This window comes from Microtus pennsylvanicus, chromosome 8 (genome assembly GCF_037038515.1).
Source record: "Microtus pennsylvanicus isolate mMicPen1 chromosome 8, mMicPen1.hap1, whole genome shotgun sequence".
Taxonomy (NCBI): Eukaryota; Metazoa; Chordata; class Mammalia; order Rodentia; family Cricetidae; genus Microtus; species Microtus pennsylvanicus.
In genome coordinates, this window is record NC_134586.1 from 78,970,703 (window position 1) to 79,247,379 (window position 276,677).

A 276,677-nucleotide genomic window follows, 5' to 3' on the forward strand; every position below is an offset into this window, starting at 1 on the left:
TAATGAGTCAAGATTCAAGAATAACACATCTACCTCTTGAAGTGAGGAATATCTAAGAATTTGCAGCTGTATTTTATAATTGTCTTTTAAAAATAACATTGACCATGTAAAATGTAGACCTTAGACTATCGACCTCATTATCATCAAATTGAGGTAGTAGCACTATTACAAGTAAAATTACTAACAATGCTCTGTACAGCATGGATCCGTGTACATGATTGTGGTTTCTCTGGAATTTAGTGTGGGAGTGTAGGTACCACTTTTCCTAGAGAAGTCATACTAACTTGAGTGGTTGAATTTCAGGACCTTCAATCCAGATGTAGCACATACCTATAGCTTCATTTAAGCATTCAAGTGGACCTTCTGAGCAATAAGAGGCAATTTGTTCTATTGCAGATGGTATAATAATCACTTTATACCATAGATACAGAGTAATCAGATATCAGCAGGTATCTGGCATATTTTCAGATGGATCTACTCTCATTATCTGCTGCCTCCAGCTGTGTATGCTTGACTGGTCCCTCCCAGTAAGTAGGGTGCATACAGAAGGTTTCAACCGATGTCCTGTTGGAAGTTACTGCTCCTCTATTTTATGGCTTGTTGTTTGTAAGTTCAAAAGCAGAGAGACAATTGGTAGAGAAGTAAATCAGGGTGGGATTTCATAACATAAAGAAGAAACCAGAGAGGAATTCCTTAATAGTAGCTCCAAACAAGGTAGTTATGATATCAGGATGGATGACATTGAAAGAGGAAACTACCAGAGAAAAGCAGAAATGCTTCATACTTGGGAGCTTCCATCCTTAAAATAGTTCCTGATGAGGTGATGGACAATACTAGGGTTTATGGGCCGAGAGACCATCAAGGACCCTAACACATTCTGCAGATTTTTCCTCCCACTTTGTGTCTGTGGCTTCCCTTAAAAAATTTCCTTCTTCTGAGGCTGCAGTGGGTTTGTGCTAGATGAGGTTGTGGAGCAATAGCCACACAGAGAAGAAGAGGGGAAGAGATAATATTACAGTTTGTGTAAATAAAGGCGTCCATATGCTTAGTAATACCACTCTGTTACAATAACAAAAAGGTTAGCTTTTTTTTTTAATGGGCTTGACTACATGGAAACTTCAGAGGGTTGTGTACCCCCCTTGCCTTGAAGCATGAACATGAGTCTCAGTCATATGTCCAATCATATGTCCCTTTGTCATATGCTTTCCCATTAACTGTGTCCTCTCAGCATCTGGTTGTTTTGAGAAACTTCTCTTCATTTTACCCATCTCTAGGACCAGAGTCTGAATCACAACTCTAAACTGCTTCCTTAAAAAATCTTATATCTCATTTCCCATTAACTGATCACAGCTTATCCAATGGTTATTTGCTCAGCTCCTTATCCTATGGCTACTTTCCCCATCATTTTCCCACTGTGAATTGGCCGTCTTATGTTTTCATTTATATTGTTGTTCAGAGTAGAGTCAATGGTCACCTGCTCTAAGTAATCCATCCACTGTAAGGAGCCACAGCTCTTGACCTCATCTCTTGTCCAGTTGTCTGGCTCTGGAGACAGTCAAGCCACTTTCTTCTCTGTCAGTATTGAATGTGTAACTTGAGAGAGACCACAGTAAATCAAATCCATTTGTTCCAAATCCAGGGTCACGAACTTCAAGTTCATGTTTACCACCAGTGGCAGGCCATCTTTGTCTTCTCCTCTTTGGAGATGAGGGTTATCAAGAGTGTAATATTTCTTCTCTGCTCATTTGCATAAAAACTGCCTGTTCATCTTTTACTTACATCCAATCTCAGAACACAACCCGAGAAAACAAAATTAACCAGATCAGACCTTCATTTATGTGTCACCCAAACTACAGCTTCCTGTATTTTTCTTTCTGTGGGAGAAAGGTCTTTTCTTCTCATGTAACACTTTCTGTAAGATACACTCTAGAGATCATTTCCTATATTCCTAAATAAGCTAATATTACATCACCTTGCATCTATTATCTTTCCTTCCCCCTTTTCAGTAATATTCATTTTTTTTTCTTGATAGTCATTGCTTTAATTATAACTTCTAAAGGGTTTGTTTTATTTATTTATTTTTGCATTATTTATTGATTTTTATTGATTTTTATTGAGCTCTACATTTTTCTTTGCTCCTCTTCCTGCCTCTCCCCTCCCTTTCAATCCTTTTCCTAGGTCCCCATGCTCCCAATTTCCTCAGGAGATCTTGTCTTTTTCAACTTCCCATGTAGATTAGATATATGTATGTCTCTCTTAGGGTCCTCATTGTTGTCTAGGTTCTCTGGGATTGTGATTTGTGGGCTGGTTTTCTTTGCTTTATGTTTAAAAACCACTTATGAGTGAGTAGATGTGATAATTGTCTTTCTGGGTTTGGGTTACCTCACTCAAAATGATGTTTTCTAGCTCCATCCATTTTCCTGCATAATTCAAGATGTCGTTATTCTTTTCTGCTGTGTAGTACTCCATTGTGTAGATATACCACATTTTCCTTATCCATTCTTCTGTCAAAGGGCACTTAGGATGTTTCCAGTTTCTGGCTATGAGAAATACTTCTGAAATATAACCCCAGTAGCATTGACTCTGAGAAAAACAATAAATGGGACCTCCGGAAACTGAAAAGCTTCTATAAAGAAAGAACACAGTCAACAAAACAAAATATCTGTTTTCTTGCAGTATAATATTGAAATAAAACATGGGGTTGGAGATTGGACTTTGGAGTCTGACTGCCTGGCTGTATATCCTATATATATTCACTATTTGCTATTTTCAGATTGTTTGCGTTTCTTTATTTATATGAGGAATAAAATAATATGTCTTATGGAGCTGTTATAAAGATATATTATTCTTGAACATTCTATGGGTAGCTGTGCTGCAATACTCAGTCATGGCAATTTATGCTGCTCATGCTGACACACAGCTTATTACATTTAGCCATCACTAACAACACTATTCCATCAACTTTCAATTCTTCAACTCTTATGTCAGCTGGAGCTGCAAAGCCTGGGGATTGGAGAATAATGTTATAAATCAGAACAATGCATATGAACCTGGAAATATTGACACACAGACACAGGATACATTACTTACAAGAGCAATTAACTTCCTATAATTCTGTTTGTGAAAGATGGAAAAACTTGTCAGTAATTAATTGTTTTGTGCGTTCAAGGTGACAGAATACCAATGATTCAACCACCTCTCTTTTTTTTCTAGAGGTATAAACCTAGAAGTCATTGATCAGAAAATGAAACATATTAAAACTTTTAAATGTAACCCGATGAGCTAGGATAACCACATTCCAAATGACGAGTAACATTTGCTTCAAATTATTAAACCTTTATTCATCTAATATTTGGACCATTTAAAGGTAATTTTATCAAATAAAATACCTTGGCTTCATTTTCTGTAAATAAAAACAATTCTATCATGTGGCCATTTTTTATTTCAGAAATCAGTACGTTCTGTGTAATTTGTGTCTGTTCTTTCCAGAGTCAGTCTTTTTCACTTTCAGTTACTTAGTCTAAGTGTGACATTTTCCAGAGAAAGATGTAGCCATTGCTGAGAATGTCACCTTCTTAAAATGTATTATTCAGTGCATGACATGCTCCAACCTTCTTCAGCTAAATGAGTTGTTTAAGCTGCTGCCAGAGCTGAGCTTTGGGATACTGAGCTGCAATGTCCACCAAACGATGCGTTAAAACTTAAGATAAATGTGCATAAGATCATTTCTGAAGCAATAAGTGAGTATACTTAGTAGATTTTAAATAAAATAATAAATGTAAATATTTTGACAGGTTAAAAACTACCCCTCTCAAAAATCATCATTATAAACTTCCAGACATATATACTTGCTCACTATATTATATATGTATACAAAATGCCTGCATATAACATATATCCATATAACTGCTTGTATTTTAAAGGTCAGAATTGAGAAGCTCATAAAAGCAATAAGAGATCCACCTTAACATTAGATCTGCTTAGCATAATAAATAGTGGGTTCTCCCCTATGGCCTGTCTAATCACACTTTTATGGCTAAACAACAGAGCAAGATATGAGTTTCATCTTATGAAATGTGACTTAAATATAAAGCATAAGGTAGTTGATTACTCCAGTGATGCTATTACTGTTGCAGCAACAGTAATACCCTGTCAGGGCGAGTCTTTATTGTAGTTCTAGGATTCACAGCTGGATAAAACTGATGATTACTGTTTCCTCCAGTGGCATGCATAGCACCCTCCAGCACTATAAGAGCTAGTCAGTTGGAATGAATCTTCTAGGTCAGTCTCAGCTTTCTATCTTCGTATTTGATGACCTAAGTTGAATACTGAAGGGTAGCCAACAGTTTTGGCAATAGCCTGTAGTATTTGGGGTTCGATGGGATCTCACTGAATAGCAATTCTAAAAGAAACAATGTTTTTCTGTCACTGGACCTTTTATTTGTTATTCTGGGAAGTTTAATAGGGACATTGTGAAACAGTCATAGGGAAGCTCCTTTTAACTCCTTATATACATTTCCATATCATTTTAAAAAGATATTTAGCGTTGATTATCGTTTCTTATGTTCCTTCCTTTATTCTGCCTTCTAAAACCTAATCCCAATTTAACTTTTCCTGTTCATTTATTACTTTTTAGGCCTTTATAACAATTTCTAGTGACTTATCGTACCACAGATTGATGCATTTCTCAGCGCTCATCAGAGAAGCTTCTATTTGCTGTATACCACTATAGTAGTTTGAACGTATTTGGCCCCATAAGCCCAAAGGGAGTGGCACTTTAGGAGCTATAGCTTTGTTGGAGTAGGTATGACCTTCTTGGAGGAAGCGTGTCACTGTGGGAATGGGCTTTGAGGTCTTCTCTGCTCAGGCTACTCCAACTGTTTCAGTTTAATTCCTGTTACCTGAGGGTTAAAATGTAGGACGCCTCGCTGCTCCAGTACCATGTCTGTTGCACACCACCATGTTGAACCATGATAATGTACTAAACTTTCGAAACGTAAGCCACTCCAATTAAATGTTTATCCTTCAAGGGTTGATGTAGTTTTGGCGTCTCTTCTCAGCAGTAGAAACTTTTAACTAAGACAATAATGAGCAATACAGAAACCTACAACTGGCCAAGGTGTAAAAGAAGAGACCAGAGAATTCTCAGGCCAAAAATGGGACATTTCTTTCACATCCCTCCTCCCATGGCTCAAAGATAACTGCAGAGGAGGAGACAGAAAGAATGTAAGTGGAAGACATGGTGGATGAGGATAAGATAATGGAGTTTCCAGGAACAGAAGGGAAACTAAACACAGAAGTCACAGTAGTTATGATAGTATGTATAAGACCTAAACAAGATCAAGTCAGACCAAATCCAAACATGAAGATCAAAGGAGCGCATGAAGTATCACACCTAAGGGAGCACTGTTATCATTGACGCATGGAGAGAAAGTTAGTTTTCTCAGAGTGTGGACTCTGGTAAGTCAACTGTGCTCCAATAGAGGGACACACATCCTAGGACTTGGGGGCATCATAAATGGTCTTGATAAGTAGGAAAAAAAGAAAACAAATTTTGGTGGACGGTGGAGCGGTTATCGAACAAGAAGCACTTTGGAGGGTTTGAATATTATCAGAAAATATTGTATGTAATTCTCAAAAAACTAATAAAAAGTGAAAAATATTTTCTAGGTTCTCTAATAATGAGGGCCCTAAGAGAGACATACATGAATCTAATCTATATGGGAAGTAGAAAAAGACAAGATCCCCTGAGTAAATTGGGAGCATGGGAACCATGGGAAAGGGTAGAAGGGGAGGGGAGAGAAGGGAGGAGAGCAGAGAAAAATGTATAGCTCAATAAAATCAATAAAAAAGTGAAAAAAATAAAGAAGGTTTAAAAAAGGAAGAGCATTATCAAGAATATCTTTGAGTCAACAGAAAGGAAGTGATAACTCTGAGTAATATTTATACATTTAGTATGATCCAAATAATAAATATGTTTTACAATGTTTTCAAAATATAATTATGCCTTAGACTCACAGCCTTTAGTAAAGCTTTAGGTCATCTATCAGAGCATGTTGATTTTAAGCTTTCATTTGATTCTAAAAATATGAGAAATTTAATTTTCCAAATTATATCAAGTTATAAGCAGTGAATACAAGACTATAACTACCTTAAGTAATCACTCAGTTCATAGATCTTTGAAAAAATTGATTGTTTAAAGTATAGTATAATCTTCAAAATTTTATGGTGTTTGTTAAGCAAAGAAAAATAAACTTTGAAAGTTCTAAGTGTTTGATAATTTCAAAAAGTGTATTCAATATTCCTAAAACATTCACTTGTATAGTCCCTCAGGGATTTGAGAAATTGGTTCTACTAAACTGACCTATGAGCATGCCAGTGCAACATTTTATTGGCTAGTGATTCATGTGGAAGGGCCCAGCCCACTGTGTACAGTATCATCATTGGATATGTGGTCCTGTGTTATATAAAGAAATAAAGTGAGCAAGCCATAGGGAGAGAGCAATAAACAGCTTTCCTCCATGACCTCTGATTCATTTCTTACTTCCATGTTCCTGTGTTGAGTTCTCATTCTGGTTTTCTTCATGAGAGACTGCAAACTGTCAACCAAATAAAGCATTTCAACCCCAAGTTTCCTTTGGTAAAGGTTGTATCATGGCAACAAAAGGACAAACTAGAACAAATAGTTTCATAATTTAAAGAGATTACTTCTTCATTCCCCAAAGTAAAGAGTGAATTAGGAACAGCATTTACTTCTAAGAAATTTATCGTCAATAATAGAAATATTATTAATTCATTAAAGCAACTAATTAGCAAAAAATGCTTTGTTAAACTGGATTTAGAGCACATACCTTCAAGTAGATGATAATGATGATGGCACCCATGATTTATAATAATGCTTAGATTATCAGAAGTAGGAAAAAATCTAATAAATAGAGAAAGGAAGAAGAGTGACTCTATTATCTTTATAAGTGTAAGCCTATTTATTGAGTGCTTCCCTGAAGTCCATCAAGCTAAGACTTTTAGTTTTACAAATATTGATATGAAAATATAGTTAAATAGGACTGAACATCTACCAAACATATTTAAAAGAATTGATACATTTTAAAGGTAAAAATAACTACGTGGAGAATGTTTTGCTATGTTACAAACACATTTTACAGGATTATAAAATAGTCACCTCATGTGTATTGGGTTACTTCTGTATACTTTTACTTGAAAAATTTTGTTAAATTGGTATAAGAATCATAACATACCCTAAATCTAATTTTTGCATGTTTTTGCTAACATAATGCCTTTTATATGCAGTTACAGATAGTATATGTCTCTTTCAAAATTCAAATGTTGGAAATTATCCTAAAGTAACATATTTGAGAGTGAGGTTTATGGGAGGTGATGAGACTTTGAGGGCACAGCCTCCCTACCTGATACAAGTGTTTCTGTAAGGAGACCTTAGGACAGGTCTTGTCACTGGGCAGTGGAGCTGTTGCTGGGATGTGCAAGGTGCTGGCTTCAATTCCCATGTCAGAATGTTTTTAAAAATATTTCCTTCCTCTACTCTTTCTGCTCCTGGTCCTTTTATCTGGAATTGTCTTTTGCCTACAACGCAGGCAGCCGTCTGGTTACTTTGTATACCAAAAAACAGTGTTGGAGATGATACCTGTTATTTTGCAGCAGTTCTACCAGACTGGTGTTAATCACATCTCTCTCCAGTTGAGGACCAGCCTTCATTTAGCTGGTATCACGAGCTAAATGGCCTAAGCCCAGAGTAAATGGTGACTTTTATTTGTATTGTACTGTATTAAACACTGAAATAAAGTATCTCTATCTAGCCCAAGATGGCCTAGAAGTTGAGATGATTGTGCCCCAGCCATGGGAATCACAGGAAACCATTGTGACTAGAAAGATAATAGTTTATTTATCCAACCAGCCACCTAGACACTATGACATGTATTTAAAGAATCACCCATCTCTAAGTCCCTAACTATTGTTGCAATCTTACAAGGCCCTCTGTAGAAATGTCTTTTGTGAGTTTTCTGCTGCTTTCCACCAAGTGATAGATTCCAGAACTAATGCTTCCTAGCAAATTTCCCACAGTAACCTTGATATCTCATACTAGTTCATTTATAAATTTTCTTCTTATATGGAAGGATGATAATGACCATGTATCTATCTATCATGGAATGGTCAGAAAATGTACGGCTTCTACTTGTGTACAGTGTCTTGACGACCTCTGTAAAAACCACATTTCTGAACAAGGCCATGTTCTGAGATACTGAGTGCTGGAATTTCAACACAGTTCACTCCATAATACTCACCCTGTGTTACCGATCTCCATATTAATACGTTTGTTATCTCTCATGGTTCCTGAAGTCAGGAACTTCAAAGTGATCTGGGCATACAGAGATCTCTGTACCCTGAAATCGAGATCTCTGGAGTTAGCAATTTCATGTCAGTCAGTGATTCAGGCATTTAAGGACTTGAATGGGTTTAGAGACCCTCTCTGAGAAGACTCAGTTACACGAATGCTGGCAGGAAGTCTCAGGTTCCCCCTCTGACCACAAGTTTGCTTCTGTATCCTAAGGACATGGTGAACCTCTCCTGTCTTTAGGCTGACTTGGATGCTATATGTTCTCAGCAAAGGCATACTGGTCCATATATTTTTATTCACGTGCTTTTATTGGGGAAGCAGGGCCAAAAACTTCCCATTCACCATCTTATCACTAGTGTCATTTTTATAATCTGTCTAATTATAAAATTCTTTAAAGTAGCAACTCTGCTGAACAAATTTTTGAGTAGGTTTGGCCTTAGGGATGTTCCTAAAAGACTCTAGAAAGAGCTCTTTTCTGTGTATCAGAACACTTCATTCAAATGAAACAGTTAAAGCTGTTTATGAAATATGAGCTCATTTAGTACTGGGCAATCCTTTCAATGTAGCTTAGCTTAGTGTCCACACTGAAACATTCCACCTGATGAGTCTCAAAAACAAGGGTAGAAAACTGTAGGTAATATTTATGTTTTTACTTTATAAAGTAAAATGTATTAATAATATGGTGTGGGAGAATTGTCTGTAATCTGTCAATCATGTTATAAATAAACACTGATTGGCCAGGCAGGAAATATAGATGGGGAAACCAGACAGGAAGTAGAAATGATGTAATGACAGCAGAAGAATTCTGGGAAGGAGGAAGTTGATTCCTTGCACTCCTACCTAGATCACTGAAGCAGCAGGATGTGATCTGCCCCACTGGAAAAAGGTACTGAGCCACATGGCTACCATAGATCAGAAAAATGGGTTAATTAAGATGTGAGAGTTAGCCAGTGAGAGGCTAGAGCTAATGGGCCAATCAGCTTTATAACTTATAGAAATCTATGTGTGATTTTATTTGGGACTAAACAGTTGTGGGGTACTCGGTGGGACAAAACCTCCAACAAACAAATAAGCCAGCCCCCTCATGTTATAATAATATTAACAAATTAATCTGGGTCTATGTTTGAAAGAATAGCATCTGAAAGTGTACAACTTCCACTTAACAGCATGTAGTTTAACATTCCTGTTAAAAGTCACCCTTAGGACCGAAGCTATTTCTTCATGACCTTGGATCTTAGAGAGGTTAACACTTTAGCTGAAAGAAAGTATTACTGATTAGTTCACCACTGAAAATAGGAGTTATTTTCTTTGAGATCTTCTCTTGGGAAATTAGAAACAAACCAACAAAATACAAACACAAATGTCTAACTTTCCTATTTATCTTTTTAAATTGCCATAGACAAGACTTGGTCCACCGTTGAGCTGACATTTTAAAACTTGGGATATTATAGATATTATAAAAAGCTATAATACAAATGCAAATGTATAGTGTAAAGTGATAGATGATTATGGCTTGCAGTTCATTGGTAAAATACAAATATAGACTATGATATACTCATAGCTATATTTCAAGAGTAATTGAAGAAAAGTAAAGAAAATAATAAAAATAAAAACAGAAAAAAGAAGAGAAATTAAAAAAAAACAAGAAGAGATAATGGGGAAAATGAGTGAAATGAAACCAATAAAGAAACTGAAAGTATGAAGAAGACAGGACAAAAGAAGTCAAGATAGTGTGAAGATTCAGCCACAAGAGAAACAACAAAACCTACAGAGGACTGCAGAGCACCAAACACAGTGTGTCACAAAGAGCACAACACAGGCATGACAGGAATAAATAGTAGACTATTCGCCACTACTCTGGGTGTGACTTCATTTACTAGGTCACTCGTGTTTGAACATAAACAGGAACAAGCACGAAAATCGACGTGGAACTGATTTGTATTGTTAAATAGCTAGCAAAATAATGGGATGTGGTGGTGCACACCTTTAATCCCAGCAATTAGGAGGCAGAGGAAGGTGGATCCGTGAGTTCAAGGCCAGCCTGGTCTACAGAGTAGGTTCCAGGATAGCCAGGGATACACAGAGAAAATCTCTCTCAAAAAACTGAAAAAGTAAAAAAGGAAACGGAGAACCTTTTCCCTGTTCAGATATTTCTATACCAATTCTAGATAAAATGTGGATCAATAATTTGGACAACAAACAGGATAAACAGATACAGAAATAATTATTGATACATTGGAAAATAGATGGGTTTATCATTTATTTCTTCAAACATTTTGCATTCGTAAGCAGGCAAAGTGAATCAAATGCCATGACTCTCAGGAAAATAATAGACTGTCATCATGCCCCACATGGTATGTAAGGTCATGTGTTTAATGTAAATCAGAACTCTGTTCCAAACAAACCCGCACTAACACATTTGCATCATGCATCATGCGTGTCTTTAATGCAGCTTTGGAAAATGTGTCCAATAAGCTGCATCTACACATATTTTTCCCACATGCAGATTTGAAATAAAATGCAAGAAATAGTAATTATATAAGCAAAACCAATTTTCTCACAAAAAGAGTTCACAAACTCTGTGTACCCAGCAGAGAGCCAGAACTGGCTGCGTTGGCAAGAGAAAGAAGGGTCTGTGCTGATGAAATAAACCACATTACTTAGCGCTGTTTAGTTTATGCTGTAAATGTGGGCAGATAATGTGGGTTAGAAACATTATGGCCTCCACAGGCATATGGTAATTATATCCACATTAAAGCCCTCCTGTTAATCGCACACATACACGTTTGCAGCTGATGGGGTACATCTCTCACACAGGGCTCATCAGCATTTCTTTCTCTGTGTGTCTCCTACCTAGGGAGCTGGTGTAGATTCTCTCAAATGATGCCTTCCTCCTGCAGCTCACCATATAGAAGATTATAATGTAAACACAAAGCTAGAAGAAAAGTGAAGCATTTCAGAGAGAAGCTGCTCTGGGAAGCTATTGTTCTCCCTGACACTAGTCTGAAGTGGGCTATCTGAGTACTGGTTTGTCATGACCAGTCCGTGACACAAAGAGCCACAGTCGCAAAGAGGTATCAGCCAAAATTCAAACACACAGCAGAGAGTGGACCACAACCACTCTATAAGCCATCTTGAGTTTCTTCTGTATGTTACACTCTGAGCTGTTTTAAATATACTTTTTAAAAATTTCCCCATAATTTGTATATTATATATATATATATGTAATTATTTATATTTGCAGACAAAATATAAAGGAGGAAAGCATCAAAGGAATAACTTGGTTTGAAGAATCAAGATTCAAATACTGGACAGTTGAGAAGTTATGTTTTCTCCACTACATTCTCAGCCATATCCAAAGGCATACAATTAAAAAATAATAATTATGCCCCATAGCACCCAACACATACCCTACTATAGAAAGCAAAGTAAAATTCCACTTCAAAACCACAAAGCTCCCATGTAGATGAAACTAAATCCGCCTCATGCATCCCATGTAGATGAAACTAATCTTCTCCTCGCCATGTCTGAAGTCCTGGGTAAGCTCATAGCACGCATGCTCTGTAACTCTGTTTGCATTTGGCGTCCTTGTTTGCCCATGCCCTGAGTGAGTACATGGCAGCCTGATGGGATGGCTGGCAATGCTCCTGCAATGCTGCCCTAGAGGACGATATCTTAATATGCTGTTTATAATACAAATAATTCTGAGCTTCACATGCTCTCACCAGTGTTTTCGGCTTTTCCTGCCTCAAGAATTATCTGAAGTCACATTTGGTGTGCTTAGTTTGATGTTTGCCTTGATCCCTGTGGGGCTTAAAGAGATTAAGACCTTGTGATAGCCAGATTGTTGGCATTTAATGCTCCATTACTCAGCTTTCGGCAGGGCTCAGAGTCAGTTGGCAGCACAGTTCCCGGGAAGCAAGCTCAGTCCTGATGCTCTCCAGCAGGGTGTGTGTCAGGGTGACCTCAATATAGGAAACATGTGCTTTCCAGGAAAGGTGATGTGGAAATGTCCATACGTTAGACATGCCTTAGTGTTTTCTTTTGCCTTTGGAGAATTAAAGGCCAGATGATTGTGCTGAGCACTGCTGTGCACCCTGCTCAGTCCATGTGCTGGGAATACATTTTCTGGCATGGCTGGGAAACAAATCTCTTCCATTTCTGCATGCCACAGGACTAGAAGCAGTGACTCCCTTTGTTCTGGAGTAATACTTTAGGGATGTTTGTTTAGTAGATTTGGACCACTGTGATGTCGGATTCTAGAGTACAGGGTAGGTTTAATTATTACCCACAATGACAGAAAGTGTCTAGCTTTGAGTTAAGATAGGCGCATTATAAAATTTGGGTTTCTTGAATCCCTGCATTCTTCTTTAAGGTATATCTGCTGGAATAAAAGCACTTCTCATAGGATCTAGTACTCAGGAGTAAGTGAAAAATTGCAGGAGCTGCTATAAGTACCAAAATGTCTTTAGTGGCTAATCAAGGAATTCTGGGTCTTCTGGTAGAATTCTATTTCACAGGCTAACTGGAAAATAGGGCAAAACCTTACACTTCCATGTACTTAACATAGCTTTTAGTGCTTATTGTTTTACAAAGGGCCTGTACATGTTTATGTATACGGTTTCATTTATCTGTGAGTTTATCTATATAGAGAGAATATATTTATAATATTTGCAAACATGTTTTCAGAATAATCTTTATAGTTTGTTTCAACAGGATGATCATTCTGACTTTGAAAAGAGGGCCTCATTTTGAAGGAGCTTGTTATGAAGATATAATTCAGAACTACTTTAGTTTTCGGTATAATTTTACTTCTCTTCAGAGGTACACTTATTGCCAATCACCATAGCAATAATTTTTTGAATGTGTAATCCTCAATTCATTTATAAAATATGCACATATGCCACTATGCAATATGCTTAATATTGTAAAACATATAGAACAATGAACCTAAAAAGAATTTAAGGGAGCTGGAGAGATGGCTCAGTGGTTAAGAGCATTGCCTGCTCTTCCAAAGGTCCTGAGTTCAATTCCCAGCAACCACATGGTGGCTCACAACCATCTGTAATGAGGTCTGGTGCCCTCTTCTGGCCTGCAGACACACAGAGACAGAATATTGTATACATAATAAATAAATAAACATTTTTTTAAAAAAAGAATTTAAAGTTGAATACTAAAATCTTAATTTGATAAAAATAGTGAATTCAAATTGACCTGATAACTTCAGATTTCAGTGTTGTATCTCATCACCATTCCTATCTTTTGATAGCATTGACAAACAACAATCATAGAAATAACAGGAATAATTACCATTTTCTATGTTGGTTGCTTTTGTTTGCCTTACTAATTTACTGTTAGCCTGTTATTTCCTTAGAGAGATTTTTAATGCATTAATCTATTTGAGGACGTATAGTGATCAGAATTGGACAACAATCCATCTTTCAGATAGGTATGATGTTTAGAAGCAAATGAAGATGCCACAGTCAGTCCTGGCAGTTCATAAAAGGTCATGTGATAAACCCAGTGTGACGTCTAACAAATGGACTCATGACTTTTTTAAGGAAACTAATGTCAGTTGTTGTCCAGAAGCTTATGAGAATTCTTTACAGCTCAGAATAATGCTTTGACAGTAATTGTACTGCCTCTGTCTTGCCATCCCAGTCAATTTTTGTTTTGAAGTTTGTGCTTGTTCTAAAGATCGGTATTGTACAAAAGAATTATGTTTTTAAATTATTAATTTAATTAATAATTATTTAATTCTTATCATATATGGGATTTGGAAGTATCTGAGCTATGTACAAGTCCTTATCACTTACAAGAAGCAAACTGACAGAAATTTGCATTAGCTGTTGAGTGACTAGAAAGCCACGTGGAAGCTCCCTCTAAAATTATGGAAGTCACATGTCTTATAGCTGTGAGCCAGTGAAGGGCATTCATACACCATTGCATTTTGCTGAAACAGACTACTTATTTATAAATAAAGCTTACAAATAAAGTGTACTAGGATGCCACTAGTTAGTTCCCAATGCTCAGTCCCGAAATAATCACACAAAAAACGTATTATTTGTAATACTCTTTGGCCAATAACTTAAGTGTATTTCTGGCTAACTCTTGTATACTGAACTAGCCCATCTCCATTAATCTCAGTATCCCACCACGAGGCTGTAACTTGCCAAGTAAAGTTGTGGCATCTGTTTCCATCTGGGCAACATGTCTTCTTCTGACTCTGCCTTCTTTCTCCCAGCATTCAGTTTAGTTTTCCCTGTCTACCTTTGTTGTACTGGCTAAAACAGATTATTTTTAAACCAATGATATTCACAGCATACAGAGGGGAATCCCATGTCAAAAAATTGTCTAGGAATCTGAGCTATGGCAGCCATTTATGTTTTATAAACCATCTTTAAAAAATTAGATAGATTTATTTAAAAATAAAATGAATGTGTCATTATTGCAGTCACGTCTCAATGTCTGTTGCTAGCAATGAGTGTATTCTAAGCAATAGGGCCCTGATCCCTGGGCCTCCAGATATGTGATCTGATGTTGTTGCCAGGTTGTAGTTATGCTATATTTATTATATATGTTTACTTACATTTACATATTTGTGGTATTTGAAAAGTTGGTGGTGGTCCCCATGATACACAACAAATGTATTCCCAGAATAAAGTTTATTTATCAGGATAGGATTCCTGTGTACCTCATCTGACAATATCTGGTGTTTGCACTGAAATGGCAAGAACAGGGAAACCCTGGACTTCATTATTTCTTCTTTGTTCTATTTGCAAACTGAACATTCTTGCCTGAGTTCTTTCTCTTTGCCCATATATCTTTTTCCACTCTGCTGAAAAAAATCTGGTTTCAGTCTTCTCTGTGGAAGGCTCTTGAGCTAAGTCTGCAAGAGCATTGGGTAGATATTTTCTTTTTCTTTTCTTTTCTTTTTTTTTTTTTTGATTTTCGAGACAGGATTTCTCCATAGCTTTTGATCCTGTCCTGGAATGAGCTCTTGTAGACCAGGCTGGCCTTGAACTCACAGAGATCCACCTGCCTCTGCCTCTGCTGGGATTAAAGACATGCGCCACCACTGCCCGGCTGACATTTTCATTCTTATTACAAGAAAAGTTACATAAGTCACTTTGTGATGTTTTTCAACATATATGCTGGGTAACCCCAAAGCCAAAGACATAAATTATATATTCAGTTGCATCTGTTTCCTGCAAATGACATAATTTTATTCTTATCTTCTTTAAGGCTCAATAAAGCTCCATTGAGTATACATACATTTCCTTTATCTACTCATCTTATTGGCAATCTAGCCTGATCCCTTTGCTTGGATGTTATGAACAAACATGAACATGCAAGTATTTCAGTATTATGTTGACTTCATCACTCATATGTAGAAAGAAGTTTCTGCCTCCCACCAGCTGCTCTCAAACTGTACATGCACAAACCCACAAGCTTCCAGCAGATCCTCTTCTCTCCTTGTCCTACATGACCATAGCAGTGCAGGAATTTGAGATGCTCACCACTGTATCCAGCATTTTAATGGAGTCACCAGGCTCATATGGTAAGCTCTACTCACTGGACCATCTCAAATTGAATCTAATGAGCATTGTGTGCTGATCTATGTTCTGCTACTAAGTGTTAGCAAATCTAAGATTCCTTCTTTTTTTTTGTAAAGTCATTGAGATCTCTTCAGTATTGGATTGTGTCATCTGAACTTCATGATAACATGACTCATTTCTTTCCTATTACTTCTTTTTCACTTTTCGTTTTGTCTATTGCCCTAAACACTAACATTATGATGAATAAGAATGGAGGAGATGGAAAACCTTGTTTAATTTCCTATTGCAATGAGAATGCATTGAGTGCAATGTTGGCTATACAGCTTCCACCTCCCCACACATACACACATACTTGCATACATACACTTAAGAAACTGCGTTTCTTCTTTTAGTTGGAAAAATTAACTCATACAGAAAAAAATTTCAGTCATCTTGGAAACAAAGACTACCTTTACACCCCATGCCATTCATAAGAACAGGTGGCTCCCCTGGGAGGCACTGTGACTTAGATCCAGACCCTGCAGATCAGATGAGAAGGGCTACGCCTCTTTCAAGGGCTTATTGCCTTAGGATATGAAGCCTGATTCCTATTTACTTAGCCCAGTTCTGGAAAGATGTACTAGTTGTGAAGGGCTTAAAGGAGAATGGCTATACTGTATCAGAGAAAAATGGAAATTTTAAAAATTAAGTTTTCATATGACTTTATTTTGAAATGTTTTCTTTCAACCACCTGCTAAGGAAATGACAAATATTAGTATTAGGGAATCCAATTATACCAAAAATGCTACATCTAGTCTGGGGTAGATGTTCTTATTCCTGGTAACATCCATTAACGTGCACTAACTGCATAGCAACTATAAAGTAACTAGCAAGAAATCATAGACCACCTACTCTACCACAGCTGCATGAAGAAACGTTTCATCAAAAATAAAGATGGCAATCAAAGTTGTGATAAAGTCTGGTGACTCAGAATTCTTTGCAGCAGACAGATGATAGGTTGGCCATGTCAGAAAGTACTTATAATCTAATAATACAGCTACCATTTCTTTTTCTAGAAATGATAAATTCTTCACCTAGTGCTCGATGTTTCAGGTCTGTTAGAGTCAGGATCCTGGCAGGTCAGACAGATTGGACATCTTTAGTAATCATGGTTGCCTTCTACTCACTGGTAGCAAGATGACTTATGATTTTTAGTCTTGTACATATACATAAACAGAAGGTTAGCAACTACACAGTTTGATTACGAAATAGCGCTTGAAAATTAACTGCACCAGGGCTGTGCTTGCACTAAGGCTTCACAAGATGAAGCACCCAGGCTTTTTCTTCCCGCGATTCGATTGCAGAGCAGCCCTTGTGGCTATTTCAAATACCATCCTCACTCCATCTTTGGTCTTTGCAGAACACTCCACGTACCCAAAAGCGCCAATGCTGTTCGCCAAATCTCTGCCTTGTTCAAGTTTTACCGGCTCCTGCTTCCTCTTGGCTAACTCTAGTCTTATGTGCTTGTCATCCCTAAGATCTTTCTTGCTCCCAACTAGGATGATTGGCACGTTGGGACAGAAATGCTTGATTTCTGGAGTCCATTTCTGTGGGATGTTCCCAAAGCTATCAGGGTTGCCAATGGAGAAACACAACAGGAGGACATCAGTGTCCGGATAGGAGAGGGGTCTGAGGCGATCATAATCTTCTTGTCCAGCTGTGTCCCACAGGGCCAACTCCACCTGTTTCCCATCCACTTCGATATCAGCCACATAGTTCTCAAACACTGTGGGAACGTAAACCTCAGGAAATTGATCCTTGCTGAAGACGATGAGCAAGCACGTCTTTCCACAAGCTCCATCTCCCACGATCACCAGTTTCTTCCTGATGGACGCCATTGCTTAGGTTGCTTCTGCTGCTGTACCACGCACCCGGGACTTCTCAGAACACTGGCTGGCAGACCACACTCAGGCAGGCTGATTATTGTGGAGGAGGATGCCCATCCAGAGTCACCACCTCTGAGGCACAGCTCAGCAGGAGGTGGCAGACTCTGGAGTTTACCAACTGAAGAAGGTGTTAGAAGGCGGGTGGTAGAGGGGAGGAGGCCGCGCATGCGTATGAGCGCCCAGATTGGCTCGTGCCTGCCAGCCCCACACACCCTCGTATTTTCACAGTTCAACGAGATAGGCCCAGACAGATCTGCTGCTCAGAAAGCAAGGTACTGTAGCCATCATCACACCCAAGTGGGACATGATGGGAATTCTCAAGATATAGTCTCGTTGTTATTGGTTTCTTCGAGATATTCTCGGTGTAAAGAATACTGAATTTTCCCAAAGGCTTTCCTTTGAGTTGATTGTATGATGTCTGTCCTTAAATTTACTTAAATTTAATCTATTTAAATGTGTCACCAGACTTATTGATTTCCATATATTTAGCCATCCTTGTATCCTTGGAATGAAACCTTCTTGGCTCACAGTTTGTGAGAATTCTTTTTAGTGTGCCCTTGAATTCCATTTGCAAGCATTTTATTGAGGGTTTTGTATCTGTGTCCATCAAAGAAATTCATGGATGGGTTTCTTTGCTATGTCCTTAACCTGGTTTTGGTATGAGTGTATTATTGATTTCATAGATTGAGTTTAATAGCGTTCTTTTCCTTTCTATTTTATGAAACAATTGGGAGGCCTGGAATTGACACTGTTAATGGTTTGGAAGAATCCAGCAGGGAATCCCTCCTGTCCTGGGCTTTTCTTTGTTGGAAGGATCGTCATTACTGCTGTAATTATGTTCCTTGTGCTTCTCTTTAACTTGTGCATGCCTTAATTTTGGTAGGTTATTTGTGCATAGAAAATTATCTGTTCATTTGAAATTTTCCATTAAAAATCTAAGTTTCCTTTTTTTTTCTTAATGCAATCTGTTTTAATGTAGTTTTCTTTTTTTTATTGATAAAAGGAGAATAAAGAAAAGAAAGAAAAAAAAACAAATTTCCACCTCCTCCCAGCCTCCCATTTCCCTCCCCCTCCTCCCATTCTTCTCCCCCTCCTCCCACCCCTCTCCCCTTCCCCCCACTTTTCTCCCCCTCCCTCTCCAGTCCAAAGAGCAGTCAGGGTTCCCTGTCCTGTGGTAAGTCCTAGGTCCTCCCCCCTCCGTCCATATCTAGGAAGGTGAACATCCAAACTGGCTAGGCTCCCACCAAGCCAGCACATTGCGTTGGATCAAAACCGCGTGCCATTGTCCTTGGCGTCTCATCAGCCCTCAATGTTCGTCATGTTCAGAGAGTCCAGTTTTATCCCATGCTTTTTTTGGTAACAGTCCAGCTGGCCTTGGTGAGCTCCCAGTAGATCAGCTCCACTGTCTCAGTGGGTGGGTGCACCCCTCGTGGTCCCGACTTCTTTGCTCATGTTCTCCCTCCTTCTGCTCCTCCTTGGGACCTTGGGAGCTCTATCCAAGGTTCCAGTGTGGGTCTCTGTCTCTATCTCCATCCATCGCCAGATGAAGGTTCTAGGATGATATGCATGATATTCGTCAGTATTGCTCTAGGATAGGGTCATTTCAGGTTCCCTATCCTCAGCTGCCCAAGGAACTAACTGGGGGCCTCAGCTTGGGCACCTGGGATCCCCTCTAGGGTCAAGTCTCCTGCCCATCCTAAAGTGGGTCCTTTAACTAAGAAATGGGGTTCCGTGCTCCCCTATCCAACCTTCCTTTATCCCGATCCTCCTGTTTCCCCAAGTCCCCCCTCCTTTCCTTCTACCTTTTCTCTCCCCATCTCCCCTTACCCCCATCCCACCCCACCCCCAACATCCCACTTTTCTCCCCGGCAATTTTGTCTACTTCCCTTATCCAAGAGGATAACTATATGTTTTTCCTTGGGTTCACCTTCTTACTTAGCTTCTTTAGATTCGCCTATTGTAGACTCCGTGGCCCCTATTTATGGCTAGAAACCAATTATGAGTGAGTACATCCCATGTTCACCTTTTTGGGTCTGGGATACCTCACTCAGGATAGTGTTTTCTATTTCCATCCATTTGCATGCAAAATTCGAGAAGTCATTGTTTTTTACCGCAGCGTAGTACTCTAATGTGTATATATTCCATACTTTCTTCATCCATTCTTCCATTGAAGGGCATCTAGGTTGTTTCCAGGTTCTGGCTATTACAAATAATACTGCTATGAACATAGTTGAACAAATGCTTTTGACATATGATAGAGAAAAAATCTAAGTTTTCTGAATGATCCCCAGTGACTCTCCGAATTTAATTGGAATCCACTGTTATATACCCATTTATATTTCTAGTTTTATTAATTCCATTTTCTCTTTATTTTGGTTAATTTTCTTAATATTTTGTCAACCTTGTTTATCTTTTCAAAGAACCAATTCCTAGTTTCACTGATTCTTCATGTAGTTTTTTAGTCACTATTTCATGAAGTCAATTTTATGCCTTGGCAGTTATTTAATTCTTTCTATTCTTTGACTTTGGGTTTGACTTGTTTTCCTGTAACCTTGAGCCACATCATTAAGTTATTTGAGATTTTTCTGATATTTTAGTTTAAGCACTCAGCTATATTTCTTTCTTAGAGCTGTGTTGCTGTATCCTAAAAATTCTTATAAGTTTTGATTTCATTCTATTAACTTTTTAATTATTTCTTTAAAACTGAAGTGCTAATAGCTAAGTAATAAAACATAGAAAGGGAATTAAAAGGTGGAGAAAAGAAACAGAGGAAAAGCTCATGTGATAAAATGTAAGAAACAATAATGAGGCCTTACAGTGGTGGCACATGCCTTTAATCCCAGCACTCGGGAGGCAGAGGTTGGGGGATTTCTGTATGTAAGTTCGAGGCCACCCTGGTCTACAAGAGCTAGCTCCAGGACAGCTAGGGCTGTTACACAGAGAAACCCTGCCTCAAAAAACCAAAGAAGAAAGGAAGAAAGAAAGAAAGAAAGAAAGAAAGAAAGAATAATGGGGAGAACACAATAAACCAAACACAAAGAATTAGGAATGATATAGCAATGCTTTTTTTTTTCTTTTAAGCTTTTGCTTATTTGTTTTCAGTTCACTTGGTGATGGTACAGCCATTTCTTTTCAAAACCCAAATAAGTGAGTCCAGACCAGACAGAAGTACATGCAAGCTGAGCTTTTCTTTCTGGGGACCCAGGTAGGATGCAAGACATACAAAAAACATAGGTAGAATGTTTTTGTATGTATAAGGCCTGGAAATTAAAGCCGTGTCATACCCCATCTCACACTGCCAGCATGTCCTGTTACAGGTTAGATATTCTACCTGTGTAGGTGTGATGTGAGAGATCTTTCCTGGATTATCAGAGAATACCGAACACACAGACTAAAGCAACCTCCCCTTACTGCACAGGGCTCAGGACAATCTTGTGATCCTGATATCTCTGTAATCAATGTTCTCTGTCCCAGAGCACCAACTAGTCTCTTTTCTTTCCTCTGATTAGCATTTCATCTGCAGATATTCCAGTCTAAGGATGCCTGGCTTTGCTCTTCAGTATGATTACACTACACACAAAAGCAGATCCATATCCATGGATCTGAGGGTCAGCTACACTGGGTCCACACTCTTCCTTTTCTAATCATTTGTTTGGCCAATGTAGAGGGGAAAGCTGAGGCTTGAAATCTCCAGTGTTCTTGAATCTACATTCTCATTGTTCCCTCTTAGCTTCTACTCAGCCATTCCTGCCTCTTGTCTCTGACTCAGTTTTCTTCCTTGTAAGGATTAACAATGCTTTCCTTATTCTTCCTCCACATTACAGGAGGAAATTCACATCTCGTAATGTAAACATAGTAAAGATCCTGTAACTCTAGAGATTATAGGTCCAAGTATAGAAGATACTGTCTACATTTTGAAATATGAACATGTCTATCAAATTTCTTTCTAATATTTATGCTTAAATTAATTGCTTAATAATGACAGTTGTGCCACTACTGCACTAGCAGGCTCAACTTGGGTAGCATGTTGATAGTTTAACATGCAGTTTTCACTGGAATACTAGTTAAAGAATCTATTTGACTTTCAAATGAACATTATCAGTTATATTGAATCAGCTGAGTTATACAGAATGCTTGTATTAAGTCTGCAATGACAGGCCTTTTTCTGATTTAAACCCAGTGATGAGAAATTTCATGTTATGTGTACATTAGCACATTTCTATTTTAGGACAGACTCTTAACACAAGTCCAGTAACCTATATGAATGGTACTGTGTAAGTCTGACAGAAAGACAGGAACAAGAAATTGAAGAGGATACCAGAAAATGGAAGGATCTCTTTTGCTCTTGGACTGGGAGGATCAACATAGTAAAAATGGCAATTCTACCAAAAGCAATCTATAGATTCAATGCAATCCCCATCAAAATCCCATCAAAATTCTTCACAGATTTGGAGAAGACAATAATCAGCTTTATATGGAAAAACAAAAAACCCAGGATAGCCAAAACAATCTTATACAATAAAGGATCATCTGGAGGCATTACCATCCCTGACTTCAAGCTCTATTACAGAGCTACAGTATTGAAAACAGCTTGATATTGGCATAAAAACAGAGAAGTCTACCAATGGAAGAGAATAGAAGACCCTGACTTTAACCCACGAACCTATGAACACCTGATTTTCGATAAAGGAGCTAAAAGTATACAATGGAAAAAAGAGAGCATCTTCAACAAATTGTGCTGGCAAAACTGGATGTCAATCTGTGGAAGAATGAAAATAGATCCATATCTACCACCATGCACAAAACTCAAGTCCAAGTGGATTAAAGACCTCAATATCAGTCCGAACACACTGAACCTCATAGAAGAGAAAGTGGGAAGTACTCTACAACACATGGGCACAGGACACCACTTCCTATGTATAACCCCAGCAGCACAGACATTAAGGGCCTCATTGAATAAATGGGACCTCCTGAGACTGAGAAGCTTCTGTAAAGCAAAGAACACTGTCACTAAGACCCAAAGGCAACCCACTGACTGGGAGAAAATCTTCACCAACCCCAAAACTGACAAAGGTCTGATCTCCAAAATATATAAAGAACTCAAGAAACTAGACCGTAAAAGGCTAATAAACCCAATTATAAAATGGGGCACTGAACTGAACAGAGAATTCTCAACAGAAGAAGTTCAAATGGCCAAAAGACACTTAAGGTCATGCTCAACTTCCTTAGCGATCAGGGAAATGCAAATCAAGACAACTTTAAGATACCATCTTATACCTGTCAGAATGGCTAAAATAAAAAACACCAATGATAGCCTTTGCTGGAGAGATTGTGGAGAAAGCGATACACTCATCCATTGCTGGTGGGAATGCAAACTTGTGCAACCACTATGGAAAGCAGTGTGGTGGTTTCTCAGGAAATTCGGGATCAACCTACCCCTGGACCCAGCAATACCACTCTTGGGAATATACCCAAGAGAGGCCCTATCATATAACAAAAGTATATGCTCAACTATGTTCATAGCAGCATTGTTTGTAATAGCCAGAACCTGGAAACAACCTAGATGCCCTTCAATGGAAGAATGGATGAAGAAAGTATGGAATATATACATATTAGAGTACTACTCAGCAGTAAAAAACAAGGACTTCTTGAATTTTGCATACAAATGGATGGAAATAGAAAACACTATCCTGAGTGAGGTAAGCCAGACCCAAAAAGAGGAACTTGGGATATACTCACTCATATTTGGTTTCTAGCCATAAATAAAGGACATTGAGCCTATAATTCATGATCCTAGAGAAGCTAAATAAGAAGGTGAACCCAAAGAAAAACATATAGGCATCCTCCTGAATATTAACCTTCATCAGGTGGTGAAAGGAGACAGAGACAGAGACCCACATTGGAGCACGGGACAGAAATCTCAAGGTCCAAATGAGGAGCAGAAGGAGAGAGAGCACGAGCAAGGAACTCAGGACCGTAAGGGGTGTACCCACACACTGAGACAATGGGGATGTTTTATTGGGAACTCACCAAGGCCAGCTGGCCTGGGTCTGAAAAAGCCTGGGATAAAACCAGACTCACTGAACATAGCGGACAAAGAGGACTACTGAGAACTCAAGAACAATGGCAATGGGTTTTTGATCTTACTGCACATACTGGTTTTGGGGGAACCTAGGCAGTTTGGATGCTCACCTTACTAGACCTGGATGGAGGTGGGTGGTCCTTGGACTTCCCACAGGGCAGGGACCCTGATTGCTCTTTGGGCTGACGAGGGAGGGGCACTTGACTGGGGAAGGGGGAGGGAAATGGGAGGCGGTGGCGGGGAAGAGACAGAAATCTTTAATAAATAAATAAGTATGTAAATAAATAAATAAATGAAAAAAAGAAAGACAGGAACAATTCATCAGACACTCTAAAATACCATTCCCAGTTTGTCAGACATTATGAATGGAATAATTTTTAATAATTATTGTTTCTCAAAAACATACATTTCACACTGGGAAGTGGTGGCATACACCTTTAATTCCAGCACATGGGAGGCAGAGGCATGTTGAGGGGGCTACGGGCTGTGTTCCTGCTGCCCTGCTCCTGGCCACCTGGCCAGCTTTTACCCCGAAATAACAACATACAAACTCTATTCAGTTAAACACTGCCTGGCCCATTCCTATTAATGTGTGCAGCACCCCAATGTGCGCTTACCGTGAAGATTCTAGCCTATGTCCATGCTGGGTTGGAGCTTCATCGTCTCTGCCCAGGAGAGGGGAGCATGGCATCTGAGCTCTCTTCCTCTTACTCCTAGCATTCTGTTCTGTTTACTCCACCCACCTATGTTCTAACCTATCAGGGCCAAGCAGTTTTTTTATTAATTAACCCATGACCTTCCTCCATCAGAGGCAGGTGGATTTCTATGAGTTCAAGGCCAGCCTGGTCTACAAAGCAATTTCCAAGACAGTTGGGACTGTTCTACAGAGAAATCCTGTCTTGAAAATCAAAACAAAATAAACAAATAAAAATCACTTTTCCACATTAAAAAAATATACTCAAGTAAAAGTAAAATACAGAGAATTACTTTTGAGGGAAAAATATCTTAGTATCTCTAGAGGATAAATCTGCCTGTAGCATAATGCAATAATCCAAATCTCTTTTATGAGCTGGGGAAAATGGTTAGTGCAAGAACTTTCCAGATGTAATGGATTTTTATAAAAACAGTGATTGTTCTTACAAATTCATGCAATAACCAACAAGAGTGTTAGCAGTCCCACATTCTTTCCCTATTATAAACATATGAATTACTGGCATTATTTAGAAATGTTAGTTTCCCACTCCTGTGTGCTTACCAATGTGGCATAGACATAAGGGATACAAATTTGGGATTACTAAGATGGCTCAGTGGGTAAATGTGCTTGCCACCAGGCTGACTCCCACATGTGTGTCTTGCTGCCCATTTATTCATGTTAGGCGTAATCTAAAACTACTCTACGTTTTTTTTTAATTTTTTTATTTTTTAGATTATGATATAATTAATTTATTTCTCTCTTTCATTTCTTCCCTGAAAATCCTCTTATATATGACTTTTTTCATTAATTTTTATTACATAGCCACACATACATATACACTTTATGTATTCTTAAATATATAGTTCTCAATCTGTATGATGTTACTTGTACGCATATTTTCAGGGCTGATCATTTAGTATTGGATTAATCAATTTGTGTGCTCTTCCTCAAGGAAAACTATTTCTCTTGCTCTCATCATTCCTTGACTGCCTATAGTTCTTTATGTAGGATTGAGGCCTCCTGAACATTAATGTAACTTCTTGGCTTGCATGTTGTTACCCTTATTCAACATGTTTACAGAGTCATGTTGGTGATGGGTGTAGCTTCTGACATTACTAGGTGATACTATCTCATAGTAAACTCTCTATTCTTCTAGCTCTTCCAATCTTAATGCCTGGTCTTCCACAATGCTGCCTGGGCCTTAGGTTAAAAAGTTATGTTGTAGATGTATCTGCTGGGAATGGGCTTCAGAACTCTGCATTTTGTTTGGCTGTGGTTTTCTGTAATGATCTACACCTATAACAAAGAGAAAATTATTTGATGAGGGGCAAGGACTACACATATCTATAAGGACAGATATTTAGGCTATACTCAGGGATTATGCTGGTTTAGTAAAGTGGTGTGGTTGTGATTCTTCTTCCAAGATTCATCACTTCATTTGCCCTAGGTAGATGGCTAAGTTTTCCGTTCCACTCATAACGTTTTTCTTTTGTACAATAGGTCTTAAGTCCAACTATAGAGCTGCTTATTCCCACCAAGTATGTGTGCCACTACTTCACCCTTGTGTGTATTTTGCCATGCTAGTCATTACTGTGATTAATAGGCATCACAGCTAGGTAAGGCTGTAGTTACTTCCTTTCTTTGGAAGCTTGCATGGTGTCTTCTGATACCATGGAAATTAGTTCTTGGGGAATAGTCTTTCAGGCCAGTTCTGGATCAGGACCTTCTGGGTCCTGCTTCTGAAGTACACTGTGTCTTCAGCAATAGGAACTTCTTTTCCACCTCTGAGGGGCCATGGCAATGTTTTTTAATTTGGAGGAAATACCTTGGACAACCCCAACCAACAACTGGAAAGAGGGCTTCTTATCCCTGGTATTGGAGTTTTTGTTAGCTGGTCTTTGGCTCTTGGAGGGAGCAACAGAAACAATTAGAAATTTTCATTCAAACTATATATGTACATTTACACACATATATGTATGTATGTACATATATATGTATTACAGTTTTATTAGGTGATTGAATGATTCCTTATGGCATTTTTAGACGTCCTGTTATTTTACTCTCTTTCTTTCTCCTGTATTTACCCCAACACAACCACCAATGAAAGCCCACCTGTTTTTCCCATTTCCCTTACAGATCATGTATACCATTATCTTTCTCTGCATTGCACCTGCCACTCTGCAAGCCATCGTCCATTTTTACATTCCTGGTTTCTGCAGTTAGCCTCAGATATATACTCATACATGAGCATTTGAAGCTAGGAGCCTCATGTGAAAGAAGACATCCAACGTTTGTCTCTTAGGGTCTGGGTTATTCACTCAATCTAATCTTTCCTGGTTTTGGTCAAAGTTCATAATTTTATTTTCCTTTTAACAACTGAACAGTATTCTATAGTGCATATGTGCACATTTTCTCAAAGGCCTTTTCTACATTTATTAAGGTAGTCATTTTTTTAACATTAAATCAACTTATGTGATTTATATTGAACCATCCCTGAATTTCAGGGATAAACTCAACTTGGTCATGTGGTGGATAACATGTGTGTGTGTGTGTGTGTGTGTGTGTGTGTGTGTGTGTGTGTGTGTGTGTATATATATATATATATATATATATATATATATATATGACTGTATTCTGTTAGAAAGTATTTTATTGAGCATTTTTAACCTGTGATCATCAGGGCTAGTGAATCCAACTGATCCTGGATATTTTAGCTGCAAGAATTTTTTTTATCATTTCAGTTTCCTCATTTACTATGTGTTTGTTTAGGTTTCTTCTCCTTCATTTAATTTGGCTGATTTGTCTGGAAATCATCCATTTCTTTTAGACTTTTCAACTTACTGAAGTACAGGTTTTTGAGATATTTATTTGAAATTTCTTTGGTGTCTATTATAATGTCTCATAGTTTTTTTTTTCTGATTCTGTTTATTTGGGTCTTCTCTTTATTTCTTTTGGTTAGTGAGTCCACAGATCTATCACTATTGTTTGTTTTCTTAAAAATCAGCTTTTGTAATGATTGTTTGTATTGTTTTCTTTGCTTCCATTTCATTAATAGCTGTTTATATTTTATTATATTTTTTGCTATCACCTGGGTTTAGAATTGTAATTTATTTGTATTGTTTCTCACTGTTTTTTTTTTTTGGAGTTTTATAATTGACTTAGTCATTCTGTGAAGACATACCATGATCTTATTTGGTGTTGGCTTACAGTTCAGAGGTTTAGCTAATTATCATGGCAGGAAGCATGGAGGTACTAAGGCAGACATGGTGCTGGAGAGGTAGTTGAGATTGTTATATCTAGATAGGCAGGCAACAGGAAGACAGAGAGATATCTCAAAGCCCACCTCACTGACAAACTTCCAACAAGGCCTCACACCTACTCCAACACCTCCTATAGTGCCATTCTCTAGTGTCTAAGCATTCAAATCTGTAAGCCTATGGGGCCATTCCTATTCAAACCATTACAATCATTAAGTCATTTATATGTTCTCTTTATGATTAATAAGAATGATTATTTTTATTATTTAACAAATTTTGAATTAAAATATATTTTTATCATATTCTTCTCCTTACTCAAAACTTCTGCCCCTCCCTACCCTTCCAATAAAGCAAGGCGCATATAAACTCAGAGAGACTAAAGCAGCAAGCACAGGGCTTAAATCTGTCTGCACCAGGTCCTCTCTCTATATATTATAGCTTCCAGCTTAGTATTTTTACAGAACTCATGAGTGTGTAAATTAGTGGGTCTGTGACTCTTGTGTCTGCTCTTGGGACCCTTTCTCTCTGGTGAGTTGACATGTCCAATTTTGAAATGATAGTTTTTGCTTAATCTTACTATATTTTAATTTGTCATGTTGGTTGTTAACTCCTAGCAGCCTGTTCTTTTCTAATGAGAGATAGGAAGGAAGTGGGAGGAGTAGAGGGAATGGAAATTATAATGGGATCTACTATTTGAAAAAATAATCTATTTTCAATAAAAAGAAAATTGAAAACATTGCTTATTTTACTGTTTAAAACCATTTTAAATTTTAAATATATTTTGATTCTATTCTTCCCTTCACCCAAGTACTTGCTGATCCTTTCCCCTTCTATTTCCATCCAACTTTATTTCTCAAGAAACAAAACCCAATAAAATAACAACCCCTCAAAACAGAGAAAACGAAAGAAAATGACATTCATAAAGAAAGACAAGAAAAACAAACAAACCCCACCAAATTCTAACCAAATAAAAGAAGACAAAACAAAACAAAGCAAACTGTGGAGTCCATTATATGTTGGCTAACTACTGAACATCAGGCCTGCCTGAGGTGCTTGGTATACCTAGTGTCATTCTATTGCAGAAAATTGATATTTCTTCTCCCATAAGGTATAAGTTGTTAGCCTTTACCATAGTGGCTAGGTTTTCATAAAACATAGTAAGAAAAAGCAAAAGCTATCACATCATATTTCAACAAGACAATCCAGAAAAAGGAAAAAAAAAACCCTAAGAGAAGGCACAAGAATCACAGACCCACTCACTTGTACAATCAGGAATCCCATAAAAACACTGAACTGTAAGCCATAATACATAAATACAAAGACCCTGGCCTAGACCATGCAGGCTCCGTGCTTGCTGCTTTAGTCTCTATGAGCTCGTATGTACCTTGCTCAGTTAATTCAGAGGACCATATTCTCTTTTTGTCCTCCATCCCCACTCTGACACTTAGAATCTTTTGCCTCCTCTCCTGTGTGGTTTTCTTAGCTCGGAGGGAAGGAATTTGATGGCGACCTCTAATTTAGACTCTCTTTCTCTCTCTAGAAGGCACTAATTTCGTCTAGTCCTCCCCACTTCTGGCTCTTTAAAAGTTATCTTATATAAGTTTTAAGCATAGTATTTTCAAAGGCTTTAAATGTCCATAGTGAATCTTTGTGTTTCCTGTGATTCTAAACTAGGATGCTCAAGCCCTTAGATAACTGTTCTCCTCAACTCTTCACCACTGAATGACTTCCATTTAATTGATGTTTCTCTCTTCTAAACGGGTTCTGGACACACTGGTCTAGGAACTGGGCTTCTTACATTTTGGATCTCTCAATTGTTTTGACATTGTTATTATATTATGTCATCACCACTTGTTCCTTGTATCTGGCTGTCAAATATTTTGTAGATATGAATTTAAACCATAACAATGAGAAAACTTACATTTTAATATTCCAGATTTCTAATTCCATGGGATGATTGAGGATATTTCAAAACTGTTTGTAAAATCACACCAGAAAGACAAAGGCTCTGAAGACCGCTGTGCCTGTACTAAGAACTTGCACAGGCCAGAGTCACCTCGTCATAACTCAGGTGAAATGGGGAAATGTCCATCAACTTCTATTTCTAGCAAGGTATGCTTATTATTGCTAATTCCTAAGGATGGAAAGTAAAACTCCGAATGATCAGGATCATAAAAATTCAATATATCAGTTATTTTTGTGCTGACCATATAAAGAATTTCCAAAGCATGAACAAGCATCTGAATGATACATTCAAACAGTATGTTTTGAGATTCTCTAAAGTAAGCAATATCTAAATAGACCTTAATTCTCAAACATATCTATATCTATCTATTTATATTATGATAATTGTTAAATAGAACTGTTAAATAGGATAAACTGTCTTGATTCAAATACTTAAATGTCTTGATTTCTGTCTGAATTGGTAAGAACCAACTGCAATATCTGATATTTACATGTGATTACCTTCCCACACACAAATAAGAACACAAATGCCTAATGGGGGAATATGTTAATAAATTCCATAAAAGAAGTCAAGAGCCATAACAATGTATTTAGTTTTTAATCAGCCAGAACACAAACATAACTTAAAGCATTTTGTAAGCTACAAAGAATTATTTTTTACTTGCATTTCTTTTTGGTAAATGTAAGATTTTTGTTTACATGTCCATCTATAAATTCCAAAGATAAGCAAATGAACACTGGGAGATCAATGCACTGCTTTTGGTTATTTCTGTTAAGCTGATCAGGTGATAAGAATCTGGGATTCATATTAGAAGCCCCTTCTACATGGTTTGGTTCCTCAACAGCTACCATCAGCTGTCTGCTACACCATGAACATTGTCCATATGCACTTTGAGGTAGTCATTTCTTGTAAACTTCTTATGACAAAAATGGCACTCTGCCATTGGACGGTTTGGATTGTGAGTCATCTTGTGTCGGATGAGCATTTTCTTCAGGCTAAAAGCCAAGTCACAAACCTAGAAAAGAACCAGATACCCCATATTTATGATGAGAAATCAGTCTGTCATATATACAATATGAAAATTCATTTTATTAAGTATGTGCTAGTGGGCCTAAGAACAAACTACGCTCTCAGAATAAATGGAATTTCACACCCAGACAAAGACGTTAATTTCAGTTTTCAAGCATCACTTGCATTTAATTGCATGGCTTGCACCACCCCCAAGCATCGTCTCCTCTCCCAGCTCTGGACCATGTCAGAGAAACTACTTCCTAGGGACATACCTTTCTTAGCATAACAGAGTATATTTACAATCCATAACAACTCCTCACGTGCTGTGATTTACAGCCTGGATGACATCTCTCCACAGGGCATAAATACACAAGATTTTTTTTCTGTGATGTTTTTAATTTAGTCCCACTTGAGATGTGACTGGCTACCAAGGCTGTAAGAGTTATAACCACTTGTGATGTGATTGGGTAACAATGCTTTAAGCATTATATCCACTTGTGGTGTGACTGGTTAACAATGCTGTAAGTATTACAACTCAAATTTATTACCCAGTATTCCATTTCTTTCTTTCTTGTTTCATGTATATTGCATAATTGTATATTATGTAAGGCACATAAGCAGTTATTTCATATAAACTCCACTACACGGCAGCCCAGCTTAACATCCACACCAAACAACCTGGTAATGAAAAGTACCACAGCAGCAACATGTAAGCAAGGCAGAATAACTTAAGTCACAGATAGAAGTCAAATTCCAAGTTTGATCTTACTCAGTTTCACACACACATACAGCCTCTCTCTCTCTCTCTCTCTCTCTCTCTCTCTCTCTCTCTCTCTCTCTCTCTCTCTCTGTCTCTCTCTCTGCCTCTCTCTCTCTCTGCCTCTCTCCTTAAAAGTGCATTATGCCACTGGAGTTAGATTGTAGACACTCACTAAAAGCTAGGCTAAGTTCTTTTGTCTTCACTAGCAAGTGGGATCATTGGAATATTGGAAAAAAGAGACTAAGTGGAGAGCTACCACAGGGGGAGTGGCAGTGAGGCTTGCCCGCCAGGTGGGATTCTCTGCGAAGTGTCCTCAAAGCAGCCATTCCCAATATTTACTCCAGCTTAATGACTGATTTTTGGGACTTTTCTGGGCAAATCTCCTTACTATTATAGGGAACTTAAAGGTACAGGTCATTAATTTATAAATATTAGTTGAATTTACAAAAATGAAATAATGGTAGATGATAGAAGGAAGGTAGAGGGGATAAAGACATCTATCTAAATCTATACATAAATACATATGGGCAGCTTTTATGAGAATATAAAAACCTCAAGAACTATGAATACTTTCAAAGAAATAAAAGCATGTTTTTATGGAAAGTACCTTGATGTGAAATAAGTACCAAATTGTTTTGAAAGTGTAGCTTCAAATTGATGATCATTTAAAAAGAGAAACTTTGACTTCATCTTCATGTCCTATTTCTCTGGCCCCTTCTCTGAAGCCATGCAAAAGTAAAGAGCTCACACCACCTGTAGTGTCTTCTCACAGAAATTGCATTGAGTCAGTTCCTTCCCATGGTGGAGACATTCACATGCCACCCAGGGCTCCACTCTTCCTCTCTTACCAGGCTCCCTCTCCCTAGGACTCCTTCCCCTGTAGCCTCCAACCACTCTCTGAAATGCTCTTATCGTAGTAGCTGACACCTTATCTTTTAAGCTAAATAGATAAACACACACAGAGAAAATGTGGGGATACATAAGTAAATAGTTCTTTCTTAACTATTTTTTTTTTCACAGCTGTTTGGCATTGTACCTTCCCTTCTCAGTCTTTATCATAAATGGCAATTAGGTATTCATCAATGTTTATTTATTTAATGTTATGCCCTCTATAATGACAGAGCAGATGCCATCTTGTTCACCTGCCCATTTTGTGCCGAGCACGGCGTTCACTATTGGCCAGAATGTCCTGTGAGTGATTTTTGCACATTGCCTTATTCAGTACCCATAGCCGCACTGCTGAGTAGATAGTATGTAACCTTATTTTCACAGAGGGAAATTGAGAGTAACCAGATTCCCAACAATAGAAAGTGATTTCTAGAACTGGAGCCAGGTAGTCTGCACTCAGTCCATACTTCCCCAGGGCAAATCACAGGATCAACTGAAGATTCTCACTTTAACTTGAGATATATGAACTGTTTCTCCCATTTGTCAGGCTCACACCATTTTAAGGAACAAAAGTGACTTAGAAAATATAAATAAGGTTTCCAGATATTTGGGCTCACTCTTGGGAAAGGAGAAATACAAACTTCAAGTGCTCTGGATACAAGTCCACTTCCTTAGTCTCTGTGGGAAAATGACAGCAATGATAATTGGAGAGAATGTAAAAGATGCTGAAACTTTTGTTAGTGGCTGAGAACTAAAGAAGTCCAGAGGATCCCCTCAGGAGAGGAGACAGGGACAACCCAGGAGAGACTGTTCATTGAGAGCCTGGGTAGAGCTTTAGATGGCAGTGGAGAGCCGCTGATGTCACTCTTGTGAAAAGGATTACCTGGATGTGAGAAGATTGGCATTCATTATCCTAAGTATAGGGATTAAAGGACTATGGTGCTGCTCAGAATCAACCACCCAATGCCAGGTCATCTATAGTCACACAGCATAGAGTTTTCCTTTTCTTCACTTCCACCAGGGCTTCTCAACCCTGTCCCGACTAAGTACCAATTCAAATACCAAAAATGGGGAAACTTTATTTTTCACTATTACTCTAAGAAAGAGGCAGACTAATTTTGTTTTAGAATATAGTGAAATAAGTTATTGAGAAGGAAGTTCTTCCAGAGCTGGGAATGGAAATTGTATATAAGCTTCAGTTAAAATACTTATAACACAATGAACGTATATACCAGTTGATGTAATAATAACATGACAAAGGATTTACTATCTTTCTCTGGTAGTCAGTAACCTAGGATAAATACTTGTAGGAACATTAGTTCTGTGCTAATAGAGGCACAGATGTGAGCACACTCAATGTTTGTAAGGGACTGGGGCAAGTTTTAAGCAGTAGGGCCATAAAGTCTAGGTGTGGATAAAAGCACCTGGCGGGGATGGAGAAGGATTATCTCTCGGGACAGCACAGGTACTGCCAGGGGACAAGAAGACAAGCAGGAAACTGAGGGTATGCAAACACTGTTGACTTGAAGAAAGAGCAGTTCAGAAGTCATTAGAGAGAAGGCTAAAAAGGAAGCTTGAGTTGAAGGTTGGGAACAAAGCCCAGAGACCTGAATAATCCTAAGTGGGAACTCATGGAACTGGTAGGAATTCACTGAAGCTTTCTAACAGATACTAAGACAGATGCTATTTGGTCAGCAAGCAGAAGATCAAAAGCTACTGTCGGAGAGGCCTAGTCCATGTTTCTTTCTAAGCCAGACATGATTGGGATGTGGATTAGGACAGTACTTCATTCATTCAAGTTTTCATTCTTAAAAATACTTATAACATGTTTTTTTTTTTTTTATATCTGAGGATTAGTTCTAGGCTTACAAACAAAGAAACCAGTAATAAAGAAAAACTCCCCCTTTCACAGAAGCTGTCATGCATAAGAAAGAAACTAAATAAGGGCCAGCAAGATGGTCCAGTACATAGGCCAGCAAACCTAACAATCAGAGTTTGATCCCTAGGATGCAGGTGGTAGAAGAGGAGAGCTCAGTCCCACAAGTTTCCCTCCTGCCTTCACATGTGCACACCCTCAGTAATAAATGAACACATAAACAAGTGAATAAATAAATAACGTAATAAATAATTCAAGAAGTACATATTAATTTAGGTAAGTACAAGGAACATGAAGGCTATGTACAGAGATACAAGAGAAAGTAATCTGAGCAGGACCTGAAGGGAGCATTGGGACAGGCCAGAAGGATATATCAATGGCCAGGCATGATGGAGTCCAAGATCCCAGCACTTGGTGGCAGAGGCACGATGGTTGCTTCAAGTTTGAGGCCATCCTGACCTACACGTGTAGCCAATACTGGAACAAAATGGGCTACAGAGTGTAATCTTGTCATAAAATAGCAGTAAGTTTAAAAATAAGTAACCAGCAAACAAATAAGAAAAAAGAACAAAACAAAAAGATACCTGAAGAGAAAGGAGTTCAAGCAGATAAAACAGCAGCTATGAAGGCACACTGGTGACCATAGTGAGAGATGGTGTTGAGTACATCAGAAGGTAGGGGAGGAGGGCACAGGTGCAGACCCTGGGGAGCAGGGCACAGGTGCAGACCCTGGGGAGGAGAGCAGGAGCAGACCCTGGGGAGGAGAGCAGGTGCAGACCCTGGGGAGGAGAGCAGGAGCAGATCCTGGGGAGGAGAACAGGAGCAGACCCTGGGGAGGAGAGCAGGTGCAGACCCTGGGGAGGAGAGCAGGAGCAGACCCTGGGGAGGAGAGCAGGAGCAGATCCTGGGGAGGAGAGCAGGAGCAGATCCTGGGGAGGAGAGCAGGAGCAGATCCTGGGGAGGAGAGCAGGAGCAGATCCTGGGGAGGAGAGCAGGAGCAGATCCTGAGGAGGAGAGCAGGAGCAGATCCTGGGGAGGAGAGCAGGAGCAGATCCTGGGGAGGAGAGCAGGAGCAGACCCTGGGGAGGAGAGCAGGAGCAGATCCTGGGGAGGAGAGCAGGAGCAGATCCTGAGGAGGAGAGCAGGAGCAGATCCTGGGGAGGAGAGCAGGAGCAGACCCTGGGGAGGAAAGCAGGAGCAGACCCTGGGGAGGAGAGCAGGAGCAGATCCTGGGGGAGGAGAGCAGGAGCAGATCCTGAGGAGGAGAGGACAAGTACAGATCCTGGGGAGGAGAGCAGGAGCAGATCCTGAGGAGGAGAGCAGGAGCAGATCCTGGGGAGGAGAGGACAAGTACAGATCCTGGGGAGGAGAGCAGGAGCAGATCCTGAGGAGGAGAGCAGGAGCAGATCCTGGGGAGGAGAGCAGGAGCAGACCCTGGGGAGGAGAGCAGGAGCAGATCCTGGGGAGGAGAGCAGGAGCAGATCCTGAGGAGGAGAGCAGGAGCAGATCCTGGGGAGGAGAGCAGGAGCAGACCCTGGGGAGGAAAGCAGGAGCAGACCCTGGGGAGGAGAGCAGGAGCAGATCCTGGGGGAGGAGAGCAGGAGCAGATCCTGAGGAGGAGAGGACAAGTACAGATCCTGGGGAGGAGAGCAGGAGCAGATCCTGAGGAGGAGAGCAGGAGCAGATCCTGGGGAGGAGAGGACAAGTACAGATCCTGGGGAGGAGAGCAGGAGCAGATCCTGAGGAGGAGAGCAGGAGCAGATCCTGGGGAGGAGAGCAGGAGCAGACCCTGGGGAGGAGAGCAGGAGCGGATCCTGGGGAGGAGAGCAGGAGCAGACCCTGGGGAGGAGAGCAGGAGCAGATCCTGGGGAGGAGAGCAGGAGCAGATCCTGAGGAGAGCAGGAGCAGATCCTGAGGAGGAGAGGACAAGTACAGATCCTGGGGAGGAGGTCACAGGTACAGATCCTGGGGAGGAGAGCACAGGTACAGATCCTGGGGAGGAGAGCAGGAGCAGACCCTGGGGAGGAGAGCAGGAGCAGATCCTGGGGAGGAGAGGACAAGTACAGATCCTGAGGAGGAGAGCAGGAGCAGATCCTGGGGAGGAGAGCAGGAGCAGATCCTGAGGAGGAGAGGACAAGTACAGACCCCGGGGAGGAGAGCAGGAGCAGATCCTGGGGAGGAGAGCAGGAGCAGACCCTGGGGAGGAGAGCAGGAGCAGATCCTGGGGAGGAGAGCAGGAGCAGATCCTGAGGAGAGCAGGAGCAGATCCTGAGGAGGAGAGGACAAGTACAGACCCCGGGGAGGAGGGCACAGGTACAGATCCTGGGGAGGAGAGCACAGGTACAGACCCTGGGGAGGAGAGCACAGGTACAGATCCTGGGGAGGAGGTCACAGGTACAGATCCTGGGGAGGAGAGCACAGGTACAGATTCTGGGGAGGAGAGCACAGGTACAGATCCTGGGGAGGAGGTCACAGGTACAGATCCTGGGGAGGAGAGCACAGGTACAGATCCTGGAGAGGAGAGCACAGGTACAGATCCTGGGGAGGAGAGCACAGGTACAGATTCTGGGGAGGAGGGCACAGGTACAGATCCTGGGGAGGAGAGCACAGGTACAGATTCTGGGGAGGACAGCACAGGTGCAGATCCTGGGGATTTCTTTTTGAATGAGATGCATGATCCCTGGAGGATTACAGACAGACAGACAGTCAGACAGATTCAACCTCTGGATAGATTATTCTGGGTGGCAATTTTAAGCAGAGTGTTACCAGCAAAGAAAAATCAGTAAAGAAGTTACTTCTGCATTCCCAAAGACTAACACAGTAGTTGGGCAGGTGTGGTGAATCTGTAAAAGCCAAACAAATTTGCTCATATGGTGGGTATGAGAGACATAAAAGTGGCAAAAGAGTCTAGAGGTAGCCATGGGTTTGAAACACATCCAGAAGAGTAGTGACAGAAAGGGGTTACTAAGAGATCAAGCAAGACAAAGGCACGTCAGTCCAGTGGGTAAATGTATTTTATTTTGCTGTTTGTCAGGTTACCAAACCCACTGAAGAAGAAAATAAAAATAACAACTGAACATTAACATCAATACCAACAACTCAAGATATTGAATCAAATATAAATAATATTAATAAAGAAAGTCTAGGATTAATGGACCCCACAGATGAAGTCTACCAAATATTCAGAGTTACAGAAATATCTCTTTCCTGCAGTGAGAAGGGCACTTTTAAAACTTATTTTCTGTACTTAGCATAGCTTTGTCACCCAAGCCAAATGATGATATTAAAAAGAAAGAAAAGTCGAGATCAATATTTATGGATCTAGGTGCAAAAGTTCACACACACACACAGACACAAAATGAAAGAATATAAGTATCTATTAAGTGGGTTGTTAGCCATGGCCAAGTAAGATATATTTCAAGATTGCAATGGTGGTTTAAATAAGTAAACAGAAGAACCTGTCACATTAGTAGAACAAAGAAAAAGACAAACATGGGCATTGAAAGGACATTTGCTAAAATTCAGGATTGTTTGTTGGTTTGAAAACAAACATCTATTTAAAAATTTGTCAGTATAACCAAGGGTGTTTATTGAAACTTATATTTAAGGTCAACAGGGCAGAAGACACCCAGCACTCAGTGTAAGGGGTCAGAAGACACCCTAGAGGATGCTGCCCACCACCAGGCCAGTAAGCCAGCCCCAGGACATGAGCATGGGATAGTGGTCATGCTCCTCGCCTGGGCAGTGTGGGAGAGCTGACCCTAAAGGCATGAGAGTCGGTGAGCTGGACCCATCCCTAGTTGGCTACAGCATTCCAGAGAGTGGGACCCATGCCTTCCTTGGGCAGCATAGTGGAGCTTACCCTGGTGGTGTGGATGCTGGAGAACAGGCCCACAGGGCATGAGAACAGATGATCTGGCCCTGCCCTTGGCTGGGCCAGTTCTGGAGAGCTGACCCTGGTGGCATGGGTGAGGGAGAGCTGGCCTCAAAGGCATGAGCACCAGAGAGTCAGCCAGTGGTACCTTTCTAGCCACCATAGCAGGAAAGTGGCTCTGCCCCCACCTGCGCAAAGAGGAGGAGAGCTGACCTTGGTGGTGGAGGTGCAGGAGAGCAGGGCCGGCTTAATGACTCAGCTACCACCCAGGCCCAGATGCAGGACTCTGAGTTGATCCACCTCAGTATCTACCCCATCCATGAATTGCTGCAGTGCCTCCAATCCTGCAGAACCAAAGCTTCGGGACCTTCATGACACTGAGCTACAACAGGATATCTGAGAGGAACTCCAAGGAGAATCCAGTATTGATAGTGTAGCAGAAGCCAGAGACCTCTAAACAGACCAGGGACTTATGGTAATTAACATTTGCAAGTAAAGATGTTTGGGCAAGAGGACAGAATGTGACATACTGTGATACACTGTAACTTTTTTTTGGTGTTCTTTTGTTTTCTTTAGATAGGGTAGTTCTAAAGACAGAGGGTAGATATAGAGGGACGGGGAGATGAGTGGGATTAGGATGCATGATGTAAACTTCACAAGGAACTAATAAAAAATACCTCACATTTAACACTGTATATGAAGCTGAAAGATGGTGAAACAATGGGTCCCTACCAGACTCCATATAAAAAAAATCAACTCAAAATAGGTCCAAGACTTAAATATAAGAGCTGAAGGACAAAATGTTTAGGGAAAAACAAAAGGACCTTGGTCTGGGCAACAAATTTTATAAATAACATGAAATATGACAAAATTCTGAAAAATATTAAATGAACTTAACATCAATATCTCTATGCATAGAGTATTATCAGAAAAGCAGAAAGAATACTTCCAGAGTGAAGTATTTATTTGAAATAAAATATTTGCATGTCATGCAAAGTTTTTATCCAGGACTTTACATAGAATTTTTACAACTCAACAAGAAAAAGCCTAAGCAGCTAATTTTAAAATGAGCATTTGAGCAAATACTTCTTCCCAAGACAGAAAAATATCCAACAAGCACATAGACACTTAACTTCATTAGAATTTAGGGTAAAGTCCAAACCTAGTGAGATACTTCACACTTAGCAGGATGGTTAAAACAGAAAAAAAAAAGCAAAAATGGGAAAATGTACTCAAAGATGGGGGAAAAAAAAACATGAATTCGTATACAACCCTGACAGGAATATAACATGGTTCAGCTCCTATGAATAACAGGATGTATAAACCACACTCAAGGACGGCCTCATGCCCAGCAGTAGAGGGGCAACTCAAAAGGAGTTTGGCTATCCTGGGTTTTTTGTTTTTCCATATAAAGTTGATTATTGTCCTCTCCAGATCTGTGAAGAATTTTGATGGGATCTTGATGGGGATTGCATTGAATCTATGAATTGCCTTTGGTAGAATTGCCATTTTTACTATGTTGATCCTCCCAATCCAAGAGCAAGGGATGTCCATCCATTTTTTGGTATCCTCTTCAATTTCTTTCTTCAATGCCTTAAAGTTCTTGTCAAATAGATCTTTCACTTCCTTGGTTAGATTTACCCCAAGATATTTTATGCTGTTTGTGGCTATCGTGAATGGAGAAGCTTCTCTGATTTCCCTCTCTGCTTCCATATCCTTTGAGTATAGGAGGGCGACTGATTTTTTGGAGTTGATCTTGTATCCTGCCACATTACTAAAGCTGTTTATCAGCTGTAAAAGTTCTTTGGTGGAATTTTGGGGGTCGCTTATGTACACTATCATATCATCTGCGAATAACGAAAGTTTAACTTCTTCATTTCCAATTCGAATCCCCTTGATCCCATTATGCTGTCTTATTGCTATTGCTAGAACTTCCAGCACTATATTGAAGAGGTATGGCGAAAGTGGGCAGCCTTGTCGTGTTCCTGAGTTAAGCGGGATGGCTTTGAGTTTCTCTCCGTTTAATTTGATGTTAGCTGTCGGCTTGCTGTATATAGCTTTTATTATATTTAGGTATGACCCTTGTATCCCTAATCTCTCCAAGACTTTTAACATAAATGGATGTTGAATTTTGTCAAATGCTTTTTCAGCATCTAATGAAATGATCATATGGTTTTTTTCTTTCAGTTTATTTATATGATGGATTACATTGATAGATTTTCGTATGTTGAACCAGCCCTGCATCTCAGGAATGAAGCCTACTTGATCATAATGGATAATTTTTCGGATGTGTTCTTGGATTCGGTTTGCCAGTATTTTGTTGAGGATTTTTGCGTCGATATTCATGAGTGAGATCGGCCTGTAATTCTCTTTCCTGGTTGAGTCTTTGTGTGGTTTTGGTATCAGAGTAACTGTAGCTTCATAAAAGGAATTTGGTAATGACCCTTCTGTTTCTATATTGTGGAATACATTGAGGAGTATAGGTATTAGGTCTTCTTGGAAGTTCTGGTAGAATTCCGCATTGAAACCATCTGGCCCTGGGCTTTTTTTGGTAGGGAGGTTTTTGATAACAGCTTCTAGTTCTTCGCGACTGACAGGTCTGTTTAGCTTGTTCACCTGGTCTTGATTTAATTTTGGTAAATCGTATTTATCTAAGAAAGTGTCCATTTCTTTTACATTTTCCAGTTTAGTGGCATACAAGCTTTTGTAGTAAGATCTAATGACTCTCTGAATTTCCTCTGTGTTTGTGGTTATGTCCCCCTTTTCATTTCTGATCTTATTAATTTGCAAATTTTCTCTCTGCCGTTTGATTAGTTTGGATAGGGGTTTGTCAATCTTGTTGATTTTTTCCAGGAACCAGCTTCTTGATTCATTGATTCTTTGGATTGTTTTTTGTGTTTCTATTTTGTTGATTTCAGCCCTCAGTTTGATTATTTCCAGTCTTCTACTCCTCCTAGGTGAGTCTGCTTCTTTTTTTTTCTAGAGCTTTCAGGAGGGCTGTTAAGTCTCCAATATGTGCTTTTTCTGTTTTCTCTGACTTCAAACTCTATTACCGAGCTACAGTAATGAAAACAGGGTGGTACTGGCATAAAAACAGAGAAGTCGACCAATGGAATCGTATAGAAGACCCGGACTTTATCCCACAAACCTATGAACACCTCATTTTCGATAAAGGAGCTAAAAGTTTACATTGGAAGAAAGAAAGCATCTTCAACAAATGGTGCTGGCACAACTGGATGTCAACCTGTAGAAGAATGAAAATAGACCCATATCTATCACCGTGCACAAAACTCAAGTCCAAATGGATTAAAGACCTCAATATCAGCCCGAAAACACTGAATCTGATAGAAGAGAAAGTGGGCAATACCCTACAACAGATGGGCACAGGCGATCGCTTCTTAGGTATAACCCCAGAAGCACAGACATTAAGGGCAACATTGAATAAATGGGACCTATTAAACTGAGAAGCTTCTGTAAAGCAAAGGACACTGTCACTAAGACACAAAGGCAACCTACTGACTGGGAGAAGATCTTCACCAACCCCGCAACAGACAAAGGTCTGATCTCCAAAATATATAGAGAACTCAAGAAACTAGACTTTAAAATGCTAATTAACCCAATTAAAAAATGGGGCGCTGAACTGAACAGAGAATTCTCAACAGAAGAAGTTCAAATGGCCAAAAGACACTTAAGGTCATGCTCAACCTCCTTAGCAATCAGGGAAATGCAAATCAAAACAACTTTGAGATATCATCTTACACCTGTAAGATTGGCTAAAGTCAAAAACACCAAGGATAGCCTTTGCTGGAGAGGCTGTGGAGGAAGGGGTACCCTCATCCATTGCTGGTGGGAATGCAATCTTGTGCAACCACTGTGGAAGTCAGTGTTTCGGTTTCTCCGGAAATTCGGGATCAACCTACCCCTGGACCCAGCAATACCACTCTTGGGAATTTACCCAAGAGATGCTCTATCACATGTCAAAAGCATTTGTTCAACTATGTTCATAGCAGTATTATTTATAATAGCCAGAACCTGGAAACAACCTAGATGCCCTTCAATGGAAGAATGGATGAAGAAAGTATGGAATATATACACACTAGAGTACTACGCTGCGGTAAAAAACAATGACTTCTCAAATTTTGCATGCAAATGGATGGAAATAGAAAACACTATCCTGAGTGAGGTATCCCAGGCCCAAAAAGACGAACATGGGATGTACTCACTCATAATTGGTTTCTAGCCATAAATAGGGTTCACAGAGTCTACAATAGGCGAATCTAAAGAAGCTAAGTAAGAAGGTGAACCCAAGGAAAAACATATAGTTATCCTCTTGGATAAGGGAAGTAGACAAAATTGCCGGGGGGAAAAGTGGGATCTTGGGGGTGGGGTGGGATGGGGGTTAGGGGAGATGGGGAGAGAAAAGGTAGAAGGGAAGGAGGGTGGACTTGGGGAAACAGGAGGATCAGGATAAAGGAAGGTTGGATAGGGGAGCACGGAACCACAATTCTTAGTTAAGGGACCCACTTTAGGGTGGGCAGGAGACTTGACCCTAGAGGGGCTCCCAGGTGCCCAAGCTGAGGTCCCCAGTTAGTTCCCTGGGCAGCTGAGGATAGGGAACCTGAAATGACCCTACCCTAGAGCAATACTGACGAATATATTGCATATCATCCTAGAACTTGCATCTGGCGATGGATGGAGATAGAGACAGAGACCCACACTGGAGCACTGGACTGAGCTCCCAAGGTCCCAATGAGGAGCAGAAGGAGGGAGAACATGAGCAAAGATGTTGGGACCACGAGGAGTGCACCCACCCACTGAGACAGTGGAGATGATCTACTGGGAGCTCACCAAGGCCAGCTGGACTGTTACCAGAAAAAGCATGGGATAAAACTGGACTCTCGGAACATGGCGAACAATGAGGGCTGATGAGACGCCAAGGACAATGGCACGCGGTTTTGATCCTACGCAATGTGCTGGCTTGGTGGGAGCCTAGCCAGTCTGGATGTTCACCTTCCTAGATATGGATGGAGGGGGGAGGACCTAGGACGTACCACAGGGCAGGGAACCCTGACAGCTCTTTGGACTGGAAAGGGAGGGGGAGAAGAGTGGGGGGAAGGGGAGAGGGGTGGGAGGAGGGGGAGAAGAGTGGGAGGAGGGGGAGAAGAGTGGGAGGAGGGGGAGGGAAATGGGAGGCTGGTGGGAGGAGGTGAAAATTTGTTTTTTTCTTTCTTTTCTTTATCCTCCTTTTATCAATAAAAAAAAATCAAAAAAAAAAGGAGTTTGGTGACATTTGTGGCATGTTTTTATCTACTAATACTTTTTGAGGCATTTTTATTTTACTTGTCTTTTGCTTGTATATTATGTTTTTCAATTTGTGGATTGTATGTGTGTTTTATATTTTTGTTTTTTATTGGCTTATTTGTTTGCAAGAGGGAGAAGTAGAGATGAGGAAGAGGGGGAGAGAAGGCATGAAATTGGATGGATGGGAAGGTAGGAAAGATCTTAGTAGAGATGAGGGAGGGAACATCTTGATCAGAATATGCTATATGAAAAAGTATTTTCAATTAAAATAGAATAAAAACTCAATTATTACACAGCCCAGAAATTCCACACACGCACCCCAAAATGAAAATAGGTACTCAAACAAATTCATTTATGCCTGCCTGCCACAGCCAATATGTAAAAACAGTAAAGGCAGAAACACCAGGTGACTACCAATGGACAGATGGGTAAGCACACGTGATAGGTCAAGAGAACAGGGTATCATCAGCCATGGAAAAAGATGCTCTGCAAATGCATGCCACACTGTCCTAGGAAAGGGAAATTTAAAAAAATATAAAAAAGGCAGACTAATGATCGTTGGGGACTAGAGGAGCTGGGGAAAACATTAATGGGGTTGATTTTCTATTTTGGTGCAAAGAAAAATGCTTTGCTGCTGGATAAATATGATTACACAACAAGGATAATGTACTAAATGCCACCAAATTACATATTTTAAAATGGCTAATTTATCTTAAACAAGCACTTCACAGTCACGAAGATGACTCAGCAGTACTTGTTGCAAAGCTTTAGGATCTAAGCTTCACCCCCAGGACTCTGTTAGTCAGGATTCTCTATAGAAACAGTATGTGTGCCAGGTGGTGGTGACACACACACCTTTAATCCCAGCACTCAGGAGGCAGAGGCAGGCAGATCTCTGTGAGTTCAAGGCCATCCTGGTCTACAAGAGCTAGTTCCAGGACGGGCTCCAAAGCTATGTGAAATTCTGTCTTGAAAAGATTGAAAAAAAAAAAGAAAAGAAACAGTACATGGTGTGTGTGTGTGTGTGTGTGTGTGTGTGTGTGTGTGTGTTATACATACCTACATATGTGTGTGTGTGAGTCTTTGTATGTCTATGTGGTCTGTCTCCTGTGGAAATGCCAAATCTCAGCAGTCCCAATTTGGGGCTAGAGTCCCTCGAAGTCCTAGAGAGCTGCTACTTTTCAGTCTACGCTGGAATTCTGAAGAAGTAGGTTCTGGTACAGTGGCAGGACAGGTGGACAAGAAGAATGGAGTAAGCAGGCAAAAAGCTAATGCTTCCTTCTTCCATGTTCTTTTATGTGCATTGTCACCTGAAGGGGTGGCGTAGATTTAGGGTGAGTCCTCCCACCTCAAATAATCTAAGGAATAAAAATTCCTCACAGGTATCCTCAGGGGCTTTGATTTTAGTTAATTCCAGATGCAATCAGGATGACAAGCAAGATTAGCCAGCACAGGACCTGATGTGGGATTCTCGTTTGTATACTGTAAATATGTTTTATTACCATTGGTTAATAAAAAGGCTACTTTGGGCCTACATCAGCACAGAATAGAGCAAGGCGGGAATTTCAAGACCATATAGAGAAAAGAAGGCAGAGTCAGAGAGATGCCCATGTGTCTGTTAAAGGAGACAGATGCCATGTTGCTGCCCAAGAAGCAAGAGGTAATAAACCACAAGCTTTGTGGTAAAATATAAAATAATGGAAATGGGTTAATTTAAGATATAAGAGCTAGCTAGCAGTACGCCTGACTGATTGGCCAAGCAGTGTTGTAATTAACATCATTTCTATGTGATTATTTCAGGTCTGGGCAGCCAGGAATGAACAACACTCTATCAACACAGGACCTACATGGCAGAAGGAGGGAATGGAGTCCCACAGGTTGCTCTCTGACCTCTACACCCACACCATGGGGCACATGTGCCTACACAGGCTTGCAGACACATAAAGTCTGTTAAGAAATCTTATAACTTTTTAAAAAGATTTCAAAATATCATGTCAAAGGTGCCCAGGGGAACACACTGGACATCTGAAGTGATGAGAAAGGGTGAAGGCTCCAGCTGCTGATAGGAATGGAAATTTAGAGGAAGTGTCCATATGGCACTAGCAGAGTATTTCAGGCCTGAAACGGTTATCTGCGTAGTTGTACAACCAAGGCACTTACATAGGCTTTGTCTCTATAAAAGAATTAACTAACTGAAGTTACTGAGCTAGCTCCAGTTCAGGACCATGCTCTATCTGCGTGCATTTCTCTTGCTACAGGTGGGTTTTCCTGAAGTGTGCTGGAGAGGAAGGTATTTTATGAGTAAGCGCGTGTTGCTGCTTTAGCCTCCAGCAAGCTCTCACAGGATGGGGAAAGGTCTTGCTTTTGTCAGTTCCTGTTCACAGGTACTCCTTGCTCCATATGGTCCCCGCTGCGACATGGCAGTGGGATGACACTCTTGGGTAAATTCAGCATTTACAGTGAATTTACAGAGCTGCTTCACACATTACTACTTCAGTGTTTCTTCTCATGCCAGCTTCCACTGATGCTCTTTTTTTATATTTATTTGTCAAGAACAAGCCTTCTCTAACACTTGGGTTGATCAAATGACGTAAACATTGGTAGAAAATAATCATTTCCCCCATCAATGTTCTTATTAAATTTACTAAGAACAGTAGCACTCTGTCCTTTCAAAATTAATGTGAAACAGTTATGTCAAATTATTTCAGTTCAATTCAATGATTCAAAATAGAAAATGTCTTAAGTAGCATTATTTAACAGAAATAAATTTATAGACATATTCTAAAAATTCAGCTTGTATTTAACATCTGAATAGCTAAATATATTTTTTACATTCTGATTTTGAAGAACAATTTCAGACACATACAATATATTTTCATCATACTCCCTATTGGTTCAACTGTCGCTAACTCATCAAAGATTGGGGCAGACGCTTGAGTTGCCTCCAACTATCCCATATTTACACTCTGGAAGAACAACAGCTCCTTGGAATGAAACATTGGAAGATATCCTGATGAAAACCCCAGTTTATTTGCTGCTAGTAAACCATAATGAATAAAATATGATTGTACTGAATGTGCGTGCAGACCAGAGTTAAAAGCAGCAGAAGGCACCGATCAACTCACAAAACAAACACATGTGCAGGTACAGACAGTCCTCCTGGTACTGCAGAATACCAGGGGAGAGAAAAGAATTGCAACTCACATCACACTGAAAAGGCTTTTCTCCTGTGTGTGTCCTCTTATGCTCATCCAGGCCCCGCTTCTGGCTGAAGGCCTTGCTGCACTCTGAGCACTGGTATGGCTTCTCCTGCAGGTACAGAAAAAGAGAGCACCAAGAATGTTAGTGGATGAGTGGATCGGCTGCTAAACCTCCACAGAATAAAATATGATTATTATTATTATTATTATAAATTATTCCATCTGAAGATGAAGACGCCGTGCTCGAGATGTGCAGGGAAGAGCTGAGCTGCTTCAGACCTCATGAGAAACACTAATCATTCCTGGACATTGTAATTTAGTTGAAAGTGAGCAACAAAGGCAGGACAGTGTCTGTTCCACTAATACCTTGGGCACTGTGATTCAATTTTTAATTATTTTAGCTTAGAGGCACCATAACATTTTCCTATGGCATTTTGGGTATTGTCACCTAAGAAAGCCGAGGATCCCTCAGCTAAATGATGCAACTACTATAATCTCTGGATTGAATATGTCAGAATCAAAATTTCTATGCAAGTTGAAAGATTAATTTAAAAAGCTAGAAAGTACCTTTGATTGGTGTATTTTAATCTTGATTACAAAACATTTTTCTTCCTGGTATAGAGTTCTTTTTATTAAAACTAAGAATATTTCTAAGTGAGTCTTTTCTTGTTTTTCTGCTATAGACTCTTCTGTATGCTTCTCAAAAGGGAGAAAAGTGCCCACGTTTCCTATTCACCTAAGGGACTCCAATCTATAGAACAGCAGGAAGAGCAGGAAGAGAACATACGGGAGATTTCCTGATCCAGCAAGTCTCCTAAATGACAGGCAGAAACAAGTCCTTATAGAGAAACAGGTAAATCATGCATTCTTTCTGAAAAAAGAACCTGCATCCATTTCTTACTAACTTCTCATTACTCCTAACCTGCTTCATTGCAAACACATCAATCTTCACTAGTAAAGCAAAGGTAGACAAGAGCCCAGACTGGATGCTACAGGCACAGTGTGTGATGCCAGGAGATATGTGTTCCTGTTCCCACCCCTTCCTCTGAGAACTGAGTAGTCTTCATTGTTCCAGGAACATTCCCTTGTATACGTAGCCCTCCTCTTCCTGTGAAACAAGAATTCATGAATACAACCAAGAGCACAAGGGAATTATAATTTTACTCTCTAATCTCTTCCCCTTAGGTTCACTGAGGACCACAGTGGTTAAGACACAGAGACTGTCAACAAGGAACCATGTGATAGTGAAAGCTTAGGAAGGCATAAGATGCTTTGACTTCTGTCAAGTTAATAGACTTGAGGCTGAATGATCTCCTGCCTTCCCAAGGATATAAATGAAACAACTTATAGACCCATGTGGCTAGAATATAAAAGCATGTTCTCATACCACTTGCTATGATTTGGGTTAGTCCTCTTAAGAGTCCCATTGGCGGCACCACTTTTGAGCAGAGGTAGCAGGTGGAAGGGAATTAGATGACTGGGGGTATTCCCTGAATGAATGTAAAGCTCTGCTTTCTTCTTCCTTTCTTTCTGTTTCCTAGCCTCCATAAGGTGAGCAGCTGCCTTCATTATGTGCTCCATGTGACAGGCTCAAAAGCAGCAAGGTCAAGTGACTGAAGCTCTAACACTGACAGCCAAAATTAACCTTCTCTCCTTATAAGCTGATTATCTCAGACATTTGTTGGAACAACAGAAATACTGTCATGTTTGTGACCATCCTGCCACTCTGAGATAAGAAACTCATCCACCGCGTTGTCTCACAATCTCACTGCACATCTTCCGTTGTCTGATGCAGGGATCTTAAATATGAACACACGATCGGGTACAACAGCATATCTTGGGAACTGGTTTCAATGTCCTCATGGAGAAATATATAAAATAAATCACACATTCTGACTCATATGCTAGATTGAACTAGATATCATGATTAGGTTCTTGATTTATACTATTTCTGAATGATTAACCACTCTATTTGAGAAATGTCCTGACCTTTGTCACTGTGACCTGGGAACCAATGCTAACTGGAGGCAATCTATTTATCAGCTAAACTAATCCATGAATGGCAGAATTAATCAACCATCTAATTAGTCTACTCTAATCAAACAACATCTGGCATAGCTCATCCAGAAGGCGGCTGTATGGAGCTCTGTGTCTGACACCTTGCCTATCGACAACACAACACCAGTTGTGAGTCATTGACACCCTTCTATACAAAGAAACAGCAACTTAACTCATAAAGATTTTCTAACAGCTCTCAATATCATTTAGGAAAGCTGTGGACAAACAGTGTTTTTTGATAGAATTTGTTGGGAACTCCTCCTTTGAAAAAAAAAGTATTGAGGTCCCCACCTCACACACATACACACACACACACACACACACACAAAGGCATGTTAAGACATAAAAGTTATCTTCCATTTCAAATTAATTTCATTTTCCAGATTATAGTATTTTATATTAATGGCTTTCCATGTTTAAAGGTTAGGAAAATGATGAATTTTCCTAGACGATCCTGTCTTATTACTTTTCTTGTCTGTGATTATGTATGAACATGTATGTATCTTTTCACGGGTGTGGGTGCATATGTGTATATGTGAAGGTCAGAGATTGATGCCTATGTCTTCTTTCTTTCTTTTCCACTTTATTTACTCAGGAAGGGTCTCCTGTTGATCTGGAGCTTACAGATTTATGCAAGTCATCTTGCGGTTTCCTCCTCCCTAGTGCTAAGATCATTAACCAGCTACTGAAACTGCCTGAATCTTTATGTGGCTGCAGGGAACCAGAACTCTGGCACTTACATTTGCAAATCAAGTGCTTTATAGATGGAGTCATCTCCTAGGCCCAAGTTCTTATTTCTAAACTTAAAAACTCATCTTAAAAATTTCCTGGGTTACACTGGTGCACAGCTGTAATTCCAGCACTTGGGAGATGGAGGCAGAGGATCAGGTTCAAGGTCATTCTCAGCTACAAGGAAAGTTGGAGACCAGTCTGGACTGCATAAGGCTGTTTACAATATAAAATAAAACAAATAAACAAATAAAATCCAAATAATCAAACAAATGAGAAGTTTTTCTTTAAGTGGCACAAATATTGCCATGCAATTATCTAGGCCAGTGAGATAGCTCAGTGAGTAAAGACACTTTCCATTAAGTCTGACAACCTGAATTTCATCCCCAGAACACATTCCCACTACTGTGCTGAAACACAAATGCTCAAGCATGCCCACATATGCACAAATATAGATTTAAAATTCCCAGAGCATGGACTTGATACAGATTTCTTAAACATGAAATGTTTATATACCCAGAAGACTTCCAGTCCCTCCTTTTTTTCCAGCAGCCCTGGTGTTGGTTAACCTTGTAGACAAACCATCGTGTACAAGAAAGTGAGACTTTGTTAACTTAAGTGCTGAATTACATTTTTAAAAGGAAATGGAGCAAATTTTACCTTTTAATCTCATGTGAAAAACACTGTATTAATGTGCAGTATGAAATATGAGGCCTATAGTGGGCAGACAACATATAACCAGATTAACTCTTTCTATCCTGGACCATAACAAGACCCATCTACCAATCCTTCTGAAGATAACACACAGAGAAGCCTGAACCACCACATTAGTTTAGGTCAAACTTCCTTAATCTTGAAACAATTGAAATTTAGGGCCAGGTAATTCCTGGGAGAAGAGATGTATTCAGTATCGACTAGATGACAGCTGGATATGGTTCCTCACCAAATCTCCAAACATTGGTTCAAGTCCCTGGAGGAGGGCAAAGCACAAAGGTTCTACAGTATGCTTTTGGGGCTTTATATACTGAAAGACAACAGTTGTTGCAGTCTGTTGAAGAGTGGTCATTTAGAAAAGATAATAAAAATTCAATACCTGGAGAAGTTATGCATCTGAACATCATCACAATGCCAAAATGTTGTGATGTGACACTCCTCAGATTGTCTTCGCCTGTCACAATGAGCCACCACTGCTTTTGAGGCACACTTGGAACTGCGTGGACTTACCATAAAACTGTCTTTGCGGATAGGATGCCTATAATTCAGTTTTATCATTATCTAGGGAAACAAATGATGCCTATGCTAGAATATACTCAAAGGCTTAAATTTCATATGGTTAGGAGATTAAATAAGGCAGAACTGCTTGTCTGATGTGGCTGACAATACATGGGAAGGGGGAATTCATTACTTGATTCTCTCTGTTTCTATAAGTCTAAAATTTCTGTATAAAAGTTAAAAGACTTAAAATACTGTTTTTATGTTACTCTAAAACTTGAAACATCACAACCTTCCTTCTTCCAAGGTCATGCCTTTCTCTATTGAGGGGAACTAATTATATTTACTATTTACTATATATCAAGATAATGGACCTTGTAAACATCAAGTCAAACTCGCTATTTAGAGGTAATTCCATGATCTGGTGTTGGGCTCGACAGCCATGCAATCTCAGCCTGGTAGGCAGTTGTTTTCCAAAACCTGGCCCTGAATGTTGAAATATGGAGCCTACAATGTGCAGGCCACATGAAACCGGGTTGACTCTTTCCAGCCTTGATCGCAGCCTTGATCTGCAGCGATGTTTGGGGTATCTGGTGCAAGGCAAGTATGTGTGTTTCCCATGGCACTTCATACCACAGCTCCTCCATGACCTGCAGTAATCCCAACCATTGACCACAGGTCAGCCTTGACCAGTGCCCTCAATATGGCAGACTCAAACTCTGGTTTCTTTAGTGAGACTGTGTGGACAAAAGATTACTACTGGGTTCCATAAAATATCAAATTTGTACAGAATCGGAGCTGCAATTTATAGGAGGGTTTGTGAGTGTGGTCCCTCTAGTTTCTATTACAGCTAACAGGGCAGATCTATAGCCTGCAGAGCAGCTGGTCATATATCTAACAGCTCCTCTTAATGGCCCATTTGTGAGAGCATACACACCACCGGCTGCACACAATCAGGGTGTGCTGAGCCTCCCTCTACAAGCAGCCCTGCCGAGCAAGCTCTCACAGATGTTTACAGCTTCTCTGGGTTTTTACTCACGTCTTATTTTTTATAGTCAGTGTGGTCGTTCAACATATGACAAAACACACCCTTGGACTAGTAAACAAAGCACCTAAATATTACAACTCACAGGGAAGCCTTTGAGAGCAAGGAGAATATTTAAAGCAGGTTTCTACACAGCATATCCATAATTGCTTCTGCATTGTAGCTAATGGGAAACACATTACATATAAGCCAGCAGAATGAATTGCAAAATCCACATATAGGAAACTAAAAATAAGCACAGTGAATACAATCTAACTTTCATATAAAAATGTTGTAAGGAGACACCTGATCCATTTCTGATTAATTTCTTCTTGTGGTTCATGCAATAATTTGTAAAATAAGTGGGTAGCCAGAAAGTCCGATTACATGCACAGAGGGGGTACAGAAGCTTATCAGGTATAAAACAAGCAAGAAGCATGCAAACTACTTGAATGTGCTTTGCTGGAGCTACATGCATGACTTCAGTTTGTTGCTGGAGCAGCAAGACAACCTGCAGCAGAGAAAACACATACCTCACTCCTTCCTGATCGTGTACCACGGTATTTCACCATGCCTAATAATTCAAGTTGCCTTGGAATCTTTTAAATAAATAATTGCTGTGGAATAATCCTTTTGTACACTGTAAAGATTTGTCACTTGAATTGGTTTGATAAAACACTGATTGACAAGTAGCCTGGCAGGAAGCATAGGTAGGGCAACCAAACTAAGGATGATGGGGAAAAGTGTGGAGTCAGAGTGACCAGCTAGATGCAGCCGGAGCAGGAGATGAACATGTCATGCTAACAAAGGTACTGCCATGTTGCAGAGTGTAAATAAAAAATATGGGTTAAGTTACAATGTAAGAGCTGTTTAGTAATAAGACTGACCTATTGACCAAGCATTTATAAGCCTCTGAGTCAGTTATTTGGGACCAGATGGTTGGGACAGGAAACATCCTTGTATATTTGGTACTTCAGTGTGTGTTGGAATTTCCACATAAGACCTGATAAAGCTTTAAAAAAGATTTTAAAAACACATAAACAGAGTCAAACTAAACTTCTTGGTAACCACTGCTGATAAATATTTGATTATAAAAGCTGTTAGATTAAACCAACCTATATATTTTAAAAATATCTTGACTCCAAAGTTTAAGTAAAAAGATATTTTACTTTGGAAAAGAGAGTCTGCTTTTTCTCTAGTGGCAAGCAAAGGCATAGCTTCTTTAAGAGACAGCTTCCTTAACTCAGTATTAGTGGCAAAATATGGGAGGCTATTTTAAGGAGCCCTGCTACCTAACACTTGAATGGGGTTCATGAGCAGTGGGTGGCATACTACTTGGTAGCAGTGTGGATCCAGAAACTTCCTAGAGTTGGAGCAGTGAACACAGCTCCCAAGCTAGCAGTAAACATACCTCCACCATAAGACTTCCTCTCAAGGAACCAAGGAATGCGATGGACCCAGATGACAAAGTTTCTGGTTTGGTCTTAGTCAGCTCAGCATTTTAAAGACTCATGGGGTCAGAAAAAGATAGAGATATGCAGTAAACAGATTCGGGGGGGGGGGGAATCCTGTAAACAGTTTACAGTGCTTTAAAAATATATCTATATCTATTTATCTATATCTAGGCTTGGGAGAAAAAAGAAATAGGTAGAAAAAGTCCTTAAAAAGGAATAGAGTAATAAAAATTACAATATACAACATAAATATGGAAAATACACAGAATCTGAATTGTGTATATTACTGTGTTGTCTTTAACTTTTTTAACTAATACGGGAAAATGATAACTACTGAGAAATATTTCATTATAAAAGCTGCTAGATTAAACCAACTTATATATTTTTAAAATATTTTGACTTCAAATTTTCAATAAAAAGATGTTACTTTGGAAAAAAGGGTCTGCTTTTATTTCTCCAGAAAATTAAGAACTCTGAATTCATTCTGGGTTAAGAAAAGTCAGGTTTGATTGAGGAAATGCCCCTGAAAAATCTCTAATGAAAATGGATGGCCCAGATGATCCAATGTTTCAGAATGCTTCTGCTGCAGTTTCCTCTGAGTTTTGCATCCAGAACTCCTTCAAGGATGCTGGATGAGATGATTCAGCCTTCCAGAATACTCTAAGACTTGACCATAATCCTAAATTATCTCAGAGTCCCCCAAAGATTACCAACACCCCCAATCAACAGGAAGTAGTCTAGAAAACTATGCCCACACTCCCAAAAATGGGTTATGGATATTTATTTTCATTTAAGGGGGTTGGTTACAAGTTGTTATTGGTACTGGTCAGGGGAAAAGTGGGGTATAGAAATAGGATAAAAGGATAGATTATTGTATCCACTTTAATCCCAAAACCAACTATTAATTCTACATTTTAGATTGGTATGGATTTTGGTCTATTGATACAAATTTTAAATTAATTTAGTTATATTGTATAAATTTTCTACTCTTCTCTAGGGTATTATGTCGATGTATCTCATTTAAAAATATAATACATGATTAAAGAATACAGGTTAAGAGTCATCTATAATACTCAAACTTATAGTCATGTTAGGTCATACACAGATATATTTAGATAGATGGTCTTCAAGCACTTCAAAGACCTACAGAATATGGCATTTAATATGCTTAATAACCTAAGGATTTTCATGACAGTGAGACATGGTCTGACAGCACCAATCTGCTTCAGAGAAGATGATGGGCATTGAAGAACTCAGTATAGAGTTTTTTTACTGGCAAAAACTAACCATGGGGACAAAGAAACTTCCCTTGCCTCAATTATTGTCCAAACTGGACCAACAGGATATAAAAAGTAAAAAGGTGACTGCTGAAATTTGCCAGGACAAGGTAGGAACTCCCTTAGATTTTTCTGCTTTACAGGAAAGTCTGTCAGATATTCTAGACCAGCAGACCAGAGTTGGATACTCCAAAATTACAGAGGAATGTCGGGTGACTGTCCAGGCAGCTGAAGTTCCTATCTTTAGGTAACATTTTACCCTTTTGGGGTCTTTGATGGATTTGAAGACTGGATAGTTATAGTTATGATTCTTTAGTTATGATAAAAGATAAATGAGGTGGAAAACTGATGTGGGATTCCCCTCTGTATGCTGTGAATACCATTGGTTAATAAAGAAACTGTCTTGAGCCTGTGATAAGGTAGAATAGAGCTAGGCAGGGAAAAATAAACTGAATGCTGGGAGAAAGGAGGTGAGTCAGGGATAAGCCTTGGAGCTGCTGCCAGACACAGACATGCTGAAACCTTGCAGGTGGTAAAATATAAAATAATGAAGATGGGTTAATTCTAGATGTAAGAACTAGCTAGCAATACACTTAAGTAATCGGACAAGCAGTAATTTAATTAATGTAGTTTCTGTGTGGTTATTTCAGGAGTCTGGGAAGCCAGGAAATGAACAAGTGGCTTCCATACAACACAAAACTTTAGATTCACAAAGATAACAGAATATTTTCTCTAATTTTTCCAAATACACAAAGACTGGATATTTTAACTGTAATTCTTACTTGCTGAGTGTTTTGTTGTATATAATTTTACTATGTTAAATTAAAAACCTTTCTTTTTAATTAGACAGAAAGGAAGAAATGTTGTAGAATAATCCTCTTGTACACTCTGACGATTTGTCACTCAAATTTGTTTAATAAAATGCTGATTGGTCAGTAGCCAGGCAGAAAGTACAGGTGTGGTGAATAAACTAAGGATGAGAGGAAAGAGAAGGATGGACTGATGATTTGCTAGCCAGATGCAAAGGGATCAGGAGATGAATGTGCCATGCTAATGAAAGTACCACCATGTTGCAGAGCGTAAATAAGAAATGTGGGTTAATTTAAAATGTAAGGGCTAGTTCGTAATTAGCCTGAGATATTGACTGGGCATTTATAAGTAATATTATGCCTCTGAGTCTGTTATCTGGGAGTGGGAGGTCAGGACAAGAAACGTCAGTTTACAACTACTACCCTCTGGAGTCCACTCTCAGAAAGCATCATTCACTGAACTGGACATGGCTAGGCACTGATGCTTTAGAAGTTACCAAGGTGCTGTCAAGTGCAGTCATGAGGGAGAAGCTGCGATCTGATCTGTGCTCCTGTAAGGGCATCCTAGAAGGCTAACTGAGCAGCAACAGTGGAAGACAGGCCTGTTGGTCCCCTCCTGTTCTTATACTCCTCTCACACTGCACTGTAACTTTCCCTTTGGGCTGCCTGTTTCACACTAGCTGGCAAAGGGATAGAAATACTTTAAAAGCTCCACTCCACTCAATTGTTAAGCAATACTTGGAATATGGTTATGCTCTCTTTACAGATGAAGAAACGTTAGTTTAAAGCTATGCCGAAGGTCACAGAGTCAGGCAGAGAGGACAGAATTCACAACAAGTTCCACTCTAAGACCCAAGACCGTTGTACTACATGGCTGCTTGCAGCTCATAAAACTCTTTCCTTTCTCTCTGGCCCTGCAAGCAGAGCTCCATTCTGTTGATTATCACCTTTATCTGGTTAGCTACTCTGAAGGAGGAAGATGGTCCCCAGCTCAAGTGAGGCATCTGGTCAGCCTAAGCTTCAGCCCATGCTTGTTTAAAAATTGGAATCAACAGAAGAGCTTCAAAAATGCTGATGCCTGTAGCCTACTCCCAAGGAAAGAAGATTTCCTACTGGGGTTGTGTGCCCAGGGCTTTGTTATTTTTAAAGGACTTCTGACGCTTTTAATTAGGCATGTTGGGGAATAGCTGAGAAAGGTCAAGATGGCTTTTTTACTGCTGTTGCAGGTATGAATTTAGATGGGAGTATGAGAAGTAACTCAGGTTCCCGTATGAGGAGACTCTGCCTGTTCTATTAAGAATCACATGCAGAACACGGGCAGAGCTAATATGGTGGAAGACATCAGAAGAACTGTGTCACCTGGTGGCCTTGTTGAGCAAATCATCAGCTCTGAGAAGTCTCATATTTAGGAACCTTACAGTTTGGGATGAACTTATTCAACATACCTCACATGAGATTTTCATTCACCACATTATTTTCATATGACTCATAAGCAAAATACTGCAGAGGGTGCTGAGTGAGGAACAGGGTGAAGACCAAGACAAAATGTCCTCACCCGCCAAAAAAGCACAACAGATTCACCAAGGAAAAAATATCAAGGCAGGTGGACTAGATAGAGCTGAAGTCTACCTGCCTATCAATTGATAGATTCTATGGCACACAATTTGAAATATGGAGGCTGGGGAAAGAACACAGTGGTAGAGTGTTTGTCTAGCAGTGTGAGGCCCTAGGCTCAATTCCTAGGCTTTAGAAAATGATAGAATATCCAAATATAAACAAAAACCAAATACTCACAAGAATCTGAGGAGCATTACGTAAGTGCACAAATGACAGAAAGTGAGAATTCATCACAGGTATAAACTCACATTTAAGAGTCATTTCTAACTGGTCCCAGAGGACTGAATAATTCATCTTGCCTGCTTCCAAAAATAACAGCTCTGACATATGTGATGGTGGCAAGTAGAATTCACTTCTCAATAAACCCATACCATTTATTCAGAGCTCTGCAGGAGAAAGGAATTATGTAGATTCATCCTTAGAAGAGGCATCTCTAATTCTAAAGAAATAACATACTTCTCCAATTACTCCATTTTGAAAATAATCACACAGCACAAAGGTGCTATTGCACATGTGGCTAATCCATCCATGAGCAACAGGGTATTGATAACAGCCAAGTTCATGTCAACAGTAAAACGAAGCCATCAAGAGGTGGGCAAAAGTCAGAGGAAGTAGTATCAATGTAAATTATACACAGAGTCAACACCCTGCACAAACGGCAGGGAGCTAGTAATAATAGAAATGCATCCTTTCAAGCCTCAGAAAGTGCTGGAAAAACCTAGGCTGTCTGTTTGCACAGGTGGGTATTCCAGGACTAACCTAGTAGAGATCTTACCAGATCAAAACTGACTCAAAAGTCATAAAATGCTTTCTTAAAAAGTCTTAAAAATAAAAATATAGCATAAGATTACTGCAATAAGTGAGAATGGCTTTATATATCATCTGAGAATAATAAACATTTTTAAAGAAAAAGGGCAACAGAAGGTCAACTTAAGTTCAGAAAATTAGTGACATCACATTTTATTCTATTCACCCAACACCTCTTTTCTTTTTTTTTCCTTCTGTCTCTTTCTGTCTCTGTCTTTGTCTCTCTCTCTTTCTCTGTAAATTGGAGCTCAGTTATTTCACAAGGGTAGATTTGTAAAAACTTTCAGCACTCTTAGAGATACTATGCAAAATTCATCCAGCTGGTGTGTGCTTCATTCCTCATCAACAGGTCCTAAATTTGCTTGTGGAAAAGTAAGGTCTGGCACTTTTGTCCAACTTGCTTTTGGTTGTCTGTCTCCTTATGAAAGGCACTTATTAATGTTTTTCGAGAATGGATATCACCAACTTGGCATATTTGCCCAGGACTAGCCTGGATTTGACCCTGTAAGTCCTATATTCTAAGAAACTTTATTTTTCAGCAAAACAGAAAGGTCATGATTATAAAGCAAGACACTGCCCAAACACCTCTATATTCCCCTAAGTGTGGAATGATGGGCTGAAACTATGTCCCACTTGGATACTATCTAGGGACTGTACACATCACCCTTATATTTTCACTCAGTTGTCATTTGGCAGGATAACATACTAAACAGAAAGGACTCTGCTAATGTAACACCTCCCATACCTCAATCTTTCATCCCATGTGCAAACAGTTAAAGTCTCTAATTCTAATGACAACAGGAACTTAGTTATCTACAACAGCAGCACTCAGACTTTATTTTTAGTTAGTCCTTTCCCCAAGGCATGGGCATGACACCTCACATTCCAGCTGACATGGATCCAGGTGGGGCACAGGAAAGAAAGAAGCAGGTAAAGTGAAGTGACAGTTGCTGACCTGGGCATGCGAAATGCATTTTCTCGTGGTTTTTTGTTTAAGGAAGAACATTTTACAGAGAGGGGTATTTTTGAACTCTCCAAGCTATTAGAAGTTGTCTAACTCAGAATGTGTTAGGTACAAGACTGGGTTAAGCCAATGTAGTTATTTTTAGCAAGCTAAAAGGCATAGAAAACTCCACAGAATGACATCTCAGATTTGAACCATTCTTTTACACACGGATTAATGTTGATCTTAGCTCTCAGTGTCTTGTCATTTGGTTTAGAGATACAGCCTCCGCATGGGGGAATACTAACATAGAAGAGCTACCAGCCCCCATCTCCTGGTCACTGGCCCCTCTCCTTTCATAATTGTGGTTGTGATACTTTTCTACTAGCAACTAAGTATCCTTATATTAAGTCAACATAAACAGCACACTTAGCAAAGGATCCAGTTAAAAGAATCCTCATTTTTCACAAAGAAGCAAACCACAGTGAGGTGGCTCAAGAACTCAGAGATTATTCAATGAGCATATTTCTCTTCTCTTAAAGTATCGATACCACTAACCTCTAAAAGACCTCTCTTCAGAGAACCAGATAATATAACTGAATACTTACAGGTACAAAATGGGAGCTGTGGAGGGAACCAGCAGGCCCCAAGCTCAGTATCACATGAAAAGGAACATTTAGCATTGGGGAGTCTCAGCACAATACAGATTTTGAGGGCTCAGTCATATCTAGCCAATGGGGAAACAGAAGTAGAATTTAATACTTAAAATCCAAAATTCAGTCAATATGTCACATATTACTTGGTGATAAACTGTCCTACTGTTTAAAGTGTTAAAGACTATTTCTAGGTGGAATATCATTTTCTTGGCACCGACATGATCTCTGTTTATTCAACTAAAGACACGTTTAGACCCTTCAATCTGTTGCCTCTACAAAGCATCAGAGCATTGAACCTGACTCACACTGTCATGGTGAGCCAAGTGTAGTCATTCACTGACGGCAAGCAGCAGCAGGAACTGGGCATGGCAGAAATGCGAGAGTATGTACGGTCATAAATATGTGAATACAAACACATATGAGGTGTAGCAACAACAAAGTTTTAGCTCCAATGCAACTAATCCAAAATGCAAAGAAAGTGGTCTTGGATTCACTGCTGCAGGAATCTGGGCCATGTTCAGCATCACAGACTAGAGGAAGGAGTATGGTCAGGGACTTGGTAAGTTTTCAGGTAACACTAGTGATTAAGGAGGTTCTCAAATGTCTGTCTTTTATAGCCAAAGCAAAAAGAAGAATCACTGAGGAGTATCTGACTATGGCAGGTTTTGTGTCTTGGTGACAACTAATCCTTGAATGAATGGTTTATGTCACTAGCAATTTGCCCTGAACTGACCCAAGGGATGAATGAGTTTAGATCTGATTAACAGTCTCCAGAGTGCTTCCCCAACTCCACCCCAGATTTATGGTTTCCAGAACACCAAATCTCAAATAAGAAATTTATTCATCTGTTACAATCCACCATCAAGGACACAAGCAATCATTGCCATCATAGCCACTGTAAATCATAATTCCATAAATAAAATCTTAGGCAAACAATGCATCCATGTGATGTGACCTTAAAATATAAATAAATAAATACATAACATTTGGTGATGAAAATGTGTTTGGAAATCTGCCCTCAATTCTGGTTCCTATTATCTCCATTTATAACCTTGAACATACAATGATATAAGAAACTAAATTACACATACATGCACTCTCTACTGATTCCACATATATTTAACAATATTTACTCTTCATTATGTAAACAAAGGCTTATTGGTTTCTTTAAGTCAATGTTCTCTCTCTTTCTGTGTATGTATGTATATACATACATGTATGTATGTATTTTGGAGACAGTATCCTACACTGTAGTACAAGCTAACATGGAATTCCCTATGTAATGAAGCTGATCGTCAACTACTGGAACCCCCCCCCCCCGACTTAACATTGTGTGCTAGAATTACAGATATGAGTATGATGTGTAAATTCTCATCCATTTGCCTATCAGTCAACATTTAACCTAATGCTATGCCTTGGATGTATCTACGAGGCTTTTAATATCTATATTTCAGTGTTCCCAAAAGAGTAACTGAAGTCATATGAACTCATAGCATCTGAACTTCCTATTTCCCATTAGGGAGACATGCTACATAGAAAATATTCACAGAGCATGATTTGACTGGAAATTCTCAAGTGTATGATTATAAGACGCAACTTATAATTGAGAACAGAGCTGCCTAGATAGTTTTCTGGGCATCATGTTTAAATACTCCACAGAAGCAGCACAACTGAAGCCTCCCCAAAAATGTTTCTGTCTAGGACCACAGCAGTAAGTGATTTCCATGATAAAGAAGATGATTGGCACAGAGCATACAGATTTGATTTAAGTATGAAGTAAAGAAACAGAGCCAGTGTCCTAGCCTCACTCAGGACCAGTCAAATGCTGAATGAGTAGCTGCTTCTCTTAGAGTCTAAATTAAGAGTGATGCCTTCTTTGTTGAACAAACTGAAGCCCAAATGGATGATCTAAATTAGCAGTTCTCAACATGTGGGTCATGACGCCTTTGGGACTGCATATTAGATATCTTGCTTATCAGGTATTTACATTCTAATTCATAACAGTTGCAAAATTACAGTTAGGAAGTAGCAATAAAATAATATTGGTTCTCACCACAGCATAAGGAACTATATTAAAGGGACAGAACATTAGGAAGACTGAGAACCACTGCCCTAAATTCTTAAAATCTCAGTTTTCTTCATGGAACTGGGATACTATCAACACTAAAATTAAGGCATTTTCCAAATTCTACAATCTTGACATTACAATGTATGGCAAATGAGTCCAAGAGATCTTTCAAAGCTTGGCTTACAGGACCACTTTCTAACCTTGATATCAATTTAACCTATGACATACTGTTGTTATAGACTTGAAGAAGAAACTAGCATTAATTCTAAAATACTGGTTTATATACTATGGGAAGCAGTATATTATAACAGTGTAATGACTATACATGAACATTAACTTCACAGACAAAGATATCCAAATTCCATTCTTGATGCTGATCACATCTAGGCAACTCCAGATAAAAAATTATACACTTCACTGAGTTTGACAGCCTTAGTTATTAGCATGTGACAGTGTACCTATGCCTTCTCACCTTAATGTGTAACAAAAGAAGGGTATCTATGTCTTATATTAACCAGATTTTGTCTATTTGTAACCACAATATGCATATTAATAAGTACTGCAATCTTGGCATTACAATGTATGGCAAATGAGTCCAAGAGATCTTTCAAAGCTTGGCTAACAGGACCACTTTCTAACCTTGATACCAACTTGACCTATGACATACAGCCTGAAAAAAGCCATACAGATTATGAAAATATAATTAGATGATTTTACCAAAAGAAAAGGAAATCATGAATGAGCTTCAGTGTATCACTGCTTTTGGAATCTGTTAATGGGAATTTATATAAATAGATGCCTTTATTTTAAAATTCTTTTGATACTTTAGTAATTAGAGCTCTCTCAATAGAGTGAAAAATAAGTAAAATTATGTTTAGAAAGAAAATAGTATAGAAAATTGCATTTTTTTTCTAAGAATGATGACTTTTTCTTTTAAAACTGTCTCTATACTGACTTTCTTAAAACAAATGAAAACTCAAACAGCATGGACTACACTTCCATTTAATATTGAAATATATTATTTAAGTCTAAAGATAATGTGGTATTGGGAAGATAGCAATTAGCATAAATGCTAAATATTTATAGAGTTTTATTTTAGCTAAATCGTCAAACTGTTCTGCATAGATTCTTTGTTCATATACTGGCTTCACAAGAATTACTAGGCATCTTTGAAACAGCTGGATTAATTACTGCATAGGGGCAATATAGGGACAGGAAGCTGTTCTATGTCACATGGTACACAGGCCCTTAAAAGAACAGGATTGGATCTGATGCAGGGGCTCCTGGAATGCCCCTTGTAGGAGCCACAAGAACTGAAGAAACACCTGAACTAATGGATCTTGGATACCTAAGCACAGACTTTGATGTATTATGGTCTACTCTGTATATGCTCAGTGCACTGAGCAGTCAACTAGGCCTGGAAATGAACGGCAGGAACTTAGCTCCAGAATTCTGTAAATTGGGGAGACAGTGAACTACCAAAATCAGTTCAGTTAAATGTGCAATACACAGTGACTGCTCATAGCCAAGCACTGAAAGACTGAGAAATAAAGGGGGATGTGATTTAACTGAGCACAGGACTTCATTTGTTCGCTTTTAAAGTGTTTCCAGATGGCAAAGCCAGCAATAAAACACAGAAGGACATTTCAGTTAACAAGACGCCCCAAATAGATCTAGAGAGCTGGAGAAGGTTGTGAATTTGGCTGATCTATAGTATTTATGGTCTTCTCTTTAATAATAGAAGCCTAGACTTTCTGTCACTGTGACAAACCCTGAATGACAGGAAGGGTCACAATAGCTAGGAAAGAAATTGACTAATTTTAGTGTTTCAGATGAGAACTTCAAACTGATCTTGTATTGTCTCAAGGTGAGGGAAGGAATCTGAGTGGATTAAGAGATGCCGCGCTGCCAAGAATGAGAGCTACCCTTACCAGTGGGCATAGCATACATATTTAGGGTATAGTTCGAAATTACGCTGGTTTAGGACAGTAGCAGTATTCGCTCTTCTCTAAGATCGATCATGACCTAGCTAGCAATGGGAAACCAGGCTTTTAAGAGGACCTTAAATCCAATTAGACAACTGCTTGCTACTGCCAAGATATAAGTACCACTACTGTTCCTTCAAAGATGTCTTTCCATTTTGATCATTGTTCTGGTTCATAGGTGTCACAGCTGTTTAAACTACTGAACGCTTTCTTCCCATGCTAGCTTGCACAGCACCTTCTGGCATGATGAGAGTGTGCCCTTAGGGAAGAGGCTTTTAGATCAGATTTACCTCAAATCCTCCTAGTTCTGTGTTCAAGGAGTGTGGTATCTTCAGCAACAGGAACCTTCAAATTCTGGAAGGCAACCAAGCAAGATAACAATAGCCTATATTTTTTTAGGAGTCTCTTGGACTCCTCAACAACTCAAATGGAGGTTTTTGCTCTTAGGGGAGGCGCTATCATCCCAACTGGCATAACTCTTAAAAATATATAGTATATACAATAATATGATTCCCTATGATCATTTCAATAAACCTTAGTGTTATTTATCCTTCTCATTCCTCATTTAAAAAGCATCATTTTGTCAAAGACAGAAACCATTACAGAAAGTCACAACTAGTCAAAATTCAGAGAACAACTGACCATAGAGTGTCCATTGCCAAATACCCAAAAGGATAGATATACAATATAGCCCTTATAACCAAGGCTCAGAGAATAGCACATAAAAGGAGCCCCAAAGCTTGTGAGAGTCAGAGGACCAGGAAGTCTGCCACAAGATTGTGTCTTCTATATATGACAAGGAAGTGATACCCATAAAATCTCAAAAATATGGCTGTTTAAACAAGACCTGATCAATGACAACACTAGCAGACATTCCAGTACAGATGAGGGCGACCTCATGGGACCCACCCTTAGATGAAGAGCTGCAGGAAATCAGTGACTACTGATAGAAGGAGAATTAGCTTTTTTAAATGATCCCCTAAGTGGTTATTCAACAGTAAGTAGTCAGGCCTAAAAATATATGTACAAGTAGTACTAAATGGACTTTGTAGGGTGCATTTATGTATTTTTGCGTGTATTTGTGTGTGTGTGTGTACACGTGCCCACACATGCGTAACAAAAATAATTTTTTAAAAAGAGGCCATAAATTTAGGAGAGGACGTTGGGGCCATGGGAGATGCTAGAGGGTATAACTTGGTGCAATTATGTTTTAAATTTCAAGAGAAGGAACAATGCCACAGCGATGAAAGTACGGAAGTTGTCTGAAAGACTGGCAGCTCAACATGAAAAAGTCAGTGCTAACTGACTTATTTTCTGCTCTTAAGATTGCATATATTTCATATGGCTAATACGACTTTTGAGAAGATTTCCTGATTAGATTACGGACATGTAAGCACTACCAGGTGTATTCATGATGCATATAATTGTTAATATCTATGCATTCATTATAAAATACATTGTTTATATCTGACATTGAATAATCATGTGGGTTGATTTATGATTTATTTGAAATTTTATCTTTTCTATATTAAAAAAGAGTTTTAGTCTCTAATCTTTAAAAAAAGAAAGATAAGTTGCCATAGTAACAATAAATACTAATTCCTAGCTATTACATTGATTCTGTGTATCCAATACCTTATATTATGGAACCAAATTTTATTAAACAGTAGCCTCCGTGGTAAGCAAAGGCAAAATAATATGTGGGTAACTTAAAATGAGACATATAAAAATAGCATTAAAGTCTGAAACACAAAACAACTAGATAATGGTATGATATACCTGCTTTCTGACTTACACCTTTATTCAACCTTTATTTCAAATATGATAATACCACCGGCAAACTCATAGAAAGCAAATTTTGTAACCTAATTAGCTATATCAAGTCACCAACACATTCTCCTTTTAAATTCCCACTAAAAGCAGGACAGGATCAGCTGACACATTACGTGCTTCCAAAGACTTCAGGCTGAAATAATTAGGATCAAGCCACCACTTATTTTTAAAAATCGTAAGAATGCTGTGCCCTAATTGATTCTTAAATTCCTTCAAAGACAGTGTTTCGGAGACTGGATTTCTGGCTCCCAGTGCTTTGGGATATGGCTGCCTAGTGAAAGGAAATCAAATCCCTGGGATGCTGTCCTTTATTAAGACACCAGCCCCTACCTGCTTTCTCTTCCCCCACCACATGCTCCCCACCATGGTGTCCTGCTTCTCCATAAACCTACAGCAAGAGGGCCAAACCACCATATGCTGAAGTTCCTGATACTAGGAGCCAAGAAAAGTCTTCCTTTTCTTCAGCGGCTTGTCTTGGGCATTTTGTCACAACAATAAAGACAAATTGAGTAACATATGCCCTATATTTTGTTCTTGGAGTACGTGAAATAACCGCAGCCATGGAAACTGAATTACAACATTATGAGTTTCAACCTGTGAGACTACTTTTGTAATATAAAAATGCAATATAAATTTTTAAAAGCAGTTCAAGAAAGAGAGAGTTGTTTGGGGTGAACATCTGTTTTTATTTCATAGACTTTTATTTCTAATAAGCAAGGGAATCCTCAGGCTTATTGCTTATCTTATTGCTTCATTCCTTCACTGGGAAACCAATAAAAGCTTCCATTGACTTATAGTGCTATAGAGTCAATCTTGCCTTGCTGTCTTAATACAGAAAGTTTCTACAAGCATACAGAACTTACCTCACCCATACCTTCTGCTCTACTTCGACCTGGCCTGTTATGCCCTCTCCTAGTATGGGCTCTTTTTTAGCAAAGAAAACACAGCTCAACATCACCACACAAAGCTCCCAGTTCATGTAGTATTGCACACAATATCCCTACATGTAGCTCTCAGTTATGTTGCATGGCCCACACAAATTAACATCCCTGCACGTAGGTATGCAGCATGACCCACACAACTTAACATCCCTGCATGTAGCTCTCAGTTATGCAGCATGGTCTACCCACCTCTGTTTCTTTCTCTTGAAAGCTCACAGTCATGGCTTGTAATTCAATTCACACTTCCTCACTGAATCCTGTGTGGTTTCCATATGGATAAATTAGATGCTTTGTCTTCCACACGGGGAAATTCCCACTAAACACACTGCTTTTTCTCTGTAGAGCATATAACTGAGCAAAACATGTTCTTGACTTTCATCTGGGCACATCTACATCTTGATTCCTAGAAGCTGAGATTAGACCTTAAAATTTGGTCCTTTCAGCATTGATAGAAATCTTTTCAGAGAGTCTCTCTTCTTTTCACAGAAAAAAAATCTAATAAGAATAAAGCATAAAACCATTTAACATGTGTGTATGAAAGAATGAAAGTAAACTAAGCTGTAAAGAAGAAATGACAAATAATGAAATAAAAGTAGAGAGTCTGGGCCAATATAGGGTAATCAAAAATATCAGTGATACAGTGAGAGATAACTGCTCAGGAAGTGATTCCTGCTAAGAGCTTTAAGAAGAGCTAAGCTCTCCTGGGAATGATCAGGTAAGGAAAGGAGAGCCCAGACAATTCATTTTATTTTATTTTTACTCGTATTTAGTGCTACAGACCTAGCAAATATTGGGAAAAGAACATAGTATCAACTGGCTAAAGTCAACTGGACCTCTGCCTTGGGAAAGGCATGCAGAAACATGAGGCGGTGGCCAGTCTGGTTACTCAGACATAGCCACTGAATTATAACCCATGGGCAGTAAGAAGCTGCTTTTGCTTGTTTAGGTTTTGATTTAGTAACTGAGATTCATGATCTAAGTTGATCTTTACAAATATTGCTATGTCTGAGATAGGTAGACCGGAATTTCTTCAATCACATTTTAAGGACACTAGCCCCACTGAGTTTTAGTATTCTAAATCTACCAGTCTTTTACTCTGTTGCTTGTTGTTCATGCCCGCACTCCCTCTTGTGCTCTTCCAGGCAAAGGCTATGTTAGTTAAATTACGATAAGGTATATGGTGCTCTTCTTAGAACTTTTAATATGGTTACCTATATTCTGAAGCTCCAGGAGAAAGAGAAAGTGGCGGGCCCTCTGGTCCTTTGCTGTATTGCCACACTGTTTCTGCTGGTCCCTAAAGACCTCTTTGAGTTTCAGCTCAGGGAAGCTAAGCTGCTTTGTTCTTTTTCTGTCATCCATGCAGCTATCTCTATTAAATTTTCTCTTTTTATGACTTGTCCTTGACAGCACCTTACTCTAATATTGTTGACACGAAGACCCCTCTCAGTATATTCTGTACCTTGGGTCCACGCCTCATGATCCCTGTCCTGATCTGACTGTTGTAATTTCCCCTAAATTTTCCTTCTCTATATAGCTAATAATATAGATGCTATATTCTTCCAAATCTTAAAGAGATTCAAGTGGAAACATAGCACATTAGTCAAAGAACTGTCTTTATTCAGGAGTTCCCTCTGGGCAACAACTAACTGTTTCAAATCACTGTTAAGCAAAGTAAAATAAAAACTGGGAGTGATCCCTGAAGATGAAGGATTTTGCTTTGAGTTTTTAAGAAACTCTATGAGATAATCAAAAAGATCATGAACCCCCATAGGCATTTCCAAAGTGCAGCAGATGGACTTTATTCCTATCACAGTGCTACTGAACTTCACTAAACAGTCTATAAATAATCCCTTCACAAAAAAATCCTGTGCACTTTCCCTATTTCTGTGTTCAAATGATAACACACTTTAAGTTCCAACAATCCTTTAGTTAAAACACTGTGCCTATTTCAGCTGTGGCAACAGTCCCCAAGAGTCCTGACAGATGTGGGGTTGCAGAGCTAGCAGTGGCTTTGACTTTGTGTTACTGTACCAGTGGGCATGGGCAGTTCTTAGGTTGTAGGCATGGTATTTACCACTGGTTGTGAAGCACCGAAAGCAGTGGAAAGGCCACACAGAGTCTAGGAAAAGCTTTACTTTTCTCTAAAGGTAGTTTGCTGGCATGCTTTTCTGAGTCATCCCCTAGCTTCACCCAAGCCACAGAGCAGGACAGGAAAAAAATAAGTTGAGGAGAGTCAGACATCTATATTTTTGTTGTCTACAATAAATTTACTTTCAAGGAAGGCACCACATTAGAGCGAATGTTCAGAAAACAATATTCCAAGCCCTTGGGACCAGTGAACATTATCCTAGTGTCTGACAAAGAGACTTCAAACTAAAATATTTTAAGGATCGTATATTTTAAAAAAATCAAAGAGAGCCTGTTGGTAGTGCTCCATGCCTTTAATCTCAGCATTTGGGAATCAGAGGCAGGTGGATCTCTGTGAGATCAAAGCTAGTCTGGTCCACAAAGTGAGTTCCAGGACAGTCAGAGCTTTTACACAGAGAAAGGCTGTATTGAAAAACAAACAAACACACACACACAAAAATAAAAAAAACAAAATCAAAGAATCAAAGAGAGCAAAGACAAATAACTTAATGGTGCACCTCAAGAATTTGTACAAATGAAAACAAACCATATCCAAATGTGGTGAGCAGTAAGAAATAATAAAATCCAGGGCATAGATTTATGAAATAGAAAAAAATACAAAAAAAATCAATGAATGTAAGATCTCATTCTTTGAAAAGATAAAGAAAATTGACAAACCCTTGGCCTAATTAACCAAATGAAAGAAAGGGACCCAAATTAACAGAATCATAGAAGAACAGGGAAATATTATATATAGGAAAAATCTACAACATTATAAAGGAATAGTTTAGAAACCTATTTTCTATTGAGTTAAAAAATCTATCAAGGAAACTATAAGGGATGACTTAGGCACACTGCATATATGTTACAGTTCTCAAATCTGGAACAGAGGCTACATCTGACTCTTTTACTGGCTTTTGGGACTCTACTTCTCATACTGGGTCATCTTACCCAATCTTAATACATGGGGAGGAGATTAGTCTTACTACAACTTGCCAAGTCATGCTTTATCCAGGAAAGACCTGCCCTTTCCTGGATGGAGACATAAGAGGAGGGGATTGGAAGATGGGAAGGAGAAATGGGGAAAAGAGGCTGGGGTGGGGAGGCTGTAGCCTGGATAAATAAATAGATGGATAAAAAATAAAACAAAAAGAAAGAAAACATAAAATAAAATGAACAAATTTCTAGACCATGGGAACCAAAGTTAAATCATGAAGAGAACATCATCTTAAACAGACCCATGATAAATAATGGTATCAAAACAGTGATAAAAAATCTTATTAAAAAATACCCAGGCATAGATGGAATCACAGAACTTTAGCATATTTTTTTTCAGGATTCTGTTTTATTTTTTTTGAGAGTTGTTTCCTGCCTTTTTTTAAAATTTTTTTCCCGTTTATTTATTTATCAAAGATTTCTGTCTCTTCCCCACCACCGCCTCCGATTTCCCTCCCCCTCCCCCAATTAAGTCCCCCTCCCTCATCAGCCCAAAGAGCAATCAGGGTTCCCTGCCCTGTGGGAACTCCAAGGACTACCCACCTCCATCCAGGTCTAGTAAGGTGAGCATCCAAACTGCCTAGGCTTCCCCAAAACCAGTACGTGCAGTAGGATCAAAACCCATTGCCATTGTTCTTGAGTTCTCAGTAGTCCTCACTGTCCGCTATGTTCAGCGAGTCTGGTTTTATCCCAGGCTTTTTCAGACCCAGGCCAGCTGGCCTTGGTGAGTTCCCAATAGAACATCCCCATTGTCTCACTGTGTGGGTGCACCCCTCGCGGACCTGAGTTCCTTGCTCGTGCTCTCTCTCCTTCTGCTCCTAATTTGGACCTTGAGATTTCTGTCCGGTGCTCCGATGTGGGTCTCTGTCTCTGTCTCCTTTCATCGCCTGATGAAGGTTAACATTCAGGAGGATGCCTATATGTTTTTCTTTGGGTTCTCCTTACTTAGCTTCTCTAGGATCACTAATTATAGGCTCAATGTCCTTTGTTTATAGCTAGAAACCAAATATGAGTGAGTACATCCCATGTTCCTCTTTTTGGGTCTGGCTTACCTCACTCAGGATAGTGTTTTCTATTTCCATCCATTTGCATGCAAAATTCAAGAAGTCCTTGTTTTTTACTGCTGAGTAGTACTCTAATATGTATATATTCCATACTTTCTTCATCCATTCTTTCATTGAAGGACATCTAGGTTGTTTCCAGGTTCTGGCTATTACAAACAATGCTTCTATGAACATAGTAGAGCCTATACTTTTGTTGTATGATAGGGCCTCTCTTGGGTATATTCCCAAGAGTGGTATTGCTGGGTCCAGGGGTAGGTTGATTCCGAATTTCCTGAGAAATCGCCACACTGCTTTCCAAAGTGGTTGCACAAGTTTGCATTCCCACCAGCAATGGATGAGTGTACCCCTTTCTACACAACCTCTCCAGCAATGGCTATGGCAATTCTACCAAAAGCAATAATAGATTCAATGCAATCCCCATCAAAATCTCATCAAAATTCTCCACAGATCTGGAGAAGACAATAATCAACTTTATATGGAAAAACAAAAAACCCAGGATAGCCAAAACAATCTTATACAATAAAGGATCATCTGGAGGCATTACCAAACCTGACTTCAAACTCTATTACAGAGCTACAGTATTGAAAACAGCTTGGTATTGGCATAAAAACAGAGAAGTCGACCAATGGAATCAAATAGAAGACCCTGACATCAACCCACAAACCTATGAACACCTGATTTTCGATAAAGGAGCTAAAGGTATACAATGGAAAAAAGAGAGCATCTTCCACAAATTGTGCTGGCAAAACTGGATGTCAATCTGTGGAAGAATGAAAATAGATCCATATCTATCACCATGCACAAAACTCAAGTCCAAGTAGATTAAAGACCTCACTATTAGTCAGAATCCACTGAACCACATAGAAGAGAAAGTGGGAAGTACTCTACAACACATGGGCACAGGAGACCACTTCCTACGTATAACCCCAGCAGCACAGACATTAAGGGCCTCATTGAATAAATGGGACCTCCTGAGACTGAGAAGCTTCTGTAATGCAAAGGACACTGTCACTAAGACAAAAAGGCAACCCACTGACTGGGAGAAGATCTTCACCAACCCCGCAACTGACAAAGGTCTGATCCCCAAAATATATAAAGAACTCAAGAAACTAGACCGTAAAAGGCTAATCAACCCAATTATAAAATGGAGCACTGAGCTGAACAGAGAATTCTCAACAGAAGAAGTTCAAATGGCCAAAAGACACTTAAGGTCATGTTCAACTTCCTTAGTGATCAGGGAAATGCAAATCAAGACAACTTTAAGATACCATCTTACACCTGTGAGAATGGCTAAAACTTTAGCATATTTTTAAAGAAGAACTGTATCAATGATTCTAAAGTTATTTTTTAAAGAAAAAGAAATGGAATTGAGCATTTCCAAAGTTCATCTATGAAGCCAGAATTATTCTAATACTCTAATACCAAAGCCTAGTAATTATACAGCAATAACAAAATTACAGGTCAATATTCTCAATTAACATACACAAAAATATACTTGCAAATGGATTACAGTCATATATATATGATTTCATATATAGCTCAACATATATAAGACAATAAATGCAATAAATCATATAAGCAGACTTATGGACAAAAATCACATGATTATCTCAACACATGCAGACAAGGCCTTTGACATAATCGATCATGTTTTCATGATAAAAGTCCCAGATAGAGTGGGACTGTGTAGAAATATATCTCAACATAACAAGCCCACATTATCCTAAATAGAACAAAACTCAAAGCAATCCCATTAAGAACAGGAATGAGGTAAGGCTGTCCACTCTCCCTGCTCCTTTTCACTATAGTACTTGCAGCATGAACAGGAACAGCAAGACAAATGAAGGTAATTAAAGAGATACAAATAAGTCAAATGGTCACCATTTGAAGATATGTAAGGTATCTTACATAAGAGGCCCTCAAAATTTCAACAGAAAACCGTTAAAAATGATCAACAATTTCAGCAAAGTGGAAAGATACAAAATCAACGTCTTCATTCCTTTCTCATGCCAACAACAAACATGCCAAGAAAGAAATCATGGAAAAACTCCCATTCAAAATAACTTGAAGCGCGGCCGGGCGATGGTGGCGCACGCCTTTAATCCCAGCACTCGGGAGGCAGAGGCAGGCGGATCTCTGTGAGTTCGAGACCAGCCTGGTCTACAGAGCTAGTTCCAGGACAGGCTCCACAGCCACAGAGAAACCCTGTCTCGAAAAACAAAAACAAAAAAAAAACAAAAACAAAAAAAAAAATAACTTGAAGCATCTTGGAATGAACCTAATCAAGGAGGCAAAATAATCTCTATTTTAAACCTAGGACTAGAGAGCTGGACCTCTAGTCAAGAGCACTAGCTGCTCTGTCCCTAGCACACACATCCATCCACAACTCCAGGTAAAGGTATATAATGCTCTCTTCTAGCCTCACTGGGCACCAGCTATCAATGTGAATCTTAGGTTTCAGTGTACAACCTGAAGCCAGGAAAGTGTTCACTGGAAGTGGCAAGGAGAAAATCCAGAGCTTCTTTTTGAAACAATGTTTCACAACTGTTCAAAGTGACTTTGGGGTGCCCATCCCCAACTGATTCATCTACAACACAACCTCTACATCTAAGACTCAACAAAATGGCAAAAGACAGGGCAGAAAAACTGTAGGAGCCAGAGGACCAGAACGCAGGCTGTGACATATTATCTTCTAGGCACAATAGGAGAGCTGCACCCATGAAATCTCCACAATTTGCTTGCATCAATGGCAGAATCAACTTTCATGCCAACATCATTTTGAGAAATTCCACTAGGCCTTAGATGACAGGATTAGATCAATGGTTGCTGAGAGTCAGAGATCAGTTTTATCCAGGGACAAGCTCATTGAGAAGTTATTCAGTCCCAATTGATCAGTCCTAATTACATGCACATAGGAGCTACACTAAATGGAGTTCCTGTGTTTTTACACACGTACACACACATGCATGCACACATGCACAGCCTGTGTGTGTAACAATGATTTAAAAAGCAATGTGTATGGGGAACCTTGGAGAAGACCTGAGTAGGGAAAGGGATGGGTGGAAATATGTGAATTTTATATAATTTGTGGATAATGTATACCATGAAATATGTAATTTTGGATGAAATTATTAAAAGGAATGTTGCCAGGCAAAGCACATGCTTTTAATCCCAGCACTTAGGAGGAAGGTAGATCTCTGCAAGTTAGTCTACATAGCAAGTCCTAGGATAGCCAGTGCTTGGCAAAAAAGATCCTGCCCCAAAAGAACAAAATAAACAAACACATAAACAAGCAAATAAGCAATCTTTAAAAAAATTTAAAGAAACAAGCAGCAGAACTAATATCCTGCAGACATTTTCTATTATGAACACTCAGCGCTGTGGACTATTCAGTACTCACTTTAGCTATCACAGTAAAGCCTCCAAGTTAATATACATTTTATTATGTAACATTTCTTCATTAGTATTTGGTTTACCTGTTTTACGGCCTAAGATACATCATGCTGAGTGGGCTGATCTGGCTACAAAGTGGTTCTTCTGGAGTTTCACTTTTGATGCTGCAGTTGCCCAGCTGCAGCTGCAATCATATGAAGCTGTAACTAGGCAAGATATCCATCACGCTTTCCCCGGATGGCTGTGGCTTATACTTCCCATAGTCTGACAAGAATGCAGGAGCTGGCTCCATGAGACCCAGACAAAACTGAAGCTTTTCTGCCCATGGGATGATTTACCTAATAAATTTCTCACAAATATTCCCCTTTCGCTTAAACATCGACCTATGACATCCTAAGTCTGTGGACATCTGGGATGCCTAGACTAGAGCCTTTCCCTTAGGGACAGCATATAGCAAGCAAAGACTAGTCTAAACTAGATAACATGAAATTGTCTTTTCTCTGACTTTAAAAGAACTAACTTGCTCACAAACACAATTTCCACAGAAAATGTGCAGGGAGGATGTGCCACATGAGCTGACTACCATCAAAACGGTTTTTCAGAAAAGAGAAAAAACAAAAGCAGGGGAATGAAGTTATCAGTTCTAGAAAAGGGATTTATTTTTCAAATGGTCTGGTTTGGCTCCCTTTGTATGAGAAAAGTAGCTTAGGTAATAGGATAAAAATGCTCAGTTTCATGCACATATTGGTCGTGAGTCCAAGAAAACACAACTGTCTTGTAAAATCATTTAATTTTAAAGATAACAGTAAGGAATATAAAATTCTCCATGAAAAATAGGGGTCCTAAAATGTGAGAGCTAGACTCAGTCAAATGAAATGTTTCAAATAGTACCAAGAAAACACACCTACTTTCTCTATAGCATAGAAGATAATGAAGCCTAAAAGTTAGAAAAATTAAATTCTTTATTAAATTTGCATCTTCTACATTCTATACATATAAAAATAAGCATAGCTCAGCAAAAGTCTTAGTTTCTTAATCCACACAATAGCGAGTCTCACTGGCATCCTTCCTTACCTTTCCTTTTCTTTTTCTTTGAATTTCCTCGCTAAGCTACCTTGTGTCTGTGTAGAACATCATAACCTATAACCTTTCTAAACATCTCTTCAAGGCTCTCCAGGTTCTTTTGTGACTCTTCCTCTTCACCGTCATGTACATACAATGCATGAAAAACAATGTTGACGCTTGTCTCAAAGGGGCCCCACATCTGTTCCCTACTTTCAAATCCCACAGCCACCAGGTAGAGGTTTCTTTCTACCTCTCTACTCTCTACTCATGGCCTTCCGGCTGCAGTCTTCAGTCCATATCAAAGCATGACCTTCCTGATAGGTAAACCTGACCATGTTAATCCATCACTCAAAAGGAAACTATAAGCACACCCTGTCTTGGTTCAAGTCACACTTCAGCATTCATCTCTGGTCACATTGAACAGGCCACTCTAGCCAAACCTGTAGGGAACTCACAAAGACATGTCTGCCCAGCCCATTCTCCATTTTTTTTCAACCAATCCCTCCATGTGAGCATCCCTAGAAATCAACTCATTCTTTCTCTATTTTACTCAAGAAACCTACACTGGTTTGTCTTTTAAGCTTTTGATGCTTACCACATCATATGCTTATAAGGATTCAAAGCTTATACTTGTCCTTAAAAGATGCCTTTCTGTTTTCAAAGCTACTCACAGTCTTCCAGGGCCAGGGACTCTTGCCTTTTCCTATCCTCAGCTTCTGCCATTCATTGCTGCTGCTCTACCAACTTTGTACATCCGGGACAAACTCTGCTTTTTCCTTCAGCATCATGTTAATACTGATACTGCACCCACATGATTCATTTTCTTTATGCCTTGGTAAATGTCAGCTATATTTTTAAATATAAACAATTAAATTTAAATATATGTATAAATATTTATACATACATATATAAATATATACATATATAATTTAAAGCTGTATATAAATAACAAACGTGTGCTTTGTAGAAAGTCTGAGCCACCCATTCATATTTGGTTCAGATACCTATTTCCACGCACGAATATCATTCTCCACTATTTCACATATATCAACAGCCACTATGGTCACAGCATAGCATAACTCCCTAAATTTCCCTACTTATTGTTGATAGGTCAGCCAACATAAAGAGACCCAGGGGTGCAGTATGGTGAAGTTAAAATACATACATATAACATGTAAAGAACTTAATGAAAAGGAGATTTTATTTTTATTGTTGTATTGGAGTAAAAAGCTACCAACATGGTGATGGTGGGAGTCTGGAAATTGAGCTTTCTGAATGATAAATATAAACATAGAATTGGAACTAAAACATTATATACCACCAGTGTAACAGTATCTTCTCTGAGTGGAGCCTATACGGTGCTAATAACTATCAGAAAATACGCTTGCAGAGCCTGCCCCTCTGGAGTTTTTACAAAATGCCTGGTACTTGACAATGATGTGACTGTACTTGGTGATATTATTAGTATGCTTTACAAAACTTGGATTCTTGTGCAAAGAATAATTGTAGTTATTCAATGCTTAGGAAACAGGATTTCAAAAGGAGAGTTGTCTGAGACATCACGTGCACAAAATGAGAAATCAAAGTAACTGAAGGGAAAAGCTGATCTGAGGTTCTCTCTAAACTTCCAGGTGTTTCTTTCTGGAGAGTGGCTGGGATCTACTTCCTGTGCAGGTAGTACTTGAGAACTCTCAGCATTGTGCTGTCTGCCAGCAAACACGGTACATTCATCAGGATGCTTATTTTAAACTTCAAACAAATTAGACTAAAATTTAGAGTCTTTATTGTTTTGCTTGGAAATACATAGAAGAGTTTATCCAAGTCAATAAAATGAGAACACATTTAGTTGAATAAAGCAAGAAAAAATGTAGTAGGTGCTTAGACAGGAGCTGTAAAGGCTCATGAATTAAAGGCATGGTCCCCAGTTGGCAGTGGTTAAGGATGACTGTGTTACAAGAGTATTAACTTCATCAGTGGGGGAATCCATGTGTGATTTCATAGTTGAACAAGCCATGGTAGGTGACCTAGGACACACTTGTGGAGATGAGTCCCTGGCTCCTCCTCTGCTCGCTCTGGCTGCCATGACATGAAGAGCCTTTCATTTGGCTGTGCTCTTTCACCATGATGTTGGTGCTTTGCCTCAAGCTTAAAGCAGCAGACTACACAGACCATAGACTAAACCCATGAGAGCAGTTGCGACACTATGTCTTACCTTTCGTATACTACATATCTCATGTCCTTTGTCACAGTGATGGACAGACAGGAAGGGGTGCAGTAGGTATGGGAGAAGCTTCTACATGCAGCCTCACACTGCTGCATGTCCATGCCTTGCTTTCTCACTATTTCAGAAAGTATCACGGCTCTCTCAGCTTGAAGGGGACTTAAACAATTCACAATAAATCTTAAGGAAATAATCGTGGAGATGTGTGACATGGCAAGGTTGGTTCAGTCTGTATTTATTTGTACTTAACCACTAGTATTATTCTTAGTAATAATTTATATTAAGGTAAAATACCAAGTTCACTGAATTGGAAATCACTGTTTTCTCTAGAGCAACCAAAACAGCATTTTTTCCTTCTGCAGCAATGTACAGAGCTTGTTTAATGGTATGATTTCTTGTCTCCAGTAATCAGTGAAACAATGTAATTTATACTGTGGTCAGCATTGCTACTTTCTGATGCAGAGAACTGGGATGCTTTTTGCCTAGATACTGGCATCTTTACTATCGTTTTCATTTTATGGTTACTCACATATGAAATAACATTTTAATTGTGTGTTTGTGTGTGTATGTATGTGTTCACACTAGTTCTGTAGCAGACCTGTGGTGCTTGGAGAACAGCTTGCTGGAGTCAATTCACATTTATCTTTTTTTGGGGGTGAGGTGGGGTGAAGAAAGGCTTTATTTCATCTTACACTTTACAGGCCATCAAGGGAAACAGAGCAAGAGCTCAAGGCAGGGATCTGTAAGCAAGAACTGAATCCATGTTCTGGAGCTGGATCCACCTGGCTTCTTCAGGTGCCTTTCTCATACAGCCCAGGTCCTCCTGCCTTGGGATAGCAATGTCTAGAGTAGGACCAGTCCTCCTACATTAATTAATGACCAGGAGAGCAACCCACAGACATGGCGACTGGTCAATCTAATGGAGGCAATTTCTCAACTAAAATTCTCTCTTACCAAATATGTCTAGGTTCACATCAAGTTGATAAAAATAAATCAGCAATGCATTCTCTGAACGTTAATTCACACTGTAAGCAATATCCTTCAAAAAATGGTTACTAACCTTTTGTTATTACAAAAGTCACTTTCAACACATTGGTCCTAGGAATCCAACTCAAGTCATCACTGTCTTCACTGTGCACTGTACCTGCTGTGCGCTATACCTGCTGAGCCTTCTCATCATTCCTAAAATAATTTCTTTAACTGGTTCAAAATGAACTTAAGCTTCTTTATTAATGCTCATTGTGAAAATAAGTATCTTGATCATTATGTATTTAAATTATACTATAGTAAATTTCAATACCTGTTTAATATTTTATAGCTTGTACTGTAATTTATACTTAGTTATATTCTCTCTCTCTTCTACACCCCCTCTTTCCCTCTCTCCCTCCCTCTCTCTCTCTCTTAGACAAGATCTCTACCACAAGCTAGCCTCTAGCTTCCAATGTAGTTAAGAATGACCTTGAAATTCTTATTTTTCTGCCACCACACCCAGAGTACTAGGATTACAGGCACTTGCACCTGAGCTGGACCATGAGCAGCGTAACACATGTGAACATAGGAAAGGTGGTACATACCATTTTAAAGCACATGAGACAAAAGCTTGCAAAAAGGTATACAGAACAGAACACCAATCCAGTGAGAGATGCTAACAGGTCAGAAAGAAAATAACACATTGCTTTGGGGTGCTCCCTGTTATCCATTCAGCCACAGTTCCATGCTATGTAAACCTCCCTACAATCTAATGTATTTGCAAGGTCTTTCCTGTGACTTTTCTTGTTTGTAAATATTACCCAGTGGTCAAATGCTGACACACTTGCCACTATCAAGCATATTCTTTACAAGTGATTATTATGTAAGACAAAACTACATTTTCAAGGATTAAAATATTAACATTTACTTGACATTTATATTAGTTTGTCGTTAATAAACCCTGTGAATTGATTCAAAGTCTAAAGTAAGGGCTCTTTGGGGGTTTGGGTTGTTTTTCATTGATTTTTCTTCAAAAAAGTTTGTCTTCAAATGTCAAACCTAGTCTTTGTCATAACTTTAACTATAGCGCTTTAATTTTCTCAGGTAATGTTAAATATGTTTCTTTTAGAAAAGGCATGGATCTTATGATCAACAAAATCAAGACAGAATATAATCTTACCCTCGTGTGAGTACGAATGTGCATCTTCAGTCCGTCATTTTTACTGAATCCTTTTTCACAGTACGGGCATTGATAGGGACGCTCACCTACAAATAAAGAAAGCCTCCACATCAGTCAGCGATAAGTAAAGCAGCAGAGCACCCTCAGGGCCACCGCTCCTCACAGGGTCACTACAGGCACAGCTTGGCCGACAGAAGCACCATAGTACAGGAAGCACACACCAGGCATTTCCTCCAGCCCAACTCGGCTAACACTCAGAAACAAACGAGTAGCCCACGGGTTTGCTGCACGACCTTCTAATATATGAATCCAATTAAATGCACTGATTCCAAAATCTTGTAAAAACTATTCTATATCAGTCTGTTCTGTGACCATGTTCCTCACTATGGACGTCTTAAACAGTTTTTAAAGTAACTTTGCTTATAAACGTTTTGTATAAATAAATATGGCTCACATCTATGTATTTCAGAATAATCCCATAAAGCTGGTGCATGTTAAACAGAATCATTTGTATTTAAACTACACAACAATTAATCCACACTTTTTTATATAACTAAGTAGCTCTAAATTAAGACTGTAATTTAGAAAATTAGAAAGATGTTTTTTTAAGGCAAATAAGACCACACAACCCCCACCCAAATAAAGCTAAACTTCTATTTTAAAATGACAGAATGCAATAAAATCCAACATATAAAAATAATTCAAGGCTGTTCTCATCAAAGTACAATTATTTACATAATAAGTTGGGTCCAAATCATCAATTTTCTTTATCCTTTCATTGAACAATAGACAAATAGGACAAGATGCTAGAAATTTCCTATATTCCAAGATCAGTAAAATGAAATGAAAAAGAAAATGTCCTCAGCAGGTAAAAAATCTATCTTTCTTTGCCTCGGGGCCAGTAATGTCCTTTGCTCTTTTGTAGTCAACCTGAGAATCCAGCCCATGAATTATTCCAATTACCCCAACAGAGCAGCAATGAGCTATTCCTTGTTCAACCTCACCACTTTTCCAGAAGAGGCCTTACTTCACCTCCCCCTTGCCTCTCACCTTCCCCACATCTTCACAGCCTCAGGAGATGAGATTCAAGACTGACCTAACTCACCCCCAGTCTGCCCCTATGTAGCAAGCATGTGGGGGCACCTCCAGCAGAGTGGTATTTTCCAGCTTTTCCCATTTTAAGGGGATCATCTTGGCCATTGTTCTACATCACAGCCTTCGATGTTATGTTAAAAAAAAAAAAAGTATGGACCAACTGTAACTTTAATTCCGGTGGTTCAAATGGCACAAATGGTTGCAATCTCCACAAGGGAAAGAATAGAATCAGCAGCATCAGCCAAAGTATGAACAGGGGTCTTTAATAAACTACCCAGATCTACTAGCTACCAAAAGAGAATTAAACTTCTAGCACCTGGCAGTACACCTGGAATACTTGAAATAATAACTATGACTCTAGGACATGTGGCTTTTCATGACAAAATAAAGGTTATAATTTCTAATGTTAACAACAAGATGATAATCATATGCTTATCTTATTTCCCATCTCTACTGAGCCTCAATCTCTATACACCCATCTGTTGAACATTTGTATACCTAATAAACAACTGAAATTCTGCATGTACACTCTAAATTTACAATCTTATCTTCTGTTCCCATGTTCTCCAAATACACTGTCCTGATCAGCTGTGTAGATTTATTCAGATATCAAACAACAAAATCCCCATACATCTGTAATGTACAACAAATCCTAAATAAGATGATATTCACTCTTGCTATAAAATCAAACAAAGTATGTGTAGCTATGTGAAGTCATAGTTGTGTTCATTTAATTTATTTTAATAACTATTTATTATTATTTATTATATGTCTTATAATACCATGAATGACTTAAGCACACAATAAAATTTACTGAAAAAGAGAAACTTGAGAACTGTCCAGATACCTCCTTTTAACTCAACTCTATCTAGATCCAGTCTCCGGTCATAAAGATACCCTGGGATGTTCCTCAGGATGACTGGAACATGAAGACGGTAACAGTAGTGCACCTACTATGGTCTGCAGGAGGACCAAGGGTACAGCACGAGCTGCCACTTATCAAGTTATTAAACATATAACATAACCCTCGACAGAAGTATAAGGACTGCAAAAAAACAGACACACTCATGCTAATGGTCATATTCCTGCAGTATAACAATTCAAATTACATCATCCTCTTAATCATAAAAACTTACAAGTAATTTTAACAGTTTTGGTGGTTTTAGTTTTTTTGTTGTTGTTGTTGAGACAATATCACTCTATAAACTATAGAGGGTCTGGAACTTACAATATAGACCACACTTGCCACACAGGCAATCCTTCTGTTTCTGCCTTGTGCTAAGATTATAGACATTGCATACCCATCTAATATTTAGAACATTCAAAGTACATTTATTTCATTTATTTTACTTAACTGATATACAAAGTAATGATGAGCTCTTTTTTCCCCCTCTTTAACTATTATTAATAATTGAATTCATCAGCCAATCAAATCTAGATGACAGATAAAGAGTGATAAAAACAAAAAGTTTGAGGGCAGGACAGATGGCTTAGAGGTTAGAGCATTTGTAACTCTTTTAGAAAACTTGGTACGATTCACAGCACACGCATGGTGGTTCACAATCATCTGAAACTCCACTTACAAGGTGTCTGAGCTTCACTTATGAACTCCACAGCTACCAATTATGCACATGATACATGTACATGCATGAAGGCAACACACTCATACATATAATTTTTTTAAACAATTAAAACTTTTAAAATGACACACAGACAGATACTTAATTTTTCTTGCCAACCACTGTGTACCAATTTCTCCTGAGTTCGAACATTCTCTCCTAGAGGGAGGAGGAAGGCTTCTAAGATTCAGAAAGTAAAGAAACCTTACAAGGCCCAGGAAGTCCCTATGAATTACATGGCTCTCAAAGCTCCTTCCCAAGGTTATATAAGAAGTAACAATTTCCGGTAGAGACGGTCCTATCAGTCAAGCTGTCTGCATATGATGAAGTGAGCTCTCTGAGATATAACTTTCATAAATTGTGACCCATGCTCTAGGATGGGGCTGTAGATGAAGTTGTCTTTGAATCACTCTGGCAACCTCCTACCCACACTTCTACAAGTAAGTCCAATACACTAAGATTTGTTAATCATTCATTCGCTCATTAGGTGGAACTGTTTCTTTGGGTTGATGCCAGTGCTCTATTTGGGGTAGAGAGACATTTATTCACATCTTTCCAGAAGAATGAACACAACTGGTGCTGAACTTTGTTCATAACAGTTAGAAACTGGAAACCTATAGGACCCTTATCCAAAGAATGGGTAAAGAAAATGTGGTACATTTACACAATGAAGTATTACTCAGCTGTTAAAAACGATGACATTATGAAATTTGCAGGCAAATGGATGGAACTAGAAAAACTCATCTTTAGTGAGGTAACCAAGACCCAGAAAGACAAACATGATAATAACTCACTTGTAAGCAGATTTTTAGCAGTAAATTGAAAGATAATCATGCTACAGTCCACAGACCCAGAAAGGCTAAGAACAAGGAAGGGTTTTAAGAGGGGATGAAAGGATCTCTATTGAAAGGGAAAATGGAGTAGATTTCTCAGGTGGGCTCTTAGGGCAGGCAGGGTTGGGAATAGGAGGGATCAGATGTGGGGAAGAAAATACTGAGAGAAATGACTGAATTGAGGGGCATTTAGGTGATGAAGAGGAAACCTAGTACAATGAAAACTGCATGGATTCTAGGAGCAATCCTAGCAAAGACTCCCAGCAATGGGGGACACAGAGCCTGAACTAGCCATCTTCTGCAACCAGGCAAGGCCTCAAGTGGAAAGATCAGGACACCAATCCAGCCTCAAAACTTTGATCTACAGTTTGTCCTGCCTATAAAGCATTCTAGAACCAGAGCCTAGCAGAATTGTCACAAAAGAGATCAGAGACACTTCATCCAGCAACTGTTGGGAATAGATGCAAAGTCCCACAATCAAGCATCAGGCAGAGCTCAGATGATCATGTGGAGGAAGGGAAGGAAGGCTCTCGGGAGTGTTAGGGTCTGTGGATCACCCCACAAAACAAATACTACCACTCACATATGCAATCAGCAAGAGCATTGTTTACTCTGGAATGATGGGCTCAGCCTGACACACAACAAAATGTGGGTGACCCCGATAGAGCTCTCAGGCTCCTTTTACAGGCAGACACGGGAGTGTGAGGGGTGGGATTAGGTTATCCTAAACACAACTAGCTGAGGCTGTAGTGCCAACTCATACAGGAAATGAAACTGAAACTAAACTGAAACTGAGGCCTAGTAGAGGCTGGGGCCAAGAGAAGCCTCCCTGTGGTGCTACTGTAGCCTCTCAGGAGGAACCAGCAGGTTCAAGGACACCATGAGAACACGCCCATGGAATAACTGGCTGGGACTCATTGGGCCTCACTGAGATAAAGGTGTCTGAAATAGGTCCTTTGCATATATGTTATGACTGAGCAGCTTGGGGTCCTTGTGGGATTCATAACAGAGAGAGCAAGGGCTATGTTTCTTTTCCCCACTTGGGACCCTCTTCCTCCTTCTGGGTTGCTTTGTCCAGCCTTGATGTGATGATATGTGCCAGGTATTATAGTTCGGTTGATCTCCCTGGAAGGATGGCTCTTTTCTGAGAGGAGACAGAGGAAAGGTGAATCTGGGGGAGAGGGGAGGTGGAGAGGAACCAAAAAGCCCAGTTCCACATTCTTGGCTGCTGTGTCAGCTCCTTCCCTGAAGTTGCCAGTAGCCCAAGTCCCAGTCCACAGTGTTCGTTTTTTGACTATACTTGGGCACAAACCCAACTTCATAATCTTCCTGCTTTAGTTAGGGCACATGACTTCTCCAGCCTTCCTCTCTTCTGTGACTAGAGAACTCACCCAGAAGATGCTTTCCTCAAATAAACTTATTCTTTTACTTTTTCAATTTGGCTTGACCTGGCTTACTGTGTTGGTTGCAAAACCTGTTATTGGGCCCTAGAAAACCTATTAATGGGCACTTGAAAGACCCTACAGACCCCCTCCTCAAAACCCGCAGCTAGCATGCTCCCGGGGGAACATCCTGTTTGCTTTAAAAAAAATTCTCCGGATCAGCAGCCAGCCTGCTCTCATAAGAACATCCCATGTGCTTGAGAGAGCAGGGTGTCTATGAGATAGGAAGACTGCAAGATAGGACATTAACAAAGCAGGTTGACTGCAAAACAGGATATCTATAAAGATAGGAACAGGATGACTGTTGCCAGGCATTCATGCTGAGAGAGGAAACCATTCATGCCCCCCGCCTCATTCCGATAACCACGCTTTTGCTTCGGTAAACTTGCTTCTTGCTGACACCCATGCTGAGAGAGGAAACCATTCATGCCCCCGCCTCATTCCGGTCGACCAATAACCACGCTTTTGCTTCTGTAAACTTGCTTTTTGCTCTTCCCTATAAAAAGACCTCCCCCCAGTCTGCAGGCGCGCAAGTCCTCCGAAAGACTTTGCTGCCCGCAGGTACCTGTGTTTACTCAACAAACCTCTTGCTAATTGCATCCTGTGGTCTGGACTCGGAGTGTCCTGGTTCTGGGGACTTCATTGGAGGAAAAGGTCCTCTCTGAGGGTCTTTCACACTAAGATCTGCAACGAAATCTGAATCCTCTGAAAGTAGACGGCCCTTGCAGGGGAGTCCTTGGGCAGCTCTCTTCTTCTACACAGTATGGTTACCATACCTTTTTGATAGATGGAGTCTACCTTATGAGTATGAGTACAACCCCCAAAGGGCAGGTGGACAAGAAAAGATATTTTAATTCCCAACAGTAGGACATTTGGGGCAGGATTTTAAATGGGCTGTGGTGACTTCAGAATCGGTAATTAAGAGATTATTGTGTATGGAGAATCACAACAAGAAAAGGGCATACAGATTCCATTCCCTACATCAGCTTCTGAGAACAGTAACAATGCAAAGGGGGGTGGAATGTGACAGACATGTTGGCTCTTCTTTACCTACAGTGGGCAGGATGTAAGGGATGTGCTCAAAACCATTGCTTGAATCTTCACACAAGACAGTGAAGAGCAAAGGATGGTGGTAAAAGTGCTGGAAGACACTCCATAGATCCATAACCCAGGATGGATAAGAAGGGAAATACATGTTTCAACATGAAGACAGGGACTTTAAAAATGGCTCAACACAGGAAACTATGATAACTGAGAAACAGCAACTGACCTGCTTGAATTGAGGAAGACTTTAATTAAATGAGAAATAAAGGCCATTTACAGGCACATTTGTAGTGCTGTGGGGCAGAGGTGGCTACAATAAGTCCAAGGGTGCCCTGGAAATGGAGTCGTAGGTAACTCAACTACCCATTTCTCCTTGAAACAAAGGTTGCATAACCTGGGGCAATATGAAGGGAAACAGAATTTGAACCATTAAGTGCACTTCTTTATCACCTGCTCAAGGCTGCATGCATACCAGGGGCTAGGAAACAACAGAAGGCTGGGCATTACTGAGGTAAAGGAGAATGAGAAAAAGTGACTGATAAGCAGCTTACAAGGCCAGATAGAGCTGTTTACAGTAAGGTTAAAGAGGCTGAGGGCTAAAGAGATGGCTTAGAAATTAAGAACATTTGCTCTCCTTGCAGAAGACCCAGGTGCAGTTCTCTATACCTACATGGTAACTTATAGTTGTCTTTATTTCCATTTCTAGGAGATCCTACATTTTCTAACCACTATGGGCATCAAGAAAACACCCAGTGTATATGAAAGTAGACTGTTCATATACTTAAAATAAAAATCATAATTTTTAAGAAGTTGATTCAACAGGGATCTCAGGACAGCTAAATGGATTTAGTGGATTTGCTGATACCAATGATGACACATGGTTTTATGATGCATAAGAGGCTCTGAAGGCCTAGGTGATTTAGACCAGCATGAATATAAAATGTTAATCCAATGAACAGATCTGTCATGTCATAGGAACTCCTTCAGCCAGTAGCCTTTAAGTTACCCACTTACTTGGGCATGGCCTCTTATACTATAAATGCTGATGTAAAGTGTGTGCTCACTCTCTCTTCTGGCTGCTGGATTTGGTTGCTGTTCTGCATTCGAGCAGAGGACTTTGATCTGTGAGTCTACCCATAAATAAACAACCTTTTATTACACTCAATTCTGAGCTAGTGTAGTATGGCGTGAGGGGCCCCTTGTTCTGTCCCAGCCACCCTACTAGTTTACACCCAAAATAATCACACAGAAATTGTATTAATTAAATCACTGCCTGGCCCATTAGTTCTGGCCTCTTATTGGCTAACTCTCACATCTTGATTCAACCCATTTCTAATAAACTGTAAGTCACCACGAGGTCTGGCTTACTGGAAAAGATTCAGCATGTTCTGACCTGGCAGCTCCATGGCGGCTCTCCGTCTGCCCTTCTTCCCAGGATTCAATTCTGTCTACTCTGCCTACCTAAGTGCTGCCCTATCAAAAGGCCAAAGCAATTTCTTTATTCAACCAATGAAAGCAACACATAGACAGAAGATCCTATAAGCTAGCATGGGATTTGTGTGTGTGTGTGTGTGTGTTCATCTTCACAGATCACTACAGGCCACTTAAAGACTGATGTGGTAATATCCATATCAATTCAGTGTTCCTGGGTGGTGGGAAATAGCAAAAATCCAAATGCTATGCTAGTCAACTTTTGGAAAGCTTTGTAGCTGAGTTCACAGAATACAGAAAAGACAAAATGGTACAGGCAAAAAAAAAAAAAGTTAAACTTGTCCTAGGGTTGGGCAATTATGCTCTCCTCCTCCCCAGTGTACATCATGAGTTTCTTCTTTATTCTAATAAAGTATATTAAGGATGGAGATTTTCCCCAAGCTGTGGACCCTTTGAAGAGCCAGCTGTGGTCAATGGAAGGACAGAGGTCATGGATAGTAGTACAGAACTTGTCAGAACCAGGGATCGGGCTCAAGTAGCCAGATGTTATGCTACAGTATGTCCCTTCTCCGCCTTGGGCCAGAGTAGGACAAGCCCCCTAAGTGAACCCTGACAGGATGACCGGGGAAGAACAGAGGCACAGCGGCCCCACTGCAACAGCAGTAGCAGTAGCTCAGATGAGGACATTTGGTAACTCTTGAAAAATGACTGTGGATTACAGAGGGTGGATGGAGTAATGCCTGTTATCCATGCCACTGTATACAAAACTGTTCTTTTGAGAAAATAATTGATACAAGTAATGAGACCTTTCTGTGATTATCATCCTTGCCAGTGTTCTTCTTTCCCTTTTTTTTTTCTTCCCGCCCTTAATATACACTAACAGGCTTTGATAAACTTTCTGAAAACGAGAGTATATGGTTGCCAAATCAGTCAGGTCGTCCCCATTCATCTTTTACGTTCATGACTCTCTGAGGTCATTCCTACCTATCATAGCCTCCAAGATCAACAGCACCTGCTGTCCACACAGCACGAAGTGGAAGACAGCTTCAATCAACATGTTAATAATGATTAGTCTTTGCCTTATTTGTATATTAAAGACAAATGACTACTCTTATGTTTTATTCAAATTATATATCAAACTTTATTACGGAGAATATGACTGAAAGACACGTTTTGTGTGTATACCAAAATATTATGCTTTGAACAAGCACTAGCCTTCATTTTTGGTTAACTATTAACAATATGAATCTTTCTTCCGTATTTGAACATGCTTAAGTTACACTCAATGAAATATAACATGGGTCAAGTTTAAAGCATTGCTATTACCTATTATCTCAGAAATATTTAGATATTCATTTTGGTTAGAATAACCACAATATCCACATGAAAAGAATTTAATCTTAAAGTTAGCAAAAACAAAACAAAACAACAAAAAACCCACCTCATCAAGTGCAGTTAGAAACAATAGCTGGAATTTAGAGCTCTATTCTCAGCTACTGTTCTGTGAGCTGGGAGATGGCTTAGTGAGTGAAATGCTTGTTGTGCAAGCATGAAGACATGAGCCGGGAATCCACTAAAGCAAAATCCCACATGAAGACATGAGCTGAGAACCCCACAGCAGCTTGGGAGGCAGAGATAGGACACCCAGATCAGTGAACTCCAGGTTCAGTGAGACTCCCTCAAAAAATAGGATGGAGAGTGATAGAGGAAGACACGCAACATAAATCACTGGTTTCCACAAGCAAGCGCAGGCGCGCACACACATACACACACAGAATGCTGAATATATATACCAATATTCACTTACAATAATACTATGGTCTAATTACTCAAATATCTAGTTTATGGATAAGAGAAATAGGGCAGAGAAAGGATCAGTGATTTTCCAAGACAATACAGCTGTCAAATGGTGGAATCCTAACCGCAACCCATTCTTTATGCCTTTGCATAGATGACACAGCTAGTATTCTGTGCTAAGTGGTCCAAACTCTAAAACAACAGCAAAAGCTGTTCTGACAACAGATAACAGACCCTTCTGGTTGGCATATTTAAGCATTCTTTTGTTGATCAAAATTTATCTGAAAAAAATAAGGGACAGATTAGGAAGGGATATTTACGACAAGCCCAAAGTTAAAGGGAATATGGATATATACTAAACTGAGTCTTGAAAGACACACCCCCTGAAAGATTCAGCTATGACTGGACTTTATAAGCATAATAGCATAAATCATATTCAAGTCAACACATGTAACAAAGCATTTTCCATTTAACTAATACAAATGAATGTGTTCTCTGCATCTTTAAACTATGTTCTCACACTGAATGAAATGAAAAGCTACTGTGTTTTCCTTGGACACATCAAGGAATAAAATGAAACCAGAAACATGATGGTAATTCCAAAAGGTTAATTTTAAATGTGTCACAAAGTGGTTACACCATGAAACTAATTTATTAATTTTCAATAGATTTATATCTTTTTAACAAACAACATGTTCAAGTTTATGCCTTGGACTTTAGAAAACAAACTGCAAACAGATAAAAATATGCCAAGACAAATATAATAAAAAATGCTTAGGAAAAAAATCTGCAGGCAAGGAAGCAGGCAGGTGATGATCTTCAGCTACAGACAATGGAGAAAGGGAAGTCAGTGAATGAATGGAATCTCTCCATTCTAAACACACCTTTTGGAGAACTCTTTGCCTTTCAATTAGAAGTATTTGAGCTCCTAGCTTTGAAGTAAGGGTCTCCAAATTCTCACTGCTGGCACAACTGAGAGAAAAAATCAGCCTATGAGCATATAAATGTGTCTGGCGGAGCTTGGAAAGAGACTTTCAAGGGCATCTGGTGGAATGAAAGGAAGCCATATGGAGCCCCTTGACCTGATACAGGCAGACCCTATCAAGTCACCTTGAACCTACCACAGCATAAACGCCTGTTGATGACAAATGCCCGCTGCTAAAAACAGTAAGATTATTAACTTTTTTTTGCAGTGGTACTGTTCTATGTAAAATAATATTAATAAAATATCTTAGAACTCAATCATACCCAAGTATCAAAGCATTAATGACCTAATAGAACATTAGAATTATAAAAAAAAACTGTGAAAGGAAGGAAAGTAGCATGCATCTTAATGATAAAAGGTTCCTATAGCGAGGAAATCACTGAATACCCACCATTTACTGTGCCACTTTCTCAAAAGATCCAACACTTTCCCAAAGATTTATGCTTAAATAACATAGAATTGGTTAGGTAAAATATTTCAAGTTATTTCAATCTTTATATTCTTAAACTGCACCATGTATTTAACTCAAGAATTCAATCTATCCTTTCTATTAGGAGACTGAGAATAAAATTTTGTTCATGCTACTATATGTATTAAGTGATAATCTCAATTAACCATAAAGGTAATGTAAACAATGATTATGACAATAAATTTTATTATTATATTTTACCACAATTTTTGTAAGCACAATTACTGTACTTTTTAGTGATTTTAATAAACAAAGGAAAACTTAATGTACAATGGATATACACAAGTTTTAAGACACTTTTGGATAAGTTAAGATTAGATGCTTTCCAGAAGCACATTTTAATGATTTTTAATTCTTTATTTTGTATATTTCATATAGTAAAAATGAAAAACCATGCCAAACTTTATAACCCTCATAGATATTTAAGAAGATAAAAAGTGAACCCAAAAAGAAAACCCAACCTAAAACAGTAAAATCAAAGTCACGTATTTTCACTAAGTCCAGCGTAAATAAGGTTGAATAATTAAGTGAAGTAGTACGCAAAGGTTCATGAGTTGTACAGTTTTACTTTTTACTTAAATTTATAAAATAAAAAAATTGAAGATGACAATACTTTCTATGTGAAAAAGCAAACTTTTCAAGGGTATAACATTTTTGGAGGAAAAAAAAATCCTGCTTAGATGGCTCCACCTGGACGAGTTTGGAATCAGTGTGCTACATACATCACATCTGTCTTCCACAAGTATCAAAGTATGGGATCATTTTACTTTTGAAGACTAAGGAAATGGTTATAAAATAGCATACTGAATCATTTTCAATGAGTGTTAAAGCAAAAAAAAAAGAATCTAGTTTTGGAATCTACGACCCAATCACTTTTCCAACACTGCATTCCCTTCCATTTACAGAGCAGCTAATAAATTAGAGGAACAGCACTGAGAGGAGACACGCGGCACTGGAAAGTGGGGGCCTGAGGAGTTCATTCCTAACACCTTCCTGTGAACTCAAAACCTTTCTTCTATCCTTTAGCCTAAGAGCCATGACTCCCCACTGACTTCACTGAGCCCCACCTAGTTAATCTTAGAGTGTCCCCATTAATCAAATCTTGCTAGAATGGCACTGGACCTAACAACTCAAAGGAGACACCTGAAGGAAAGACAGCAAAGTCCTGGGTCTGACATTTACTCCTCGATGGTTACAAAGACACTGTACTCCAGTGAGTAACAAAATGTTAAAGCCAAATCAGACCTTTACTGCTTAAATACCCTTGCCACCTGAAGCAAGTCAGATAGAACTTTGTCAAAAATAAATAAATAAAACAAAACCAAAAACACCTCCCTGCATTTTCTTCCTTAAAAGATGTGTTTTGTTTTAGAGAACATTCTCAAAGCTGGATCCTTCTGTTAATGAGCAAGTGAGATTCAGTGGAAGAAGAAAGAGCCCTGTGTACTCACTAATGAAAATTCTGGGGCAGTAATAGCAGAGGTGAATCAAAACCCCAATATACCGACTTACGAAAACAATACAGGTAAAAACGAGGTAGGAAATACAGTAAAGAAGAGGAGGAGGGAAAGAACTAATGAGTAAGTTTAACCCTGACTAGGGAAGAAGGAAACATGACCTAACCCCACACAGAGTGTCTGTTTAAGCACAATGTAACTGGCCCCTTCACTGGACTGGGCTGAAGGGAGGAGATGCTTTAAGGCAGTCCCAGAATGGGTGCTGCAGAAGCCCAGGGTCTGCTGAAGAGAGCAGAGAGCTGCACAACAAGTTTCAAAGTTCCACCTGTGACAATCAGAGGCAGTGAACAGTAGTGTCTCCAGACACTGACTTGGCTTGGTTTTTAGAAGTCAGTTATTGGTAAGCAAATCCTTCATCTTTTCACCTAGTCATTTTTCATCTTGAAAAATTTAAAGCAGTTTTCTTTAAAATGGCACTTATGAGCACCACAGCAGTAGTGGAGGGGGAAGCAGCGAAGCTCTGGTGCCTACACACAGATAGTGCCAGCAAGGAAGAATCCAAAACATTTAATTTTTGAACAGTAAGAAACTCAGAATTGATTTCTCCTATAAATCTAGATAAGCTATAAAACCTCCCTGAACCCTGAAGCAGAGTCCAGGAACTGCAGAAAAAGCACATGGGAACTGTTCCTGGGAGTAATTATAAGAGCGGCAGAGAAACATGAAAGGAATTACATGTACAGCTACAACATACCCCAAGGAAAGACAGAACTGGGAGTAGTTCAGTGATGCACACACTTACAACACAGATGAAACTCTCGTACAGTCACCATCACCCAAACCAAAAGCGATGTTTGCAGCTATGGTGATGACATTATCTAGTGGTGCAAAATAGATAGAGCTTTGTGGCAGTGTTGATCAAACATGGTGGGCCTCCAACACTGCAAGTTTTCAGGAAGCCAGTATGAAGAAAGAAAAGGGAGGGAGGAAGGGAGGGAGGGAGGGAGGGAGGGAGGAAGGGAGGGAGGGAGGGAGGGAGGGAGGGAGGGAGGGAGGGAGGGAGGGAGGGAGGGAGGGAGGAAGGGTGAAAATGAGACTTACATGAATGGCAGAATATTGCAGATGATCCCCACAACTCTCTGTAACTATTACTAACTTACTTGGTGGTGATTCACAAACCACATTCTAGGCAAATTTGTGACTCCTTTATTCCCCCCCCCCCGCCCCCAGGCCTGTTATTCCAGCCTATAGCAAATCTTGACTTAATAAATGCTACTATGTGGGCCTAAAATTAGGGGTCAGGGGTTGGGGAGAAGTCTCAGTGGCTAAGAACACTTATTAAACCATTCTGAGACCCAGCACTTCCCAACAATCAAATGGGACATCATGTGAATCTTCTAACTCCAGCTCTCAGGATGCTGAAGCCCTCTCCTGACCCCTGTCAATCCACAGACATGAATACTTGCCCACAGATGTGCATACACTCACAGATACATGGAGACACATGCATATGCAACAAATATAAATAAATGTTTAAAAATTAGGGGCTTAAAAAGTTTTTAAAAGAAAATTTAAAGATATAATAATTGAAAGTCAAAATGAAGTCATCTTCTGATGGCGACCAAGCAGTAAAGAATCACGTAGGAAAACAAAGTTGAATAAATTCCTTCTCAGCAGATAAGGTCATTTGATGCCTATAAATATGTGAAGGACAATTTAAGTCCCATGTGTTCAGTATTGATTGTCCATTATTATCTTATATCATACATGTTATATATATATATATATATATTTATATGTGTGTGTATTAGTTTTATGTTTCAGCAAACATATAAACACAATGAAATAATCCTTTTATAAAAGTATTAAGGAAGGAAAAACAATGGCTGAACTCCGAATCTAATCCAACTATAATACAACAACCCTTTAATTCTAAGCTGTTGGGCCACTAGCAGTGGGACCAGGATTTATCCCTAGCGCTTGAACTGACTTTTTAGAGCCTATTTTCTTTGGAGAGATACCTTATTCAGCCTAGATATAGGGGAAACGCCTTGGTCCTGCCTCAAAGTGATGTATTTACCAGACTTTGTTAACTCCCCATGGGAAGCCTTACCCTTTCTGAGGAATGGATGGAGGCTGGGGTGGGTGGAGGGTGGGGAAATGGGAGGAGGGAAGAGAAATAACTGAGAATGGTATGTAAAATGAGAAAAAAAGGTTTCATTTTTTTTAAATGAAAAAACAAAAAAAACCCGAAAAGCAGAAAACAAAAAATAACTTTCCAAAGACAGTGATTTATTACCCCATTCAAATAACAGTGTGCACAGAAGCCAGGGCAGAATGTCCAACACAGCCGCTATCTATTAACAGGGAAAGTTAACTCTAGGCACATAATTAACCTCCTGGCCTAAAGCTTTAAAAAAAAAAAACACGAAAAAAGAAACTCCCAGAATTTCTTTTATAATTTATGAACCAATGGAATTCATGTCACAGTCTGTGGATTCCCTTGCTGAGTGAGCCTCAGCTTTCACTGACCCAGAGAAGCCACAGACTCACGGAATGTGCTCCACCATTCCCGCTGACCCGCAAGTGCCATCTCTCTGGTCCCTTCAGAGGAAACTGGATGATAAATTACAGGGCTGCCCACCAGACACAGACTTAAATGTTCACCTTCACTAACAGTGACTCTTCAGTCACCCCAGGTCAGCACCCATTTGACAGCAAACCATCGTCTGTGGCCTAGACATTATCTCTATCTGCAGAGACAGTGTATGGAGAGACAAGCAAGACGACTTGTTAGAGGGCTCAAGAGTGCACCATTAAAGTGAGTCTGAGCGCTGCAGGAATACAAACCAAAGCACACCACCATCACAGACTGACCACGCTGAACTACACTGTAACCTTCACATCTCTTCTTTGACAAGCACCACACTACCGGGACTATTGCCCAGTTTTTCAGTGGAGATAAATTAGAGGTGAAGCTGCTTTGTAAAGAGCCCACAGACAGACAATAAAATGAATTTGAAGACTCTGACCTGCCTGGATGACCCCACACCGATTATGAACCAGATATTAAATAATAAGGTATCCGATATGATTTTGAGGTGGGAAAGGTTTTCGTACATGGAGTGTGTGGCCACAGGTAACAGACTGCAGACCTGCACATTTCCAGCTAAGATCACTATTCTCAAACAGTTAATATATAAAGAGGAAAATATCGCCAAACAGCATGTATGCAAGCTTAAGAAGAACAGTAAAATTCGAGTGCAGGCAAAAGAATAAGAAATAAAAAGGCCAGCAATGTGATATGCTAGAAAGAGTTCCAAACTTTGCTTAGTTCCTAGTGAACCATGTGAAGGCCTGTAACCCATATGAATCACTGCATTTGGCTAAGCCCACCCTCCAGTAAGAGACTTCTGGCATTCAAAATTTCACTTTTGAAACCTGCAAAAGCAGATGCTAGGACTTGTCATGTTTCGATTCTAATCACCAAATTATAAAGAATGAATGACTTTAAAGGTAGATACAAGTTTTAATAAAACTAGTGCTTTTTTTCAAATTCATATAAAAAACAAACCAACCGAACAAAAACAGCAAGGCTGTTAGACTTTACCCTGGTTCCGTAGAATTATGGTAGTGGGAATGTGGAAAAGACAGAGGAAAAAGTTAACTTCATTTAGTATTTATGCCACCCAAACTGACCCTTACTTATTTGGAAAGTCCATTCTTTTTTTATGACCCAAAGAAACACTTGTTTTTATCAATAGGGTCTTGAGCCTCTCTTCATTTCTTCCTTACATATGACAGTTGTTTTCCTTCAGCTCCTCCTGGGTAGTCTGGTGACAGAATCATTTTGTGGAATATTGAAGGCAGATTCTCCTGTATTGATTTTCTTAGGACAGGGTTTGTTTGTATGTGCCTTATAATTAGTGGATCCTCTGAAGGTCAGTGATAATTAGTTATTGTCTGGAGCTCTGGGAGTCATCTTATCACTGACCTACAGAGAAGTTAACTTCTTTAATATATGGAAAAAGGATTAAAATGGCTATTTACTCCATAAAAATCTCACTGTACTGCAGTATGTTCAAAAGTCCAACTAGCAATTATTTCCTAGAAAATTCTCAGTAAACTGCTGTAAAAAAGATAACCAAAATAAAATGATAATATAAAAAATAAAATAGTATTCACTAAGTTTTGCCACTGAATATTAATGAGTAAAACTTATTTGATTTTGAAAAAGAAATCCTAATTTTGGTGCCGGTATGACAACAGAATTTTCAAGATAATACTTATGAGAAATCTTAGGTTCAAAATGAGCCCCCAAAATGGCAGTGATATAATGGCACAAATGACAATGTGGACTGTTCTGACTAGGTAAACAGAAAGATGGCTCTTGAATAAACAAAACCCTATGATAATCATTCCTCGGGAACTTGTAAAGCAGGACTCTATCTGTCAGGAAGAGCCAAGCCTTTCCTTATCTTCCCTACAGCAGAACACTCCAGCAATACGGCATCTAGCTCCCTAGCAACACACGTCAAAGTCCCCATGCGAGCTCTGAAGTTATTTTGGCTTGCACACTTCCTTTCACTATTATCTCTGTCTCTTGCAGGACAGCCATGACAGTTTTGAATTTTCCCAAAGAAACCTTTCTTCCTGCTTCACAGTGCCCTTCTCACAATAATCGACTATCTCATGCAAACCACACCAAGTGTCTTACACACGAGACTTCATTTATTCTTCACTAAGAACCTCTGAGGTAAACTAAGGGTTAAAGAGGATAACTACTTTGCAAAAAATATACTTTTGAGCAGAATTTGAATTCAATTTAGGTTTTCTTTCAGTTAGGCTGATGCCAACAGTAGAATAGAAGAAGCCAGCACATAGTGGGAAACACACTACCGCCTGCTTCTACTCAGCAGCGCAGCTGCCACAGCAGAGAGGTTTTCTTAAACCAAAGAGAATTCAGAAGACCAAAGCCCCTATTACATGATTTTAAACATCAGTCAAGAATTACTATGATAGCCCGTTGGCAAAGTTCTAGCTTTTGTCACCACTGGAACATTTTAGAGTAAGGCTCTAAAATACAGTAACACCTATGCCCAAGTTGGAAACATAATATTTTTCTATAAACACAACATGGGCAGCCTAACAACAAACAGATACAGCAGAAATCAGATCTGGTAAACCTCCTACTAACCAGTTGGTTGCAACAAAGGAACTAGAAGGGACATTTGCACGTTTCAGCAACAGCAACATGTGGAGAATGTATTGCCAGGAAAGGTTAAGCAATGGATAGAGGCAATATCAATCTGGTTAGTGAAAAGTTCTGTTATACAGAATGGCCTGTTGGCTGGGTTCTCATTTGCAGACCTCTTCTGGTTTCTCTGCATATACCCCCCCCCACATACACACATACACACACACACACACACACACACACACACACACACACATTTACTTTGCCTTACATGCTTATGAATTGGGATGCCCAACTAAAGTTTCAGTTCTCAAAACGCCAATATATAGCCTGTCATTCCCAGGGATTCTGAAACCATTCCATACAAGGTCAAAACACTTTCCATATAATGCTTTTTTACAACCTTCCTTTTAACTATATTGACATGTACATGCATGGTGCAGTTACAGCGGGCAAACTGCAGGTTTAGTGGAATAGGTTGGAACAATGACCTCAAACGCTATACCACTCACTACGTTCATCACAGTCTCATACACTAGAAATACACGATGTTCCCATTGGAGATTATCAACACAAAGTGATTGATTTTATTAAACCTAACTGTCAATCGCATATTTTTAGCACAGGAATTGAATGGAAAACTCTTGCAATGCATATGACACTGGAAGCTGTGCTTGCTGCTTTTGTCACGAAACATTCTTCTTCTATAATGCAAAAGAACGAGTGGCAAAGCCTCGGTATTAGAAAATGGCTATTTGGAGAATATTTTTAATACACAGTAAAGAAAGGATGTAGCCATGACAGTGCAGCAGTAATCCTTACAAAATATCAAAAGTGAACCAGACAAGCAGAGAGCTCCGAACGGGCAGGCAGATGAGCTCAGCAATGGCATTAACAAATGTGGAGATCTTTAGGACTCAGTGAGAGGATGTTTCCCAAATGACCTGTGCATCCTGCTACAGAACCCTTCATGGGTGAAAGGTTCACTCCAAACACAACACAGATGGATGGATTTTAAAGTGACAGAACTGAAAGGGGTCACTAAAATAACTTTAGGTTGCACATGACAGCAATTTTTATCTAAAGGTCTGTTTCTTGATTTTTAGTATAGTAGCAAATAATACCCCAAATCATTTGATCAAGAGTATTAAAATATTCAGCAGGATTTTTGACCATTCTGAAACACCAATTACCTATCGCAGGATGAATGACGAAACAGATATGAAAATTTAGCTTTCTCCTCAAAATCCAAAGTCAAGTCAATGTCTTCATTCTCCCTAATGGCTTCTGGTTGGAAAACACAGTTACTTCCTATAAAAAACATGTTAACCTGGATTGAACTTCCTATGTCACTTTCAACAAAAGAAATATTTTTACATTTTCATTTTTTTAAATATTTATTTATTATGTATACAATATTCTGTCTGTGTATATGCCTGAAGGCCAGAAGAGGGCACCAGACTTCATTACAGATGGTTGTGAGTCACCATGTGGTTGCTGGGAATTGAACTCAGGATCTTTGGAAGAGCAGGCAATGCTCTTAACCGCTGAGCTATCTCTCCAGCCCAATAAGATACACTGCTTAAACTTGTGATGTGACCATAGCTGTGGATAGAAACGAGTGCTCCCTAGGGTCCCTGAGAGTCAGGAGTAAGGTGCTGCGGCAGCAGTGTGTGCACTGCTCAGCCAAGCACTGTGCGCACAGAACTGTGCCCTGCCTGCTGGTCTCAAGCACATCTCACTCGGAGGTGTTGACATATCACTGACTATTCCATAAACAACATGGGATTCTTTTTTTTTAATTTGCAAGTGTAATCTCTTTTTTTTTAATTTATTTATTTATTAAAGCTTTCTGTCTCTTCCCCGCCACTGCCTCTCTTTTTCTCTGCCGTTATTTTATTTTTCTTTGTGAAATCATATGACTTCATAAATCCCCCCTTTTAATGCTGTTTTGCAATTTCTAACTGCCCTATAGCATTGAGAGCATGGGATTCTTTACTACTGGCATGCTATAGGGCAGTTAGAAATTGCAAAACAGCATTAAAAGGGGGGATTTATGAAGTCATATGATTTCACAAAGAAAAATAAAATAACGGCAGAAAAAAAGATAATTTGGCAAAACCCCAAAGAGTAAGAGGTCTGCTGCTCTTTTGTGTCCTCAGTGGGCCTGGTGTCGGCTCTCGGGGGTAAGCTGACACTCAGCTTTTTAGGATGGGATAAAATCCTGTTTATTCACACTTGGCAGAGAAACCCATGTCCAGATTGCTGCAGAAGCCCAGCTACCCAGTCTCCAGCCAGACAGCCTCAGTTCTGCAACACTGCTCCAGCTACTCTGCAGGATGATATCACTGAACAGACTTGTAACTCCGATACATAAAGCAGGGTTGGGGATGGGACTACGAAACAGGTCTGTGTTTAAATAGAAAAAAATGTGGTGATAAGAAATGCCCACAAAAACATGTAGTTACATGGCGATTTGTGCGCGCGCGCGCACACACACACACACACACACACAGAGTCTACTAGTTTTCCTTCCCCTACATGTGCATAAAAATCTGTTTACACAAGTATACACATGGGATTACCATGCTTCAATTTGGCAAAGAGTCAGATATACAATAAATTGCATTTAATGCATCATGATTCAGATTTTATGTTGCTCTTTAGAATAAACATAACATGAAATATTATTAGAAAACCGGACAAGCATGACATATTTAATATTTTTATCACATAAAATTCTTGGATTTCAAAAAGATAATATTTAAAACATTAGGAGCAATGTGTAGCACAAGTAATGTATGCTTCTCTACTGGGCATTCTTTCTATAAGCAAAGTTAAGGCTAAAGCACATTAAAATGTACAAGGATGGAATCATTAGGAATCTTTAGGCTACATTTGACTGAGGCTATCTTTTCCATGCTGAAACCTCTGCCTTAAAGTCTCTGCTTTTAAACACATGATACCATCTTGATGCAGTCACACAAACATGCCTCAGGGGTTATTTACTAGAAGCTTATTCTCTGATATGCAGACATCACTCTCTGGCTGTATAGATAGCCTGCTGTCCTTCCATCTACAAACAACACACAGATACATCTATGCAGATGTGCAAAATAGAATAATTTTCTCAGTGTGTCACAGCAACACTACTGAGAATGATTGGCACAGAAAAGACAGATGATTTCTCTACTGCCTTTATCAGATCCAATTCCATATGGTCCCTCTTATACAGTAGGAAGGGATGGCCAAGAACATCCACACTACTCCACTGGAAAGCGGTACCCTAGTCGTCATGCCTTGCTGTCAGAGGGCCATCAGCACAGTGCAGGCAGCTGCAGTCACTGTGTGTTAGGACACCTGCTTCCTGAGCAGCACTCTGCTGCTCATTTCCTTTGCCTTCTCTCATCTTTTAACCACCTTGAACTCTGTCCTAAAAGCCTTGACTTCCCTAGATAACTTCTCAGACATTCCACTATAAAGAACCTGGTGTCCAGTCTTTGCACACCGTGCTGGGTTAGTCACTGGTTATGTGGATCATTTACAAGCATATGAGTGAATATTCTAAAGTCCTATGTTAAAGGCATGTCTTTCAGCTTTGTCCACAAAATATTCAAATTATGCTCTAATATCCCTTCCTTCATGTATCTCTAATATCACAGTGTCAATTCTTTGATCTACTTAAACTAGCAATTATTCATTTCTAAAAATGAATAATTTTTATTATTCTACTCCAGACACTGTGCTGGGTGTAGGAAATACTATTTTTTTTAAGTCACATATTATGGCCCTTGAACAGAAAGCTTCAACTACATAATTCAAAATAAATGCATTCTGCTTAGTGGGAAGACAATTCAATTCACATGAAGCAGAAAGAGTGTAAAAATCGTTTACTCTACCCAGTTGGTAAATTGTAAGCTCTTTTCAGGAATAGTTAGCTATTTACCATCATCCAGTGGTCACCTATTTCACTGGAGAAACTGCAGAGGAAAAGTAAGAGAAAAATATCCGGGGCCCTTAAGGATCAGCTGATACCACAGTTCCCTCATACCAGATAAAATAAAACTCTACAGAATTCAATCAGAAAGGCAGGCACTTTTCATATTCAAAAAGGCAACATTTGGTGTGTGATGGATAAAGAGGAGGCCTTCTGTCTGCTGTGGACAGTAAGGCTGCTAACACCTACCGTGCTCAACAGGACCCTGACTGCCACACTCACATATCAACTAAAAATTAAAGTGTTTACTCTTGAGTGATCTATTTATTTGGGGGGCAAATTCTACTACTAAAACTCTTCTCAAGAGCAGAACTGGTTTGGATGATTCTCTAAAGAAGGCGAACTGGGTTTGTGACAACAGTGCTCTCTGTCCTGACACTCACTTCCAGTGTTTCCAGCCCCAGGTCACTCTCCATACCTGTGTGGCTCCGGATGTGAACTCTCAGGGTCCCACTGCTGGCGAATTTCTGGCCACAATATGGGCAGACTTTCTCCTTTTCTCCTGTGTGTGTCTAAACAGGAATAAAAATGGTTGATGATAAATACAAAGATTTTGGTAAAGATGATTAAGTACTTCTGACAAAAGAAAATCTATATTTTCCAGGATTATGTTTCATTAAAATGATTTAATGTCACAATGCAACTTTAAGCAATTTATCATGGATAATCCCATGGGTTCAAAAATCCCTCAGAAGCATGCATTAGTGTTAATTTAAAAATAATTCTGCAGTTTACTGCTTAAGCCTTTATGGAATCCCTGTCTAACTAAACGTGATTAAGTTATGTAAAGCCAGTGCATGGAGGAAAACCAGATAATCAAAACAGGGCTGGAGTTGCCCTTGACTGTTGCCAAGAAACATTTCCTTTGAATCCTTTTCCACATTCTTTGGGCATATTTCATTCTGAAAGGCAGAATTAATCTCAAGAAAGTCATTTGTTACCTAGACTATGTTTGTCTGGACAGATTTTACTACAAAACAGAGAGCATGTATACATCTAGTTTGGCCTAGAAAATCAGCAGGTGTCAATTGAGCCGTCAATTGGAAACAGAAATTCTATCCTCCACATACGTATCATCTAGGCAGAAAATAATCATACTAGAAAAAGAAAAGGAGCGTGATGGGGGAGAGTCTTCTGTTTTGTGTTAATTTCATTGGTTAAATAAAGAGACTGCCTTGGCCCTTTAATAGGACAGAAAATTAGGTAGGGGGAGTAGACAGAACAGAATGCTGGGAGACAGAAGCTGAGTCAGACAGTCGCCATGAATTTCCCACCTGACACAGCCATAGGTTAAGATCTTTCCTGGTAAGCCACCTCGTGGGCTACACAGATTATTAGAAATGGGTTAGATCAATATGTAAGAGCTAGCCAATTCGAGGCTGGAACTAATGGGCCAGGCAATGTTTAAAAGAATACAGTCCGTGTAATTATTTTGGGGCATGCAGGCGGCTGGGTTCCAGGAACGTAGCCCGCTGCTCCTATTACAACAGGAGCGCCTGTAAAACACAGTTTAAAGACTCCAGGGATTAGGGCTGGGACTATAACTCAATGCTAGGATACTTGTTTACCATGCAAGAGGTTCTGGGTTCAATCACTGTTAAATAAATAAATAAACAAACAACAAAGAAAATTGTCAAACAAAACTGCTGACAGCTCCAGAAGGAGGGGTTGGGAGAGTATGTTAAGGCTTCATGTATTCAACAGGAAACTAGTTTTGTCTACCAACATAAAAAAGAAAGAGATCCTATCATTCCAGTGGATGAGGAGTCAGAGCAATAGCAGGGTTTTTCAAATTTAAACAGAAAAAAAAAACTGATGTCTGAGGAATGAGGAGGGAGCAATTTCTTCAAGTATCTACCATCATGGTCTTCAAAGTATTGTTTTCAGAATATTTTCTGAAAGTACCCTGAAAATTAGTAAAAGCAAATAGTGTCTGTTCCAATAAAAAAAAATGGAGTACAGACCTAAACAGAGAACTCTGCACAGAGGAATCTAAAATGGCTGAAAGACACTTAAGGAAATGTTCAACATCCTTAGTCATCAGAGAAATGCAAATCAAAACGACTTTGAGATTCCACCTTACACCTGTAAGAATAGCCAAGATCAAAAACACTGATGACAACTTATGCTGGAGAGGTTGTGGAGAAAAGGGAACACCTCTGCATTGCTGGTGGGAATGCAAGCTGGCACTACAACCCCTATGGAGGTCAGTGTGACGACTTCTCAGAAAATTAGGAAACAACCTTCCTCAAGACCCACTGACCTCCAGAAAAAAATGTCGAGCTCAATAAATATCAATAAAAAAGACTGAAGAAAAAAAAGATAGTTGTTTTAAGAGTAGCTGAGGGGATTAGTGATGACCTCAATGGGGGCGTCTAATGGCATTTCTGCAGACTATCACATTATAAAGCCTCTGATCCAATCTAGAAATGGATTCAAACCTGATGGCTTTATTAGTATGTGGGGAAAGATAGGAGGTGGGGTCAGGCTGAAATGTGTCATTAGGAGGTGTGCCCTTAGAATAGATCTTACCCTGGCTATTCCTGTACTTTCCCTTTATGCTTCCTGTCCACACAGAGGTGAACAGATTTTATCTGCCACTTGTTCGCACCACCAACTTTGGAATTTTAATTGAGTCTGTCCTAAAATAACTTTGTCATTTTAAAGAGATTTAAAATTCATTTATTATAATGTTGTATATTTATTTATGAAATACAAAAGTAAACTCAATTTGCTTGGTATATTGATCTAATTAGCATAATACAAAAAGATAATCCTGAAATCACAAACGAAACTATTTCATATGAACTGAATCAGTATGTGTCAAACCCCCATTTCATACTAGGAAATCCCTAGTTTCCTCCACTTCTAGTAAACACTTGAATTAGTTCTATAAAAACAACCCAGCCAAGTCGTGGTGGCACATGCCTTAACCTCAGGAGGCAAAGGCAGGTGGATCTCTATGAGTTTGAAGCTTGCCTGGTTTAGAGATTGAATTTCAGGACAGCTAGAGTAACACAGAAAAAAAACTGACTGGGAAAAAAAGCAAAACAAACAAACAAACAAACAAAAAACCTAACAAACAACAATAATCTACCACAGGTGTCGTTCATATTTTCAGAAGAAACAAACTACATTAAGTGAAAACGATTAAAAGCAGACAGAGTCTTACTGAATACTTTCCAAGCATACCTATCAGTAAGGCTAAAGATTACATAAAATAAACATATAACTTTGAGGTTCCATTTTATGAGAAAATGCCTATTCTAAAAAACAAAGAAATCAGGTATTACTTGGATAGCGAATATAATCATATATTTGTCCTTGTCTATAAGTATGACCTAAATTAATATAAAACTGTCATAATTCTTAACCTTACAATGCATTCTGTCTTGATGACGTTCCCACTTACTTTCTTATGGCTCCTGAGCACTGATGGCGTAACGAAGGCCTTATTGCAGAGCTCACATCGGTACTTCTTGTGTCTTTCGTGGACCACTTGGACATGAACATTTAACGTGTCCTTCCTTTTAAATGTGGCATCACAGTGATGGCACTTGAAAGTCCTTTCACCTTAGAAGACAAGTCAACAGTCACTCCACTAACATATGATTTCAGATTTTTTTTTGTGTTAAAATAACAGAATTCCCTAATTCTGATGTGCTACTTCTATCAGATTCTGTGTTTTAATGCTATCAGAACTTTCCCCTAAGCTTAACACCTACAAGCTAGCCAGGGACCTGCCTTTTGGTTTTTAGTGTACAGGGGAAGGGCAATAACTTCCAAAGTAAGTAGAAATTGTTTATATTTTAGTCTATGGTAAAGACATGTGTGTGTAATAACAGCCTTCACATCTCTGAAGTGCAACTAGCTGTACTGTTAACACCGTGTGAAACAAGACCTAGAACTTTGTTCTCTCTGCGTCTTGTTTTCCTGCTGTTTTAACTTCACTGTTGCATGTCTGGAGGTTGACTTTTCTAGCCTGACACCACAGTACAGCTTCTGAAAGCCTCTTCTAGTGTTACACATTATCATTCCCACTACAGAGCACACAGCACAGTCTCACAGCCACTTCAGTCCTCCCTCTAAAGCTGCTGAGAACCAAGAGGGTGACATTAAAAGTATCAGATTTCTGATGTTACAAATTCATTGCTGTTATGTGAAATAAAATTTAATTTTTCCCATGAAAAATTTCCCTAGCATCAAGTCAAATTCAGCCACAGGTCTTCAATGAAGTTCACTTGTCTAAATGCTTATTCCAAAATCCATCCAGCTCTTCAGCCCTCTAACATAATAATTCCTTCTGTTGTGCAACAAATTTCATTCTTTAATGACAAAGTTGTTCTGTATGAGGAAATGGAAAGTTAGGCTAAGCACTCCCCAGAACTGTATGGTGACTAACCTGGACTGGAATTGCAGTCTGCGCTTTTCCTACAGGAAGTAGCTTTCTTCCTCAAGCCCATCACCAACATGTATAAAACCTTAAGACCTTTATTATTTTTCATATTAGACCCTAACTTGAGCTGAGAAACTTTCTTCTGTCACCATTCTGTATACCAATTGTCACAATGCCTTATATTTGGAATTTAATATTTAAGCAGCAGTAGAACTTTACATGTACATTTTTTTAAAAAAAGATGTATGTCTACGTAGAACATAATAAAAATTTACCTCCTCCAAAACGTAGAGAAATCAGAAATTTTACATGAAGTAGGAAAGGTCCCTGCCTATTGGATAGCTGGATGCAATGTCTACAATCACCTACTTGAATGACTGTGCTCTTGTCAGACTCAATTTAGAATATTCTCAATTTCTCTTTAAAAAAGGTGCTGGATTAGATGTGCACTCTGATTCATTTCAACTTTAAGCCTGCGAGCTAATAAAACCCTGACCTGCAACATAATTTCCTGTTACAAAGGCAGCCAAGTTTCCTTAATCATCAAAGTTAAAAGGGAATGAAAGTCTGTGTTTCAAAACAATGTTCACAGCGTACTGAGTGTGGGGGTATCTTTTTCCATACAAACCATAAATACTGGGAAGAGACGATGTAAAATAAAGTATCTCATAAAATGATTAATGGAACTGTAGGAACACAAGGCAATCTGTCTTCTGTATGCTTTAAACAGATTATCTAACAATTCACAGTGCACTTCTGTGATGTCTACATTCTGAAAGGGTCTAAGAACACAGTAGGAAGTAATTCCATCTGTCCTCAGCTGCCCGAACTGGGACTTACTGTTGTGGATCAACAGGTGTCTTTGCAGAGAAAATGGGGTCCGGAACAAAGCTTTGCATTCGTCACATTGAAATGGTCGCTCCTCAGAGTGAGTCTGCAGAAGGAAGACAGAGTCAGCAGAAGAATGAGCTCATCATTACAAAATGCAGACAGCATCTTGCTTCTTCTTTATAGCTCTACTACGGAGGAGCGAAAGCACAACCATATGCATTCACAGGACGAACACTGGTTCTGTCAAACTCTCAAATTCTTTAGAAATTCGATAAAGAGCAAAGGAAATTGTTACTCCTATCTCGAATTGCTAATGTAAACACTAATGTATATTTTGTAAGATCTGCTTTGTAGACCAACATGCTGTATAGTTTGCCTAGTGTATAGTTAGCCCTATACAGTGTTTGCCAGGCTTGCCCACTTTCCATATACGCAAGAGGAAGAGTTCACAGGCACATGGTCTCTACCCTTTCCCTAAAATCTCACTGAGGTATTTAAAGAGATTTAATCCTCAGGTCTGTTTGCTGTTTAAATTACAAGAGCATGGGCTCATATGGTTAACCTGAGGTAGCATTCATTAAATACTTAATTTGTATCTAATGTCATGCTAAATACTACACAGGGATTAATGAATTCCAAGAGCCATGTTCTTGATTAAAAATGAAAAAAATAAATGAAGATTTGCAAAAAATGCACATGTTATAAAAGTCTATGGAACACAACAAACCAACAGGCATTGAAATGATCACACAGAAGTTTAAACCAATTTGGCACAAACCATGAATAAAATCTTACTCTAAACTGTGGATAACAAAGTTTATTTATTTGCAAATATTTTCAAATTTTATTTTGTGTATATGAACATTTTGCCTGTATGTGTACCACCTGTACACCTCGTGTGTACAGAGGCCACAGCAGGATATTGAATCTCCTGGAAGTGGAGTTCCAGATGTTCATGTGGGTACTGAAAACTGAATCCAAGTCTTCTCTGCAGGAACAGCAAGTCATCTCTAACTGCAGAGTCATCATCTCTCCAGACACATATGGCAAAATTGAATAAGGTTCACAAATACATTTTTAAAATTCTCAAAAGTCCAACGATATCCTTTCATTACAATAAAATAAGTTATAAATCTGATAGGTTCTATGGTATTGGTACACAAAGCACGGGACAACTGAAGGAAGCCACTTTATTCACATCTCATTGACAGAGACGTTCACAATTTGATGGCCGCATGTCAGTATTCAAGTCTGAGAAATATCATAGAGAATAACACTGAAACATATATCAAGATTGTTTCCACTGTCAGGAACACAAAGGGTGGAGGAAAAAGTCAGGATAAATTTAAGATACTTAAATGTGTTACTTGGAAACAGAAATTCTAGATGAAAAAAAAAAACAGAGGAGAACATTTCTTCCATTATATAATATAAATGGCACTATGAACACAACATTCCAAACTGGCAAGAGAAGCGTAGAATATTTACTAAAGGGTTCTGATGCAACTAAAGGTGGGCCCTTCACTTCCTACTGGAAGACAGAGCCTATATAGATTTAGTATTTTTATTTGCATTACTTTTCCGAGACACTCTTGCTATGCAGCTCAGGCTGGCTATGAGCTTGCGTCAATCCTCTTGCCTAATAAATGCTGATATTACAGATACATGCCACCACATCTGGCTTTACCTATTTTTTAATGTGAATAATAAAGCCTCAAATCTCATAGAAGAAAATGTTCTAAATTTTAAATAATAATTGAGTGGGAAAAGATTTTCTAAGTATGATGGAAAACTAGATATTTAGATTTAAATATAAATTCAATATTGTAAAGTAAAAGTGTTTTTCAATTACCAAAGACAGAAGTTGTAACACCAAATAACATTACTAATTTAAAGTTTGATGGCACAGTAATAAGAAAATGGAAAACTCCAAAAGAAAACCGGTAGATGACACCCGCACTTCCATTTGGAGGGTGTCTTGTATCAGGTCTATAGTATGCACTTTGCTTTTAGGGGTTCATCCTATTTCAGACTGAGGATACAGGGAGAACAAAATCCACAAAAGTTGCTGCATAGCAAGGCTTTTATCCTGTATGTGTGATAAATACACAACCTATGTCAGGAAGTGAGTGACACGTGCTATAGAGGAAAATAAAGAGAAACACATATAGTGTTTCAGAGAACAGATTTCAAATAAGTAGCCAAGAGAATCCTAGCTGAGGTGATGTCAGAGAAAAGTCTGTTCTGAGAGAACAAAGCACAGGTACCTGAGTGACAATAACAGGGACGGGGGAAGAGGCCAGATTGCTTTTCTATTCCTAAGGATATATAAAGAAATGTCTATATTCTCATATGGAGGGTAATCACAGAACACAGAAAGGTTTTGGTAACTCAGTGTGATTATTGGGGTTGCCTACAGAAAGAAGCACAGGCAACTCAGATATACACTATCCAGAGTCCTCTGGATGGCTTTAGGAGGCTACAGACCAACTGCAGGTCCTACCTAGTAAGCTACCTCTTACTCAGCAGTGACTGGAGTTCCACAGAAGGCCATGCTCACTGAGCCCACTGAAGGCTTCTACTGAGAGAAAGTGGATAGACACATCTCATCGGGATCATGTACTGGTGAACACAGCTTTCTGCTTCAGGTTGGCAACAATCACAACTACCCAGTACAAACGTCTATGTTTCTGCCCATGTGGCTGGAGTGATAGGAATGAGGAAGAGACGTGGGAAGATGCAGAAACAGGCAAGGGTGAAGAAAAAAAGAAGAGACCAATCATGAAGGCCAGGTCACACTAAAGTGTTGCCAATCATTCTCAGAGACGGAAGGTCTCTAAAGGTTTTGGGCAGGTGACTAGCATGTCTAAGACTGTGTTGCTTTGAGAATCTGTAGTAATAAATCAGACGAGTTGATAAGTCTGCAGAAGTAGCCTTGGATAAGAGAAGTAAGACAACTGGTGTCTTACAAGAAGAAACAGGCCACGGGCATGAACTTGGATATGAGAGAGGAAGGATGCAAGTATAGCCTGCAGACCCGTAAAATAAGCGAAGAGAGGACAACTGTTTAGATGGCACTCATCTAAAGGGTTCAAGTGACTTTTAAAGAAAGTCATTGGCAGCAAAATATTTCAAACCTGGATTAAACTGTATAGAATTAACATAGAAGGTATCCTGCTACATACGGCATTAATATATAATTAATGATAAATTCAAAGCATGACAAATTAAAAACGGTATCTGTTGTCCATGACAGTGTCACACATGAAAAAAATAGATACTACTTAGTGTTTGCCAGAGAATGAACAGTAAGGCAAGCTCACAAACTGTGACCTGGAAGTTAAACTCTCTGGATTCCATTGTGGCTTACTGTTCTCAGTCGGCAAATGTACATCCCCGCGACTGACCAACTGCCTTTACAAAATACATCTGAAAGTTTTAAGAAGAGAAAAAGCAAAACAAGAAACTCTTGAATGGTTATAAAAAATATAAATGGGTTAATTAATTATAGCAGATATTATATTTGCCCTTACATTTATTTTTTAGTTTAGTTTATTTAATAAGAAAAATCACGCTTAACTTTTAGAGTGTTGCATCATTATAAAATACCATTTGGCTATACACATTCACTCACACACAATGGAGTCTGGAAAGATGCTCTAAAGTATCTGCCGAGGAGAGTTTTCACAGGAAAGTAGGAGAATTTGATGGCATGCTTGCATTCTTGTTTCTTTCTTTAGTTTTTAAACTGTACATAAGTAGAAACTGCTATTTACTACACTGCAAAAGCTACTTTGTTTTAGAGCTTTCAAATTTGAGAGGATAATTTCTCTAGCCCTCCAAAAGTACTATATTCTACCATCAAACATTTTTTCAACATCTGGGACAATAACAATAATAGATATTTGTGGTAATCACATACAACATAACCAGATAGATATATTCTTTTATGGAAAAAGATCCCAACATGACCTCTGTGTTAGAATGTTATAAATTATAAACATTAGCAGTGAATTAATATGTTTAACTGACCGGAAGACCCCAAGACATGTAAGAACTAAGAGTGTCCAGTGCTCACATGTAGATACAGAATTTGTGTTCATGAGGTGTTTTACAAGTATCAGATGAATTTCAACTTCTTGAAAGGTATTTTATCATTAGATTTCTCACTAATTTAATAATTGATCCTTGAGCTCATAATATTTCTTCCAACTGCCAAGGCACTGATGTCACCAACATCTGCTAATGTAATAGATAAAGTTGCCATGAATAAATAGCATGAATTATCTTTTTAGATACTTAAGTTTTTATGGAACAAATCCAACTCTGATTAAAGATATAGAGAAGACATAAGTAAAGTGTTGCACTGTCCGTAACATCCATTAAGATTCTCAAAAATACCTCAGAAAGGTAGCATAACATATAGTAAGATACCAAATAATTCTAGCCACATAGATCAAATGTTAATTTCACAGTACCAGAATAAAATTTTCATCAGGGCCATTCACAGCTAAAATTCACTCTCAATAGGTCTATACTGTTCTATAATAAGAGTATGTATTACTGACGGTATTTTACCTCTGGAACACATACCATACGATAATACCAATGAAATCTTCATCATACCCTTTTTCCCAAGCCTCTGGGACCATTGTGGAGGTGGCAGAAAGACTCTAAGAGCAGAAGCAGTGTGACTACAAGGAAACTGTTTTCCAGGCACAGCAGGGCACATGTGAACTCACAGCAATTATGACAGTTTGAACAAGACCTACACATGTTCATGCCAGACTACATTACAACACAGAGACCACAGGTGGGCATGAAGTCCCACCCCTAGCTAAGGAGTTATTGGCAGTTGATAGTTGGTGAGAGAGGGAGGATCTGTTTACTCTAAAGGTGTGACCCCTGGTAAGCCAATTGCACATCAGTAGAAGGTCATACATCAAAGAGAACGTGGGCAGCACAAAGTTAGTTGATGGTTTAGAAATAAAAGAGGACGTAAAGTTGGGCGTAGGGAAGAATGAGGGTTCATTATGGAGGATCTGAGTGATGGGGATGAAAATGATCAAACTATATTCTAGAAAATTCACAAAGAACAACTAAAAATGAGAAAAAAACTAATTAAATATAGAATGGATGTAGAAAAATAAAGAAGGGGAGAGAGGAAAGGAGTCTATTTGACAGAGTCAAACCTCTCATAAGGGCACACTCACCCAGTGCGCTACATAGAAAACCTGAAGCTGCATCACTGTTTAATCTAGATGTCTTCAAGGTTTGTAGGTTAAATTTATACAGTCATTTGTACAACTAACTTCTTTAAAAGGCTTTCTCCTCCTCAGAAAAATACACTAAAGCTAGAACTCTGTTGACAAGCTCAGTTTCAGTTCAGTAGAGTAGCAGTTAGCTCACTCCACACAGAAAAGGGAAGGAAATACTGAAGACAAGTCCTTCATGAAAGCATTGAATAGCTAAGCTTTTCATCTCTGGTTTTCTATATTCAAACTCTTCACAAACTGGGACCAAAAGTATGTTAAAGCTTTGATGTAAAGGATAAGATTGTGTTTAATTCTGTCGACAAAATCTTCTTAGATTATCAGGATTACAGACCTTCACATATAGTAATATAGTGGTTGACATGTAGTATTTAATACTGTTTTAGAAAAAAGAACTATGTACAATAATTTTTTGACAATAATGCAAAAGGATATCACCCAGGAAAATACTGGGATAGTGGTGTGTGTGTGTGTGTGTGTGTGTGTGTGTGTGTGTGTGTGTGTGTGTGTATTTGCTGATTTTTGGAGGGGAAATGAGAGTAAATACAATCCATGCTATATAATTGACCACCATGCATTCATAAATGATCTAAGGTTTAATTATCAAGAGATGTCTATTAAGAAAAGAAAAAGTAGCAAGAAAAGTTTTAAATTTGATTACAAAGAAATAATGTGCTTATATTTTCTTCTATAATTTCTCTCTTCTGTTTGCAAAAAGGTTAGGGCAGGTACCTAATGAAAAAGCAAAGATAAGGAGTTTCTTGACAAAGGTCCAAGGATAAAAGGGCATCACTGACTTCCCAGTGTGCTATGATCCAAATATTCAACATAGTAAGGAAAAGTTCAGAAAGATTAGGTCATTATGTAAAATAAAATAAGCCATGGAAAGAAAATTATGGTGTAGAATCTGAAAACGTCAAATTCATAAAGCAGAGAGTTTATGGTAGTTGACAAAAGCATGGCTGAAAGAAAGGGTAACAAAGGGGAGGAAAATGGGATGGTCCTGGTATAAAGATACACAGTTCGAATTACAATGAATAAATTTGGAAATGTATAATGAGATGACTGTTATACAGTACTATATACTTATAATTGCTAAAAGTATAGATTGTTAACTTTTAATTTTCTTTGATAAAAATTACATATGTGTATATCACACAACATGACTTTATGACATATGTATACAGTGGTTAATTAACACACTATCATCTCACAGATAATAATGCTCTGGTTTACTTTCTGTAGTGAGGATATGTAAAATCACAAGAATAGATCTTACATGTTTTTATTATATCAAATAGAAACAGGAAACCATATCAGATGATGGACATCTTATATCAGGTGACAGAAATGTTGACTATTTTGACTGTGGTAATCATTTCACAGTGCTTGCATAATTAAAAGATCATAATGTACACTGCCAATCTGTACAAATTGTGTCCAATGTGCTTCCATCATGAAAATAATTAATTGAAAAGCAAGCTTCACATTGCTATTTCTTCACCCATTTAAGAAGAGTAGCATCAACGTTAACAGACAGGGGTTTTCAGTGACCACTGAGCCCCAGCTGATAATGAGTCCCTGCTGGACACTATTATCTCAATTCCTGCCTGGCACTCATAACTGTAAGCATCTTCAAACTGCAGTCACTACCAGGAAAAAGGAATTGCTTGAGAAGACCTGAAGAACAGCTATCTGGCTGAAAAGACAAGACAGGGCAGCTAGGATGTATTTAATGAGTGCCTGTCTTTCAGTTCCCACATTAATACTTTCGTGACAAAGCTTTAAGAATTTTTTTTCTTGTGGTTAAGTTTAGCCCTTGTGCTCTGATTTTGTAAATGAATTTATGATCTGTTAAAGATAAATTTATATTTTTCTTTCAGGTCTAACAAAATTATACCACAACAATGTTTGAACTACAATGTCTTTCAAATGATAGGACCATGACCCAAGACACATATTTTTAAATAGCAAAATTAATTAGGAACCATCAAGTAGGATCAGCAGGTAAAGGCAGGAATTGCCCAAGGTTAGAAGGAAGAGACAGTACAGCAAGCTGTCCCTTGACATGGCACACACACTCTAACGCAGGTAAGAAAATAAATAAATGTAATAAACAGTAAGAAAAAAATGAATAGATTATGTGCGCAAGTCTTTATTTTATTAAATCACTCTCAAACTTAAGCTTCAGGTTCTACTTTGAAATGATTCATGCCCCTGTGAATAGGACCAAAGGCTAAGAGAATGCCATTGCTCAGAGTCTGACTACAAATGAATGGAACCTGACTATAGGAGCCCAACAGAATGTTTCCAGAAGTTGTGACTAGATTCCTACATACATTTCTGGGGCTCCATCCCTGACAAATCACACAAAGGAGCTTTAATGAGTAGGCACATATCTGATGCCAGGAAGCTCCCAACGACTTTCTTGGGGCTTTAAAAACTCCCATGGACTCACTTCCATCGTCAAGCAGATAAAATAAGACAATTTGTTCCATTTAGACATCCATATCACAAGAGGAGGGGATCACCATATATTTTCTTCAAAGTTTTGCTTTGCAATAAATCTGACAAGTAACAGATGGAGAAAGATGATTAACTCAGAGTTATTGTTTCTTATAGTTCTGAAATGTCTGACCAACTATGATTCCAATAACTCAAATCTAACTGGACCCAGACAGTTGACTCTTATTTTAGCCAGACATTTTAGCACTAATCTGGATCAGATAAATTGAGTATAGCGAGGATGAGGAAATGAAAAATGATCAAACAAACAAAAAAACTAATGGCTGAACCTTCAGGACTGATGGTGAAACTGTTAGCAATGCCTCATAAAGCACCACAATCCATCCAAAATGAGAGAAATAAATGGATATGATGAAATGCATAGATGACAAATGCAAAAAATCCAAAGGAATATTTTATTTACTGAAAAGAATAATTGGGCATGCTTCATGATGGAGATCAGACTAACTCTTCATGATTTTCTTGTTCTGATTGTCTACCATTATTATGTAGTTTCATAAATGACCATTACTAAATAATTATAGAGCAAGGTTGACTTAGTTTTTCATATGACTCTTAAATATTCTAGGCATTTTCACATAACCACACCACGACACACTAGGATCCCAACACAGAAACACATGTGTCGGGGGCAGAAGATTGAGAATGTTTTCCACTTTGGAAATCACAACCATCATGGTTTCTGTCCTCCCTAAGACATCATTATTACTTTCATATGATTTATGGCTGAAAAGTATGAGGGATAGTGCAAAGATCCTCTGCCAAATTCCCATATGGCATATAACATAAGCCAAACTGTGAAAAACTCATAAATGTGGGCAGATCAGTTTCATCAAAGAAAGGATTAAGAGGGTTCCAGAGAGCGAATAGGAAACTAGCCAGATACTTTATACAGTCATGTAATTCCAAATGCGCAACAATGACTACAGCCCTGCCCTGGATGGAGGCCTTGAGTTAAGTGTGAGGGTACAAAGCAAGAAATTGGGCAGAGACAATGTGAAGCACTATTAACTGGCCATGTTCAGCTTTTGATATATCTGCCACTTCTTATTCTTCTTGGACAGAAACTAAAATCAGCATCATTTTTAATGCTTTCACAAGAGATAGCTATTTCTTGAAACTCACTGTAAATAATGAAGTCACTTCAATGCCCACTAAATATTATTTTAAAAATTCCCTTTAAAAATATAGTGAAGTGTTTCCCTAAAATCAATAAACAAGCATTTCTGATATCACGTATGTTTTCACATAAATTTCTATGTGACACATTTTCTAAATCTGAACATGAATCATGTACAAAATAAACATAATAAAATTAAAGCTAACGTGCTTTAAAAGAAGAACTAAAGGAAAAGTGTAGTGTGGAAATGTGAACAAAACCCAGAGAAGAACTAAGAGCATATAACCTGAAGATAAAGAAGCTAAAGAGCATGTAGAAGACAAGCAAATATCTAATGTCATGGTGTCGGAGCAGCGAAAAGCCCTTGCTGCCTAAACCTGACAGCCTGAACTGGAACCCAGGAGCCTGCAGTAGAAGGAGAGAACCAAGTACCTCTGACCTTTACACATGCACTATGGTTCACACTCGCACATATAGGTATTATGTACACACATACACACAAACCACAAATAAATATCCACCCACACATCACACCCCCCCACATACACCCCAACACTCACACCACACCTGCACCACCCACACATACACAGAAGCAGTTTCTGAATTTTGTATTATTATTTTATGTAAATGAGTAGCTTGGCTGTGTGTGTATCTATGTGCCATATATGCCTGGTGCCTAAGGACAACAGTAAAGGGCATCCAATACCCTGAAATTGAAGTTATAAATGGTTGTGTATTGCCATGCAGGTTCTGGGAACTGAAATCAAGACCTCTGAAAAAGCAGGTGGTGCTCTTAACTGCTGAGCCATTGCTCCTGCACTGATAAAAGCATTTGAACATGCGAAAGCATGTATGAAATTGTTTTAGTTGTGCTTAATGCAAAGTACTGAAGATACGCTTAAGAAGTAGACTGGGTTGATGGTCCAGAGAACTGTCTGACAGAAGCTATATATGCACTATAACGTGGGTGGCATTTGGAATTCACACCACCGGAGAGGAGAAGAGTGATATAGCAGTTATGCTTTTGGATGTTTTACCTGGTAGGACAGCGTGAGGAGTGCTAAGCATCAAAAGCCTGATTAGATGAGTATAAAAGCGGTCAAGAACAAAGAGAAATATCAGGACACTGAAACCTTCCAAGAAGGCATGTGGGTGAGGGGCCTGGAGCTCAGTGGTAGAGCACTTGCCACTCATGGGCAAGGAGCATGGGTGCAAACATAATGAAACAACAGACAGGAAAAACAGTTGTGATGTTTTCTACATTTATAAAAGACCCAAGACTGGAGAAGGAGTGTTGGATAATTACATTTCGTTTTTTTTTTTTTCTTCTTAGAATTTTGTATTGATATAAAGTCTCATTCCTTTTGTTGTTTTTATTAAGCTATACATTTTTCTTCTCTCTCCTTCCTTTTTCCCCTTTCTCCTTCTACCCCCTCCCAAGAGGAGATCTTGTCTTTTTCTCCTTCCTATGTAGAACCATGTATGTCTCTCTTAGGGTGCTCATTGTTGTCAAGGTTCTCTGGGGTTGTGGTTGTAGGCTGATTTTTCTTTGCTTTGTCTAAAAATCACTTATGAGTGAGTATACATATTTGTCTTTCTTTGTGTGAGTTACCTCACTCAATATGGTCTTTTCTAGATCCATTCAATTGCCTTCAAATTTCAAGATGTCATTATTTTTTTTTTTTACTGCGTATACTCCATTGTATAAATGCGTCACATTTTCTTTATTCACTTTTTGGTTGAGGAGCATCTAGGTTGTTTCCTGGTTAAGGCTATTACAAACAATGCTGCTATGAACATAGCCTCATTCTGTAGGCTGCAATTTTGTCTTCTTGACAGTGTCCTTTGCTTTCCAAATGCTTCTTAGTTTCAGGAGGTCCCATTTATTAATTGTTTCTCTCAGTGTCTGCACTACTGGGGCATGTTTAGGAAGTGGTCTCCTGTGCCAATGTGCTTAAGTGTACTTTCCACTTTCTCTTCTATAAGGTTCAGTGTGGTTGATCCATATGGACTTGAGTTTTGTGCATGGTGATAGATATGGATCTATTTTTAGTCTTCTACATGTTGATATCTAGTTATGCCAGCACCATTTCTTGAGTTTGCTTTCCTTTTTCTATTTTATATGTTTAACTTCTTTGTCAAAAATCAGGTATTCATGGGTGTGTGGATTGATATCTGGGTCTTCAATTCATTTCCATTGGTCCTCCTGTCAGTGTTTTTTTTTTTTTTCTTTGCCATTATCAGGCTATTTTCTTAATGTGGCTCTATAGTAGAGTTTGAAATCAGGAATGGTGATATCTCCAGAAGTTCCTTTATTGTACAGGATTGTTTTGGCTACCCTGGGTTTTTGTTTTCCCATATGAAGTTGCGTTTGTTCTTTTGAGGTCTCTGAAATTTTTGCTGGGATTTTGGTGGGCAATGTGTTGAACTTGTAGAATGCTTTTGGTAGAACTGACATTTTTACTATGCAAATTCTACCTACCCATGAACATGGGAAATCTTTCCATTTTTGGAGTCTTCTTTTGATGGAGGTGGGTCTTGTATCTTATCTGTTGCTTTCATTGGTTAACTAATAAAGAAAACTGCCTGGCCTGATGGAGGTGGGTCTTGTATCTTATCTGTTGCTTTCATTGGTTAACTAATAAAGAAAACTGCTTGGCCTGATAGGACAGAAAATTAGGTAGGTGGAGTAGACAGAACAGAATGCTGGGAGAAAGAAGCCAAGTCAGGCAGTCACCATGATTCTCCCACTCCAGACAGACGCGGGTTAAGATCTTTCCTGGTAAGCCAGCTCGTGGTGCTACACAGAATATTAGAAATGGGTTAGATCAATATGTAAGAGCTAGCCAATAAGAGGTTAAAACTAATGGGCCAAGCACTGTTTAAAAGAATACAGTTTCCATGTAATTATTTAGGGTATAAAGCTAGCCGTGCGGGCGGCCGGGTGCCGGGGACGCAGCCCACCACGCATCACAACATTCTTTAACTTCTTTCTTCAAAAATTTAAAGTTCTTGTCACACAGGTAATTGTTTGGTTAGAGTTACTCTGAGATATTTTATATTATTTATGGCTACTGTGAAGGGTAATGTTTCTCTGATTTCTTTCTCAGCCCATTTATCACCTGTAAAAAGGAGGGTTACTGATTTTTTTGAGTTAATCTTGCATCCTGCTACATCACTGAAGGTGTTTATGAGTTGTAACAGTTCCTTGGTAGAACTTTTGAGGTCATGTATGTAAACTATCATATCACCAGCAAATAGTGAGAGTTTGACTTCTTCTTTTCTAATTTGTATCCCCTCGATCTCCATTTGTTGTCTTGTGCTCCAGCTAGGACCTCAAGTTCATTGCCTTTCTATCCTGTACAGAAAGAAGAAAGTACAAAAGGGAAATTACCTGGGTCAAAGAATAAAAAGTCATTCTTGGTTGGGATAAGGGGGACTGATAAATGCATTGCCGAAATGTTTCAAGGAAGTAAATTTCCTGGATTTTGTCAGCTTAGCATTGGCAACACCAAGTCCCGGATGCAGTGGGCATCTGCCAGAGAGAGAGCACAAAGAAGCCATCCAAAGCCAACAATGTCCTCAAGTGGGGGTGGTGACAAAGACGGGTGAGAACCTAGCTGGCTCTCATGTTGAAGTCATGGCACCTCTGGAAGTGCTTACTGTAAGGGAGTGGATCCTTTACGTGGTGCAGGCTTGTGGACGATGTCACATCACTTAGAAGAATGCCCTCTATGGAGGCACTGGAGTTCATCCCCCCACTTTCACTCATTACCCCTTGGCTTCTTGGCCACAGTGAGGGAAACGTCACCTTCATTCTTGTAGTGTCCTCACCCCTGTGAGGCTCTGCTTTACCTTGAGTATAAAAGCAACAGATCCAGGCAATCATGGATGCAAGCCATTAAACCAAGCCCAATAAACCACTTTTCTGAATAAGTAAATTGTCTCAGGTGCTGACGGCTGTAGGAAGCTAACACAGAATCTAAAACACATTCAGAGAAATGAACAGACCCAGCAAAGAGCTCTACAAAAAACCCAGGAAAGGGGGAATATGAAACACAGAAAGAAGAAGGAGCATAGAAACAGCAACAGCTACAACCTTGGGATCACTGGAGCTGATTAGCAGTTGAGAGTTGTTTAAAGGACTCAGTCACAGAAGGACACTTTTCTGAGAACAATTTTCAGAGGATGGAGACAAGAAGAAAAGCCAAAGAGGCCAGTGGTCTTGACAAGGTCTGTCTTGACAAGGCAGAAGCAGGGTCACCTTATTCTCTTCAAGCCACCCTATTCACTTCATGTCGCATGGCCCAGCCAAATTCTGGTTAAGAGACCAACTGAAATCCTACCAGCTAATCAGTAGCTAACAAGTTAATAAGCATCTTTACCTTCTTGTGGTTCTTGTAAACATTTCTGTGAGCAAATCCCTTTCCACAAAGCTTGCACTGATAGGGTTTATCTTCACTGTGGATTACTTTGTGGGCGCCCACTTGATCAAGCCTCTTGAATGATTTGTTACATATCTCACAGTTATAAGGTCGCTTTTCTGTGAAAAATGAGTGGAGACAATCTCACACTGATATGAAAGTCAAAGGCCAAGGGGAAGGAAGCATGCTTTCCTGCAACTATTTCTTATGCATAAACAAACTAAGGCCTAGTCAGACATGTACAAAAAGCAGCCTTTCATGTAGTTCATCTATGTTAGACATGCAAATTCTAGTAGACATGCATATTCACAAATGAAAATGAAAATGCTTACTCTTCTATAGATATATACTAAAAGTTAAACCTTTGAAATAAAAAAAGTTTGAATTCAAAACACAAATTCTATTTGTGCATGAAAAAGATGAAAGTGTGTGTTTCAATCAGGTCCTCGAGGCTGAGAGATCTGTCAGTGATAGAAATAATCACAGAGCACCAGGCAGGCCCTTTGTGGCAGAACTCCCATGTTCAGCAGAAGCCAAGCATTAAGCAGGTTAAAACACACACATTCGCGGATTGGGCATCATTGTTAACAACCAAGCAAACGATCCTGCGCAAATCACACAAAGCACACCAGAAAGCCAACACTTTCAATCACTGATCTTAACTCACGAACACTTTTTCTTCCTCCAAACCATGAGGATGTTCAAAAGGTATATTTCAATATTCTCAAACTATAACCTTCCTAAATTCTTTAAAAGGATGGCTTAAGGCAAAAATTCTTTTCAGTACATTTTAGTGTCTTCATAAGTGAAAAAAAGCCAAATATTAAATGGTTTAATGAATATCCATCTTTTGAAATGTTTCTCATAAACCTACATATTTCTCTATTTTATGAGTACCATATCGAGAATTCCAAAGTATCTAGAAACATAATAAAAACAATAATTGTTGAATCTCCACTAAATGCCAGACACAATGCTAGTATATTATGTAAATGACCTTCTTTCATCCTCACAGTTCTTTTTTCAGGTGCCAGGGTGCCATGCCACAGATAAAAAATAAAGAAACTGGAGTCCCAAATTAAACAGTGATTTCTGTAGACCTTGCACATCCTGCAGTCAAACAACCTTTTGTTTTCTAACTAGACAATTAAGAACTTAGAGATACTATGACTATGCTAGAACTTATAGCCAGGATTCTAATTACTCCTTTTCTGATTCTTCAATAAGATGAAGTAATTCTTTTGCAATGATTTCAATATTTGTAAGAAGTACATTGTCAGGCAGTGGTGGTACATACCTTTAATACCAGCACTCAGGAGGCAGTCAGGCAGATCTCTGAGTTCTGAGTTTGAGGCCACTCTGGTCTACAGAGCAAATTCCATGAAAGCCAGTGCCACACAGAGAAACCCTGTCTTGCAAAAAACAATCAAACAACCAAAGACCAAAAATCAGCAACAACATATATATGAAAAAAAGAATTACATAGTTCACCTGAGTGGGTGATCATGTGACGTTTCAGCTGATTAGCAGAAATGAACTTTTTCATACATTCTTGACAATCAAATATCTCATGGATCTGAAAAAGATTAGATCGACAGTTAAACCAAATCTTAATAACTAATGAATTCTACAGAGCTGAAGCAAACATGTAAACATGTGAATAGCTGCTAGTACTGGGCCCACACTGCCCTAAGTTGGCTTCATGTACAGTGGAAATGCCATGCCAAACTGTGTAGCTGATGCATCACTAAGAAAAAATGGTCCCAGTAAAGCATGCCATATAGCTGTCCTATTCATATGTAGTAAACATACCGACTGTAAAAAAATGTTCACAACTAGCAAATATTAACTTGTGTTATACATAAAATTCAGAGGGGAAGGTATATGTTACCTGCCGATACAATATTCCTCTTTCAGCTGTCGTTAGCAGTTTAAATGTAAAAGTACAAAAGAAACTGTCAATCACAGTGAAAGGTTAGTAGGAAGTTGATCTAAAGTCACTAAGCTCACAATGAAGTCCCACATGACCGGAGGACCATAATAAAAATGATGGGCCACATAAAATAGCCCATAAATATGATGATTGAGTCCAAAGACCTAACATTAAACCTAAGCAATATGGCCAATAGTAGAATATTAATAATGGTGTGCTCAAAAATTCTTAGTTAAAGGAATAGATTACAGGAGCTCTGACATGGGGTAGGGGACTGAATAAAAACGTGAGATGTCAATGTGAAATTGTTTCATTATTCTGACAATTCTACCACATATGTGTATCTCATGACATGTTATATAGTCTAAATATAGATGAAGAAAATAGATTTTGAAAAATTGTATTCAGAACACAAACTAATACTTTAGCACACAAACTAATGCAAATGTTACAACCAGGTACTATAGTGCTGATATAGTAGCTAGAGATGAAGTCTTTCTATCTCAAACCATAAAATATTTGATATGGAAAACAGAAGCCCACTTTACCATCATGAGGAAGGTGTTCAGCTCTAAGCAGCAGACTACATGAAGCCTCCTTGGAAACGCTGGCCACCCACCCAATGATCAAGGGCTTCAAATTATTGGGCTAGGATTCAAGGCTGGTTCTGCCAAAAGTACAACGATTAACCCTTGGCAAACAAATCCTTCCACAGACAGCTAAGACTGTGTCTGTCACTGCAGAATAATTAGATGTCACCGACAAAAAGATCAGCATGAGTGATAAAGCACACAAGTGGAGGACGAGGCCGTCTTGGGATCTAAGTGGCCGTGGCAGGAATAGTGAAAGGAAAAAGGGCTGGAGGGAGAAAGGTCAGCAGATCCAAGACCTGGCGGCTGGTCTTATTCTATGCCATGGCAGATCTGAGCTTGAAATCCTCCCCTAACTACTCTACTCTTTAGTGAGACTGAACTCACTGCGAGAACTGGGAAAAGCCAGAAAAGCAGGCAGCCATGACAGACATAGATCCTCTGGGGTCTGACTTCTACACATGCGGAGATTCATCCACACCCAATTCTGAGCAGGGACAGATTGCAGGGTGAAGCCTGTGCAGCTCTTGGTAAGAGAACTGGAAACAGAGTGCAACATGGCACAGAGGAAGGTCAGGCACTCTCCCTATCAAACACCTGTGGGGGATTGGGCTAAACACGCAAGGGGAAGAAATAAGGACAGGATACGTAATGATTATTTAAAGCTTGAAGGTGCAAATTTACATTCTTAAACACTGCATATAAAAACACATAAAATATAATTTTATAATGATGGCAAGATATTAAAATGACAAACCTTCTCTGTCATATAGAAGTGAAGACTTTATTTGTATTACTCAAACTGTATTACTATATAAAATGTTTTTTAAAATCTATGGCTAAAATAACCATTAAATAAAATACTGCAAAATTTATTCAATTTTTAACTCTTGTAGTTTTTGGAACATTTTTCATGGTTAAACTTATGAAAGAGATAAATTTCAGCATTTACTAGACATAAGAGCTTTTTTGAATTAACTATATTATTTATAGTGGAAAATTAAGTGGATATTTTCAAAACTTCTAACAAAATTTAACAAATGACAGACAATACTATTTAATTATACCTAATATTAAGAAAACCTTTTTTTGTTAAATTTCCAGTTTTCCATGCTGAATTTTAGGATGATAATTTCCTACTCGAATTCCCAAATAACTAACTTGAAATAAAAGTTATAATGTACTTTATTACAATACAAGATAGTATACTGTAATATAAAATACTATGCTGTAATTTAATATTGTCATAAAGCACCATCTACTGTTATGGGAAAACACTGCAACTATACTCTACTAGACATTAGAGCTGGCCAACTAAAATGACTGACATTTTTGGACTTACTAAAGTCCCCCTTGTATAGAGAAGGGCTTTGAGGGGCTACTCTACAATAGAGACAGGGAAGTCTACTTGAACTAATGATTTATTAAAATTCTTCAAATGTTCATAACTTAAAGGCACAGCTGTGCTTTCTGTATTCTACCAACAGGCATACCTTTTTCTACTAAGTGATTCTTTTATGGAGTAAGTCTCTACATTATTAACAAATGGAAAAGAACACATTATTTAGAAAGGGGCTCCATGACTAAGTTTGCTAAAGCACTCTGTTAAAATATCTTAAACATCATCATCTAAGATTAAATAGACCCAGAAAATAAATCATTCACTTTGAAACAGGGGTGTTTAGAAAAATATACTCTAACATATTTAATATTTTTTGCCTCAGACTAAGTCTCTATTCACCAAGTCCTAAGATGAATAAGAGAGAAAAAGGGACCTAGAGGACCTTGAGAGACTCAGTGAGTAAAGCATCCTCTATGTAAGCATCAAGTACTAAGTTCAAATTCCGAGAACCCATATAAAAGCATGTCTGCCACCCCAGGTTTCCTGTCATGTCACAAAAGGCAGAGAAAGGAGGTCCCCCAGGAGCTTAGGAGCCAGACAATCTGGTATATGCAGCAGAGAAAAAGTCTGTCTCCGACAAGGCAGAGAGTGCAGACCAATGACAGAGACCATCTGCCCTAGTCTCCATATGTTTGCATGGCATGTGCTTGTCTGCACTCAAAAGTATACACACATACACTTGGGGCGGAGCTAGAAGAAAACTATCTAGACTTGCATTCTGGAAAGTCAGCACACAGACTAAAATCTGAATGCTACTGGATAGAATAGCCTGGCCCCTGCACAAAAACGACACCCAAATTCAAGAGGCATATTACATCTTCAAACAGCCCCATAAAATCACCAGCTGGATACTGCAAAAATACAAGAATGAACAGAAAATTCTAGTCAATTCAATATCCATTTTCAGAAATGAGAAATCCAGCCTAATGTAACATGTATAATTACTGACAGAAAAAATAAACTTGGTCTTTATTTGTAATCCATTATTTCTCCTGAAGATGATAAAAAAAAATCCCTCTAAATCCAGGAGTCAACTTCACTCATGACAACATGACAGTAACTATCTCATATGTCATAATGTAAATCCAGGGACATTTCGGGGACTAGTAGTTGAAAATTACTATGTAATAAATCTATATACAAATACACAAAAGGCATTTTACAAATCACAACAAAAGTGAAGTTTTTACACTTATCAGCAATATCTCCTTTTCTCTGGCTATCAAGTAACTGAAAATTTTCCAGGTTCTTAGATATACTAAATATTTAACATGTTAAATCAGGAGATATTGTGGATTCTATTTGTGACATAAATAGCTTATAAATTAATTTTGTACCAAACTAAACTATAATATGTATTGATTTTAATAAAAAATGCAAACTCTTAGCACAAAAAAGTATGTTTTAAATCACTGATTCGTGTTTCTTGAGTAAACAACAACTGAAAAATCTTGAAGATGCAGTGAGTGCTCTGTGGGAATCAGCTAGACATGACTCCTGGCATCGAAGAATCTGCCAGCTAACTCTGAATGACACAGCTATTCTCAGTTCACTCCCCTGCCCACTGTCCCTGGCTCAGTTCTGTCTTAGTATAACATCAACCAAGTGCATATGGCAACCCACAGGCTCTTACCCACCTTCCTGTGCTCCTGCAGGCTTGAGACTGAAGTGCACCTTCTATTGCACACTGAGCATATGAGCTTTCTCTTAGGATCACCTAAGACAGGGACAAAACACCATCACAGGTTAGCTGAGGTAGACCCAGTAGTTACAGGACCTCACCATCATGATTTAGAATTTTCTGCTGATATACTCAAGTCTTTCTTTCTAAACTTGGAAGTCCCCAGATCATCAGCTTCTATATATACCAAATAAAGCATTCACTATTCCATCTGTTAAGATAGTCTTTAGAAAACAAAAGTCCACAGAAGTCAGAACAAAATAAAAATAAATCAAATGTGCTTTAAAAAGGAAAAGTGAACGTATTAATTCCAACACTGATTTTCCATCTCCTTTACCTTTCGTCAAATGGATTCCCTTCACTGCTATCCACAGACTATTCTTTCAGCAATATATTCCTGTAGAATGTGTGCTCATGCCTTACTAAAGAAGTATTAATAGGTCGTATAATGCAGAATCAACCACAACAATGTATTATATTGGCAATCAACACTGTTAGAAAATCAAACCATGACTAAATTTTATATCCTTTTACAATGATTAAAAGGGTCATTTCATATTTCAAACTTCCTAGTGACTAAAGAAGATAATTTCAAAATGCATCGTCAAAACTGTATTAGTTGCACCATCACAAATAACTTCAAAATGATATTTTACAATTTTAAATGATTGACTTAAAAACTTCCAAAGTAAATATCTATCATACCGCAGTACCCTGTGTCCATCACATCACCTAAACAAAGTGAAAGAAACCATATCCATTCTCACTCCAACCTCAGGGACATGCACATGAGTCACCGAAACTAAAATCGCTGTGCCGTTTGGTTATATTGTATGACTATGTTTATGAAATGAAAGTAAATGTTTATTAAAAGACAGGTAGGAATTTTCATCCTGCTTTTCAAGACACCAGGATACTCATAGTAACAGCAGGTAACTTTATCTGTTCAAAGAACTCTATACACTACACAGCCAAGGAAATTTGTTTGGAGATTACAACACAGATTCAAAATACAAACTTTGCCCACAGCAAGATGAATATTAGCCTGCATGTACTTGTTTATCATCCTTTCCCAACTCCCATTGCTTACATGGTCCACCTTCCTGGCATAGCTCATTAAGCCCTAGGACACCTCTTGTTGAGACCAGGCCCTGCTCTTCCCATAAGGCTGGTAAAAGGAGTGGAAAAGAGAGGAGAGGTTGACATCTCAACCACTTCATTTCGCTTTATCCTCCCACTCCCGCCTCTGCTTCAGTACCAGTCTCCCATCCCTACTCTCTCTTCTCTCTCTTTCTCACATCATTTTTATCTTACAACTGGAATATTGGATTCATACAAAGAAATACAGGAACAGTTTGTGAGAATACTGAAAAATGTCATTTCTCATAAATACCCCTTTGCGTTAACAACTACAGAGTCAATAGACTTTTAGCCTCCTATATTCAGGTATACATGGTTTGTAACTTTCAGGCGGGCTGGGGATATGGTGAAAAAATTCAGTGGTGTTTATAGGGAGGGACACTCTTGGGTTAAATAATCAGCACCAGAAAAACAAAACAAACAACAGCAACAAGTCACAGTGACAATCACAAAAGCAAGTGACAGTCAAAGGAAGCCATACAATCACGCTTACCTCCAAACCTACCCACCATATGCTACTATTTCTACAAAAAGAAAGTTTGAACCATGTTTCAATATTCAGCTTCTTTTCCTTTACCTTCTACAGTGCGTGCACAGAGGTATGCTTCACCACCAGTAATTATAGAAGTCACAAGGTTTCCCAGTTCCTCAAGTACCCCTGCTTCTCTATAGAATCCTCAGCCATACCTGAGTGTTGCTATCCTTGCTATAATAGGAAGTACTCTCCCATTATCCCTACTTTACAGAAAAGGGGAGAAGCATAAGAGAGCCTGAGGATGAGAAAATGAAATCATGTGCCCAACCAAATGAGAGGTGTACATGAAGACCTTAGCTGAAATACAGCAGCTTTCATATCGCATCATGACCTGCAACACGGCATAATGATGATGAAACAAAATCTTCATGCACAAATTGTTTCCTGAAAATTACCACAAATGCCCCAAAGCTGCAATAGTAAGCAACCCAAGGCCAATTACGAGAAGACTCAAAAATTACACTATAAGCACAGCAGGAAGACCATATGCCCAGTTATGACGATGGAAAAGTCTTCAGAGTTGTAGCATCCATCTGGCTTTTTACTTAGTTCAGCAAAGTTGACTTTATACTGACATAAAAGTTTGGTTAAAATACATTGCAGACAAAGATGGAGAAAATTAAGAACAGCATTTTAGCCAAAACAGCACTACGAAAAAAATGAAGGCAAATCTATCAAAAAGTTATGCCTGCTTCTGCCATCATATGAAAAGCACCCGTATATTTAAATTCAATGGGGGAAGTCATTTTCCATATACCAGCCATATGTTCTTCAAAAAGCAAGCGACAAAACAACGCTGAGAAGTCTTGATGATTGGCATGCCCTGAAGGTTAGATTACAAAGTTTCACCTTCTGCTACCAGAACACTGTTCATGGCTCACACTACACAGGCCCGGTATAAAGTGAGGCCCTCAGGCACACTCATGCTAACCTCTTGTCACCTTATTATTAAAGCCAGTTATTTTCAGGCAACAGAGGTCCTGATCCCGGGTATTAGTCACTCTTTTCACCTAATTTTAAGGATAAACAAGAAGGGGAAAAGAGTTTCCTCCCGATTCAAAGGTGCAATTCTGCTCACTTCCCAGAAGTGACGGATAAAAGCTAATATGTAAGAAACATACATGCACAGAATGACTTGATGATGTCCTTGGGTCTCAAACTCCTTTACCAATCAGACAGCAAAGAAGGGAAAAGGGCCCACAGTCAAACAGATATCACAACCCAAATTATATTCACCATGGTTGAGAAAATACCAAGGACAAAACCCTGGGTGACAAGCAAATGTTATCTTTGTTTTACTCTTTGGCTAGCAATTACAAGAAGTTAAGCAAGTGTTTGCTGAAAATTCAAGTATTTTCACCTCCGTTCTAAAATATAGCTAGGAATTTTCTCTGGCATAGAAGAAATGCAAGCACTAAAGGTAATGAATGTTCCTTTAAACGTATTAAAGAAGAAGTACATCGCTTCAAAGTTTCAAAGTGTAACTGCAAATGATCAATTTCACAATGTAGAAAAATGAAATTTAAAGGCTAAACTAATGAAGAGATCAAACAATACACCTGAGTGACAAGAGTAGCTAAGCGGGAGCTGGATTTACAGTGATGATTAATCAGACAACTTGGAAAACAGGGCTCAATGTTCAGTGAAACACGCAAAAAAGTCAGATGTGCACAATGGGAAGCCTCCTCACAAAGGAGAATTAAGAAGAGATCCTACAGCCTAGGGAGAGGGATTCCAGTTAGTACGGACTGTCCGATGCTCCTCACCAGTGTGGACATTTTCCTGGTGCCTTTTCAGGGCCTCTTTGCTTTTCAGCCTCTTCCCACAGCTGTCGGCTTTGCACACAAACCTGGCATCCCCTCGACAAGCCTTCTGGTGCTGCTCAAAACTATAAGACAAGTAGCAAGGTGAGCAGAAGTGATAACGATATACCTACAGACTTTAAACATCACAGCAGGCTTTTGTAAGCCATGCCTCCTAGGACATGCTTCCTGCGGGAGTCTCAGGATCATTTTATGCATTAATTATGTAGGTAAGAAAGAAGTACTTAAATTTTTCAGTTTTCTTCGTATAATGCTGACTAACTCCAAGTATGAAATTATGCATTCAAAGATGATCTGCACATTCATAAAAGCCACTTTATAACTGGACATTAATTCCCAGTGATGAACTGAAAGAATTGCAAATGGAACACTGAACACTCTGGAGAACCGTTCAGGCTGTTTCTGACTGTGCAGTGGCAAACACTGAGAAGGGAGGGAAAGGAAGCCAAAGCACCGAGTTATGCTCCCATCCTCTTCTGCCACATTTCCCTTAGTCTTCTACATATCTAATGGCACTTTACTTAGCTCTAAGATATAGTTCAAAATACACTGCAATGCCTTAAAATATACATAAAAGTTGAATAGAATACAGGCTAAAGTTAACTTATTAAAAAGGATAGAACTCTTGCATGGCATTTTTAGAAGAAGTTAATAAAATCTCTAAATGTTTAATCCATCCTAAAGATTTCTTTTTTCTATAGATTTGTTACATATAAATAAAATTATTTTCCAACTTCATGAGCAAAAGTTGATATATATATATATATATATATATATATATATATATATATATATATATATATATATAATACATAGAAATGTCACATCTATATATAGATGATAGACAAATAGATAAATGGAAATAAAATGGCATAAGTTGGAATTTAACAAAATGAAAAGTGAACATTAAGTCTGAAAGATGTTTTAGTCATGTAAGGTGACAGTCTGCTAAGTGTAGACGTTTATAGCCTCTGTACATTCTCTTGGTTTTGATAACTCTGATCTTAAAGTAGAGGCTAATGTTGTAAATAAAAGTGACTAAGATAAGGTAAAAGGTAACCTCATGTAATTTACCCAACTGTCCCACTATGCCCTATTCATCTTCAAACTATTCTTCCAAGTGGCTATGAAATAGATGACGTTTCCCATCCATTCATTGTCCCTACACTGAAGTAGTCATTACTTAAACATTTTTAAAACAAATAAGAGAGCAAGTAAGTGACACTTGATAAATAACCTCAATTCTCTGGCTAACTTGTGCATATGTGAATTTCAGAATAGTAAACCATTAAGTGTAATATTTAATGGCAAGTATCAATCAGAGAAGAGCTAGCATAAATGATATTTAACCATAAATCTCAGATCAGAGTAATTAAAACAGTAAAACTCAGAAAAGATGAACTCATGCCAAAGTAGGCTGCCCTCCTCTTTCCCAAACACACATGAGTACATGCTTACACACATGCATGCTCACAAACACATATGGGTACGTGCTCACACACATGCATGCTAACAAACATGCATGGGTACCTGCTCACACACTTGACATGCAGAGACACACATATTCAGAGCAGTGTCAAGCAAAGCGAACAGTCTGAGTGGCTGTTCGCAAACTGAAACACCCTGAGCAAACGCACTGTCTCTGCAAGGCCTGTCTCACGGGGAACTTCTTTCCGCAGCTCTGGCATTTGAACTCTTTCTCCCCTGTGGGCTTCTGGTGGAAGGTCTGCTGGTGCTCAGTAAGGATCTCCTCACTGGAGAAACTCGATTCACACTGTGGACAGGCATAGTCCTCTTCACAGTCCAGGTGACCTGCGCAACATCACAACACTGGAGTTCACACGCCAGAAACGAGCTTTGGCTCTCATTTCAACATCAAACTAGTTCTATCAACTAAAGTCAATTTTTAATTTCTCTAACAAATGTAAGTAAGCATTGCCCATGTTGAACAGAAAAAAAAATGCTATCAGAAAAAAAAACTATTTTAAAAATCATTTTTACTATGTTTTACAGAACCAAAAAAAAAATCAAATTCAATCTCCACTTTCCCTTTCAATGTTAATATTTCAAATCAAAATGATAATAAATGCTGATCGCAATGAAAAACTTTTCCTGGAAAATAGGTCCTCTCCAGTTCATTCCGCACATGACAAGGAGAAGCATCCAACAGACATAAACTATCTTGAACTGCCAATGGGGAATCTCACACATACTGGAAATAAAGCAATTCATGGAAACAGTGTGAACTAGGGCTGGTGCTGTGGGTGAGGCACCCCCACTCCACATGACTGGAAGAGCTCTGCCCAAGGTATTCAGGATGCCATTTACGTTGTATATTTTGAGTGATCGTCCAATAAAATGATAATTTAAATGTAGTAAATATGAAAAAATTAAAATAATCAATAATGCCACCGTGAAGACACAGTTGTGGCATGCCAAAGAGACATGTGTGCAGTCTGTGAAGAGCAACGTCTGTGATCATACCTTCTGTGCACTTCCCGTGCTGCTCTTTCTCCCACCTCTAATTACAAGTCATTTGCATACTTAAGGTGCCACATTCATGCAATCAAGCTCTACAATGGCAAATATGTGGGTGACATCTTTGTCTCTTTTGCTGGGCTTTTGTTTTTTTGTTTTTTTTTTGTTTTTCTGTTTTGTTTATGTTTTTGTATGTTTCACTTTTTCAAACAAGACTGAAATCAGATACCAAATGTGTTGGTACTGAACCTTGAATGTTCCAGATCAGAACTCTCAACAAGAACTTTTGGACTGTTTAAAGGCATGCACTACAGACCGAATGGACAAAGACACAGAGTGCTTCAACAGCACTACTGCCATTTCCCTCAAATTTTCTCCAGGGATAAAGGATTATGCCCAGCAATAGTCTTTCACAGTAGTCGACAACCCACAGGCATCTGTCCCCTAGACTGCGGGTTTCACCTGTGGTCACTGGAAATCACTGCTCCCCAATCAAGGACAAATTAGCAATCCTGCACACTCCTGTGACCAGAATTCAAAGAGGTTGCCAGAAGGTCCAGATTCCGAGAGGATCTCACAAGACAGAACCCAGGGACCATTTCTCCAGGATACAGGGGGCCAGCCTGAACATCTGACCTCCTCAGGCATGCATGAGATTAAACACTCAGGGTCTGAGCGACCTCCTTACTGGCCCAGGATTTTAAACTGATGATTGGCAGGGCCGGTGCAGGAGTAGACAGCCCTTCACTTTGCTACCACAGTGACAAGAACCAGAGTTGCCTCACCTACCTTGGTCATACTCTGGGACAATGGTTACTTAACCCCAAACATTGTTTTTCTGCTATTCAGAAGAGAAAAACAGTTTTGACAAAAACTATTTAACAACACCAATCCAAGCATAATTCAAGTAATTCAAACTATCTTCCTCTTCAATGTTTCTTTATTCAGACCACCAAATGAAGATGCATTTAATACCTTTGCTTCCAGATGTTGACTGTCCCTTAGAGTGGTCAACTTTGCCTTCTTTGGTCAAGGTCAGAATTTGTTGCTCCTCCTCCTCTGCCTCCACATCACTGTCCAGGTAACCAATCAGAAGCTCAGTATCAGTTTCTATATCATCAACTGCTAAGTAGAAAATATTTTCTCCTTCCTGAAAGACAATTTAAAAATGTTAAGGCACTATTAGCTTCTAATGGAAATCTAGAAGTTGTTTTAAGATGTATTAACTGAGTATGGGGTATTGATGATGCCCAGTATCAGCACCTTGGAACTGGAAACTGGATAATCGGGTTCAAGGTTAGGCTCAGAAACAAAGTAAGTCCAAGGTCAGCTTAGGCTCCAAGTGACCTTGTCTCGAAACACAAACAAGCAAACAAATAAATACTATAATGGAATAATTGAGGACCATGGGCCCATGAAAAGTTACTACTACTTCTTCATCTCTAGTTGATCTGGAGGTTAAAAAATATTAAAGTCACATGGCAATCAAAATACAAATTACTAAGATGAGTGACTGCATATCAATTGTATTTACAAATATAAAGCACACATTAGTGATTTCATTCTGATTAAGATTATATATAAAATCAGAAGAGAAAAAATTAAATTCTGACACAAAATAGAGAGGATATAAAATTTTTTTCAGAAAGAATTTCTAAAGCAGAAAGGAAATTCCAAAGACACTAGACATTTATGGTACCAACTGAGTGATCCTGTCTACCTCACTTCTTTGGCCTCCCTAATCCTATGGAAATGAATGAAAGCAGAGGAGAAGAACAGAGGCAACCAGCAACATACCTTTTGTTTTTTTAAAGGAAATTCTAGCAGGCAGAAATCACTAACAGCTGAAATGATAACTCCTCTAAAGGACCTCCCAACCAGTAGCAGACACACAGAGAGGAACACAGCAGAACCTAAGAAATTCCCAGACAATTTTTTCCTTGTAATGAAATTGATATAGAATGCCTCCGTTGGCCTTAGGCTAATCTCCCTGGAAGCCAGTCCTGGGCTTCAAGGCCTCCTCTCCCAGGAGCAAGCACCCAGAGTAGATTTTCTCACATAGCTGAGAAACCTCCCCCAGACAGTTTCTAATTTGTCTGGTGAAGATAAACAGAAGAAACACAAAATGAATTTATTGAGAAGCCACCCCCAGACAGTTCCTATTTTGTCTGGTGAAGATTGTTGTGATATGAGCGGCCAGCTATATTCCTGGCACCCGGCTGCCCACATAGCTAGCTTTATACCCGAAATAATTACATGGAAACTGTATTCTTTTAAACAATGCTTGGCCCATTAGTTTTAACCTCTTATTGGCTAGCTCTTACATATTGATCTAACCCATTTCTAATATTCTGTGTAGCACCACGAGCTGGCTTACCGGGAAAGATCTTAACCTGTGTTTGTCTGGAGTGGGAGAATCATGGCGACTCCCTGACTCGGCTTCTTTCTCCCAGCATTCCGTTCTGTCTACTCCGCCTGTCTAAATTCTACCCTATCAGAGAGCCAAGCAGTTTCATTATTAATTAACCAATGAAAGCAACAAATAGATACAAGACCCACCTCCATCAGAAGATAAACAGAGAAACACAAAATGAATTTATTGAAACCTCCTCATGGGCAAAATGAGGAAAGAGCAAGGAAAATAAGTTTGACTGAGGAATAAAATTCAATAGAGTACAAATTATAGAATGAAGCCTTCATTAGTTTGACAACATGTTATGTTCTTAAGTTTAAGTGCCCAGAGAGAAAGAAGTATGTGTGGGTATATGTGTGTGTGTGAGGTGTGGGGTTGCAATGGCTGTTTAGACCAATAGTTCTCAACCTTCCTAATGCTTTGACCCTTTAATTCAGCTCCTCATGTTGTGGTGCCCCCGACCATAAAATTATTTTCATTGCTATTTTTTAACTATAATTTTGTTACAGTTATAAGTTGTAATATAAATAAATATATATGTTTTCCAATGACTATAAGGGACCCCTATAAAAGGCTTGTTAGACCCCACACACACAAAGAGGTCACAACCCACAGTTTGAGAACTGCTGGTTTAGATGCAAAGGTACAGCATACACAAGCAGAAAACTCAGAAACTATTAAAAAAAAACCCTACATGTATTTTTAGGACTAGGAAGGAGCCCCTAACTACCTCCCCCATTCCCCTGCCCTGCTGTAACTAAAGCAACTTAAGGATAGAAGGGTTTGTTCTGACAGTTTGAGAGTTTGATCCATCATAGTCAGGGACATCATTGCTCTTGTCACATTGCAGCTGCAGCCAGGAAGCAGACAGAGATACAATACTGTGCTCAGCTCCGTGTCCTGTTTTTATTAAGTCTGGGGACCCAGACTATTAGGTTTGTGCCTGCCCACATTCAAGGTGGATCCTCCCATGGGACTCAGGTAAATCTTTCTCATGGTATCATCACAGACATGTGCAAAGGGGGTGTTTCCATGGTGCTGAATATCCTATCATGTTGACAATGAAGATAAAAAGCACAGAATTTGAGAAAGGTCTCACTATACAGTTCTCCTGACCCTGTTTCCCAAGTGCTAAGATTTTAAGAGTACACCATTGAGTCCCAATTTTTGTTTTTAAGTATATTTGTAATTTAAAAATCCAGATATATTTTTAAAGAGTTCCCTGGAGAAAAACAGAAATGCTTATCATTATTCACCAAAATAAGAGAGACAAAACTCAAAGATTCAATTTGTGTTAGTCACATTTGATAAGACCATATTTCAGATCATCCATACCTCCAGATCATAGGTATTTCTAATTAGGAAAACTGAAGCAATCTTTATAAACTACTCTTCTTGATGTGACACGATTAAAGAAACAAAAAGACACAGTCACAATTGATAAAAGAGACTAAATCAGAACCAGACCTTCCCAGTCTCAGTTTCTCCAAGCACATGAAGACTTGTATTATGCAGACTCAGACAGGACCATAAATCTTTGTGCTTATCTGATCTATATGCATGAAAACTAATTGAAACTGCTTTCTAGTACATCAGTCATTTTGTGATAGTTGGTATAACAATAAATAATCTTTAATTTTAAAACATGATAACATTATATTAAGCTATGATTTTAAGGGATGCACATTTATTGAGAGGCTCTGTAATGAAATTGAGGTTTAATATTCACTAGATTTTTAATAAAAAGCTGTGGCAGCCTTTCACAACCTGATGTGCTCTGCTATATTATAATCTAAAAAAAATGAAGTTAAAGGCATAATACACAGCTGCTTAAGGAATGGGAAAACTCTTCTCCATATAATTCACACCATTACCAAGGCCTCAAGTCTTCTCCTATGTGTTTACGACCATGTTGTTAAGACCACACTCCTAATTTCCTTGGGATCTTGAATGTCCACCACATAAAGGGTTGGTCTCTAACATGTGATGCTATCAGGTGGGTGGAGCCTTTACAAGGCACAGTCCAGTCACAGGAAGTTGATTGGGGGTATTGCCCTCAAAGGGACCGCCTGGATTCTGGACCCTCCCAGTCCCTTCTTCTGCCTCCACCACATGTTCCTCACTACATACTGCCTGACTACAGGTCACAAATGCCAAGCAACCAGAAAATTAACTTCTGGAGCAAAACGAACCTAATAGCTACACTGTACTAATTTTTAATGTCATCCCAATTCCTGAAATTTTTATCATGGTATTATTCCCTTTCAGAGCTCTGTCAGAACCTGCCATATCACTATTTCCGGAGCCTTGTGGAGCTGTTTTCCTAACCTGGAGGCTCACTCGGTGCCTTATCATCTCTTGCACTGCAGTGGGAAGGATGGGAGGGGCACAGATCTAGGGGATAGAGAGAATACTCAGCAGCTAACAACTGCCTGGAACACCAAATCCAGAGGACACAATAGCTTTGCCCCCACAGGCACTTGCACACACATATGCACATGCTCACACTCAGCCAGACATACTCACATGAAGAATAAAAATCTATTTTAGAAAATGAGTATGGCTGTAATGCCGTGAGACTCAACACCAACTCCCTATTATTAGCAGGCCTGTCCTGTCATTCTGACCCTCACCTTTCTCTTTATTACACTTATTATTTCTGCTCAGGGCTTAGTCTCATCTACATAGTCCCTCCATGCAGGAATCTTGCCTGCTACTTATGTTTTGGGAGTTCACTGTCTTGGAACTCTAGCTGAGTGCTAAGACACTGTTTATGGCTTGCCTAAAGTTTCAGGTGATAGGGCCAGAAATTTATAAAGTTCTTCAAGACCATACTCTGCTCAAAAATATTCCTAAACCATTAGCTTTTGCAATATAGCAAGCAATTTTAATTGTTATCTCTTCCATTATTGCTCATAGCTTTGAATTTATTGTGTTAGTGTCTCTTCTCATTTTGCTTGATTTTACTTGTACCTGACGTTTGGAAAATTGCTTCTCCTATAAGCTATCTATAATATCAAAATGTTGCAATATCCTAAATGCCCAACCAGTTAAAAAAAAAGTTAAATTTCTAACAACTGGTTTTTAAAGATTTATCAACCTTTATTAGTATGGAAAGACAGAAATGAAGATAGATATTATATAACTATAGATATCTAAACCAGCATGTTTGTGCTGGCTAATTTTATCTGAGAGGAGAGAATCTTAATTGAGAAAATGCCTCCATAAGATCAGACTGCAGGCAAACTATAGAATATTTTCTTAACTAGCAGTTAATATGGGAAGGCTCAGATCATGGTGGGTGGAGCCACTCTAGAGCAGATGGTCTTGGGTTCTATAAGAGAGCAGGCTGAGAAAGCCACAAGGAGCAAGTCAGTAAGCACCAATCCTCCATGGCTGCAGGCAAGACTGTGGGGTATGTTTCTTGATTAATGATTGATATGGAGGGCCCTGCCCACACTGGGCAGTCTCACACCTTTGGCAGGTTGTGCTGGGTTGTAAAAGAAAGAAGGCTGAACAAGCTATCAGTAGCAAGCTAATATGCAGCATCTCCATGACCTCAGTTCCTCCCTTCAGGTTTTGCCTTAAGCTCCTGCCCCACACTCCATGATGTAACCTGTAAACCAAAAAATGCCCTTCCTTCCTAGAAGTTGTGTTTGCTCTGTGTTTATCATCATAAGATGATGCAAACTAGGATAGTTCACTTCTTTGGGCCAGGAGATTGCTAGGTGAAGGGTAGACCCAACTAGTATCCATGATAGGAAAACCTAGTTAAGAATGTGACCCTGAAGAGTATCCTGAGTATATAGTTAGGCCTACCTACCATTCTATCTTGCCTAGAACTCTCCCACCGTTAACACTGAAAACTATATGCTGTGAGAATTTTTCAGTTGAAGGCAAACCTTGTGACTGATCGCATCAGAACTAGGTTAGCAAGGAGTCAGAAGAAACCAAGCCATAGCAGCACGTTAGTATGCTAACTGGTGAGCAGAAATTATCAAATGCTAGGTGGTTCAGAGGTCTGGTTTGGAGAGAATGGAACCTACAGAATGGGAGAAGTTCTTCACCAAGCCCACATCAGACAAAGGTCTGATCTCCAAAATATATAAAGAACTCAAAAAACTTGACATTAAAACTCTAATTCACCCAATTAAAAAATGGGGTACTGAACTGAACAGAGAATTCTCAAAAGAAGAAGTTCAAATGGCCAAAGACACTTAAGGTCATGCTCACCTCCATAGCAATCAGGGAAATGCAAATCAAAACAACTTTGAGATACCATGTTACACCTGTAAGAATAGCTAAAATCAAAAACACCAATGATAGCCTATGCTGGAGAGGATGTGGAGTAAAGGGAATACTCATCCATTGTTGGTGGGAATGCAAACTTGTGCAACCACTTTGGAAATCAGTGTTGTGGTTTCTCAGGAAACTGGGAGTCAACCTACCTCAGGACCCAGCAATTCCACTCTTGGGAATATACCCCAGAGATGCCCAATCATATACAAAAGCATTTGTTCAACTATGTTCTTAGCAGCACTATTTGTAATAGCCAGAACCTGGAAACAACCTAGGTGCCCCTCAATAGAAGAATGGATAAAGAAGGTGTGGCACATATACACTTTAGAGTTCTACTCAGCGGTAAAAAAACAATGACATCTTGAATTTGGCATGCAAATGGATGGAAATAGAAAACACCATCCTGAGTGAGGTAACCCAGACCCAAAAAGATGAATATGGTATGTAGTCACTCATAAGAAGATTCTAGACATAAATAAAGGACATTGAGCCTATAATTCATGATCCTATAGAAGTTAAATAAGAAGGTGAACCCAAAGAAAAACAAATATTAATCCTCCTGGATATTGGAAGTGGACAAGATTGCCGGACAGGGGTTGGGAGCACAGGGGTGGGGGTGGGGTAGGGATAAGCGGAGACAGGGAGAGAGAAGGGAGCACTGGATTGAGCTCCCAAGGTCCAAATGAGGAGCAGAGGGAGGGAGAACATGACCAAGGAAGTCAGGACCACGAGGGGTGCGTCCACCCACGGAGACGGTGGGACTGATCTAATGGGAGATCACCAAGGCCAGTTGGACTGGAACTGACGGAGCATGTGATCAAACTGGACTCTCTGAATGTGGCTGATGGTGGAGGCTGACTGAGAAGCCAAGGACAATGGCACTGAGGTTTGATTCTATTGCATGTACTGGCTTTGTGGGAGCCTAGTCTGTTTGGATGCTCACCTTCCTAGACCTGGATTGAGGGGGGAGGACCTTGGACTTCCCACAGGGCAGGGAACCCTGACTGCTCTTAGGACTGGAGAGGGAGGGGGAGGGAAATGGGAGGAGAGGAGGAGGTGGAAATTTTTAATAAAAAAAAAAGAATACTTACATAGAAGTCTAGGGGTAGTTCTTCTAGCTTTACTCCTCTGCTCCTAGACTGTCAATTTAGCCTATCTAATCTACTAAGTTCAAATAAATCCTTTTAATTTGGGATTTTCCATATAAACTTGCTTCCTTTCAGGTAAGAACTTTCTGACAATTTATTTCTATAAATTTTACACTTAACCCACATGATTCAAAAATTTCTAATGTGCTATATGTATTTCCTGAAAAAATGATTTCCACTGAGCCGTCATCAAGTATTAGCAATTCTCATAGAATTTGTTCAATATTTTATAAAAAGTAAGCAGTAAAATGCTTAGGATGACAGAGGGAAGTTGTATTTTCTTTTATTTGAAGAATGGCTTCCTACAACAATCCACTGATGAGTCCATTAGTGAGGACTGTATAGAATCGCAGAGGCTGTGAGAAGCAGTCAAACTCTCAATAAATCTTGACAGACTGTATATGGAAAATGAGCATGAAAGTGTTGAGGATGAGTCAAAAGGACAAAGTTTATTCCAAAGTCTGTAGATGCTGTCCTCAGTAAGGATTCTTAAGGTTTTGCAATCAACAAAAATATTTCACCATGTTTGGAATATATATAAAAGAACAACAAAAAAAAAAAAACCCAGCTAGTTTTGTTGTTGTTTTGAGTCAACATGTTCTCTACACATACAAATTTGCATTTGAACTTTCACACATAAACCCAAGAAGAAGGTCAATTCATCATTTTAAAGCCAATTACTATTGTTTAATAAATGTGCTGAATCATTTAGTATCTCCAGCCAGAGTGGAGGGGTAACTCTTATAGAAGATTACTTATCTACAGGGCTTACATTTTTCTGTAGATTACATGACCTTGACCTCATGATCAAGAGATGTTTATCTTCTAGCAATTAGCCTTAAGGTACTCTATAGAGTAGGCTCTCATGTGTGCTTCATGGGAATAATGCTTACATACGAGTCCAGAGGCAGCTCTTCTGCCTTTACCTTCTTGCTCCTAGACTGTCAATTGAGCAAGGCTCCTTATTACCCAGGGCCTCTATTTCAGCTTCAAACCACTGATGTTGGTCTTACCTCCTCCTCTGTTAGGCAGCAGCTGTCGGTCACAAGTGACAGAATGTCAAGTCAATGGAGCAGAAGGAAAAGTGCTCATAAAACTTTGGCTCTCGGACCTTGTCCAACTTAGGGAAGATTGATATAAACTAAGAACACAATCAAATCAGGATGAAATGAGAAGCTAGAATATGCAGCCTTTTAAAATTGAGAGTCCTCTTCTCCAAAATTACTGAGTAACTTAAGCCATCATTTGATGCATTCTTTCATAATGACTACCATACTATGGCAGTGATTATAACCAAATTAACTCAAAATACCTCCTGTTGAGTTCTTTCTGCATCTATCAACTAATGGACAGACTCATTCCTGGAAGTTTAGGAGAGAAATCTAATTTTCAGGGCTGCAAATAGGGTTCAGCGGATAAGCAGTTAATGCTTTTTCAGAGGGCCCGAATTCAACTGCCAGCACCCATATCAGGCAGCTCATAACTGCCAGGAATTCCAGCCCCAGGGAATCTAATTGTCTCTCTTCTAGCCTCCTCAGGTATCAACATATATATAGCATGCATATGCACACATGCATGCAACCACCAAAATAAATAAATAAGTAAATAAATACATTTTTAAAAAGAATCATTCTTTGAAATCGTCTACCTCCTTTCAACAGCAAAAATACTCAGCCTTCCCTGACAATTTTCCTACCATCCCTACTCAAGCACCAGGTCTCAACTGGAGTGGACTTAATGAACTCATGCATCTAAGGTTCATTTGCGCTGTTTGGAAATAGCAAAAGTAACTCTACCTTCTCTCACAGGAAAATATTAATCCCCACTGTGTACAAATAAACATAACTCCAGATGAGGGGTGGGTGCTTTGGTACTTCAGCTGCATCTGTCTGTGATATAACTCGGTTCTTGTTTACTTACTGGCAGGCTGCTGTCCACGTGTCGATGGTATAAGGGAAACCATGATGGTACACTTGGCAAAGGCACAATTATTCAATTGCAAAGGCAGTAAGCCGTGAAAATCTACACCATCCAGCTGAAGTGATCAAGCCATAATCCAAGCATGAGAAAATCAGCTTACGAATGCATGCTTTACCCTAGAGTGGGGAGGTTGTTGAAGTGCTACTCAATAGTTATGTGCATGAAAAGACAAAAGATGAAAGTAAAGAAAACTAATACGATAACAAGAATTTGATACCTGCTATCATCTCACTTCGTCCCTCCTTACTAACCCTCTGAATAAGTCTCAAGCCACATATAAACACCATGTCTAAAGATGAGAAACATTAGGAAAAAATCCTACAGTAAAATTAATAACATATATCTACAACATTAATCTAACCACAAAATATGTTAAAGATGAGATATAACTATTATCAACAAAGTATTTTAACCTAACTACTGTAAGCTGCCATGTGACTCTGACGGACCTTGAACTCTCTGCCCTCTAAGCATGTCTGAGCACATGACACCCACTGACACATGGGATTCCAGTGGTAACACCATGAGACACATGCAGAAGAAAGCTTCGAAAGTCCTTACTCAGCCTCAGTAATGTTCTTTCTGCCAGGAAAACACACAGCTGCAGTGAAATCCTTCCCTGTGGATACCATGTGGGTAAAGCATTCAACACGGCAGCTATACTCATGCAAACAGGAATAAGACTTTATAACTATAAACTACTAGAGCTTTTTCCAGACATGATAGTAATACCGTAATCCTAGTGCTCATAGGGTAGCAGGAAACATCAGAAATTCAAGAACAGCCTCAGCTACAAAGCAACACCTTATCTATAACAAATAAGAACAAAACAAGCAGCTGCCATGATGTGCACCTCCTATACTAGGACTTGGTGTGTATAGAGAGTTGATGCATCAAAGAAGCAGCTTGAGTTAGAGGCCAGCCTGGGTTACCAGCAAGACCTTGTCCCAAAAATAAAAAACAAACAAAGCAAGAATCGACGTGAGGCGAGAAAAGGACAAGTTGTGTTTATAGTAATGAAAAAGGCAGAACAATCAACTTCACATTCAGGTAACACTATGTAGGCACAAGTGCAGAGAATCTGTATCTTTTAGAATCATGGCTGGTGAGCCACTGCACAGCAGGGAACAGTTCACACTATGCAAGACAACCGATGCAGTCTTACAAACCAAGCCTGTGAACAAAGTGGCACCAGTTGTAGATCCTAAGCAAATACAGACATCCTTCCCTGATACTCACTGAGACTGTTGTGAATTAAAAGCAAAAGAAACGATGGAAATAGAAAACACTATTCTGAGTGAGGTAACCCAGACCCAAAAAGATGAATATGGGATGTACTCACTCATAATTGGTTTCTAGCCATAAATAAGGGTCACGGAGTCTACAATTGGTGATCCTAAAGAAGCTAAGTAAGAAGGTGAACCAAAGGAAAAACATATAGTTATCCTCTTGGCTATGGGAAGTAGACAAAATTGCCGGGGAGAAAATTGGGATCTTGGGGGCAGGGTGGGATGGGGGTAAGGGGAGACGGGGAGAGAAAAGGGAGAAGGGGAGGATGGGGGGAACTAGGGGAAAAAGGAGGATTGGGATAAAGGAAGGTTGGATAGGGGAGCACGGAACCACAATTCTTAGTTAAGGGACCCACTTTAGAGTGGGCAGGAGACTTGACCCTAGAGGGGCTCCCAGGTGCCCAAGCTGAGGTCCCCAGTTAGTTCCTTGGGCAGCTGAGGATAGGGAACCTGAAATGACCCTATTCTAGAGCAATACTGACGAATATCTTGCATATCATCATAGAACCTTCATCTGGTGATGGATGGAGATAGAGACAGAGACCCACACTGGAGCACTGGACTGAGCTCCCAAGGTCCCAATGAGGAGCAGAAGGAGGGAGAACATGAGCAAAGAAGTCGGGACCACGAGGGGTAGAGTGCACCCACCCACTGAGACAGTGGAGCTGATCTACTGGGAGCTCACCAAGGCCAGCTGGACTGTGACTGAAAAAGCATGGGTTAAAACTGGACTCTCTGAACATGGCGAACAATGAGGGTTGATGAGAAGCCAAAGACAATGGCACGGGGTTTTGATCCTACTTAATGTGCTGGCTTTGTGGGAGCCTAGCCGGTTTGGATGTTCTCCTTTCTAGATATGGACAGAGGGGGGAGGACCTAGGACTTACCACAGGGCAGGGAACCCTGACTATTCTTTGGACTGGAGAGGGAGGGGGAGAGGAGTGGGGGGAGGGGGAGAAGGATGGGAGGAGGGGGAGGGAAATGGGAGGCTGGGAGGAGGTGGAAACTTGTTTTTTTTTTCTTCCTTTTCTCAATAAAAAAAAGAAAAGAAACAAACCGCGGCTCTGCTTGAAGAAAAATAAAATAAATAAAAACTATACTTCATATTTAATGGAAAAATTTTCAATGCAAATTAAATTATTAAATTTTAATAATTTGTCTAAGACCAAGAAACTTTAGAACAAAAGAGTGCTACAGGAATTGGAAGCTTGAGGAGCGGTTTTGTAGATACACAAGCGAGGAAGACTGCACTGCCCTGCACATTCACTTCTTCTGGCCCCACAGGATGCCTCCTGGATGTGACTGGAGCTGTCCTCAGAGCTGGCTAAATGACACTGGGATGTTCATCTCAGGCGGAAGGTGGTTCTCTGCTTGTTACATTATATTAGGATACAGTAGAGAAATCTGTGAGAAACTATACTGAGGATGAAAAAGGTTTTTGTTATGAATCAAAAATTTGATGAAGAAAATGTTTAAATGTAAAGTGCATGAATTCCCAATAATGTTATCTTTGCATAACTGATCAAATAATAGTTTATATCACATTAAGAAAGAAGTGTTTCAGCTACATAACCACACCAGAGCCCTGAACTGCAGGTCCCACGCTGCTCAATCCTCTCTCTTACTACATCTGAATTTATTTATCTGAATCCTTGATTTGTGCTAAACTCCATCAGAGAAAGGATTGTACTTTAATTATATATTATCATTTCCATTATATTTACTATTCCACATCTTATTAGAGTTATCTAAACAAATGTGTCTCCTTCCTCCCACCTCCTCTTTTCCTAAATTAGTTATCTTTCTTATTGCTGTGATCAAATTTCTGATCACAAGGATTTCAAAAGGGTCTATTCTAGCTTCTAATTCCAGGTGGCACCACCAGTCCCTCAAAGTAGGAAAGTCTGGAGGCAGGACAGTGAGGCATTGGTTTACTGCTTCTGCCATCAAGAGAGAAATATAATATAGGCAGTAGAAATGGATTCAAGAAGTAGACCAAGGCCCCAGCCAAGGCCGGATTCCAGCTTGGATCCAGTGTTGAAACAGTTTGCCTAAGTGGTATATTTCACATAGCATACAGTTGTGCTTGAGACTATATAGTCCAAGGTCAAGCACTCTACCATATGCATCCTTGTTTTAAACTAATAAGACAGCAAAAAGCAATAACATTGCTTAGGAAAACACAAGGAGCTACAAAAATGGGTTGTGACTCAATTTTCCATTCTTAACAAATTCTAAGTAATTCAATGGTCACCAAGAGTTCTGAATGGCTTAGCTTTAAAATGGATTAGTAAAGAGTGGCTAAGAGGATGGGGTATGTAAGAAAAAAAGAACAGAGTGTCTGAAGACAGAAATGGGTAATGGCACTGGAGGTTACTGCAGAATTTAGTCAAAGGATGTAGAGAAACATCCAGTGGTTTCACGGCACAGTGCACTGGGACCTGAGGAAAATCTACTAACTACATAAGGTGGAAGAAGTCAGGGGAGCATGGGAGAACAACACAATAGAGGTAAAGAAGTGGATGTAGCAGGAGGAAGGGGAGACAAACATCCCTGGAGACAAGGGCATCAATAGGTTTCACTTACACCAGGAGGCAGAAAATCGTGCTTCAAAAAGCAGATGGGACCATTCTCTAAGCCTGGAGAAAGGAGAGAGCAGGTGTGATTGTAATGTAGTGTGGTGTGTAACATCACAAGTCAAGATAAAGGAGTATTATTTGTATCCCCTTTCTTAACAATCACAAAATAGGAGCATGCATTTTTTTTTATTATTTTTATTGTTTTTACTGAGCTATATATTTTTCTCTGCTCCCCTTCCATCCTCTCCCCTCCCGGACATGCATTTTTAAAGCTTAGTTTAAACTGTAGTCTAGTTTCAAACATTAAAACAGACAACTTATAGTCTCCACAGTGATGTCATCTTAACCGACGTGCTCCCTAATGGGTGCCATCAGTCTCACGCAGCTTCTCAGCTACGGTTTCCTGTAAGTCTCGCAGATGGGAAAATGGCCAGCGCTCAGGACTGTAGAGCTGCACATGTCACAGCACTCATGGAGCAGCTCAGAGACACAGCACGTGCCTTGCAGGTGCCCCGGGGCCTTTTGAAAATAAAACACTAAAAGCCTATGTAAAATACGGCTCTAAAATAAGTCTTCCAGATAAAACTTGACTATATGTTTACTCCATCTCTCTATCGGAAGAATTGAAATAATAAAAGTGGATGTCACAGTACACATAACAAAGTCTTCTTCCCACACTCCCACACCCTGGCAACCTGAGCTCGAGTAGTACCAGCATTTGGAAAAAGCTATTAGGATTAAAGCACATGATACATGCAAAATGGAAAGCACTGTGCCTGTCACATACACATTAACCAGTTCCTAGCGTCAGTGCCATCTTTATCATTAAACCTAATGTGACGGGGTATGTACCACAAGAATATGACTTGGTGGAAATCGAATGCTTTAAGATTACCTCATTTAATAAGTTCAAATATTATAAACTGGGATAATCTAGCTACTAAGTTCAATTCTTCCAGCATCCCTAGGAATTGCCATACCTGACAGGATCTCACCTAGGTAGTTTAAAATGCCCTCACCTGTTTTAGATTACCGGGGATGACCTTGAATTCTGGCCCTACTTCCTCCATTTCCTAAATCCTAGGATTGTAAGCCTGTTCCACTACATCTAATTTAAACAGTGCTGGGGGAAGAAGCCAGGGCCTTAAGGGTTTCAGGCACTCACTTTGCCAAATGAGCAACAACTCCAGCCCCATCGTGTCCAAGATTTCAATCCAACACTAGATTTAAAGGAATTGGCTATGAAAACTATCTCCTGGCTTTAAATAAAGAACATTACTATTTCTGAGATTTTAAAAAATAGCAAAAGTATAATAAAGTGTGGAATTTCTGGAACTGGCAGATACTGCACATAGAGATATCGGCAGACTAAGGGGCCGACAGGGTTCTAACAATGTTCTGCCATTTGAACATCATATAGTGTGGCTTTAGGTTTGTTCGCCAATCTAGTACAGGATTTTTGTTCATTTTTTTTCAACAATAACATAGAAAGATGTATTTGATCTTGGGATGCACTGAAGCAAAAAACTGATAAATGTGTTAAGGTTTTATAATAATTTGATGTATCATAATTTATGGAAAATCACTTCTATGTGCTTCTCTGCTTTGGTTACACTTACCAATGGACTTTCTGAGAGTAAAATCATCATGAGGCTACTATATGAGTTTTAATAATGAGCTAAACCCTATATTAAGGAGCAAAGTGTTTCAAAGAATGATTCTATGTCAACATTATATGCATGGCATTAGTAGTTTTATGAGATGAAACACAATATAAGCAAAGATATCACTATAAATGAATATATACTTAATAACATACAATTTTAAAATATAAAGGAAAAGGTAAGATCTATGAAATTGTATTTTATTCCAAAATATAGAAATGGGGACTGAATGGAGTTGGGGGAAGTCCTCACAGCCCAGCTGGGGAAGAACTGGAATAACCGCCAGTAAAAATGACTATCCCCTTTCTGTTCTTGCCTTTGAATGGAAAGATGATACCATAGAAAGTGTGTAAAGACCCACCTCAAGGACCGCAACTGACATCAGGGAAGGAAGCCAGAATACATTACATTGTTCATGCCAGGATATTAAATATGACCATCTAAAGCCAGCTGGAGAAGCCATAGGCATGTCAGTCAGACAAATGTCCAATTAATTAAACATAAGACAGTGTGCAGGGCTATAGCACAAATCAATCAAACGACAGACATAGCCACTGTCAAGCTGTCTATGAACATCAACTACAAAGCTCCTGGTGAAAAGGAAGTTCATGCTCAAATCTTATACACATGCTCTTTGCCTGGACTCCGCACCTTCCCAATGTCACAAACCTCTACAGCCAACCCCACAACTACATAGGACCCTCTTTGTCCATTGCTCTTTTGCTAAGCTGTCTTTTTAAATCATGTCAGAGTTCAACTGATGACAAAGATAATCAAGATGACCAGTATATATACCGAGTATAAACTGAGTATATATCAAAATCTATACTCTTAAGAAATGACTCCCATAACATACTGGTGACACACCATAGTAACATGCTCTTACCGCTGGGAGAAACACAAATAATGAACTGGCCTTTGGTGGGCATAGAGTTAACAATTGCTATGATTTCTAGGATTGGAGGTACAAAAACCAAAACTTACTTCCATTTAAAAATAAAGTGCTTTCACCAATAATGCTTTGTTCATCACTTTGAATGGCTATTTGCAGTCTATAAAACACTGCGCTTAGCACTATTCCTATTGACATATCTGTCTTAGCCATACACACTCCTTAAAAAGGTGCTTCAAAAAAAAAAGGAGCTTCAAGTTGCCTAAGGACAAATTTTGTTCCGCTTGCGACTAAGGATGTGATGGGCAATACTCTGCACAGAAAGCCTTTACTGAGTGTGCTGGCAGATGGGGGCACAACTTTTGCGTCATCACTAACTTCTGTTAATACTGGTTTTTTTTTTCTGTGAGGATGAAAAATGTAAAGTCTACAAATGACTTATAAAGGACAAGTTTTCCAATTTTTCTTTTGCAATCTTTGAGTTAAAGTTTATGCCAAATCCCAGTAATATCTAGGTTTATAGTGACATTTTCTCAGGAAGAATCTTGATTTTTGTGACAAATCTCTATAGGGTACAAATGTAAAGTACTATTTTTCAGAGAAGTGGTTTACATGTGGTTAATTACTAAATCCCAGCATCCTCCCCTGATGAGCACCCCTACCCTGACCTATCTGCAGACTCTTCATCATTTAGAATGTCTTCATATCCAGCCTTCTTCATGATATCAATGAGGACCCAAAGACTCCCTTCATGTGACAAGATCCCCATAAACACCAAGTCACTTTTTCATTCATGCCAACCACATACATACAGCAAAGGCCTAGAGAAGACAAGTCTGGAGATGGGCACAGAGGAGCATGAAGTACAGTTCCTTGGAAAATACAAAGAATTCGGTTTCTTTTCCAAATAGCGTAACTCACTATTTTAGCTGAGTAATTTTAACTAAATGGTTCTCTATTTAAAAATCAGAACAAAGGTTTTTATAAGCCTATAAAACACTGACTTACCAAACTTTATCAAATACTATACGCACGTATTCATTTAGAGGCACAAAAGTAACTCTGAGAAGCGTCACTGCTCTTCAGATGTTTAAGAGGGCTTCTGCATCACTTATAGACACATCTTTCATATTCAGAACCTTCTAGTCAAAGTTGGAAACGTTTCGAAAGTCTAAATACACAATTCAACTGATTATTCTGCAAAGGGTCCACGTGGGAAGAAATATTTGCTCCCTGGACCCTTCTTCGGCAATTTAGATATTTAATCATCATTTCCAAAGCAAATTTCCAAAAATCAAATAAATCGCAAACCTACAAATATAATTGAGCTTCCATGAAGGAGTTCCAATCATTTGCCAAAACAGACCTGAAATTCTTAATCCCTTGTCCAAAAAAAAATTGGACCAAGTATTGACGTTTTCCACCAAGCAAGCCAGCCACATAGTCACAAATGTTTCTCATTTACTCCACCCCTAGGGCATACAGCTCAAATAAAAAATTTCCTAAATACTCAAAATTTCAGATGCAATTTGGAATGCAAGTGATTCATAATTCAGGAAACATTACGCTCGTGTCTTACCCACTCAGAGTTTCTGGAATGCAACTCTCAGGAGAGCATTCTTGCCAATTAGAAGTCTGGCTTTGTTTTCAGTCATGAGACCTAACTATTATGCTCTTTGACCCTTACTCAAATGTGATTTTGAAGCCTCGACAGTCTGAACCTACAGCTACTGTTCAAGTGAGAAAGTTGCTACCTCAAGGGAGCTAATAAGGTTCCTATGTATACCATGACAAAACCAAGTAATGGTACATCCATTCCCATTAAGAAAGGGCAAAGCAACACTAAAAGAAAACAAGCTAGTGTCTTTGCTTCCACAACAATATCCTTGCAGTGGCCTCTGAACAGATTTAGACCCTGATTAAATCAACAATGATGTTTCGCAGAGGCTCTTGTCATATTCTAATCCTGCCCTTACCTTGACGCCCTTCTTAAGTCATCACTTATGTGCGGAGGGACCACAACGGCAACCATTTTCTTTCACAGACTCCTAAACTGTCTCAAGGAAAGGGATATAGCTGCCATGGCGGGGGGAAGGAAAGTGGTCACTGAATGTCTGGGACACTCTCATTTGGGACCCTATTAGAGTCAATTCTATGTGTCCATACAGGGAAATACAGCTTTCCTAACCCTCATATTAAAGGAGAAATTGTTTAGCTGAGGATAGGAAATTGAACACCAGATGACTATATTTTTTCATGAAATTAAACTTAGTGCTGTGGATTTTCCCCTCACCACAGCTGGTTTAGGATAATGCATAATCAGTGCACTAATCAATACATTTCTATAAGCAAATGTCACACACAGAGGAGTATAGTCAGTTTGCCCAGTTATCTTCCTTCCCTTCTTGTTTCTGTCAGCCATGGCTTCTTGACTTCTGCAGTTCAGTCAGGAAAGAAAGCTTTACATGGGATGAGTCAGTTTATCATCACCCCATGGTGTGCCTTAATTCTCTTGTTTTCTCTGACTGGTCTTTTATTTATAGGCTCACTCTATACTTGCTTCTTTTCCTTTTGCCTGTATTGCCATTGGACAATTGCTAACTTCACCTCATAGTCTGTACAGGCACCAAATGTTTTGTGCGGCAGTATACTGCTATACAATGAAACAGAATTCAGCAAGATGTGGTCCTACTTGTGGAATTGTTTTTATGGGTCGGCCTAACTGGGCATGTAGTGGCTGACAGCTGATTAAACTGTAGGCTGTGTGTTTTTATGAAAACAGTTTCAGATGAGAGTAAAATCTGAATCAGTAAGGAATACTGACTATCACAATATGAGTGGGCTTCATCCAATCAGTTGAAGAGCTGAAGAGAACACATGCTGCCACACTGCTTGGTTACCATAACAGAAACACCATATCTTCAGCTTGTTCCAAGCAGCCTTCGTGGCTCTACAGGAGCTTTAGGTTCTTGGATTCAAATTGAGACATTTACTCTGCAGATTTTGGATTTGCCAGTGTCTACTATTTTATGAGCCAAATGTTTCTAAGCACAAAGAGATACTTAAATGTATTCCACCGAATCTATTTATCTATTTATCTGAAAAGTCTCAAAAACACACGACCCCCAAGGGCCTCCGTTGGACTGTGGGGAAGCACACATGAACAAAGGCCTCTCCAGGAGGCCTTTCTCAAAGAATAATCAATGGCAGAGTACAAAGAGCCAGAACAGCTAGCAAACCAAAGTGCTATCAAGAAAAAAATCACTTAAGAAAATAAAAGTATTTGAAGGCAAGCTCTGCCAAGCACAGTATCAAACCATGTAAATCATTCCCCCCAAGAATTCCCATAAAGCCAGTGACCTGGTTTTAGCTGACAGTTCAGTTGCTTTTTCCTGCATATGAAGACTATGATAATTTTCTCTGTTTTTAAGACTTAGGTACTGTTATTTGAAGCTGATCACGGGGAAATAAGCTGATGACACAGAATAGATCCATAAATTAATTCATTACTCTTATGGTGCACTGTACATACAAAGCCAACAAGCTCACTTGAATGGCAGCCAGGTTCTTCCGCTCCTGAGATGGTGCCTCATGAACAAAGCGAAGCCAGTTGGAGTGTCTAGGGTTAGTAGCATCCAAAATATACAGAACTTCTCCCTTGCTCCCACGAACCTAAAACAAAACAAACAAAAAATTCATATTAATCATGCTAAATTTACCAAGGGTGGAATACTACATATTTTTCTGAAGTATACATCTTTTTATTGATAAGCATTGAATAAGTTTAAACTAACAGCACTCATGATTTAAACATATGTATAAAAAGAGCCTACTATTTAATTTGGCAGATGTCTGCATGACTCACAACTATTCTCAAATCTCAGAGACATAACATCTTTTCTGTGTCCATTTTGCAGGTGTATTTAAATATACATGTGACAATCACAGTTGTTCAGAAGGCAATCATAACACAATCCGTCTTGTGTCTCCATGGAAGAGAGCAAGCAGCACTACCTCCCAAGTGAGATGAGCGGAGTCGGGGCAATCTCTTTCAATTCTCTTTCCATATGTTTAGAGAATTATCTGAAGAAGGGGAACTGACTAATCCAACTAGGAGGTGTGACAGCTCACGGGACACGGGCCTTTCTAGGGGATAAAGAAAACAGACTCTATTTTGTCATTAGAAAATGTACTCATGAATTTCTTTGAACAGTATTTTTTATTTGTTGCATTTTACATAGTCTCTAGCTATAAATCTTGCAGGTAAAATATAATATTTTAATAGGGAAAGAAGTAACGGAAGGAAGGAAGGAAGGAAGGAAGGAAGGAAGGAAGGAAGGAAGGAAAGAAGGGAGAGGGAGAAGAAATGAATCAGTCCATTGAATGCTCTTGAACTCAAGACGCTTGGAATCTACTGTCTTCATCCTCCATTATTGGTTACGCTGGCCCTCTTTAACAACATACAGGCAGCAACCTCCACTTGTGTATATGTGTAGCTGAAATCCAGCAGAGAAGAGATGGAAAGATTTCAGAGAATGCAAATCCAATTCTCAGCGCCCACATAGTGGCTAACAACCCCCTGTAACTCTCCTTGTACAGGTGTGACACCCTCTTCTAGCCTCTTTGGGCACTGGACACAAGTAATACATAGACATAATGTAAGCAAAACAACCATACCCCTAAAATAAAGTAAAGTAAATATTTTAATCCAGCAGAGAATATACAAAAATGAATGGCATGCAAAATCTAGAAATGCACTGGAAGTACAAATGAGGTAAGAGAAATATCCAAGGACACCAAATGCATGGGGCATGCATTTTTCATGGCACATCTGCACATTTACTCATTCAACAAACTACTGCTGAGTCCTGTATTGCCCAGGACTAAGAATGTTTCTACAAACAAAACAAACTAAATCTCTGAGCTCACAGGACTTCAGAGTAAACAAACATAGAATGAAACTTCATGTTACTACGAAGACCATGAAGAAAAATCAAGCAGACTCTAGAAAAGTAAGTCATAGAGGAAAGGCTTGTAGTAATATGGGCGGCGGGGCTGTGTCCCCAGCACCCCGGCCGCCTGCACAGCTAGCTTATGCCCCGAAATAACAACACACAAACTGTATTCATTTAATCACTGCTTGGCCCATTTCTATCTAGCCTCTTCTAGGCTAATTCTCACATATTAATTTAGCCCATTTCTAATCATCTGTGTAGTGCCCCTAGGTGCGCTTACCGGGAAGATTCTAGCCTATGTCCATCCTGGGTCGGAGCTTCATCGCGTGCCTCTGCCTGGGAGCTGGGAGCATGGCGTCTCTTCTGAGGCGTCTGCTCCCGCGAGGAGAGCTGTGGAGTCTGAGCTCCTCTTCCTCTCAGCGTTCTGTTCTGTTTACTCCTCCCACCTATCTTCTAACCAATGAGGGCCAAGCAGTTTCTTTTTATTTAACCAATGACCTTCCTCCATCAAAGGCTAGGTAAGCATCTTTGATGAGGTAGCTCTAATGCAAGTGCTCTAAAGGGGAGAAGGAGCTGGAGAGTGATTTTCAAACAGAGCACCAAGCAAAAGCAGCAGAAAGCTCTGAGTTTTGAAAATGAGCTTGATGTACACAAGGAAGAGTAGAAAGGCTGAAGAAGATGTGATAAGCACACCTGAGAAAGTGATCGGCATTGGGATCAACTGGCAGATGACAAGTCACTCACAAACAAACAGACAGAGAAGCCACCCACACAGTCCCCACAGTGTACGTGCAATAATTTCTACCCAAAAATCTGTTTAAAACTCATCTGTTGGATGATGGCAAAAAAAGAAAACAAAAAAAAAACGGGTGAAACTTCAAGATTCTCACATATATTGTACAGAAGGAAAAAAATCAGCTAGCCTATTCCTATTGTCTGATATCTGCCATTGCTTAAAGAGCTGTTTCTTTCCAAAGCCAAACAATTTTCAATAATCCTTACAGTATCTCTAAAGAGATTTGCAATGATTGCTGGAAAGCAGAAATTTAATTTTCAGTATTTTAACTGCTAAAAGCCTTGTGTGTCTCTTGAATACTTAGGTCAGTATTGTGAGAATTAGTTATAATTCTAACCAAAAAAAAAAAAAAAAAAACCAAACTGGTACTGAAATTTGTTCTGCCTCCCTGCTTCAAGCCTCACTGACCCAAGGAGAATATAAATCAATCAATCAATCAATCAATAAATAAATAAATAAATAACCAGCAGCAATAATGTTCTGCTGGATTTAAAACACACTGTATACCTACCACTCAAAGAGAAGGTTCATTTAACACAGTAACAATTGTAGATGTGTGACATAAAATCCTTCCCTTCAAGTACCATCATAACTACAGTTTTTAAATGTTTTAATTTCTAATACCCAAATAACTCACAAGTAGTCATCCTGCTACATAGCTGAAAAATATTATTTTCTTAAAGAAACTATAATTTAAAATCCTAACTATTGCTAAAATTCAAATTTCAATGAGTAAAAGAATATTAGAACATGTGCTTGTCAATGCCATCTCAGCTTGAAGGGGGGCCTAGTCAGGGACTTGTAATGGGCCCCTCAGTAATACATCCATTACTCTGTATTTTATAACATGATCAGATGTGCTTGACATTTGAACTCAGTGCAAAGAAGACAGACATTAACAAAACTTTCTCAGGTTTACTATAATAAGTACATTTAAGGAGTAGGACTGTTCATTTTATTTCAGTTTTGTCTCAGGACCCTAGGCTCCAACTATTTTCAGTCAATATAATGATTAGTATTAACTGTCAACTTGATAGAATCTATAATTATCTGAAAGACTGCTGCTGGGCATGACTATCAAAAATTATATCGATTACATTAACTGCAATGAGGGACTGCACTGTGGGTGGTACATTCCCTGGGCTGGGATCCTGGACTGTAGAAGTGGAGAAAGAAACCTGAACAACATGCATCCATCACTCTCCGTTCCTGACTGTGGATGCCATGTGACCAGCAACTTCTTGCCAGCCATAATGGACTATACTATAACTGGGAGCCAAGCAAAGCCCCTACCTCATTAAGTTGCTTTTGTTAGGGTATTTTATCACAAAAGTAGAAAAAGAAATTAACCCACTTAGTATTAGCAACCTGCTTCCATTTTTGGTTCACCAGATAAACACATTTTTCAGCTGATTGATCCTCATACAATATTCCATCTTAAGAAAAATACACAACTTCTTACTGAAATTCTTCTGAAATGTATTATTTTTAATAAAACAATTTATACTTACTGTTATTTATAATCTCATAACAAAAATAATGGTGAGAAATTACTGTACACTGCCCAAATCTTTATATGTGAAAACCTACCTCTGTTTGGTGGTAGAGTCGATGCCCATCTTATTGCAATCACCTGCACTCACAGACTGCTAAGCATCCCTTCTTGGCCCATTACTGAGCTGTGTGTTGCCCTGCAGTCTGCAGCTCCTGTGAAACCACTGCATTACCTGCTCATAAGACTGCATCTTCCTGCCCCTGTCACCCTGTTGCATTACCTGCTCATAAGACTGCATCTTCCTGCCCCTGTCACACTGTTGCATTACCTGCTCATAAGACTGCATCTTCCTGCCCCTGTCACAGTTCACTTGATGACACACCCTCTGAAGGAGACACCCTTGCTCTTTCAGCACAAGCCAGTCAAGACACCCTAGGCAGATAGCTACTATTAAAGCATCCATTAACTGCCTTAATTTGATAATGAGCCCTGAGGTTATATATTCAACATTTTCGACATCTAACAAAGAAAACTAAAAACACTTCTTATTCCACATCCCTACAGCTTGTATGCTTTGCAGCCAAAGCACAAAACTAGTCTCCCAACGCCTTTTATTTAAAATTTCAAGGAAGTGAAACAATTTATTACTGCCCCACTTAAGACAGTCTTCTACAAAGCAGGCCCATAATGACATCAGCATTTCATATTAAAATCATCTCAGTTCACGATTTATCCAGCTTTCCTACACTAGCAACACAAAGCTGTTGCCTAAAGTCAAAGGGAAAGACACCCTATGAAAAGTAGAAGACAAAATCGGGCTGTTTCACATCTCTCTGTGCCTGGCTCCTCCATCATTGAAGACTGCACCCAAATGGCAATGCGACTGTTTCCAGCTCCTGCTCAATAATGATTTTGCTTTTCTAGTGTTCAGGAGGAAGAAAAAATATGTCCATATTTGCTACCATAGGTATGCACCTTCTTTCAGATCTAAGACCAGCAAAGGAAAGCCACAACTCACTTCATCTTCCAAATCAGCTTATTTCAGAGGAAGACAAACACACAAAAATTCAGCTCAATTAGTGAGAATCTTCACAGGTGAGTAGAAAAGTAAGAATATGGCCAGGTGGTGGTGGCACACGCCTTTAATCCCAGCGCTTGGGAGGTAGAGGCAGGTGGATTACTGTGAGTTCAAGGCCAGCCTGCTCTACAAGAGCTAGTTCCAAGACAGGCTCCAATGCTACAGAGAAACTCTTTCTCAAAGGAAAGAAAAAAACATCTAAAACAATTGATTCATCATTATGTCCTTCAGTCATCTCGCGACTTCGCAGAGAAGACGTGAGTAATTAGCAAGGCTTTTCAGAACAGTGGTTCAGAATGCTGAGACTGGCAGCACGCATGCCTTTAATGTATAAAATGTCATCTTTTGATTTAAATTTCAAGCACTTCTCTGCAATTTTTTTAACTAAAGGAAACCATATGCCCTGCCTTCAGAGCTTAATTAGTCCAATGTCAAGATACTTTACAAGTACTGAAAAGCAAGAGATTCTGGAGTGAAATCTGACATCTCAGTTATCAAATTTAAACCAAAAGACCAAAACACCCGGAGACCATGAGTACTGTCACAGGCAAGCTGAGGATTTATAGTTTCCAAGCACAGAGCGTGTTTCCCTTCATGGTTTTTCCAAAGATTCAAAGGTTTGGGTGCTTCTAAACACCAAAAGAGTGTCAGTGCAGAAAGTGAGGTGTTCAGGAAATAGGGGTATGGGTTTACACTGTAGCTCAGCACCCTGTTAAGTGATCTTGACTGAACAGACAGGTCCAGCTGGGCGTGGTGGCACCCCATGAGTAGCAGCACAGATGCAGAGGCAAGGTACAGGTTTGGACAGTGGGAACAGAAGGGAGACAGTTAAAGCTAAGATATACTAATTCTTACTGTGTGTCAGTTCTGGAAAATGCATTATGATCTTAGAAATGAATGTACCTATGCCCCAATTACCAATTATTATAATCATCTAATAATCATAATTATATGCTAAAATACTAGAAAAGTTGCATCCCTTATTAGTACTGAGTGTTCACTGAACCTAACATTGGTAACTTTAAGATGTGCCAGGAAAAGCTTTTGAAGAAATTTTTAAATATGGTTCTTTTACTTAATTAGCATTTTGAGTATTATTAAGGAAATATGAAACCTTGTTTGAGCCTGTAAAATATTGTTCTGGGAAATATAAAGTTGAATACATATGCACTGTAATCACTAGAAACATGTAATACATCTGGCTATAAAAATGCAAACAGTTCATGTGCTTGAGCGAAGAGAAACATAAACCGCAGAGCAGAGAGGACATTGTGAAAAGCCCCCAAATGTGTCTTCGCACCCAGTAAAACCTACACTTGGTTTCTTGACACAGAAACATGGCACAGGTGTGGCTTCCATTTTCACTGCTGGTGACACCAGAGAAGCATGGCAGAAGAAAGCTGGCTTTGTGCTTCTCTAGACTCCATCTGCACCTTTCTCTTACGGTCCGCCAATACATTGTTCTGACAACACTGTAAACAATCTTACGTAAAGAACAGTGAGGCTTGGGTCCCAGGAATCATGCTAGGAAATCCTCTCACCTTTTCTTGACCAAGACCAACCAACAGGACTTCCAAGGACAGACTACTCCAGTCTGACCCACCTCACCTCCACCAGGACTTCCACCTTCAACATTTTTTTGTCAAAAAAAAAAAAGTTCTTGGTTTGGAGGCATGTTTTAATAAATCGCCTTTTCATAACTCTTCTTTCCACACTGACTTAAACATATTCTCAAATATACTCTTAACAATACTTTCATAACTGCCCAGTCTCTCACACCACTATCTGTTTAAAGACTACCCTCTGCTTTCTTCACAGGTTGATTTGCATTCTCACCTCAGATCTCTCTCCTTTCCTTTCACCTCATTTCCAACATAAACTCACACAAACACACACACACACACACACACACACACACACACACACACACACACACACACACACCTGGGCCCAGCCATGTAAGAGCACAAGGGTCCACCTGTGGTAGAATGCATGAACCAGACAGACGCTCAAGAACAGGATTCCACAGTGATGAAAACTCCTTTTGTCTAACATTTGTTGTTTTTACTGAACATGTGCTTTGGATTCAACAGTCAAGTTCATTACATGAGAACTGAGCCATGCCAGGAAAGAATTCTGCTTTGAAGAACAAATAACAGCAATAACAATTAATAGTTATGGAGTGTTTATTACGTGCCAAGCACATAGTAACACAGTATAAAATAGAACCTTTTTAGTTCCCAAAACTGCTCTATAAGGGCGGGTGTTTTGAAAACTGGGGGACAAACTGAATGAATATCTTTGGGGGGGAACAAAAACCAAAACAAAAACCCTTCAAAGCTATTCCTGAAGCCGGGGCTTGAAGCATGCCCATCCAATTATGAGCCACTATCTTTGTCACACTACCTTAGTATGTGTGCCACCCTGATACCTGCTGCCAACTAGTGAAGAGAGCTCTACAAATAACTTTTTATAATGCCCACTCCTGCATAACTGCCAGCATCTGAGACTGAAATGTAAGTAGAAAAGGGATTCTTTCTAAGGTCATGTTATTTATAGAAAGGAATATAGAATAATTAAGGGTATATTTTTTATTTGTTTGTTAAACTGTAGAATGCTCACTTTCTCATAAGGAGTGAAGTCAGAGTGCAAACATAAGAAGGATTCAACATAAGGGAGTTTCTCCAAAGCTGAGACACAGAATCCCAGAAGTAGTTTGAAAAGTGTCACTAAGGGAACTAAGCATTGAAAGATGACTCTGGCCAGTGGCTAGCAATAAAGTGAGGACCTCAGCCTTAGAGTCTAGGTCAATGGTTCTCAACCATCCTAAAGTTGTAACCCTTTAATACAGTTGTTCATGTTCTAGTGACCCCAACCATATAATTATTTTCATTGCTATTTCATAACTGCAATTTCAACGCTAATTCATAACTGTTAAATCATAATGTGAATATCTGTGTTTTCAGAAGGTCTTACGTGACCCCTGTGAAAGGGTCATTCAACTCCCTCAAGGTCACAACCCACAGGTTGAGAACCACTGGCCTAAGGGAATAAAGTGCAGCCAGACTGAACAAGCTTGGAAGCAGTCACCAGCTCCAGAAAAAACCCAGGCCTGGGGATAGAGAGATGACTTGCTAGAGAAGGTGCTTTGCTTAAAGGCAGCACAGGCTCATTCCCAGCACCCACAGAACTAGCTCACAACCATCTGTAACTCCACCAGATCCAATAGCCTCATCCAGCTCTTGCAGGCAACATTCACTCACATGGGACACACATTTACATGTAAGTATTCACACATATACACAAATACATATGCTTTAAAAAAAATGAACTCAGGCCTGCCAACTCCTAGATCTAGCCTGGCTTAGTGAGAACTGAAAGCAGAGTTACACCTGGGCTTTTCCTCTTCAGAACCCTAAGATAATAAAAAGGTAGTTTCTCAAGCTACTGCATTCATGGTAATTTTTAAGGCAATAATAGAAAATGAATATCCCACTCCTGGAACCAAGTTTTCTGGTTGCTATCCTGATAATATAACAATCTTAATATCATAAACATTAGCATAAAATAGTACTCTTACCTGGTAGACATTAGATCACAAGTCTAGAATGGTTTATCAAGATGTTGTTAGGGAGAGTCTGAAAAGTTCTACGTCCACATTCACCCCAGCTAGCGGCCCACCTTCAGCCTACTGAAGCTGTGGGGCCGAGGTCCTGATTATCTTGCTTCTTTCATTTGATGAGATACTAACTGATGGCTTGTAATCTCCCAATATTGCTGCTTATATAAAAATAGTGTAATTGCCTTTAAAAATCAATATAAGCATGTTTAATGTAAGGAAATTAATGATAGTAAGGGGAAGGGAAGAAGAGAGAATTATTATGTACTCACTGTATATGTTAATGCTAACTCTTAGATTACAATCAATTCTTCCTAATTTGAAAATAATTAAGTCACATTCTCCACTTCCCATTTATCGGCTGTCTCCAGACACTAAGTGCTGAAATGGGCAGTATTCCCTACTTACAGCAAAGCTGCCGACATACTTCCATGGTTGTATCTAGTCGCATCAAAAATGCAACAGTAAAGACGCTACTAAGTGAAATATTTTCTACAGCCTCATCACCTTGATACGCAACTAACACTTACAAATTACAGATGTAGAACACAATAAAGAGAAGTCAGGGAACTTGATGTTCAAGAGTATTATGTGACTTCACTTTGGAGCTTTAAAGTAAACTTTTAAAGCTAAGGTTTTCCAGAAGGGCATGCTTCTCATGTTACAACTACCCACTCTTTAAAATAACTCCCCTAAAATTTCTAAGTGACAAAACACTTTCTTTGTCCAGACCTATCTCACTTTACTGAGGGAAAAAGCTGTCCTTGGTGTACATATACAAAAAGCCTTATATCAAACAGGAATGGCCAGCAAACTCTTCTCACTACTTCAGCCTTCACATACGCTAACTGAATGACGGGGTTGTGGAGATGCACTCTTCAAGAGAAAACAGCTTCAAACCACAGCCTGTTTTCATGAGAACCAAAAATACCTTGCTTTCACCAATGGACCTTCTTGACACTGGCATCTGCTATGTGATCTACATACAGTCACTCTACTCAATTTTCCTGGGGTAATAGCTAAAGATTTTGGGCTTTTACATCTACTTAAACTGAAGATGTTCCTCCAGAACACTAGATTTCCTTAAAGCAGGTGTTTTTAAAGCTGACTCCTAAAGTGACTTTTATAAAGGTAATATAGGACATAACAGTGCTTCATATTACTTGCTCTTTGGATTTAATTAATTCCAGAAGAGGGCCTATGGACTTAGAAGCTAATCAGTAGAGTTCTTCCACTTCAGCAAGAGAAGATAAACATCTGAGGGTGACAGCGGGTGCTCCGCACTGGCAGTGAGAGACAGTGCAACGCCACTGAGTTAAAGAAGAGCATGTTCTATGCTGATATTCAAGATAGTCATCAGTGTGACTATGGGACAAGGCCAGTTCAGGCACCCTCTTCTCTGATGCCCAAGGACCTAGCTGGGGACATCCCTGTGGACACCTGAGAGCCCCTCTAGAGCAAAGCCTCTTGCCAACCTTAAAATGGCTCTCTTAATTAAGATATCTTCTTCCCTGCTCCCATATCCACACTTCCTACATCTCAACCATCCCACTCCCCCAAGCTTTCCCCAGTCCTCCCCTTCTCCCTTCTCTCTCCTCCTCTCCCCTTCCCATAGGGCAGGGAACCCTGTCCTCTCTTAGGACTGCAGGGGGAGTGGAAAGGGTGAGTGGGGGAGCAGCAAGAGGGAAATGGGAGGAGGGGAGAAAGTGAAAATTTTGAATGGTATTATTTATAAAAATTAAAAAAAAAGAAAAGAAAACATGTTAGTCTGCCTGAGAACAGAGATGCAGAATGGGCTGAGCTTGCAAGACAGCATGGATGCAGATTCCATAAGGCTGATCAGCAGCACCGTTTCCAAGGTTCTCTTCATGAGAACTATTTACTCCCACACCTCTGGGGCCCAAGTGTGGAGCCAATACATAAAAACATACCAAGCAGTGCTAAGATCTGCAGTCTCTCCTACACTTAGAAAAACATTCCTTTTCAGATCAAGGGCAATAACCAAATTAGCATACATTCTAGAGACAATCTGGGAGACCCAGTCAAGTCACCAAAGCCCTCCCCTGAATTTTGAATCATCTAAGAGTAAGAAAATACAAGTCTAGCCAACTACAGACAAAAGAACATATGTGAATTTCAATCTTCCTCTGGGGTCTGACAGAAGGGAAGATATCGTTAAAACTATGGCTCATTAAATCAAAAGTTAAAAAACAGCAAAAACGTACATCAAAATATTAATAATCTAAGCTTTTCTAAAAATTCTTCAGAGAACAAAATTAATTTAGAGCAGTCATTTATCATACAGTGAATAAATTATAGGCCAAGCCATTAAATAAAATTTATTCAAGTTCATGAACATTAATCTTCTTTACATGCAAAGCAAACAAAGGTTCTCAGGTAGTTTCAAGCAAACATAAGGCCCTCCCTGGAAAACTTCTATGCACTAGAGGCTTATATGTGTGCTGGTGCTTTAGAGTTGCTGTAAATAATATTACTAACTTTGTGGAAAATTCTTAACCCCTGAGCCTCTTGACTCACTTTTTAGTATAACATGTAGATCAGAGATACAGTTTGTAACAACACAGGCCAAAAGGAAGCAAGCTCATGACTCCCATGAACGAAATCAGCAGTGCCCTCAAGGAGACTTTTAGCATGCAACACTTGTTTAATACAATACCCAGGAAAATGATAAAACACCTTGATGAACACAAAAATACAGAGTAAACAGAACACAAATAGCATCTGTGTTACTCTAATACTAAGCAGCCAACAATGGCCAACACCGAGAGACTAAAACAAGTGTCGAGTAACCAGAAAGAGAACCACCGAGACACAGAGAAGTGCAGAAACCAAAACTCCTCATCTAAACGCAGGGATGCATCAACCTCATCTAAGCACAGGGCACATAATGCTAAAAACAGCCTTCCAAGTTTTGAGTGTAAGAAATAGAAAAAGAAAGTGCAGAGTTTAAAAAGAACAGTAATAGAAAGACAAAAGATATAAGAAGCAGGGGTGAGAAGAGGAAGGAAGAGGAAGACAAGTTTCTGAAATAGGTAAAGGGAAGCAGTGGGGAAAGAGGAAGTGTGAGGAGGGGCAAACCAGGGAAAAGTGAGAAGGGAACAGGCACCTTGTCTCTCATTTTTATTTCCCATGCACGGTCTAACCACATCCAAGACTCTAATGGAAAGAAATGCATACAGCGGGCTCTTCTACAAGCCCCCAAATTACTACACTTCTCCAAGACTTATAATAAGCAATAGGATACATAAATTTGTTTCATTCAATAAATAGCGATTGCTTGCACAAAGAAATCAAAGATCAACAATATGGAGTCAGTGCTGTGAAAGAGCTCAGAATTCTTGAGAAAAGGCAGGAGCAGACACCACAGATGTTGAAAACAATACCAGTGATATTCCCACCAATGAGGAAAGAGTGGGCAATGACAAGGCCACAGGCCAAGTAAAGGCAAAACCAACAGCATATAGGTGGGATAGATTCAATGAAGCATCAGCATATCAGAAGGAAGTGCTGACGGACAGACCATAGGGGCAGAAAATGCCAAGTAACATGATAGACAGAGGAACAAGGATGAAGAACAGAGGGACAGGAAGTGCCGAGGAACAAAGAGAACAAAAGGGCAGGGCTTCCACATGGCCCTTGTGCAATATGGAAAAAGAGTACCACCCACCTTTTCATTAAGAGAAACAACAACGAGATTCTTCCTAAGGGGGAGATTTATTCCACTTAACATCTGGGTTCTTGTGCTCCACAGCAAAGTCGGCTACTACACTGCACTAGGCTGTTTGTGTATAGAAATCATTTGTCTACTTTCTCAGACTGGTATGAACGGATAGTGGGGAGGTAGTCTGCACATGGGTTGTCTTGCCAGGTTCTGCCTGCTAGAGGAGCATCCTTTGGGGCTGGAGCCTGTAAGCATCAGGCCTTTGTACAAACATTTCCTCGACAGACTGCAAAGCTGCAGGTTCAATGGGGAATGCTTCTCTCATAGAGAAAAATAGATTTCCTTATGTTGATCTGAAACACACTTCTCTCATTGCACTCACAGCGTTTTGTTTCGTTTCAAGTCTGGCTAAGAGCTAAGTCTCAGCATTTCCCACACAACATCACAGACAACCACAGGATTATAACTACTGTTGCTTTTGTTCTTCAAGTCTCCTCACTGAGTGACAGGCCAAAGCTTCAGATCCTCTCCTTCTGTGGCTGATGAGGTTGCAATGCCAGCTCTCCCCCAATGGGTGATACACAGTGTGCTGAAGCCTAATTCTCTCCCATTCACAGACATTCTCCTTCTTCTTCTGTTACAGTCTGGGGTTTTGTTCTGGCTGCCAAATAATACTGGTAATGAAAATGGCCACATAAATCAAGTATACTCTGAAATCATTTGCATATAATCAGTATCAAATCTAAATTGCCCTTCCTCTTAACTCAACCTTACCCATGCTGCATTTCAGCATTTGTCTTTGGTCTATTATGCTAGTTATTAAAAACTTGTGAAGTTAGCAAATATCTCATAATCTTTCCAGCCTGTGAGATGGCTCAGCATAAAGACACCTGCTGCCAAGCCTGATGACTTGAATTCAACTCCTGGGACTCAAAATTCTAGTCTCACAAGTTCTCCTCTGACCTCCATTCAAGTACTGTGGCACATCAGTGCTGCATCCACATGCATGTAGTCACACAATTTTTAAAATGCAATAAAATTCATATTATTCATCCCTCACAGCTATTAAGATGCTACAACTAAAAACAAATAATAAGTAGCAACATCAATGAGAAAATGCAGAAAGTGGAACTTTTAAATATGTTGAGGGGGTGGAAAACAATACAGAGATCCCATAGAAAATCAAAAATGGAAATTTTTCTGTATATAAACCCAAGAAGACTTGAAATCAGAGAGATATCTGCAGGCACATCAGAATAGCCAAGAAGTAGAAGCAACCCCAATACCTACTAGTAGATAAATGGCTTTTGAAAATGTGATATGCATTAACAAGACATACAAAAGCACACACGCACAGCCACTGCCTGGGGAACAAAGCGGCTGAGGGTTGGGTAAGAACAGCTGAACAGCTGGCTTCTCTTAGTTTACTCTTTTCCTTCTGTTGCTTTACCTTGTCCAGCTTCAATGTGATGGTTTTGTTCACCTTGCTCTAGTTTATTTTGTTCTGTTTGATAGTTATCTCTTAGAAGCCTGTTCTTGTCTAATGAGACAGAAGGGGAATGGATTCAGTTAGGCAGGAAGGTGAGGAAGAAATGGGAAGAACAGAGGGAGGGGAAACTGTATCCAGGATATATTGTGTTTGAGAAAAGAATCTATTTTTAGTAAAATGGGAAAAAATAAAACAAAATAAAAATAACAACTACTTAAAAGCATGTGCCATACTAGGACGGCAAACAATTAAATTCAAGCTGTTTTTTTGTAAAACACTACTTTATAAAGCAATAAAAGCTATCAAAATTTCAATGTTAATAAAATTCATTCTGCTATATTGCTTTTTTAAAAAAAAAGTCTATTGGTCCCAATATAACTGAAATATTTCATTTGTTTTTGGCACATTGATTTCAGGAAAAACTAGCCAAATGCAGAAAACTACACCCAGGCTACAATGCCATGTACAAACATATAAAACATCCACTTCTAGAAAATTTAGTGTGTTCCTCACACACACTTGTGTTGTTGAGATAACACCAGCCAAACCAGATGTTAGAACTTTTCACACAATTTCAGAAAATTATCCTCCCACCATTTAAAAACTAAACAAACAAATAACAGGCTCACTTCTACAAGTCAACTTCAAGTCCTCTATAAATAAACTGCTAGACCAAGCATAGTAGCACACGTACTCAAGGAGTACCCAGTACTCAAGGAGCAGAGGCAAGTGAATCTCTAAATCTACAGAAAGAATTCCAGGCTAGCCATATGCAAGGATGATATACTATGTGAAAAATAAACAAATAAATATAATTGTTAAGTTACTTTACATTACGTTTATAGACAGGACCAGCAATGATACTCCCTATAGAATACTGTAGCTATAACACTAAGTACACAGAACGAAGAAAGGGGATTGACAGCTGCAAGAGAAAATCCGCAAATGATATATAAAGGAAAGTCCTTCTGAATAACAGATGGCTTCCCAATGGAAACTTTACAAGCAGAATAGCTGTGAGCAATACACTCCAAATCCTGGAAGACCATAGATGCCAATGCAAACTACCTTGCAAAGCAACTCTACATGCCAGAGCTGAAGGAGAAAGAAAGCTTTCCAGATACAAATAGGCTAACAGATTCATGTCCACTGGAAACAATGCTTTGGACTGAACAGAGGTATAAGCAGAGCCAAGAAAATACAGAAAGGAAACAAGCAAAGATATAATAACTGAAATACAGAATAAAACTAAAAACACAAATAATAGATATGCACACAATGACAGTAATCTGTTCACACCTTTCACTAATAATTCAAATATTAATGGCCTAGATTCCCTAATCAACAGACAAAGTTCAGCTGAATAGAGTAAGAGAAACAATTTTTTTTCTATAAAGACACATTTTATATCCAAGGACAGGTACCATGCTGTAATGAGAAAGTTTCCAAGCAAACGGGAATAGGAAACAAGTAGGCATCTCTATCTAAATATCTGATTAAACAAACTGCATCCCAAAGTTATTCTGAAGAGATACATAATGATACATCAGTCTGATCAAAGGAACAATTAGCCAAGAAGACATTACAGTCCTAAGCATACATACAACAAACTCTGATGCACTCAATTGCGTGAAAAGCATAATACCAACATAAAGACACATATTAACTCCCTTCCAGTGTTAATGGATGATTTTAATACCCACTGTCTCTATGGACAGACAAACATCAGAATTAGTTGACTTCATTCACTGAACAACACTGAAAATCTCTCTTGTCTTGGAGGAGTCTGAACTTTTGCCACACTTTGCAGTAAGTTAAAAATATGCCCTGAGATCATTTAAAACTACATACTTAATCTCCTGACCTACTGTACTAAGTCTAAGCTTACCCCACCTTTAGGAAAACAATGTGCCAAATCTTCAACTTCCCACGTAATCAGCTTTTGCAACCTATGCCAAATGCACATCCTAAGTTACAAATTTTTTCTTGTCCCTCAACTAGAATAATGAATGTGTGTATGTGTTATGGTAATCATTTGCTCAAAACAGCCAACAATGAATACTCCAAAAGCACCTTTAAACAATAAATATTTGATAAATATTTAAAAGCAACATGTGGTTATGATTTGGTGACAGCTGTGTACAGTTCTGAATGCTATTCTGGATCAGCTGGGGTCAGGAAAATGACTTCTTCTCTAGTAAAATCTCTGTTAAAGGTGTCCTTAAAAAATAAATAAAAGTATTCTTCATTCCTGTTCCATACCATGTTTTCTGGGATGTTCAATAAATACAGAGCAGAGCCCTCTGTTAGAGTAAGAAAACACACACGGGCAGCAGGGAGAGACAGACATCATACACACACAACAGACAAGCCACAGATGACAAACTACAGGCACATGTCAGACACCGGAAAAGAAGTGGAGAATTCAAAGTTGGGCTCATTCTCAGATTCAACTACTCCAAAAAGTATATTTTTTTTTCATTCTTTAATGTGAAAACAATGTAGATCCTATCAGATAGCTACATAATATTGTACCCAAACACCAAAGAGTATGCATTCTACTCAGCAGCCCATTTACTTAAAATAGACCATGTTTGGGGATACAACATGATTATAAAAACAAGACAAACAAACAAACAAAAAAAGCATTGAAAAAATCCCATGTATTCTCTCTGACTGCAATGCAATAAAACTCAAAATCGAGAACCAAAGAATTTCTAAACACACACACTCATAGAGATTAAATATCCCACTATTGAATGATGAATGAGCTAAATAAAAAATTTTCTTAAAATCCTGGAAAGAAAATTAAAATACAATACAGCATATCCTCTGGGACACATTAAATCCATACTAAGAGGGAAATTTATAATACTAATGCCTACATTAAAAAATTAGAAAAGCCACAAATAAATAGCTTAATAATGCACCTCACGATTTTGAGAAAAATAAGAACAAACCAAACCCAACTTCAGTAGATGGGAAAATAAAAAAAAATCTAGGGCAGAATTGATGATGCATGCACATAAAAAGCAAACAAACAAAAAACACCAAGAAATATAATACAAAGAATCCCTGAATCTAAGACCTGCTTCCTTGAAAAATAAACAATTGGCAATACTTTGCTGAATAAACTGAATGAAAACAAGATATAAATCAATAAAATTAGAGAAAAGTATGGAAAAATTACAACAGACACCAAAGAAATTCAAGAAAATCAGAAGGGAAAACTTTAAAAACTTTTCTTTGATTAAGCTAGAAAACCTAGAAGTAAAAATGAATTTCTAGACCTAGCTGCACTACGAAAATTAAACCAAGAAGAGATCAACAATTTAAAGATCCATAAAAATCAGAATATTAAAACAATAATAAAAAGTCTACTAAATAAACAAAGCCCAGATCTATACATGAATACACAATAGAATTCTTTCAGACTCTGAAAGAACTATAAGCAATATTTCTGTAATTATTTAAAAATGGTAATGAAGCATTTCTAAACTCCTATAAAGCCAATATTACTCCAATAACAAAGCATACTCAAGACATAACAACAACAAAAAAGAGATTATACCAATATCCCTAATGAACATACATGCAAATACTTTCAAGAAATACTTGCAAACAAATACAAGTACATATCAAAAAGACACCTGCCAGCCGGGCGGTGGTGGCGCATGCCTTTAATCCCAGCACTCGGGAGGCAGAGGCAGGCAGATCTCTGTGAGTTCGAGGCCAGCCTGGTCTACAAGAGCTAGTTCCGGGACTGGCACCAAAGCTACAGAGAAACCCTGTCTCGAAAAACCAAAAAAAAAAAAGACACCTGCCACGATGACAGGATGGTTTAACATGGATATGTCAATAAATGTAGTAAAACATATAAACAGATGTAAAGACAAAAATCATATGATAATCTTAGTAGATGCAGAAAAGGCATTTGACAAAATCCAATATGGATGCATAATGAAAGGCCTAAAGAAAAAATGGCCAGAGGGACTATAACTCAAAATAATAGAGGCTACTTATGATAGGCCTACAGCCAACATAATAAGTGGAGAAAAGCTTGGAAAGAGACAGGGCTTCTACTATCTCCACGCCTCTTCAAACAGTGTTTGAAAGCCTAGCTACGGCAATAAGAAAAGAAAATTAAAGGACTACAAGTAGGAAAAGAAGGCAAGCTCTATTTGCAGATGATATAATATTATATGTAAGAAATCCCAAAGATTCCACAAGAAAACATCTAGAAATGATTAACACTTTTTGCAAAATGGCAAGATACAAAATCACTTTACAAAAACCAGTAGCTATTTTCTAAACAAAAGCAAGCATGCTGAGAAACAAATCATATAAACACTCCCATTCACACTAGTCTCAAAACACAAATAAACAAGCAAACCAAATCACTTAGCAATAAATCGAATCAAGGAGATAAAAGTCTTTTACAGTGAAATTTTTAATTCTCTGAGAAGAAAAGAAAACAAGGAAACCATTAGACATAGAAAGACCCCCCTGAGTTCAAGAATTAGTAGAATAGATTGTTTACAAAAAAAGACTATCATAACTAAAAGCAAACTACAGATATTACAGATTAAATGTAGCCCCAAATAAAATCTTCACGACATTCTTTTCAGAAAGAGAGACAGAAGGAGGAAGAGGAGGAGGAGGAGGAGGAAGAGGAGGAGGAGAGAGAAAGTTCAAGGCTGAACCGCATATGAAATCACAAAAGATGCCAGATAGACACAAAAATCCTGAATAAAAAGAATAATGCTGGAGAAATCACCATGCCATATTGCACAGCTAAAGTAACAAAAACAGCACGGTACTAGCTTAAATATAAACATAAACACGTAGATCAATGGAACAGTGTGGAATTCCAGAATCAAACAAATCGATGGAGTGTGCCTGCACCCCAAAATCTCTTAAAGGTTTATGCTAGGAGCCAGGATTCATTCCACACTCTGGTTGAAAACAGATCCTTTTCATAGGGACAAGAGGTCATTTTAAAAGTCAGCAAGTCTTTTCATCCATGCAGGAAAGCTGGTGTCAACACAAGCTATTTTGCTGGTAGCCTGTTAGTTAATAAACAAGGGACATACCACCTCTGCCACTGTCTCTGCTCCCTCCCTGCACTTTCCCCAGTGCAGGATTCTTTGGTATGTGAACTGAAATGTCTGCCTGCCCTCAATCTGACCTGTGTGCACAAATTAGTTGTATTTTGTTTGTTCCTTTTACTTCAAGCAATATATAAATTAGCCTGTTGCCCCCAATAAACAAGCTAGCCTGAAGCATACTGTCAAGGGGTTTTTTTGCTAGTACTTACTCACATCTGTTTGACACCCTAGCCTCTGGTCTCCCCTGGGTCCTAAGACCACCAGGGAGCCTTGGACAGGTAACTAAAGAACAGAATAGAAGATCCAGTTGACACATGTAATTAAAACCACCTGATATTTTACAAAGATACTGAAAGCACGTAGTGGAGGAAAGACAGCATCACTAACTAAAGATGCTGGGAAAACTGGATGTACAGATATAGAATGAAATTAGACCTGTATCTACTACCCTGCACAGTCACCTTCAAATGGTTCAAAGACCTCGGTGGGAAACCTCAAATGCTGAAACAGCTAGATTAAAAGGCAATCAGAGAGGGTTTTCATAATAATAAAAATAATGATGGTGATGACGTTATGAGTACTGGCAAAAGAGCAAAAGTGATTCAATGGGAAGAGGACAGCTTCCCTATGGACTGGAGCCAGAAGAACTCAACCCTGGTATTTTTAGAACATGCCTACACACAGATTTACCTATACCTCTCACAAAACTATCTTTGCAATATGAATGACTCTATAGGTCCTTAACTTTTACAATCTAAATTATAAAACTCTGTGCTGTTTAGTTTTATGTCAGCTCGATACAACTAAAGAACCTTGATAGAGAAAATGCTCCCATAAGATCAGGCCTTAGGTAATCCTGTAGAGCATTTTCTTAATTAGTGATTCAGTGTAGGAGGGCCCATCCCATTGTGGGTGGTGTCCCCTCTGAGTTTGTGGACCTGAGTTCTATAAGAAAGCAGGTTGAGTAAGCCAGGGGAACCAAGTCAGTAAGCAGCATCCCTCCAAGGCCTCTACATCAACTCTAGCCTCTAGGATCCTGCCCTGTTTGAGTTCCTGTCCCGATTTCCTTCAGTGATGGACTAAGATGTAGGCGTGTAAGCCAAGCTGCAAACATGTAAGTAAACCCTTTCCTCTCAAACTGCTTTGGGTCATCATGTTTTTACACAACATAAGCCTAAGACGAACTCTGAGAAATTAAAAGAGAAAATCCCAAGTATCCTTGTGTTTGATATGGATTGTAAAGATACAAAACGAAAAGCAATAATCCATATAAAAAACATTTGATAACTAAGATTTCATTAAAATTAAAACAAACGTTCCAAGAGAAACATTACAAAGAAAATGAAAAGACCATCCACAGATGGATAGAAAATGACTACGGGTATCCAAAGCCTACAGAAAACAATCCAATAGCTTAAATTGGTGAAAGAGAGTAAGACAGCACAACCAGCAACATGAACAACATGCAGATGGTAAGCAACGATATGAAGAATGTTCAGCATCACACAACATTCGGAGACTGGAAATTAAAACAGGGAGAGATGCCATACCTCCAACCAACAGATGCTGAGAGGGAAATGGAGCGACAGAAATGTTCACTCTCTGCTGGATGGACCCAAATGGCACAGGGTCTGCAAGGTATTTTAGCAGTTTCTAAACAAACTGTGCAAGCTCTCATTGCAGTCATGCTTCTTGGCAATTATCCAAATTAGTTGAACATGAATGTCTACACAAAATCCTGCCTATAAGTGTCAATAGCAATTGTGTTCATAATATCCAATCAAGACAATCAATAAGTGAATAAACATACTGTGGAATATAAAAATTAATATTCAGTAATAAAATTAAATGAGATTAAAAGCTTCAAAATTGAAGAAGTTTAAATATACAGATTTTAAGGGAAGTTTATCATATGAAATGGCTATATATTATATGATTCCAAATTTATGGCATTCTAGATTTTTAAAATGGAATGGCTGGGCGGTGGTGGCGCACGCCTTTAATCCCAGCACTCGCGAGGCAGAGGCAGTGGACCTCTGTGAGTTTGAGGCCAGCCTGGTCTACAAGAGCTGGTTCCAGGATAGGCTCCAAAACTATAGAGAAACCCTGTCTCAAACAAACAAACCAACCAACCAAACAAACAACGGAATGGTAGCTGTCAGCAACTAAAACAGAACATAGGAGCAGTAACAGACAACACAGAGAAGATTTGGGGAGTTGGGGATCTAGTCTACATACTTAAAGAATGAAAGTACAGAATAAACTTCAGTGTAAACCACAGACTATAATATCATGGATCCACATCATCTCATCAATTGAAACAAAAGTTCAAAACTAAGGAAAGATGTTTATAATAGAAGAATTGGGGAGAAGGAAAGAGAACATGAGAATCTTAATTACTGTTCAATTTCTATGTATATCTAAAATGCTCTGAACAATAATGTAACAATTAAAACACACAAACCAAAGATTTTCTTTTCCTTCCTTTTTTTATAAAGACAGGATCACAAAATAGCTGGGGATGGTCTCAAACTCACTACTTAACTAATGACGACCTTAACCTTCCTATCCCCTGTCTCCATCTCTCAAGTGTTGGGACTAGGATTCCAGCTGTGCTCCATTCTGTCCTGTTTTATGCTGTGCAGGGGACCAAACCTGATGGTCTGTGCATGCCAAATAAGCACTATACTCAGGAAAGTACCTCTCCAGTCTGAAAGCTAAGATAAGCTGCTATAATATATAACAATTTAAAAGGTAAAATATATAGAAATAAACTAATTAATGTCCGCTTTCTCCACCAATGAGCGACACTTCTCTCCACTTCTGCCATGAGCCAGTTCTCAAGAACTAGACAAGCTATCTCTACATCCTGTTCACGCTGTCCAACAGACACGAAGATGAGCCACATGAGCCACTTCAATATACCCACACCAAAGTATCTACAAAATTATTTCAACATATAGTTTATATAAAATTAATGAGATTCTACCTTTTACACAGTTTTTAAATATACATATATTTTATATGTACAGCTAATACCAATAAATACACTAGTTTTTGTAAGAAATGCTGTATGTTTAGATTTTACAAACTTCATAATTAAAAACTTTGTGACTAAGCATGTAATATAGTGGTAGAAAGAATGCTCACCAACCATGCCCAATATGCTAAGCTTGAACATAACACTTACATACATACCTACAAAAATACATACACACAAGAGAAAAACAAGTTGTTCAAAAGCCACTTATCATTTTCCAATAATTAAATCAGCTACCATGAAATGATTGACTATTAATTGCTTATAAAAATAGATAAACCTAGATTACTTTAGAAAAATTGACTTAACCTGAAAAAAAAAAGGTGTTTCAATTTAAAAAGTACATCTATCCAAATAAAGTATATTTACTGGCATTAATATCAAGAAAGTAGTAATGAAATTAAATTCAAAGAAATAATGTATGAATATAAAATTAATTCTAAATTTATTAACAAAGCATTTGTCATAGCATAGTTTCCATAGCAAGTTATGTAACCTGAAATCTTATAATTAAAATCACACTTGTTTTGCAAATTGTGTTAAAGTATTATTGATTTCTACGATCTAAAGTTCCAAATTACAAGGATGCTTTTCTCCTTTCCTTGGAGCCCCAAATTTAGCTCATTTACATGAAATAGTATATTAATGAAAATTTTAAATTACGTTGAAGCAGTGTGTGTGTGTGTGTGTGTGTGTGTGTGGTGTACTGTATCTGTGTATGTGTGTGCGTATGTAGTACATGTACATTGCTGTATGTGTGTATCTGAGTGTAGGTGTATACATATGTATCCATGTGTACACTGCATGATAGAACTTGAACTGTAAACTCAAATATACCTCTCCTTCTACAAGCTACTTTGGTCATGTTGTTTTATCACAGCAATAGAAAAGTAACTAATTTAAAAAGAGAGTAACTAACACAAGAACAAAGCTAATGAATATAACCTCCTACCACCACACTTTCTTAAAGTCCATGCTATTTTATAATATATAAGTGGAAATCTAAAAACATTTAGAAAATCTAATAGCTACTAATTTTATTAAGCTCTTCTGTTTTTACTTCTACAGTAAACAGTAAAACTGACACCAATCCTTCAGTTTTACTATGCTTCTAAAGTGCTTACTTTTGTAAATGCATACATTCATCTGTCAGATCTGAAATGCTTTCTCTAAACCATTTCCTATGGAGTTAACTAAGTTTTTACCATAATGCCTTAGTGTGCCTAGGAAATTGCTCAGATAAGCATGTCATGCAGTATATTAACATGAAGATAAAATCCTCCATGGTAGCTGCCAGCAGTGAGACTAAGCCACTACCAAAGGGAAAATAAGATTGGTAGAAATTGACTATCATCCCTGAGCTGATTGACAGTCTCATCCCTATGGTGGCCTCAACATCTAAGTCTTTTGGGGTTTTGTTTTGTTTTGGGTTTTGTGTTTCTGTTTGGTTTTGTTTTGTTTTGTCTTGGCATCATGATCTCCTTTGTTATTTAACAAGTTGAAGTTGTTCATGACAGTAAACAACTGCTTCTGTCAGATAAAACGCCTGCTGTGTTTTCAGTCAGGATCAGAACACAATGATCACAGACAGTACTCCCCAAACAAACAAACCTGTTTACTTATTTGTTTCAATCATACAATGCAGCCACTTCAATACTCTTCTAAGCCTATGTGAGGTTTAGCTTGATGGCCAGAAAATAGATATACTTAGGAGACAATGTGGAAGAGTAGACAAAAGACAGTCTCAGCTGACACAAACTGTACAGAAGGCACTAATATTTGCTGGCCTGTGTTTCTAGCTGAGAAACCAGGGGCGGGGGGGGGGGGGGACTGTCCTACACTACATTTGTGTCACCAGCTCTAGCATTCTGAAGGCTTCATAGGTGGTATTTTTCCATTAATGTCTCCACTAAATGGTTCCATTTGGAACCTAAAAATGTTACCATCTGCAAAAGGAAAACATTTCATAAAGAACCTTCTTTGTTCCAAACACCTAAAAGGATTTCTATAAACAATAAAAAAAATAAAAGATTTCAAACAGTTGAAAACATTTTTTTTCCAAAAACTAAAACACATTGGGAAACTGGTACTGAGTCAAGTTCCCAACAGCAGAGCAGCTGTAACCAGCAGACACGGTCAATGAAAAGAAGATACAAATAAAATGTCTTCTTCAATATCCAACCAGGCAGCTTCTTTACAGACTGAATTTCAGTAAAATCCTCTTTTCATGAACAAAGAAATATGTCTACAACATGAGCAAGCAATGAGGCATCACCAAGTTGTGTTTTTAACTGCTGAATCACATATTTTCTAAAAATGCTAAATAACAAGCACAGACTATGTATTTATTTGAGGTCTTTATTAAATATTAAATATGAAATAAATGTTTATTCAAGGATATTTACATTTTAGATCTACTATGCAAAGACCAAAGAGTAAATATCATAGCTAGACAACAGAATATGTCATCTCTTTGGGATTGGAAACGGAGTCCATCCCATCATCCCATCTCTGTCCAAGTACCCTCTCTAATTAAGTACATCACTGTATGGCTGTTAGCCCTGTTGCTGTGTTCAAATGCCCTGCCAAAAGCAACTTACAGGAGAACTTATAAGAGGAAGAGCTGTTTTGGCTTTCAGTTCAAGGTTCCAGACCATCATGGTAGGGAAGTCCGAGCAGCAGGAACCTGAGACAAGTGGGTACATCATGTCCACTGTCAAGAAGCAAGAAATGAATTTGTCCCCTCTCTCCCCCTGCATTGCAGGACCAGACCAGGCAATAACACCACTTATGATTAGGATGAGTTTTCCCATCTCTATTAAGGGGATGTGGGAAAGATGGGACAGGCTATGAGTCTAAAATTTTAACAGAGATGATAATAAGAGGTAGTGTTCATCTTCCAAAACACATGTCAGAGACATTCAAAGCAACTAACTATGCTTGCTTACACAGAATGTTCGTGGCTTTGCATTTAACAGTATTGGCGTGCTCTCTCATACCTAAACTCAATGAAAGTACCTTCTAAAACCACCAAACCATTTCATGCATAACAAGACATTCTTTAAGAATGATCCTCCTCACTGTTCTTCTGGGTGAGTATGCCCACTTGTTTTCTGTTGTTTTGTTTGGATCTTTTTTTTTTTGCTTGTTTGTTTTTCTTTTTCTTTTTTGTGATCATAGCATAGCATTTGTTTATAACTTCCCCAATTAGTGCTTCCTGAAAAGGAATGTTTTATCACTAGCACTTTATTGTTTAAACTTTTTCATTGATCTATAGCTTTGTCTTCCTTAGTTCTTTTTTTTCTTTTTTTTTATTGATAAAAGGAGAATAAAATAAAACAAATTTCCACCTCCTCCCAGCCTCCCATTTCCCTCCCCCTCCTCCCACTCTTCTCCCCCTTCTCCCACCCTTCTCCCTTTCCCCCCACTCCTCTCCCCCTCCCTCTCCAGTCCGAAGAGCAGTCAGGGTTCCCTGCCCTGTGGTAAGACCTAGGTCCTCCCCCCTCCGTCCATATCTAGGAAGGTGAACATCCAAACTGGCTAGGCTCCCACTAAGCCAGCACATTAAGTAGGATCAAAACCCAGTGCCATTGTCCTTGGCGTCTCATCAGCCCTCATTGTTTGTTTTTCTTTGTTTTTACTTAATTTTAAAACTTTCTGAGTTAATCTTGAAATCTTGTTGTAAATCTCATTCTCTGAACAACATAACTTTAAAAGCCACACAGCTACTACGGAGGCATCTAAGAACGTCCTTTGTCCGAATGCCCATGCTTCGCTCTAAAGAATGTTCTCTCCCTTATCTTAATGAGCTCTCTGACGCATCCCTCTGTCTTGAAATTTTTTTCTGAAGTGTCATCAAGGATCTGGCTTTCCCTGAGTGTAGTTGCTAAAGAGTAAGGATGCAATAGCAGACCATCTTCCCTTCTCTTGCTGTCCTCCATCAAGTTATAGCCTGTGACTGAGTCTCCGGAAAGATGGTTAGGAAACACACTCAGAATTCACTCTGCAGGCTTATTTCTTGCCACAGGTGGTTCTAAGAACAAGATGTAAGAAATAGTACAGCATTCGCACTCTGAGCCGGGGGCTCAGTCACATGCTCTAAGTAAACTTTTCTAGAGCCGCATACTTCAAAGTTATTACCTACTCATTAATAACATAGAGATTTTCCTCTTCATCTGGCTCCTCTGTGATCCTCATGGAGAAGAACCAATGACAGAGAAAAGAGACCAAGTAGGGACCATCCTCATTGTGAGAGGTGCTAACTAGAGACTGAGAATGACGTTCCAAAAGCAGTCTATACTGTTATTAATAGGAAACCCATCAGTTATACCATGGGGCTCACATCTCCAGGTGAGCACCATTATTCCAAAATAATGCGATAACTATAGCAAGTCAGTAATCTGTACAAAACATTCATGAACCTCAAATATTTGAACAAGAATATTTTGAAAATATTATTTACTCAATAGTTATAATAAAATAATACTGACTCTTGTCTGCAGACTAAAATAAGTAAAATTAAACCACTTTAACATGCTGCATTTTATATTATATGGGTGGTAGGGACAGTAATTATTAATAACTCTGGCAATTCCAATGACCTTGGGCTTAAGAAAAGAAAGGTTTTTCCTCACTGCTCCTTCAAGTATTGGCTTTAGAAAAATAAGAGAATGTCAAATTTTAAGAGTCCTTAATGGAAGGCTGATTTTTCTAAAATCAAAACAAAAAAACCAGTGACCCACGGGAAACTAACAGTGAAAACTCTCCACTTCTGCCACCATTTTGTCAGCACTGTCCTGTGTTCCCTCATGCCGTGAAAAGTACTAGTGTGCCTGTCTACCTAACCTCTTTTTCATTTTACTGAAGGCACAGTGTCGTAAACCCATAGTCATCTTTGATGAGAGAAACAGAACACTGTAAGGTGATAACAGCCATCTAATGTAGGCAGACTACATGGTGGAGCAGAACATAGAAACAGATGGGTACTCTCGGGGATGACATGATTGACAGTTTAACAATTTAAGGGACCACCTTGCAATGACCTGATTTGAGACAATGGTGGGCAAAAGTACACCGTGACCATGATTGCTAACTATGGATATTTCTTGCTCCTGCACCTATTCTTCCTCTGTATAAGTCTAAAGTTCGTATCAGTAAAAGGAGGATGAACTCGTGGTCATGGGACATTTACATCCTGTTCTTCACAACATGATGATGAAATATTCTTCCTCTCTTTTCGTCATTACTCGCTACATCTCTGCCATCAGTATCTAGGAATGTGAGGCCATCCTAGCTCAGTGGGACTGCAGGCAGGAAGCAGGATTTCTCCTCCTCTGTCTACTCAGTTTCCCAAAGGCAAAGCAGATTGCTTCATAGCACTTTGTACATAACTGTTTTATAGCTGGATTGATTCTTTATAAGAGATTGGTACTTTTTCAAAATTGAAGTTTAAAATTTATTTGCTTTGTTTCTAATGTTCCGTGAATTGACACATTTATTAAGTATGATGATATAATAACAAAAATTAATCTGAATCTAAGTAAAAGAATTTTTTTCCTATAAAATAACACTCAGATGTGCATATCTCACTTGACTCTTTCTTTCTCACCTGATTCTAGTAAAATCTGGACATGAGCTTTTGATTGGGTACACAATGAAAGTATTCCTTCCCTAGAGGGCCCACCCAAGGTTACAGACCAAGGATACATCTCTTCTGTGCATAAGAAATCACCACTAGACATTCAACTGTATCGTAAGTGGTTCGGAAGGCTGGGGGGCAAACATGAGCAGAGTGTGAGTGGGGCACAGAGAGGAGAGGGATACACAGAGCCCTGTGTGATCTCAGCACAGATGCAAACCTCGAGAGTAAATGGTGCTGGAAACGCCAAAGCAAGATATAAAGCTTTAAGGACTCAACAGAAGCATTTTGACACCAAACTCCTGCAGGCACAGCCAGATGTCTTTTGGAAAGGGAGGGGAAACCCCAAAGCCAGCATATCTGAGCTATTGGAAAGACAAACATGGTGGATGCTACAAAGCGTGCTTCAGAACATCTGCATAATGCTCAAGGGCAAGAGGAAGTGAAATACACAAACTCTTTCGAGGTATGTGCTAGAGAGAGGGACTGAACTGTGGTATGAAGTATCTAAAAATGTATCATAGAAATGAATGGTGGAGATTTAAAAAAGCACTACCAAGAGCTTTGGCAATAGCATATGATGTGTTTTAGTCTTAAGGATGAGTCTAAGAAAATAAAATGAAAGGAAATACAGTCATAACTCTAAGCCACCTGGCAAAAGAACCCCTAATTAAGTGCAGGAAAGGCTACAATGCAGACAACTGGGCACAGACCGCCAAACTGTTCAAGGGAAACATCTGTGGTCAAGCATGGCTATAACCCCAGGTCTGACAGCTGGCCTAAAGCCCAAGGAAAGCAACATTCTTCTGGGGATACACTTTACTTAAAATAAATGTAAAAATCAGAAGCCTTCAATAAGCATTAAGGACAGAAAGAAGTTCAAATCCTGGTAGCCATTACAGCAAAAGGCTGAAATGCTAGGAAATGCTCAGAAGCAGTGGGCATCTTAAATCCCAAGTTGTATCCCAAGAGGGAAGAAGAGCTCCCAGCAATGCCAGCATTCCCCATGGCTCACAAAATCCCTTTACGTACTTACTGTGCATGCTGATAGAAACTGTTATGTGTCAGTAGGCAAAATGAGTAATGCCTCCGATGCTTTGATATAAAATGACCACCAGGGGCGTCTTCCTTGCCCGTGAGCATCATCAGCACCATAAGCACAATAAAACATAAATTGAGAAAGAACTGTGTCTCATGCTGTCTTGTCAGGGTATTATTTCTAGATACTCTCACCAGCACCTGGTTCATAGGTCCTAGCTACAATATAAGTAGGATTGATCATCTAGGAGCAGCATGGTGGCTACAGGAAGCAGCATAAATATTAGACATATTTTCAATAACTGGCTGATTTCTCCCGCTGGGAAAGTTATTCTTTTATCTCCCTTTGAGAATAATCAAGGATTCCAGAACAGACTCAGTAAAAAGGTCTAGTCGTTCTTTCTCTCTGCTCTGTCTGGATGCTGGCATTGTCAACCCTGAAGGAGTAAAAGTCTATGTCAAGTGTAACTCTAGGTTCTGATGCAGCTCACGCACTACAATCATGGAGAGAATTACACTAGGGAGAGCAGGAAAGCTATGAGGTTCAAAAGGTGTTCTCTGCTTATGTTTCTGTTTGGTTGTTTGCATGCTTTTGTTTTTTAATGTTCCCTCAGAAGATCTATCGCTGACAAAAATTCCTCCTCCTGCCAACAGCACAACTGGAAAAGTAGGAACTAGCTGGCAAACCAAATGGATACCAGATGAGGACAAGCAAAAGAGAGAAGGGGAGGGGAAGAGAGAAGGTAGAGGAGGGGAGAAGAAGAGAAAGGGGGAGAGAAGGAAATAGGAGGGAAAAGGAAAGGGAGTAGCCTCAACAGAAGCACCATACATAAGTACATAATGCCAGTCTCAGAAGCCATGTGTTATTAATCCCAGTGTCAGGTATGGGATATCTCCATAGAAATTATTGGCCAGAAAATCCCATGGTATCCTAAAGTAAGACCTACTAGTACCATTCTTCTAAGCTGACCATCAGAACTGATCAGTAAGAGCCTGCTGATGAAAACACATGCATCTTGGTTACAAAACAGTAAAACGATGCTGGAACTATACTAGAAGCTTCCTCCCTGCTGGTTAGCTTTCATAGTGCCAGCAGTTGCTGTGCTGGCAGCTTGAGGAGAAAAGTCAGCAATGGTTTTTCTCACTTTGGACATAGCATGATGTAATATCCACTTTTCCAGCAAACTGGTATAATAGTGGCGCACTGCTATGGAGATAACCAGTTGATTGTTGATTGAATTAGTGCCCTGCTCCACTGGAAGGAATTCATGCCCAGTACTGTGGATCTGGTCAAAGACTGATATTTGGGGTCACACACACTAGAGATGAAATTACTACTTTAGCAGACTAAATGGACATGTTGTCAAGATCCTTTCTAGATATTAATGTTTATGGCCCACACTAGCACTACTTTTTCTTAATCAATAACGCTTGTATTTCCAGTGAACAGCAGTTAATGCAAACATTTATGATTGATCAAGGCAGGGCTAAAAACAAGTGACTGGAGAATTTTCGGCCTTAAATGAGACACCCAAGTCAGTTCTTAAGGCACATTGTAGAAGAAGGGGTAGAAAGAATACAGTCAATGGGAAGTGGGCAATGAGACTCTGTCTTAAGGGCATGGCAAGGCTGTGGCAATCACAAATTCACAGCAGCTATTATTGCCTGCAAAGAGTTGACACAAGACAGTCTATGGTAATAAGGAGCGGCGGCGGGGCTGGGTCCCCAATACCCCAGCCGCCTGCCCGGCTAGCTTTACCCGAAATAATTACACAGACACTGTATTCATTTAAACACCGCTTGGCTCATTTCTACCCAGCCTCTTCTAGGCTAACTCTCGCACCTGGACTAGCCCATTTCTTATCATCTATATAGCACCGGTCTTACCGGGAAGATTCTAGTCTAAGTCCATCCTGGGTCAGAGCTTCATTGCGTGTGTCTGCCTGGGAGCGGGGCTTAGCGTCTCTCTGAAGCGTCTGCTCCGGAGAGGAGAGCTGCGGAGTCTGACCTCACTTCCTCTTCCTCCCAGTGTTCTGTTCTGTTTACTCCTCCCACCTATCTTCTAACCAATGAGGGAGGACCAAGCAGTTTCTTTGTATTTAACCAATGACCTTCCTCCATCATTTCCCCTTTTTCGGTTTAAACAAAAAAAAAAGGCTTTAACTTTAACATAGCAAAATTACATATAACAAAACAGTTATCAAGTAAAAGTTACAATAATCTTTATCATAACTAAGGAAAACTATAATTATAACTAACTATTCTTAACTCCATCAAAGACTCCAGAAAGATACAATAGTACCTAAGCAAACAAGAAAAAACCAACTTTTAAAACTCTAGAAATGACAGAGACATCTCGCTGCCTGGACAGTCACCCAAAGTTCCTCTGTACCGTTGGGGCATCCATCTTCAGACTACAGGCCCATAGTTTGCAGCAGACATTTCCACAAAGCAGGAAATTTCAAAGTCAGTTCAGTCACTATCTGTTGTGTCCTGCAGAATGTCTCGCAGACTCTTTCATGAATCAGGAACCCCGAAAGATCATCTCACCTTAGGCAAGTTCAGTAGTCCTCTCTCTGTGGGTTCTCTGTGTCCAGTTTATGCAATAGTCCAGGCAAGAGCAGTTTCTTGCCCAAATGGCTATCAAACTCCATAAGGATCCTCTTCGATGCCCATCTTCTTCTTGAAGTAGATTGGTGCTGCCAGGAGCAGAGTGTCTCATTGTCATGAAAAGTCCTCAGTTATTAAAACATTAAATGTACTATTCTGTAATCTTTGAAAGACATGAAGAATGTCTATCTAAAATATATCTCTATATATCTAGAAAATCTAACTAACATGACTACAAGCTTTACTGTTATCAATGATTATCCATTAACAACCTATATTTCTTAATTATACAGTACATATTTAAATGTACTACACAATCACAATACCTTAATCAAAATCAGAAACACTTATACATATAACAAAATTGACCTTAAAATCCACACCAATGCAAATTATTCATATCTATATCATTTCCCCCTTTAAATGTAAAAGAACATTTATAAACAATTTTTGGGAATATGGGCGCAGTTATTTCTCTCCAAACTGCTTCCTGCTGAATGGGGGCGTCGTTAATTAGGTCTTTCATGGTATAACCTGTGTGCTAGTTTCATCTCAGTTGGCAGTTGAGCAAAGCAATTTTCTGAAGATGTTCACAGCAAACCTTCAGGAGGACGTGGTCCATCATACCAAATCGGAATAGAAGAAATGAACAGGGTCTCATCCTCGGTGAAAACAAAATAAGAAACTCCTTTCCAAAGCATCATGTCCTTAGACCCAAATTCTGAAATCATACCCTCATGATATCCGTTTTGGTTCCACTTGGCAGCCCATATAATGAAATGTCTCTCTGTACTTAGCTCCTTCACAGTCAAAAATTTTAAAGAAAACACAATAATACAAAGAATCCAGACTCTCTGTGAATTTTCCATTTTTACGTGGCTTTTTTTCTTTATTTCTCTTAATCTCTTAACTATCTGTACTCTGTCTCTTTAAAGACTTTACCTTTTTTTTTAAAAACCATTAACTTTATTCTCTATATTCTTTTTCTTTTCTCTCCCAAGCCTACGTACATTCATCCAACAGTGTGACTCATTTAGTGGTCTGAATCTGTCCTATTGTGAATCTACAATTTTTTACTATCCAGGAGCACTTTTGATTTGCACCTTTAAATCACTAGGCGCTTAAGAATCTAGGCTGTGACATTCCTAGGTTAACTTTTTGCTTTTTGAGCGTATATCTGTAGACCAGGTTGTCTTTGAACTCTCGGAGATCCGCCTGTCTCTGCCTCCCAGGCATTGGGATTAAAGGTGTACACTACTACACCTTGAACTCACAGAGATCTGTTTGTCTCTGCCTTCTAGGCACTGGGATTAAAGGCGTGTGCTACCACACCTTGAAGTCACAGAGGTCTATCTCCCTCTGCCTCCCAAGTGTTGGGATTAAAGGTGTGTACTAGGACACACAACAACTCGCTTCCTTTTTTTGTTTTTTGCTTTAAGAACTTCAACTTTCAGCTTGCATATATTTTTAACACACTTTAAACCATTCAGAAATTTTCTCTGTCTTTGAATCTCTCTTTACTGTTTATCTCTCTTTTTCTGACCACATGAGTCTTTAATTTACCAAGCAATATCAGTAGGACTAAAGGCGTGGCTTTGCCAGCTAGATCCAGTCCATTCCTTAGCTTTTCAGCCTCACGGCTGAGGTGCTGGCTGCAGCCATGTTTATAGCCACACCTCTATGGCGTTTCAAGGTCCCTGACAGCCAGCAAGCTACAACAGATAACACTCAAATCCTCTCTCGGTAGCCGGCCCTCCTGCCTCAAATAGTCAGAGTTTGCCCTGGCAGGACAGCCCAGAAAGCCGGCATTTTTAAACGGCACAGCTTTTTTCCTGCTACGGCTTAAAACCGAAAAGCATGTGTTCAGCTTTTCGTCAACACTGTTTAAGTGTTTTGTGGCAGGACCTCTTAATGAGCTGCAGGGTTTTGCAGCTAAAGCTGAGTCGGGAAAATTTCAAAATGGAGGACGTACCATTGTGCTAGCTCTGGGGCCACCAGGTAGGAGCAGCACTCAGCACTTTAATTCTGAGACTGAGCATGCAGCACAGAAATTCTTTTCATCCAAGTTACGTCCAAATCTGACACACAGAGCACTGCGCAGTCTGAAAACATGTCTCTGTCAGGAATCCACCATGCTCTTCCGCCTGCCTAAGCCTGATTCGGCCATCTGCCCAGGTGCAGGCGGGGAGCGCTGAGAGCCATCAGCACGGTCTCAGAGCACTCTTCTTCCTATCCCAAGCGGGAACAGAAACATCCAGTCCCATAAAATCCATTGAAATGCTTTAAAGCCAGAGTTTGCACTGGCAGCACAGCCCCAAGGAGCTGTGCTTTAAAATGACACAGCGTTTTTTCTGCTGCTGTCGCCGAATCAGGAAATCTCTCTACAGCACGCCACCAACAAACAGCAAAAATCTGTGTTAAACTCTCTCCCTTATTTTTAAGCCTTCTCAGGTTTTTTAAGTGGGTTTAGTCCATCACGTGGGCGCCATTTTTAGTAATATGGAGCGGCGGCTCCATATTACTACAAGAAACTGCTTGGTCCTCCCTCAACAGTCCATCAATATTCAGTCATAGGTGGAGGAGGGGCTCAAGGGCCCATGCCTGTCTAGGAGAGCTAATAGTAGGTGAGGACTGCTGGGCAAGAGAAGTCAGTGTCTCAGTGATATGACCAGTGGTGAGCCATTCACACACCTGTGGATAACTCCAAGGCCCATTCCTTCTCGGGCAGTCATGGTTATATTCAAAAAGATTAGGAAGTAGGATGAAAACCTGGAGAGAGGGAGAAGGGAGAATGGAGTTGAAAGGGGATAAGAGAGCTGACAGATAGGTATGACCAGAATATATTATATAAAATGTAAAACTCTCAACAAATAAATTAGTAATGACAAAGGGAGAAGGGGGAGAAAAGAAGGGAAGGGAAGGATGAGGAGAGAACTAAGTTCAACTTCCCTGGGAGAACCTGAAGCAACCAGTGCTTTATTCTTTACACCTTCCAAACCGTACCTCATTCAAAGCATTAACTACAAAGTAAAATAAAGATGATATATCAGCCACCATGTGACACTTAACATCAACAACAAAATACATCAAATTCTGTGAGTGGCAGAGTAAGAGCACTGGGGGTACTATTGAGTGAAAGCAAAATAGTAAAGACACCAAAGAATCATAGGAGTCAATGATCTGCTGCCAAAACATCACATATAATGGAGAAACAAAGCCCTATGCTTACTTTCTCAAAATTTCCTTTCCAGAGAAAAATTCCAGTCACTATCTGCTTCACAATGCGCTGACTGTGTAGAACACTGGTTTCACCACAAAAATTTCCAGACAACAAACAGCAAAAGCCATTACCAACTTGTTAAATATTACCATTTTTAAGAATTTATAGGCTTTTCTTTGGGTGGTGGGCTGGGGCCCCTTTGTTACATAACATTTAATTTCTGAAAATCTTATGGCAAAAGAATGAACTGCCTATGGAAACATGGTAGAAGCCATAAAAACATCTTAGGTTCCTAAAAATAAAAAATTAAAACAGTCTGCTAAATAACCACAGCATCAAAAACATTTTCCACTTGGATTACAGTACAGGCCACTCCTAGTTTCTGCTCTTGACCCTTGTGCTACAGAAACCTTTTAAAATTCTTTTTCTCACAACTGTAATGTCACCAACACTGTCAGTAATAGTAGGATGCTTATATGTATGCTTTGATTGCAGACAACATGTTATCATGGATTTATATGTCAACAGCTAGTTGCAGTACTACATGAATGAACCAAAGACTAACCTTGATATTCTGTACATTAAGTTCACTTTAAATCAAAGAGATTACCCATCATAATATGTGAGATTCTCACTGGACTGGTCCATTGCTTTAAGAGAATGATGGCAGGTTTCCAAAAGCACACTGCCTTAGACAAATCATTAGCTTTCATCCGAGTTTCCAGCCTGTCGCCTCACCTTCTGTGTTAATTACTTTTCTATTACTGTGATGCTACATCATGATCAAGGCAAATGACAGAAAGAAGGGTTTGGGGTAGAGGGGCTTACAGTTCCAGAAGGAAAGAGTGCATCATGGCAGGGAATCTTGACAGCAGATGGCAGACATAGTAACAAAAACCACTAAAATCTCACATCTTGTACAACAAGCTGAAAGTAGAGAGAAAACTTGAAATCGTACATGGCTTCTAAAACCTTAAATTCCACTATAAGTAACAGACTTCCTTCAGGAGGACACACCTCCTAAGCCTACCCAAACAGTGGCACCAACCTGGAACCAAGTATTCAAACATCTGATCCAATGGGGGTCATTCTCATTTACATCACAGCACCACACGTTTCAGATTCTCACAACTGCATGATTTAAACCTTGAAATAAATCTTTTTATGTGCTACAAGGCAGCCTTAGATGTATGAAACTCTATCTCAAATGCAAACCAATACAAAACAAAAACACATTTTTTGACTTACAACCTCTACCTTTCAACCCATCTACACAAGCTTCAGCTCTTGCCCACCTAATAGAATTCTTGCTGCTGAGGTCTTCGAATTTCCCTTTTGACTATCTCCAAGCCTCTGTTTCCCTAGTTCTAATCCTTAGGCCCTTCTTCTAATCAATACAAGCCAAAAAGTAATTAAAACTAGGATAAGAAATCTGCATAATAAATAAGATACATTCACATATGCAAATCCCACAGAAAAGAAACTTTATATGGTAAAAGCAGTTTACAACACCCTAGTTCCTACATGTACACTCCAAAGGTAAGTATAGCTTAAGTGTGAAGTGTGCATTAAACAAGGAATGTAAAGTTACTTCTATATCATTAGAACAGCAATCTGGAAATAAAGGTTAAAAGAAAAGCCCAATTTCATTTACAAAAATCCAATTCTAAATTCAGTGCATGTTCACTTTGAAATCCAAACATTCTTTACCATTTTGGGGGACAATAGTTAAATTTCAGAGTTCTAAAAGAATTGTGTAGAAGACTATTGCAGCAGTCTAACATTTGTAATGTTGACCTTCATGAAGACATTCCAGGTCTGGCAAGATGACGCCACAGCCCATGCTGCTCTGTCAAGGGTCAGGTTGTTTATCACCACCTGTAACTCCAGCTCCAGAGGATCTGACACCCTCTTCTGGACTCTACAGCCTCCTGCACTCACATGTACACACACACACATACACACACACACACACACACACACACACAGTTTAAAAAATAAATCATTAAAACAATAAAGCAATAAGACGTTTCAGGACATAAAACTCAACTCAGACCAATATTGATTCAATGGCCTTATTTCAGTATCATACCATAGTACCATATAAAGGGGGAAAAATCCCTGATGTTTAACAACCATACCTTACCTCCCACATCAGTCGGTAGTCCATATTTTCATCCAAGTCTTCAGGCATTCGCTTCTCTCCAGCAAAGGGTCCAAATTTTTCACCCTATAGAGCAAAAATTACATTGTAAAAGCATCAATGTAATAATCAGCTACTAAAATAAACCAATTTATCACCTAGAATCTTTTTCATCCACCTCTTCACTTTATAAAATATTAACTATATAAACAAACTACAAAGCTAATACAAAATGTCTCTATGTTTTTCAAATACAGTTTAATCTGCTTTAGTTTAAAAGCTTCAACACACAACACAGAAGTCAACATAAAAGGGTTAAACCTCTCTGCTTTCAAATTCTGACATCTGAAGACCGTACTCTATGTGTCCATCTTCCTCAAAGCCTTTAGCAGGGGTTAAAATGAAAACCACGAGTGTTGCCTGACTTGAGAGACAAGCCCACCAGCCAGAATATCACCTAGTTTCCATAAAAATCATAAATCCATCCTATTTTGCACAAGAAAGAAATATGCTTACCATTCTCAGAGGAAGGCTGTTCATAAATAAAATTTAAATTTGCCTGTCAATCTTTGCAGCAGCTTGGTGGTCATACTTTGAGAAGGTAGTATCAAAATGTGTGCTTTGAAGCCTACTGCATGAGAATCATTAGCGCAGTTGTTACAAATGCTGAGTCCTACACTTTGTTAAAACCTGTCTCTGGAAATCAAATGTAGAGGACAGAATTCTGATGGATACCCTGATGAGAAGCACAAGTAGAGGCCTTATAAACCATAAGAAAAAGATCAAGTGTATAACATGAAGTCCTTATCTGTCACCTGTGTGGCATAGACTCTGAAGTGTATCAACTGTGAGGTGTAGACTGTGAGGTGTAAACTCTGAGTGCACCGACTATGAGGTGTAGACTCTGGGTGTACCGACTGTGAGGTGTAGACTCTGGGTGTACTGACTGTGAGGTGTAGACTCTGGGTGTACTGACTGTGAGGTGTAGACTCTGGGTGTACTGACTGTGAGGTGTAGACTCCGGGTGTACTGACTGTGAGGTGTAGACTCTGAGTGTACCGACTATGAGGTGTAGACTCTGGGTGTACTGACTTGAGGTGTAGATTCTGAGTGTACCAACTGTGAGGTACCAACTGTGAAGTGTAGACTCTGGGTATAGCAGCTGTGAGGTGTAGACTCTGGGTATACCAGCTGTGAGGTGTAGACTCTGAGTGTACCTACTGTGAGGTGTGGATTATGAGTGTACCTACTGTGAGGTGTGGATTATGAGTGTACCGACTGTGAGGTGCAGACTGAGTGTACCGACTGTAAGGTGTAGACTCTGGGTGTACTGGCTGTGAGGTGCAGACTCTGGGTGTACCTACTGTGAGGTGTGGATTATGAGTGTACCGACTGTGAGGTGTGGACTCTGAGTGTAGCAACTGTAAGGTATAGACTCTGGGTGTACCAACTGTAAGGTATAGACTCTGGGTGTACCAACTGTAAGGTATAGACTCTGGGTGTACCAACTGTAAGGTCTAGACTCTGGGTATACTGAATGTGAGGTGTAGAGTCTGGGTACACCAACAGTGAGGTGTAGATTGTGAGGTGCAGACTCCGAGTGCACCGACTGTGAGGTGCAGACTGAGTGTACCGACTGTAAGGTATAGACTCTGAGTTTACCGACTGTGAAGTGCAGACTCTGAGTGTACTGACTGTGAGGTGTAGACTCTGGGTGTACCGACTGTGAGGTGTAGACTCTGTGTGTACTGACTGTGAGGTGTGGACTCTGGGTGTACTGACTGTGAGGTGTAGACTCTGAGTGTACTGACTGTGAGGTGTAGACTCTGAGTGTACTGACTGTGAGGTGTAAACTCTGAGTGTACTGACTGTGAGGTGCAGACTCTGAGTGTACCGACTGTGCGGTGTAGACTCTGGGTGTACTGATTGTGAGGTGTAGACTCTGAGTGTACTGACTGTGAGGTGTAGACTCTGTGTGTACTGACTGTGAGGTGTGGACTCTGAGTGTACAGACTGTGAGGTGTAGACTCTGAGTGTACTGACTGTGAGGTGTGGACTCTGAGTTTACCGACTGTGAAGTGCAGACTCTGAGTGTACTGACTGTGAGGTGTAGACTCTGTGTGTACTGACTGTGAGGTGTGGACTCTGAGTGTACCGACTGTGCGGTGTAGACTCTGGGTGTACTGACTGTGAGGTGTAGACTCTGAGTGTACTGACTGTGAGGTGCAGACTCTGAGTTTACCGACTGTGAAGTGCAGACTCTGAGTGTACTGACTGTGAGGTGTAGACTCTGAGTGTACTGACTGTGAGGTGTAGACTCTGGGTGTACTGACTGTGAGGTGTTGACTCTGAGTGTACTGACTGTGAGGTGTAGACTCTGGGTGTACCGACTGTGAGGTGTAGACTCTGGGTGTACTGACTGTGAGGTGTAGACTCTGAGTGTACTGACTGTGAGGTGTAGACTCTGGGTGTACCGACTGTGAGGTGTAGACTCTGAGTGTACCGACTGTGAGGTGTTGACTCTGAGTGTACTGACTGTGAGGTGCAGACTCTGAGTGTACCGACTATGAGGTGTTGACTCTGAGTGTACTGACTGTGAGGTGCAGACTCTGATTGTACTGACTGTGAGGTGTAGATTCTGAGTGTACTGACTGTGAGGTGTAGACTCTGTGTGTACTGACTGTGAGGTGTAGACTCTGAGTGTACTGACTGTGAGGTGTAGACTCTGTGTGTACTGACTGTGAGGTGTGGACTCTGGGTGTACTGACTGTGAGGTGTAGACTCTGAGTGTACTGACTGTGAGGTGTAGACTCTGTGTGTACTGACTGTGAGGTGTGGACTCTGGGTGTACTGACTGTGAGGTGTAGACTCTGAGTGTACTGACTGTGAGGTGTAGACTCTGAGTGTACTGACTGTGAGGTGTAGACTCTGAGTGTACTGACTGTGAGGTGTGGACTCTGGGTGTACTGACTGTGAGGTGTAGACTCTGAGTGTACTGACTGTGAGGTGAAGACTCTGGGTGTACCGACTGTGAGGTGTAGACTCTGGGTGTACTGACTGTGAGGTGTAGACTCTGGGTGTACTGACTGTGAGGTGTGGACTCTGGGTGTACCGACTGTGAGGTGTAGACTCTGAGTGTACTGACTGTGAGGTGTGGACTCTGAGTGTACTGACTGTGAGGTGCAGACTCTGGGTGTACCAACTGTGAGGTGTGGACTCTGGGTGTACTGACTGAGAGGTGTAGATTCTGAGTGTACCGACTGTGAGGTGTTGACCTTGCTGAGTCAGTTGTGAGGTATGGTCCATAAGTGATAAGTGTGGAAACTTATCAAGCCATATGTAATAAATATTAAGGGACAATTATATTTGTTCATGTGTGTACATGTGTTTTAAGATGTAGTCTCATGTACCCCAAGATGGCCTCCAACTTTACATACCTGTTTATCCAGGTATGTGTGTGTGTGATAGAAGAGATACAACCATTGTAGTATTGAAGAAGACACCGAGAAGCTGTTTTTACTAAAAAGTCCTGTTCCTCTCTTGGGTTTACAAGATAACTAAAACCATAAAGAAAGTCCAGCTTCCCTGTCTTTGCTTTGTGTTTGTACTCTCTTTAGCAGAAAGCATATAGGAACGCTATTGTCCTTAAATTTTGTCTCAACTCACTTTAAACACCAAGAAGAGCGAAACCTGTCTCTGGATGAGGATGCACCTCAGGGGTTAACAGACAAACAAGGTAACAGTCTAAAGAACTACCTTGCAGGACAGATTAGACCTAGAGAATAACAAACTTTAGGACCACACCTCACTAAGATGGTACCATTATGCATGTTTCCTGCCCTCTGTTTAAACCTAAACCCCATGGCAGCAGCCCGAGACAGCCTTGTGTCATTTACACCCCCTTATTCATTCCTCTTGCTAATGTGGCCCATCTTCTCCCTCTGCTTTTTCCCATTACCCCTCTGTAACTTGGTGTGTTGTGGGTGGTAGGCCAAGTCCAGCTTTTTGGAGCTGGAAAGTAAGCTTTTCACCCTAAAAAATTATCCAGAAAGAGTATGTGGTCCCTGATCAGATCTTGGTTCACAAATAAGCAGTTATTAAAAATAAAATTAGAGACAACTGGAATAAAGTGACTATGGGCTGGTATCAAAAGGCATTTGGAAATTACTGTTTTGTCAAACATTAAAATAATATTTGAAGTACTGTGTATTATTTAGTTCATAAATAAACACGTATGTGAAGAAGATGTAAATTATAACTTCAGAACAAATCTGAAGTTGAAGCATATATATCTGAACTAATGATAGTTTTTTCACAGGAGTTTAAAGTCTCCTTTAGAACATGATTATGTCTCACTGTTAAAGTACTGTGCACAAATATGCTTTTATAATATAATTATGCCTCCAGTTCAATGGGAAGATCACCCAATCTCTCCTTGTGAATGTAAGACAGAGTCTAAATGCCCCCTAAATCAGTTCACCTTACTATTAAAACTTTGGCCTTGTTATGAATATTAATGTAACCAGGTTTAAAAAAATCTACCTGGGTGAGAGAACTAATGACCTAAATGAAGACATCCTGTGGGACTATCTCAGAAGTTCTTAATTGAATTGAAGTTAAACTGCAAAGTCTATCCAATGGCTCCATTATTATCTCTTTCTCCCCACCTGGAATCTAGGCACAACTACTATTCACAGTTGCTATTGTAGGCATCAGGGGAAGAAATTCTATGGTGTCCATAACTCTTCATTCTGCACCGTAAGTGTATCATATAAAATACTAGTGAAAGGAGCAGTACAGAGTTGTGAATAAGGGATGGTGGAGGTACACAGAAATGATACACAGATACACAGACAGACATAGACATAGGCATAAGTATAGAGAAATATCACAGCAGAAAGCAGTGTATTTTTTTTCTGCTCCCCTTTCTTACACACTTGATTTTCTCAGCAAAACACCTGTATTAGCATCTACAAGCAACGTGTAACAGTAACGTTGAAAAGAACCAGCATGAGGCTAACAAGAGTTGGAAAGAACCAGAACCAGCATGCGGCTAACAAGCAAGAAGACAGGTAGGAAGAAGGCCTGTGCCAGTCACTGAAAACTAAAGAGTTAGGAAAAGAACTTCAAAGTCAGACATGCAGTAGGCATCTGCCCATGATGTGCCAGAAAGTCCACGGAGGCCAAAGAGTTGACTGATGGGACTCAACAGCCTACTGCCACCTGCAGAACGGACAAAAATTGTCTAAATGAACAAGATCCACTTGCTAGACAGAGTGAAATCAAACTGAAAAAAATAAGACCAAAGTCAGGGTGTTAAGAAAGGCAAACCAACTTGTCTGCAGATGGAACCCACAGCTGCAGAAATACTAAGGGCTAGAGATACAGCTAGTGAGTGAGGACCTACTTTGTATGCTTGAAGGCCTGCCCCATCCCACACAGCAAAAAAGAAAACTAATTATAATAAATAAAAAGATTATGCATGGATTTTCTAATGAAACTTAAAGACATTGAAATACAGAAACTCAAAAGACTTTTTTAATAAAAGCTTACTTGAATGCGGATTGGTTTATAGTGTAGGTGCATGTATGTATGCACATTCCTATGTGTGTGGGTGTACCTGTGTGAGAGCACATACATGTGTGTGCATGTCTGTGAAGGCCAGAGGTTGACAATGGGTGTCTTCCTCAACTGCTTTCCAATTTATTTAGTGAAGGTCTCTCAGGGAATCCAGAGCTCACCAATTTGTCTAGTCCCACTGCCTGCTTGGACCATGGACCCCTATCCCCAGTCTCCCGGACTCTGGATGACAAGTGAATGGCAAAGTCCCAGCTTTTGTATGCAGGCATTGAAGATCTAATTCTACTTTTCTAGTACTTTGTCCATTCATCCATCTGCCCATCACCATTAATGAAAACGTTTAATAATTAAAAAACATGATTTCACAATTGGATATTTTTAGAAAGTGTATTGAAACATGGGGAGAAAGAGGAATCAAATTAAAGACGTATCTCAAAGGAAAACAAAGAGGTGAGATTAAGATTTCTGGAGAATAGTTCAAGGGCAGCTCCAATCTATATAGTTCAGAGGATATTTAAAAAGTAGGTTGGAAGACAGTAACTGGGAAGACAGTTTCGAAAGCTGAAGATAAATCTGCCTCTGTAAATCAAATGGTCTCATTCATTACCACACCAAGTGACTTCAGAGGTACTGTCATGCTCAGCACTCACTCTTGTATCATGAAATCAGAGTCACCTCCATACTAGGTAAGGTGATGTCAGAGGAATTCATTTGTATTAGGTGAACTTGGAGCACTCACTTCTATGTTAAATGACATCAGAGTCACACCTCGTTTGCTAGGTGACGTAAGAGTAATTCACTCCGGACAAAGTGGCATCAGAGCCTAGACAAACTCTAATAAACTCTCTGAACTTTAGAGATAAATCAATAGAGCTGGCAAGATTTCCAGCAGCTAAATTAGAATGTTATCTGTAAGACACAAAGCACCAACCAATATAAACAATCAAATGAGACCTTGAGAAAATGTTCACTAAATATAAAAACAAAGAAAAAACATTGAAAGTCATTTAATCAATTCAAAGTATAAGGAGAGAAACTTTCACACACAGATTCAAACAGAATATTGCATACCTGGTTTAATAAGAAAAACCGCAAAAGTCCATTGATTAAAATGAACCAGGATAAATACTCTGGAACTTAGAGCTGGAATAGCAGTTGAGCACTGGGATCAGAGATGGACACCCTCTAGTAATGGAGAACGATGGTGATACTAGAGAAATACATACAGTAGTGGCCTGCCTCATGAGGTTTCCTCTGAAACCCCTTGACTGGAGGCCATTTCTGATATTTTAGTAAAGAATATGAATGCTCTCTGTCCATGCCCTGAAAACTTGCCCAGGGTTAAATTTGAAAGGACTAATTATTTGGTGGGGGCATACCAAGACAGTATGCTAATGAGTCGGTGGCATGATCATTACTGGTCATGCTTATTCACGTCTACAATGAAAAGATCAAGTAGAGAAAAAGAATACCAAATAGAGCTTAGAGGGAAAAAATAGCCCTAGGAAGATTTATGGTGCCCACTGCATGTGCTGGAAAAGAGGCTGTAGTTGTTAAAAGAGATTAGGACCATTGAGGAGAGACTTGCTCTACATTAGAAGGGAAAGATGGCCTCAGGTCAAGATCCCATCCAATTGAGTCTCTAATTGGTGAAAGGGAAAGGACTAAAAGGTTGCTTATTCCCAGAAAGCAACTGCTTCAATATATCACAGCTACTACTAACAGAAGGCTTAAGGGGAAAGCTAGTGTCTACCCTACAAAGGCAACCCGACATGGCATGGTTATCTATGGAGGAATGGCTTTGGAGATCTACAAAATGCAAGAGTAAGGAGTCAGGGATTCTACCTCTGTGGTTTCAAAGAGCTACTAAGACTAGGTGATGTATAACAAGGGTAAAACCACTTCAAGAAGGTCCTGAGAACACAGGGGGCCCTAAGATGCCATTGCATAAAGGCATGAAGGTTAAGCCTGAGTTTCCATAGAGATAACATGTTGTCAATGATAGAGCCATGAGGTATCTACCAAGAGCTACACACAGGGAGTGGAACCAGCCCAAAAAGAGATGTATATTGCAGGCAGCAGAGCTCGAGGGGATGGAGCCATCTAACCCCTTTGAAACTGAAGTCTTAGGCAGTGGAGCTACAGGATTTGGTGTTTGCTCTGCTGCATTTTGGTCTTGTTTTGGTCCAGTGTTATCTCATTATACCCTAATTATTCTTTTTTATAATAGGAACTTATATTCTCTGATATTGTATGTTGGACATATGTAACTTTTTTTATTTAGCAGGTAGCCACACTTAAGAAGATGCTTTGAGATTCAGAAGAAACTTGAGGCTTTTTGCTTGTTGAACAATGTTGAGACTGTTAATAATATACGAAATCTAACAATGAGTTAAATGCCTTTTGCATCATGAGATGGCCATGAGCCTATATGGCCAGGGAGTGGAAGGTGAGAGTTTGAATTAAAAATATCACCTATAGGCTTGGTATTTGAACACATGGTCTCCAGCTAGTGGCACTGTTTGAGGAAGTGTCAGACCTATAAAAGGTGTAGATATGCTGTAGAAAGTACATGAGGTTTTGAGAATATATAGTCTTATTCCACTTCCAGTTTACTTTCTCTGCTTTCTGTGTGTGTCTCTAAGTCTCCTGCTCGGGTTGCCTGCCAACATTATGGACTCTATCTTTGGAACTGTAGGCCAAAATAAATTCTTTCCATAAGTCGATTTTGTTTTTATCCTCAAAACAAAGAAAAACCAAAACTATAAATATCAATCACAAATGTTTATTTTTACTGTTTAAAATATAATTGGTGAGCCAAAGAAAAAAAAATTGGAAAAAAAACTAAGACATTGAAGTAGAGGCAGATTTATTTGGGAAAAAGAAAGAAGATCACTTGGAGAAGATGGGGGACTAGAAAGGACCACGAGATTGAGTAAGGTCCAAGTATATGGTATCCATTGATGGAAAAAAACACAATAAAACCCATTACTTTACACAATTAACATGGTCTACTAAAAAAGACCACTGATGAAATAATTATATTATCAAAACTCAAAATAGCAAAACTACCTACAGCGCTATTGCTGACCAAGAAAGGTTCAGGACGGACTGCACATATTCTCTTCCTATTTTTGTAAAATAATCTTTGTTTTTGAGTGTATTTGAATCTGCATTTGTAAACTTAACATTTTATGATTACGGGGGGAAAAAAACACCTCTTTGATAGAAAGAGTACACATTGAGTATTCCTGATCTTAACTGTGAGAAGCCAAATGTGTTCTAGTTTCCAGATTTGAGGGAAGGTTACTACGTAGCTACAGATATATAAACAGATAAATATATAAATAAGTTGAGATAAACCCAAATCGAAATAGAGAATTCATATGTTTCATATACACTTTACACATTGTCTGAAAATAATTTCTTTTTTTTATTTTTTTAAATTTATAGAATCATGTATTTTATGTGACCACAATGCAATAAAACACATCAAAGAAATCAAGAAGGAATATTTTTTGAATTCTCAGAAATAAATGAATATGAAGCATACCAAAACCGCCAGAACAAATTAAAAAGAAGCATTGAAAAGGAAATATATAACTCTCAATTCCTACATTTATTTTTTATTCTTTTTTATATTTATTTATTTATTTATTAAAGATTTCTGTCTCTTCCCCGCCACCGCCTCCCATTTCCTTCCCCCTCCTGCAATCAAGTCCCCCTCCCTCGTCAGCCCAAAGAGCAATCAGGGTTCCCTGCCCTGTGGGAAGTCCAAGGACCACCCACCTCCATCCAGGTCTAGTAAGGTGAGCATCCAAACTGCCTAGGCTCCCACAAAGCCAGTACGTGCAGTAGGATCAAAAACCCATTGCCATTGTTCTTGAGTTCTCAGTCGTCCTCACTATCTGCTATGTTCAGCGAGTCCGGTTTTATTAAGCTTCATCAGGCGAGGAAAGGAGACAGAGACCCACATTGGAGCACCAGACAGAAATCTCAAGGTCCAAATCAGGAGCAGAAGGAGAGAGAGCACGAGCAAGGAACTCAGGACCGCAAGGGGTGCACCCACACACTGAGACAATGGGGATGTTCTATTGGGATTTCACCAAGGCCAGCTGGCCTGGGTCTGAAAAAGCCTGGGATAAAACCGGACTCGCTGAACATAGCGGACAATGAGGACTACTGAAGATAATTTCATGCAACCATTAGTATGCCTGGCTATTTGTAGTATGTTCCATGTGTGGTATCATGCAGACTCAAAATGATACAATTTTGGAACATTTCAAATTTCACATTAGAAATGCCCAGCTCATGTGTAGCAGGACCTGAGTTCACGTTCTGAGAACATTAGTGTGGGACAGAGCTTTCCCCAGCATCAGTTCCATCACCTTCAAAGCAGGGTTTGCCACATGGCCTGAGTAAGGACTGAGAAAAGCATTCTTGACTGCTATCTCTGTCATTCACCCTCTGTCTCCAGTGGCAAGGACAGTTCCCATTGCAACAGCTTCATAAATATTTCATTAGTTAAACTCTATTAAATTATAAACAAAACATTTAATTATTACTAGCTGTTATCATCAAAAAAGCAAAATACAAAGTTTAGAAAATGTCAGTTTAAGTTGAGCTATGGTGTACCTTGAAAAATCTGTAAGAGCAGTAAACATAAGGCCTTGATGGGTCCCCATGGCGAGACCTGACTGTATAAACAAGGAGACAGTGTCACTGCAGTGATTCTATTTCCAGACCAGTGAGTTACCATCAGCCATCAGAAAATGAAATACACATCACCTGGCAGTTTCAGCCAGATAAAAATCCTTTGGTCTTAAAGGGGTCACCTTCTAAAACTAATTAGCAAAATACATTATTACACAAAATCTAATCTTTCTATATGAACATGGGCATCATTCTTCTGCTTGCTTTTCTTTTCTCTTTGGGTTTTTTTATTGTTGTTTTTGTTTGGTTGGTTAGTTTGGTTTTGATTATCATGTATTTTCTTCTAAACTGCACACTTTCAACTTTACTTTTTAAATTTTCATTCTATTTTTACAAACTGGGCATTAAAATTATTTTCATTAACATTTTTCATCAGAAAAAAAGTGTCTGACTTATGAAAAACAGGGAGTGACAGCTGGTACAGTGGGAGGCATGGGAACCTGAGAAGCAGCTGTACATCTCTAGGCCTCAGGTGAGCTCACCTTTACCAGGATAATGTGCCAAATAAGGTGTGCTCACTTTTACCACGATAACGTGTCAACTAGAGCACTTATGACGTTCTTTAAAATGTCATTGTTTGGAATGAATTAGTATCTACTCTTTCCTACTTCAAAACACAGTTTCTCTTCCCCAGGTTAAAGGAACACACCCAAGCTTTAATGTATAACTGTTAAATAATCAAGAATCAATGCTACCTGCAAACAAAGTAAAACACTGATCAGTACATTTGCAAGGGGTGTATCATTACAGGGCCAGGACATGATGAAACTCACTCCAATTAGTCATTATGAAGGAAGGAAATGCTTCACAAAGGGGTGAGTGTAGAGAAGTATGAGGTCTCTTTGCAAAAGGAATTCCAAATATATCGGTGGAATGTACAAATAAGACATTTCTTGAAAGATTTCCCCAAACCAATTCTGGACTCTAGTCTCTAAACTTTAAATCCACAGATAACTTGAATTTCAATTATGTTGTAAAACAGGCATATTACACAAGCACACCTATTATAAAAGTATGATACAACATCTATAGTTGTCAACACATGATCCCATGTGGTAAATCCCCAAATCTGTTTAGAAGAACATGTGCATTTTTAAAGGCGGTCCTTAACACAGCTCCAATCACGGCTGTCACCTTCTCAGACCTCCGGAAATGTGTGTGGTCAGGTAAGACTTACATGAGTGACTTGGAAAATAAAAGTTGAGACACAGTAAAACGGGAAAGGCATGTAAGAACATTCAGCCTGATCTTACAAGTCAGCTAAAATCTGTTGGGTGGCTTCAGCTTTGTCCCCCGTATTTATGGGAGGAAAGAGCAGAAGTCGACTAAAAGTCATCAGTGACAATTGTGATTAGATATCTTAGAATGACAACTCTGTCAAAAGTAGTCTAGGTTATTGTAAGCAGTGTTCTGCGTGGTCAGCATGCTAAAAGACTTTCACCTAGGTGAAAAGTCAGTGTTCAGTAAAAGTTCCATTAGCTGCATAAGATGAGTGCCTACCAATGCTGCCTTATTACGACTCAAGATATTGCATCCCACACCAAGCAGTACTCCACCAACACACAGAAACATCAAAAGCAAAGGCACCGTCCAACTACTGAAAAAGACCTGAGTAATAAAGACAAGGACTATGAAATAACTCTTACTTTTGAACAAATGACTTGTGTCCTACTATTCATGAGCAAGAAAGGGTTCCTAATTGTAGTTATACCAGAAACCTTAAAGAAAAGTCCACTTGGGAGTTTTTCAGGCTGTAAGACTAAAATAGAAGTAGACTGTCAACAGTACAAGGGAGTCATTTGATGATGGGTGTATTTGGCTTTGAAGACTGTTGATTTTAACATTTGGTCATTTGGCAACATCTCTCCAATTCATTGCAAAATTAAATGAAGTATTAACTCCTGTGTTTTGTGTGTTTACATTTGAACACCCTCCCAAACAGCCACCGATAAAATGTTAATATTTGTTTTGGTTTTTTCCATCGGGCTCTGGAAACTTCATGTGGGTCAGGCTATGAACCCAGCACTGTCTACTAGTCTTTGCTCTTAGTGTCAGAGGCAGAGACTGGGGTCTCCCTAGGTATCCTCTGAACCTCTGTTTTCCTAAGTATCAAAGCAAAGCCTGGACAGCAGGGGAGAGGGGGTAGGGGAAGAAGATGGGAAGGTGTCAGGGGCAGGGTTATAAGGCATGTTGTTCCATAATAGAGTGTTCTAAAAAGACAGTACACTTTCTATTCAGAAACCATGGGTTTGAAGTCTAATGCATTAGCTTGGCAGGATGTCTAACTTTAGAGATCTTCTGCTCACCTGTTAAATGAGCACTAAGAGTTGGCTCCAGAGTGTGCTGAGCTGGTAAAGACAAATGACACATATGGATAAAGTGCCAAGCATGGGCCCTGCTCAGTGAACCTTGACCCTGCTTACTCTGGGTGCTTCTGTCCTGCCTCTCCTATGGTTCGTTTCACACCTGCTAATCCACCATAGCTCAAGCCACCAAGTTCTAAGGTTGTAAATCAAGATTCGGAGTGCTTAGTATCCTGTCTTCTACATCTCTGCAACATCTGTAGAGCGTCATCACAGAGGGGCAGCCTCTGCTTGCCCTAATCGCAAGCCTCTACAGCTCTGGAAGATGAACCAATGTCAAAAATAAAATTTAAAAAGGGCAAAGAAAATAGGCCGAAGATTCAGATTATCACCCCAGGGTGGCAGTGCGAAAGACCTCCTCTGTGAGATTCCTGGGCCTGTACTGTGCTCCAGGCTGCCCGGGGCCCATGAAGTGAGGGGTAAGACCACACCGACTGTTATGAAGGCAGAGGCCGCCTGGCGCGGGGCTCCGGGAAACGGCGGCCCGGGCGAGCTTCACGCTGCAGCCGCGCAAGGCGACCAGAACGCCCGCTCCCTGTAGGCCCGCACTCCCCGCAGGCCCTGGGACGTGGCGCGGCCTGCGCGGGCCGCTCACCCACCTTGCGCACGCGGCGGGCCGTGTAGAGCCCCATCCCGTCCTGGACCCGGGACGACTTCAGGGCGAACCTGTCTGGTACGTACATGCCCAGCATCCTCCGCCGCTCGGCCGCGCGCCCCGGGCGCCGCACGTGGAGATGGGGTGCGGGCCAGGGGCGGCCGGGAGGAGGAAATGAGCTCTGCTCCCAGAATCCCCACCTCCCTGCTCCGCTCCCCGCGGCCTGGCCCCTCCTTGGCCCGGGCAGGCGCGGCCGGAGCGGCAGGGCGCCCGGGACACCGGGACATGCTGATTGGCCCAAAGTTGGCAGTGGCATCTGGGAGCCCCAAACCCCGAGCCCCCTCCCCCCCAAGCCTCCCGCCCTGCGGATGAGACTGTGGCCACAACAGCCCTCCTCACACCATCTCTGCCTTTGGCAAGGGTGTCTGGAGTCTCCTCAAATACAGAACGAAATGGGCCTTGCATCAGCCTTAGCATCTCCAAAATAGCCTTCTGCTGACCACAACCTAGACCAGCCCTGAGAGTCTGGGAAACTTTTGAATCTTAGTGGTTGTGTGTTTGTGTCTAGAGCTGAACTAATAATGAGCGACCAAATAGTACGCTCTAGTGCAAGCTGAAAGTTGGCCATAAGTATTTAAGGGATATTTGTGGAGGGGTGTCCTCTGGAAAGTGATTATACTTTCTAAGACTTTTGACTGCAAAATCCTGTCACCAGAGTTATTCCAATCAGAGCTTGGGCTCTTGCATCCCATTCAAGAAGACTGGGCTATCAATCCTTGATAGACCAGTTACCCTGATTATTTGTCAACTTGACACATGAGAGAAATGGGAAACTTAAATTGAGGAAATGTCCCCATCAGTTGGTCTGTTGGAAGTCTGTGGGACATTTTCTTGATTAATGATTGGTGTAGGAGTTACCACCCCACTGTGAATGATGCTATCCCTGGGTCAGGTGATCCTGGGTTGTATTTTTTAAAAAATTCAAGCTGAACAAGCTACAAGGAGAAAGCAGTGTTTTGCTATAGTCACTGCTTCAATCCCTGTTTCCAGGTTCCTGCCTTGAGTTCTTGCCCTGACTTTCTTCAGTAATGGGCCAAAATGGGAAACATAAGCCAAACAATCTTTTCCTCCCTAGTTTCTTTTGGTCAGAATGTTTTATCACAGTAATAGAAAGCAAAACATAGTAGAACACCTATTAAAAGAGACAATGAAAGATTCTATTCAACGTGACTACGTTAGGAAGAGGAATAAATAGAAACAATAACTCCACTAAGTCCATATTCAGGATCCTGGCATAAATTTAAGCTTACATTGGAGACAAGGAATATTTTAATAAACAGACTGGTCAAAGTGTGATTCCACGTACAGATCCGTCTAAAGCCATGTAGATATAATACAGCATTGTTTATTGGTTACATAGCACAGAGGCAAGACCAACTTTTCCTTTAGAAATGTTATGTGAAATAAACACCATAGTTGAGTGCAGATGTTTTAGTGAAAACTCCATTAAAGGACACAACCGTAGCCAATGACACATTCCTTATGGAACTAGGCAGCACAAGTCCTCTTTTGCCTTTAGTTTCTTCTTGTGTTTGGCAGCTTGAAGTTTCAGATACCAACTTATTACCAGACAGGGAAGTAGCTGATTCCATCACCGTAGATAGTGCAAGGTCATAGCAGATTAATATTGCTTAAAGATCATTAAATATAATTTATCTTTGTTGTTTTTAGTTACAAATAAACACTGGGTGAGAAAATATAAACCTATTGAGAACAATATTCTTTGGGTTAGCCTCAGGGTTGAGTTTAAAATAACAACGTCTGTAAGTTTTGGTATCCTATGTTTTTAATGAGTACTTCAAATGTACATAAAACACACAGAGATAGACACACAGGTAGGCAGATAAACGACAGACAGACAGATGATATTTTCAATGCAGTTACCCCCACATGGCAGGATAATGCATACCATAGAAGCTAAGGACTATCTAAGAGAAGCACGGTGCTTCAGAAAGTAATGCCTCCATTCAGGTTGTTACTCAGTGGTGTCCAAGAGACATCCAAAACAGTACAGGCTATTGGCATTGCTCTTGATCACCTACCAAAACATGAAGGTGACACCCTATTGCTGGAGATAGCACACATTTTGGTTACACATTTGAAAGAATCAAGCTGGAATGGGTATAAAAATTTCCTCCCTGGGAGCTCTCATAGTGTTGGGATGTGCCATTCATGTGGCCAATGGAGAAAAAGTATCAATTGTCCTACCCACTGAAACACTTACAAGTTAAAGCAGAACCATATCCTCAATGACGCACTAGTGGCAATTGTATTATAAGGGTAACCAATAGCTGTCTAATTAAACTTAAAGCCCACTCAGTTCGAGGAAATTCATGCCTGAGATATATAATAAACCCTAGAGGAGAGCCTACTACTACTGTTTTTCTAAAGTAAGACTGTTTCCAACTGTAGGCTGCAAAATATTCACCCATATAACTATAGGTAAGTGCATACCACATCTTATCAAGGAATCTTCTTTCTGCAATAGATGAAAACTATTAGAGCCAGCACCTGTAGAATGCCAAGAGAAAGTGATGCCAAACTCTAAAGGAGATATTTATAACTCCTTTACATAAGACTCAGGGAACATAGCAGAAAAGGGAGTGGATTGCGTATAAGATCCTAAGGACCAAAACAACTACTTTACGATAGTTTCTTTTAGACAGAACAACAATATTATTCCCATGAACTCTCAACAGCATGGATGTCTGTACAGGATGTACAAAAACCACATCAGTCAACTCACAACAAGGACCCAGTCCTAAATGAGGTACCACAGGCAGTCAATGTGAGTCTATGTGAGGGAGAACCATGTTTAGCTTTTGTTTTTGTTCCTTTTGTTGGTGGTGTTGTATTTCAGGTACAAGACTGAAATCCTAAACTCACACAAATAGCTCAACAATAGTAGATAATTATATACATAGAAGAAGAGGCTATTAATTAGAGAGGAGACAGTGGAGGAGTTGGAGGAGGAAGGGGAGGGATGATTCAAATTCAGCTTACATTAGCATGAAAGCCACAAAATATATTTTCACTTATTTAATAATGTTTTAAATTATTTTTATTTATTCTTTGATAAGTTCATACATGTATATATACACTCATTCTCCCTGCAGGAGAACCCACAGCTAGCCCAGCAACCAATCAGATGGCAACCTCACCCCAACCCCATAAAAACCATACCACAGAACTGTAGTGACAAACACCTATAGCCTAGACCACTAATAGCAAATAGACCTATAGCAAATAGACATCACTGATATAGTATATTATATGATATAGTATAGTATAGTAAAAAAACAAAAAATCATAACACCCATTAAAAATCAAAGCACACCATACATAGCCAACACAGTAACACATGTCCATATACAGAATAAAAGTCTCTATAGGGGAAAAAAGAATAAAGAGTGAGAAAGACAACTGGAATCCTAAATGCAGAGATATCAATCCAGGTACACAGAAATATAAAATATCAAAGAGTGATGCAAACTAGTGATTCTTCAGTAACAAAAACCCCAAGGAGAAAATTTACAAACCTCCTGGAAAGATAATAAAAACAATAAATCTTAAGGAAGTTCAGCAAGTGACAAGAGAATATAGACAATGAAATTTGGAAGAGAGTTCAAGACCAGAATGAGCAATCCATCAGAGATGAAAGTTTTTGTGGGGGGGGGGGGTGGAGGCAAAAAGGGGAGAGAAAGCGTGTGACATCCATAGGTAATAATTGAGTTACCAAATATTTACATTACCAAAATTTCACAGAAGAACTGGAGAAAGAAATTGTGTAAACAGGGATTGCTCATATGTTTCCTGGCCACCCAGAGCCAAATAATCACATTGAAACTATGTTAATTACATCATTGTTTGACCAATAGCTTAGGCATCTTTCTAGCTAGCTCTTACATTTTCAATTAACCCATTTCTATTAATCTATGTATGACCACGCAGCTGTGGTCTACCAGTAAAGGTCTGGTGGTGTCTTTTTCCTTTAGCAGCTACATGTCATCTCCTTGACTCTGCCTACCCTCTTTATATATCAGATTTCTGCTAAGCCATTGACCAAAACAGCTTCTTTATTAACCAATGGTAATAAAACATATTCACAGCATACAGAGGGGAATCCCACATCAATTTAATAAAATGATAACAGAAAACTTCCCAAGTCTTGAGGGAGTGAGATGGGCACCCAGATCCATGATACTCACAGAATATCAATTAGATTCGAATCAAAGAGGTCCTCTCTAAAATCAAAAAAGAGAGAATTCTAAAATCAGATCACATAGTAGGTGTAGTTGTTCATGTTTTCAAGCTGACATGTGCTAGAATCACCTAGAGGATGGGCCTTCAAGCACACCTTGTGAGATTACTTAGCCTCTGGTGTTGTTTGGGAAGATTATGTTCACTAGACCCATCATAGAAGGTTCCCTGACCTTGAGTCCCGGACTTCATAGAAAGAGGTGAACTGTGCACAAGCATTCCTCACTCCGTTCCTAATTGTGGATGAATGAGACCAGACACTTTCTAGTTCCTGTATGTTTCACTTTCCCACCACAATGAACTATGTACTGCATCTGTGTGCAGAATAAAGCACTTCCCTCTTAAGTGGCTTCTGTCAGGTTGTGTTATTACAGCAACTAAACACTGGGGACTGATCAGTATACCAGTAGGTTCCTTAGACTGTCTGTTCCAGAAGAGAATGAAATAGTATACCTAGGGTATTAAAAGAAAGGGAAGTGAACCATTAAGATCTTGGCCCAGCACAGCTACTCTCTGGACATGAAGGAGAAAGCTTTTTCCTCAAGCAAGGGAAGCTAAGAAAACTCACTGCCACTAGGCCAGCATTTAGGGGATGTCTAAGTGAATTCTATGTCTAGACATGAATGGATGGTAGTTGCCATTGTGAAAATATGGAATGCACTGCTAAAGCAGATACATGAAAGGAAGAAGGAAATTAAAACAAAATCAAAAAACACCAGGCTATACACAGACAATGAAGCCATAGGAAGAACAAAGGTGATTGACAACTATTACTATTATGACAAGGGTAGGCCACTACCTATCAGGAATCAAGTCTCAAATGTTAAGTGAATTATGCTCTCAGGTTAAATGTGTAGGTTGGCTACTAAGCATAGTGGTACATGCCTATAATCTCAGTTCTTAGGAGGCAGACACAAGAAGATTGAAATCTGAGGATATTCCAGGCTTCATAGTTAGCTCAAGGTCAGCCTGGGATATCTAACAACATCTGTAAAATACTAATAAATAAATAAAGTGATAGATACAGACTGGCAAAAGGTGTAAGATTAACATAGCCTAACTATATAATGCTTACATGAAGTTCAACTTAATACTATGGTAGTTTGAATAGGTATGGCCCCCATAGGCTCAAGCGTTTGGATGCTTGGCCATAGGGAGTGGCACTATTGGGATGTGTGGCCTTGTTGGAGAAGATGTGGTCTTGTTGAAGAAAGTGCATCACTGGGCAGGCTTTGGGGTCTCATATATGCTCAAGCATAACACAGTTTTCTCCTTCTGCCTGCAGATTAAGATGTAGAACTTCTTTCAAATTCTCCAGCACTGTGTCTGTCTGCATGATACCATGTCCCACCATGATGATAATGGACTAAATCTCTGAACTGTCAGCCACCGCAATTGAATGTTTTGCTCTGTAAGAGTTGCAGTAGTCAAGGTGTCTCTTCATAGTAATAGAAACCCGAACTAAGACAGATACTAAAGGCAAGTTGACTGAAAGTGACTGGACAGAAAACAAGCTACACACTAACAGAAACACAGAGGAACAGGAAAAGCTTATATCTAGGATGATACACCCCAAAGACACAGTCTTAAAAACTGTAATAATGACGAAGCTATTACTAACATAGTGGTATAGATAATGACTTCAACAAGAGGACATAGCAAATCTATACACATATGCACCCAAAAAGACAGACAGAAAAGGCAGACTGAAATGGGGAAGTAGACTCGCTGAGATCATACTTATTGTTTCTAGAAGAGATTTTGAGAAGAAATGGCAGGAAAGAATGGAGGTGATTATCTCTACAAGACCAATAGAAGACAGGAAAGGACCCAGGGGCCATATAAAGAATGCAACCCAGAGTTGACTTATCAGATTCTCAGCCTTGGGGGATTCCCCTCTAGAACACTGTCCAGTGCTGAATCATGTAATTGTTCTCATTAACTCAAGTGAAATATTCTTCAAGACAGACCACCCTTTCATTCATAAAGCAAGTCTCTAACACTTTAAAGACAAAACCTACCATAGAATAAAATTACAAATAAAATACAAAAGGGACTATGGAAATTTTATAGTTACTAGAAATTTTACTTCAAAATCAAAATTGAAGGGGCCACTTCACTCCATTTAGAATGGTAATTAACAGAAAAATTTAAAGATGACCCGGTACATGCCTTTAATCCCAGCATTTGGGAGACAGGGTGAAGCTCTCCAGGACATCAAGGCCAGCCTGGGCTACACAGTCTAAAAACAAAGACTGAGTGAGAATAACAATCAGATGGTTTGTGATGGCTCATGGGGTAAAAGCACAAACCCAATGACCTGAGTTTGATCCCCAGAACCCACATAAAAGTGGAATGAGAGACTACTAACTCAACAAAGTTTTCTCTGATTTCCAAATGTAGACAGTATTATGCACCCCTATGCATACACACATGCGTGCGCACACAAACACAAGCATTACAAAAATAATAATAATAGTAACAGCAATCTTTTTAAATGACTAGTGCTGGCAAAGACATGAAGACAGGAATCTATACATACTATTGGCTAGGATGCAAATTAGTACAACTATTATAGAAAATAGGTTGGTGTTGCTAAAGTATAAGAAGTAGAATTACCATGTGATTTAACAATTCTACTGAGCAAACCCAAAAAAAACTGAACTCATTGTGTTAAAACAAAGCAACAGCCTCCTCCCAGATGATAGCCAACATATGAAATTAATCTAGAATCCATTCATAGATCAATGAATATAGAAAATATGATACATTAAACAGTGAAATACTATTTTTGTCATGAAAAGCACAAACTTCTGTAATTTGCAGCATTGTGGGTTTTGGGGACCCCAAAATGTGAGCCTGTTCCACCTTGTCTGAAGATCAAAGAGTTTGAGTTTATTTTTGCTCTCTCAAAGTTGTTGACAACACGTTTGGCCACAAAACAAGATATTCTGACCTAGGGTATGGTTAGTTGGTGTTTTGGCCATTAAGGTGACCTATAGACATGGATCCACTCCACCCTGACCAAATGTTACAAAATTCAAGCATACTTCTGCTCCTTCTTTTGAAATAGGAGATTTGAGTTGGGGAGGGGCTGCCTACAGGATACTAGAATATGTGCACTGCCCCAAACATCAAATGCTTTGTTCAGTAATTAATGACTTCATGTCTCAAGTGCTGAAGTAAGTAACTGTTCTGGTTGTATTTTGTGTCATGTTAAAACAGTCTTTTGCCTTCTCCCCTCGCCCCTTTGTATAAAAGTGTATGGAAAATAAACTTGGGCGAATTCAGCATTCAGTATTCACTGAGTGGCCCTTCCATTACTATTCTGTGTCTCTGTGTTTCTTTCTTATCTCTGTTCCTCCTACATAACATTTTTAATCCTCACACCCCTACCCTGGAATGCATGAACCTACCATGGCTGGACCACGGCAGAAGTCACCTCCAAAAAGGTGCCTCCCAACAATGGATGAGCCTTAGGATATTACACTGAGTGAAATGATACAGACATAGGAAGACAAACACTATGTTCTCTCTTATGCCTGTCAGTGCCATGGAAATAGAACTAACTGTGACAGTTGTAAGGGATAACAGAAGCAGTTATAAAGGGAGGGTAATTAAGAAAAATACTGTTGTCCTAAACAGAACAAATGATTTATGTTGTATGGAACAGTAAAGAATTGTGCCTGCAATGATAAAATGTGTATTTAAAAAAATATAAAATTTAAATACTTTCCCCCATAATGGCAATTTTTGTAGTATATGTTTGCTACCCTGATCATTATGTACATAATATATATTCACTACTTACAATTTTAGTTAAGAGAAAAGTAATATATAGCACGTAAGTCAAAATGTTGTTCAAAAAATCTTCTATCACCCTATGTACCACTAAAAGCCATAAGCGATGCATGCTCAGATTCATTACCTACTTTACTTATTTACTAAGACAGTGTTACCTGTAGCCCTGCCTTGCCTCACTCTGTACCTCCCAAGTGTTGGTGTAACAGGTGTGCACCCTGACACAGTGAGGTTAGTTTTAATGTTCTGTCAATTTAACATTGTGGAACATCTTAGCTAGTGTATTCTTTAGCTAGTTATGAATGTAAGTGCTTTCTACGCTAAAACAGCCAAACTAAATCATTAACTATCCCCAACAGAACTAAACACTTCTCTTCAGTCTGGTTTCTAGCATAGATACATGCTCAATACTGCAGAGTTCTGTCACATGTATGCCACACTAATATCTAGGGAAGGGACCAAAGTAGACATCAGGAGGTAGCCGCAGTGACTTTTAGAAAAGAAGCAGTTAGAGAAGAGATAATATGGTGATCTTGAAAGCCATTTGGCTACTTTAACTTGGAAGCCTGTGTTCAGCCGTTTCCACACGCATCCTTTCCTCCTACTACCTCCTTTCCTATTCCCTGCCAGCCTCCCAGAGCTCCAGTGTTGTCATATGCTGCAAGAAATATATTATGCACAAAATTACAGTGCTATATAGGGCTCACTCAGTGGCGGAATGTGGAGGTTTGTAATTCTGCAGCTCTATATCATTTCATGGGAAATGAAAACTGATATCTGAAAGCAGCAACTTGCAGTGAAATATTATTTTTCTTTTTTCCCGTTATTTATAAATAGCATCAGTTTCAAATACTTTATTACAGATAATCTTTACCAATTTAAATGTCCAAGTTTTCAATGAAACGTGCCTCAAAAAATGTAAATACCTTTGCAAATGTAATTCCATATTTTGCCTTCAGAGAAGCCAACACATTCCTCCATTTTAGTCGGAGTAACAAACTGTGCATCTGAGGAGGGAACTTCGTTCATGAAATTTAAAATTATCAGGTGGCAGGGTTTATAAAATACTCCTAATGCTTGTGACTGTATAGTAGCTATGGATCTTTCAAAGTCAAGGCTTTATAAAATACCTGCAGCAAAACTAAATTTAAAAAGAAGTAATCAATTTTACCAAGTTTGAAGCTTTTTAAATATTTTTTTCTTTTAAATTCAGTGTCTTATGTATCCCAGACTGGCCTCAAACATATTAAATGGACAAGGATGGCCTTGGAATTCTGATCCTCCTGCTTCTGCCTCCCAAGTGCAGATAATACAGGTGTGTGCTAGTGTGACACACACCCTGTTTCTGTGATTCAGGGGATTTTGAACTCAGTGTCTTCTGCAAGAAGGCGGTCTATCAACTGAGCTATACCCCAAGCCCTCCTTCTAGTTCACCTTTAACAATATTATTATTAAGAATGTTTTATCTGGGCTGGAGAGATGGCTCAGAGGTTAAGAGCATTGCCTGCTCTTCCAAAGGTCCTGAGTTCAATTCCCAGCAACCACATGGTGGCTCACAACCATCTGTAATGGGGTCTGGTGCCCTCTTCTGGACTGCAGGCATACACACAGAATCAGAATGTTGTATACATAATAAATAAATAAATATTAAAAAAGCATTTTAAAAAAAGAATGTTTTATCTATTATTCGAAAATATTATCCAAAGCAGAATCACTTTTTGTAGAAGATAAAGACTTTATTTCATCCACTAATTATTTGTAAAGTGAAATTGCTCCAGGCATTGCCTAACACAGAGAGCAAAAGAATCATGTTATTCTATGGAATGTGTTTAGATGCTAGCATAAGATCTGGTTCCAAAAAGAAAAGAAAAAAAAATAAAAACACTGAACAAACAAATAGAAAATAGAGCAAATAGTAGAATTGTTATAAAACTATAATTATTTTTTCACTATATTCAATAGTTAGAATTTTTAACTTGGACATTCGGGCACATAATTTCAACAGGTTTCAATATTCTCATTTTCCTCCAAAGGGTTAGCTTCATCAGTATTTGTGCTTGGAATACTCCTTGTTTGTCAAAGGTTTAGCTTTGAATTGTCCGTTCTTATCCTACTGCCCCCCTCACTAACAGTGTTACCCACAGCACATAAGGGGGGGACACTGTGCTCTAGCTTTTTCCCCTTGACTGTGCTGTAGAGGTCACTTCTTGGATAGTATTGCTGAAGTGCCTTGACAACTCCTCTCTAGAAACTTGAATACATGAACATACCAACTTGATGTTCTCAAATCTACATCCCAGAGGCTGATACAATCTGGTTCCCTACTTTTTGGACCTACTTTCCACTAATATTCCAGATCCCTCATCAAACTGAACTCGACTATTCTCTCCCCACTGAGCCTGAAACAAGCCTGAGGAACCAAAAGCAGGCATCAGAGTATAGCTGTTTCCAGACGGTGCAATCATCAAATTGGAATCAGCTATTGGCAAGTACCATCTTCCAGGGAAAGTAATAATGAATCCTGACAGATGGACATCTGGGCACAAAATCAGGACAATGTCCCTTGCCAAGCAATATGTAAAACCATGACCTACATATTGTAGCCTTCCTGTTCCATGCTAGGACAGCAGCAGCATCATGGCCATACATCTTCCCAGTTTAGGGACTACAGACATCAGGGTCTGTAGGCACATGAGGACCAGAGGACGCAGCAGTGCTGCAGGGCCCTCACTGTCCCAACCTAATCAGACTGAACCTCTACCACAGGGGCTCCTGGGTTGTCCCCAACAGAAAGGTCTTCCTCCTACCACTCTACAGACCAATTGTGATTTTCATTATAATACCAAATTAAGGCAAAACACAGAAGGAAAATAACCCAGACAGACACATTGCTTCTTTGAGTCTTCTGCGATAAACCCAAAAAAGAGATTCCTGGGAAAATTCCCATTTCTTGGAGTCCATTGTTTGAATAGTCCTATAGTCAGACTCTGAGGGACACAAGTGTCTCTTTGGAGACATCTTCAATTATTGTCCGGCAACCAGTTAGTAGGTATATAAATAGGAATTATCTCTGCATCAAAGAAGTCAAGATACCATTTTCTTTTTTCGTCTTTTAAAACATATTTTCAGTCTCTAACGGTTTGCAGGTGTGTGCAATCTTCTCTTCAGGATGTTCTTAAGGCTGTGAAGACTCAGAAGGGAAAGAAAACTTACTGAGTCATGTGAGTTTGTGTGGCTAAGCCTTTATGTCAACTTAAAATGGAAGCACGTGAGTAAAATACAACTGTCATTTTTTGTCTCAGAAGATGTGTCTTGTCCTCTGTACTAAGTGGAGGAAAGACAGCGACTTAGTTCCAATTCCTGGGGAATTTTATGGGGAGAGATTGTACATGTCTTTGTCTTTTTAAAGATCTTTAAAAAATTTAAATTATAATCTGTTTTGCCAAAATGCATGTGACTAGAAGAGTTAATGAGATATTTTCTGTCTTTGCAGGTAACACAGATCATAACGCATTAATAATTTTTTGTCTGTTCTGGGCAGCATAATCCTCTGTTCCTCTGAGTCTGCTATTCTCAGTCAGTTAGTATCTTCACTGGGCAGTGTATTTCTCTGAAGCAGAGGAATTAGACCCCTCCTGCAGTCAGTCCCAGTCCGCTGACAATGCTGTAGATTTGCAGTTTGCTAGTCTTTTAGCTACATGAAGAAAAGCTTCTGAAGAAACCACACCCCACACTGAACTTCCATCAAGGCCAAGAGAAAGGCCAATCCAGCTGTTTTTTCAATCCATGGTCACTCACATTTGATTTCAGACTTCACCATCTCTTCCCATTGAGATGATTTATAGTTGGCTAATATTTGTAACACTAATATTTTAAATGTTATGTTTACAGACCCAGGTTACCCTGAGTTCCAAACTCTAACATGGTAACAATTTAATGAAAATTTTGGAAGACACCTTGGTGGAAACTCAGAGAGGTGGGATTCAGAAACATGGGAAAATCTCTGCTATAGCCTCACAAGCCTGACCACATTCTTAGCCTTTTGGTCAATGGCAGCCAGTGCTTTGAACATTACAAAGGACCTACCAGTCACCCATGTTAGATGACACACAGAGAAAGGCAATGAATTTCTATCAAGGGGCTATATGGAAATTTGGTCCTGGACCTCCAACATTCCAAAATCACAGCAGCTGACATTTGAATCAGTTAAGCAGCCTGGCATCAGATTCATGCTTCATAGTAAGTCCTGAGTTACTGAGGAAGAGATAAAGCCACAGTACTGCGGGCAAATTGATATGTTTACTTGCCAGGTGATCCTTAAGGTGTCTTGGTCAGCTGCTTCAATTGCATGGGTTTTCAAAGGTAAAAAGTATCAGACAACTTCGCTCTTCAAAGACAGCCATCAGTACATTAGAGGACCCATTATCCCATGATGGGGAAACTATTTCCTGCTGGTCAAGAGAATGGAATCTTTGGGTAGACTTAATGTTCTAGTTTGGAAGAGCAAGCACCTCACTAAGGGACAACCAGTCTCTCAGGAAGGCATCCATCTTGAGCAATGCAAAATAGATAGGAGAATAATTCGCCTTTAAATAAGATAATATGCTTTTATTTCCCTGAGTTCCAAGCCCTGCCCACAGTGCAGCCACTGCAGAAATTCTAATGGGACTACCCGCCTTTCTGAGTTCTGACTCAAAAGGTGTAAATCCCCCTTCTTTATTTTCTTGTTTCTTTCCTGTAGATGCTGACCAATTCCTAACTATGCCTTTTCTGGTACTCTAGACTTTCTTATTCTATCTTTGAAGCTCTCCTTTCTGCTCTGTGTGCCATGACATTGACTTCAATGCCAGCTTAGCTCAGATAACATGGTTTTCTCTGTTTCTCTTTTACATCTTCCTCCTCCAGGCAGCTGTCAAGATTTCCATCTTATTGCCCCAGAATAAAATTATTCTTGAGTTTTTGTTTTAGTCAGTTCTTAAATTCTTTTCTTAATGAGACTGAGAACCCCCCCGGGGGGGGGCATAGTCCTATTTCCTTGCTATCATGTGGTGCCTTTGTTCAGACTCCCCAAAATTTCCTTTAACAATTGGCACTGAAGTCCTGTCCTTCCTAGGGAAGGTAAGACATCCTCTCTAAATTGATTTTTTCGTGGAGAGGGCACATTCTATTTTTTCTAGAACTGTCCTGAAGATAGCTCTACCAATGCCCTGGCTCCTACAGCAAGTGTTGCCTTGCAGAATCCTCTTCTCTTATTTGTTTAGAAAAATGTATTGTCCCTAAGAGGTGAGGCTAGCCACGAGACTTATCTTATCCCTGTGCCTATAGTCATCACCCCTGGTTGTTGTGTGCTGTCTTTGTGTCATCTCTGTAGAAAACACTAAAACCCAATTGTAAACGTTGACATAAGTATCTGGAGTCTCTTGGGTTGATCTAGAAGGTTTTTCCTCTCTGGAGCAGACTGACTGATGCAGTAAGAATCAGTCGCTCGCTCCTATAGCCACTGTCCTTACACACGGTGCAAAGCTGCCCTCAGCTCAATCTGGTGCTTCCAACCTTCCCCTTGACAACTTGCTTTACTCATATGCTAATTTGCCAGCATTTGTGCAAGTCCTGCAAGGCCTCTTTCTGTCTGCTTCCTGCCTCACTTCCCCTATTATTTTCCCTTGAAAGGGCTCCCTGTGTCTGATGCACCTCTTTACTGACCACAAAGTCATAAATCAGGTCTTTTGCCTTCTGAGTCTTTGTCTTGAGTCTGTACGGTGCCAGTCCTGACCTTTATCCTTGTACGGAACGTGGGTATGGAGCCAAGAGGCATTGTGCAGTGGCTAAAAGGAAGCCCCAGTCACCACCAGTTCTCCCCAAGCTCAACTGATGGACTCCTAACAATTTACAGATGGCCAAACGTAATGTCAATACCCCACCCATGTAGATGGCAAATGGGACAACTGCCATCTCAATATTTAGATGTAATGGTTGAATATTAAATTCAAGCTAGGAGTGGTGGCATAACCTGCAATCTGAATTCTCAGGAGAGAGGCTTGATGATTAGAAGTTCAAAGCTAGTCTCTGCTATGTACAGCATTTGAGACTAGTCTTGGCTATTATGAGACCACCACCTACCTCAAAACAAAACAACAAAAACCAGTTAAACAAAATCAAGATTTTAAATGTAAATTTTAGTGTTATTCAGTATTAATTGTTTCTAAACAGTGCTTCTGAAAGAGTAGAGTTACTGCAGTAGGCACTCTGTAAGGAGAGCCCAGTTAGAAACAGAAGATCCAGGTAAAAGTGCACCAGTCCTGTCAGACACATGCTAGCAAAGAGTTTCCTCCCATTCCGAAAGCTGTCTGTTCACTAGATTTTACTGCCACCTTTTTGGTCCCGCTTATTAATTACATGAGGTTTTATTTGCCAATTATCAGAGTTGTTTCCCAGCTATTGAAAACCTGTCCAGAAAGTCCATGTCTATATCTAGACCTTAAAGATTTTCTTTATTTCATGTCTTCTGTTGTAATATGAGTGGCGGGCTGCTTCCCACCACCCGGCTAGCTTTACCCGAAATAATTACACGGAAACCGTATTTTTTTAAACACTGCCTGGCCCATTAGTTCCAGCCTCTTATTGGCTAGCTCTTACATATTGATCTAGCCCATTTCTATATTCTGTGTAGCACCACAAGCTGACTTACCAGGAAAGATCTTAACCTGCGTCTGTCTGGAGTGGGAGAATCATGGCAACTGCCTGACTCGGCCTCTTTCTCCCAGCATTCTGTTCAGTCTACTCCGCCCTACCTAATTTTCTGTCCTATTAAATAACCAAGCAGTTTCTTTATTAATTAACCAATGAAAGCAACAGATAGATACAAGACTCACTTCCATCAGTCTTCTAACAGCTTCAGAGTTTCAGGTCCTATATTATAATGAACTCAGGATCAAGAGAAATGTCTCAGTGAATAAAAGTCCTGCCAGGAAGCTGATGACCTAAGTTCAATCCTCAGGAACCACATTATAGAAAGAGAGAACTAACTCCTGTGAGCTGTCCTGCGATCTCCATACAAGCTCACACTGACACACACAAACAAAGAATAAATAAATAAAACATTTTTATACCAATGCAAAGTATTCATCATTATAACATATAGCCTTTATTTTTTAACCAACCCTTTTTAAATGAAAACGAACATTTATAAACAATCATTTTGGAAATTTGGGCATTGTTTTCAATAAACTGCATCCTGTTGTTCATTGGTCAAAGTATTTTTAGGATTCATAAAGATTTTTTGGGGGGGTATCTTGTTCTATCAAACCATATTAGTATGGAAAGAATCCACAGGTTCTCATCTTCTGTGGAAACAAAAGCAGAACCTCTTTCCCAAAGTAAAATATTCTTAAACTCAAATTTTGAAGGTAAGAAAACTTTAAAACATATTTGTTGTTTTAGTTTAACAGACCCCAGATTAAACTGTATCTCTGCAGTCAAAAAATTCAAAGAAACTACAATAGTATATATAATCCAGACTCTCTGGGTATTTTTCATCTTTACTTGGCTTGTTTTTTTTTACTCTATTACTTTTTAATATTTATTCATTATCTTTACTTCTATATCTATGACGTTACTCTCCCTTCTATCTTAAGCCCATGTACATTTATCCAACACTGTGACCCATTTAGGGGTCCTTTTTTTCTGAATCTGTCTTTACTGTGTATCTGTAATGCCTTTCTGACCGGGAGAATTTTCTTTTTAAATGTTAAGTGAATGTGACTAGGACCAACTCCACAGCCCTGTCTTTTGGCTCCATATTGCCTAACATGGCAAAGGTATGTTCACTGCCTCTGTGAGCCAAGCTCACCACCCCAGGTCCAGAGATACAACAGATCTATATCACCACCATTAAGCAGCTTGCCTCATTGATGTAGGTGGGTCTTCTTTCTATGTGTTGCTTTCATTGGTTTATTAATAAAGAAACTGTTTGGCCTGATAGGTCAGAACATAGGTGGGTGGAGTAGACAGAACAGAATGCGGGTAAGAAGGGAAGTGAAGCAGATGCCATAGCTTTCCTCTCCAAGATGGACGCAGGTTAGAACTTCCCAGTAAGCCACTACCTTGTGGTGCTACACACACTAGTAGAAATGGGTTAATCAAGATATGAGAGTTAGCCAGTAAGAGGCTAGAGCTAATGGGCCAAGCAGTGTTTAAATGGATACAATTTGTGTGTTGTTATTTCAGGTGTAAAGCTAGTCATGCAGGAGCAGAGCAGGACAAAAAGCAGGCCTGCTCACCTCATCACTACAAAATGGTGCCCAATGTGAATAACTGAATCCACAGAAAGCTTGAGAAGCTTGGCAAAGAATAGAGTAAAGCATGTTTTCTTGGTGGCAGCAATTTCTTGGGTCTCCTCTGCTTGCTAGAGGCAAGCAAGTGCTCTCATCTAAGAGAGGCTTCCTGACTCAGCTTTAGCTGCAAAACCCTACAGCTCATTTAAAAGGTCCTACCACAAAACACTTAAACGGTGTTGACAAAAAGCTGAACGCATGCTTTTCGGTTTTTAGCTGTAGCAGGAAAAAAGCTGCACCGATGTAAAATGTTGGCTTACTTGGCTGTCCTGCCAGGGAAAACTCTGATTCTTTCAGGCAGGCGGTCTGACTGACTGTGGTCTGTGAGCAGAATGCTGAAGCTTCCTTGCTGGCAGGGACCTTCAAACACCATAGAGTTGTGGCAATAAAAATGGCTACAGCCGGTACCTCTGCCACGAGGCTGGAAAGCTAAAGAATGGGCTGGATCTAGCCGGCAAAGCAACGGCTTTAAACCTACCCATATTGCTCAGTAATTTAAAGGCTCACGTGGTCAGAAAAAGAGAGAGAGATACAGTAAATAAAGAGATTAAAAAACAAAGAAAACCTCTAAATGACTTAAAGTGTATTAAAAAATATATACAGGCTAAAAGGTAAAGTTCTTAAAGTAAAAAACAAAAAAAGAAAGAAAGAGAGTAGTTGGGTGTGGTAGTACACACCTCTAATCCCAACACTTGGGAGGCAGAGGTAAATTGACCTCTGAGACTTCAAGGGGCAGAGGTAGATTGACCTCTGAGACTTCAAGGGGCAGAGGTAGATTGACCTCTGTGACTTCAATCCCAATGCCTGGGAGGCAGAGACAGACAGATCTCTGTGAGTTCAAGGTGTGGTAGCATACACCTTTAATTCCAGCACTGAGGAGGCAGAGACAGACATACCTCTGTGAGTTCAAGGACAGTGTGATCTATAGAGTTATTCTAGAACAAAGATATACAGAGAACCTGTCTCAAAAAGTAAAAATAAATGAAATAGAGGTTAAAATAAAGCCACACAAAGGTGGAAAATACCCAGACAATCTTGATACTGTATGCTATTATGCTCTCTTTGAATTGTTTGAATGCTGAGGAAGGAGCAACAGCTGCTGAAAGATATTTGTTTATAAATGCTGCTGAACTAATCCAAGATAGATATTTTGAAAATACCTTGACTTCAAAATTTGGATCTAAGGTTATGGTGCTTTGGAAAAGTCCTTATTTTGTTTTCACAGAGGATGAGACCCTGTGGACTGCTTCTATCACAATATGGTATGATATACCACACCCTCCTGAAAGGTTGCTGTGAACACTCTCAAAAAATTACTTTGGCTTTTTTTTCCCAGGGGACTCATCAGAGTAGTTGGTGAGTATGCTCTGGACCCATGGCAGGAGCCCAGAAACAGAGCAGGGACATTCCCCGACCCCTTCACTCCCTGGTCATTCAGCAGGGGCTGCTCCCTCTGCTGGGGCCTCTCTCTCCCTAACCCATACCAGTTTGCACCCAGGAACCTCCTCCCTTCTTCCTCCCTTCTGCAGGGCCACGGGATCTGCCAGCTCAGCCTGTTTGGGTGCTGGGACGAGGTGCTGAGGGCAAAGGGGCTGGCAGGAATTGCTTTGCTTCAATAGCAAGGTTCCTAGCCACCAAAGGAACTGGATCCTGTGCCCGGGGACCCATCAGTGTGGTTGGTGAGTGTGCTCTTGACCCGCGGCAGGAGCCTGGAAACAGAGCAGGGACATTCCCCAACCCCTTCACTCCCTGGTCATTCAGCAGGGGCTGCTCCCCTCTGCTGGGGCCTCTCTCTCCCTAACCCATACCAGTTTGCACCCAGGAACCTCCTCCTTTCTTACTCCATTCTGTGGGGCCATGGGATCTGCCAGCTCAGCCTGTTTGGGTGCTGGGACAGGATGCTGAGCTGTTTTTCCATAAGATCCATAGGATAGCATTTGAAGGAAGAGATGGGCAGGCGCCAAGGCAAGAATTCCTCCACCAATGTGAAAAACAACATGAAAACACGAGAACCCAGTGATCAGACAGCAGAAGGTCTTGAACACCCTAATCCAGAAGAAGGGGAAAAAATTGACATTATGAAACTGACAGAGTCCCTTAAACAGCATGTAAAAATTGCCCTTATAGAAATGGATGAGAAGTATAACAAAAAGTTTGACAAAATGAATAAATACATAAAGGATACCCTGGGAAACCAAGAAGAAACAATCAAACAGGTAATGGAAACAGTTCAAGAATTGAAAACTGAAATGGAGGCAAGAAAGAAAACAAAAACCAAGGGCTGAATGGATATGGAAAATCTAGGACAACAAACAGAGACGATAGAAACAAGCATAACTAATAGAATACAAGAGATAGAAGAAAGAATGTCAGACTCTGAAGATACCATTGAGAAACTAAACGCACTGATCAAAGAAAACAGCAAATCCAACAAATTCTCATCACAAAACATTCAGGAAATATGGGACACCAAAAAAAGATCAAACCTAAGAATAATTGGAATAGAAGGAGAAGAATTACAGCTCAAAGGCCCAGAAAATTTATTTTAAAAAAATTATGGAAGAAAACGTTCCTAACATAAAGAAAGATATTCTATTCAAGAAGCATACAGAACACCAAATAGACTAGATGAAAAAAAACCATCCACTCGCCATATAATAATCAAAACAAAAAACATACAGATTAAAGAAAGAATATTAAGAGCTACAAAGGAAAAAGGTCAAGTTACTTATAAAGGTAAACCTGTCAGACTTACACCAGACTTCTCTATGGAAACCATGAAAGCCAGAAGGTCCAGAATAGAGGTACTACAGAAACTAAGAGACAATGGATGCAAGCCCAGACTACTATACCCAGGCAAGCTATCATTCACTATCAAAGGAGAAAATAAAATATTCCAGGATAAGAACAAATTTAAACAATACATAGCCACCAACCCAGCCTTTCAGAAAGTAATAGAAGGAAAATCACAACCCAAGGAATCCAACATCGCCAACACTGCCCATAATAACTCAGACAACTAGAGACCCTTCACCAGCACAACTCAAAGAAGGGAAACACACAAACTCTACTACCAAAAAAATAATAACAACCAGAGTCAACAACCACTGGTCATTAATATCACTTAATATCAATGGACTCAATTCACCAATAAAAAGGCACAGGCTATGTTCAGCGAGTCCGGTTTTATCCCAGGCCTCTTCAGACCCAGGCCAGCTGGCCTTGGTGAGTTCCCAATAGAACATCCCCATTTTCTCAGTGTGTGGGTGCACCCCTCGTATTTTTGAGTTCCTTGCTAGTGCTCTCTCTCCTTCTGCTCCTGATTTGGACCTTGAGATTTCTGTCCGGTGCTCCAATGTAGGTCTCTGTCTCTGTCTCCTTTCATCGCCTGATAAAGGTTAATATTCAGGAGGATGCCTATATGTTTTTCTTTGGGTTCTACTTCTTATTTAGCTTCTCTAGGATCACTAATTATAGGCTGAGTGTCCTGAGAACTCAAGAACAATGGCAATGGGTTTTTGATCCTACTGCACGTACTGGCTTTGTGGGAACCTAGGCAGTTTGGATGCTCACCTTACTAGACCTGGATGGAGGTGGGTGGTCCTTATACTTCCCACAGGGTAGGGAACCCTGATTGCTCTTTGGGTTGATGAGAAAGGGGGACTTGACTGGGGGAGGGGGAGGGAAATGGGAGGCAGTGGCGGGGAAGAGACAGAAATCTTTAATAAATAAATAAATTTAAAAAAAAATGCACAGGCTAAGAGGTTGGATACGAAAACAGGATCCCACATTCTGCTGTTTACAAAAAACACACCTCAACCACAAAGATAGACATCTACTCAGAATAAAGGTTTGGGAAAAGGTTTTTCAAGCAAATGGACCTAAGAAACAAGCAGGTGTGGCCATACTAATTTCTAACAAATCTGACTTCAAAGTAAAATCAATCAGAAGAGATAGAGATGGTCATTTTATACTCATAACAGGAATAATTCATCAACAATTTAAATAGACCTGTTAGTCGTGAAGAATTAGAAGCTGTTATCAAAAACCTCCCTACCAAAAAAAGCCCAAGACCAGATGGTTTCAATGCGCAATTCTACCAGAACATTCAAGAAGACCTAATACCTATACTCCTTAATGTACTTCACAATATAGAAACAGAAGAGTCATTATCAAATTCCTTTCATGAAGCTACAGTTACTCTGATACCAAAACCACACAAGGACTCAACCAAGAAAGAGAATTACAGGCCAATCTCACTCATGAACATCGACGCAAAAATCCTCAACAAAATACTGGCAAACCAAATCCAAGAACACATTAGAAAAACTATTCATTATGATCAAGTAGGCTTCATTTCACAGATGCAGGGCTGGTTCAACATATGAAAATCTATCAATGTAATCCATCATATAAATAAACTGAAAGAAAAAAACCATATGACAGTTTCATTGGATGCTGAAAAAGCATTTGACAAAATTCAACATCCCTTTATAATAAAGGTCTTGGAGAGAGTAGGGATATAATGGTCATATCTAAATATAATAAAAGCTATTTACAGAAAGCCGACAGCTAACATCAAATTAAATGGAGAGATACTCAAAGCCATCCCACTAAAATCAGGAAAACGAAAAGGATGTCCATTCTCTCCATACCTCTTCAATATAGTGCTTGAAGTTCTAGCAATAGCAATAAGACAACATAAGGGGATCAGGGGGACTCGAATTGGAAATGAAGAAGTTAAACTGTCGTTATTTGCAGATGATATGATAGTATATGTAAGCGACCCCAAAAACTCTACCAAAGAACTCCTACAGCTGATGAACTCCTTTAGTGATGTGGCAGGATACAAGATCAACTCCAAAAATCAGTTGCCTTCCTATACACTAAGGATAAGGAAGCAGAGAGGGAAATCAGAGAAGCATCACCTTTCACGATAGCTACAAATAGCATAAAGGATCTTGGGGTAACTCTGACCAAGGAAGTGAATGATCTATTTGACAAAAACATTAAGTCCTTGAAGAAAGAAATTGAAGAGAACACCAGAAAATGGAAGGATCTCCCTTGTTCTTGGATTGGGAGGATCAACATAGTAAAAATGGCAATTCTACCAAAAGCAATCTATAGATTCAATGCAATCCCCATCAAAATCCCATCAAAATTCTTCACAGACATTGAGAGCACAATAATCAACTTTATATGGAAAAACAAAAAACTCAGGATAGCCAAAACAACCTTATACAATAAAGGAACGTCTGGAAGCATTACCATCCCTGACTTCAAACTCTATTACAGAGCTTCAGTATTGAAAACAGTTTGGTACTCCCATAAAAACAGAGAAGTAGATCAATGGAATCGAATAGAAGACCCGGATTTTAACCAACAAACCTATGAACACCTGATTTTTGATAAAGAAGCTAAAAGTATACAATGGAAGAAAGAGAGCATCTTCAACAAATGGCCCTGGCAGAACTGGTTGTCAACCTGTAGAAGAATGAAAATAGATCCATATCTATCACCATGTACAAAACTCAAGTCCAAATGGATTAAAGACCTCAATATCAGTCTGAACACACTGAACCTGATAGAAGAGAAAGTGGAAAGTATTCTACAACATATGGGCACAGGAGACCACTTCCTACATATAACCCCAGCAGCAAAGATATTAAGGGCAACATTGAATAAATGGGACCTACTAAAACTGAGAAGCTTCTGTAAAGCAAAGGACACTGTCACTAAGACAAAAAGGCAACCCACTGACTGGGAGAAGATCTTCACCAACCCCGCAACTGACAAAGGTCTGATCTCCAAAATACATAAAGAACTCAAGAAACTAGACTTTAAAATGCTAATTAACCCAATTAAAAAAATGGGGCACTGATCTGAACAGAGAATTCTCAACAGAAGAAGTTCAAATGGCCCAAAGACACTTAAGGTCATGCTCAACCTCCTTAGCGATCAGGGAAATGCAAATCAAAACAACTTTGAGATACCATCTTACACCTGTCAGAATGGCTAAAATCAAAAACACCAACGATAGCCTTTGCTGGAGAGGATGTGGAGTAAGGGGTACACTCATCCATTGCTGGTGGGAATGCAAACTTGTGCAACCACTGTGGAAAGCAGTGTAGCGGTTTCTCAGGATCAACCTACCCCAGGACCCACCAATACCACTCTTGGGAATATACCCAAGAGATGCCTGATCATACTACAAAAGTATTTGTTCAACTATGTTCATAGCAGCATTATTTGTAATAGCCAGAACCTGGAAACAACCTAGATGTTCTTCCATGGAAGAATGGATGAAGAAAGTGTGGAATATATACACATTAGAGTACTACTCAGCGGTAAAAAAAACAACGACTTCTTGAATTTTGCATGCAAATGTATGGAAATAGAAAACATTATCCTAAGTGTGGTAACACAGACCCAAAAAGATGAAAATGGGATATACTCACTCATAATTGGTTTTTAGCCATAAATACAGGACAGTGAGCCTATAATTTGCGATCCTAGAGAAGCTAAATAAGAAGGTGAACCCAAAGAAAAACATATAGTTATTCCCCTGAATATTGGAAGTAGTTAAGATTGCTGGGCAAATATTTGGGAACTGTGGGGTAGGTTGGGATGGGGGAAAGGGGAGATGGGGAGAGAAAAGTGTGAACGGGAGGCTAGGGAGAACTTGGGGGAATGGGATGGTTGGAATAATTGAAGGTTGGATATGGGAGCAGGGAAGTATATATCTTAATTAAGGGAGCCATTTTAGGGTTGGCAAGAGCCTTGACTCTAGAGGGGTTCCCAGGGGTTCAGAGACATGTACCCAACCAGGACCTTGGGCAGCTGAGGAGAGAGAGCCTGAAATGGCCCGATTCTATAGCCATACTAACAATATCTTGCATATCACCATAGAACCTTCATCTGGCGATAGATGGAGATAGAGACAGAGACCCACATTGGAACAATATACTGAGCTCACAAGGTCCAAATGAGGAACAGAAGGAGGGAGAACATGAGCAAGGAAGTCAAGACTTCAAGGGGGGCACCCACCCACTGAGACGGTGGGGCTGATCTATTAGGAGATTGCCAAGGCCAGCTGGACTAGGACTGAAAATGCATGGGATAAAACCGGACTCACTGAATATGGTGGACAATGAGGGCTCCTGAGAAGCCAAGGACAATGGCACTGAGTTTTGACCCTACTGCATGTACTGGCTTTTTGGGAGCTTAGCCGATTTGGATGCTCACCTTCCTAGACCTGGATGGAGATGGGAGGACCTTGGACTCCCCACAGGGCAGGGAACCCTGACTGCTCTTTGGACTGGAGAGGTAAGGGGGAGGGGAGTGGGGAATGGGGGGAGGGGGAGAGAAAAGGGAAGCGGGGAGGAGGCGAAAATTTTTAATTAAAAAAAATTAATAAATAAAATAAAATTTAAAAAAATTACTTTGCTCAACTGCTAACTGAGATGAACGTAGCAGACAGGTTATACCATGAAAGACCTAAATAACAGCTCCCCCAATTCAGATCGAAGCAGTTTGGAGAAAAAAAAACTGTGCCCATATTACCAAATATTGTCTATAAATGTTCTTTTACATTTAAAGGGGGATATGATATAGATATGAATAATTTGCATTGGTGTGGATTTTAAGGTCGCCTCATCACTACACCTTATGTTGCTCACAAACCCTTTAAGTGCTTTGTATTGGGATCTCCTGAAAAGCCAGATCTGTTTGTGCCAACAGCATGAACCAAGAAGTCATTTCTTAAAGAAGTCGAGCATTTTTTGCTGAGTCAGTTAGCCTTTTAACAGAGCCAACCTGAGAAAACGCTGCTACTAAGAAGCCATGTTTAATTCTGTTTTTTTGTGTCTAGAATTCCTTCTAAAGCTCTCTCAGATTCTATGTAGATGTAGCTGGCCAATGGTGGCACCATTTGTAAACAGAGACTGCTTATTCATTTCATGGCCACCCAGATCCAAATACTCATATAGAAACTATATTAATTACAACACTGTTTGGCCAATAACATAGACATATTCCTAGCTAGCTCTTACATCTCAAATTAACCCATTTTATTAATTTGTATATCACCATGTGGCTGTGAACTACCAGTAAGGTACCAGCTTTTTCTCCTTTGGCAGCTACATGCCATCTCGTTGACTCTGCCTACTCTCTCTATCTCTGTTTGGATTTCCCATCTGACTGTGCTCTGCTAAACCATTGATGGAAATGGATTCTTTGTTAACTAATGGCAATAAAACATATTTTTAGCATACAGAGGGAATCCCACACCATGCAGTGTGGTCTAAAAGCTGTCAGAACTGTGGGGAAATGTTTCCTGAAACAATTCTTCCCCTGGTTGACAACCAGGAAAGCTTAAGGCTTTCTGTTTTCCAGCATGAAATTCTTAGGGAAATACCAGTGGAAACCATGGTTTTAGTAGCAGATAGCTAAAGGAAAGGACACAGTGGCTCTCACAATATCTTCATTCCTGTCAGAGTGATTACACTTCCACAGTCTGTTTTATCTTCATAACCTTGAGATGCAATATACCTGAGTCTATAACCAATATCATAATATGAATAGAAAAAGAATACAAGTTGGAGTCAATGCCAGAAGACATTTAGTTACTACAAAGTAACCATATATAAGAAGATTTTCTCCATTACCACTTGGCTCTAGTTACTTCTAGAAAGGCTGGCATGAGGGACTCCATTTTCTCTTGCTAATGAAACACAAACTGACTTCAAACTTATGGTCCTCCTATTTCAGTTTTAAAGTCAAGTTATACCATGCCCATATATACTTGATATTGATTCTTTCAACTTCTCCTATTGACTCTGAGTGTTATTATTTGGAGATGTTGGTAACTGACCTTCACTCTTTGCTATTCATTGCCCCTCATTACTTGGACGATACCTGTCTAAGTTGGTCTGGTTTTACCCCACACTAGGGAAGGAGTGGAGCAAGCAATAGATGTTAATAGCTTAGTAGAAATAAAACTCTTTATGACCAATTTTAAACAACAAAGAGTTTTAGAAGTAGTAGCTCTTAGGGCAGACAAACTTAAGTCCACTCTTTAGTTTTAGGTTACTTCTACTGTGGGTAATGTCCTGGCATCTCAGAAATATTCCTCAGGTTCTTTTGCCAGAAGTTCTATTTCTAGAGCATATTAACAGACAACAGTTATAGACCTATTAAGAAAAATCGACAATAAGAGCAACTACTTAAAAATAATTTGAAAATTATATATTTATTTGTTTATAGGTGTAGTGTTAAATCTCTTTGGCAGCTTATAGAGACAGAACTCAGAAAGTTAGAAGTATCTGGCCTTAGACAGGCAGTACCATGTTTATCCACAGCAAGGGGGCATATTCCCACCAACGTGAGTAGTTCAGGAAGTCCATGGAAAAAGATGGCTAGGACCTTTTACAGATGCAGAAATGACTGCAGCACATTTCCTCCCATAGTCCCTGGCTTCCAGAGTTGCCTTGCTTGGCCACAAAAGAATCAGGGAAATCTAGTCTTTTAATAGGAGACTATCATATACTTCTTAAGGGACTAATGTCTAACGGATTCTCATTTTTAAGTGCACTATTTACAGTAGACGGTGTTAGGAGAGAATCACCAGGATTCAATTAGGAAAACATAAACACAAATATAGGAAAGGTTAGCACTGCTGACAACTCTGGCTTATGACCCGTCAGCTTGCTAAAGGCTTCTAGGCTTTTCATCTTTGAAGGCAATTCAACAGGTGGGTAAATACATGTGAGATATAAGGGAGATCATTAACATCATTACACAGAATAACCACACAGACACCTTTTGTACAGTAACTTAGCTTCTACATTTGAAGCAAAACAGAACCTTTGTTTGGTAGTATAGTAGTCTACAACACTGATTGAAATCAAAATATCAGCCATATCAATTACAAGTTTAATCCTAATGATCACAACACACTCAGTTTCTGATATATAAATACATCTCATATATGCAATAGCAAAATACTTAATCAAAGTAAATCTATGGGAACAAGGGTTTCAAACAGCAGGATTACCCCAAAGGCCAGAATTTTACCTAATGGTTCTATTCAAAATGGGAACTGAAGAGGCAGTGCCACTTGTAAAAGACTTAAACACTAAGCATGGGTATCCACACCTAGTTGCTAGCACTTTGCTTAAAGCTATGCATGATGTACACATTCATTGTTCCACTGCCAGAGAAGCAGAGAAAGGAGGACCACTGGTATTTGCCAGCTAGACAGTGAAGACTCTGCACCCCTCCCCCCAAAAATAAGAGAGATAGCTTCTGAGGAATGACACCAAGGGTTGACCTCTAGTCTCAACATGCATGTGCATACATACTTACCCATACTTGCATCTGTGTGTACACATATGCACACGTATATATATACATACAAATAACAGAAATGTTCTAAAAACTGCCACTGGCCATTTTGTGTGTCAACAGTCCAGAAACAAAGAATTTGGCATTCACACAAAGAGTGCTCAGTAGTCAATTAGCACATGTTTTACTTACAAGTCTTTACATCTGTAATCTTTCACACAACAAATAAAGTTCAGACAGAAAGCTCTACATATTTCTAAACACAGATATATAGGATGTTTCTTTAATAAAACCACTTTAAAATATTTGTTTATAAAGTGGTCATTTAAAAGGTGATTACTAATAGATATTTAAAAGACAATGTTTTGCTTAGTCAAAAGCCCAACAAGATAATCACAGAATATATTACAAATGAATATTGATGCTGTAATATTAACAAATTGTTTAAAAAGATAATACATTGTTAAATGTAGTAAGAAATTTTTGATAATTTTACAATATATGTACATAACAAATTAGGTCTGAAAATATGCTAATGTAAGATATTTACAGCAAAATGCTTCATCTATTAGCAATTACTACAGCAGCAAAATTACCCTGTCTCAATACTGACAAAAGACACAAAGTGTGTGTGTGTTTGTTTGTGTGTGTGTGTGTGTGTGTGTGTACTTTTTCTAAAAGAAACAAGGCTCAGAATCTTATCTTTACATATAGGTCAATCAAATCTAATAACTATTTTTAATGTGTATGTGTGTGTGTAGTATGTGTCTATTCATACATGTTCCCTTATATGAGAGTACATATACACACATGTGCTCTTATATGTGGGACCTGAGGTTGATACAAGGTGTGTTCCTTGATCATTCTTCATCTTATATACTGAGACAGAATCTCTTACTGAACTCAGTACTCACCATCTTATCAAGTTAACAAAACTCCAAAAGACAATGCCAGTCATCAAATAGTAGTTCCAGAAATGTTTTTTTTTTTAAAAAATATATTGCCATTTTTACTATGTCAATTCTACCTATCCAAGAACAAGGAAAATCTTTCCATTCTCTGGTGTCTTCTTCAATTTCTTTCTTCAAAGATTTAAAGTTCTTGTCATACAGGTCTTCTACTTACCAAAAGCAATCTACAAATTCAATGCAATGGCCATCAAAATACCAGCAAAATTCTTCACAGACCTTGAAAGAACACTACTCAACTTCATAAGAAAAAAAAATCCACAAAACAGGATAGTCAAAACAAAGTATAAAAATACCTGTACAATAAAGGAACTTCTAGAGGTATCACAGTCTTTGACTTCAAACTCTACTACAGAGCTATAGTACTGAAAATAGCCTGGTATTGTCACAAAAACAGACAGTAGGACCAATGGAATCAAATCAAAGACCTTGATATTAATCCACACACTTACCAACACCTGATTTTTGACAAAGAAGCAAAATATATAAATTGAAAAAAGAAAGCATATTCAACAAATGGATATCAACATGTAGAGGAATGAAAATAGATCCATATTGGTTGCCATGCACAAAACTCAAGTACAAACAGATAAAAGTCTCAACATAACACTAACCACACTGAACCTCATAGAAGAGAAAATGGTAAGTACAGTTGAACATATTGGCATGGGAAACCACTTCCTAAATATAACCCCAATAGCACGGACACTGAGAAAAACAATTAATAAATGGGACCTCCTGAAACTGAGAAGTTTTTAAAGCAAAGGACATGGTCAACAAGACAAAATGGTAGCCTACAGAATGGGAAAAGATCTTCACCAACCCCACATCAGACAGAGGGCTGATCTCCAAAATATACAAAGAACTCAAAAAATTGGTAATCAAAAGAACATATAATCCAGTAAAAAAAAATGGGGTACAGACTTAAATAGAGAATTCTCAACAGATAATTTTCAAATGACTGAAAGACACTTAATGAAATGCTCACCATCCTTAGCCATTAGAGAAATGCAAATCAAAACAACTCTGAGATTCCATCTTATACCTGTCAGAATGGCCAAGATCAAAAACACTGATGACAACTTAGGCTGGAGAAGATGTGGGGTAGAGGAAGCACTACTCCATTGCTGTTGGGAATGCAAGCTGGTACAGTCCCTTTGAATATCAGTATGGTGATTTCTCAGTAAATTAGGAAGCAACCTTCCTCCAAGTTCAGCAATACCACTTTTGGCTATATACCTAAAGGATGCTCAATCATACCACAAGGACATGTGCTCAACTATGTTCATAGCAGTATTGTTTGTTATATCAAGAACCTGAAAACAACCTAAATGCCCCTTGACCAAAGAATGGATAAAGAAAATGTTGTACACTTACACAATGGAGTATATACAGGAGAAAAAAAATAATGACATCTTGAAATTTGTGGGCAAATGGATGGATCTAGAAAACATCATATTGAATGAGGTAACCCAGACCCAAAAAGACACACACACACACACACACACACATATGTGTGTGTGTGTGTGTGTGACTTTTAGACATAAAGCAAAAAAAAATCCTACAGTTCACAATCCCAGAGAACCTAGACAACAAATAAAACCCTAAAAGAGACATGCATGTCTACATGGGAAGTAGAAAAAGACAAGATCTCCTGAGTAAATTGGGAGCATGGGGATTATGGAAGAGGGTTGAAGGGGAGGGGAGAGGTAGGGAGAGGAGTGGAGAAAAATATATAGCTCAATAAAAACAATAAAAAATAGTCTAACAGTTCAAACAAACACAGGAATAAAAGGGAGGCAAAATCTGATGTGTCCTTATCACAGAAACTTGCTGTGATGGCTAAACTTGGTTGTCAGCTGGACTGGATTTAGAACCAACTTAAACAAACCTCTGAGTATATCTAGGAAGGTATTTCCTGGAAGGATGAACTGTGTGTGGGAGACCTTCTCTGAGAGGGCATAGTACTATCTGGTTTACTTCCAACTGGCCAAAAGATCACTTAACATAGCCGAACAAGTCAACACAAGAATATAAAGAAATATTGGAATGAAACTTAACACTCCCATGACTTACACTTTCACTTTATTTTAGTCGTTAATATAATGCTGATAAGAAAAGAGGGAAAACAGGGCTGGTGAGATATCTCAGTGGGTAAATACACTTGATATACAGTATGACAGTTGAGTTCCATCTCTGGATCCCAAAGGGAAGGAGTGAGCCGATACTGGACAATGTGTGAGCTCCAGCACTCACCATTGTCCACGGGTGGGGAGGATGAGCTCCAGCACTCACCAGTGTCCACGGTGCAGAGAGCATGAGCTCCAGCACTCACCAGTGTCCACGGGAGGGGAGGATGAGCTCCAGCACTCACCAGTGTCCACGGGGCAGGGAGGATGAGCTCCAGCACTCACCAGTGTCCATGGGACGGGGAGGATGAGCTCCAGCACTCACCAGTGTCCACGGGTGGGGAGGATGAGCTCCAGCACTCACCAGTGTCCACGGGGCAGGGAGCATGAGCTCCAGCACTCACCAGTGTCCACGGGTGGGGAGGATGAGCTCCAGCACTCACCAGTGTCCACAGGGCAGGGAGCATGAGCTCCAGCACTCACCAGTGTCCACGGTGCAGGGAGCATGAGCTCCAGCTCTCACCAGTGTCCACGGGAGGGGAGGATGAGCTCCAGCACTCACCAGTGTCCACGGTGCAGGGAGCATGAGCTCCAGCTCTCACCAGTGTCCACGGGTGGGGAGGATGAGCTCCAGCACTCACCAGTGTCCACGGGGCAGGGAGCATGAGCTCCAGTGTCCACGGTGCAGGGAGCATGAGCTCCAGCTCTCACCAGTGTCCACGGGTGGGGAGGATGAGCTCCAGCACTCACCAGTGTTCACGGGGCAGGGAGCATGAGCTCCAGCTCTCACCAGTGTCCACATGTTAGGGACATGTCCATGGGGCCAAGGGGCGAGAAATAACAGCAAATGTTTTCAATTCTAAGGAAACATTATTTGACTACTATGCATCTCTCTCACAACAGAATTACAGATTCGTGAGTTGTGAAAAATGTAGGTTCTTATTTTAAAACCCCGTAATCCATTTAACAAATATGAAAAGAAGCCATGTTTATACTCACTTTTAATTAAATAACAAAGCAAATGAAGCGAAAATCACAAAACTCGAAAAACTCCCTCACGGGAGATTTTAGTTAATGTTCAAAAGAACAAAATTGGGTCAAAAGTTTTGCAAGCCAGCCCATAAAACAGGGTCATAGGTCATAGAACTTTCACCCATGCAAGGAAGGATGTAAAACTATTGGGCCAGTTTCTGGCTAGATCTCAGGGTCAAGGTCTGCTTGTTGACAACCTACATTAGAAAAATTTCTTCTGACAAGCCTTGTAACTTCTCAGTGCAAAACGGAGTCTCTTGTGGCATTAAGAGGGATAAGAACCAATGCATGGACATGGTATCACTTCAGGGCATAAGCTAGGTTCCTGATGTCTTACTTAAAGAAGTTTACTTTTGAAACACAGACCTTCTTGACTCCCTTTTTTCTTCCCAATCTGGTGTTGTTAACAACAGGACAGTTGGGGATATGAGGCCTGGATCGAATCACATTGACATGAACTCAACACAAAACACATGTTCACTACTGATTCTGAACTTTGTGTTCCTCAAAAGAAATTCAAGACACAACCTATTTTCTTAATCAATTAACCAGGCCTTTCGTCAATACTTAAGAAAGCCTTTTCTACCCTTAAGAAAAATGTTGCATGTTTGCCCACTCCACGCCCCAGTTCCAGAATGTTATTTTTCTTGTTGACACTTTTGATAATTTAAAGATCACATTTTTTTCTTGTAATGTATTTTAATTTGCTACAATAAAGTGATTTATAAAAATAAAAGTTGGTAACAGTTGCTTCTAGAAGTTATTTCAAAAATCTTTGGCTTTAATCATTATTTCAGCTTAGCCTATTACTTTTGAAACCTCAGAAATCATGAGTCCTACCCTTACATAAACACAATTATATTAAATTTAAGAAAGATGTTTCCTTGATCAGTAGAGAGATGCTTAGCAAAGGGCATTTTTCTGTTCATTTGCTGTTGAGGCTAGAAAAACAAGGAAAACCAAGAGGTGAGAGGTGGGAAAGGAATCTTTCATTCTAAGACATTGTTTGCTCTCATTACTAACTGAGATTCCAGAAATTTGAATACAGCAGATAAAGTCAAAATTCTATACAGAGACAATGTACACTTTCCTCAGAACATCTCCGTGAAACAAACAACAAAAAACTCCAAGCAAAACCACCACTGAAACAAAAATAAAACAAACAAAAACAACAAAGAAACAAACACACACTGAACTATACTTATCTAGGACCATCTCTTTGGATTTCATCATGTACATACTATACCTTCATCCTTAATTCTAAACAATGTACCTTTTAAGGTACATTGACAAAAAAGAATTCTTTAAAAGAGTAGATCCATTCAAATTTTTTTAATTTAAATTTGTAAACTGTCCTTATATTTTAAACTCTGCTTGCTTAGCCTTATAAATTACATTCTTATGGTGATGAATCTCTCTCTCTTACACACACATACACACACACATGCACATGTGTGTGCATGCTCTGGAGCAACCTGCATCTACTTCTTGCACACTGTGCTCTGCTGTGTGACTGTCTATATGCTTTGTAAGCTCCCCAGCTTTGATCCATTCTGCCTCTTCCTAAATTCTTTCCTGTGACAACAGAGGACCCAGCCTTATGTGGGCTGCCGGTGGCTGTATTGGGCCATCTATGTCTCCTGCTGCTGCTGACAATACCACAGGAGAGAGAGGCTTTGATTCAAATGATTGCTCAATTTGCTGGTGTGTCTCCTCCCATTCAGCTCATATTGGAGGTAATATTTCCTGAGATATTTTTTGTCACACTAGATTCCCTAGCCCTCAATTAAACCCCAAACAAATAAACCAATAGGGTTTTTTTTTGTTTTTTTTTTTTGTTTGTTTGTTTTTTTTTTGGTTTTTCGAGATAAAGTTTCTCTGTGGCTTTGGAGCCTGTCCTGGAACTAGCTCTTGTAGACCAGGCTGGTCTCAAACTCACAGAGATCCGCCTACCTCTGCCTCCTGAGTGCTGGGATTAAAGGCATGCGCCACCATCGCTCGGCCCACCAATAGGGTTTTTAAAGGACACACTGGTGAGTCCTAGGAAAGGAAGCTCAGCTACTCTACTTGGCTTTTATTTTCAAACCTGCTTGTTCTCAGTCATCAAGCTATTCTGCCTTCTTCCCCAATCTTAGTTACATGCATTATAAAGAAGTTCTTTCTGCTACTGTGCCAGCAAAGCACTGAGGAAGAATAATTACCATCCTCATTATTGCCTTAGACAATGCCCAATATTAAAAGTATTAAGACCCAGACTTAACTGAAGCGCTTAACAAACCTAAGCTGCTTTGTGATTGTATGTCCCCAAGAAAGGCTATTATCCATACTTTACAAAGGGAAGCTGGGAGCCTAAGAGTTGAGCTTAAGGCTGGTGAAAAAGTCAACACTACTTTTGTAAGAGATCACAGGGGTGGTAGGTCCCTGTCTGGATCTACAATAAGAAGACCAACTTCTTAAGAATAGCTCACAGAAAAGTCTTAATGGTATACATTTTACTCAAGCCTTTTTAAAAACAATCCCTTAAAACGTGTATCTGAACTACTAGTCCTTAAGTTTGCTTTGTTGTTGCTATTGTTTTTTTCTTTTTTTTTCTGAAAGCACAAATACTTAAAATATAAAAAAATACATGAAGAATAATAGAAGCACCAGAGCCGTGGGACATCATTTAGATAATCATTATTAAAATATCATTCAGGGTTATGCTTTTTTAATTTGCTTTATTTTACTAATCTGAGAATATTCATGAGTTAACTTTTGCAAACTAGTTTTACAAAGGTATCAGAATCAAGGACACAACTTGAGTACAATAGCGGCAATAGTAAACGTTTGAGTAAAAGGGAATAAGGAATCAGAAAAAAAGTTGAAAGCTTTGAACATTGAGGAAAAGAATTTTGAATCTAGTAAATGAAGCATTTACTCTCAGATCTGAACACCTCTAACCACGAGGATAGCTTTCCACTTAATGTTAAGATGGTGGAAACAGGAAGGATAGCAAATGCAAACTCTGAAGAGCAGAAACATACCTCAATATAGTAAGTACTATATATGGCAAGCCCATACACAGCACTTTCCTAAATGGGGAGAATACAAACATTTCCACTAAAATCAGGAACAAAATAAAAGTATCAATATAACTTTTGAGGTCTTAGCAAGCAATAAGGTAAGAAAAAGACATAAAAATGCATATAGGAAAGGTGGAAATCAAATTATCTCTGTTTGAAGAAAGTATGCCCTACTGTATAAGAGACCACATAGTCTCTAACAGAAAACTCTCAGAACTAATAGACACTTACAGTATGGTAGAAACATCTAAAACCAACATATGAAAATATCAACAATGGATATGTTGAGAAAGGAATCAAAAAGACAATTCTAACTTCACAACAACAAAATACCACCAAATATCCTTAAGGAAACTTAAAACTTCCACAGTAAAATCTTTAAAATATTGAACATAGAAATTAAAGGGGAAAAATGTAATATGGAAAGCCCTTCATGATCATAGATGGATAGAATTAGCAATATTTTAATGGCTGTATTACCAAATATGACTAACAAATTTAATAAAATCAAAGTTTCAGTGATATTCTTCACAGAGAAAGAAAAAAATCTATAAAATTTACATAGAAGTACAGTGACTGCAAATAGCCAAAACAATCATGAGCAGAAAGAACAAAATTATACTACAGAACAAAATGTAGTACAACACTATAATAACGAAACTAGCAACATATTGATACAAAAACAGGCTTATAGAGCAATAGAATAGAATAGAAAATCCAGGAGTAAATCTACAAAATTACAGCTAATATTAGTTTCTTTTCTGTTACTATAACAAAAATACCATAGCCAAATGCAACTTAAAGGAGAAAAGTGCTTATTTTTGTTTATAGCTCTAAAGAAAATACAAGATACCATGTGGGAGAAGTGTGGCAGGAGTATGAAACAAGCCTATAATTCAGGAAACAGAGGGATTACATATGAGCCACACACAGGAAGCTACATGTCATTCACACATAGGAAGTAGAGAGGTCACATGTCATCCACACACAAGAAGCAGAAAGGTCATATCTCATCCACACACACATGAAACAGAGAAGTCATATCTTATATGCACACAAGAAGCAAAGAAAGAGAACCAAAAGTGAGGCCAGGATGTAAGACCTCTGGTGTGGGAGAATTGTCTGTATTCTGTCAATCATGTATTTTACTAAAACGCCGATTGGCCACGCAGGAAGTATAGGTGGGTCAACCAGACAGGAAGTAGAGGCGGGGTGATGAGAACAGGAGAATGCTAGGAAGGAGGAAGCCCATTCTTCTCATTTTTGCCCAGATCACTGAAGCAGCAAGATGTGATCTGCCCCACTGAAAAAGGTACTGAGCCACATGGCTAACATAGATAAGAATAATGGGTTAATAAAAGCTACAAGAGCTAATAAGAAGACTGAGCTAATGGGCCAATCAGTTTATAATTAATGCAGACTCTCTGTGTGATTTGTTTTTTTGGGAGGGCTTGTAGGCTGTGGGGTACCAGGAAGGACAGAAACCCAACGAGCAGGCCCCTCATGTTACAGGCCTCAAAGCCTGGTACCAGTGATATGACCTTCAGCAAGGCTGTACCTCCTAAAGGTTTCATAACCTTCCCAGATAACAACACTATCTGGAGACCAAGTGTTCAATTACATGAGCCTATGGGGGACATTTCTCATTCAAACCACAGAAGTCAAATGATTTTACTTTAATTTTTACAATGATAAAAATTGAATCTAGGGCCCCATGCTAGGCAAGCCCTTTATCACCAAGCTGTAGCACAAATAATTTTGGACAAAGATGCCAAAAATCTATATTGGATGAAAAAAAATCTTTTCAGCAAATGGTACTGAAGATACTGTATGTTAATATGTAGAAAAATGAAGTTAAATCCATATCCCTCAGCCTCTAGAAAAATCAATTCAAAATCAATTTAAGCTTTTATTTTAAAAACTGAAACTTTTAAACTGCCTTAGGAAAACTTGAGTTGGGGAGAATCTTCATGATACAGGCATAAATAAAAATTTTCTGATAGACTTTGATAGCTAAGAAAATGAAAAAAAAATTGGGTTTTATGAAACTAAGAAAGTTTCTATAATGTAAAGGAAACAAGTCGGTGGAGAGGCAGCTTATAGAATGGGAAAAAAATCTTTGCTAATTATGCATCTGATCAACATCTACAATATATAAAAGAGTCAAAGACTAAATTCCAAAAAGAAACAAATAATATAATAAATAAATTGGTTAATAAAATTAACATAGAATGTTTAAAAGCTGAAATGTGGACATCAAAAGCTATTAGGGAAATACAAATTGAAACAATACTGAGATTTGATACCATGTCAGTCAGTATGACTACCATCAAGAAAATAAATAGAGAGGGACTGGGAAGATAGAAAGGAGGGGAAAATGTGATCAGGCTGGGAAAATAATTAGTTAATTAGCATAAAACTTAAGAAAATAATTTCTGAAGATAATGTGGGGAAGAGGATGTGGTAGGGGAAACAACTTCATCCAGCAACATGGAAATCAGGGAGATTCCTTCACAAACAAGAAATATAACTATAATATAATGCAGCTATTAAGTACAAAAGCTGAACACTTCTCTGTAAGAATATCACAGAATTATAGCACATTTATTTTTATTGCAATGCTATTCACAATAGCCAATTTACAGAATAATTCTAAGCATCCATCAGTAGATAATTTGATAAAGAAAATGTTGTATGCTAGACATAATGGTGCTTTCATGAACCACAAAGAAAAAAAATTATTGTTTTTAGGAAGATGCCTGCAATTGGACATCACACACTCAAAGAACTAAATTAGAAAACAAATTACATGAACACTTAATCAATATTCCATTCTAGATTTTTTTATAGATGCACAAAATTTTATGATATGAAAGGCAGCAATGACATCACATGACTGTAGAAATAAGAGTATCTGGGGCTGGGGATGAGGATGAAAGAGAGGACAAGTGTGATAGAGCAAATGATAAACTTTGTATGACTTTATTATTCCTTTCACTGTATACTAAATACATATGATAAAGCTTTGCATTTAAAAAGGAAGGATGATGCAAAACTACAGAGGGTAGCTGCAATTTTTAAGACACCATGTTGAGTTTGATCACTGTGTATTCAACATATTAACATGGAAAGACAACCAATACTCACACTGCCAACCAAGAAAATCATATGAGCATTTCAGTTTTCATGTTTTCGCTGCTACTTTTTTTTAAAACAAGGTGAGAAACAGAGGCAGGTCTTTGAGTTAACTGGATGATAAATGACAGACAAATTTTAGCACTGAAAGTAATCCCATTTCTGTTTCCCAAGTCTGAACACTGAAGACTGATATGGTCTTTTCCCCATCCTATTGTATTAAATTCCCTTCGGGGATAAAACAGCTCATTAATCAGATGCAATACCCATTAAAACCCCAGTCATAGTCCTCTGTAGTATCATTCATCTTAGGATTTTTATTCCTGGCATTCAAAGTCTTTCCTTCAAGAACATGAAATTTAGTTCAGTTTTTAGTCCTTACAATTTGATCCCTTTAAATTCCCAGGACAACACATTCATGGCTTCTAACTACTATGGCATTGCATTCATTAAGCCTCTTTCCAATGCATTATCACCACCGAAAGAGATGAAAATGGCATGACTGTTACGTGTTGACTTTTCCTGGGGGATACACACTCCCCACATGCGTCTACTCACCCCAGTCAGGGAGTCCGCAACATACACAAGTACAGATACCACCAAAGTCAAGACTGAGGAACCACTGAGTCATGCTGGGGTTATTTGCAGAACTATGGCCGAGTGCTTACTTAGAGGAGTAGAAATGACTAAAAGGATGTTGTGTGACCAGCACCAACTCAGCATGGGGGACAGTTCACAACAGCTGGGAAGCTGGGAGTGCACTGCACAGTCTGCAGGCAGCTCAATGGTTGGTGAGTGTCCGTTCCATGTGGTTTAGTTGTCCTGAGCCTCTGCTAGGCAGCTCTGCTGGACCTTGTCTCTTCCAGGCTGTTCAGCTGGTTTCTCCTTTAGAGCTTTGTTCAGTCGAGAGTGTCTCAGTAGGATTTACTGCTTATGTACCCTTGGAGAGAGGTACCTGGTCAGTTTCAGGGACTTCTTGAAGCTATGTTTATTTGACTACTTCCTGTTGAGGTACTTCTCTGGAGTGTTCACACCTCACCCTAGAATATCCTGCTGTTTCACCTCCTTGCAAACCTCCTCTGTTTCACTTTCCTTTTATAGTTCATGTCTCAAAAAGTTTCCCCGAAAATGAAAGGTTTTAACCACGGAGGAAACTCCTACACAACAATGGTCTTTCAAAGATGTGTTGAGGAAATGTAAAAGTGAAACTAATGATGTAATATTAAAGCATTTAGTTATTTTATGTATCACAATTAGTCAAACATTATAAATTATCCAGTTAGATAAAAAGAAACTGATAAATTTACAGTGTTGCTATATAAACAAAAAAAAAGTTGTTTTTTTTTTAACTCCACATCCCAAATCTGAGCTTCTGTGGCACATGACAGGATAAGACAGTGCAGAGGTTCCCCCATCATGTATTCTTGCTGAGGCCATTTTAGGTTTAACTAGAATTGGATCTCCTTGGTGTGTAATATTGTAGAAAATAACCCACCTCTTTTCAGAAACCCAAGGTTAAGATAGTCCTGCTAATTTATCTTGACTTCCATTAAACTGCCTGGTTGTACAGACTGCACACACACACACACACACATACACACACACACACACACACACACACACACACCAGCTAACAGCTTATCTTAGCTTCTGTTAAACTGCTTGCTAGTACAAACCTCCCCCTGTAACTGCTAAGTGAGAGTCAGGATGTGGTTTTTGCCTTTAAAAGCCCATTCCTCTAAAGCTTAGAGCTACACTTTGGTCCTAAATACTGGCTGGAATAAAAACTGTCAACTGGCTATAGACTGTGTCTGGTGGGCTCTCCATAGAAACTATTAGAAATGCATTTATAGTGAATATACCAGCAATAGAAAACACACTCTTAAAATCTACCCAAATCTTATTCTTCTACTTTGTATTTTGTATTTCTTTTTTTTAAGATTTGTTTTATGTGCAATGAAGTTTTTCTTGCATGTATATCTGTGTGAAGAGGCCACTACCCGTGGATCTGGAATTATAGATAGTTGTGAACTGCTGTGTGTGTGCTGGGTATTGGAACCATGTCCTTTGGAAGAGCAGCCAGAGTTGACAGGGCTCTTATACACTGGGCAATGACTCCAGCCCCTTTTTATTTCTAACTCAGTTTTACCAGATAATGTTTTCCTCCACCTAAATCCCTAGTCCCAGCTGATACGCTCTAATGTCCCAAAACATCTTTTTTGTATACTACACTTGAAGCAGAATAGACATTAAAACACATCTTTTGCAAATTGAAAAGTTACATGAAACTTGAAACAGGCAGCAGAGACCTTTGGCACAATTGGTGCAGCAGTTCACTAATGGTTGCTTATTGGGGAAACATTATTGCTATGAAGAACCAAAGGCTAGCTTGCAGGACATTGTATATGAGAGATACACATAAATTTTGTCTGGAGGACCCCCAAATTAGTCATCCTATACAATATATTAAGCAGTTTGATATCTCATTGATTATCTTTATATTTATTTTAGAAATTTCAGAGATTATATATGCATATATAAATTTATGTTACACATACATTTAAGTATTTGCTTGAACGGATTTTAATATCAGCTTCTCATATATTATTAAGTTAAATATTTATGTGTGTTCATTTTATATTTGCCTGTAGTCAAGATTAAGCTATTGACAAATGTATTTAATATATCCTAAATTGTAAGTTTATAATAATAACCACAGACAATAGCAAACTATTAGTATCTAATTTTAACATTCTAAAACAATACAATTTTAGGGCTACAAGTTACCAGGAGTTTCCTGTTTTACTTTTCCTATTATCAGCTGATTTTCTTTTCCTGGTTGTCAAAATGTATCATTGAAGTTATTTTAGTACATTGTGTGTGAAGCTATTGTGAATGGGATTATTTTGTGTATGTGTTTTCTTTTCCGGTGTACTAGCTAGGTTTCTATTGATGTGAAAAGAACCATAACAATAAGCAATATAGGGAAAAAATAGTTTATCAGACTTACAGTTACAGTCCATCATGGAGGAAGGGAAGTCATGGTAGGAGCCCCAAGCAGGATCTCACTCAGAGGCTACATGGAGCCCTTGCTTTTTGACTTGATTCCCAGGACTTGCTACACAGATGATTAGAAATGGGCTAAATTAATATGTGAGAAATAGCCAAGAAGAGGTTAGATAGAAGGGCCAAGCAGTGATTAAATGATTACAGTTGGTTTGTAATTGTTTCGGGGCAAAAGCTAGCCGAGCAGGCGGCTGGGGTGTTGGGGACGCAGCCCTGCCGCCGCCCTTATTACAACATGGGTTTGTACTATAACTTAAAAAGTGGAATGATGATGCTTGTACCATTCATTTTATTGTTCAAAATTGCTTTGGTTATCCTAGTTATCCTTTATTTTCAAAATGAAGTATATGATTTTTCAATTTCTGTAAAGAATTGCACTAATTGCATTGAGTCTGTGCATCACCTTTGCTTGGTGGGACGCTAACTATCCTATTAATCCATGAGCATGGGAGTTCCATCTTCTTATGCATCCTTTAATTTGTTCTTTGATTGTCATAAATTTCTCACTGTACAAATCTTCTGCTTTCCTGGTTAGATTTATCATGAGTTGTTTGTTTGGAAATTGTTGTGAATGAATTGTTTTCTGATTTTGTTCTCACTGTGTGCGCTGGTTGTGTGGGAAAGCGACTCATTTTTGTGTGTTCTTGCTAGGTTACTGCTAGGTTGTTGGATTCATTCATCAGGTCTGGTGCATCTTTAGGGTCTTTTATATATAGAATAATATCATCTACAGTTAAGTATGTTTTGACTTACTTCTTCCTATTTGTGTTCCCTGTATCTTCTTCATTTATCTGATTGCCCAAGGTAAGACTTCATGCTCTATATTGAACAAGAATGAAGAACATGGACATGGTTATCCTGTTCCTGAGCATAGTAGAAATACTTTATTTCTATTTTTCTTTGTTTTGTTTTTGTTTTTCCACTTAGCATGATGTCTGCTGTGGGTTTGGGGTATATTGTCTCTAGTATGTAAAGATCCTCTGTATGTAAAGTATGTCCTCTGTATTTCTAGATTCTTTAGTATTTTTATCATGAAAGGATTTTCTTGTCAAAGGTCTTTTCTGTATCTAATCAGATGAATGGGTGGTATCTGTCCTTAAGAATATTTATGCTAATAAATATTTAACATTTCTTTTGGCAGTTTTTTTGTCTGTCTGTAAAAAGGTAGGTAAATGGGGGAGTTGAGAATCTATTGACTAGTCTATTGACTAGGCTGCTGTTGAGTGCTCAATCACAGTCCACTGAATGAAAAAAAAAGAAACTGATTTCAGCAACATTATCAAGTTGCATGCATATGAAACACACTAAGAATTGTTACATTCCAGTAATATATCACCGATGACCATACATCACAAAATGGGGAAACATAATGTAGAATACAGTATGAAATTAAATTTTAGCTATAAGAAATATGGAAATACTGAGTGACTGAATAATTGGAGATAAAATGGGAAAAAGAAAATGGAAGGTAGCAAAGATAAATAAATGAAAAGGAAACGAAAAATAGAAAAGATAGGGAAGCAGAGTGGAGTAAGAGATTAGAATAGATGAAAAAGAAAGCAAAGACTTCCCAATAATGATAAATCACAAAGCTGAGAAATATAAAAAGAAGGTAGAAAATGAAAGCATTTGAGAAAAAAATCAAAACAAACCAAATGGAATATTCCATTGTGATAAAACTGAAATATTACTTAAAAATACCAGGAAAAAAGAATACCCAATAATGAACAATTTGTAAACAAAATTACATGACTGGAAATGAGAAATAAAACAAATTAAAAATAAAGTTAAAAATACTGCAATTGTCAAAACTTTAAAAAATAAAAAGGAAAAAAACAAGGACAATAAAAATAAAAGCTTGGGCAGCTTATTTCTGTGTCTTCAGAAAACTGAGACTGCCACTTCTGAGCATGCTGTAAGGAATGGATGCTGAACCGTCTTTCCTACGATTGATGCATTGTTGTGTGTGGATTGGACACAGGACGAATATGCACTAAAATTATCTTGGCCTTTCCTGGTTTTCTATCTTGTATACTGGGGTCCTCTCCTGGACACACTTAGTTTTGCAATCTGTGGACTGGGCAGCATATCTCACTTTCTAAGTCACTTCAGCGTATGGGAATGACTAATGTTCTCGTTATGGTTCTTGGGGCTCATTTCCACACATCACCTTTCAATTCCTCTGGACTTTTCAGACATCCTATCACTACCTTTGGGAATTTCTGTGGTTCTTCCTCTCTTGGGAGTAAAAACTATTTATGGTGATGATGATGATAATGACGACAGTGACAATGACAGTTCTTCAGCCAATCAGTCAGAGGCAATATCTAGTTTGTCATCTTATAGAAATGCTCTATTTTCACATGAAGTAATGTTTGAAAGGCCACCATGACTAAATGCCGGTCACTCGTGGGCAAATCTAGTCCTTTGGAAATGATGGATTCTTGTATTCATATTTAAAACAAATGCTAGATTTTCACATGGGCATGTTGGCAACAGAATAGTAGCCACTTATGAGAAAGACACAAGAAAGAAATGCTGTTTTGTATTTTATGCAGAATACAAAACTGTTCTGACAATGCTAGAACAAAAACTTTAGCCATTTTTTTTAAGTTGCAACAATCAATGCACCCTGGAAGGTCAAGTTTCTTTTTATGGTAGTCCACAAGAAGTTGACAATTTATCTCAAAGGGCTCAAAGCTGAAGGTTTGATAAATCATGGCAAAAGCCCAGGGTCATGTATACTTTGCTAGAAAAGAGAAGGTTTGCTTCCATAGAAACCATGAGGGCATTATGCAGGAGGAAGGGAAGTGAGAAGAGCAGATGGTTTTAACAAAGAGCTATAGGGACCGATGGCCCTGTGATTGACATTTAAGGCCCCACCAAATAACAAAGCTTTCTCATCTCTCCCACTCCTCTGAAACACCCCTTTAGCAGTCCCCTTTTCTTCTTAGTTTGTATTATTGAGCATTCCTTTTAAACAAGTTTAACTTACACATATTTTAAAAAGAAAATAGGTATAGTGTGAGGTTCCCCAGTCCTGTGGATTTCCCACTTCAATGTTACCCTGATCCACTCATTTCTTGAAAGCAACTTGTTGTGGGATCTTATATAACTTTGCATTTCAGCCTGCTCTTTCATTCCTCACTCAATGCATAATACTACCACAAACCTCTTGCCCGTGTGTAAAATAATACTGAAAGTGTGTGTGTGTGTGTGTGTGTGTGTGAGAGAGAGAGAGAGAGAGAGAGAGATAAAGAGAAGTGTTCAACAGCATTTCCCCATCTCCACTATAACTAGAACAGCACACAGAATACAGCAGAATTCTACACCTCACAATTAAATATGATTAGAGCTTCTGAATACACATTCATTATTTTAACAACCTTCCTATATCTGAACCCTGTTTTATCATCTATAGAGATGGCCGTCTTTTTCGTTTCTATTTTGCAAGTTGGGATCAAGGGTTAACTCAGAAAACATGATGCTTGTTAGATGAACTTAAACGTTTCTCCATTTGAGTTCTTTTAAAAAGTAATTTGTTTATTCTTAAACATTTAAAAAATTCTTTTTATTCACATATTTGCTTTATTTTATGTGGTTTTTGAAATAGAATCTCATCATGTAGTCCAGACTGATATTAAAATTGCATTATTTTCTGCTTCAGGGTTGCATGTGTTGTTGGCATGACAAGCATTTACATCATATCCAGGTATAAAGAAATTTTTTGTTTTTTTTAATTTTTTTATTGATTTTATTGAGCTATACATTTTTTTTTGCTTTTCTTCCTTCCTTTACCCTCCCTTTTTACCCTTGCCCATGGGCCCCATGCTCCCAATTTACTCAGGAGATCTTGTCTTTTTCTACTTATCATGTAGATTAGATCCATATAAGTCTCTCTTGGGGTCCTCATTATTGTCTAGGTTCTCTGGGATTGCAAACTGTAAACTAGTTTTCTTTGCTTTGTGTCTAAAAGCCACTTATAAATGAGCACATATGATATTTGTCTTTCTGTGATTGGGTTGCCTCACCCAATATGATATTTTTTTAGATCCATCCATTTGCCTGCAAATTTCAAGATGTCATTATTATTTTCTGCTGTGTAGTATTCCAACGTGTAAATGTACCACATTTTCTTTATCCATTCTTCAGTCAAGAGGCATTTAGGTTGTTTCCAGGTTCTGGCTATGACAAACAATGTTTCTATGAACATAATTGAGCACATGTCCTTGTAATACAATTGAGTATCCTTTGGATATATACCCAAATGTGGTATTGCTGGGTCTGGAGGAAGGTTGTTTCCTAATTTTCTGAGAAATCGTCATGCTTATATCCAAAGGGCTGTACCAGTTTGCACTCCCACCAGCACTGCAGGAGTGTTCCCTTTACCCCACATCCTCTCTAGCATAGGTTGTCATCATATGTATGCTCATGAATTTATGTATATGTACACATGCATGCAGGTACCCTTGGATGCTAGAATAGATGTCACATCTTCTGTCAGTGGAATCACAAATGGTTGTGGATAAGTTGACATGGATGTTGGAAATTAAACACTGATTCTCAAGAAGAGAAGCAAATATTCTTAACCACTGAGCCATCCCTCCAGCCCCTATTTTATTCTTAAATTATGTCTATGTGGATGTACATTTGCATGCACATCCAAATGCTCATGGAGGTTGAATGAGAAAATTTGATCTTATAGAGATATAGGCAATTGTGAACTGGTTGACAGGGATTCTTGGATTTGATGGCCAGTCTTCTGTAAGAGATACAAGCATTCTTAACTGCTGAGCCATCTCCCAGTCCTTCCTTTCCCCATTTTAATTCATATTAGCAATAAGTGCATTATTCACAAGTTTCATATTCAAAATTTTATTAGATAGAAAGGTGGATAGATGGATGGATGGATGAATTATTGATATTCAGAGAGAGAGGCAGATAGGTAGATAGATAGTTAAATAGATAGGTAGATATATAGATTTGTAGGGCTGCAATATAGGGCTCACAAATTTAATTGGTGTGCACAAAAGCCCAGGTTTCATCCTAGTACATCAAGAAAAAGTACATAGAAAATCTCCCTCCTGACTTTGTAGTTCAAGTAATTCCCTTTTGGAGATAATCTTTTGTTAGTTTCCGTATGTGCCTCTAACTTTTATGCTCATGTGTGTTCTTAGGTGTTCAAAGGCAAGACAGCATCTAATAACATACCTCTCTACTTTCTTCTTTTCCCTAACAATGCATCTTAGAAATCTTCCTATATCAGTAAAAATAAGGTAACTGCTAAGTTTTTTTTCCTGGCATCCTTTATCTCTGTCCCTGTCCCCTTTTATTTCCTTTTCTTCATGAGACTGTGTATGGTATCATCCTGTGGCTGAACATAATGTATCAGCACTCTGTTGATAGCCTGTAGGAGGATTTATGCTTTTGAAAATCATGGTGAGCATCCCTGCATTCTGTGCCATTTTCTGAGAGTTCACATAACTCATTATTGTGCATTTCCTATGATAGGGTTGCTGACTTAAATAACAGGGGAGTTTATCATTTTAGCAAAGTCCGACAAATACTTTCTGCTGCAGCAGCATTTTGTATCCCGTCAGCATTTTCCCAGTGTTTTCAATTCCCTTATCAAACTCATGAATTTTACTACAAGTGAGATGTTACCACAGCATCATTTTATTGCTTTCTATCTCTATGTGTGAATCCCAATAAAGTGTTCTCATAAAAATTAAAATCAAAGCCAGGCGGTGGTGGCGCACACCTTTAATCGCAGCACTCGGGAGGCAGAGGCAGGCAGATCTCTGTGATTTTGAGGCCAACCTGGTCTACAAGACCTAGTTCCATGACAGGCTCCAAAAGCTGCAGAGAAACCCTGTCTTGAAAAACAAAACCAAAAAAATTAAACCAACCAAAAATAAAACAAAATAAAAAACCTGAAATCAAGTTGATCCCATCTTTTGTATGTTTTTTGTATGCTCTTTTTATATTATAGATTTTAGATTTTGAGTCAAAGGAATACCTTAGTAAGGCTGGAAATTCACCAATCAATATTTCATATTTGCATGTAAAATCATTTAGAATTGATTGTATAGAGTTAGACCCAAACTTCATTTCTGCAATTGTATCAGTCCCAAGGCCAACGCTGCCTTGGTAGGAGAAGCTACCTCTGATATCCTAGCCACCTGTATTCATTTGAGCTTATTTCAAATTTTTTTGTTTGAGATTTTTTTCCAGTAATCAATCTGCCTGTCACTTTCCTAGTATTAGGCTGTTTTATATATGGAAGCATTTTATTTTGTTTCCGCATTGCTCACTTTAGTGCTGGAGAGGTAACTCAGAGATTTACACACGCCTGACACATTCCCAAGCTTTACACCTTAGTTATCATAACTAATGTGATTATTCATGCTTTGCAATCTTCCTAGTCACTTTTACCTTATTCGTAAATAATAACCTCAAGATTAAAATGGAATAAGTCTCAAAGTAATAATTATATACTTCTGATTTTAAAGAACATTTTATTTGGTATTGCATAAATATATAAATTAAGCATGCAATAGCATCATATATTGAATTTTTTCCATGAGGAATGTGACCCTTCTATTTATTCGGATTTATCTTATCTTCTTCAGGAGTCTTCTGAAGTTTTCCTCCTAAACTATGTATGTGGCTTTTTACTCACCTCGCTTGTAGGTATTACCCTGTTGAGGACAGCACAGACATCCATTACAATTTAGAGAGCTATCCTAACATTCTGCTGCAGAAGGAGAAAAGCAATTCTTCCCATCCCCTACACTTGTCCCCAGAAGTTCTATGAACAGGTTAACAAGAGGAAAGCCTACGTTCATTCACCTTTATGTGACATGAGCCCCTTCCTAAGGAAATGACTACATCTTTTCTATACTGGCTTTAATGAGGGCTGGAAAGTTGTGGGGATAGAACAACTACAGGGCATAGAAAGCTCCTCAGAGAGCTCCATCTTTGCAGAAAGCAATGCTCCTTTACTCTTGGGATAAAGATGTTAACTCTCACGTGAAATATTGTCTCTCAATCTCTCTCTGCCTCATATGAAAGGAAAATAATCTTAAAATATTCCTTAGACGTTAGAATCCAACAATCCATAAAAAGAATAATAAGCAGCCTTGCATTCTAAATTCATCTCACCCAAAACTACAAATGAAGTGGAACATTAAAGTACATATGAGTATTTTTACTTTATGGTGATTGTGCACAATTTATGTCTTGTGCCAGCAGAGGCCAGAAGACAATGTTGGATCCCCTGAAACTTCAATTATAGATGGTTCTGAGACATTATGTGGGTGCTGGCAACAAAATTCAGATCCTCTACAAAAACAAAAGAAGTCTTAACCACCAAGCTTTCTCTCCAGCCCATCTTGTGAAATTCTGTGGTCCTTCAGAGAAGGTGCACATCTCTTTCTATACCTACCATTTCTCAGTCTCTCAGCTTAAAACATTTTGTGTACCAGGTTAGCATATTTTGAAATACTATGTTTTGTGCTCTAACGCCAATGAATTAGTTTTATTATTTGTGATGGGTTCTCAGTTAAAGTTCATGGACTTTTGTGTTTATAACTGATAATCTACAGGTAGGAACAGGTCAGTTCCTCATTTCACTTTGTGTGGTTAATTGGTTTCTTTAGTTTAACTACATTGGCTATAGCAGCATTATAACATTAATCAATGCTGATGTTACAAAACATCTTTTCTATTCAATTTAACAATAAAATATATTTGATCTTTGTACATATACCTTACCATAACACATGCAAACTATAGTAAGGAACTGTCTATCAATTTTTATTTAAAATTATTATATTAAGAAAGCTATCTTTTAAAACTCAAGACTGAAATTTAAATAATATTGTATTTAAATACAGAAATGATTTCTTAAAGGTTGTGTGATAAAGTTTATTAATGTGTTTAATTGTCAAACTCTATTATAGGTCAAGACTATGGTGGGGACACCCACTGAAATAATTTACCTGAGCTAATTGGAGCTCACCAACTCCAGCATATGACCAAGCTAGACACCTTGAATGACAGTGACAGTTGTATGACTGAAGCAGACTGCAGGTCCACTCACAGTGGCACCAGGATTTGTCCCTGCTTGTACTGGCTTTTGGGGAACCCATTCTCTTTGGATTGATACCTTCCTCAGCCTAGATATAGTGTGGAGGACCATGGATCTTTTCCAAAGAAATGTGCCTTGCCCTCTCTGGGGAGTGGATGGGGTTGGGAGGGAGGGGTAGAAAGAGTGGTGGGAGGAAGTGGGAACTGGAATTGATATGTAAAATGAAAAAAAAAAGATAGTTTATTTTCTTTCTTAAAAAATAAAATAAATTTAATTTAAAAAGTGGTATGATAAAATGTATTCATGTGTTTAAGTGCCATACCTTCTTTATAGTCTTGATTGAAGTGGTTTAGAATGCAAGTATGGCATATTACTCTTTTCGTGGATCCAAGGATTCTGACTACTAATGAATATTTTAAGATTTTTCCACTAATAGCAGTAGGCATAAAACACAATTTTCATTTCTGCACTTTTGTGAAGTTTCAGGGAGTATTGGTATACTTATGTCTTTAAAACATAAAAATATGCCCATTAAAATAAATGAGAGATTGAAGGACAGCAACCCATAGAGCGGATGAGGAGTGCTTGCCAGTTGTTTACCTGGCAGGGTATTCGTATCTAGGCTATATAAAGATCTCAAAAGTTAACAACAAAGAAACAACTAATCTATCAATAAACAGACCCTTTTCTAAAGTAATATGAATAGCCAAGAATACATGAAAGATGCTCTCAACATCTTTAGTCATTAGGGACAATCTAAACTGTAAACAGCAAATCTAAACTGCACTGATACTACAGACATACGATCATTAGCCTATAATCCTTAGGAGACAAAGGAAGAGACAGTTCAAGGCTAGTGTGGGCTCCACAGCAAGCCCCTGATGTAGAAAAGAAAGCACTGCAGATGAAGCTCGTGGTGTTTGCCTGGTCCGTGCAATGCCTTGAATTTGATCCCCAGGACCAGAACAAACAAGTGATCATAGAAACAAAACACCTACACTGGTATCCCAGTGGTGCGGGAGAATTGTCTGTATTCTGTCAATCATGTATTTTAATAAAACGCTGATTGGCCAGGCAGGAAGTATAGGCGGGTCAACCAGACAGGAAGTAGAGGCAGGGCTATGAGAACAGGAGAATGCTGGAAAGGAGGAAACCCATTCCTTCCATTCCTGCCCAGACCACTGAGAAGCAAGATGTAATCTGCCGGGCTGAGAAAGGTAACAAGCCATGTGGCTAACATAGTTAAGGATAATGGAGTAATATATGTTATAAGAGCTAATACAAAGCCTGAGCTAATGGGCCAATCAGTTTATAACCTAAAGTAGACTCTCCGTGTGTGATTTTTTTGGGGACTTGCCGGCTATGGGGTATCGGGCAGGACAGAAACCCCAACAAGCCTGCCCTCCATGTTACATCCCAGATCACCCAATTCAGAGCAGTTCTGATGAGAGAAACAAGAAGCAACACATTCAACAGACGATGTTCAGAAAAAGGAACCTGATCTACCACTGGGAAAATTATCATGGAAATTCCTTATAAAACTGAAATAGAACTGCCAGATAAATCAAAATCTCACACAACAGAGACACCTGCGCATCCTTGACTCTTACCTAGTTATCTGCCTAGGTGAGGAAAGTAGAGCAGAGTGAAGATTATCAAGGAAGGAGAATGTGCTAGAGGGAGGAAGGAAGGAGGGAAGGAAGGAGAAGGTTGGGGGAAAGAGAGGAGGGAAGGAGAAGGTATGGGGAGGGAGGAGGAAAAGAGAAGGTGGGGGAAGGGAGGAGGAATATGAGAGGGGAAAAGGACAGTGAAAACAATCACATCACATTTTCTAAAAACAAAGTTGCAAGCAAATCATGGTTCTGTACTATTAAATAAACTACTATTAAAAACAGAATAATAATCAATAAGTTTTTTCTCTTCTGAAATATTCAAAACAACACTGAATTCACCTTTTCTATAAAGACTTGTTAGCATTTTTATGAGAAACCATCAAGGATTAATGCTTTTCCAGCAGATAGGACAGATGGATTAAAATTTCATAACATTCATAGAAGTGTTTTTAATGTTTTTTCATCATCTCTGAGAAAATTGGTGATGAATTTTTAATATTTTCCTCCAAGGTATCTTTGGAAAAATCTGTGCTTATTACCAGTCCCATTTCAGCATTCTTTTCCTCTGTTTTCAGCAGCAGTGTCAGACGGTAGGGAAAGGCAGGTGGGCAGCAATCCACAGTTCCAACCTCTAAAGCTCCCCTTTATACCTTAAGAGCCAAGCTGAAAGTCTAAAATACGTTCAAGTCCTAGTTTTCAAGGTGAGGCATATGCAACCTGTATGAACATATGGGGATACATAACTGTTGTTAGAGCTGTCTGTGTGTAATGAATTGTTGTTGTTGCCACTACCAAACTTTCTTGCCAAGGTCAAAGATCCCCAGAGTGTGAAAATTGCCTCTAGTGGACATCACTAAGCTTGTAAGACAAGCTTTCTTTCTTTCTTTCTTTCTTTCTTTCTTTCTTTCTTTCTTTCTTTCTTTCTTACTTTCTCTCTCTCTCTCTCTCTCTCTCTCTCTCTCTCTATTTCTTCCTTTCTTCCTCCCCTTTCTCTCTCTCTCTCTCTCTCTCTCTCTCTCTCTCTCTCTCTCTCTCTCTCTCTCTCTCTCCCTCTCCTTTTTTTTTCTTTTTTTGGTGGAATCCCACTGGCTAATGAACTCTCTGGCCTTTAAGGTTAGAGTTTCTATGGCTGTAAAAGTACACCATGACAAAAAGCAGATTGGGGAGGAAAGAGTTTGTTTCAATTTATAGTTTAAAAATCTATCACAAGCAAGAACTCAGGATAGAAACCTGAAGGCAGAGGCTGAAGGAATACTATTCAGTAATATGGGATTCCTCTCTCTATGCTATAAATATGTTTTATTACCATTGGTTAACTAAGAAGCTGTTTTGGCCTATGGAAGGGCAGAATATAGCCAGACTGGAATCATACAGAGAGAGAGTAGGCAGAGTCAAAAGACGCCATGTAATTGCTGAAGGAGAAGGACATGCCAGAACCTTATTGGTAGGCCACAGTCTTGTGGCGATATACAGATTAATAGAAATGGATTAATTTAAGATGTAAGAGTTAGTTAATAAAAAGCCTGAGCTAATAGGCCAAGCAATATTGTAATTAATATAGTTTCTATGTGAGTGTTCGGGTCTGGGTGGCCAGAAAATGAATGAGCAGTCTCTGCTTACAATTCACTGGCTTCATTCCCAATTGCAAACTCAGAAAACCAAATACAACTCAGTATCATCTTCTCATTTCTACAGAGTTGTAAAGACAAAAGTGGAAGGCTCAGAGTTAATGTCCTTAGTGCAGTTAAGGGCAGAAAACCAGAGATCTGTTCTGAATATCTGAAAAATGAAAACTCAATTAAAGAACTTGAGATCTGCTGAAACCCAAAGTACACATAGTGATTGGTTCTGCATAGTAAGTTGAATTCACTCTTTTCCTGACAAACAGCAGTTTTATTATGTATTTAACTGCTATCTCTTCTTTAATGACCTCTTCATGATACCCTTAGTTTAGTTGATCAGGAAGATGAATAGCCTCTACTAGTTAATTTCGTATTGCTGTGGCAAAGTACCTGACCAATACAATTAGAAGGAAGAAAAATTTATATTGCTTTACAATATAATAGGTTTTAGCCCGTGGTCATTTGCATGGGTTGTTTCAAGTCTGTGGCAAAGTTATTCATTATGGCAGGAGTACATGAAAACTGCTCTCTCGACAGTGGCCAGGAATCAAGGAAAATTAGGAAGAGATGTTGGGGTCCTGCCTTAGTTGTTTATTGCTGAGATAAGGAACCATGGCCAAGGAAACCTTATAAAGTAAAGTGTTTAATTTGAACTTATAGTTTCAGGGGCTTCATTAGAGCCCATGATGCAGAAACAAAGGCACAGTGGTAGCAACAGCAGGAAAAGCGCACCGTAATCTGGAAGTAGGCGTGAAAGAGACAGTGGGAATGGCAGTCTTTGAACCTTCAAAACCTACCACCAGTGACACACCTCCTCCAGCAAGGCTATTCCTCCCTATCCTTCCCAAACAGTTCTATCCACTAAGGATCACATATTCAAACATAGGAGCATTGGAGGGCATTCTCATTCAAAGCACAACTACCAATAGTCTTTTCAAGGACACATTTCCAAATGATCTACCTTCTCTATCTAGGCCTCACCTCTAAAAATTTCTGCCACTTTCCAAGAGCACAACCATCTAGGAGCAAGCCTTGAACATGTGGGTTTTCATGGCATACTTATGATCGATAACATCCCTTTAAGCTGGTTGTCTCAATTTTTGTGGTGGCCAAAAATGTGAGTTTATTTCCCCTTGTCTGAAGGTCAGAGAGTTTGAAGTTACTCAAACTTGTTGACAACAACTATGGCTACACACCCTGACCTAGGGTGTGGTTACTTGATGTTTTGAACTCAAGACAGCCAGTAGAGTTAGATCCATTCCACCCTAACCAAAGGTTAGAGAATTCAAGAATACTTGTGATCCTTCTTTTGAGTTAGGGGGTTTGATCTAGGGAATGGCTGCCTTCAGGATACTTGGTCTAGGGTGGGTTCACTGCCTAAATAACAGAATGCTTTTCTCAAGAACTAATGACTTGATCTATAAAGTATTGAAAGAAGTAACTTTTCTAGTTGTCCTTTGTATCATGTTAAAGCAGCCTTTTGCCGTCTCCCCTGTGTTGTAGTATAAAAGTGTATGGAAAATTAAACATGGGTGGACTTAGAACTCAATATGCAAGACGCACTGAGTGGCCTTCCTGAGACTATCCTATGTCTCTGTGATTCTTTCTCATCTCTGTTCCTCCCACTAAACTTTTCCAACCCTCACACCCCTACCCTGGAATGGATGAACCCACCACAACTAGAATCACAACAGAAGTCACCCCTAAAGGGTGACTTACAACATATGGCATTACAATGTGGCATGGCTCATGACAAATTTTAATGTGGATAAAATACTTTTTATTTTTTGTTTGATATCCCAAGTGCTTATAAATTTCTTATATATAATAAGTACTCATGGGAAAAGGGTGTAGTAAGAGCATGGCAGTGATAAAGAGAAATGCTAAGGAACAGCTAAAATCTAGAAAACAAACTATTATAAAATCCAATATATGATTAACCCTTACACTAAGACAATAAAACTAAAATGGTGTACTAGTTACATTTTTGTTGACATATAGTCCTTCCTTCTTTTCTCAGATTCTCAGGGCTTTTATCATAAAGGGTTATTGGACTTTGTTAGAGGCCTTTGCTGCTTCTATTATGGAGCTCATGTGATTTTCTTCATTGGATCTATTCATCTAATAGATTACATTTATTGTTTTTCCTATATTGGATCATCCTTTTATTCCTAGAAAAAAAAAGCCTATTTAATCATTGTAAGCTAACTTCATATGTGTAGTTAACTTTGTGTGGTAGCTTGAAAGAATATGACCTCCCAAAGGAGAGGTACTAACTATTAGGAGGTGTGGTCTTTTTGGAGTATGTGTGGCCTTATTGGAAGAAGTGGGCCACTGTGGGGTGGGTTTTGAGGTCTCCTGTGCTCAAGCTCTGCTCAGTGTCATAGTTCACTTCCTGTTGCCTGTGGATCAAGGAAGAATTCTTAGCTCCTTCTACAGCACCATGTCTGCTGGCATGCTACCAGCCTGTCCTACCATAATGATAATGGGCTAAACCTCTGAAACAGTAAGCCACCCCAATTAAATGATTTCCTTTATAAGAGTTGCCATGGTCATGGCAATAGAAATCCTAACTAAGACACTTTAGTTTGACAGTGTTTTGTTAAAAAAAATTTCATTCTATGTTCATTAGGAAGATAATCAGATAACTTTCTTTGTATGGGTGTGTGCCCTTATCTAGTTGTGCAGTATTTCCTTCATAGAAAGAATTTGGTACCTAACCTACTTGATTCTCTGTTGCCATGATAGATAGAACACTCTGATTAAAAGAAAGTTGAGGGCATATTTTACTTTATACCTTCAGGTAACCATCCTTTACTGAGAGAATTCAGGGTAGGAACTTAGAACAGAAAGCTGGAAACTGAAACTGTGAGGTAATTACTGTCTTCTTCCTTCCCTCCCTCTAATAGCATTCTTATCATCTTCATCATCACCACCATCATCATTATTGTTTTTCGAGATAGCATTTCTTTATGTAGCTTTGGAGCCTGCCCTGGCACTTACTCTGTTGGACAGGCTGACCTCAAACTCACAAAGATCCACCTATCTCAGTCTCCCAAGTGTTGTGATTAAAGGCATGTGCCACCAGTGCCAGGCTCTGGTAGGATTCTTACACAGCCCAAGTTCACCTGCCTAGGGGTGGTGTTGCACATAGTAGGCTGGGCCCTCCCATATTAATTACCTATGAAGACATCCCTTCACAGACATGGTCACAGACCAATCTGACCTGGACAAGCCATTAACAGAGACTCACTCAGAAAACTCTAGACTGTGCCAAGTTGACAACTGATGCTAACTATGGCTATGACAGTAGCTTTCTTTCCATTTCTATTTTGGCTAATTGTTTGGGAAATATTGGTATTTATTATTCTGTAAAGGTAGGTAGAATTCAGCAATAAATTCTACAGGATCTGTTCTTTGACTAGAAGACTTTATTATTGCTATGGTATCACTGTTTGATATTAATCTATCAAGACAATAACATTTATAGTTATCATTGAAGAGTATTATTAATTTTATTTTGTTTGTTTTGTGTTATTTAGTACTTTCCTAATTTTCACGGCTTATTTTCTTTTATATTAAAGTTCATTCTTTTCTGAACCCAGTGTGTGTTTTTCTTTTCCTTCCAGTGTGTAGGTTCCTTTTTCAAATAGCTTCTACAGTGCTTGTTTAGTAGGAATGAACTTCTTTGGTTTATACTTGCCATCAGGCCAATTATAAAAAATAGTTTTGCTGTACATAATAATCTAGGTTGGTAGTTAATATACTTTCAGGGATTGAAATACCTTATCTCATAACTGATGGGGGAGTGTCATATATCAATCTGTTGATTTCCTTGGTTAAGCAATAAAGAAACTGCTAGGCCCATTGGATAGGCCCACCCTTAGGTGGGTGGAGTAAACAGAACAGAATGCCGGGAGGAAGAGGAAGTGAGGTCAGACTCCACAGCTCTCCTCTCCAGAGCAGACGCCTTCAGAGAGACGCCATGCTACCTGCTCCAGGGAAGACGCACACCATGCCCCAGCTCCGACCCAGGATGGACTTAGGCTAGAATCTTCCCGGTAAGCGCACCTAGGGGCGCTACACAGATGATTAGAAATGGGCCAGAGCAGTGTTTAAAAGAATACAGTGTCTGTGTAATTATTTCGGGGCATAAGCTAGCCGGGCAGGGCAGGCGGCTGGGGTGTTTGGGGACGCAACCCTGCCGCCGCTCCATATTACTACAAATGGCACCCACGTGATGGACTAAACCCACTTAAAAAAACCTGAGAAGGCTTAAAAATAATGGAGAGAGAGTTTAACACAGATTTTTGCTGTTTGTTGGTGGCGTGCTGTAGAGAGATTTCCTGATTCGGCAACAGCAGCAGAAAAAACGCTGTGTCATTTCAAAGCACAGCTTCTTGGGGCTGTGCCGCCAGTGCAAACTCTGGCTTTATGTTTGTGTTCCCGCTTGGGATCGGAAGGAGAGTTCTCTGAGACTGTGACGATGACTCAGAGCTCCCCGCCTGCTCCTGGGCAGAAGGCAGAATCAGGCTTAGGCAGGCGGAAGAGCATGGCGGATTCCTGCCGCCATACAGGGACGTGTTTTCAGACTGAGCAGTGCTCTGCGTGTCAGATTTGGATGTTACTTGGATGAAAAGAATTTCTGTGCTGCACGCTCAGTCTCAGAATTAAAGTGCTGAGTGCCGCTCCTACCTGGTAGCCCCAAGAGGCTTCCTGACTCAGCTTCAGCTGCAAAGCCTGCAGCTCATTAAGAGGTCCTGCCACGAAACACTTAAACGGTGTTGACGAAAAGCTGAACGCATGCTTTTCGGTTTTCAGCCGTAGCAGGAAAAAAGCTGCGCCGTTTTAAAATGCCGGCTTTCTGGGCCATCCTGCCAGGGCAAACTCTGACTGTTTGAGGCAGGAGGGCCGGCTGCCGAGATAGGACTTGAGTGTTGTCTGTTGTAGCTCGCTGGCTGGCAGGGACCTTGCAGCCAGTACCTCAGCCATGAGGCTGGAAAGCTAAGGATATAGCCATCAAAGCCATGCCTTTAGTCCTACTGATATTGCTTGGTAAATTAAAGGCTCTTGTGGTCAGAAAAAGAGAGATATACAGTAGAGAGATTCAAAGACAGAGAAAATTTCTGAATGGTTTACTGTGTGTTAAAAATATATGCAGACTAAAAGTTAAAATTCTTAAAGTAAACCTCAAGTAAACTTCAAGGTGTGGTAGCACACGCCTTTAATCCCAGTGCCTAGAAGGCAGAGACGGGCGGATCTCTGTGAGTTCAAGGTGTAGTAGCAAACACCTTTAATCCCAATGCCTGGGAGGCAGAGACAGGCGGATCTCTGAGAGTTCAAAGACAGCCTGGTCTACAGATATATGCTCAAAAAGCAAAAAGTTAACTTAGGAATGTCTCAGCTTAGATTCTTAAGCGCCTAATGATTTAAAGGCGCAAATCAAAAGTGCTCCTGGATAGTAAAAAATTGCAGATTCACAATAGGACAGATTCAGACCACTAAACGAGTCACACTGTTGGATGAATGTACGTAGGCTTGAGAGAGAGAGAAGAAAAGGAATACAGAGAATAAAGTTAATGGTTTAAAAAGAAAAAAGTAAAAGTAAAGTCTTTAAAGAGACAGAGTACAGATAGTTATAGATATAAATAAAAATAAGCCGCGTAAAAATGGAAAATTCACAGAGAGTCTGGATTATGTACATTGTGTTTTCTTTAAAATTTTTGACTGTGAAGGAGCTAAGTACAGAGAGACATTTCATTACATGGGCTGCCAAGCTAAACCAGAATGGATATAAGGGTATTACGATTTCAGAATTTGGGCCTAAGTATATGATGCTTTGGAGAGAGTCTTCTTTTGTTTTCACAGAGGATGAGACTCTATGGATTTCTTCTATTCCGATTTGGTATGATGGACCACGTCCTCCTGAAGGGTTGCTGTGAACATCTTCAGAAAATTGCTTCACTCAACTGCCAACTGAGATGACCCTGGCACACAGGTTATACCATGAAAGGCCTAATTAACGACGCCCCCATTCAGCAGGAAGCAGTTTGGAGAGAAAAAACTGCGCCCATGTTCCCAAATATAGTTTATAAATGTTCTTTTACATTTAAAGGGGGAAATGATATAGGTATGAATAATTTGCATTGGTATGGATTTTAAGGTCAATTTTGTTATATGTATAAATGTTTCTGATGTAACTTTTACTTGATAACTGTTATATGTAATTTTGCTATGTTAAGGTTAAAGCCTTCCTTTTTTTGTTTAAACAGAAAAAGGGGAAGTGATGGGGGAGTGTCATATATCAATCTGTTGATTTCCTTGGTTAAGCAATAAAGAAACTGCTAGGCCCATTGGATAGGCCCACCCTTAGGTGGGTGGAGTAAACAGAACAGAATGCCGGGAGGAAGAGGAAGTGAGGTCAGACTCCACAGCTCTCCTCTCCAGAGCAGACGCCTTCAGAGAGACGCCATGCTACCTGCTCCAGGGAAGACGCACACCATGCCCCAGCTCCGACCCAGGATGGACTTAGGCTAGAATCTTCCCGGTAAGCGCACCTAGGGGCGCTACACAGATGATTAGAAATGGGCCAGAGCAGTGTTTAAAAGAATACAGTGTCTGTGTAATTATTTCGGGGCATAAGCTAGCCGGGCAGGGCAGGCGGCTGGGGTGTTTGGGGACGCAACCCTGCCGCCGCTCCATATTACTACACATAACCCCTGGATTTGAGAGTCTGCCTTAAGAAATCTATTTTCTGATGTGAGACTTGGTTGTCTCTATAGCAATATCAGTCTTATTACTTTTTTAAAAAGCCACAATATGACGTATGAATTTTTATCCCTGTCTTGGATGTTTGATATTCTAAATGCTTAGTATCTGAAAGTCATCTCTTTCTCTAGTTTTGAAAGTCATCTGTTTCTCTAGCTTTGGAAATATTTTCTGTGAATTTTTCGATATATTTTCTAAGCCTTTATCTTCTCTTTCTATGACCACAATGGAAAGGTCTGATATTTTCACGTGTTTCACAAACCTCACACATTCTCTCCACACTTTTGTGGCATTTGTCACTGTCTGAAATCGCTGAGACTTTTAAGTTGTCATCAGGCCCCCTCGTCTTTCTCCTACTTCACCCATTCTACCAGAAGCATTTCACTGGGTGTTTGTTTGACTAATTCAACTTTTTGTTTCCACAATTTCATTTGAATGCATTTATATATCTTTATTGAATTCAAATTTATTCAGATTTTTTTATTGACTTATTTCCCTCAGCTCATTGAATTCATTTATAACTTTTGTGTCCTTTTAAAAAAAATGTCGTTGGACATTCTTATAATCAATCTTTTAAATTCCCTGTTAGGTATTTAATTCAATTTCCACTCCTTGGAGTCCTTTGCTGTGGAATTAGTAATTTTCAGAGAAGTCACATTGCCTTAAATTTTCATATTTCCTGGGTTTTGCTTCAGTACTTGAATATCTGGGATTAACTTGTTGATTGAATTTTAGTGGAAGTGATTGCAATGCTCAGATGGGATTATTTGCAGTAACCATCTCCAGGCATTCTTCAAAAACAATTTTTTCAAAACATAAAATTATTGTAAATCTAAAAACACATGGCTAAAATGTCAAACTATCTCTAGTCTGGTAACATGCTATTTACAAATTAAGTTATAGTCCATTAGTAGTCAGTCAGTTTCTGTGTTATGTCTAGTATTTTCAAAGTACATGAAATATAATTGTAAAATATGACAAAATTAACGTGAGTTTTGCATCTTACATATAAATGTTATTAAATAGACTGATTTTTAGAAATGCAAACATATGTAATAGATTACTGCCTAAACATGCTTCCTAATATGGCCAGAATTATCAAAATATGAAAAGTTTTATTTTGAAGGTTAGACAGCAGATTTCAAATTCTAACTTTAGTTATTCCTTATTAATAACATGAAGATAATGATGAGCCGGAAGGAAGGGTAGTTTCCTTAATATAGCTTTTTCAAGGAATACCCTGAAAAAAAATAGTATGTTTGACAGAAGAGATAGTGCAACTGATAAAAGTACTTGAGCTTGATTTTTGAAAACCATTTAGACAAGAAAAGCAAAGCCGAATGTGACTATGCAGACCTTAAGACTTTCTACCCAACCAGCTTCATCCACTCAGTGAGTTCTGACTCACAACAAGCCCCAGCTCCGGCGGAGGAGAGGAGGTTGATAGCACTTGAGGAATGACACCTGGACTTCTCTTTGGGACTTCAAGGACACATACACACACATATGTATTTGCACCTGTGCACACAAACTTGCATGCATGTGTGCACGTGCACACACACACACACCCCTACAAAATTAGATCACAACAATGTGCAAATTAGCATAGTCAGAGAGAGTTATTTATTGATCTCTTATACTAGCTCACTGATCTCTTGAGTATAATTAATTCCTGCAAAACACTCTACAGAATCTTAATAAAAACATTAACAGAATGATTTCTGCTGCCAGAAAAGGTGAACTTCTGTCTACTTTTAACTCTTACGTGACTTGAACACATCTACTCCAGTTTCGAGGGCTGCTAATGTGATAACATAAACAGCGGCTCCACAGATGAAAGAGGACATCCCCGTGTGGATAACACTCTGCGGCTTGCCCAGCTTCAGCTAGCTCTCTCTTGTTCATCCTGCTTCTGCCAGCATACAGCAAGTAAGTCTTCATTAGGCACCAGATGTCACTTTACTTTCAGGCTTTTAGGGAAAAAATACTTCTCATTTATGATTTATCCACTCTGCAATATTCTATTATAGAACATAAAATGGGTTAAGGGAACCTCAAAGTCAATGGCACTAACATGTCCATATGCATTGCAAGATTCTTATTGGTTAGTATTAGAAAAAAACATGCTGAAGATGGACTTTATAATGAAAGGAAACTTCATGTACCTGAAGAGGGCAGTGGAGTGAAATGTATTCTAGCATTTTAGTTGGATAGCGATTTTGCAGGATCAGGTTGGGCACCAAGTCCAATAACCTGTTAGATTTCCTTTCTTCTGGTAGTAGAGGAAGGGATATTTGCCTTTCAAAATTATAACATGCAGGAGAAGATATTGATGAATATTTTGGGGGAACGTTATAGGTGTCATTAAGAATACAAGAGCCATAAAATTAACAATGATGAAAGATAAATAGAAAAACACTGATTCTAAGAAGATAAACACATTATATCATTCGTGATGTACCAGATCTGTTATTAGTTGGAATTAGAGATCTGTGGTTGACAAGTCTGTTTTGAATGTTTTTGTTTTGGATGGGTCTTAAGAATCTTTGCTTGCTTAAGGGCTTCTGATGATTTTGAACGTGGTCCAAGCATCAGTGTCTAGAGCTTGCCGCCATTATGTTAACATCAGCTGTACGTGGAGCACTCCATCGAGGATGCAGGGCAGTGTACTTCCAGCAGCTGAGATCTCTGGACTAAATCTTGTTGTCTGTACAGAAGGATGACATGACAAGGATGTTCGTATGTGCTAAGACTATCTGCTTGAATTGATTGCAGTACTTGGTCCTATCAACTTGCACAATGAATCAAAGGTGAAATCTGTGAGTACTTGGAGTTACCACTATTTATGAAGTGGAAACTGATGAATCCCAGGTGATTACACTGTTAAAATCCTGAAATAACTTTGTGCAGAAAAAGCCCGGGACTGGAAGCATTACTCATTCTTGTCTTAAAGATTCATTGATTTTTCTCCACCTTTCATGAAGATGGCAGATAAAAATTTTGTTAGTAAAAGCTGTTGAAAGGAGCTTTGAAAATTCACTAGTCAGAGTTCCTGTGAAATTCATGTCCTACTATAGTGAGGGATGTGTTCAATTTTCCCACACCAGGAGCAAAAAGCAAGCAAGACGACAACAATCAAATATTTTTCTACTACCACAAGAGCCTTTTTTTCTTAGCAAGAAAATGTCTCATTTAATCCTGAGTAAACAATGGCAAAATATGTTTATTGTCCAATTTTAGGGCAACTAGGGTTGGAAGTGTCTAGAGGGACTTTGAAATTTGATGGTTTCCATTCCCTTCTTTACAGCTTTGCCAGGACTGTGCTGCTGGCAAGTGTATCCTGGACATGACCTTAGCGGTTCTCTTCAAGATACGTATCCAGTGATGTTTCAACAGCATGTTTCACTTAAGAATGTGCCTGTGGATAGCACATTGAAGCATTTTGCTAGCCTCCAGATTAGTTAGTTGGTATGTCCATGTACCAGTTTATGAAGACCAAAGTTATTTTTAAGCAATGTATTTTCAGAATACCCCCACAAGTTTCTTAATGTGTGTGTGTGCATGTGTGTGTGTGCATGCGCGTGTGTGTGAATGAGCCTTTGTGTGAGAGTATGGAGGAGAGAGGTCACATTGGGCATCTTCCATTTATCGCCCTCCACCTTATTCTTTTTAAACAAAGTCTCTCTACACCTAAAGATCACTCATTCAGCTATATACAGGCTGACCAGCAAGCGTCAGGACCCAACTGTCTCTACCCTTCCTTATGTCCCCCACACCCTGCCCAGTACTTTTGTGACAGGCATGTAATACTGCCCCAAACTATTGTTTTGTGTGGATACTGGACATCAGACTTAAGGTCTTTACTCTGAGTCACTCCCCCAGTTCCTCCTGGTTTTTGTTTGTTTATTTTTCCTGTGTATTAAGTCCTATCTTTGGCTACTAATGATGGCATTTTCAAAATCTCTCCAAGGATCTTGCTCCTGAAGTGCTATGAGTGTAATCAGTTCAGGAGATACTGCCGGACCAGTGTGGCAGCAAATGAGATCGTTATGCTGGGATTTGGGATCATTAGACTTTAAATGAGGCTCCACTCTTGGGGTTTAAAGTTTAATTTGTTTCCTCTTTCAACCAAGTTTCTGGAGTAATCAGGACAAGTGTTTGATTGTATAGCATTAACATGGCAGGGACCAGCTAACAGGCATATTTTCTGTCCAGACTGTTCACTGCTTTGCTCTTGTTACTTGGCTGTTTCAGCAGTGATTAGTTTAGTAATAATTTTGGCTGGTTTTAGTTTTGATTGAAGCTCATAGCCTAATAGCAAATTTAGATCAGTGATTGAAATAAATATAGCTTGCTTAATATTTTGCTGTCCTGCCCTGTGTGTGTGTGTTAATGTGTATACGTGCTTATGTGTGTGTGTTATGTGTATACACACATTGTGTGTGTGTGTGTGTGTTATGTGTATATGTGCATTATGTGTTCTGGGCAGGCGTGTGTAGAAGCCAAGGTTAATGTCTGCTGTCTTCTTCAATTACCTTTCTTCCATTTTTTTTTTCTTGGAGACAGGGTCTCTCGCTGAACCTAGAACTTTGCATGTTGCCTAGACCGGTTGACCATCAAGTCCACAGGATCTGCTGTCTCTGCCTTAATCCCCCAGGTGAGGTTGTAGTACACACTCTCATACTGAGCTCTTAAGTAAGTGTTGAGCATCAGGTCCTCGTGCTTGTGCAGCCAGCACTTTACCTACTGACATGTCTGCAACGCTACATTTCTAACTCTTAATTACAAACAATATTAAGTTGTCCAAAGAGGAAGTTTGAAAGGGCATTTTTTAATCTCATTTTTTATTAAAAATTTCCGCTTCCTCCCCACCTCCCTTTTCCCTCCCCCTCCCCCAACTCCCCCCTCCCCACTCCCTTCCCCCCCTCCCCTCCCCCTCCCTCTCCAGTCCTAAGAGCAGTCAGGGTTCCCTGCCCTGTGGGAAGTCCAAGGTCCTCCCCCCTCCATCCAGGTCTAGGAAGTTGAGCATCCAAACAGGCTAGGCTCCCACAAAGCCGGTACATGCAGGTAGGATCAAAACCCAGTGCCATTGTCCTTGCTGAGCTCAAATAATTAAGATTCTGTTTTCCTTCCTTGGGTAGAAAAGGGAGAGGTCTAAAATATTAGTAATGGGTCAATTTTAAAGTATCAGTATTCAACAGAAATAGGGCATTCCCCTCATTAGAGCTCCCGGTCTGTCTGTGATGAGGAATCAAGTGTAGAGACAATAGAGTGTAGTGCTGAGAGGCTTCCAGGCTCTGCCACTGCAACTGTTTGGAGGGAGGATAGACACCGACCAATGGATGGAAGAAGGTTTCCCATCATCTGCTTCTGCTTAAGTTGATATCATGATGTCTTTCCAGAAGACTGATAGCTAAAGAACAAAAAATATTTCTAAGTAGTAGGTGTATTTGAGCTTGATAGATCTGTTCACACAGTAACATGTTATGTAATTCTCTTAGATTTTTCATCACTGTGACTAAATACCTGGGAGAAGAGGAACTTGTCTAGAACATTTGGTATCTATGGTTTTATGACTTTTAGGAAATTACTAAGTGTGGAGGGTTAGGATTCTTTCTGTTCTACTTTTAAATTAAGGAATCATTTGTTCATTTCATCATTTGAGCCCGTATGTTTCATAACACTGCAGATTTGCAGCCAGTTTAAAGCACTGGTATTATCTGTAGTACAAATGTTGATGGTCACAGAATATTTTTAATGCATTAATGCTGAAACAATGGAGCATTACATAAGCATCTCCGAACAGGCACGTGTTAAAGAGACTAATCACAGAAGTGTGAGTTAGATTAAGCAGAACCAAAAGACTTGTATTTCCACTCTGTTGCAAAGAGGCATTCTCAGTGGTAGATGTAATGCCTGGATAAGAAGTTAAAGAGCAGGAGTTGTAGGCTCCTGCTGCACAAGCAGTTTTGTTAGTACACACTTTCTCTTCTTTTCTCAAAGTAATGACACTCTCCGTGATTATGTTGTGATGCAGACAAGGGAAGTCATCGAACTTGGACAGTTTTAAGATATTTGTGCTTCCCCAGACCCTGCTACATCTGTGTTTCCCAGACTCCATCCTGGTTTATCATTAAGCAGAGCCAATGCCGCAGGAAGCTTGAGGAGCAGTATTAACACAGAGGAACGTCTTTTGGAGGCTGAGGCTGTCTTTATCTGAAATCAGGTTTCATTTCATTGGAATTTCTTCTTTTGATCCTGCTGTCTGCAATGGTGTCAGCAACCTTGAGTTTATTTATGGTCTGTGTCTATGATGTAGCTATGTGCTGAAGCCTGGTACACAGCTTTCCTAGGCATGTTTCTGCTAAGGGTCAGTTGAGAGCAGAATTGGGAAGGGATGTAGCTAGTTTCCACGCTCAAGTCTGGCTTAGTAACCACTGGGCCTCCAGAAAAGATGTGCACTTGCGAATTTGTCTTTCTTCGTCATGCTCAAAGAAACCTAAGCTGGTATTCAAATGGCCCAATAAGAAGATGGCTCGGGTCAAAACGTAGACATAGGCTTGAAGGGTTCTTCCAAATGACAATTTTGGTTGTAGCTTTAGTTTTGTTGTCAAGGATGATACTCCAACTAATGGATGGAAGATATCTGTCATAAGCCACACTTGGGGTGATGGCTGTTGGGGTGCAGCCTTTTTGAGATTCACACATTCCAGAATAGGAGCGAGAGTATTAGAATTCTTAAGCAAAAGGAACAGAGATGTGAGAGAGAAAAACAAAACAAAACAGAAACACAGAAGAGTATTGGGAGGGAAATTCAGTGAATACTGAATTTGCCTGTGTTTATTTTCCACATACTTATACTTCACTACAAAAAGGAAGGGGGAGGCAAAAACTTCGTTAACATGATACAAGGAATAGAAAGAGAATCCTTAGTCAAGCATTCTGCTGTTTGGTCTTGAATTTTCTGACCTTTGGTCAAGGTGGAGCAGATCCACCACTATACTCAAAATACTAATTAACCACACCCTAGATCAGGATCTCTTATTTGTAACCACACCTGTTGTCACCAACTCTGAGAGAGCAAGAATAAGATCAACTTCTGACTTTTAGTCAAGGTGGAACAGGACTCACAACTGTGGGCCTTAGCAGTCATCAACACTGCAAGGACCTCTGCCTCCTTCTGACATCTTAGAATCTATGCCTAGTAATTAAATTCAACTGATTCCATTAAAGTTTAACATTCATGGAAATTTCTTACTTAAATGATAGTCCTCCTAAATGCTTAGACTACATATCTGAGCAGTTAAAACTGTGTTGGTAGTCACATCTTCCCTTGATCCATGGAAGATGATAAAAAGGTATTTGTTTGGGCTCCTAAATTCCTTTTGCTCTGTTAAAACAACACTGCAGCCAAAAAAAAAAAAAAAAAAAAAAAAAAAAAAAAAAAAAAAAAAAAAAAAAAAAAAAAACTCTAATGAAAATTTTGCTGTGACAGGTCTGAACAATGAACCAATGGGGATGAAAAATCCAACTAATGAGAAAATGATGTAAAGCCCAGATTTCTGCCTTTCCAGAAAGCTTTTAATTACAGAGAAATCAACAGATGTGCCAGGGGTAACACAAGAGGGCTGGTCGTGCAAAATAACACCTTGGAGTGGAATGAGTTTGGAGTAAATGGACTGGAAATATTGGCTTTCCAAGCAATCAACAGCACATGAGAGAGAGCACAGGGCCCTTAATTTGGGTAAGCGTGCTGATCCCAAACTTCTCTATGGCTTCTGAAATCCATGTGTGTGGGTGTGCATGCTTGTGCATATGCGTTCATGTCTATGTGTCTGTGGGGGATGCATGTGTGTTGTGCACGTGTGTTAGAGTGTGTGCGTACCTGTGTTTCTCTGTGTGTGCCTATGCGCATATGCGTCTATGTGTGTATGTCTGTGTGTGTGTGTGTGTGTCTGTGTCAATGTTTGCAGACACTTCTGATCCTTAAATAAATAAAAAGCAATACTTACCTTGAACTGCTAGTTATGGTTTCTGAAATCAAGGTGATGTCTAGTTTAGAAACTCATACATTTTTTTTCACATATGAAAGTAAACAGTTTCTTGAAACTATGACTCGTTACAGGAATATACTATTCTTTGTTGTTTCATTTTGTATATCTCACTTAACACAGAATATTTTCAACAAATGTTTTTTTCCTTTTCTCTAGAAATATTTTTTTGTTTAAATTTTCCTAGGTCTTTCTCTGTGAAGATTATGGTTCAAGAACCTAAAATATGCTTTTATTAGTCAGCACAAGAGTACATTTTAGTTATCTGCAACATTGTTGTCTCGGCCAATAGAGTCAACCAAGAGCCAGTTTCTAATGGGCCCATGACAGTAAAATAATGTAAAATCCAAAGTAAGAGAGAGTGTGATGACTGGAAAATAACATAATAACCTTGGGAACTGATTCTTGTTTTTCTTTTTCTTTTATTTAAGTAGTGTAAGGCACTTGTGACTTAAAAGTGAGATTGAAGACTACCCCAACTGTCATCATAGATCCTTCATCCAATAACTGATGGAATCAGATGCAGAGATTCAAAGCCAAGCACCAGGCAGAGCTTGGGAAATATGATCGAAGAGCGGGAGGAGGAATTATATGAGCAAAGGAGGTCAAGATCATGATGGAGAAATCTACAGAGATATCTAGACCAAGCTTGTGGAAAATCATGAACTCTAGACTGACAGCTGTCTGTCTAGTGACCATGGGACTGAAGTAGGCCCTCCATATGTGGGAGACAGTGATGAAGCCTAGACTATCTGTGGGGCACCAAGCAGAAGGACCAGGATTTATCCATGGTGCATGAGTTAGCTTATTGGAGGGTATTCCCTATGTTGGGATGCCATGCTCAGTCTTAGTGCTTGAGGGAGGGACTTTGTCCTGCCCCAACTTAGTGTGCCAGACTTTGTTGACTCCCTATCAGAACCCTTACCTGTTGGGAGAAGTGGATAAGAGGTGGGCTGGAAAGGGGAAGATCTGAGGCGAGTGAGAGGGGGGTGAGAGGGAGAACAGTGATTGGAATGTGAAATGAAATTTAAAAAATAAATAAATAAATTTAAAACAACAGAGGGGTTTCCACTGCAAACTGACAGAGTCCCTTACACTGAGGTAATGAGATAACACTTTATTTTACCAAGATGAAGCCCTTTATGCCCACTCTCACAGCTGCCCCTCTGGTGACAAGGCAGAAACCCTCATCATGAAGAATGACATAACTCAGTCCCTTGGAGCTCTGCTCATAAAGGAAGATGAGGGAGCTGACAAAGCCTGGGGTTACAGAAGTTAAGTTCAAAGTTTGGTGTTCACAACTTTCAGACAGTTCTGCACGTGGAAGTTTCCTCCTTTTAATCAATCCTTGACTCAGCCTGTGAACAAGGCCTCCCACATTCAGGACAGGCAGGTATTTCCACACCAGTTGAATCTCTATGTAAATGCTCTCACAGGCACGCCTAGAGGAGATCAGCCTCCTAAGACACTTTGCATCCTCTGTCCTATCATTTTTCCTTGTAAATCTAACAAGAAATGAGGAACACAAAAGGGTAGTGGACTTTATATATGTAACGAAAGCAGAGAAAGAATCATTTGTGTGGTGAAGGGGACCAAAAAAAATGAAGGAGCAGGATGAGGGGACAATGGAGGTATTGATAAAAACAAACTATAATGATACATGTACAAAATTCACAATAAGATCTTCTTGTATGTTAACAAATAAATTGGTTTTTTTTAAAGATGGATCAATTAATTTAAAACAATATAAGCAATAACAAAGAACCAAAATATGGGTACTAGGTTTACCCATTGTGCTATGGTCCTCCAGAGGTCAAGGTATGCTATTTTATATTCTCTCAATTTATAGAACAAATAAACATGTACGTGAACTAATGTGTACATACTAGCCCTTCTGTAGATACACAATGATAAGCACTTTTTGTGAGTAACCATCTACATTAGCAGTAATTTAAATACAATACATACCAGTATTTGTGACTCTAACCTATTACTATGTGGATCACTTGATGTGGGATGTCCTTCTGCATATGTGCCCTTTTGTTGGTTGATAAATAAAGCTGTTTTGGCCAATAGCTTAGCAGAGTAAAACCTATTGGGAAATCCAAGCAGAGTTATATATAGAGAGAGTAGGCAGAATCAGGGCGAGACTATGAAGCTGCTAAAGGAGAAAGACATCAGAACCTTACCAGTAAGCCATAGCCTTGTGGAGATACACAGATTAATAGAAATGGGTTAAGTTAATATATAAGAGCCAGGCAGGAATATGCCTAAGCTTTTGACCAACCCGTGTTGTAATTAATATAGTTTCTGCATGATTATTTGTGTCTGGGTGTCCGGGAAATGAAGGGGCAGTCTCCACTTGCAATCATTCTTGCCCCTTGCCTCACCGTCTCAGTTAACTCTCTCTCAGCCCTTCCTTCTGCTGTCTGCAGTCTGTCTGAACGCCAGTCTGAACATTGTTAACCCTTGCCCCCATTGGAAACAACTTCATCAGGTAATTTGCAGTGTTTGGGCCCATAGTCTTACACATGCTATTTGTTTCCAGCAATTAGTTTCTCCCCCTACAGCCTTTAAGGAGGTCGTTTCAGACATTCATAATACAGTTAGGTTCTGTGGTAAAAGGCTGTACCTGTTATAGCAGAGATCTTCTGGCCTGACTCATGTTTTAAGAAAAGCTTACATTCATTAAGATATGTGCACTTTTTGTAGATCAAGTTTAGTACCTTTAAGAACGTATATAATACACATCTTAGCAGTTTGCTTTTCTAAGCATGCACTTAGTATGCATGAAGCAGACAACTTTTTACTTAGAATCGAGTGTCTGTGGCTCAATACTTTGTATAGAAGGGTTATCCTCCATCTTGTGCATAGTCTTAGGTTCTTCAGTTTCAAGAAAAGATGTTTTAATTATTCTGCTTCTTTTATAAGTAACAGGGAATAGTGTCAAGAACGTATGTCAGGTCATCATCAGAAAAGTCTGAATCAAAAGAGTATCCTTACTATTTTCATAAGAATACAAAGTTAGCAACAAAATTCATGGACAGACTCAATGAAGCTCTTGCTATATGGAACACCGACTCCCTTGTTAAAATATTCTAGACTTCTGCAAGACTAAGTTGTCCAGTACATGCTGGTACCATATTGTCTTGGCTCCAGGCAGATTGCTTACATAGACCCTGTGTATAAAGATCATGCCTCTGGTGTTTTCTGGGGCATAGGAAGAATGAGATTAAATGAGAATGAGTGTTAAATTCCTTACTTCATTCATGGTAAGAAGACTATAAAGATAGTTTCCATAACTTGCTTCTCCACCCTGCCCTTCCCTGAAAAAAAAAAAGAATTTCAGATGATAAATGTGGGGCATTTTTATGAATATCTTTCTAGAAATCCAAGAAAGAGGAAAGGAGGAAGGAATCACTCTTCTCAATGAAACTGTGTCCTTGTAAGAAAATTGCTCCCTACCCTATAATGTAACTCAATTTGTACAAACAGGAAGGGGGAAATTGAATACATCTCGTACCAGTTTATATGAATGAACACTGGCAAATAGACCAGTATAAAGTCACTGCCACCCACTCTCACACGGTTCTACCCAGAAATCAGTGCTAGAAAAAAAAAACCTTTATTTCTTCAAGGTATTGATATCAAAGTTTCTCTTCATTGCAATAAAATCAATTAACTGCCAGTGTCTCTTTTTTAAACTCTAACCATTAGACAAAACAAAACAAAAAACTAAAATTTTGAATTCATTTTAGATAACTAGCTAGCCTTAATAATACTCTTATCATGGTCTTAATATGCTACTATGTTGTTTAAGACATATAACTTAAATATGTTTTGTAGAGATAGAAAATGTTATACCAGACAACAAACATAAGTAAAGTTTGAATAGAAATATTAAACCTCCATTTGATTCATAAAATAACATCTACTATAAGTCATTCTGCAATGTCATCAATTAATTTCACCAAAACGTTATAACATTTTAGGCATATAAAAACATAACGGCTGGTGCGGTGGTGCATATCTTTAATCTCAGTGCTTGGGAGACAGAGGCAAGAAGATCTCTGTGAGTTTAAAATCAACCTGGTCTACAGGACGAATTACAGACCACCCGGAGCTACAAAGTGAAACTCTGCCTCAAAAAAACAAAACAAAACATAACTTTATTTATATTTGGCAACTGGCATGCACCTTTAATCCCAGTGCTCTGGAGACAGAAGCAGGTGGACCTCTGTAAATTCAAGGTCAGACTCATCTACATAGTAATTTCTAAGCCAGCCAAGGCTACATAATGATACCTTGTTTTGAAAAAGGAAAACAAATAAGTAATAATAAATAAAACAAGCAGAAATTATTTCATAAGAACAGTAGACGCCTTAGGAGGCCAAGGCCAGCCTGACAGTCTGAGATCAATTTCAGGCATGCGTGAAGGTAGGAGGAGAGAACTGAGTCCACAAAACTGCTCTCTAGCGGCATATGTCAGTCATATGCGAAGCTATACTCATAATTTTAAAAAAAACTTGGGTGCTATAGAGATGGCTCAGTGGTGAAGAGCTCTGACTATTTTCCCTGAGAACCCTGGTTCAATTCCCAGCACCTACATGGCAGCTCACAAATATCTGTAATTACACATCCAGTGAATTTCACACACTCTTCTGACCCCAGTAGCCACCAGGCACACACAGACATATGTGTAGTCAGAACACTCATGCATAAAATAATATAAATACTATAAATCGCGCAGTTCAAAAGAATATATTAAAGTGAAAAATCAAAAAATAAGTAACAGAAAAAAATTTATAATATAAATATGTATTTATATTGTAGAACTAAATATGAAACAAAATGAATGGAGTATGTTAGGAATTTTCCTAACGCGAGCTCTCTGCCTATGCAAAAATCGCAATCAAGCCAAATTACAACAAGCCAAATTAAAAAATATCCAGATTTAATGGGATTCCTGTGCTCTTGGGTGGCCCCAAGGGGGAACCAGGAAATGGAGACTGTGACCACCAGGGTGAGAGGGAAGAGACCACGAGGGAACTTTCCATAGACTGGGGGAGTGGTCAAGATTTTGGTGGGCTGCCTTGACACTCCTCAGGGGAGTGCCAAGGCTGACTCAGTGGCCCGAAGGCTGGTCTCCAGCTCCTCAGACTACACAGAACATATTTTGTTCTTAACTCCCTCCTATCAGCCCTGTTACCAACCTAAAGAAAGGGACGAGCTTATAAAAAGAGGGGACACAAAAACAAAGGATGGATGGTTCTATTTAAATAACCATCTCGTCCACCCTAAAGACCAGGCATTGTCAATCATTTCAGACATCCACTGGACCTTACACACAGTTTTGTTCCGCTTCGCTTCTTGGAGCCCCTTTTTGACCCCACCTATCTCTGAGATTCTATTTTACAGGTTCATTCCTCTTACCAGACGTGTGCCCAGGCCAACCCACAAGGGGCTCTCCACATACGTCAGTCTCTACACCAGCTTTGTGGACACCAACCACGTGAAGAGTAGCAGGTTGATTTCACTCATATGCCTACTCATAAAAAACTCCGTTATCTCCTAACACGTGTGGACACTATTACAGGATGGATAGAAGTGTTTCTGGCCTCTAGGGAAATGGCAGATGTGGTGGCTCAGGTACTCCTGGATCACATCATTCCTCGGTTTGGTGTCCCACAGAGCATCCAGATGGACAATGGGCCAGCCTTCACTTCCAGGGTCATGGAGCTTGTGTCAGAAGCTCTCAACATCTCCTGGAAATTCCATACCCCCTACGATCCACAATCCTCTGGAAAGGTAGAGAGGGCCAATGGACTCATCAAACAACAGCTAACCAAGCTCTCCATTGAACTCAGATTATCTTGGCCCTCCCTTCTCCCCATTGCCCTTACTCGCCTCAGGGCCACCCCATGTTTCTTTATGGTCCTGAGCCCTTTTGAACTGCTTTATGGCAGGCCCTTTCTCCTTAACCATCACCTCCCAGTCCAAACTCTTTTCTGGCAGGGTACCTACCCTAACTCTCCCTTCTGAGGTCCCTTCTCTGTTCACATGCTGACAGTTGTCTACCTGCCCCCACACCAATGGACCCTAATGCCCCTGAACCTGCCCCCCTCTCCCCAGGGGACAGAGTACTCCTCAAACAGCTAACTCCTAGGCCTCTCAAATCTCGATGGACAGGACCTCACAGATAATCCTCACCACCTGCTCGGCTGCCAAGCTCCTGGGACACCTATGCTAGTACCATCTCTCCAGGCTCAAATGGGCACCTACTCAGGACAGGACCTTCCACCCTCCAATTTTCCAAGATGCCCCAATGAAGGGCCTACCTGGTCCTCATCCTGGCACACTCATCTTTGGTGATATAACAATATTTTTTCCTAAACACCTGCCTTCTCACCTCCCGCAAGGAACAGATGCCTGGCGTCTCTGGGATAGCAGTACATGGGATGCCTTTCCAGTCACACCTCTTGCTGAACATGGACCCACCAACACTCAGCTCTCCCCTTCCCCACGTCGTTCCATGCTGCAGGAAGTAGCCAGACTCGAGTCAATGCCCCTTTTTCCTAAAAGTGCCTAAATGTTAGTCAAACTATCACCTCAGCTTCCTGTTACCCCATATACAAACAGTCTGGAATGTAAGTTCTGGTCTCTGGCCTCCATCTTTGGGCGCCCCGTCCCTGTGCCTGCCAAGCCTTGACCCCTCTGCGGAGGAGGGTCAACGCAGCCTGCAAAAACGTTGACCGCTCCCTCAGTCTATTAAAACTGCTTCCCCAGAAAGTTCCCTCATGGTGTCGTTTCCTCCCCACCCTTCCCTTTTCCCCCTTAGGACCACCCAAGAGCACAGGAATCCCATTAAACCTGGATGTTTTTTTTAATGTAGCTTGTTGTGATTGGGCTTGATTAGGATTTTTGCATCGGCAGAGAGCTTGCGTTAGGAAAATTCCTAACAGAGTAAATAGGGTATTTAATGAATCTACCACCATTGAAGACATTAATAGACTATGATTAGAATCTGTTGGACTAAACAAAACAAAAAATTAAAAAGTCGTATGCAATGTTTGAAAAGCATAATTTGCTAACTAACAGTGATGTAGGCAAGCTAAGCCCACTAAGGGCAGTGCCACCCCTTGGGCAAATTGTACTGAATAAGTCACAAGGAGCAAAACAGTAAGCAGGGTTTGTCTGTGATATCTGCTTCAGTTCCTGCCTGGAGTTTTCTGCCCTAATTTTCCTTCTCCATGATGGACTGAAAACCATCAGCTGCCATGTGGTGATGGCGCATGCCTTTAATCCCAGCATTCAGGAGGCAGAGATGGATCTCTGTGAGTTTGAGGCCAGCCTAGTCCACAAGTGCTAGTTCCAGGACAGGCTCCAAAGCTACAAAGAAACCCTGTCTCAAAAAATAAAAAAAGAAAAAGAAAGAAAGAAAGAAAGAGAAAGAAAGAAAAAAACTGTCAGAAACCATCAGTTGAACTAAGCTTTATCCTACCCAAATTATTTTTGGGCATGGTGCACAGCAAAGGAAAACAAAGTAGAACACCATTTAATACAAGATCTTGACAGACAGAGAAGTCATGACATTTAAACTCCACAAAAGGGTGGCTCAGGCTGCATCTTGGCAAACATAAGCCTCCTACCTGAACATCCCAGAAAGTTGCATGTAGAGGGTAGAGCTTCAAGTTGACTTGAAGATACAGACATTTCCTTTTTAAAAAAAAATTAATTAAATAATTTATTCTTTAAGAATGATCTTTTCTCATTTTACATACCTATCCCAGCTTCTACTCCCTCCTCTCTACCCCTTCCCTGCATTCACTCCTCAAAGAGGGTAAGGTTTCCCATGGGGAGTCATCAACAAAGTTGATACAGACTTTTTCACTGATTACAGAACTATTTTCCAACAAAGAGCACAAAGGTGAATCTCTTGCCTTTCCTACAATCAGCAACTCAAACAGAAGATGCTCTCCCCCTTCAGGCTGTCTGAATGTAGTTGAAATGCTTGCAGAGTTGCCTCATGAAAGTGCCAGTGGAACATCACAGCGGGGAAGCACAGGAAGATGTAAACACTGAGATCAGGCGAAAGGGAAGCAAAGAATACTATCAGAAATCAAAGGTGACCTGCGGGGTCCTAGGGCAGACCATGAGCTGATGCTGATGAGGATCCAGCCTCTAAAGCATGCCTAGAACTCCGCCAACACAGCAGGCAAAACTAAGGACCAGATTAACAATGGGCTAAGGACTTGAATAACCCTTTGGTCTAGAAGGCATGTAAACAGTAAAAGAGACCTGAAACTTGTTTGCAGCACTGATTGTCAGGGAGATGCAAGTCAGCCCCACCTCATAGCCCCATGGCTATCGCGAAAATAAAAAGCAAGTGTAAATTTTTGTGAGAAGTTGGAGGAACTGGAATCCTTGAATACTTGGTGAAAATGTAAAACAGTTCAGCTAGTGTAGAAACTATGTAAGTTAGTAAAATGTTTTAAAGTACTGTATAACCCACCAGTCCTGTGCTGAGGTTTTCATCCAGTTAATTCAAATCTTGGCTTTGAAAGGAGGTTGGGGGAAGGGAGATTCCCATGAAACTTGGTGACCTGAGTTTGATGACTGGGACCCGCATAATAGAAAAAGAACTAACTCCTGCAGTGTGTCCTCTGACTTTCATTTGCATGCCATGGCTTACTTGTGCCCTACCCCTCCCATGAAAAAAAATGTAATATTAAAATTACAAACAAAAAATAAAAAGAAAGATGTTAGTAGTCTCATGTTCATTTAGGATACTGAAACAACCGAGCCATTGAGACAACCTGAGTGCTGGTGAACAACATGCCTGTTTGATGGGGCACAATTCACATTCAGAAAAACAAGCAAAGTCTTCAATGTACAGCAACACATGAATGAACTTTATGGGAATAATGTTAGGTTAAAAAAAGGGGGGGCTAGCTCCCCCCTCCAAAAAAAGAAATAGTCATGTGAGGATTGATTCCAGCTCTAAGGTATCTAATATAGGAGTATTCACAAAATCAAGACAGAATGCAGGGGTGCCAGGGACTTGTAGAGATGGAACATTAGGGATATTCATCAATGGTCAAGTTGCAGGTAAGCAAGATAGAGTCAACTCTAGGGATTTGCTGCACAAAACTGTACAAATACTAACCATAGTGCACTGTTCCCATAAAAAGTCATCAGGACTCTAGATCTCATGTTGAATGTTTAACCACAATGAAATGAAAATGGAAAAAAAAATAAAATGCTTGGTTTTCCCCTTACTGGGATGTATTTGGGGTTGGCTAGAGGCTCTGTGGAGGGCAAATGAGAAGGCAGGGGATAACCTGCTTTTAATTCAACTTCTAAGTCACATGCATACAGGAGAGATTGGTACCAAGAAGGTCAGCTTTACATTCCAAATGCCGACCTGATTAGTATGAGCACGAGATAAGGAGTCAGCCCAGGCAGTAGTGTAATGTAAACATCAAAGTAAAAATCGCTGAACTGGGGCTTTCAAGTAGTTTTCTTAGAATTGATGTCTAAGCACGGGAGTCTGATGTTAAAAACATAACGTCCCAGAAGCATCCTCGCCTGTTAGGCCAAAAACAAGCACAGTTGTTGGTAGTTTACTTCTCCACACAGGAAGATTCTGCGACAAAGTAAACACGGGAGAGGTTGCCTTGAAATGTGACTTCTGCAGGCTTCTGCCATGTACTCACATAACACACCCCTTCACACATGAGGACAGGGTCAGAGAAAACAGCCTGTTTACAAACGAGGGCAAACTGAAATAGAATGTGGGCCAAAATATGCAGAAATGCAAAGCCAGTGGAAGAACTGTGTGCTCAGTGTAATTGATTTTTGTGTGTATGTTAACTGAAGAGAAAAGGATCAGAATTCAAGCTGAATCGTTAAAATATTTTTCTCTGTGGAAAGGAATCAGAGTTAAGAATGGAGCTTTGTGGTGCCAGGGGCAGAAATGTAGTTTGTGCATATCTACATACGTGCACTTCAGCGATGTAGTTTGTGCATATCTACATACGTGCACTTCAGGAATGCAGTTTGTACATATCTACATACGTGCACTTCAGGAATGTAGTTTGTACATATCTACATATGTGCACTTCAGGAATGTAGTTTGTACATATCTACATATGTGCACTTCGGTAATTAACAATGCTTTCAGGCTGGGGAGGGCAGGAGAGGCA

General features: G+C 39.3%; 2 protein-coding genes across 3 annotated transcripts; both read right to left on the reverse strand.

The window, feature by feature from the left end:
* Nucleotides 1-17,225: 17,225 nt before the first annotated feature.
* LOC142855606 (transforming protein RhoA-like) lies at nucleotides 17,226-17,807 on the reverse strand. 2 transcript variants are annotated; one of them, XM_075982065.1, is made up of 2 exons: nucleotides 17,652-17,807; nucleotides 17,226-17,399 (listed from the first exon to the last, which is right to left on the reverse strand). In XM_075982065.1, the coding sequence occupies exons 1-2, from the start codon at nucleotides 17,805-17,807 to the stop codon at nucleotides 17,226-17,228; spliced, it is 330 nt and encodes a 109-aa protein (XP_075838180.1). The 2 variants fall into 2 exon arrangements, with proteins under 2 accessions (XP_075838180.1, XP_075838179.1); XM_075982064.1 differs by having other exon boundaries at nucleotides 17,226-17,807.
* Nucleotides 17,808-30,433: 12,626 nt separating this feature from the next.
* Prdm5 (PR/SET domain 5) lies at nucleotides 30,434-200,363 on the reverse strand. Its single transcript, XM_075983930.1, has 15 exons — nucleotides 200,141-200,363; nucleotides 186,889-186,972; nucleotides 150,524-150,646; nucleotides 131,686-131,860; nucleotides 129,870-130,044; nucleotides 128,176-128,297; nucleotides 124,691-124,770; nucleotides 120,620-120,704; nucleotides 119,090-119,247; nucleotides 105,795-105,888; nucleotides 103,971-104,131; nucleotides 100,977-101,070; nucleotides 79,193-79,278; nucleotides 46,769-46,873; nucleotides 30,434-30,869 (listed from the first exon to the last, which is right to left on the reverse strand). Exons 1-15 carry the CDS (start codon nucleotides 200,231-200,233, stop codon nucleotides 30,705-30,707), a joined length of 1,800 nt encoding a protein of 599 aa, XP_075840045.1. The 5' UTR covers nucleotides 200,234-200,363; the 3' UTR covers nucleotides 30,434-30,704.
* Nucleotides 200,364-276,677: the final 76,314 nt, after the last annotated feature.

Excerpts from the sequence above, each read along its gene's own strand:
- LOC142855606 (XM_075982064.1), bottom strand. The coding sequence starts at position 17,807 with ATGGCGTCCATCAGGAAGAAACTGGTGATCGTGGGAGATGGAGCTTGT.
- Prdm5 (XM_075983930.1), bottom strand. The coding sequence starts at position 200,233 with ATGCTGGGCATGTACGTACCAGACAGGTTCGCCCTGAAGTCGTCCCGG. Across the intron at positions 186,973-200,140 it reads CGGCCCGCCGCGTGCGCAAG|GGTGAAAAATTTGGACCCTT; the intron begins GTGGGTGAGCGG and ends TTTGCTCTATAG. Across the intron at positions 150,647-186,888 it reads ACTACCGACTGATGTGGGAG|GTTCGTGGGAGCAAGGGAGA; the intron begins GTAAGGTATGGT and ends GTTTTGTTTTAG.